The sequence below is a fragment of the Nuphar pumila genome, chromosome 1 (assembly GCF_984573655.1).
Source record: "Nuphar pumila chromosome 1, dmNupPumi1.hap1.1, whole genome shotgun sequence".
In the NCBI taxonomy this organism is placed as follows: Eukaryota; Viridiplantae; Streptophyta; class Magnoliopsida; order Nymphaeales; family Nymphaeaceae; genus Nuphar; species Nuphar pumila.
In genome coordinates, this window is record NC_143249.1 from 41,109,977 (window position 1) to 41,396,987 (window position 287,011).

Genomic DNA, 287,011 nt, shown 5'->3' on the forward strand with positions numbered 1-287,011 from the left:
ACGCCCAAAACAAATCCCTTTTCAAGCTTTAGGAACCCCATCTTCCTTCCTTTTGCAAAAACCCTATTGGATTTATTGTGCAAAATCCAAAGGTTCCATCATGGTCTCTTCCTTCGAGGATTCCATTCATTTTCCACCCGATCAGGATAAGGGTACAAACCTGAGCCTCACTCAAAGAGGTATTTCATTTTCCGCCCGATCAGGATAAGGGTACAAACCTGAGCCTCACTCAAAGAGGTATTTCATTTTTCGCCCGATCAGGATAAGGGTACAAACCTGAGCCTCAATCAAAGAGGTATTTCATTTTCCACCCGATCAGGATAAGGGTACAAACCTGAGCCTCATTCAAAAAGGTACTTCGTTTACCGCCCAATCAGGATAAGGGTACAAACATGAGCCTCCTTTGATGAGGTATTCCATTTCAACGCCCGATCAGGATAAGGGTACAAACCTGAGCCTCCGTCGATGAGGTATTTCATTTTCCGCCCGATCAGGATAAGGGTACAAACCTGAGCCTCCGTCGATGAGGTATTTCATTTTCCGCCCGATCAAGATAAGGGTACAAACCTGAGCCTCCTTTGATGAGGTATTCCATTTCAACGCCCGATCAGGATAAGGGTACAAACCTGAGCCTCCGTCGATGAGGTATTTCATTTTCCGCCCGATCAGGATAAGGGTACAAACCTGAGCCTCCGTCGAAGAGGTATTTCATTTTCCGCCCGATCAGGATAAGGGTACAAACCTGAGCCTCCTTTGAAGAGGTATTTCATCTTCCGCCCAATCAGGTTAAGGGTACAAACCTGAGTCTCATGTTATGAGATATTTCATCCCCAATCAGGTTAAGGGTCAAACCTGAGCTTCGTTCCATGCGAGGTATTTTTGTCCCATCCAGGTCAAGGGCATAAACCTGAACTTTGCTCTCACAGAGCAAATCTTTTCTCTTCATTCTCCGTTTCATATCTACCATCTTCCTCGGGCTAATTTCTTCACACTCAGTCAGATCCTTCTAACTGAGGCATTTTTTTATGTATAGCCCAAATTTGGTGTGTTTTTTTTTGCCACTAAGCTCGGCCATGAGCCGGCTTAGTAGCAAAGAGGGGCATCTGTAAACACCCCAAATTTTTACTCACCTCCCCAACATTTCCACCAAGCATCAACATCCAGCCTCTGAAATCGCTGGAGGGCAAAATGGTCATTTTCTGAGCCCGGACCTTGCAAAAGTCCAAATTTCATCTGAAACTCTCAAATTTTCTCTATTTTTATCTCAGATGTTCAAGATTTTACTCCTGACAGGAGACAGACATCTCCAAGTCTTGGTTCAAGATTATATTGCATAAGACATGTCATTGCATATCATTGCATGAGCATTTCAAATCACTGCACTGCACAGCATGTCATTTCGAGGTCCAGAACTCTCGATTTCAAAATCTTCAATCCAGATTAGAATTTTAACTCTTTTCAAAATTGATTTCAAAACCCTGGGTCTTCAAAATTATCAATTTTCCCATTTTACCCCCAGGACTCTGAATTTCAAAATATTTCCTCAGGAAAACCATCTGGATAGTTTTCAATGTGGATTTCAGTCACTTCACCTTAGATTTTGCCCTTTTTGACAATTTCAAATATCTTTCTTTTACAAAATCGCCCTACAAGGGCCAACTCTTTCCAAAATTCCTGTTTTACCCATTAGTCCAGATTTTATGAAAATTCCAAAAAGAAGTTGTTGTTTTATCCTTATTTCAATAAAGAAACAATGTGGGACCCACACTGAGGTGGTGTCACACAAGCTTTCCTTTTGAAAATTTGAATTTCGAAAAACCCAAAAATATAGGAGCCTTGTCCCCTGGATTGGTGCCACTTGTCTTTTCTCTCTCCTCCCATTTCCATTCCAAGTGTCAGTGTGGGGGTACCTTCAGAAGCCGCCACATGTCATCCCATTTATCTGCCATGTGTCACCCTATCCATCCTGCGCCATGTGTCATTTCAAAGACTACCAGAAGATGCCAAGTGTCATAGGTTGTCCTGTCTAGAAAAAGTGGAGTTTGTCTCCTCTGAGGTGGCGCCACTTGAAGTGTGTCTCCTGCAGGGGACACATGTCAACCCCTCCTTCCTTCTAGAAAAGTAGCCTGACACATGTCCTCTCCCTATTTTTTTCAGAAAAGTAGGAAACATGTGTTACTCCTAAATTCCTACAGAAAAGGTAGGCTTGTCTCCTCTGAGGTGGCGCCATCTGGAGTGTCTCCTGCAGAGGACACGTGTCAAGCTCTCATTTCTTCAGAAAAAGCAACTGCCATGTGTCATTTTCTGCTTTCTTCAGAAAAGCTAGAATTCAAATATTCAAAAATCCCCATAGGTGGCGAAAATCAAGAACTCCTACCTTTTTCATCTTGTCTGAGATGGCGCCACATGGCTTGGCCCACCTTCTCTCCCCTCTGCCACGTGTCATTCTCTGCTTCTTTCAGAAAAAGTAGAGGACACATGTCCTCTCCCTACTTTTTTCAGAAAAGTAGGGGACACATGTCATTGCCCTCTTTTTCCTCCCTCTTTCTCTTCCGCGAGGAAGGGAAGACGGGGGAAAAAATTCGCGACGATAGCACCTCTCCATCGAGTCATGGCCACTGTATGTGCTGGCTGTTCAGCCGTCTGCAGTATTCCCGAATTTTCTTCAAAGCTGACCTCATCAATGCCCCTAATGCTAGGGATATCAGTAGTGAAAGTGGGCCTAGGAACCATGGGTTGTGCAAGCCTCTTCTTCGGATCCTCGCCCAAGACTGTTGTGATCATTCCACCTTTTGACCACTTGACACACTGACGCAGAGTAGACGGCACCGCGTTCGTGTTGTGAATCCACGGTCGTCCCAACAACAGATTATACGTTGGGGGTACATTGACCACATGAAAGAGGACAGAGTGGACCGAGTAGTCAATGAAAATTTCCAAGAAAATTTTCCCTTTAGCTGTCTGGCCATGATTATCAAACCCGTAGATGGTGATCGGGTCCGGGATATATTCCTCTTCTCTAATGCCCAAAGCTTTGGCTGTCATTTCTGGGCATATATTGAGGCTGCTGCCTCCATCTATCAGCACATGAGGAACAGTCATTCCTCTGGCTCGAATCACAACATACAAAGCGTTGTTGTGAAACACATGCGGCTTAGAAAGATCTTCATCTGAGAAAGTGATTGGAGCATTTGTCATGGCCTGATTGACTATCTGGGCCATGTCTTCAGGAGTTATGCTCGGTTTCACTTTGATTTTCTGCAACAGATCATTCAACACTTGCTGGTGCTTGGCGGAAGCTTGGGCTAAATCCAAGATTGAGACATGGGATAATGCAGTAATCGGCTTTGGTGCCGATGTCTCACCTTTCTCCGGAGCGGGCTTAATAAAGTGCTTGGGGAGCCATGGCATTCTTTTAGCCACCTCAGGAGATACCCCAGCGGGTTTATCAGATACTTTCATTTTACCAAAAGCTGCAATGAGATCCATTTTCTGAGCTTTGGACTGAGCCTGCTGCAGCACAAGGACCTGATGTTGGACTTGCATATCCCTTTTAGAGCATGGCCTAATATGCTCCTGCGGCTGGAAAGGTTGTTCAGAGACGACCGTCGTAGAATGATGGAGAAAGGGTTTCTTTAGAATATCCATATTTTCATCTTCGGCACCCTCTACCAGAAGATTCTTGTCGATGAGATCCTGAACAATATTCTTGAGAACGAAGCAGTTCTCAGTATTGTGCCCCACTGTTCTGTGAAATTTACAAAATTGATCTTTGAATTTCCCCATGGGAATAGGGGGATCAACCAACCTAGGCAGTTTGAGCATCTCCTTGGTCAACATATACTCGAGCACAGTCTCGAGAGATTGGTCTAGTGGAGTGAATTTCCTGTCATAACTCCACCCTTCATGCTTTACTTTTTCTCGGGGCTTCGGTCCCTGTTCTAATTGAAGTGTCTTATTGAATTGAGGGACTGACTTGCCTTTCTGATCGTTCTTGTTGGAACTTCCTACCCCATAACAGAAATCTTTGTTCTGTCCCATACGGTGTTTCCAATTATTATTTCTGACAGAATGAGTGAAGTGAGTCTTCTTCTTCTGCTCAGTTTGGCCGTTGTTCTTAGTAAAGGTGAAACCTTCATAGAAACCATTTTCTATACTCAACTCGAGCCATTCGGCTCGCTCTGTCAGTTCAATGAATGTCCTTGATGGTGCAGTAGAGATGAGACCTCTTAGAGGCTGTGAGAAGTTACTCAGAATTAGGGACAAAGCATGTCCCTCTGATATGGGGTCCCTCATCTTGTTGCAAGCTGACCTCCATCGGTGGATAAAATCTCTGGCCTTCTCATTTTCTCTCTGTTTAAGGCCGCAAAGATGGCTGAGGGTGGGAAGTGCCTCAGCATTGAAGAGAAATCGCTCAATGAACATGTTTACCACTTTGTCAAATTCTTTCAACTCAATTGGATTTACATGCTCCGAGTACCATTTAGTTGTGGTTCCCTCCAGACTGCGAGGGAAACATAAGAAAAGTGCACGGTTGTCTCGCTTGAATCTGGAGCATTCAGCGAAGAACATGGCGAGATGAGCTTTAGGATCGCCAGAACGATCGAATTTGATAAACTTTCTGGGGAGATTCTCGAGATTGTCGTCCCCATCCAAACCATCATAGAAGTCTTCACTGGTGAAGACTTTCTTGCCCTTGTCGCGGGCCTGCAGGTCTCGAAGCATTCTGACCACATCTTTGAACTGCGGCTGGTTAGAGTCATTGACAGACTGCTCTTTGAATTTGTGGGCTGACCCTTGCCCCTGGGTAGACTTGCGGAATGTCTGATGGGTCTCAAACTCTTCATCTGAATCTTCCACTGATTCTTCTTCATCAGTTGCATCAACATGCTGGGCAGGCTTCTTGGATACCTTCAAGGCTTTCTTGACTGCCCGGCCTTTTGTCTTTTGCTTCACCTGTGCTTTCTCTGTACTGGCTTCAGCTTGTTCTGCCAGCATCTTAGTCATCATCTTCTTAAACATGGCATACATTTGAGGATCAATGTCATCCTCAACCTGTTGCCCCTGATTTTTGCCTGAGCGCGGGGAATCCATTTCTTCGTCTGAAGCTGTCGAATATGCGATTCCCTCGACTGGTGCAGTCTTCTTCCCTGACCTTGTTTGAACCATTGACTGTCACGAATGCTCTCTGCAGAGCAAAATCGATGGTTAGGCTTTTGAGAGAGATTTTGATTGGAAAAAAATATTCGCTGAGAATTTTGGTAGACAATTTGAAAGAATATCCCATTACTAGGGATTGAGTCGTCGCTGGGATTACGACAATTGCGTTGTCATTCCTTTGCAAAGAAAATAAACAACTGAAAATTAAGCCTTGTTACCTAGGCGAGGTCGTCAAACCAAAAATTGAAGAATTTGCAAGATTTTTATTTATTGAAAGAAAACATGATTGCATCAATAATAAACTTGAGAAAGAGGGGGCGGACAGACAATTTGCCACCACTCTTTATAACTAGCAGAGACACGAGGACCGGGAAAAAGCGGAAGAGTAACAAAAGAATCCCAGCCATATCTGGCAGAATGGTATGCTCCGGACCACTGTGCTGATGTAAGGTCGAACTCTGGCACGACTCCTGATAGCAGCCGCATCTCTATGTGCTTTTGTCTCTGAGAAAACTGTCAAACACACCGCTCCGGATGATAGTAAGCACAGAAGAATGGACCAAGCAACTTGAATCTCTTGCCATATGCATAGGTGTATCTGGGAGGCGATAATTCTCGATCAAAATAGTCCCACACCACTTCTTCCTGCAGATAGTCGATCAGGAATCGGTACCGCGCAACTGGAAGGAGCTCCTTGCCGTTGTATCTGAATGAACTAGCTCTGGTCGGTACATGCTGAAGGAACCAAGATTGAAGAGCATAAGTACATCCCTCGACTAAGATGGACTCTCCAAGTGTGAAGCGGGTCAGTCCTCTCTATAGAAAAGCAAGCGCGACCATGGCTATAGAGAGACGGTTGGTCTGTCGACTTCCCCATCTTCTCAAAAGTTGAACTATTCTGACATCCACATAATTTTGTCCATCTGGAAAGAAAGCAAGTCCCACAGTACACAAAACCATCGCATGCTGAATTCTCTCTCGAGCTGTCCTGGACAACGAGCTGACTTCTGCGAATTCTCCATACTGTCGGTAGATCTCGATCAGACTCACGTACTCATTCCCATTTTCTTCAATCAGTGGCCAAGACTTGCGCCCTGTCATGCGAGCTACGGCATCTTTGGGGTCCAGACCCTTGACATTGATCAGAAACTGCTGCTCTAACGGATCTCTAGGCTGACCGGATGGCTCAGGCAGTCCCATAATCTCTGAAAATTCATCCATCAGTAGTGTCATCTCGCCCCACGGGAACCAGAACGTGCAAGTGCGCGGATTCCACCACTCTGCCAGTGCATGAATCAAATTGCCGTTGACTGTTAACTTTCCCAATGCAGATGCCAATTCCAACCCGCAATCGCTCAAGTGGTCCGGAAACATACGAGAGAAGTTTTTGAACCAGACATAGTACCACCGGGGGAAGAAGGGTCCGGTGCTAAGAGATCGATGCTCAGGAAGACTTTGCCGCACCTCATAGGAGATGTGACCCTCAGGAAAAACAGAATCGAGCTGGCTGGATGCCATTGGACTGAAAGACAAGAAGACTGGAATTAGACTTTGGAAAAATACAAGAATTTTGAAAATTGCAGGCAGGATAAAATGAAAGATGGAAATTCGAAGTCCAGAGGAACGAAAGAATGGAAAATTTCCTGGAGTTTTGAAGGAAAAGGTGGATAATTTAGAAAAATCGTCCAGGTTTTTTGAGAAAAAAAGAGATATTTCATAAAAGATGAAAGATGAGGTATTTTGGAAAATTGTTCGGTATTTTGGAAAAACTGAAAAAATAAGGCGAAAATGAATATCATACATTCAATTACAAACAATTATGCACATATAGCAATCCCTAAGAAACCAACTCTAAATGCATTGATTTTGAAAGAGCTTTAGGACCCTAATCCTGACTCTAGGCTCAGATCAACTGTGTCCAATCATGCTATGCCGATATACTTGAGCCGAGGCTCGATGTACGTGGCATAAAACTCATCTCCGGATCTAGGCTTGTGTTTTCCCAACATCCTTGAGTGCCTGCCGATATACGTTGGACTATGGCCCTTGGTACGTGGCAGGGGGGCGTTAGCCCAAATAAGTGGCCCAGTTGTGAGGCTCTGTCCCGAACTATGGTTCTGGAAGAGAGCCCAGCAACGTGAAGACCGGGTAGACATAGGTGGGGTGGTTTTTGAAATATGATCACATGCAGGCAAACAGAGGGCTCTAAGTCCTAAAGAGATAGAATTTTGAAATTTTTTGAAGAAGCAAACATTGTTTTCATACAAGTCCTAGATTGAGGAGTGTTGTATTTCAGACCTAAGTCTAAGTGAGCATGCATAATTCTCCTCAATATGGTCCTATCAAACCATGCCTAGTCTACATGCAATCCATGTCAGCTGGGTTCAAGTCTAGGCTCCTAGGTTCACATGATATCAGAAATTAAAAGGTGACAGTTCAAAGAGCATGATTTTGATAATTGGGCTAAATTAAAGCACATAATTGATCAGGCGAGGACAGGTCCCATCACGGTCGCCAAACCTGTTATCATCGCAAAATTTTTCCCCTCCCTTGCGAGAGAGAAACGAATTTGCGAGTCAAACTCGACCAAAGTTTTGAAAATGATTTTGAAAATTTACTCGCCTCCGTTTTGATAATTTGCGGGAAAATTCCGTGGAATAGGATCCGCCTGTCGGTACGAGGTTCAACCGTTCCTGGCGCCTTTATCAGGGGTAATTAAACCAAGGACCAATTATGTGCTTTAACTTGACTCAAATATCTAAATGATGCTCTATTTTTCCTAGAATGCACAAAGAATCAGGCTTGTGCTATGAAATTTTAAAAAAATGCAAGTTTGAAAAAAATATGATGTTTGCTTTGGAAAATTGAAATATGTTGGAAAAATGATTGGAAAAGTACTTGAAATTGGGATTCCTGGGAAAATCATTGAAGTTCATTGAAAATCAGAAATTTGCATTGGAAAGTGATTTCTCAGGAAAACTTGAACTTTGGAAAATCGATTTTGAAATTTGGAATTGCTTTTCTGAGAAAATGTATTTGAGAATTCTAAGAAAATCTAAGAAATTCATTGGAAAATGACTTTTGAAATGGAAAATAAATTCTCAGGAAAACTGGAAAATATGAGAAAATCGATTTCTGAAAACTTGAGATTTTGAAATTTGAGAATTTGAAAACATAGGAAAATCTTGGTTTGAAATTGGGAAATGCTTTGAAATCTCTTTTGAAAACTCAGGATTTTGAGAAAATCAGATCCTGAGAAAGACTTGGAAATTTTTGAGAAAGCTGAATTTTCTGAAATTGAAATTGGAAAATGAATTTGAGAATAATGCAATTTGAATGATATGAATGAATGAATATGAATTTGAAAAAGAAATTTCAATTGAGAAATTGGGAAATCCTTTTAAAACTTTGAAAAATGCAGTGCATTTTTGAAGTTAGCCTAAGAGTGTAGGCTGAATGTGGCTGATATAAAGATCATAAATCTTGGTTTTTTTCGTATTCTGACTATGGCCATAAATACGAATCCCACCGAGTTTATAAACTCCATAAAAGCTTGTGTATGTGCCATTCGTGTAAACCATAGTGGATTTGAAATAAATGCACATGAATCATACATCAAATATCAAAATTTGCATAAATTAAACTATATGCAATGCAGCCCTATTCTAAGCAGAAAAGTAACTCTTATTCCAAATTATTACATTTGAGATTACATTGAATTGAAATAAAAAAAAAAAAAAAGCTAAGTCTTCTTCTTGAATGTTCCTGCAAAACTAGAAAACAAGGTTAGCACAAAAATGTAGGTTTTTCTGAATTTATCCGAAAATATGAGAAATTATCGGATATTATTCAGATATAAACCCAAATTCATACCCCCCTTTGATATAAACATAATAAATAATGAATAAATTTTGAAAATAAACTTGAAAATTCGAAATTGGGGTTCAAAATGACCAAAATACCCCTGATGACCTTGAAATCAGGGTTTTATGAAAGAATTTTTGTAAATTTTGGAATTTTGAAAATCAAATGAAATAAATCAAACATAATATGATGAAATATGATGATATGCATGAAATTTTGGAGAATTAGAAATTGAAATTTCGAAATTTAGGTCAAAATGACCAAAATACCCTCGATAACAAGACTATGGCCTTGAAACCAGGGTTTTCTGAAATAAATTTTGCAAAATGGAAAAATATGAAATGCAAATGAGATTAAAATTAACCCTAATATGATTCTGCATGCTTATGTACATGATAAAAACCCTAAAATGGCGAAAATATCATAAAATATCAAATTTAACCTGATTTTCGCTTCTGAATTTAAAGATAAACTAACACATGGAGCAAATGAACTTGGAATTAAACCAAATTTGGCATGAACACCTAAAATAACCCTAAAAACAGAATGGAGCTCGAAAATCTAATTTTTTTGTACTTTTAAATATGAAAATTCAAATAAAACCCTAAATTTTATGATTTTTGCCTAAAATATTGATTCTAAAGGGGATTTAGGATATCAAACTTCCATAAAAATTTCCCAAATTTTATGGGATGACAGAGGACAGTAAGGCAAAGATTTTTTCCTTTTACACTTTCTGTTTTTGACCTATGGTCGGAGCTGTACTACTCCGGCAAATCGGATCGGAATCCGGCGACTCTAGTAAATGAAGGAAACAGACAGGTTTCGGTAGAAAATGTGGTAAAAATGGCAGACAGATGGGAAAATGGCTGAAATTGTGGGAAAATGTCCCTGACAAACATAGGAAGATTTTATCTTTTGACACTATTGGGATTCGGGTTACGGTTTGGAAAAGACCACACTGTTATTAGAGACCTAAATCTCTGGAATTTCTGGACATTGGAATCTGTTAGACAGAAAGTGAAAATACGGGAAAAATAATGAAACAGATCCAAAAATTCCCAAATTTTGGTAAATGACAGGAAATCATGTTAGAAACAACTTTCATGTTGACAGTTTGTGCATACGGACTACAGATTTGGAGGAGTCGGTGCATTAAGATCTGTCTATATCCTGACAAAAGAAAATCGAAATTTTCCCAGGGGTCTGAGAAATCCGATTTTTTACAGAGTTGGAGGACGATTTGAATTTTCCATGAGGGTGGTGCCGGAGGTTCTTGTCTGCTAAAGCAGAAATTAGAAGTTCTGGAAATGGGAAATCCCATTTTGGGATTTGATTGGTTTGAGAGGGTCCCAAAACCCAAATTGAATCAAATTTTTGACAGTAAAACAAAGAAATGTAAACCTGGTTACTCTAAAATTTACAAAATTTTTAAATGCAGAAACTCATGTAAAATGATGCATGGACTTTGCACAAACTTGAAACTCTACAGATTCTAAATCAATCTATTAATAAGACTGTAAAATGAATAAATACATGATGAAATTTAGCTAAATGCAATTTTTTTTTTTATTTAAAATTGTATAAAGCATAGAAATAAAAATTAAAATCATCATAAAGGGGCTTGACCTATTTTGATGTTGGCTCTCAAAACGAGAGAATCCATCCAATAGATAGATGAATCTTATCGTTTTACTTAGCCTAAATACGTGAGATGAAACTACTATCATGTTTCTCAATTTAAGAATTATGGAAAAGCATTCACACACCACCAATTCAAATTTTTTTTTAATTTGATTCCATAGCATCCATAAAAAAATAAAATAAAATAAAGCTTCAAATCAATGGACGACAAAGATGAAGTGTATAGGGATTTCACTAAGAACAAGGAGATATGAAATAAGGGGACGATGGGCTCACCTTGGAGGGTTCGACTACTACGAATGAAATTGAGACAGCACCGATGGAAGGTGGTGGAGCTGAACTTGAAAGGGGTGCAAGGTAGGTGCTGGAGTGAGTATGTGTTGGTCGACCAACGAGATTACTCCAAGATGGTTGCTGCTGGACTCAACCGGACATGGCTGCAAGTTGGACTCGAGATGCCGCCTAGGTTGATTGAAGGATGAAAGCTCAAAGGGGCGTCGGCTAGAAGGAGTTGAAGGTGGTGTTGCCAAGAAGGCTGCCTTGCTACAAGGAGGCGTGGCTGGAGGTGTTGCTGGAGTGATAATGGTGCTGCAGCTGGAGATGACCGGAGGTGCTGGGCATGGAGCTTCAAAGAGGTGCTGCTGGCGGCAAGGAAGAAGATGGCTGAACCGTTCTAGTGGTGGCTGCAGCTTTTGTTCGATGGGTGGGCATCCAAAGAGGTGGCTGTAGAGAGGTTGGAAGGCTGCTGTGGCTGTAGCAGCCAAGGAGAGAAGAAGGGAGGTAAAGAGAGAGAATAGGAGAGAGGCGTGAGATGGGAGAGGAGCCGTAAGTGGCTTCCTTTTCTCTTTTCCCCTTAACCAAACCCAACTTAGGTCTTTAATCAGCCTCAACTTAGGGTTTTTAGGGGTTAATGAAAAGAGAGGGAAAGAGTGTACGTGAATGGGCTGGAGAAGGGAAAGGAAGGAAGGGAAGGGAAGAAGAAAAGAAAGGGAAGAAGAAGAAAAAGAAAGAAAAGGGAAAAAGAAAGGAAAGAAAGAAAAGGAGGGAAAAAGGAAAAGGGAAAGAAAAAAATGCGAAAATGGAAAGTGGGGCTGGAGGCTTGGGTGACCACCTTGTGGGTCCCACCTCCTCTCTAAAAAAATAAAAATAAAAAAATAAATAAAAATCAATAAAAACAAAAATAAACAAATAAAAAGAAGCATTTTTTTTATATAAAATAGAAAAGTAAATGAATGGGCCATCTCAGAGCGGGTCCAAATTCCACATTTGAAATTCATTTTGACGATTAGAGGGGTAAAATAGTCTTTTTAGAAAGTTTCTAGACGAAACGAGCTATTTTTGGCAGTTTTTTAAACGAGCTCGGATTTTGAAGTTCAATACCCCATTGCGAAGCAAATCCAATGTAGAATTTGAAAATTTGATTTTGAAAGAAATCCAGATTATTTTTCTTGTGAGAAAATATTTCCAAATTTAGACTCCCGGGGGTAAAAATGTTAATTTTGGAAACCCAGGGTTTCAAATTGATTTCTAAAAGCTTTTAAAACTCGATCTGGATTGAAATTTATAAAACTGGAGTTCTGGACTTCGAAAATGGAATGAAATGTGATGAAATGATATGAAATGATGAGAAATGACATGAAATGTTATGCGAAATGCTAACCTTGAATAAAGAATTTTGGATGTCAGACCCCGATTGACACTTGTACCAGTTTAAAAAGCATTAAAATTGATAAAATTTGCAAAATAGCTCAAGAAATGGTTTTCGGGACTCTACTGGGTCAGAGTGACACTGAAAATTGGGGTTCGAGCTGGATTGAACTGAAGTGAGCTGGATTGAGCTGGGTTTTAGAGTTTCAGAACTCAAATGAACAGACCAGGCACTGACTCAACTGACCTTTCCGACTGAATTTTCAAGAAAAGCTGCCATTTTTAGAGAAATGGTACGGAATGATCACTAGAGTGAAGTGAATTACGAACCTGAACTGGGTTTGAGCTAGAACAAAGGTCAGTAATACTGATATGAACTAAAATCAAAGCTTGAACACTAGCTCAATTGACTGAACTCAGCTCAATTTCAGCTGAAAGAGCTAAAATGGACTAAAATGGGCTCCTAGACACTTGGAAATGGTTTTGAACTGAAACTGGAGCACTTGAACTCCTGGTGAGCTCAAGTTAGACTCTGGGGAACATGACTGACTGAGAATGACTGACTTAGAGACAATTGGCTTGGATTCAAGTGAGAAATGAGCTCATTTTTGAAGAAATGATCCCATTTTGGTAGGAATGGTCAGAAATGAAAATGGTCTGTTCATTGTGAGCTCAGATGAGCTTGAGATGACTGATATTCTAACTGTCTTGAACTGACCAATGAGCTTGGTTGACTCCGACTGACTGGGGTCCGGGATGACCTAGGGGTAAAATGGTAATTTTCCTAATGAAAATGGGTAAAATGGTGATTTTCTGAAACTGACTCGGGGTTTGACTCCTACACTGACCTGACAGGGTTGGCATTGCCTGAGGAGGATTGTTTGAAAATGAGTGAGGAAAATTTGGGGTGTTTACAATGACAACCTACAATCCAACGTTCAATGTACTATTGTAAGAAATAGACTTTTTACATAAAATATATATTACCTAAAATATTACAACGACTAGTGTACCCTATATTTTACTTTTATGGATAGAAGACTTTCTCGAATCTCTCTAAAGACGTTTTTTGAAATGACATGACATTTCACATCTCAAAAAGGCTACGATTTCAAAAAACCAACGACTATTTTTTTAAGCTATAAAAACACACTCAAATGAACTATTCGAGAGGGAAATAAAATAGACAAGTGAGCTTACAACGAGAAAAATACCTATTCGATATTTGAAAGAGAGCCTAGAAAAAGAAAGAGAAAAAGAAAGAGAAAAAGTCAAAAATAACTCTTTGACAAAGAGTATCTTCTGAGTGACAAACAGAACATTCTGAGAATCCTTCATTCGTGCATTCATATCATCCTGAAGGTTCTATAGGAAGTATTGTAACTTTCTGTTATTCACTGTATTCCTTCTTTGTTGAAAGAAGTAGACCTCTGTGAAAGAGGATGTTGCCCTTCTCTGTTGAGAGAAAAAGACCTCTGTGAAAGAGGGTGTTGTCCTTCTCTGTTGAGAGAAGAAGGCCTCTGTGGAAGAGGGTGTGCCCCTTCTCTGTTGAGAGAAGAAGACCTCTGAGGAAGAGGGTGTTGTACTATTTATCCGGTGACTCGGATGTTATAGTGGAAAGCTCAAGTGGTTTGCTTGGGGACTGGATGTAGGTCAGGGTTTTGACCGAACCAGTATAAATCCTGTGTTCATTGTGTTGTGCCTTATTGCTTTATTTTTATTATATCAACTTGCATCGTATTTCACTATTCACCCCCCCTCTAGTGGAATTTCATTTGGTATCAGAGCAGGTTTGCTGGTTTCGACATAACAAGTCTTCCAGCACATATGGCATCTACCTCTTATGCTCGTGATATTGAAGGTCAACACGCATCTCGTCCTCCTTTCTTCAACGGCTCCAACTATGGATACTGGAAGTGCAGAATGGCTATATTTCTTAAATCCATAGATTTTGCTGTATGGAAAATTGTTGAGCATCTATACACATCTCCTTCCGCAGACTATAACTTATGGTCTGATGAAGAAAAGAAAATGGCAAACCTAAATGCAAAGGCTATGAATGCCTTATATTGTGCCATCGATCAGAATGAATTCAATAGAATATCTATATGTGAATCTGCATATAATATTTGACATTCTTTGGAGGTTATTCATGAAGGAACCAACAAAGTGAAAGAAGCCAAAATCTCATCTCTTGTCAGAAAATATGAGTTGTTTAAAATGAACAAAGATGAAACCATCACAGAGATGTTCACCAGATTCACCAACATCACCAACGATCTGAAATCTCTGGGTGTAACCCACTCTCAGACAGAAAAGGTGAAAAAAATCTTGAGATCTCTCACAACTGATTGGGAGAAAAAGACTACTGCTATTGAAGAAGCTCAAGATTTATCCAAACTTTCCCTGGACGATCTAATAGGAAATCTTATGGCATATGAAGTCCACATGAAGGAAAGAAGGGAAGAAGAACAACCTTTGAAGAAAACTCTAGCCTTCCCAGCCCTTTCTGAGAATGAAGACTCAGAAAAAGAAACTGAGATTGCGCTACTCACCAGAAAATTTCAGCGCTTTATGAGAAGGAACCGACTTCCAAATAAGCACAAAGAAAGAAAAGACCCAAAAGAAGATTCTATGTGCTACCAGTGTAATAAGCCAGGTCATCTGAGACGTGACTGTCCTCTTCTCAAAAGAAAATCCAAGACTGAGGAACCAAAGAAAAGGTTCTTCAAGAAAATGGCTCTGCATGCTCAATGGGATGATTCAGAACCATCCACCAGTGAAGAGTCAAATGATGATGAAGCAGAAACCGCCAACATGTGCTTCATGGCAGAAAGCTCTGTAAGTGAATCTCTTGATTTCTCCTTTGAAGATCTTCAAAATGCTTTTCAGGAACTTTTTGAAGAATCAAGGAAAACGATTCTAAAAAATAAACAGTTGAAATCTGAGAATCTAGAGCTCCTTTTGAAAAATGAAAAACTCAGTATTGAAAATTCTGAGTTACAAAAGAAAAATCTTCTTATTACTTCTGAAATCCCATCTACTAGCTTCAAGACTAAAAATCTGCAAGTAGAAATTTCGGAATTAAAAAGTAAAACTGAAAACCTTATGAAAACGGTTTTCAAGTTTACTAAAGGAAAAGAGAACTTGGATAAACTCCTATCCTCTCAAAAAGTCTCTTTCTACAAGAATGGTATTTGCTACTCTCATTTCAACAAGCCTTCTTGTATGAATCAAAAGACCACTTTTGTGAAAAGTTCGTCTGAACCAAATAAGGAGTATTATAATTTTAATTTTTTTAACTCCTCTAAGGCTGTAGGCAAACCCAAATCTAAATGGATATGGGTTTCAAAGTCTAACAAAAAGGGATCCGATTGGGTACCAAAAAGAAATTTTACTTAATGATTTGCAGGCTCCAAACAAGAAGAACAGATGGATTCTAGATAGTGGATGTTCAAAACACATGACTGGACATCCAGACCTCTTTGTTGTTCTTCATAAAAAGGAAGGAGGAACCGTCACCTTTGGAGATAACAACAAAGGTTTGATAATAGGTATTGGTAATATTGGAAATATAGATAAACCTCTTATCAAAGACGTTCTCCTGGTTAAAGGCTTAAAACATAACCTTCTAAGTATTAGTCAAATGTGTGATACATGATATAATGTTAGCTTTAATCATAATGCTTGTCTTATAGCAGACACCAACGAAAATATTATCTTAAAAGGTATAAGAAAAAGTAATATATATAAACTATACCTAGAAAACATCACAGAACATTGCCTCATAGCTAATAATGACTCTCAACATCTATGGCACATGAGAATGGGTCATGTCAATTCTAAATACATGTCTAAATTAGCTAAAGATAAGTTAGTACGTGGGTTACCCAAAATATTTTTTAAAAAGGATTACTTTGGTGATGCATGTCAATTAGGAAAACTGTCTAAATCATCCTTTAAATTAAAAAATATCATTTCAAGCAAAAGACCTCTAGAGCTTCTCCACCTGGATCTCTTTGGTCCTTCTAGAGTAGCTAGTCATAATCACAATAAATACGTTTTTGTCATTGTAGATGACTACTCAAGATTTACTTGGGTAATATTTTTGAAAAACAAAAGTGATACGTTTTGTCAATTTGAAATTTTATGTAAAAAATTACAAAATGAAAAATCTTATTCTTTTGTTAAAATCCGTAGTGACCATGGAGGAGAATTTGAAAATGAATTTTTTGAAAATTTTTGTAACTTGCATGGTATTTCTCATAACTTTGCCTTTCCTAGAGCTGCACCTCAAAATGGTGTAGTAGAAAGAAAGAATAGAACCCTTCAGGAATCTGCTAGAACTATGCTCCAACACAATAATCTTGCTAAATCTTTTTGGGCAGAAGCTGTTAATACTGCATGCTACATAACAAATAGAGTTCTCATTAGACCCTTATTAAATAAAACTCCCTATGAACTATTCTATGACAAAACTCCAAGAATAGACTATTTCAAAGTCTTTGGTTGTAAATGTTTTATCCTAAACACAAAAGATAGCCTAGATAAATTTGATGCTAAATCTATTGAAGGCATATTTTTAGGATATTCAAGTCATAGTAAAGCATACAGGGTTTTCAATAAGAGTTCTAAGTCTATTGAAAAATCTATGCATGTTAGTTTCTGTGAATCTATTAATCAATCTATTCATAAGCAAACTAACGATGATGATGTTGAAAGTACAGATTTATTTTTAGATAACACAGCTAAGTCTAATGAAGATGATCATCAAAGAACATTTATCGATATCAAAGATCATCCTCAAAAGCAGATTTTGGGAGAACTGACAAAGGGAGTTTAGACTAGAGCTCAACTAGAACGGATTGCAAATATGACATTCATTTATCAACTTGAACCAAAGAAGATTGATGAAGCCATCATCGATGAGTTCTGGATGCTAGCCATAACTGAAGAACTGAATCAATTCCAAAGGAATGAAGTTTGGGATCTTGTACCAAGACCAAAGGATCATCCGATCATTGGGACAAGATGGATCTTCAGAAACAAGCTAGATGAAACATGTAATGTTATAAGAAACATGGCCAGACTAGTAGCTCAAGGATACAACCAGGAGGAAGGTATTGATTTTGATGAAACATTTTCTCCTGTTGCTAGACTTGAATCTATTAGAATGTTTTTAGCATATGCAAGCTATATGGATTTCAAATTATATCAAATGGATGTTAAAAGTGCCTTTTTAAATGGTTTTATAAATGAAGAAGTTTATGTAAAACAACCTCCAGGTTTTGAAAACGAACAATATCCAGATCATGTTTTCAAACTAAAACGTGCTTTATATGGCCTAAAACAAGCACCTCGTGCTTGGTATGATAGACTCAAAACCTTTCTATTAAAAACTGGTTTTTCTGTAGGTAAAGCAGACTCGACATTATTTGTGAAAATAGTAAATAATCATACCCTAATTGTTCAAATATATGTAGACGATATCATCTTTGGATCTACTAACAGCACTCTCTGTGAAGAATTCTCTAAGTCCATGCAGAAGGAATTCGAAATGAGTATGATGGGAGAACTCAACTACTTTCTTGGACTGCATATTAAGCAAACCAAGGATGGAGTTTTCATCAATCAATCTAAGTATGCTCGTGAACTTCTGAAGAGGTTCAACATGAACTCAACTGCTTCAAAAACCACTCCTATGAGCACTACTACTGTTTTGGACAAAGATGAAGATGGTAAGTCTGTGGATACAAAGGTATACCGAGGTATGATAGGATCACTACTATATTTAACTGCTAGCCGTTCAGATATTATGTTCAGTGTTTGCTTGTGTGCTAGATTTCAGTCAAATCCAAAAGAATCACATCTTAAAGTTGTAAAAAGAATAATGAGATATTTAAAAGACACAGTTGATTTTGGATTATTCTATTCAAAATCCTCTACATTTGATTTAATCTCATACAGCGATGCTGACTTTGCTGGAAGTAAATCTGACAGAAAAAGCACAAGTGGAACATGTCATATGCTAGGGCACTCACTTGTATCATGGTTCAGTAAGAAACAAAACTGTGTATCCTTATCTACTACTGAAGCCGAATACATTGCTGCTAGCCTAGCCTGTACACAAGTTATCTAGATGAAACAAACCTTAAAAGATTTTGGTTTAAATTTTGAAAATACAACTATTTTCTGTGATAATACTAGTGCTATAAACTTATCTAAAAATCCTATTTTACACTCACGAACTAAGCATATTCAAATAAGACACCACTTCTTAAGAGAACAAGTCTTAAACAACATAATTAAACTCGAATTCATACCCACAAATCAACAGTTAACAAACATATTCACTAAACCATTAAAAAATGAAGACTTTACACGTATTAGAAGAGAACTAGGAATATGCAAACTAAGTGACTTATAAATTAATCACACTTATTATAAGTTTTGATAAAATCTTACTTTAAAAGTTTTTTTCTTCTTATCAATTTTTTTTAAACTAGGTTTCCATATTCACGTATACTCTAAACTCTTAAGACACATTCTTTATGTCTTTCAACTTGTCATCTTTCAAGTACACCTTCATAATGACTCCTTGTCATATCTCCTTTCACTCATATCCATAAGAACTAATTATATTAAAAGCTATCATGACATTGTCCACATCACTCATCTCATAACACCTTTTATCACTTTTGTCTTCTTGTGAAAACCTCTCTTATGATAAGCTATCCGAGATTCAACATGATATTGTGTTCTTCACTTGTGTTATTTTTTCAAGTGATATATCCCTTTTCATGACTTCCTTTCCTCCTATTAAGACACTTCACTAAACTTTATGGTAAATAAATCGAGTGTTTATCTTTCTTATTTTCTTCACCACCTTTTTCAAAATCAAGCTGTCATATTTCACGTAAAATCTTACTACATCATCTGTTATATCATATCCTAAGTATAATCTATTATCATTCGTTCATCCTTCACACCTCTTATGAAAAATTATTCGAAAAACTTGTCCTTCATTTTTTATTATTCTCATTAGTACCTTTAGTACTCTCTCTCTCTCATACGAATTGAGCCTCCATTCTTTTCAATCTGTGATTTTGACTCCTTTACTAGTTTAAAACTTAACTTTATTCTCTAAAAACTATGAACTTCCTCCAATCGAGTTTCTTTAAAAATATGTTTATCAAATAAACATTAATTCATGTCAATCATAACTTTATTTTATGTCTTTTATCTCATATCAATCATGAATTTGTTTTCCTTTTTTATTATTCCTATCCTACTCGAAAATCCATATATGTCATCTCACTTTTCTCTATGACTACTCCTTCCACACATATCCACAAAAATATTTCTTATATAAGCAATTATTACTCTTCACACATGAATATCTTTTGTCTCCTCCTTTCATCTCTCGATTACATTTTTTTTTTTTTTTTTGAATCCGACTCCTCCATGTCTATTCTCATTCTTTAATCTATCATTTATCAATTCTTATTTTTTAAAATATATTTTTGACTCTTTCTCTTTTTGTCTCATCATCTCTCTTACCACTATTCATAGTCAAAGTGTGTTCTTCTCATATTTACGTATACTCATAAAAATTACAAATGTGAAGACACATTAATCATGACACATTTTTTAAGTCATTCTTTTCTTTCAAAAATGTCATATCTTTCAAAGTACACATCACATGATCACCCTATGACCTATTTCCTTTCACGTATATCAAAATATACACTTCTTAAATAAGAAATTATTGCATTTTCTCATACTCTCATGTTTGTCATATTCCAAACTCCCTCTTCATGATTTTGGAATGCTTTCACATAAAGTAAATCTTTGAAAAAGTTGTTTGTTCTTATTAGGCCATTATTCACTCTCTATTCTTCATGATCTTCACGAAAATCTTTAAAAACTCTTGAATCATTCTTTCTCTTACGTTTAATATGACACTCCATACTCTATTCATGACTCTTCTCACTATCCAACAAGATTGCCCATAGAAAATTTGTTACATATATAGAAAAAATTATTTCGAAACTATGTCCTTAATATCTTCACTAATATAATACACTATCTTCCGAAATTGATTTGATTTGTCATTCACAAGTCTCTTATTTTACAACTCACGCATTTCCTCTTTCCACTAAACTCTAAAAATCCTTCACTTCCAATGTCATTCATTTCTTATCACCATTATTTTTCTTCTTCTATTTATTAGATTGATTCATATCTCTCTCCCATGATTTTTTCTATTCTCTTACAAACTCTTACTCCTTTCCAAGTCTTTCTCTCTTGCTCGTTCTTTTAGGCTCTTGCAATGGCATTCTCTTGCACATCCGACTTACCCCAAGCTTCGGAGTTGAGATTTCCGGATCTCATTCACACTTATCACTACATAAAATCTTTGATAATCCTATCAGGCAGCTTGGTTCACCTTGAAGCCTTTCTAGCGTTTGACTTACAAACTTCTATTTCTGAACTTATTCATGTTCTAGCCTCTCCAAAACAAATGCCCATCTATCCTCACCTTATCAAAGTTTTCTACACCAACCTTTCTATCGACCATGATCACTCTTCTATCACTTCCATGGTACATGGAAAAATTTTCTCCTTTGACATATCTCAGTTAGGCAATATTTTGAATATTTCTTCTTACGGTATTGAACTTCCCAACATTGTTCCTCTCGACCACTCTGTGTTTTAGAAAATCCTTCTCTCCACTCGCTTCACTCACTTCCCATGGCATGAGAGCAATCTCAAACCTCATGCTCTATTGCTATCCAAAATTCTTTCCTCCAATATCGTCCCCAAGTCGCCCTCCAGAGGATTTATTGCAAATGAAGTCTCCCTTCTTCTTTATGCCATCTTCTCTGCCTTTCCCATCAACTGGTCCAGTGTCATCTTCCACAACATGATCAACTTTCGTTCTTTTAAGTCTCTTCCCTTCGAATATTTCATCACACTCATTCTTGAATTCTTCCAGATTCCTCTTGCAACAGATGTCGTCTACTACTCAAACAATATAATTGATGACTCCTCTCTCCATGAAGAAGAGTCCTCTACTTTAAACTCTGACGACGAAGGCCCTCACGAAGCAGATCAAGCAGCTACTTCTGACCTTGACATCTTCACAGCTCTTGTCACTGTCCAGAACACCCAGGATCTCCTTCTGCAGAATCAAGCTTCACTCCAACTCGGCCAAGATGCATTACTCTGAAAGTTTCACCCTTACTCCGGCTCAAAATAAACTTATTTTTTTGGGACTGTAATAACTTTAATCACTTTTGGTCTGTAATAACTCTGATACTCTGATCCCTTCCTTTTTGTCTATGACAAAGGGGGAGAAAACATGTCTCCATTATTGGAGAAATACTCTCTCTTTAAACATTTTTTTAATATTTATGATATTATTATTTCTATGCATAATGTTTTTTTGACAGAGAAAGCATATTTTTTCATCATCAAAAAGGGGGAGAATGTTGAGAAACTCTGTTTTGATGTCACATAATATGATACACTGTCTTATTTGATTTCATATGATATGATAATATGTCTTCTTGAAAAATGTTATATAATGACTGAATATGTTTTGCCATATATCTAACGAGTATTTGATGCAAGGATATCTCACTAAAAAAGGATGGAGACCTCTTGTTCAAGTATGACTATGATGCAATCATACTCCTTGAAGAAAAAGCTTGTTGAGCCATGCACTCCTAAAGACCTTCTAAAGAGATCAACTTCCTCAAGTTGAAGATTTTTTTCTTCTTTAGAGTCATTTGTAACAGAACCTTCAGAAGGATGCATATTGCATATTACATACTCACTCATAAAAGCTATTTCATAAAAGTATACGATAGTTTCAAAAAGCTCCTTTTTTAAAACAAATAATTGTACCTTCTTACAACCCTTTATGAAAAAGGTATTTTGACATGATTTCAAAATGTAATAATTGTACCTTATATCATATACAAGACAACATGAAAAGAAATGATTTCAAATATAGGAAAAAGACAAAACATGAAATCGGCTACACAAAGAAAACAAATATAATATATTTTGAAAAGACTCTAGTTACCTTCTTTAAAGAAATGATTTCAAATATAGGAAAAAGACAAAACATGAAATCGACTACACAAAGAAAATAAATATAATATGTTTTGAAAAGACTCTAGTTACCTTCTTTAAAGAAATGATTTATAATATAGGAAAAAGACAAAACATGAAATCGGCTACACAAAGAAACCAAATATAATATGTTTTGAAAAAGACTCTAGTTACCTTTTTACAAACTCATAGAATGTCGACTTACTTAAAGTCATCATTCTCTTTGTATAGCATTAAATACCTTCTGTAAAGAATCCATGTTAAATATCCTTCTCAAGAATGTTGACTAACTTGTAGTCTTCATTCTCTCTGTAGACTTTGAAAAACACAACATAAAGAAAACACTTGACATGACTATGTACAAATAAATATCTCAAAGCACTCATTGTACTTACACTCATTTAAAGTAAAGAAGTACCTATGTACCACAAATCATTAATTAGGATAAAGACAAAACCACATGACAACCTACAATCCAACGTTCAATGTACTATTGTAAGAAATAGATTTTTTACATAAAATATATATTACCTAAAATATTACAACGACTAGTGTACCCTATATTTTATTTTTATGGATAAAAGACTTTCTCGAATCTCTCTAAAGATATTTTTTGAAATGACATGACATTTCACATCTCAAAAAGGCTACGATTTCAAAAAACCAACGACTATTTTTTTAAGCTATAAAAACACACTCAAATGAACTATTCGAGAGGGGAATAAAATAGACAAGTGAGCTTACAACGAGAAAAATACCTATTCAATATTTGAAAGAGAGCCTAGAAAAAGAAAGAGAAAAAGTAAAAAATAACTCTTTGACAAAGAGTATCTTCTGAGTGACAAACAGAACATTCTGAGAATCCTTCATTCGTGCATTCATATCATCCTGAAGGTTCTATAGGAAGTATTGTAACTTTCTGTTATTCACTGTATTCCTTCTTTGTTGAAAGAAGTAGACCTCTGTGAAAGAGGGTGTTGCCCTTCTCTGTTGAGAGAAGAAGACCTCTGTGAAAGAGGGTGTTGTCCTTCTCTGTTGAGAGAAGAAGACCTATGTGGAAGAGGGTGTGCCCCTTCTCTGTTTAGAGAAGAAGACCTCTGAGGAAGAGGGTGTTGTACTATTTATCCGATGACTCGGATGTTATAGTGGAAAGCTCAAGTGGTTTGCTTGGGGACTGGATGTAGGTCAGGGTTTTGACCGAACCAGTATAAATCCTATGTTCATTGTGTTGTGCCTTATTGTTTTATTTTTATTATATCAACTTGCATCGTATTTCACTATTCACCCCCCCTCTAGTGAAATTTCATCCATCTCCCGAGCTCCTCCTCCTTCACGAAGCTTCCACCCTCTTCCCCGTTCATCTCAACCACCGATCTCCAATGGCTTTCATCTCCATCGCCATCTGCCATCTACCATCGAACTCCCGCTCGATCCACCCTGCGATCAAGGATCGCCTCATCTCAGCCCTTGACGCACAACCGCCGTCCTTGCTTCCAGACCTTTCCTCCTCTTTCTATAAGAGAGGCGCAAAGGGAAGGGAAAGAAAAGGAGGGTGAACCCATTGGGAGCCATTTTTTTTTACCTTTGTTACAACCCCTGAATCAAGTAAGACGCTATCCCTTTCTTCCCCTCTGCAAGCCGCTGGAGATTCCCCTCCTTCGTTTCTTTTCTCGGGTTCTCATCAGTAGCAATTAAAGAAAAATCGGTCGATCATCTCGACATCTAGAGGCAAGTGGTTTTCCTCTTCCCTTATCTTTCATATTGCCCATCTTACCGGATCTATCTTAAGAGTTCTTCTTCCTTTTGTCCTGATTTTAGGTAGATTTTTTTTTTTTTTTACATTATTGTTTTACTTTCACTTTTATTATTGTTTCACCCAGAAGCATTGAAGGTGGAATTGATCTGCATGTAGCAGGATCGATCCACCTGCTACGATAGTAAAAGGAAGGGATCCTTCCGACATTTTTTTTCTCTTCGTTGTCGTTCTGTTTTGTTTTTCTTCGTTTCTTCCTTTCTTGCGTTCTATTAATTTTGCCGATTTGCAATTCTCATTTATGTTTTACTCCGGTTGTCGGATTCAAGAATCCAATATGGTCCATCCAAATTTCAGTTTGATTTTCTTGCAAATTATTAAGTTCATTTTCATTTGGATTATCTGTTTGAGTCATGATCCTTAGGTTCCAATCTTTTCTCTCTGTTTATCTGTAGCTTATTTAGAATTTTCCCAGTTTACATGAGCTTGAATGTATGTTTATGTTATTCAAATGTATTCCTCCCTTGTGATTCACTATTGGCCCCTCATCTATGCCATGCACAGTGGACTCTGCATCACAATGGCATGTCCCTCTTCGCGATGATCTAAAGTTTTCCTCTAAATCCATGATTCAGTTAAAATAATTTAGCTATACACAGAACAGAAATCGAGTGATTGTGAGTTAATAGCAGAGACTAATTGAGGTTTAAATATATGTCTCATAATGGCGTGTGTCTGTCTGAATTTTCCCGTCACATTGAGGTTTTTCCCATATCTTTTTTTTTTCTATTCTTCGCATGTTTCATTCTCTTGCTTTATTCTGCACATTGCATTGCATACAGCCAATACATGTTTCTATGCATCACTCACGCTATAAAATATAATAGTATTTAGAATGTTCTTTCATTCCTTTTTGTCCTAGAATCATCTGAGCATTTTGGTCTCCTCATTGCATATGGGCATTCATAGGTCATCATCCCATCTGTTTTTGCGAATGTGTTTTCATTGCATCTATAAAGACCTTGAGACATAAGTCACCTTGTCTCTCGTTTTAGTTTATTTTCCTTTACATTTGCTCTGATTGTTAGGACAACTTATTGTATTCTGGTTTCCTGTTTGCATTAGATTTGTTTTACTTATTCTGGGCCATAGGAGATTGATCTTCTACTTACATTTTCCTTGTGATCCCCTGTACTGTGTTCATTTCGTTTGCCTTCCGTCAATCATTTAATCCATCACAAAGCAAATCATTGGTATTCCTACGAGTTGTCATTAACATTGTTTTGTATCACTACATTCAAAATTTCATCAGCAATGAAATATCCGAGGAGTGGGAAGATTGAGTATATCCATATCAATGCCATACATAAGTCTCACTGCTAATAGTGGCATCGACTACCTGAATGTACAAGGATCAAGCGGACTTCTGAGAGGGATAACATCCATTTTTGAAAGTTCTGGTATGTGGTTTCACGCTCCTGGGCAGTACCTGCTCTTCCTACAAACACATGTTGCATATTCCAAGGGCAAAACCAGCAGACAAGTCTGGAGCTTTAGTAACTACTAAAGGATAAGACTTTCTCCTAGGGCTCCACTTCTCAGCAATTGTACTGAATCTGGGTTTGCTTTCTGTGCCTAAGAAGAGAATTTCGTGTCACAGAGCTGGTATACTGGTTGTATTCTAGTTCAACTTAGATGGGGTTCGATACGCTAACCAATTTAATCTTTTGTTCATTTGTTTTCTTAAGTGTTATGCCTTATGATCATTTCATCCGTAACAGTATACTCTAAACAACATCTTATCCTGTTGCATTTTCTTGAAATCTAACATTGCTTGTGCCCCAACGCCACATGCTGTAAGTAATCTGGGGTGACAAAGGTGATGATTCGTCAGAAGTCAAGAGAGTTGTGTGTAATTCGAGGTCTCGAAGTTGCAGGAATATCTGCCAGTCTACCATTGAAAGCATCTTGCCTACACCTGTGAGTTTAAATGAAAGTATTAACAGGTATGATCTTAATTGAAGTTCAGATGTTGTAAATGCAGGTTAAATCAAATCACCTGCTACCTGGTTCGGGAAATAATAACTAGATCAACGAGGAGTTTGTTCGGTTATTTCAGAATTCTAATGAGGTTAGTTGCCAAAGTATAAAGGGAGGGTGTCAAGCATCTGCTCACAAAGCTTCCAAAGTTAAGATTGCCATCAAGTACTGCTTCTCGGCAAATTATTAAGGCTAAAAAGAAAAAAAGCCCTCCTTGTCTGGTAAGTCTGATCTTCCAAATTCCCAACGTTCCATTTAGCATAAATATGAATTTTGATTGGTAATCCTAGCAACATGTTTAGTTTTTATGTATAGATTAGCAGGCATATGTTGTGGCATCTAGTTCTTTATAAATAGGAATTTCTTTGATAACCAAGCTTGTTTGTGTCGTCCTGATGTCCCTATTCTGTAATCATATACCTCTAACTTATATAATAGCTTTATTGAATTGTCGTTGTCAAAAACATGATTCAACTGATAGACAGTTAAGGTGATCATCCGCAGTAACAAGGGTGTTACCTGAGAGACGGCTGAGATGGCTGCACTAAGGGTCACCGTCGGTAGAGATAACCATTTCAATAGAGATTTAGATGACATAGGGTCTGCTGCTGGAAAATTATTGATCTTCATATGGAAATGTCTATACCTCATCAAGTGGTGCCCACACAGGACTACTACCTTGTGTGCCACCAGTCATTATAATCCTATGTATGATCTTCATTTTCTGCACTTATAGCAAGTGCTTTTCCTTGCATTTACAACGATGCAAAGCACCACTGTAATCTCTTTTAACCTACAGCAATACAAAAACACGGTTGTGCTCCTTCTTATACCTATAGTCATGTAAAGCATTGCTATACATGCCACCTTAACATCCACTTTACACTATCACCTTCACAGTTTTTTTTTCCAGCAAGCACCTTCTGTATATGATGACCAGCGTGTACCTGCAACTAAATTTTTTCATAAGATCGGTTGACATTTCCTGTGGGTCTGTGATATTAAGGCTATCTTTTCTAAAGGATCTCTTCACTAGTGCAGTCTTCAGCAACAGCAGGGGTCATTGATGGATGTTTTGTTAAGCATATACATGGTAACTGTATTTAGGCAGTTATGTTATCACTGTCACATTAGCAGATACATTGGCCCTTCACATGGGGTTTCACTTCCTTTTCTCCATTTGCGGTCTACCCAACATAAATATTACTACTTGAAGTTCATTGTTGAGGATTCATCACACCGAATATGTATTTATAACATATAGCCTGTATATCTTTGAGTTTTGCCACACAGCTCATAGATGTGTATCTTCAATATATCATATACATTGTTAACTCAATATAAATACCATCCTTAGATGTGTTTATATGCATTTTTTTTTCTTTTATGAGTATATCATTTACAATATGTATATATATATATATATATGCATATATATATTTCACTTAGTATATATACTTCTTGTTTGATATGATCATTTTAGCTCAATCATAGCATCTCACATCCTCCTCTATATCTTGTATTTGGCTAAACTAAGTGTTTTGCAGGGAATATGGGGAAGATGTCATCATTTGGAATTGTAAATTCAATTTCATGTAATAAAGTTAGGTCTTAATGAGAATTTACATTTCCAGTTGTAGATAGAATGAATGAGCATTATAAATATCATGAATCACTTGTTCTCATATTTTCTCCTTTATTTTCAAAGATTCATGAATGGAAACACGAATGACACGTGCACCATTTCATAAGAGGTAATTAACCCTAAGTTGATGATTTACATCAATGGCCATAGTCAGGATGTAAAAAAAAGTTAGGATCTTTATCTTTTATGAAATAACATTGGATCCACACTGGATCCGTTTTCAAAATTCATCATATTTTTCTTAAATATTTTCTTCTTTTATCAGAATTTAACTTAAAATCAACTCAAAATATATACCAATGGTCATAGTCAGGGTATATTGAGAGTTAATTTCATTTTAAATTCTATAAAAGCACCAAATGTATTTTATTCTTCTCTTGAATTTAAATATATATTATTATATAATACATTCAATGATCATAGTCAGGGATGTATTATATCTTTAATCTCATTTTAATTCATTTAAAGAATGAAATATGCTTTTCAAAATCCAATTTTAAAATTCATTCATCATTTAGGTTAGAATTACATCACATTTTTAAAATTCCTTTTTTATAAATCCAAGTGATTTCCTTCAGATATCTTCTTCACTTCTCAAATCAATTTTCAAATTCAAACATCATTTTCAGATTCTAACTTTGAATTTGAAGTCCAATTTGACTTTGAAATTCATTTGTATATCCAAAATTTAAATATGAAATTTCAAAGTTTAAATTAAAACTTTGAAACTTTTGATTCATCTTCAAACTCAAAACCAAGTTTATCTTCAAATTCAAAATCAAAGTTTGAGATTGATCCTGAATCTCAAAAGCTTGAGCTTTTCTAAATTTTAAATTCAATCTGAACCCAGACCCATATTCAAAAGTCTCATTCGGACTTTCAAAACTTAAATCCAAAATTAGATCAACTTGGATCCAGTTTTCTAAATATAATTCTATCTTTGGATCTTAGACTTCAGATCCAATTCCACTTTAGGGTCCAGAATCCAACTCTATCTAGAATCTCAGATTTCAGATCCTAAACCCATTTTAAGATCCCAAACCCATCTTAGGATCCAGAACTCAATTCCCTCTTGGATCTCAGATTTCAGATCCAAATCCATTTTAGAATCACCAATCCAATTCTACTCTGGATCTCAGATTTCAGATCCAAAATTCATCTTAGGATCCAGAGTCCAACTCTACATTGGATCTCAGACTTCAGATCCAAATCTATTTTAGGATCCAGAATTCAATTCTACTTTGGATCTCAGACTTCAGATCCAATCCCATTTTAGGATCCAGAATCCAATTACATTCCCAAGTCTAGATTTTGAATCCAATTCCATCTTCGGATCTAATCTGAATCTCCTAAATTCATTTCTATTCTTAAATGCCATTTTATTTTCTTAGATCCATTTTAAAGATTTGAATTCAATATCACTTCAAAATTTCATCTTTTTCTCCTAAATCCATGATTAAATTCAAAGTCCATTTCTGACTTTGATACTTCATTTCCTTTCATTTCAAAGCGTCAAATCATTCTTTCTCAAAGCCAGGATTTATTCTCCCAACTCTGATTTACTTCAAAAACTTAGAACTTCTCTGATCTATCTCAAGTTCTAAATTAAATTCAATCATTTCTTCACTCCCTTACCAAGTTCATCTCAGAACACTTGGAAATTTTCAAAACATCTTTCAAAAGAGCATACATCCTTGCATTGCACAAGCATGATTCTTTGTGCATTTAGAGTTAGAATAAATTCTTAGATAATATTTAGGCAAAGCAAAGAGGCATAACTTTGATCCTTGGAAAATTATTTAGGCAAAGCAAAGAGGCATAAATTCTTCTCTCTTTCTTTTCCGTCTTTTATTTTCCTCCCTTCAAAAAGGAGGAAAATAGAGGTTAGAAAAGGAAAAGAGAAGGAAGAGAGAGAAACCACAAGAGAGGAAAAATTTTGCGATGATCACAGATTTGGCGACCGAGATGGGACTCATCTTCGTCTGGTTGAATCTATGCCTTTGCTTTGCTTTGATATTATCTAAGTCTTTATTTTAAATGTCAGCTTCATTTTTCATGCAAAACCTTAGGAGCCTAGACTCTGTCCTAAGCTGACATCATTGCATATAGGATCTAAGTATGGTTTGGTAGGACCATATTGAGGAGACTATTCCATGTTCACATTAGACTTAGGTCTTAAACACAACTCTCCTTAATTCTAAGGATTGAATGCAAACAATGTATGCAAGTGTATGCTTCTTTTTCATTTAAATCTATCTCTTTAGGACTTGCGTTAGAGCTTTTTGGTTTTATCGCATGTTGAGCATGTTTTTGAAAACATCCCTACCTATATTGTCTCGATCTTCACGTTGCTGGGCTGTCTCATTGAACCATAGTTCAGGAGAGAGCCTCAGAACTGGACCACCTATTTGGGTTCGCGCCCCCCTACCACGTACCTAAGAGCCATAGTCTGAGGTATATCGGTAGATGCTCAAGGATGTTGGGAAGTCCTTACCCTAGAACCGAAGAATTACTTCTATGCCACGTACTTCGAGCTTCGGCTTGAGTATATCGGCATACCTTGATTGGAATCAGATGATCTGAACCATAGAGTTAGGATTAAGGTCCTACAAGCTATTTCAAATATTGCATTTAGAGTCAGCCTTTAGGGAATGTTGTGTGCGCATCCTTGTTTGTGCAGCTATGATTATGTAATATTTTCTTGTACTCTCCTGTATATATCAAACCTTCTTCAAAACCCTGGGTATATTACTCAAAATTTCCCTTTGTTTTTCAAAAACCCCAGGTGCATATTTTTCCTTTACCTACATTCTTTTCTCTTTTGTGTCAAAAAATTTTTGAAAAACCCTGGAAAGTCTTTTCCTAAGTCCCTTAATCTTTCAAAAAATTCCAAAATTTGTGTCCATCCTCTTCTTTCATTAAAGTTTGTCCATAAGTCTTGCGTTCTATCTGACTCTCTTCCTCTTTTGCCTCAGTATCATTCTGATGGCATCTGAATCTCTCGATGCTATCTTTCCCAGGGATCATGTATTCTATCAAATAAGGGATGAAACCCCAGATCATCGGGTCATCCAGTCTCGTTCCTTCTTCCCTCGGTGGTATTATTCCTGGTTCGCCACCTTCTCGCATATGTTCCCAGACCACTTGGATGATTGTGGATTGAAGATGGCATCGACAGTTGGCAAGCGAACCATCAACGACAGTCTGATTCAAGCTATGGCAGAACGGTAGAATCCATGTACCTGCACATTCTGGTTTCCATGGGGAGAGATGACTCTGCTAATGGACGAATTCAGCGACATCATGGGATTGTCAGAGCCAGCTGGTCAGCCAGACGACCCGGTCGAGCAGCAGTTCTTGATCAATGTCAAGGGGATAGATGTTCGAGAAGCATTGGCCAGAGCTACAGGGAGCAGATCTTGGCCTCTCACGAAGATCAACGGAAGTCAGTTCATCGACCTGTTCGGACTCTATCGCAAGTATGGGGCCTACGAAGAAGTCGATACCTTGTCTCGAGCAACAAAAGAAAGAATCTGGCATGCCATGGTCCTATGCACAGTGGGACTAGCGTTCTTTCAGGATGGTCAGAATTTTATCGATGTCAGAGTCGCCCAACTCTTTCGGAGATAGGGAAGCAAGCAGACCCGTCAGCTTTCAGTATCCATGGCAGCTCTAGCCTTTCTCTATAGAGACTTAGCTCGTTTCGCCCTCGGAGAGACCATTTTAGTGGAAGGATGCACGTATGCCTTACAATCGTGGTTCCTGCGACATGTTCCATCGAAGGCCAGTTTCTTCAGATTCAATAGCAAGAAGCCAAAATCTATTGATCAGTATCGAGCCTTGATCGAAAGTTTGCACTAGGAAGAGATCCTCTGGGACTATTTTGACAGACGAGAATCAGTTTCTCGCTACACTTATGCTCGTAGAAAGTGTTACAGATTGCTCGGCCCCTTCCTCTGCGTCGACTATCAGCCAGAGAGGTGTCTCAGACAATTCTCGCAGCGGCAGATTCGTGTCAACACTCGCTTCCCCACGGGCCACATGCCAGAGTTCAATCTGCAGTCGGATCAGTGGTCTGGGGCATACCATGTCACCAAATACACTTGGGACTCCTTCATTCCTTTGTCTATATTTCTTGGTCCTAATGTATCGTCGGAGTATCGAGAATGGTGGCAAACTGTCTGCCCACCTTCTCTTTTTATTTAAATTTTATCATCAATAAAAATGCAACTTTTTGTTTTGATAAAAAGCTCTTTATGGCCAAAATTTTAATTTGTTTTATATGGTCATGATCCTCGTGACAACCTCATCCCCGGTGATGAGACCTCTTTCTTATATTCTTTCTTCGATTATCTCTCATCATGATGGACGACCTCGCCTAGGTCATAAGGCGCATTTTTATCACCGCAAAATGGTGACACAATTATCGCAAAATTTGTGATAGCCCAATCCTTGGTGATGAGATAACTTGTCTAAATTGTCTGGCAATTCCTCTTTTCTTGTCCTTTTCTCAAATAGGCTCCATTTTTTAATCTCTAAATCATTCCTTTATTTCTGCAGAAATCATTTGGCATTGTCAAAATGGTTCAGACCAGAGCTGGAAAGGAGACTGGCCCTCAGCACAGCGACAGCGAAGTCGAAGCAACGAGTTCTCCTAAATCAGTTAGAGGGCAGAATCAGAATCAAATCGATGATATAGACCCTGCCATGTACAACCTGTTCAAAAGAATGATGACCAGAATGATGTCAGAACAGACTGAGGCCAGTCAGGAGAAGGTTGCTCCGAAAAGCAAACCAAAGAAGAAAACTGTGAAAAAACCAGTCATGATCATCAAAAAGAAAGTACAGCCTGACACCACTTCTGAAGAAACAGAATCAGTTGAAGAGGAAACAGAATCAGTTGAAGAGGAATCAGAAAATGAAGAACAATTTGTTTATCATCAGAATCCTCCACCGCAGTTTGTAAAAACCGCCGCAGAGCCCGAATCAATAAACAAGCCCATTCCGGTTAATGATTCGATGCAAGAGCAAATGAAAGAAATGAATCGGGTCATCAAAGATATCCGGGCCAAAAGCAAGGGCAAGCAGACTTACTCTGGTGAAGATTTTTACAATGGCCTGGATGAGGATGATAATCTCGAGAATTTCCCTCGCAAGTTCCTTAAGTTCGATGGAACAAGCAACCCTAAAGCTCATTTGGCTACTTTCTATGTTGAGTGTGTCTGTTTCAGGAAAGACAACCGGGTGTTATTCATTTGCTTTCCTCGCAGCCTGGAGGGTGTAGCGGCCAGGTGGTATGCAGACAACATTAATCCTATCGAACTACGAGAGTTCGATAAAGTTGTTAACCTGTTCATTGAGCGCTTCATGTTCAATGTTGAAGCCTCACCAACCCTCAACCATCTCTATAATTTAAAACAGAATGAGAATGAGAAGGCCAGCAAATTCATCCACAGGTGGAGAAGCACCTGTAACAGAATGAAGGTTCCCATCCCAGAGGAGCATGCCCTACAGATTATTTTGAACAACTTTGCCCAGCCCCTGAGGAACCTCATTTCTACATCGTCTGCCAAATCATTCATCAAACTAATTGAGAGAGCCGAGTGGCTCAAGACTGGCTTGGACAATGGTCTATACGAGGGATATTCGTTTGTCAGAGGGAATCCCGATCAAAAGAAGAAGGCGTACGTCGCCTATTCTACATAATTTTTGAATCAGGGCAGCGGCAGTTCTGGCAACAAGAAGAGTAAGAAAAATTGTAGCAAGAATACTGGGCATTCCAGGGCCGAAAGGACAAACTCGATAACTCAGAAAGGAAAATTTGTCAAGCCACAGCCTGTTCAGTAAGCACCGCAGCCAGAAGCAAAACAGCCGGAAAAGCTGAAACACGAGGGTTGGAGTTATGACCGAGAGTTCACAGCTCTGGAGCAATCCCGCGAAGACATCTTGGAATATATGATGTCTAAGGGAATGATCAAACTCCCCAAGGTGGCAGATCCTCCGATCACTATGGGCAAATGGGCTGACAAATTCTGCAAATTCCACCAGACTATTGGACATGATACCGAGCATTGCTTTGTTCTTAAGAATATCATCCAAGACTGCATTGACAAGAATTTATTGATCGAGGATGAGGAAGAACAACCGGAAATCTTGTCCAAATCATTCAGCTTCAGTCATCATGGAGCAGACATTCTCTCTTCGAGACAACATCCAGCCGTGTTCTAGTCAGGACATCCAGGATCAGTATCAGGTCCTGGTCCTTCGTCAAGCGTAGTCTTCCACAAAGAGGGTGGATATCACTGCATTTTCCAGCAACAAGAAACCAGCAAAAGTGACAGCAGACATTGCCAAGCTAGTTCTCAGAATCCCGAAGCGCTTTATCAAGGCAGCTTTGAAGAAAGAAGAGGCTTCAGGATCAGTTCAGAAGTCAATCACTGCTCTATCCTGGATCTGACCCACGCTTCACCTGAGCATCAACAAGTGCTAGAAGATCTTCTCAGAAAGATCAAAGTCAATCTTAGCACCACTCCGCAAGATATGGCTCAGATTGTCAATCAGGCCATGATGAACGCATCTATAACATTTTCAGTTGAGGATTTGCCAAAACCTCATTCTTTCCACAACAACGCCTTATACATAGTGGTGCGAACTAGGGGCATGACAGTCCCCCATGTGCTAGTTGACGGAGGCAGCAACCTCAATATCTGTCCTGAGATGACGGCCAAGGCATTGGGCCTAAAAGAAGAGGAGTATACCCCGGATCCGATCACAATCTACGGTTTCGACAACCATGGGCAGACAGACAAGGGGAAAATATTTCTCGAAATCTTCATCAATTATTCAGTACATACTGTCCTTTTCCACGTAGTGAATGTGCCACCTACGTACAATCTGTTGCTTAAACGCACTTGGATCCACAACGCCAATGTTGTTCCATCAACCTTGTACCAATGTATCAAGTGGTCGAAGGGAGGCATGATTACCACGGTCTTAGGAGAAGACCCGGAAGAGCAACTCCCGCAGCCAATGATTCCCCGTCCTACTTTCACTGCCGACATCCCGAGCATCAGAGAAGTCGATGAAATCAATCTGAGTGAAAGTCTGGACATGTTAAAATTGAAAGAAGTCCAGCCAACAGAAAGTGTGACAGCAGTAACCCAGTGGCAGGGGCCTCACTTCTTCAAGCTAGGTGGGCGCCTCGACTGCACTTCCTTTCAGGATCACCCTCTTTTCCCTCAGTTCTCAAAAGCTAAGAGAGGGTTTGGTCTTCTGATTAAACACGGTTATCAGCCCTTCAGGGGGCTGGGCAACAATGAGGACGGCATTCTAGAGCCGATCATCCCCGCTCGGCATGTCGAGGGTACATGCTTAGGTTTCACAGGTCAATCATCCGGCAAGAAGACCACCTTCGTCAAAGGAGCCCAGTAAAGAAGACAATGCCAGTGTTTTCTACTTTTCCCTTTCCTTTTTTTCAAATGTCATCTTGTAGGGGCCAAAAATCCACCCTAGTTTCTTTCTTTCAGAAATCATCTATAAATATCAAAGTTACTTAATCAATGAAAATTTTGTTTACCCTATTCATCTTGGTGTACACAAATTCTTTGTTTACATCCTTTGCTATGATTGTCATTCTCTGTTACTGTACAAAAGGCTACTTTCAAAAACTTTTGTCCTTTCTCAAAAACCTTCTTTGCACTTTCAGAATTGTCGTCATTATGGCTCCTAAATCGCTCAAAAAGCTCGTTATCAATACCAACCTTTTTCAAAATAAATCCAAACCGGCCAGAATATGCAAGGCAAAGGCAGGGGCAGAAATCGGCAAGGTAACAACGCAGATCGAAGAGTTAGCAGAATTCGATTCGGCGATTCAAAATTTGCCAGCATTCAGAAGCAGGATGAACCATCGTCATTGGTTCAAGATCCAACAGAGGATGTCAACATCGGTTCAGAAGATGATCCAAATATCCCCAAAAATGGTTCCAGCTTAAATTCAGATGAGAAAGAAAAGCTCATCTATTTTCTCAAACAACATCGGGAAGTCTTTGCTTAGACTTATGAGGATATGCCAGGCTTAGACCCCAAGTTGGTCGAGCATCGCCTTGTGTTGAAGCCAGATTACAAACCAATCAATTAGAAATTAAGAAAAATGGATCCTCGAGTAGCACCGCAAGTTAAAGAAGGACTTGAAAAGTTGTTAAAAGCAGGATTCATTCGGACCATTGAATACCCAGATTGGTTGGCGAACATCGTGGCAGTTTCCAAAAAGAATGGCAAAGTCTGAATTTGTATTGATTTCAGGGATCTGAACAAAGCAACCCCCAAAGATAACTATCCACTCCCCAACATCGATCTTTTGATCGATAGCACGGTGGGCCATGCCATGTTTTCCTTTATGGATGGATACTCAGTCTATAATCAGATCAAATTGGTCGCTCATGACCAATCCAAAACTTCCTTCACCATGCCTTGGGGTACGTTTTGCTATACAGCCATGCCGTTTGGGCTCAAGAATGCTAGGGCGACCTATCAGAGAGCAATGGCAGTTATCTTTCATGACCAAATGCACAAGAATATGGATGCCTATGTTGATGACATCCTGGTCAAGTCCAAAGAAGGAGAGGATCATCTTGATGCTCTCGGTCAAGTCTTCGAAAGACTTATTCTCTACAAGCTGAGACTCAATCCACAGAAATGTGTCTTCGGAGTTGAGTCAGGCAAACTACTTGGCTATATGATCAGCAAGAAAGGCATAAAAGTGGATCCTGCCAAGGCAAAGGCGATCATTGATATGCTGCCTCCCACTAATCTTAAAGAACTGCGAAGCCTTCAGGGTCGCATTCAGTCTATTCGACGTTTCATCTCAAATTTGGCCATGAGATGCGAACCCTTCAATCACTTGTTGAGAAAAGAAGTGAAGTTTGAGTGGGGATCAGAATGTCAGCTCTCATTTGAGCGCATCAAGCAGTATCTCCTCAATCCACCAGTTCTGAAGCCACCAGAACTTGGAAAGCCGCTTCTCTTGTACATCTCCATCAATCACAATGCTTGTGGCGGATTTCTTGCGCAGTATGAGGAAGGCAGCTAGATAGAACATGTCATCTACTACATCAGCAAGACCTTCATCGATTATGAGAAAAGATACTCTCAGATGGAAAAGACATGTTTAACCTTAGTATAGATGTGTCAGAAGTTGAGACATTATCTGTTGGCATCAGAAATCAAAAATTCTGTCAAGACTTAACCCTCTCAAGTACATCCTTGAGCAGCCTTTCCTTACTGGACGGATTGCAAAATGGCAAGTCCTCCTGATGCAGTATGACTTGGAATATGTTTCTCAGAAGTCAGTCAAGGGTCAGTCCATCGCAGATCAATTGGCAGACTTTCCGTTGACAGAAGAGATCAAAGCAGAAGACGATTTCTCTGTCGATCGCATCTCCAGTGTTCAGGAGTCCCCAGTTTGGACCCTTTTCTTTGATGAAGCTAGAAACATGTCTGGTATAGGAATTGGGATCTTTCTAATCACTTCTGAAAAGGAGATGCTCCCTTATTCCCTCAAGCTCGACTTCCAATTTACTCACAATATGGCCGAGTATGAAGCTCTAATACAAGGCCTCAAGATTTTGCAAGACTTTGATGTCAAGAGAGTACACGCCTTCGGCGACTCATTGCTTGTTGTCAGTCAAGTTAATGTCGAATGGCAAGTCAAGGATTCAAAGTTGATCCCTTATCAGAAGATTACCTTAGCTCTCATAGGCAACTTTGAAGAATTTCAGCTCAACCATGTCAAGAGGGAGTACAATCATATAGCAGATGGCCCAGCCTGTCTGGGATCCATTTTGTCTTTTAAAGACAGTGAATCCTGTCGTTCCTTTGAAATCGGCAGACTTGATCAACCTGCCTACATTCCAGCTGAGCAAGTAAACCAAGTCACTCAGAAAGAGAAGCCTTGGTACCAAGACATCAAAAGCTTTATTGAAACTGATAATTTTCTATCGGAAATGCCAAGAAAGGAGCAGCACGCAATTCAGCGCATGTCAGCCCGTTATTTCATCCTTGCCAATACTCTCTATCGTCGTGGGTTCAGTTCTGAGTACGCCAGATGCTTAGATAAGGATGAAGCCATGGAAGTTGTCCGAGAGGCACACGAGGGAATTTATGGTGGTCACGTCGGCTACCAAACACTCGTCAAGCAAATCATTCGGGCAGGGTATTACTAAAAAACCATGCAGCAGGATTGCCATCAATTTGTAAGGAAGTGCATCAAATGCACGCACCTTTCATTCATGTGTCAGCCGCATACTTGCAATCTGTGGTCTCTCCTTGGCCCTTTTCGATGTGGGCCTTCGATGTAGTTGGCTGGGTCACTCCTTCGGCTTCTTATGGCCACCGATATTTCCTTGCAGCTACAGAATACTTCACCAAATGGGTCGAAGTTGTCACTCTGCGGACAGTGAAAGGCCGACATGTGGTTTCTTTTATTCATAAAAATCTTCTTTTCCGTTTCAGCGTCCCACATGATATTGTGTCAGACAATGGCAGTCACTTCAAGAATGAAAGGATGAAGACTTTCTGCTCGAAGTTCAGGATTCATCACCACTTCTCAGCTCCTTACTATCCTCAAGGAAATGGCCAGGCAGAAGCCACTAACAAAATTTTGATCCGCATTCTAGAAAGAACTGTGGAAACAGACCGCGATTGGCATGAGAAGATGCATGACGCACTTTGGGCATACCGAACCACCATTTGAACCCCAACCAATGCTACTCCTTCAGAGCTCGTCTACGGGACCGAGGTAGTATTACCTCTCCACATTCATAAGCCTGCACTCAAGTTTGCATCGCTCATCGAGCTTCCGCTTGATCAGTATCAGCAGCAGAGGTTGGTACACTTGATCTGTTAGATGAGAGGAGACTCAAGGCAGCAGAGCACGCTCAGGCTTATCGTCAAAGGATAGCTCAGCACTACGCCAAATCAGTTATTGAGAGAAGATTCCAAGTCAATGCTCTTGTGCTCAGATCGACAACTCATCTCAAGCATCGACCGAAGGGCAAATGGTCACCCAATTGGGAAGGCCCCTATGTGGTTAAGGAAGCGTTGTCCCGCAATTCCTATCGCCTAATCAATGCAGATGGAGTGGAACTGCCCGATCCTATCAACGCTCTACATTTGAAGAGATTCTACACTTAAATTGTTTATCCTAGCCTTTTGTAATCTTCAAAAGTCTCTTTCAATAAAGCAACAATCTTCTATTGAATTCTCACATACTTCTCCATGATATTGGGGCATTTTTATTTTTGATCTATACTCATTTTCCTTCATCATATGCAGGCAGGATCAGACGAATCTTTTTCTAAATTTTTTATCAAATTTTCGATATCTTTATTAATTGCATTCGTTTCATTCTCCAATTTAATCAAGTTTTCATCAAATTATTGTTAAGTTTATCAATTTTGTCAATTTTTATCAAGTTTTATCAATTTTATTTTATTAATCTTTTCCTTTTTAAACCCTTTCAGGTTAAGAGATAAACCCGATGCCTCTTTCCCATGAGGTATTCTTTTATTCATTTTCCCCTCAGGTTAAGGGAAAAACCTGACCCTCGTTGAGGTGTTCCCATTCAGGATAAGGGATAATCCTGAAACCCCTCATAGGAGCACCAGTGCTACCCGTGAAAATTCTTTTTCAAAGTAAATTTTCAATAAATTTCTTTAAATTCTTCCCCATGTTTATAAATTTTATTCTTTTCCCTCTCAGGTTAAGGGATAAACCTGAATTATTTCTCATAAATTCCTCAATTCACATCAAATTTTATTTTATACTCCTTTAGTATAAGGGAAAATCCTGAAGCTGTCATAAATAGATTCGGATCTTAGGCCATCTTGGGTCAAGGGTCTCGAATAAATCTCCCATCATCTTCATCGTCGAAATCTATTCATGCTTTTGTCAAATCCTTCAAGTTCAGACTCCCAGGTTGGAATCGTTTCCTTCCTATCTAAGTTCTGACTCAGGATTTCGTTTTCCATTTTATCATTATTTTTCTTAAATCTGGGTTCTGGCTCAGGTTTCCCCTCTTATTTTCGTCTGAAGCTTCAAGTTCCGACTTGAACTTCCTTTTGAATCCAATGCTCGTATTGGACAAATCGTGGTGTCGAGAATTCGAGTTTTCAAACTCAATTCTCACTCATTTCTTACGTTTAAAAAACCGGGTTCTGACTCGGATTTTTCTCTTTGTATATTCTTATTTCTGAAGTCTCAAGTTCCGACTTGAACTTCCTTTTGAATCCAATGCTCGTATTGGACAAATCGTGGTGTCGAGAATTCAAGTTTTCAAACTCAATTCTCACTCATTTCTTACGTTTAAAAACTGGGTTCCGACTCAGATTTTTCTTTGTATATTCTTATTTCTGAAGCTTCAAGTTCCGACTTGAACTTCCTTTTGAATCCAATGCTCGTATTGGACAAATCGTGGTGTCGAGAATTCGAGTTTTCAAACTCAATTCTCACTCATTTCTTACGTTTAAAAAACCGGGTTCTGACTCAGATTTTTCTCTTTGTATATTCTTATTTCTGAAGTCTCAAGTTCCGACTTGAACTTCCTTTTGAATCCAATGCTCGTATTGGACAAATCGTGGTGTCGAGAATTCAAGTTTTCAAACTCAATTCTCACTCATTTCTTACGTTTAAAAAACCGGGTTCCGACTCAGATTTTTCTCTTTGTATATTCTTATTTCTGAAGTCTCAAGTTTCGACTTGAACTTCCTTTTGAATCCAATGCTCGTATTGGACAAATCGTGGTGTCGAGAATTCAAGTTTTCAAACTCAATTCTCACTCATTTCTTACGTTTAAAAACCGGGTTCCGACTCAGATTTTTCTTTATATATTCTTATTTCTGAAGCTTCAAGTTCCGACTTGAACTTCCTTTTGAATCCAATGCTCGTATTGGACAAATCGTGGTGGCGAGAATTTGAATCCTCAAAACTCGATTCTCGCTCATTTCTTATATTTGAAAAACCGAGTTCTGACTTGGATTTTCGCTTTTGTATATCCTTATTTTCTCAAAGTTTCGGCTTGAATTTCCCCTATCGATCTAATGCTTGTATTTGGACCGGAGTTCTCCTTGAACTTCCCTTTCAGATTAAGGGACAAAACCTGAACTTTCCCTTCAGGATAAGGGATAATCCTGAAACACCGGCAATCATTCTCGCTTAATTCTCAAGTATCTTCGAATGTCGGTCTCATTTTCAACTCTCCTTTTGAAAAACCCAGTGCTCGTGCTGGTGTGCATTTCGAAATCCAGCGTGCTGGTGTGCATTTCGAAATCCAATGCTGGTACATCTAGCGCTCATGCTAGTGTTTGGCTGACTGATCAATTAGCCCTCCAAGTTCAGTCTTCGTACTAACCAATCATCAACAATTCAAGCTCTAAATTCTCAATTTCAACTTTCGGGTTACCATTTTTTTCAAGAAAATCAATCTTTTTCTCTTGCAAAGGACCATCTTCAGGGAGAGTTTGAGGGAGCTCGTTCCTTTCGCATACAACCATCTTTTGTTCGCAAGAACCCTCTTCCAGGGAGAGTTTGAAGGGACTCGTTTTCTTCGCGAACAGTTTGCAAAACAAGAACCAACTTTACACAAAAGAACCCTTTTTCCAGGGAGAGCTTCAACGGAAGCTCGTTTCTTTTTGTGGCCCCCATTTTTCTCATCTTTGGCCAACCCCTTCACAGAGGACCCTCTTCTAGGTTGAGTGTGATGGACTCGTTCCTCTGTGATACTTTCTCAACTTTGTTTTTCGATCGCCTTTCCATAAGAGAAGCCTAGAGATAGGGAGTTTTGACGAAAACTTAATTTCTCTTTGAAAGTTCCGTTTTACAAACACCTCCTCTTTGGGGAAGAGAGGAGTATTTCCAACTTCCCATTCAGGTAAGGGCTAAGCCTGAGTCTCTCTTTTTGGAGAAAAAGAGAGGAGAATTTTGTCACGGACGTGTCAATCGATATCAAGCAATTTCTTTCATCAAGGATTTATAGAATACTTTGCCAATTTGCTATCAAAACCATCGTTGATCTCAAAGTTTTCGTCACCTAAAAGAATTACCTCAAACTACCTTTAGTATTATTTCCAAAAGAGCAAGACTTTTACGAAATAAAAACTGAATTCAAGCTTTTTTTGTTGGTTGACCAAGAGGATGAAGAAAAATCTTCAATATGACCGGCAAAGGAAATTTCAATGATGTTGAAAAGCCATAAGTGAATCGATATTGATCATAGCTATGGCACATTCTTAAAGATCGTTCTTTTGGCAGTAAGATAGTGGAAATATCCTGGGCAGTAAAAAAGAACCTACCCAATCCATATCTCCTCAGTCATTTGAGATGCAATCAAATATCCGCAAAAGAGATCTCTCAATTGTCGCCAAGATGAAGACAAATTATGCGAGCTAGACCCCCAGGGCCAAAGAAGATTTGGATCATCTCCGAGATGAAGGAGTTTGTGAAGGATCCTTCTAGGGAAAGTTCAGAGCACCGTCAAGATGAAGACGACTGCGATGAGCCTCCCGACAAACCCTAAAAGATATTTGATTTCTGCTATCATCTAGATATTTTACCAATGAACCATATCATCAGCCTAATTCCTGAGAAAGAAAAAGAAGGATCGGAACATCTCCAAGATGAAGGAGTTTGTGACGTACCCTTCCCCGAAAAGAGAGAAAAGTTAGGACATCTCCAAAATGAAGGATGATGTAAAAAGCCCAAGAAAGCTCCATGACTCAAAAGAGTGCAAAAAGATCATCATGGGAAATGCCCACGATATCAAACTGCCCAAAACTGTCAGGAATCATCTTTATTTATGTGAAATTATTCTATCAATATCTTTTCGCTCAATTGCTTTTATGAAGCTAAGAATGTTTTCTCTCTTTTCATATCAGGGAAATTGATATCTTCCTTGAAGAAACTCAACAACAACAAGTTTGAATTTGACTCTTGATTCTACAGAGTTAGCCCAATTGGAGCTAATACTCTAGGTAGAAAGAGGTGATATTTTCACATATATGCACAATTCAATCATTTTTTAATCAACTACAATTTTGACATCTTATTGGCAATATTTTCTCGTTATCCCAAAATGAAGTAAGAACTTGATGTTCGTTTTGACGTATCCTGACGTCATCCCTCCTTGGGACTGAAAAGTCCTCTCCTTCCGTCTAATCTGAGCGCTATCAGATTTGCACACTTCCTTGTGTTCCCCACTGTACCACCATAGACAGTTCCCGCTCAGGATAAGGGTTAAACCTGAATTTTTTTCAAAAGGTCTGTTATTGTCAAAAGCTATTTTCAGTCTCAGCAATGAGGCGCCCAAGAACAACCCCTTTTCAAGCTTTAGGGATCTCCATTTTCATCCTTTTGCAAAACCCCTCTTGGATTTGTTGTGCCAAGTCTAGAGGTCCCATCACAGTTTCCCCGCTCTTCGAGGATCCTGTATCCATTCAGGCTAAGGATTAAACCTGTTACCTCGCTCTTCGAGGTATCTCCTAAACCTTCTGCGAGAAGTCGTCTGTTTTTAAAAAGCTGATTTAGTCTCAGCAATGAGACGCCCCAGATCATCCCCTTTCCAAGCTTTAGGAAATCTCTTATTTTTCTCTTCTTGCAAACCCCTTTTGGATTTGTTCGTCCAAATTCCGAAGGTTCCATCCTAGTTTCTTCACCCGAGGATTTTGTATGGTCGCCCTTTCAAGTTAAGGGATAAGCCTGAGCCTCGCTTTGCGAGGTATCTTCCGTTCAGGTTAGAGTTAAACCTGAATCTCGTTCGACTAGATGTCGTTTCTAGTCCCACCATGGTTTCTTCATTTGAGGACTTCGTGTGATTCCCCCCACTCAGGTCAAGGGTTAAACCTAAATCTCACTTTGGCGATGCATTTGTTGTCCCATCACAATTTCTCCGCTCTTCGAGGATCCTGTATCCATTCAGGCTAAGGATTAAACATGTTACCTCGTTCCTCGAGGTATAACCCAAAACCTTCTGCGAGAGGTCATCTCTTTTTAGAAAGCTGATTTAGTCTGAGCAATGAGACGCCCCAGATCATCCCTTTTTCAAGCTTTAGGGAATCCCTTGTTTTCTCTTCTCGCAAACCCTATTCGGATTTGTTCATCCAAATTCCGGAGGTCCCATTATGGTTTCTTCATTTGAGGATTCCGTATGGTCGTTCCTTTCAGGATAAGGGTTAAGCCTGAACCTCGTTCCACGAGATACCTTCCATTCAGGTTTGGGTTAAACCTGAACCTTGTTTCGACGAGGTAATACTCCCATCCCATCATGGTTTTTCCCCACAAGGAAATCCATACTCTCTATACATCCATCCAGGAAAGCATCATGCTTGAGTTTCATCTCACGAGGCATTTCTCTCAGAAATGTCCCATCGAGGTCCACTTATATTCCTTTTCCCATCCAAATTATCTTGATATATCTTCGTCCCATCCAGGTTAAGGGCTAAACCTGACTCATTCCATAAGATTGATCGTGTCTCACCCATGAGACTTGATCCAAATGTTTATCTTTCATCATTTCGGGACCTTCATCCAAAGTCCCGTCATGATTTCCTCATCTCTATCATTCAGTCGTATCATTGTCGAGGATTTCCTCTCCCCCAAGCCATTCAAGACAAGGCTTTAAGCCTGAAAAGTCATAATTCTTCCACACCCAGTTCAGATCTGCTGACTGGGGCATTTTTTTTCAAAATTTGGAGTGTTATCTTTGCCACTAAGCTCGGCTTTTTACCGGCTTAGTAGCAAAGAGGGGCATCTCTGAACACCCCAAATTTTTCAAAAGTTCATAAATATCCCCTTTTTGCCCTTTATCTTCATTTTCTGGGTAATTGAGTCACTTTTAAATCTAAATCCCATTTTATTTCTCAAGTTTTCTGAAATTAAATTCATTTTGTATATCTGACTCAATTTCAGATCCGGATCCAGATAAAAGATCCAAATCTGAGCTTCGTTGTCCAATCTTTAAAATCAAATTCTCAAAATTTCCAAAATAACTTTTTGAAAAGCTCAGACAGTTCGTTCGGTATCTGTTTGGCTTCATCAAATTGTATTTCTCGATTCGAGGTTTAAAACTCGAATACTTTCTCAAAACCTTGGATCCGAACCCGTTGTCTAAGAAAATTTCAAAACTTTTCTCAGAAGACTCATCTTTTGTACATATTTTTCAAAAATACAAAAATAGTTTTCAAATCTCTTATTTTGCTTAGATTTTAGAATATTATTCCAAAATCACAAAAAAAGTATATATAGAAAATAACAAAAAGATACAATATATATAAATATATATATATATATATGAAGAAAAGAACAAAAAAATCAAAATATCAAAAGAAAAAAAATGTAGAAAATGAAGAAAAGAACAAAAAAATAATAATAATAATATAAAAATATAGAAAAGAAAAAAAAAAGTTTTTGAAAAGCCTCTTTCTGAAGAAACCCTTTTTTAGAAAATCAGGTAAGGACCCCCCACGCTTTATTAAAAATCTTGAAACTAAGGGCCTCTTTGGCGAAAATTTTCTTTTAGGGTTTCTCAAGGAAACCCTTGGCAAAAAAAAGTCGGAGGTGGCACCTCTCGCCTCTCTCAAACAAACCCTCCAGAACCCCCCCTTCGCTACCCTCGATGGCCTCCATGAACCCTCCGATCGCCCGAGCTCCTCCTCCTTCGTTCATCACCAACGAACTCTCATGCATCCATCTCCTGAGCTCCTCCTCCTTCACGAAGCTTCCACCCTCTTCCCCGTTCATCTCAACCACCGATCTCCAACGACTTTCATCTCCATCGCCATCTGCCATCGCCATCTGCCATCTACCATCGAACTCCCGCTCGATCCACTCTGCGATCAAGGATCGCCTCATCTCAGCCCTTGACGCACAACCGTCGTCCTCACTTCCAGACCTTTCCTCCTCTATCTATAAGAGAGGCGCAAAGGGAAGGGAAAGAAAAGGAGGGTGAACCCATTGGGAGCCATTTTTCTTTTACCTTTGTTACAACCCCTGAATCAAGTAAGGCGCTATCCCTTTCTTCCCCTCTGCAAGCCGCTGGAGATTCCCCTCCTTCGTTTCTTTTCTCGGGTTCTCATCAGTAGCAGTTAAAGAAAAATCGGTCGATCATCCCGACATCTAGAAGCAAGTGGTTTTCCTCTTCCCTTATCTTTCATATTGCCCATCTTTACCGGATCTATTTTAAGAGTTCTTCCTTTTGTCCTGATTTTCGGTAGATTTTTTTTTTTTTACATTACTGTTTTACTTTCACTTTTATTATTGTTTCACCCAGAAGCATTGAAGGTGGAATTGATCTGCATGTAGCAGGATCGATCCACCTGCTGCGACAGTAAAAGGAAGGGATCCTTCCGACATTTTTTTTTTCTTCGTTGTCGTTCTGTTTTGTTTTTCTTCGTTTCTTCCTTTCTTGCGTTCTATTAATTTTTTCGATTTGCAATTCTCATTTATGTTTTACTCGGGTTGTTAGATTCAAGAATCCAATATGGTCCATCCAAATTTCAGTTTGATTTTCTTGCAAATTATTAAGTTCATTTTCATTTGGATTATCTGTTTGAGTCATGATCCCTAGGTTCCAATCTTTTCTCTCTATTTATCTGTAGCTTATTTAGAATTTTCCCAGTTTACATGAGCTTGAATGTATGTTTATGTTATTCAAATGTATTCCTCCCTTGTGATTCACTATTGGTCCCTCATCTATGCCATGCACAGTGGACTCTGCATCACAATGGCATGTCCTTCTTCGCGATGATCTAAAGTTTTCCTCTAAATCCATGATTCAGTTGAAATAATTTAGCTATACACAGAGCAGAAATTGAGTGATTGTGAGTTGATAGCAGAGACTAATTGAGGTTTAAATATATGTCTCATAATGGCGTGTGTCTGTCTGAATTTTCCCGTCACATTGAGTTTTTTCCCATATCTTTTTTTTTTTCTATTCTTCGCATGTTTCATTCTCTTGCTTTATTCTGCACATTGCATTGCATACAGCCAATACCTGTTTCTATTCATCACTCACGCTATAAAATATAATAGTATTTAGAATGTTCTTTCATTCCTCTTTGTCCTAGAATCATCTGAGCATTTTGGTCTCCTCATTGCATATGGGCATTCATAGGTCATCATCCCATCTGTTTTTGCGAATGTGTTTTCATTGCATCTATAAATACCTTGAGACATAAGTCACCTTGTCTCTCGTTTTAGTTTATTTTCCTTTACATTTGCTCTGATTGTTCGGACAACTTATTGTATTCTGGTTTCCTGTTTGCATTAGATTTGTTTTACTTATTTTGGGCTATAGGAGATTGATCTTCTAGTTACATTTTCCCTGTGATCCCCTGTACTGTGTTCATTTTGTTTGCCTTTCGTCAATCATTTAATCCATCACAAAGCAAATAGCTGGTGTTCCTACGAGTTGTCATTAGCATTGTTTTGTATCACTACATTCAAAATTCCATCAGCAATGAAATATCTGAGGAGTGAGAAGATTGAGTATATCCATATCAATGCCATACATAAGTCTCACTGCTAATAGTGGCATCGACTGCCTGAATGTACAAGGATCAAGCGGACTTCTGAGAGGGATAACATCCATTTTTGAAAGTTCTGGTATGTGGTTTCATGCTCCTAGGCAGTACGTGCTCTTCCTACAAACACATGTTGCATATTCCAAGGGCAAAACCAGCAGGCAGGTCTGGAGCTTCAGTAACTACCAAAGGATAAGACTTTCTCCCAGAGCTCCACTTCTCAGCAATTGTACTGAATCTGGGTTTGCTTTCTGTGCCTAAGAAGAGAATTTCGTGTCACGGAGCTAGTATACTGGTTGTATTCTAGTTCAACTTAGATGGGGTTCGATAGGCTAACCAATTTAATCTTTTGTTCATTTGTTTTCTTAAGTGTTATGCCTTATGATCATTTCATCTGTAACAGTATATTCTAAACAGCATCTTATCCTGTTGCATTTTCTTGAAATCTAACATTGCTTGTGCCCCAACGCCACATGCTGTAAGTAATCTGGGGTGACAAAGGTGATGATTCGTCAAAAGTCAAGAGAGGTGTTCTCTCAAAGTCAAGAGAGTTGTGCGTAATTCGAGGTCTCAAAGTTGCAGGAATATATGCCAGTCTACCATTGAAAGCATCTTGCCTACACCTGTGAGTTTAAATGAAAGTATTAACAGGTATGATCTTAATTGAAGTTCAGATGTTGTAAATGTAGGTTAAATCAAATCACCTGCTACCTGGTTCGGGAAATAATAACTAGATCAACGAGGAGTTTATTCGGTTATTTCAGAATTCTAATGGGGTTAGTTGCCAAAGTATAAAGGGAGGCTGTCAAGCATCTGCTCACAGAGCTTCCAAAGTTAAGATTTCCATTGAGTACTGCTTCTCGACAAATTATTAAGGCTAAAAAGAAAAAAAGCCCTCCTTGTCTGGTAAGTCTGATCTTCCAAATTCTCAACGTTCCATTTAGCAAATATATGAATTTTGATCGGTAATCCTAGCAACCTGTTTAGATTTTATGTATAGATTAGCAGGCATATGATGTGGCATCTAGTTCTTTATAAATAGGAATTTCTTTGATAACCAAGCTTGTTTGTGCCGTCCTGATGTCCCTATTCTGTAATCATATACCTCTAACTTATATAATAGCTTTATTGAATTGTCGTTGTCAAAAACATGATTCAACTGATAGACAGTTAAGGTGATCACCCGCAGTAACAAGGGTGTTACCTGAGAGACGGCTGGGATGGCTGCACTAAGGGTCGTCGTCGGTAGAGATAACCATTTCAATATAGATTTAGATGACATAGGGTCTGCTGCTGGAAAATTATTGATCTTCATATGGAAATGTCTATACCTCATCAAGTGGTGCCCACACAGGACTACTACCTTGTGTGCCACCAGTCATTATAATCCTATGTATGATCTTCATTTTCTGCACTTATAGCAAGTGCTTTTCCTTGCATTTACAACGATGCAAAGCACCACTGTAATCTCTTTTAACCTACAGCAATACAAAAACACGGTTGTGCTCCTTCTTATACCTATAGTCATGTAAAGCATTGCTATACATGCCACCTTAACATCCACTTTACACTATCACCTTCACAGTTTTTTTTTTCAGCAAGCACCTTCTGTTTATGATGACCAGCGTGTACCTGCAACTAAATTTTTTCATAAGATCGGTTGACATTTCCTGTGGGTCTGTGATATTAAGGCTATCTTTTCTAAAGGATCTCTTCACTAGTGCAGTCTTCAGCAACAACAGGGGTCATTGATGGATGTTTTGTTAAGCATATACATGGTAACTGTATTTACGCAGTTATGTTATCACTGGCACATTAGCAGATACATTGGCCCTTCACATGGGGTTTCACTTCCTTTTCTCCATTTGCGGTCTACCCAACATAAATATTACTACTTGAAGTTCATTGTTGAGGATTTATCACACCGAATATGTATTTATAACATATAGCCTGTATATCTTTGAGTTTTGCAACACGGCTCATAGATGTGTGTCTTCAATATATCATATACATTGTTAACTCAATATAAATACCATCCTTAGATGTATTTATATGCATTTTTTTCTCTTTTATGAGTATATCATTTACAATATATATATATATATATATATATATATATATATATATTTCACTTAGTATATATACTTCTTATTTGATATGATCATTTTAGCTCAATCATAGCATCTCTCATCCTCCTCTATATCTTGTATTTGGCTAAACTAAGTGTTTTGCAGGGAATTTGGGGAAGATGTCATCATTTGGAATTGTAAATTCAATTTCATGTAATAAAGTTAGGTCTTAATGAGAATTTACATTTCCAGTTGTTGATAGAATGAATAAGCATTATAAATATCATGAATCACTTGTTCTCATATTTTCTCCTTTATTTTCAAAGATTCACGAATGGGAACACGAATGGCACGTGCACCATTTCATAAGAGGTAATTAACCCTAAGTTGATGATTTACATCAATGGTCATAGTCAGGATGTAAACAAAACTTAGAATCTTTATCTTTTATGAAATAATACTGGATCCACACTGGATCCGTTTTCAAAATTCATCATATTTTTATTAAATATTTTCTTCTTTTATCAGAATTTAACTTAAAATCAACTCAAAATATATACCAATGGCCATAGTCAGGGTATATTGAGAGTTAATTTCATTTTAAATTCTATAAAAGCACCAAATGTATTTTATTCTTCTCTTGAATTTAAATATAGATTATTATATAATACATTCAATGACCATAGTCAGGGATGTATTATATCTTCAATCTCATTTAAAGAATGAAATATGCTTTTCAAAATCCAATTTTAAAATTCATTCATCATTTAGGTTAGAATTACATCACATTTTTAAAATTCTTTTTTTATAAATCCAAGTGATTTCCTTCAGATATCTTCTTTACTTCTCAAATCAATTTTCAAATTCAAACATCATTTTCATATTCTAACTTTAAACTCGAAGTCCAATTTGATTTTGAAATTCATTTGTATGTCCAAAATTTAAATTCTAAATGAAATTTCAAAGTTTAAATTAAAACTTCTATTCTTAAATGCCATTTGATTTTCTTAGATCCATTCTAAATATTCGAATTCAATATCACTTCAAAATTTCATCTTTTTCTCATAAATCCATGATTAAATTCAAAGTCCATTTCTGACTTTGAAACTTCATTTCCTTTCATTTCAAAGCTTTAAATCATTCTTTCTCAAAGCCAGGATTTATTCTCCCAACTCTGATTTACTTTAAAAGCCTAAAACTTCTCTGATCTATCTCAAGTTCTAAATTAAATTCAATCATTTCTTCACTCCCTTACCAAGTTCATCTCAGAACACTTGGAAATTTTCAAAACATCTTTCAAAAGAGCATACATCCTTGCATTGCACAAGCATGATTCTTTGTGCATTTAGAGTTAGAATAAATTCTTAGATAATATTTAGGCAAAGCAAAGAGGCATAAATTCGATCCTTGGTTTGATTACCCCTGGTAAAGGCACCAGGAACGGTCGAACCTCGTACCGACGAGCGAATCTCGTCTCTCCATTTTCCCGCAAATTTTCAAAAATAGAGGCGAGTTAAATTTCTAAATATTTTCAAATCAAGGTCAAGTGAGACCCCGCAAAAGAGTTCATCTTCTCTCTCTCTTTCTTTCTTTCTTTTCTCTTCTCTCTTTCTTTTCCGTCTTTTATTTTCCTCCCTTCAAAAAGGAGGAAAATAAAGGTTAGAAAAGGAAAAGAGAAGGAAGAGAGAGAAACCACAAGAGAGGAAAAATTTTGCGATGATCACGTCAGGTGAGCTGAATTGGACCTGGCACTACGAACCCCTCCCTGAGTTGGCAGAGAAGTTTGCCTGATCTTCCATTGAGAGTCTGCCTGAACTTGAGTTAAAGCCCTTACCGGCCTCTCTTAAGTATGCCTTTTTAGGCAAGGATCAGACTCTCCCATTATTATTTTTGCAGACCTAAATGACATTCTGCAGGTCTTACATGAGCATAAAGAGGCGATTGGATGGTCAGTGGTTGATCTGAAGGGATAAACCCCTCCTTTTACATGCATTGGATTGTCATGGATGAGGGTGTCAAGCCCTCAAAAAAGATGCAAAGGAGGCTGAATCCCCACATGAAGGAAGTGGTGAAGGAGGAGGTAGTCAAATGGTTGGATATCGGGATCATTTATCTTATCTCCGATAGTTAGTGAGTGAGTCGCAATCAAGTTGTTCCCAAAAAAGTTTGGTTTTACCGTTAAGCTAAATGAGAAGGGGGAGAGTGTACCCATGAGAAGTACTACAGAATGGCGAGTATGTATTGATTATAGAAAGTTAAACAGTGTAATACGGAAGGATCATTTCTCATTTTCGTTTATCGATAAGATTTTAGAGAGACTCGCAGGCAAGCATTATTTCTCCTTCCTGTATGGATATTCAGGATATAATCAGGTGGTCGTTCACCTCGAGGACCAGTAGAAGACAATGTTAACCTGCCCATATGACACATTTGCATTTAGGAGAATGTCGTTTGGGCTCTGCAATGCCCCGACAATATTTCAACGGTGCATGATGGCGATCTTTTCTCATATGGTAGATGATGTCCTTGAGATTTTCATGGATGACTTTTCGGTCTATGGCTCTTCATATGATGATTGCCTCCTGAAGTTATTGAGAGTGTTAAAGCATTGTATGGAGACAAATCTTGTGCTTAGTTGGGAGAAGAGTCATTTTATGATGCAATAGGGGATTGTTCTTGGACATATTATGTTTGAGAAAGGAATTGAGGTCAATAAGGTCAAAGTGGAGTTGATTGTCAGATTATCTCTACGGACCTTTGTACAGCAGATTCATTCATTCTTAGGGCATGCAGGTCTCTATCGATGGTTCATTAAGGATTTTAGCAGGATTTCTAGACCGTTATGTAACCTGTTGTCGAAAGGCCAGTCGTTTATTTTTTATGATGCCTATCTAAAGGCATTTATGTCTCTGAAGAAGGCCCGGACCACCGTTCCCATCCTTCATTCTTCTGATTGGTCAGTGACTTTCGAGATCATGTGTGATGCTTTTGATTATACGATTGGAGCCATTCTTGGCCAGAAGATAGAACAAAAGTCTCACATCATTTATTACGCTAGTAGGACCCTCTCCGATGCTCAAAAATGAATTATACGACCGCTGAGAAGGAACTTCTAGCTATAGTTTTTGCCCTTGAAAAGTTTTGTTCATATTTATTGAGATCTAAGGTCATCGTTTACTCCGACCATGCTGCTCTGCGGTACTTGATGAGTAAATAGGATGCCAAGTCATGCCTCATCCATTGAATTTTTTTTGCTACAAGAATTTGATTTCGAGATTTGAGATAAGAGTGGATGCGAGAATCTTATAAAAGATCATCTGTCCAGACTGATTATGGAGACATCCACTGATCAGGGACAGATTGATTATTTCTTCCCAGATAAGCAGCTTTTTCATGTCAAGCATCTGCCTTGTTTCATGCATATCATCAACTTCTTGATGACTGAAGAGTTCCCTGCGCATTGGAACTAGAATGAGAGAGATCACTTCTTTTTGCAGGTGAGATATTATTGCTAGGAGGACCCAGAGTTGTTTTGATTATGTCATGACCAGGTGATTCAGAGGTGCGTCCCTGAGGAGGAGTATGATTACATCCTCTCTTTCTGTCATTCTCTGGCCTGTGAAGGCCACTTTTCTAGCTGAAAAACCGTTGTGAAGGTCCTCCTGTTTGGATTTTGGTGGCTGACACTTCATAGAGATGCTCACATTTTTTGTCATAGGTGCCTACGCTCTCAGCAGACAGGTAGCATGTTCAAGCGCGATATGATACCCCTTTTGCCCATTCTTGTCGTAGAGATTTTTGATGTTTGGGGTATCAACTTTATGGGCCCCTTCCCACCATCGTTTGGCTTTGTTTACATCTTAGTGGTGGTTGATTATGTCTCCAAGTGGGTTGAGGCGGTGGCCACCTGGACCAATGATCATAATGAGGTGCTTCGATTTATCGAGCACAATATCTTTAGTAAGTTCGGTATTTTGAGAGCGATGATTAGTGTTGGTGGTACGGATTTTTGAAATATACAAGTTGCTTCCTTACTTAGGAAGTATTTTGTGTATCATCAGATTATCACACCATACCATCCACAGAAGAGTGGTCAAGTCGAGGTCTCTAATAGGGAGATCAAGTAGATTCTTGAAAAGACAGTCTAGCTAGACCGCAAGGATTGATCATAGCGCCTTGATGATGCCTTATACAACATAGAATAGAAGCATATGAATCATGTTTTAATCGTTAAATATGTTTCAAAAAAATAATTGGTTCATCAATTAAATCTGTGCTTAACAGAAAAAATCATTGTCGATGAAGTCATGCCGAAATAGTTGACGGAATAGTTGTCAAAAATATTGCAGAAAAAGTTATCAGAAAGTAGGTTGGGGACCACAAAGAACCCTAAAAAATTATGTGAAAAGATTCTGGGGTATGGTGTTTCAGTTTTTATACTCATGAAGTTTGCACATGATTTTATGTGAACTTCATGATATATGTGTGATGTTCTGAAGTTTGATAGTAAAATGAGGTTCACATAAAATTATGTGCAAACTTTGTCACATATATGTGATGTTTCGAAGTTTGAGATTAACACAAAGTTCACACATAAATTTTGCGACCTTTCGTGATGTCCACAAGAAAAAATGTGTAGAACTAATTTTAAGTGGAAGTTTGCATTACCCGAGGAGTGGAGCAATATATATTGCGATCTTCGACAGTTTTGCACATGCGAGGATTAAAAAGATAATAACAAAGTTAGGTACTTATTATTTTCGACATGGGGAGAATAACGAAAATTTTAGGGCATTTTAGAAAATGCATCATATTTGTCATAAATTACGGTCATTTTTCATTTTTAAATTGCACCAATATTGATGAAACATATAATTATTTTAAGATATTTTCAACAACTATTCTTAATTACTTAAGGGGTTAATCAAATCCTCTACTCAAATGGCTTCAATGGTGGAGGGAGCCAACCATGTAACTGAGCGATTGATCGGGTCCCTTGGGGATTCATCGACCAAACCAATGAACCCCCACTCCATATTGCCCTAAACACAGTTGAAAGCAATGCCACTGTGGTTTCAGAGGAGTTATGACCAACCGAAGGGCGCAAAACAGCCAAAAAATTGATCCACAGCGAAGTAAGTGCTTCACTTTAGTTATGGGAGAAAACTCTAGAACAAGCAGATCAGAAACATGCAACACGAGTTGAGGGATTGAATCCTGCATAAAACACTCTGTCTCAAGCACGAGCAGCTGAGAATAAGCACATCCATCTCGCAGATCAAGAGGAGCATGAAGAGCCAAATGACGAAAGTGATAAAAAAGACTAAGGAGAGGATATTGTTGTTCGTGCTTGGTTATTCTGACCCATATCCCCATTGTTCATCAAAGTCAAACTCTTCCCAACACAAGGAGAATGATACAGGGGTAGAGCTGGATCCGGATCGATCCAAAAAGAAAAAAAAAGGCAAGAAAAAGCTAGATGAGTATTAGTCTTGAGATCTAATTTGGATCCAAATAGGTCTATTTAGTTAGGATGGCAGTGTACCGAAGGAAAATGGGGCCCCGCCTCACCCCATTTGGACCGGGGATGAAGGTTAAAATCAAAACTCGTGTGGGGATGGAGGCGGGGATGGACTTACTCTTGCCTCCGCCCTGTCCCTGATTCTCATTAAATAAATTACTATTATACCCTTATATATATTATAAAATCATATATATATATAGCCCTAACATAAATAATCCTTTCTCTAATAAGCTGCACAAGCTCCCATTTTTCTTGTCTTCTTCCTCTCCTTCGGCATAAGGCGACAACAACGGAAGAACCGAGAAAATGAGGCCCCACCCCCACCTTGCCCCATTTGGACGGGGTATGGAGGATGTGAAACGGAAAATGGACAGAGGATGGAGGTTAAAATCAAAACCCATGCGGGGATGGAGGCGGAGATGGAGGGCAAAATTTTGATACGGGGCGGGGTTGGAGACCTTGTCCCACTCCCCTGCCCCGGTCCACTGCCATCCCTACCATTTAGTCATGCATTTTACTTGGATTGTGTTTGGATTTTGGATCTACCCAAAATCTATTATAGGATTAGGGTTTTCTTTTCAAGTATAAATATGCTATTTTGAGGGCTTTATTGATTAATTACTCTAAACTTGGTTTATCTTCTCTTTTTCTCTCTAAACCATATTCATTACCTTCTTTTCGTAGTTGATAGTATAGATCGTAGATCGCAGCGTAGATTTATTTTTGTGATTCGGGCAACCGATTTGCATCTCTCTCTCATATGTTGCACAATAAATATGTAATATATTCTTAAAAAATACATAGACCTGCAGGGTCTGCTCATGTGGTAGCTGATGAGAGTGAAAAGTGCAGTTCAAACCGCATTCTGAGTTCAGACCTCAGTGTGTGCTTGTGAGCAAGCCAAAGCCGGGCGTACCTCTTGGGGTTGAGGAGAAACTTGGTGTACCTCAGTGTTTCCACGAAGGTTCACGACCAGGATTTTCCTTGGCTTAGTGGGGAAAAAAGAACAGATATGATGGTTAATCCCAATTCAAAATGCTGGACAACAGTTTGATTTCGGAAAAGCACCATCATTATGTGAATATACAGCCAGTAGAAAAAAAATCCCAAAGAAAAAAAAATCACTTATCCTGTATTGAATATATCATTATATAAATTAGGTTTAGTACAGAATCAATGGAGGATCTGTGATCAGCATCTGCTTAATGCATATATTTCCAACAAAAAGAGTAAACGAACCAAAAAAAATACAGAAATGAATGAATTGAACCACATAGTTTTGAAATTGGAACCTCTATAATCTGCAGCTCAGTTGATTCAAACTGTTAAAAGTGGCCACAATGCAGCAAGAAACATCATGGTATCAGATACCTTTGCTGGCTGCCTGAAGAAGTTTGAGGCATGTAAGCACCAAATTTTTGCAGTTAAGCAGTTGGAATATTGGAAGGGATGTTACCTGAACTTGGAAGCAAAGCAGACACTTGTATCTCACAATTATCATTAACAAAGCGCAGGATCAATTGTGAAGACTAGACTCTTAATCCTTTGCACATAAGCGCTCTACAGAAAGAAGAAAATGAAAAGCACAAATAAATAAAGAATATCTAACATGATTAAATAATTACTAATTTATTCAACAGAATTGAAGTATACTGCTTATAGCATGTTAACACACAATCATGTATATACCTTAAGTACCTTGATAAGGACACGACATAATGAATAAAGCACTGATTAAATGATGAATTATTCAGCATTCAAGATGATAAAACTGAATTATCTTCTCAAAAGCAATTTCAAAATAAAATGAAACAATATGTCGGCCATGATTATTGAACAGCTTGAGTTGGGGTATCTTAAGGTGTTCTATATTACACACTTTTTTATTGAAGGCCAGACATCAACCTAACTTGTTTCAAGTCCTAGGGAAGCAAGCGTGGCATATAAACTGAAAAAAACTTGTTACAAGATGCCAGAAAGCTATTATCATCACCCATGTTGATCAAGTTAATGGTTGGGTTTGTAATGACAGCCAATCACCAAAGGAACAAGGCATTAGGGTTATATCTGGTCATCAGCAATGAAAACCTACAGAATTCGGTGAAATCCTAACCTGGGACAATAGTATTGAAACCAGCTGCATGCTTCCACTGTTCAAGTCCAAATCCACTACATGCAAAACCAACTTGAATTGCAAAGCAGCAAGCTAGTCAGTCGGGTCAGGCCAACAACTGCTGATAAATCAAGTATTCTGGCTAATAAAATTTCTGTGGAAATACAACCTCTGATGTGTTCAATTTTGCAGCAATGGGATGTGCACACGGGCACATCCACACCACCCCCACGAACACATAAATGCAATCTCCAAATCTATTTCCTTTATCTTACAAACCTCTAATTGTGCAAGATTGGAAATCTCTCTCTCGTGAAAATCCCATTCCAAGGATACTGTTCCCCCAGAAAACCAGCACAGTACCAGTTGGAGGATGTTCATCTAGAATTCTAGCATGGACAGCCTTTTCCTGCCAGCTGACAGGCATTTCTGACCACATCAAATAAATAGCAACCTCCAAAAAGTTTTCCGTAGAATACCACTAGGTTCACATTTAATATATGAGAGAGAGAGAGAGCATAGTTGGCCCAACTGGTGACTTGGACAAAAATGTTTAGGGTCTAGCTCGCGACTTGGCGAATCAACTCGGATGGCTCGGAAATTTTTTTATTTTTCATATATTTTACAAGTAAAATACTGTATAAAACAAAAATGCTATTTAAAATATATACAAATCAAGAAAATATAAAAAGTAATAAGAAATATATTTATCATGATGAATATTTAGAATTAAAATGAAAATTACATATAACAAGCATATTTGACAGTAATACCATATGCTGATCATCTTCAGAAAAGATGTTATTTTTTAAAGATATAAATCCACAAAATGGTTTAAGCATCTATATTCCTCAGTATGTTCTTAAAAAAGATAATGTATTTATATTCTATCTGCATGGTATTTAGTGATCTTGCTTAGGCATTGACTGGGAGAACTAACTTTTGCTACTTTGGTTTTTGTAATTGATCACTCGTAAGCCATAAATATGCCTTGCTCTATGTTGAGAATAGGTGGTTTTAGTTTAAGTTCTTTTATATTAGAGTTTTTTTGAAATTTTGTTCTCATAAGGACTTAGATGTAATTTTTCCTTTTAGCCTCTCTCTATTTAAAATAGAGAGAAGCCCTAATCTAATATACGAAATAAGTTTTCTGTGCAGCCGTCTCTCTCTCTCTCTCTCTCTCTCTCTCTCTCTCTCTCTCTCTCTCTCTCTCTACACAGGTGGCTGCTCCCTTCTACATGGTATCAGAGCCCTCGATCTCGGGAGCGTGATCACGAGAGGACTGATCTTCACCAACGAGAAAAAAAAAATCCAGACTGCGTGAAAATCAGGTTTGTTGTTGCACTAGTGTGGAAGATCTGATAACAGATCTGGGATGTTACCCAGATCTGTCGTCAGATCTAAGGATGGAGCTCCTGTCGTGATTTCCTGGAGCCGTAACAATTTTTTTTAATCTGGAGTTTTTTTTCTTCGTGGGTTTTTTTTTTGTGATCTCCTGTCGTGATTCTCTAGAGATTGACGAGTTCCTGCTATTGCGTGCCTGCCGTGATTGACGTGCGTGGCTGTTCCTGCTGTGTGGGTCACGCAATAGGTTTCTGTGCTGCTGCGTGCCAGCAGTGAGCTGTTGGTTGTTCCTGCTGTTTGGGTCACGCAGCAAGTCTCTGTGATGCTGCGTGCCAGCCGTGATTGTCATGTTTTCTGTGTTGACTGCGTGCCTTCCGTGATTCTGAAATTTATTTCCTGTGTTTTGCTGCGTGTGATCGAGATATGATTGATCTATTTAATTGTCTTCTGAAGACTTATTGGTTGTTATGCTTTATATGTTCGGGGAACAACAGTTGTCGTGTTCATCTGTGTTGCAACTGAATATTATTGTTGGTCGTGGTGTGTTTGGGTGCAGCAATGGCCGTGACTCCCTGTTGTGTCAAGTTTTGGTTCGTGTTGTGTTAGTTTAAGCTATCCCTTTGTCGTGAAAGCAGCAGGAGTGATTCCCTGCTGGTTGTGGGCTGTTTTCTTTTTTGGAAACAGCAAGGCTGATTCCTTACAGTGTTGGAAAATTCTACTTGAATACTTGATGTTCAAGTGAGCAGTATGGCTGAAAATTCGAAATGTGATTCTAAAATGGAACAGATTGGGGAGTATAAGGCTTTTGCCAACCCCTTCTCGTACGGCTCTTCCGTAAGGTTGAATGAAACCAACTATGCCAGGTGGTCCAAAACTTTTATGATGTCGGTATCTGGACATCGTCGAAAACATATTTTGTTGGAAGACGAACCCCCTGAAAAATTGGGAAAATATGTTACTTGGGATGAAGATAATGACATAGTTATGTCATGGATCATGAATAGTGTTGAACCCCATATTGTTGATGGATTGATCTACTATAATACAACCAAACTGATGTGGGACAATCTTCGTGATACATACTCACAAGAAACTAATGTGAGTCGTATCCTGCAAGTAGAACATGAGATTTATAATTTGCAGCAGGGAGATCAGACCTTGGCCCAATACTATGCCTCTGTCAAAGTTGCGTTTGAAAGACTTAATGCTCACAGGCCTCTTTGTTGCTTGAAGCAAAAGGATCATCAAGAACAAACCATGGTTGCTCGTTTTCTTACAGGTCTTTCTTCAGAATTTTCTGTTGCAAAAGTTCAAATGTTGACTGGATCAGATGTTCCTACTCTTGCGAATGCATATAATCGTCTAAGTACACTTGCGATCTCTCTACCACAATCTCAGCCTGTGACTCAATCATCTGCTCTTGCTATCTCATCTGGTTATGGGCGTGGAAATACTCAGAATATCAGAGGACGAGGACGTGGACGTGGTATGGGAGGTAGAGGAAAGCTTCAATGTACATTCTGTGGAAAATCTGGACATTTAGAAGATCGTTGTTGGGATAAGCATGGTCGGCCAACCTCTTCTCCATCAAAGTCATATACTCCTAAAGCAAATGTTACTACTATCGAGGCAACAAACGTACAGGAGAATATCTCTGCAAGTGACCGTAGTATCACTCTCAGTCGTGTTGAATATAATGAGTTGATAGCTCTTCGTCCTTTGAGTTCCACTCTTCCTGTAGCTGGTGTTGGCTATTCAACCGGAAATCATCTTCATCCGACTGACAGTAAGTGGATTATTGACTCTGGTGCATCCATACATTTGTGTGGAAATTCACTTGTTTTCTCAGATATAAAGGATATTAATGTTCATCGAGGAGTCTCATTAGCCGATGGGAGTTCCTCCCCGGTCGTTGGTCAGGGAAATATTTCTATATCCTCCTCATTACAGTTGCAAAATGTTCTTCATGCTCCAAACTTTCCTCAAAATTTACTTTCTGTTAGTTGCCTTATAAGAGAGCAAAACAGTAGAGTAATATTTGATCCTATGGGTTGTCATTTTCAGGATTTGCTGACGGGGAAGAAGATTGGTGGAGGCTATGAAGAAAATGGAGTCTACTATCTACATCATCTAATGGGTAATGTTCATGCTGCAGTGGAACACTCATTCAGTCCTGTTCAGTGGCATCGTCGTCTTGGTCATCCTTCTTTGTCAAAGCTTCGTTCGGTCTTTCCTCAAATTCCTTCTACCACATCATTTCAGTGTGAAGCATGTCAGTTGGGAAAGCATCATCGAAGTTCGTTCCCTTCGAGTCAGAGTCAGTCTAGTAATAAAGTTTTTGAACTTCTTCATGCAGATGTATGGGGTCCTAGTAAGATTCCTACTAGGACTCAGTGTCGTTATTATCTTGTTATTGTTGATGATTTCTCTAAGTTGTCATGGGTATTTTTAATAAAAGAACGATCTGAAGTTCCAAGTATTATCAAATCCCTAATTCTTGAAATAAAAACTCAGTTTGAATCTATTGTCAAGATTGTTCGCACTGATAATGCTCTCGAGTTTAAATCAAAAGGTCTGTTACAATTTTACCAAGATCATGGCATCCAACCACAAACTTCCTGTGCCTATTCATCTCAACAAAATGGGGGTGGCTGAGCGCAAACATCGGCACCTGCTTGATGTTGCCAGGACCATTATAATTCAATCCAATGTTCCTGCGTTATACTGGGGTGATGCGATTACCACTGCTTGCTATCTGATCAACCGCATGCCTTCGTCTTCTGTGGGTGATCAAATCCCATTACATATCCTAAAACCTAATGCCCCACTTTTTTCTTTCTCACCAAAAATATTTGGATGTGTTTGTTTTGTACACAAACTTGGCCCTGACCGTGATAAATTAGCCGCTCAAGCTACAAAATGCATACTTATAGGCTATCCAAAAAATCAAAAGGGCTATCGATGTTATGATCCTATTTCTCGCCGAGAGTATGTCAGTGCGGATGTATCTTTCTTGGAATCCTCTCCATATTACTCTATTTCCGGTTCCCCGTTGCAGGTTGATCTAGCTGAGTCTTTTCCATTACCTATACCTCCTTTTCCTTTGGAATTTGTGCCCTCATTACCAAACCAAACTTCATCCTCTTCCAGATTTCATAATCCTCCATTGGTATATGTGCGTAGAGCTCCACCTCTGCAAGAGCCTTCATCTTCTTCTTCTCCTGAGGTAAGTTCTACTGACAATAGTGATCTTTAGGATGATGATAACAGGCTCATTGCTCTACGAAAGGGGACACAACAATGTACCTTATATCCCATATCTCATTTTGTCTCCCATGCCAGAATTGGACATCAGATGAAGTCTTTTATTTCAGCCTTATCTGCTGAAACTATTCCTCTGAACTATCAACAGGCAGAACTTGATAATCGCTGGAAGCTGGCTATGCAAGAAGAAATGAATGCTTTAGTATCTCAGAATATATGGGATCTAGTTGATTCCCCAGCAGATGCTGACATTGTTGGATGTAAATGGGTATATACAATAAAGTACAAATCTGATGGTTTTATTGAAAGGTACAAGCCAGATTAGTAGCGAAAGGGTATATTCAGACATATGGTATTGACTTCTTTGAAACCTTTTCTCCTGTTGCACGGATGGGTACCATCTGTCTTGTTCTCTCAGTAGTTGTTCAGCATGGTTGGAGCTTGTGCCAATTAGATGTGAAAAATGCATTTCTATATGGGGATCTATCTGAGACCGTTTACATGCAACAACCTCCAGGATTCGAGGTTAAGGGGGAGTGTCAGAAGGTGTGTAGATTGAGAAAGGCGATTTATGGCTTGAAACAAAGTCCTCGTGCATGGTTTCAAAAGTTGTTTGAAGTGATGTCAAGCTTTGGCTTTAATAGATCAGCAGCAGATCATACACTATTTATAAAGAAAACTAGCTTTGGCATAGTTGTTATGGTGGTATATGTAGAAGACATTATTCTTACAGGAGATGATGTGAAAGCTATTGAAGCCACAAAGGCTCATCTTCAAAAACACTTTGTTACAAAAGACCTTGGTTCACTCAGGTATTTTCTGGGTATAGAAGTTGCTAGGAGCCGTGAAGGGATGGTTTTGTCTCAACGAAAGTATGTTCTTCACTTATTAAAGGAAACGGGCATGTTGGGAGCTAAACCAGCAAATATTCCCATGGATCATAAAGTTCAGTTGTTTGAAGAAGGGTCAAAACCAGTTGATAGCAAAAGCTATCGCTCCCTAGTAGGGAAGCTATTATATGTAACTGTGACCAGGCCGGATATTGCTTTAGCAATAAGCAAAGTTAGCCAGTTTATGGACAAACCAACTGAGGTACACTCGAATGCAGCCATAATGATTCTCAGATATCTAAAATTCTCTCCTGGAAAGGGGTTATTGTTCAGGAAAGGTGGAACTCTGGAGATAGTAGCCTATTCTGATGCTGACTATGCTGGATTTATAGTAGATAGAAAGTCTACCACACGATTCTGTGTTTTTGGGAGACAACTTGATTTCATGGAGAAGTAAGAAACAAAATGTGGTTTCCAGGTCGAGTGCAGAATCAGGATATCGGGCTAGGCCCAAACAGTTGTTGAATTGATATGGGTTCGCATTGTTCTTCATGATCTCCAGGTGAAGGTTTCCTCTCCAATGACCATGTTGTGCGATAACAAAGCGGCAACATATATAGCAAACAATCTCGTCTTTCATGAGAGAACAAAGCACATTGAGGTTGATTGCCACTATGTAAGAGATATGATTCAAACTGGTCATATCACTACCAAATACCTAAAGTCGGAAAACCAAGTTGCAGATATGTTTACAAAGCCTCTTGCTAGGCCAAATTTCTCAAAATGTTGTGACAAGCTGAGCATGATTGATATCTATGCTCCAGCTTGAGGGGGAGTGTTGAGAATAGGTAGTTTTAGTTTAAGTTCTCTTATATTAGAGTTTTTTTGAAATTTTGTTCTCTTAAGGACTTAGATGTAATTTTTTCTTTTAGCCTCTCTCTATTTAATATAGAGAGAAGCCCTAATCTCATATATGAAATAAGTTTTCTGTGCAGCCGTCTCTCTCTCTCTCTACACAGGTGGCTGCTCCCTTCTACACTCTAATTACTGCATAACATGGAGAAGAGAAAGAAATAATTAACAGTTATTATAGATTAGGAAACAAGGAGAAAAAAGAGGCATGAGGAAGCTCAACAGTCATCCCCTTTACCGTTTCCTTCTTAAACACATGACCAACTCGGCTGATTCATAATTAACTCGGCCAAGTCATAGTTTGTTAACCGGTTTACAATGAGTTGGAGACGAGTTTGGGTAAAAAATGAATTAATCCCAACTCGTAACTCGGTTGGGTGCCAACTCGAACCGAATCATCGAGTCAAGCAGTCAGGCTAGGTAAGTTGACCAACTATGAGAGAGAGTACTAAATATTCAATTGCTAAGTTACTTAAAAGTATGATAGTTCCAGAAGTCACCCATAGAACATAGAGTTTCACATATGAATAGGTCGACACACTTTAACTCAACAAAGACAGGCCCCAAAATCCCGGACTTGTAACTTTTTAGAAAAAAATTGAAGGCCTTATAATCATTCCTTTATCAGAGTTTTAAATAGTAATTCAACAAAAAACGGTATTTTTGAAATAACAAGTCAACAGACCTCGAGCACATTACTTATGAAACCTTTCCTTTACACAACGGATTTATAACTCTGTACATTTATTAAAATCAAATAGATTCAAAACGAGGTTTTACAGTTTATACGAAAAGTGAAATTTTCAAAGAAACCCTTATACCAAAAATGTCCTCAGGAGCGAAACGTCAGGGAAATAGTCTCATCTTGATACCATCACGTCATCGTATCATCGTTTGCCATACCAACCTAATCATCACTTGTACCCATAAGACAGGTCAGTTTCATGAAAAACTAGTAAGTGCACAAGTATAACAATTTAAAACAAAACTAACATATGCATAGTTTCATAGTTTCATTCGTGATATGCAGTTTAATATAAGTAAAATGAGCATGCTAACAAAATTCAGAACCAAACTAACATATATGTTCCTTTCACGGTGTGAAGTCAAAATAAGTAAAATGAATATGATAACTTTGTTTAGATATTAGTTGTTCTAAGGGTACGCACAGGAGAAACGTAGAAACAACTGAGACTGTCCGGGGGTTTGTTATGCTATGTATTTTTGATACCCCAAAATGACCGAGAGAGAATTTTCCAAAGGCCACTTGTTTAAGGAGATGCATCAATACTTCTGCAAAAGTCTATGGGATCTACCACTTAGGATAATTTTTTGTAGTCCTGACTCCCGTCCCCTAACTCCAATGACTAGGGACACCAAGTCATCTGCCTAATGGGTAGTTGTTAACAACCTATCCATCGAAGTATTTGTGTCATCTCATCCTCTCCCTTGATGGAAACAAAAACGTAAACAGATAAGTCAGGTTCTATTTAACTGAAGACTCATTCTACATGCTTCGGTCTTTCAAACCAGCTCGAGCATCTTGCCTGTGAAGGCGATCATCACCATTTATGTTATTTCAACAATATGTCATTTGCATGCTTCGAGGTTACCACAAACTTCTCATCCAATCATCATAGTACTAACATGCCATGCATGTCTAAAAGTACTGCTACGATGAGAGGGGTATCGGTTTCTCAGCAAGAAACCCAACATCATTTAGAAATTTCAATGTTTCGTTTATCACTATTTATGTGATTTCCTTTTTATCATTTTGTATTTGTATGCTACGAAGTTACCATAAACCACTCATCCAAACATCATAGTACTAACAGGTTGTGCATGTCTGATAGTACCGCTACAATGAAAGGGGTATCGGTTTCTCAGAAAGGAACCCTAACACCAATGTTTCGTGAAAGAAATGATATAACCATTTTAATTTAGTTTGACATGATTTGGTCTTTCCAGCTACTTTTATATCAATGTACAATTTGCATGATACGAGATCGCCACGAATCTCTCATCCAGTTATTGTAGTATCAACATGATGCGCATGTCTCGCGATACTGCTTACGATAAAAGGAGTATGGGGCTTCTCAGAAGAAATTTCGTCCAATCACATTCTCATGCTCCCAACCGGGGATATCCAAGTCAGATCGGATATTAAACCGAAGTTAAAACATTTCCTCCTATCGTACCGATTTGGAAAAAACCTGGTTGCAATTAGGCAACCTACAAGTGCTCGAATTTGCCTTTCAAAACCCCGCATATTTGAATGATGGATTCTTGCAAGAAAACCTTTTTCTTTAAAGTTTTAGTGCCCATGAGCAAATCCGTGTCTTTTGTAAAAGCGCAAGCATGCTACAAGGTAGGAAGTAATACGAAATTGCGTATCTTGCAAGGTTGGATATATGTACCAATAATACATATATTACATCATGCAGGCTTGTGCACATTTCAGCATGATGGTAATGTATAAAGCAAGGCTCGATATACGAAACTGCACATCAAGCTAAATAAATGCATAAGCAGTGCATGAGGTACGAAACCGTACTCCGACTAAATAAATGCGTAAGCAATACACGAGGTACAAAACCGTACCCCAGCTAAATAAATGCATAAGCAATGCATGAGGTAAGAAACCGTACCCCGACTAAATAAATGCGTAAGCAGTAGCCTGTGAACGTGATAGTGCGACGGCAAAGTAAATGACATAAAACAATGCTTAATATGTGAAACTACATATCAAGCTAAATAAATGCATAAGCAGAAGCTTATGCACGTAAAAGCGCGGCGGCAAAGTAAATGACATAAAGGAAAAAAGGACAAGGATCGCAAAACTGCGTCCTAGAGTTAAAAGCACGTGTGTGTGTGTGTGTGTATATATATACAAGTTTTAGCATTGTCCTTTCTTTGTTCATTGTGCAACTTTCCCCTACCATGGAGAATGTCGGCTTTGCTGACATAGGTGAAAAATGGCTCGTGCCTCAAGGCGCGCACAAAATCCATTGCACCGATGGGGTGCGCTAAGGAGTATTTTGTTGTACTGCGCAAATACGATCAAAGGAACACGTTTTAAAGTATGTTCATGGTATCACATTCGTGTCGCAGGGCCCCGGGGTCAGCCGGGCTCGGCTGCCTGGCCTAGACAGTGAACGAGAGGGCAGGGGCCACGCCCCTACCCGCCGGCTGTAAAAGACAAAGGGGGTGCGCCCCTGCCCGTCGGCCAAAAAAGGAAAGGGGGGCAGGGGATGCACCCCTGCCCGCTGACTAAAAAGAAAAGGGGGCAGGGGCGACGCCCCTGCCCAAAAACCAAAAATAAAAAGAAAGGGGGTAGGGGTTGCGCCCCTGCCCACCGGCCAGAAAAGGGAGGAGGGAGGGGGTGTCTCCCCCTGCCTAACTGCTTGCCGGAAAAGGGGAGAGCAGGGAGGGAGGCAGAAGGATCGGTGCCCTCCTGTCGGCACCAAACAAAGAGGTCGGAGGGCTGGTGACCACCGATCGGTGCCAAAAAAAAGAGGTTGGAGGGTCGGTGCCCTTCGATTGGTGCCAAACAGAGAGAGAAGGGAGCGGGGAGGGGGATGGCGCCCCTCCCCTGCAAATCGAGAACACAAAGAGAAGGAACAGGGAGGGGGCGGTGCCCCTCCTTGCGAATCAAGGAGACAGAGAGCAAGGAGGGGGTGGCGCCCTTCCCCTACGAACCGAGGGGACAGAGGGCAGGGAGGGGGCGACGCCCCTCCCCTGTGAACGGAGGAGATAGAGGGAGACGGAGAGACACGAGAGACGGGGAGCAGGGAGCTTAGCTGAGGGAGGAGTCCGCCGGTGACGGGTAGCCAGAAAAAGAAATGGGAGAGAGTGAAGGGGGGAGCAGGGGTCGAACGAGAGGTTATCGAGGAGAGAGAGAAAGTAGGGGATGTTCCTCTTTGGCGTAAAAGGAAACCCCCCTTGCATGCTTATTTATAAGCACGACAGGTGGGTGCCGGATCCAACCTGGATCCAATTTTTTTTTTCATTTCACGGGTTTTACAGGACAAACTAGTAATATAATATACTATAGTATTTAATTCCATGGTTCATTTGTTTGATGGTTCATATGAAAACATGAAACAAAATTATTTTGAAACAAAAAATGTCAACATGATTATTGTAAAACCCACGGTTTAAAAAAATAATAGTAATAATTCGGACCAGGGCCGGGTTGGGTCCGGACCCGACCTGGGCCCGTCCTCATTAGGGTTTTAAAACCCGACTCAGGAAGAGGATTTTAAGAAATCCTCTTCCCGAGCGCCGCACCCCACCCGCGCCTTCGACCCGATAAGGGAAACCAATCGGGGTTTCCCCGATTTTTCGCCCCCCTCGAGCTCTTTAAGAGCACCGCAGGAGGGCAAGGGGAGGCACACCTCCCTCTCGAGCCTCCTCCTCCTCGCACTGACGCCCCTTGCGAACCTTGACGCCTCCTCCCTTTGGTTCGATCGACGTCGTCGTCGCTACCATCATCGTCGATCTTCTCCCAGGTACGTAACCCCCCCCCCCGTCTTCTAATCCTTCTCTTTCTCTCTCTAGAGGTTCGTCGGAGTGCCGGCAAGGGGGGGCAATGGCCCCTGTGGCACCCTCTCTCCCCTGTGGGTGATCGGACGACCGACGGGAGGTCAGTTGTCCCCCTGTTGTAATGAAATATGCGGAAGAATCCAAGAATGCTAAAGCATTCACTATGTCCCACATAGACAAATGCAACAAGCATAAGAGAGGAAATCCACTAAGGGATATACGAAAGGCCTTATAAAAAGGCTACACACATGAAAAATAATATCACTATTATTAAAGAGGAACTCTCAAGAGCAATACAACATACAAGAGGGGTTCCCCCTATTTATAAGAAAAGGAGACCAAAGGGGCTCCCAATAGAGTCGTTGGGAGCCCCCAACGGTCACAATTGTGACCGTTGGGGGCCCCAACGACTCCATTGTGGGGCCCCTTTTCAGTATCCAAAATACATTTTAAAAAATAAAAAAACAAAAATAAAAATCAGCAAAATAAAAGAAATAAAACAAGTACCCCTATTGGGTACTTGTGAAATGACCATAATACCCCTATCGGGTATTATGGTGAATATACATCTATATTTATATATATATAGATGTATTACTACATATGTTTTAACACCCCCCCTCAAACTTTACGGGGGAATGACCGAAAGTTTGCCAAGAAGGAACAAGAAGCGAGGAGCAGGCAGGGCTTTGGTAAAGAAATCTGCAAGTTGATATTCTGAAGTGACATATGGCAGTGTAACTGTCCCACGAAGATATTCATCACGTACATAATGACAGTCCATTTCAATATGTTTAGTCCTCTCATGAAAGGTGTGGTTGTTGGCAATGTAGATGGCACTTTTGTTGTCGCAACAAAGCTTCGAAGCACCGGTAATTTCGACTCCCATATCTTGAAGAAGACTTCGAAGCCACACAAGCTCCATTGTAGTAGTTGTCATAGCCCTGTATTCTGCTTCAGTAGAAGACAATGAGACTTTCTGCTGTTTCTTGCACCTCCAAGCAATTAGCGAATCTCCTAGAAAAACACAAAAGCCAGTAGTTGATATTCGATCATTTGGGTTTCCTCCCCAGTCAGCATCAGTATAAGCCAGTAAGTCTAAAAAGGAGAGTGAGGATAGGAATAGCCCTTTAGTCAAAGTATTTTTGATGTATCGAATGATCCGGAGCACAGCACTCATATGCACAGATGTAGGAGCATGCTGAAATTGGCTTGCAGAGTGCACAGCATGAGCAATATCCGACCTGGTGATAGTCAGATAGGTGAGGGAGCCTATGAGTTGCCTGTAGGGCGTAGGATCATCCAGCAGAACTCCATCCTCCAGTCGTAGTTTAGCATTGATAACCTCGGGAGTCTCTACCTTTTTATCATCTGAAATCCCAGATTTGGAACATATGTCTGCAGCAAGCTTCATCTGTGACAATATATACCCTCGAGGAGAGTATGCAACTTCTATACCAAGAAAGTACCTGAGAAAACCCAGATCAGACATATCAAAATTATGTTTTAACATATTTTTAACTTTAAGAATACCACTTTCATCATTGCCAGTGATGATCATATCATCAACATAAAGCAGAAGGATGATGATACTATTACCTGCACGTTTAACAAAAAAAGCAGTGTCAGTATAACATGAGCGAAATCCCAATTGTAACATGATAGCACTAAATCTATCATACCAAGCCTTAGGGGCTTGTTTAAGACCATATAAAGCTTTTAATAACCGAAGGGTTTGACCTTGGTTAACACTGATTCCCGGCGGAGGGTCCATATATACTTCTTCATTCAACTGACCATTAAGAAAGGCATTTTTAACATCTAATTGGAATATAGGTCATTTCTTAGATGATGCTACCGCAATTAAAGTTCTAACGCTTGTCAAGCGAGCCACGGGAGCAAAAGTCTCCTCATAATCGATGCCATACTCTTGTGAGTATCCCTTAGCAACTAATCTAGCTTTATAACGCTCTAGGGAACCATCACTTTTTGTTTTGACTTTGTAGACCCATCGACATCCTATAGCTTTCTTATTTGGAGGAAGGTGAACTATTTCCCAAGTTTTAGCTTTATTTAAAGCATCTAGTTCAACTTTCATTGCTTCAACCCAATGAGGTATACTTTTTGCTTGATTATAATGGGAAGGTTCATAGTAAGAATGCAAGGCTATTAGACAAGCTCTATATTTAGGTGAGAGAGTTTCATATGAGACAAACCTATTAGGTGGAATTGATTCTCTAGAACAACGCCTAAGGGAGGTCTCTTCTAGGGGTTCATTAAGCCGCAAAAATGTTTCTAAAGCACTAATAGGTTGGGCTTCCTCACGCCGAGTGTATACTTGGAGAATGTCACCACTAGTTGGTGATACATCATTATCATGAGAATCATGAGTATTTTCTAAAACTTCCGGCTGACTCAAAGAGTCATCATTTGAATCTTCTAAAAGATCATTGATAAACATATAATCAATTTCATTTGATTTTTCCAATATGTCAAATCCATTTTCATCTTCTAAAAAGGTTACATCTTTAGAGACAAATAACTTATTGTTTTTATGATCAAAGCATCTATAACCTTTTTGATTTTCACCATATCCTAAAAATACACATTCTATTGCTTTAGGTGACAATTTATCTCTTTTATTTAAAAGAACAAAGCATTTACACCCAAAAATTCGAAGACGATTGTAGTCGGGTGTCATATTAAAAAGTTTTTCATAAGGAGAGATATTGTTCAATTTTGAAGATGGCATCCTATTGATTAAATAGGTGGAGGTTAACACGGCTTCGGCCCAAAAATTTTTAGGAATATTTTTAGAAATGAGTAAGGATCTAGTGGTTTCCAAAATATGCCTATGTTTTCTTTCCGCTAGACCGTTTTGTTGAGGAGTTCTTGGGCAAGATTTTTGATGACAAATGCCATGTTGTTTTAGATATGATTGAAAATCATTTGATAAGTACTCTCCACCCGAATCGGATCTAAGAATGGATATTTGACTTTGAAATTGATTTTGAACTTTTGCATGTAATTCTTTAAAGAAGTTAAAAACTTCCGATTTAAAGTTAAGAAAATAAATCCATACATATCTAGTATAATCATCAATAAAAGTAACATAATACGAATAACCACCTTTAGATAGAACCGGAGATGGCCCCCAAACATCGGAATGCACCAATTCAAAAGGTCTTGTTGTCACAAAGGATCTAATAGGAAAAGGAGTAGACTTCATTTTGCCAAAAATGCAATCTTTGCAATTGATATCTTTTTCTTTACAAAACTTGTGTCCAAAAGGAAAAAGATACATTTTAGAGTAACTTGGATGTCCAAGCCTTTTATGCCAAGTTTCAATATTTTTGTCTTGGACATAAGTACAAAATGAGGTATTTGGAAGCATTAAATTATCCATAAAATAAATGTCTCCCTTCCTATGGCCTTGCCCAATCCGCTTCCCGGACCGGAGATCCTGCACAAAGCACCCTTGGGATGAGAAAGATATTTCACATCCATGGTTGGCTATTTGAGAAACAGAAAAGAGGTTAAGATTTAATTTTGGAACTATTCTAACTTTTGGAACAAGGAAATTTTGAACATTTTTAGAATCAAGAGTTCCAACACCATTTATTTTGAGAAAAGTTCCATCGGCCGTAGAGACACAAGACATTTTTGAATTGGTGTGCACATTGGTTAATGCATTTTCATGAGGGGTCATGTGAAAAGAAGCTCCGGAATCTAAAATCCAAGAGTACGTACCGGGAGGTGATGATGAGGCAATTGCGGCACCGGAGGTAGAAGAAGTAGCCTTTAGAATTTGTTGGAGAGCCAAGGAAATTTGTCCAAGAGTATCTTTGAGATCCCCGTTCTTGCCGTCATCTTCTTTGGTGGATGATTCTTCAACGGAAGCCACCTTTGGCTTGAATGCTCCATTTAGCTTTGGGCAAACGGGTTTAATATGCCCCGGCTCATAACAATGATGACATATAATCATTTTTCTTCCACCACTCCCTTGCTTACCAAAATGAGGTGGTTTGTATGTTTTGACATGATTGTCGGGTTTAGATACGGCAAGAACTTCATCAATGCTTTTACCCATATTATGCCTAGTCTCTTCTTGAGTAATCTCGGCAATAGCCTCTTCTAAGGGAGGAAACGTGGATCTATGGAGAAGTGAGGATCTAACTTGTTCAAATTCGGGACGAAGCCCAAATAAAAATTGAAACAATCTATCTTGTTCCATTTGTTTTTGTCTTAGAACCACATCCTCCATAGACACCCATTTATGCTCTAAAAGAGCCAATTCATCCCACAAAAGATTTAGAGCACTATAATAGTCTTGTATGCTCATGTCACCTTGTTTTGTGGTTCTCACTTTTTCTTGCAAAAAATAAGCTCTTGCAAGATCCTTTTGGGTAAACATACCCTTCATAAAAAACCAAACTTCATTTGCCCGGCCGAATTTTGCAATATTTGCACATACCTTAAGTTCAACATTATTCATAAACCATGCTAGGATTTTTGCATGGTTGCTCTCCCAATCTTCCATTTGGTGATGATAATCTTCAATAGCCTTGAGACGAGCATCGCCTTCAAGTACTTTCTCTTGATCTTCTTCCATCTTTGTGAGCTTAAGTTGGGGTTTCGGAATGGTCCCCATTACATAACCCCAAAGCTTCTTCCCTTTGAGATTATTCTCCATTGCGGATGCCCACGTCATGTAATTTTTCCCATTGAGCTTGAATGATAGATCGATCTTGACTTCCATTGCTACAAAATGGAGGTGAGAGAGAAAAAGAAAAAAAAAGTAGAGAGATACACGATTTTACCTTAGAAGATCGTATGGCTCTGATACCATGTAATGAAATATGCGGAAGAATCCAAGAATGCTAAAGCATTCACTATGTCCCACACAGACAAATGCAACAAGCATAAGAGAGGAAATCCACTAAGGGATATACGAAAGGCCTTATAAAAAGGCTACACACATGAAAAATAATATCACTATTATTGAAGAGGAGCTCTCAAGAGCAATACAACATACAAGGGGGGTTCCCCCTATTTATAAGAAAAGGAGACCAAAGGGGCTCCCAATAGAGTCGTTGGGAGCCCCCAACGGTCACAATTGTGACCGTTGGGGGCCCCAACGACTCCATTGTGGGGCCCCTTTTCGGTATCCAAAATACATTTTAAAAAATAAAAAAACAAAAATAAAAATCAGCAAAATAAAAGAAATAAAACAAGTACCCCTATTGGGTACTTGTGAAATGACCATAATACCCCTATCGGGTATTATGGTGAATATACATCTATATTTATATATATATATATAGATGTATTATTACATATGTTTTAACACATGTCACCCCCTCTCCTCTATGACCTGTCAAGGGGTCGGCATGAGGTTGGTGGCTCCTGCCGCCCCGATCTCTCTCTCTCTCTCTCTCTCTCTCTCTCTCTCTCTCTCTCTCTCTCTCTCTCTCTCTCTCTCTCTCTTCGGCAAGGGTTCGTTCCCCTGCCATCGCTCAACCACCGGTGGCTAGGGGCTCGCCCTGCCACCTGGGTGTTCCCGGCAGGCAGGGGTTGGCCCCATGCCGCCTCAATGCTGTCGGCAGGGGATGGCCCCCTACCGCCTCGGTGCTGTCGGCAGGGGCTGGCCCCTTGCCGCCTCGGCGCTGTCGGCAGGGGCTAGCCCCCTGCCGCCTCGACGTTGTTGGCAGAGGCTCGCCCCCTGCCGCCTCGGTGATATCGGCAGGGGCTCGCCCCCTGCCGCCTCGGTGTTTTCAGCAGGGGCTCATCCCCTGTCGCCTCACTGTTGTCGGCAGTCAGGGGATCACTCCATCGCTTCTTTGATTTCTGCAAGCAGGGGCATACCCCTGCCACCTCTCATTGTTTTCGACCGACAGGCAGGGAGCGATGCCCTGCCTAACTTGCTTTTCTTGGCATAATAAATAATATAGCGTTGTATGCCCATACTTTTGCAGACTTCGCATCAAACCCTGCTCTGGCTCCGCGGCCTGAGTCTCGTATCATCTACACTCGTAGACGCACACAACTGCACGACATCCCGAGGTAGGGGAAAGTCGCACGAGGAGTTTGTATAAATGAAATAAAATATAAGGATGTTGAGATAGAATGGTTTATTTTGCATACCTGCTTACCTATAGAATTATATAACTTGTGATTGTCTGTTTTGGATTGTCCTCGTTCTTATTCCTGTGGAATTTAATGCTTGATGTATGCGATACAGGTGGACTCATTTTTTTCAGAAATGCCTATGACTGTGTCTCTGTACTTGCTCACTGTTATGATTTTATTATAAATGTCGTATTGTTATTACATGGTGAATCTTGTCGCCACCCTCAGACAAGCCCTGTAGGGTGTGCGGGTACACGTACCACATTTTGCCTCTTTATGGAAAAGGTGTGAAATTGTGTACAAACACTAAAAGTTTGAGAGGTGTTTCCTTGTGCAGGGCTGACTCCTTGAGAATGAATTTCTGATTATAAAGCTTGTGAGCTAGTTATGCGTTGCTAGATGCAACTACGTGTATCCCGAGTCGGTTACTCAGAAAAAATGATTGGATCCACAGCGATCCCAGGACTTGTCTGAGACTTCCTGTTTCTTAGTAATTGAGCATGCCAAGTATATTACTGATTTTTATGAAATACTGTGATGGGTCATCCATCGAGAAACCCACGAAATTGCTATTGTAATCGGACCTTAAGACAGGTACGGTATAAATTTTACGAGAGGTCATGGAGTACCTTGAAGTGGGCAATCAACACTTTATTGATATAAATGAGATAATGTCGGCCTCCACAGGCCAATTGCTCAAAGAGCAATATATATCATGTATGAACCAAAAGAATCACAAGACATTAAATGTTGTCCTCTCATCGTAGTCGTACCTCTAGGTAGGCACGACCGTACTTTTGGATAAGTACGTCCCATGTGTGTTACGATGTTTGGATGATGAGGTTGTAGCAACCTCGAAGCGTGCATTTAACACAATGTTGAGATCACATAAATGGTGACAACTCGCCTTCACAGGCAAAATGCTTGGGTGGGTCTAACAGACCAAAGCATGTAGAATGGGGCGGCGGTTAAGAAACCCCCGTCGTACTCATTCGACCTTCACGGTTCATCAAGGGAGAGGATGGATGGTACAAAAACTCTGATGGACAGGTTGTTAACAACCACCCCACGGGCAAAAGACTCGGCTTCCTCAGTCATCGAAGTTAGGGGAATTAGGATTACCATAAATTATCCTAGGTGGTAACTCCTAGGTACTTCTGCAGAAGTTGGATGAATCCATAGGCCACAAATGCCTTTTGGGATTTACTCGCTTGGTCACTGGTCGTTCTCTTAGGAGTGGACTTAATCAGTCATCCGGGTTAAAGAAAACACCTGACATAATAAACCCCCAGATCGGACTCTGTTGTTTCTACGTTTCGCGTCTGTGCGTACCAATAGGCCAGTTAATATCAGAACTTAAAGAATATTTCTTTTTAAATAGTTGTAGATGACTGAGACTTATACTGCTTGAAATGTTGTCGATATACCTGTTTCAAACAATAGCTCTTTGCATATGTTACACTTGCTAGAATAGATTACAATTGTACTTGTTATTTTAATGTAATAAACTGTTTATCTCATAAATGTCCTGCTTTATTTTATTCTACTTTATCTATTCGTGCACCTACTGGTTATTATGAAACTGACCCATTTCATAGGTAGGTGATGAGTAGGACTTTACAAGCGGCCGATGGCGTGGTGCAACATGACTCAAGATTTCTCTTCTTTCTGTTGACGTCTTGGCTCTGAGTTTTTGAAGTTTTTCTTTAGATTATTGGACATTGGGAAATTGCTCATTTTGTAATAAACTGTAGATTTTATTAATGATCTATTGCTTTATTTCCTCAATTCCTTTAAGCAGTTGTTCATGTGAAATGATGGTTTTTCAGCTAACGTACCCAGGATTTGTTAACTTGTGCTCCTTTCTAAATGTCTTCCGTTGTCGCTTTTAAAAGTGAAAATTTTAAATCTTTGAAAGGTTTTTCGATAATGTTTTCGAAATCACAAGTTGAAATTTTGGGGCATTACAATTATATTTTAAAGAAAACTAACCATGAAAGTATGTTTTAATCCAAAAAAAAAAAAAAACAGAGCACTTAAATCTAAAATTACAAAAATGTGTTTATAGATGCTTGTAAATGTTAAGCACCTATTTTCAGTAATGAAAATGGTTGGACACTCCTTGAACTACAAGTTGGAGCATCCAGAAGGAAGTTACTAAGGGATGTCAGTATTCACGGAGCACCATGACATGTATACAATTGCTAATAGTGTTTAGGTGAAATAGTTGTAATTTCATCAACAGTATATATATAATCTGACCGTACAGATGTGTTCTACATGCATGATTTTATAGGAATAGACCATTGGATCATTCAATTCCGACACATGGGTAGGTTTTTATAAGGTTTGAAAATTGACAGCTCACAATTTTCATGAATATTCAAGCTGAAATGTTTTTTCATCGTGAAAAAACATGACTAGGTGTTATTTTCTAGCAAATCGACCATGTCGAACCAAGGTTGCCAAACTAGGAAGCGGAAGCGAGAAGCGAGGCATTTTAAAATTTATACGAAGCGGGAAGCAAAGTTTCAATTTAAAAGAAAAATATGAATAAAAAAATAAGCAATATGGAATCAAACAAGAAACAAATAAAAACTAAAATAGAATTGATCATTCTTATATTTCATGATTTTTTTTGTAAGAGTTATTTTTTTTGTTAAAATCTAACAATGATGGTTACCAATTTAAAGTACATGGAAAGTGAGTGAAAGCGTGAGAGAAAATACATGAAAAAGATGAAAAGAAATGTGAGAAAAGTATATAGTATGAATAGACCATGTGTATGAGAAGCATAGAAAAAGCGTGGGGGAATTGAGCTTCCCATGAAGTTTCGGAAGCGAGTATCGCACTTCCAAAGCGAATTTCCGGGAAGCGAGCTTCCCACCTACCTAAGAAGCTTCTGGTAACTCTGTGTCGAACGCATCTGCAGTGTCAGATTTGCGAAAACCCCCATTTACTCATGGTAGGCTCCTAGCTTTAGTAGGCACCTACTATCCAATCCACACACACACACATAAATATATATGTGTGGAGAAATATTGGCTACACCCTAGTCTCTAGAGTATTGTATTCTTTAGCTAAAACTCATAGGTGCAAGCTTTATTTGATGAATTTGACCCCACAATGCATTCGACATGAGCCATTTATTAGGAAATGCACATTGGGTCAAGTGTTTTAACGTAAAAACATGATTCTGCCAATCACAAAAATTTTATGCATTGTGGACCATTGAACTTTGAAGCCCTAAAAAAATCTACTTATATAATGTGATTGGACAATCTAAAACTTGTTTTGCACTAAACAAACCATATAGATCCTGCCCACAAGGTTTGATCCACAAAAAAAAATATGAAAATGTGAAGAAACTGGATGCTTCTAATAGAGGGTAGCATATATAATATATATATAGTCCATCTGTTGTGGTATGCTAATAATTTATATTGGGAAGTTAATACAACAGCATTCACTCAATTAAAGTACCACCCAGTTATGGTGCAAAGAACTAAAAGGGCTGAACTATTCTCAGACCTGTCAACAACAGTATAACTTAATAATAGCATAAACAAAAAGATGCTAGGTAGCAAAGAGAATAAATAGAATAGGGCTACATGATTGAAATAAAGTAGGACCACATGTAGATAAAACAGGAGAGGAGAGAAAGAAACATACTAAGATATTCATAGGTTAATATCATTGACGTTCCCCAGGCTGACATGCTAATAAACCTTGGACCGAAGCCTCTATACAGGCCTTTCCATCCATCTTCAGCAACCAATTTTCTAATAGCTTGTTTGGTTGTTTCTTTCATTTCATCTTCCATTACCTAGAGACCAATAAAAACAGTAAAATAATTTTTCAACACAAAACTAAAACAATAGATCAATACTAAAAGATATATCCTTCAAAATCATCAGACAACAAAAGAAACAAGATCCACCTGTTCAATGCAGATTCTAAATTCAGCACTCAAAAGCATAAGAAATCCACCAAGGAGCAAGATCCACATGATTATGAGTTATGCTTGTGGATTGATGAACTCGAAAATGATGTTGTAGAAATTTTGTTGTCAACCACCACCACCACCACCATACTTGCCATTGTCAACCAGCACAAATGTTGATCTTAAATTTATGCAAGGTTGCTGAGACAAGATTTTCTCCACCATTTTGATGATGAAAAGAAATCCAGAAGTCAGATTCATTGTCTCAAATGGTAAGATAGCAATTGGAACTTGTATCGCTCAGGTGATGATGCAAAAGCACAAGCTATGCAGGTGCGGGTGCGGGTGCGGGTGCGGGTGCAGGTGCGGGTGCGGGGGCGGGGGCGGGGGCGGGGGTGGGGGTGGGGGTGGGGGTGCGGCACTTTCAAAAAACTTGGGTGTGGGGGTGCGGCAAAAATATAATATAATATAATATAATATATATATATATATAAGTTTTAACAGTTAACAACAGTAACACTAATGAAATAAAAAACAATTATCATAATATCATTCATCATGCATGCAATAAATCAAATTAACAATCTATAATTCTATTCTAATGATATGATGCAATCGTCACTCAGATTTTACCAAAAAAACACATCCATGCAGCTGCAAGGACTTTATTAGCATGTATGACTAACAAAAGTTTCTTTCATTTTTGTTCGAAAGCATGTCCTGGCGGTTGCTAGCCACAACAATGTAAAGCAGACATAAACGTTATTATCATCAATCTACATGCACTTCTATTAAAAAAGAGGACCATAAGCACGCTAACAGGGTCAGCCGATTTAGGTATTCTGAACATAGGCAGTTCACGAACCAGGGGAGGCACCTATGATGGTGCCCTGCGAGAAGACAGAGAAGGGAGAATCCGGTGAAGGATGGGGCTCAGCTAGGTCAGCAGGTGATAGCAATCTGTCATTGTCCTCCTGTGATAGGTGGCCGAACGAGAGGAATGAAGGTGGCGACGGGAGATCCAGGCAACGGCGACGAGACACGACAGTACTTCCAATCGTCGCCTGAATGGAGGAAGGGGAAATGAGATGGGAACGGGAAGAATGGGGAAAATAGGAAGGGGAGAAGGTTGTGGTGGTCATGACGGTGGCACACGGTGGTCGGCTGCTGGCCAACATTTGGACGAAAGGGAAAGACAAGAAGGTGAGGGGAAGAGGGCAAACGAGGCTGCGTGAGAGGAAGAAAGAGGAGAAGCGTAGGACAGGTAGGGGTCGGCGATGACACTGCTCCAGCCGACTGCTGACGAGGGAAGGGGAGAAGGCGTCACGGTGGTGGTGGCCTCCAGTCGGCACTCGGACGGAGGGGAAACAAGAAACAGGAGGAAAGAGGGAGAAGAAGAAGGCGCGGTGAGGGTCACGGCGACGGCACTAGACCGGCCGGCATCCGAACGGGGGAGGAAGAAGAAAAATCGCCTTAATCCTCTTCCCCTCAGCCCTTTTCATCAGGCATTTTTTTGTCCAAAAAATGGACACAAATGACCCTGGGTGCGGTCAACGCACCCAGGGTCTCGTTGACCGCATCGGGTGCCGCACCCGCGTCGCGTTGATGCGGGTGCGGCACCCAGTTTGCCGAGTCCCTATGACTTAGAGCACAAGCAATTAAAAGATGCATTGTTGATAAATGGTAGCAGGATAGGTCGTTTCTTTTTTGGCAAATACTGAGGCAAGTTGATAAGCACAAGCCTATGCTTAATAAAGTATATGAATTATGATATAACACGATTAAGAAAATTCAACTGTAATCTTTGTTGAGAAGCAGTCTACAATTCTATGCAATTAAGGGTAGTTTGGTAACTATTTAATAGGTCTGGTCTATGGTATTTATTTATTGTTTCAAAGGGCGTTTCAAAGGGCATTATTGTACATACTTTATTGCTGGCTAATCTCTCTATTTAAGTGAGATTAGCCCTAATGAGAAAATACAATTTATTCTCTCTCTCTCTCTCTCTCTCTCTCTCTCTCTCTCTCTCTCTCTCTCTCTCTCTCTCTCTCTCTCTCTGTGTATGTGTGTGTGTGCCGACTTCAACATGGTATCAAAGCAGGTTGCAGATCTGGACGTGTGATCTGATCCAGTTCCTCCTCCTTTGGAGGTAGCAACCTAGTTGCTCAACCCATCTGTAGCAACTAGGTTTATGCGTGGGAGCAGGAAAAGTTTTTTTTTTCGGTCTGCAACTTGAATCTGATGCCAAATTCTTGGATCTGACGTCAGGATTTGTTCTCGGTGTGTCATAGAGGATAGATTTGCTGTCGACATCAGTGTGGAGGCCAGTCAATAGATGTAAGTATGTCATTTCTGCGTTGTGGTCATCTGATCTGGGTGTCGATCTGAGGTTGAATGATGCAATTTTTTTATTCAAGTCTGCGTTCAGTTTTGGGTTATTCCAATCTACTTGTCGTGGTTGTGGGTTTCATGTTGCGTGTCGCAGCCTTCCTCTTTGTGATCTAAATCAGATCTGTTGGGTCGATGGAAGTGTTTGTGGGTGGTGTTTTTAAATATGACAATGGAAGTTGTCGATCGTGTGGAAAATCAGATTTGATCAGTGTCTCTTAAATCTGATCAGATCTATTAGTGTTGAAGTTACAGATCGGTGTGGAAAATCAAATTTGATATCAACGTCTCTTAAATCTGATCAGCGTCTCTTAAATCTGATCAGATCTATTAGTGTTGAAGTTGCATATCGGTGTTGGTCAGATACATAGTCATTGGTGGACATCTCAGATCGGAGTTCAAGGTTGTGTTTTAACTAAGCTATAATTGGTTATTGGCTGAACCCTTTCACAGAATAGTATATTTTTTTGCGACAGACTGTGTGTGTGGGAGTGTTGCGGTAGGCCTGTGTATAACTGTTTAGTTATACACCGCCGGTCCCAAGCCCGGATAAAGGAGGAGGGTTGCGGTAGGCCTGTGATAGCCAGCATAAAAACTTTGTCATACCCTATAAAAATAAACCAATATGAGAATTTCGTTGGGGCGTTCCCTACTGAGCGACGCGCTATACTCTCTAGGCCCGGAGGCAGTGATAAATGGGCAAGGGTTGCTAGGTCGTCGCCCAGAAGCGACGCGTCACACTGGCGTCCGGGTGTGGTGTCAAATAGGCAAGGGTTCCCTCACTTTGTTGGACGGGTGAGGGTAAAGAAGTTAGTCCAAGACCATAAAATTAGGTTAGCCACTTGGAACATAGGGTCTTTAACTGGTAAGTTGGTAGAGTTAGTAGATGTTATGTGTAGGAGAAAGATTGATATTTTATGTCTTCAAGAGACCAAATGGGTAGGTGAGAAAGCAAAAGTGATAGAACCTTGGGGATATAAGATTTGGTATACAGGAATAAATAGGAATAGGAATGGAGTAGGGATTGTTATGAGTCGTCAGTTTATAGATAATGTAGTTGAGGTCCGTAGGAAGGGTGATAGAATTTTACTTATTAAATTAGTATTAGGTACGGATATTATTAATATTATTAGTGTTTATGCACCTCAAGTATGTTTAGATGATTCCATTAAGCATCAATTTTGGGAAGATTTAGATGAAGTAGTACAAGGGATATCTTATGGAGAAAAGCTTTTCATCGGCGGTGACCTTAATGGACATGTAGGCATTAGTAGGGATGGATTTGAGAGTATCCATGGAAGCTATGGTATAGGAGAAAGAAATGAAAATGGAGAAAGGATTTTAGATTTTTGTTTGTCCTATGATATGATCTTAGCAAACACTTGGTTTAGGAAGAGGGAGTCTCACCTAGTAACATTTAAAAGTGGGGTTAATACGAGTCAGATAGATTTTTTCCTACTTAGAAAGAGAGATAGGGGTTTTTGCATCGATTGTAAGGTTATACCAGGAGAAAGTGTAGCTACACAACATAGAGTCTTAATTTTAGATCTTAGAATTAAACAATGCCGCAAAAGGGATAGACATAGGATAGATCCTAGAATTAAGTGGTGGGCACTGAAAGGAGCTAAACAAGGAATGTTTGTAGAGCAGGTAGTTAAGGAAGTTGATTGGTGTCTCGAGGAGGATTCAGAATCAATGTGGAATAAGATAGCGGGTGGCATGAGAAAAGTGGCTAAGGAGGTATTGGGTGAGTCTAAAGGCGGTGCACCACTAGGTAAGGATACATCGTGGTGGAACGAGGATGTCAAATTAGCTATTAAGGTTAAAAGAGAGTGTTATAGAAATCTAAGTAAGAGTCGTGATAATGAGAATTTGGAGAAGTATATGATAGCAAAGAAGGAAGCTAAAAAAGTTGTTCGAAACGCGAGGGCTAAGGTATATAAGGAGGTTTATGACAAGTTGGATACCAAAGAAGGCGAGAAGGATATTTATAGGCTTGCAAAGATGAGAGATAGGAAATCGAAGGATTTGGGTATGGTTAGATGTATCAAAGATGAAACACAAAGGGTTTTAGTCAAAGATGAGGAGATTAAGGAGAGATGGAAAGATTATTTTGATAAGCTATTTAATGATAGTCATGCTCAAGATCTTGGAGACTTCTCCATTCCTTTTCATGAGATAAATCGTGACTTCATGCGCAAGATTCAAAAGAAAGAAATTGCAGAGGCTTTGAAGAAAATGAAATCAAGAAGGGCAGTTGGCCCAGATGGTATACCTATCGAGGCTTGGAAATGCTTGGGAGAGAAAGGTTTAGAATGGTTGACAAATCTTTTTAACTTGATTTGGCGAACAAATAAGATGCCTAATAAGTGGAGGAAGAGTACTTTGGTACCTTTATATAAGAATAAGGGTGATATACAAGATTGCACAAACTATCGTGGTATAAAACTCATGAGTCATACTATGAAACTTTGAGAGAGGGTGATTGAGTCTAGGTTGAGGAAGGTTGTCACGATATCGGAGAATCAATTTGGTTTTATGCCTGGAAGATCAACTATGGAAGCTATACATCTTCTTAGACAACTTATTGAAAGATATAGAGAGAGGAACAAAGATTTGCATATGGTTTTTATTGATTTAGAGAAGGCATACGATAGAGTACCTAGGGACGTTCTCTGGTGGACAATGATGAAGAAAGGTGTTTCTCTCAAGTACATTAGTATAATTAAAGATATGTATGAAGGAGTAGTAACCAATGTCTGCACTTGTGGAGGGGTGACAACCAATTTTCCGATAACGGTTGGGTTACATCAAGGATCTGAGCCCTTTCCTATTTGCGATAGTGATGGATGAGCTTACGAGATCAATTCAAGAAAATGTACCGTGGTGTATGTTGTTTGCTGATGATATTGTTTTGATTGATGAGTCTAGAGCTGGGGTTAATGCTAAGTTAGAATTATGGAGACAGACATTGGAAGCTAGAGGTTTTAAGTTGAGTAAGAGTAAGACTGAATATATGGAATGTCGGTTTAGTAAGCAACGAAGTAGTGATGGGAGTGTAGTGAAGCTTGGTGAGCAAGAAATACCGGTGAATGATTATTTCAAATATTTGGGATCCATCATTCAAAAGTATGGAGAAATTGATGGAGATGTAAATCATAGGATAAAGGTTGGGTGGATGAAATGGAAAAGTGCAACTGGAGTGCTGTGCGATCGTAGAATGCCATTGCGGTTGAAGGGAAAGTTTTATAGGACGACTATTAGACCTGCTTTACTATATGGTACGGAATGTTGGGCTGCCAAGAGACATCATATTCAAAAAATGAGTGTAGCTGAGATGCGGATGCTTAGATGGATGTGTGGAAATACAATAAAAGATAAGATTCGGAACGAGGAGATACGTAAGAAGGTAGGTGTTGCACCCATTGAGAATAAGATGCAAGAGAATCGTTTACGGTGGTTTGGACATATTCGGCGAAGGCCTAATGATGCTCCAGTTAGAAGGTTGGAGAAATGGGAAAATATATTAGTTAAAAGAGGTCGGGGTAGGCCTAGGAAGACTTGGATGGAGATGATAGGAAAGGATATGAATGCTTTGAACCTCACCGAGGACATGGCATTGGATAGAAATGATTGGAGGAAAAGGATTCATGTGGAAGACCCAAAATGAATTTCTTTTTTGGTTCATATCGCTGACCCCAATTGTTTTGGGATGAAGGCGTAGTTGTTGTTGTTGTTGTTGTACTGTGTGTGTGGGAGTGTCTGTGAAGTGGAACACATCTATTGTCCAATCTCATGGCTGAAACGTAGAAAACAGAATTGAAGAACGACTCAGAGACTGATTATAAAGCTTTTGCTAATCCATTCTCCTATGGACCATCTGTAAAGCTTGATGAGACCAACTATGCTAGATGGTCTCGTACATTCATGATGTCTATCTCAGGGCATCGCAGAAAACATATTTTGTTAGAAAGTGAGCCTAAAGACAAAACCGGAAAGTATGCGACATGGGAAGAGGACAATGATATTGTCATGTCATGGATTATGAACATTGTGCAATCTTTTGTCGTTGATGGGCTAATTTATTACACAACTGCAAAACAAATGTAGGATAATTTATGAGATACTTACTCGCAAGAAACTAATGTAAGTCGTATTCTTCAAGTGAAACAAGAGATCTATCAATTGCAGCAAGGAGAGCAAACTCTAGCCCAGTACTATGCCTCTGTAAAAGCAGCGTTTGAGAGACTAAATGCACATAGACCATTATGTTGTAATAAACAGAGGTTACACCAGGAGCACACCATGGTCGCGCGGTTCCTTACTGGCTTGTCAACTGAATTCTAAATTGTCAAAGTTCAGATGTTGACGGGCTCAGATGTTCCCACTCTTGCTGAGGCATATAATCGGCTGAGCAGGCTTGCCATGTCTCTTCCTTCATCCCAGTCGGAATAACAAACCTCTGCTCTGTCTGTCTCCTATGGTTGAGGCCGAGGTTCTATTCCTAATACACGAGGTCGTGGACGTGGTCGAGGCACAGGAGGACGTGGCAAGCTCCAGTGTACCTACTGCGGGAGATTTGGGCATTTAGAAGATAGATGCTTTGACAAGAATGGGCGACCTCCTGCACATTCAGCTAAAGTAGTTCCTACAGCTCAAGTTGCCAAACCCAAGTCTCCCGCTGATCCTCCTAGTGATTCGGTTACACTCACTCGTGCTGAGTATGATGATTTGTTGGCACATCGTCTATCTAGTTCCCCCGTAGTTGATGTTGCATGTTATGCAAGTGATGCTTTATCTTGCCAAGGTAGTAGGTGAATTATTGATTCAGGGGCATTTAGGCATTTGTGTGAAAATGCCTGTGATTTTTCCAATTTGGATAGTGTTGCTAACCATAAAAAGGTAGTTCTTGCCGATGGAAGTTCCTCTCCCATTGTTGGCCAGGAAAATATTTCCATCTCCCCTACTCTTCAATTATCAAATGTCCTCCATGCCCCTTCATTCCCTCAAAATCTGTTATCTGTTAGTCGTGTTGCAAAAGAATTGAATTGTAAAGTAATATTTGATCCTGCCTGTTGCACTTTTCAGGACTTGCTGACGGGAAAGACAATTGGTGGAGGCTATGAGGAAGGTGGAGTCTATTATCTACATCAACCAGTTGGATTTGTTCATTCGGCAGTTGAGTCCTCCGCTAGTCCGTTGCTTTGGCATCATCGTCTTGGTCATCTCCCGTTGCTTAAATTGCGTAGAGTTATTCCTCATATCTCGTCGTTCACTACCCTGTTGTGTGAAAAATGTCAGCTTGGGAAGCATCATAGGAGTTCATTTCCGTCTAGTCTGAGTCCTTCAAGTCAAAATCTGTTTGATCTTCTTCATGTTGATGTTTGGGGTCCAAGTAGAATTCCTAGTCATTCTAAGTGTCGTTATTATTTAGTCATTGTAGATGATTTTTTCAGATTATCTTGGGTATTCTTGTTAAAAGATAGGGATGAAGCCCCCATTATTCTTAAATCTTTGATTATTGAAATAAAAAATCAGTTTAATTCTTGTGTCAATGCTCTTGAATTCAAATCCTCTGAATTGTTACAATTTTACAAAAATCTTGGAATTCAACCTCAAACTACTTGTCCTCATACCTCGCAACAGAATGGAGTAGCGGAGCGCAGACATAGACAAATTCTAAATGTTGCCCATTGCCTCATGATCCAGTCTAATATGCCTGCGTCTTACTGGGGAGATGCAGTTCTAACTGCGGGATATCTAATAAACCGTATGCCTTCAACTTTTGTGGGGGATCGTATTCCCATTCAAATTCTTAGATCGGAAGCTCCTCTTTTCCCTATCTCTCCAAAGGTATTTGGTTGTGTGTGCTTTGTTCATAAACTTGATCCCAATCGAGATAAATTGTCCCCCCCCAATCTATGAAATGTGTTTTTGTTGGGTATCCCAAGCAGCAAAAAGGATATCGTTGTTATGATCCCATATCCCAGAGCTCATGTCAGTGCGGATGTTTCCTTTTTTGAGTCTATCCCATATTTTCTAGTACTTCTCTGAGATTACATGTCAGTCAAGGTGATTCATTTCCTCTTCTTGTTCCTCTTTTTCCATCAGAGTATGTTTGCCCTAAGCCTCTTGTTCCAAGTCCGACTTCGTCTCGTTACAAAAATCCTCCCGTGGTGTACACCCATCGAGCTCCACCCAACTCTATGCCTTTGCCATCAGTTTCTCCAAAGGTGAGTGTCCCTAACCTTGCTGGCGAGCTTATTGTTGATAGTGATTTCCCTATTGCCCTTCGGAAAGGAAAAAGGCAGTGTACACTTCATCCTATTTCTCGGTTTGTTTCCAAGGCAAGACTTGGTGTTAATATGACGAATTTTGTATTAGCATTATCTGTTGCATCAGTTCCTCTCAATCATCATCAAGCTCTTCTGAACCCTAAATGGGCGCAGGCCATGCGTGATGAAATGGATGCACTGCTTTCTCGAAAAACATGGGACTTAGTCGATCCTCCACATGAGGCTGATATTGTTGGTTGTAAATGGGTCTATACTATTAAGTATAACTCTGATGGCTCGATTGAAAGGTTTAAAGCCCGCCTGATTGCTAAAGGCTATACTCAAACCTATGGAGTGGACTTCTTTGAAACATTCTCTCATGTTGCTCGCCTTGGGACTATTTGTCTTGTTTTGTCAGTTGCAGTGCACCATGGTTGGTCTCTATGTCAGCTTGATGTGAAAAATGCTTTTCTGTATGGAGACTTGGAGGAGATAGTTTACATGCAACAACCTCTGGGGTTTGAAGTTCAGAGGGAGTGTCAGAAGGTATGCAAGTTGAACAAGGCAATCTATGGTCTCAAACAGAGTCCTCGTGCGTGGTTCTCCAAGCTGGCTGAAGTCATGTCAGCATTTGGGTTTGCCCGATCTGCCTCTGACCACTCTCTTTTTATCAAAAAGACTTGTACAGGAATTGTGGTTATTATAGTATATGTTGATGACATTATTTCACAGGAAGTAGTGAAAAAGACATCTCTGAGACAAAGTTCCACCTTCAGAAACACTTTGTGACCAAGGATCTGGGACCACTCAGATATTTCTTAGGCATAGAGGTCGCAAGGAGTAAAGGACTCGTTTTGTCACAGTGAAAATATGTCTTTGATCTGCTGAAGGAGACAGGGATGTTAGGTGTCAAACCTGCAAAGATTCCTATGGATCCTAAGACTCATCTGTTTGATGAAAAATCAGAGTATATGGACAATAGCCGTTATCGCTCCTTAGTTGGCAAGCTATTATATGTGACTGTAACCAGACCCGACATATCTTTAGCCATGAGCAAGATAAGTCAGTTTATGGACAAAACTACAAAGGCCCACTGGGAGGCTGCAATGATGATTCTCAAATATCTAAAGTTATCTCCTGGTAAAGGACTAGTTTAGACAAAATCCTTCTCTAGATGTTACTGCCTACTCAGATGCAGATTATGCAGGGTCGGTTATTGATAGAAAGTCGACAACTGGATTCTGTGTGTTTGTTGGAGGAAATCTCTTTACTTGGAGAAGTAAGAAACAAATTGTTGTTGCCAGGTCAAGCGTTGAGTCAGAGTATCGGGCTATGGCTCAGATTGCTACAGAGATGATGTGGGTTAAATCTGTGTTGACTGATCTCCAAGTGAAAGTCTCATTACCTATGGAGATGATATGTGATAATAGAGTTGCTACTTATATTGCTAATAACCCAGTGTTTCATGAAAGGACAAAGCATATTGAGGTGGATTGTCACTATGTACGTGACCTGGTACAAACTGGGTACATTTGTACCAAGCACATACCTTTAGAGAACCAAATTGCAGATGTCTTCACTAAACCCCTAGCTAGTTCAAATTTTTCAAAATGTTGTGACAAGCTAAACATTATTGATATATATGCTCTAGTTTGAGGGGGAGTGTTGAGAAGCAGACTACGTTTCTATGCAATTAAGGGTAGTTTGGTAACTATTTAATAGGTTGGGTCTATGGTATTTAGTTATTGTTTTAAAGGGTATTATTGTACATACTTTATTGTTGGCTAATCTCGCTATTTAAGTGAGATTAGCCCTAATGAGAAAATATGATTCATTCCTCTCTCTCTCTCTCTCTCTCTCTCTCTCTCTCATGTGTCGACTTCAACAATCTTTAAGCATGATCAAGAAGACCTTCTAGATGATGAATCAGATTTTTTCAATCATATGCATGATAGAAATCGTGGATTCCATTATTCTAGCACAAGAACAAAAATAGAATAGGAGAGAGAACGTGGTTGTTGCAGAATCCTCAATTAGGGATATGCGTATTAGGCATCTCATTAAGTATAAGGTAATACAAACATTAGGGTACAAAAATACCCTTTACATATAGACTTAAATACAATTGAGTCCATCAGTTATGTGTAATATAATAAACTCGGTTTGGGTCTGGATCGGAGATCCAAACCCAGATATATGAAGTACGACTTCTTTTCACCCTCCCTCAAGTTGTACATGGTTTTAAACCATGAACAACTTGTCTTTTAACATCCAAAATATGTCCTTGATCAGTCCTTTTGTAAACAAGCCAGCAACTTGATCAATAGTTCAAACAAATTCAGGTTCAATTTCCTTTTCTTCCACCTTCTTTCTGACAAAATGTTGATCTATTTCAATATGCTTAGCTCGGTTGTGGTAGATGGGATTAAAGGACATATCGATGGCACTTTGATTGTCGCACAAGAGAAGACAATGAGAGACCGATTCTCCTATTTCAGTCAACAGGTGTCTGATCCATGTTACTTCAGTTGTGGCAGCTGCCGTTGATCTATATTCAGCTTATGTACTTGATCTAGCAATAGCCTTTTGTTTCTTACTGCTCCAGGAAACCAAATTTAGGCCAATGAAAACACAATAACCTGAGACTAACCTGCGCTCATTTGGATCTCCTGCCAGTCTGCATCTGTGTAAACAAGAAGTTCATGTGCATAATACCCATTTATGTTCTTTCTATACAAGAGTTCATCTCCGATAGTTCCCTTTAAATACCGAAGAATACGCTTCACAGCTTCCATATGCCCAACATGTAGTTCATGCATAAACTAAGATATTTAATTAACGGAGTAGACAATATCAAGCCGAGTGAAGGTGAGATATTGTAGCATCCCTACTATCCTGTGATATTCTGTAGGGTCCTCATACAGATCTCCTTCTTGAGAACGCAGTTTCTGATGAAGAATGTTGAGTCTGCCTAGAGGTTTGCAATCTTTCATACCTGCCTTGCTGATAATATCAATAGTATATTTGTGTTGAGTGAGAGTCATGCTGTCAACAGTCATGTCAACTCCAAGAAAATATTGCAACTTACCTAGATCCAAATCTGTGATTCAGGAGCTCTTTGACCTCATCAATATGTGCATTAGAGTTACCTGTAATGATAATGTCATCTATATCTTTACATTTGAATATGAAAAGAGAATGGTCAAGAAATGACCGACTGAAACCATATTTCTCTACTTCGAGAGAGAAATTGTCAAACCAAGACCGAGACGCATGCTTCAAACCATATATAATCAACATGCATAAGTATTCTTTGGAGTACCCTTCTGCATATCCAATGGGTTGTTTCATGTATACTTCCTCTTTTAGATTGTCATGCCGAAACGCATTTTTGACATCCAATTGACTAAGTGTCCACTGGCGCTCAACAACTAATGATAATATAATTCTGATGGTGCCCATTTTTATAACCGGACTGAAAGTCTCATCATAATCTTGTCCTTGCTCTTGTCTGAAATCCTTTGCAACCAATCTCGCTTTGTATCGTTCAATAATACTATCCGGTTTGTATTTTATTTTATACACCCATTTTGACCCAACAACATTTCTATCATATCCCAAGTGCAACATTCATGGAGTGCCTTCATTTCTTCATTCATAACTTTGATCCACCTTTTTGAACTTACGGCTTGATAAAATGATGTGGGTTGGACTTCCTTAGCTAAAGAGGTCAGAAAGAGTTGAAAGTCCATTGTGAAATTTTCATAACTAACCCACCTTTCAATCGGATGCCGAGAGCGAGTAGATCTTCTGAGGTCTAGAGATGGAACATAAGCAGAAGAAAAGTTTATCTCCTGATTAGAGATAGAAGGGGCTTCCTTATCTCGTCGAGTTTAAACAATGCCTTTATACCTTTTGGGTGTCAAGATTGGTTCAGCTCTCATGCTTTCTTGGGTCCTCTGTTCAACATCAAACATGGTTTCTTCATTCCTTTGATCACATTCTGGAGGACAAGTGTCATCAGTATTGGAAAAGAGGTCAAAGTTCATCCAAGGATGATAAACCTCAATTTTAGAAGTGTCAACATAATGATCAAAGTTTAATTCATCGAAAACAACATTCTTGGATATTTTGATGTGTTTACTCACAGGATCATAGCATCTATACCCTTTATAGTCGTCAGCATATCCCACGAATTTGCACTTCAAGGCCTTATCCTGGAACTTGTGCCACATTGAACTGTCAACATGAACGTAACATATACAACCAAATACTCACAAATCATGATAGTTTTGATGAACTCCATGCAAAGAAAAATAGGGTGCTTTATCTTCCAGAATATTTATGGGCAATCGGCTTATGACATAGATTGTTGAATGGAAGGCTTCTGCCCAGAAGGTAACTGGAAGTTTACTATCATGCATCATGCTCATTGCACTCTCGACAATATGGCGATGCTTTCGTTCAACAATCTCATTCTGTTGAGGTATATGAGGATAAGACACTCGCCTACTTATTCCATTTGTTTAGAGAAAATTAATAAAGTCATTTGAAGAGAATTCACCCCCTTCGTCATATTGGAAACAAAGAATAATTTCAGAGAATTGATTTTAAATAAAAGAATGAAAATTCTGAAATAACTTGAAGGTTTCAAATTTACATTTCATAAAAAAGATCCATGTATAACGAGAATAGCTATCAACAAATATGAGATAATATCTAATTCCAGACATAGAGGGAACTAGAGCAGGACCCCAAACATCAGAACAGATAATTTCAAACGGTCTTGAAGCTCTTTTATTAATAGAATGAAATGGGAGAACATCACTCTTACACTGAAAACAACTAGAACATTTTTTATCATCAACACTTAATCTTACACTTGACTTGAGAATAAGACTGCTTGAAACAAGTTTTTCAATAAAACGACGGCTACAATAACCTAAACGACCATGCTAAAGATTTGGCTTGACACATTCAGAAAGAGTAAAGACACTCGTAGGAAGTACTGAAGAAGATGATGAGGTGAGCTTCAAGGTGGAACCAACAGGCTGAACATGAGTGGAAGGATTCTCTTGGAAGACGTACATGTTCCCTCATTGTTTTCCTTCAGCAAATGTTTCCCTTGTGTGAAGGCCCTTGACACGAACAGAAAAATGAGTAAACTCAACTGAAGCATTAATATCATCTACAAGCTTAGAGACAGAAACAATATTTTTTTTATGTTAAGAACATGAATGACATTTGAAAGACTGAGCAAAGGATTGAACATAGGAATGGCAGAGTTTCCAATGTGGAAAATATGGTGATGAGACCCATCTCCAGTGACTATATTATTTCTACCAACATAAGGAACTCAAGAGCTTACCAATATCACCAGTAACATGAGTGGTTGCACCAGAATCAACATATCAAGTGCCCTGATCATTCTGTTTTAAATTCAATTCAGCTAAAGCAGATAATAACAACTCCTTGACTTCTCCGCTATTCTTCAATTTATCTGTCCATTTTCTTGTCTCTGATTGCTTTCCTCTATTTTGAGGATTAAACCATCAATTAGCTTTGATATGCCCCCTTTTGTTGCATAGAAAACAAGTAGGTATTGTTCTTTGCCTCTGCAAATTAGGGGGAATATTGGGTGTAGGTAATATTCCACGACTCCCTTGTCCATTCGTTTCTTGGCCCCCTTTTTCTCGAAAATCATACCTACCGCGTCCTCGCCCATAAGCAACCCCTGTGGCAAGAACGTCTTGTGCTCCAATGTGAGTGTGAGTGTCTTCAGAAAATCCCTTCAAAGTCATCTCACACTGTAAGAGCTTGACACGAAGATCTTCAAATGTAGGTAAATCTGGTAAACACAATAAGTAACCATCATATGATAATTGGGTCCCAACCCGCTCAAAGTTTGTTGCACCATATCTTTGTCACTAATTGTGCATCCCACGATGGCCCATTGATCTGTAATAGTCTTCATTTTGTTTAAGTACTCTATGATATTCATAGAATCCATCCTCAGCATTTGAAACTCCTTTAAAAATAGTACTCTAGCCTAAGAAACTTGAGAATATATCTGAACAAGTCGATGCCATAACTGCATAGCTGAACATGAAAAGAAGTGTATTCCCCTTGTTACGGGTCACGGGTCTGGAGATCCAGACCCGTGATCATTAACTTCTCAATAATGGCACTGTGTAATTTACTTTATTGTAATGAGGGTACTTTAGTACCCTAATCTTTGTAATAGTATGTTAATATAAATGAGTTTATACAGCAGCCGACCCTAAGATTCGAGGGTATCGATTTTTTTCTCTGCAACTTCTCTCTCCCTTTCTCTCTCTCTCTTTGTTTCTCAGCTCTCACGCATGGAAGGACTTGAATATTGAAAATCTAACATGGTATCAGAGCCACGCTTCAGCTGAAACTGGAATCGATCTCAAAGTCATTGATCTGAATTAGTTTCTGAAAAAAAAAAAAAGTTACAGAAATTGTAGACAGATTGTGCTGAACACACTCTTAATATTGTGAAACATGGATTCACTTCCTAGTCAGTCGGTCCTTTCTTCAAGTTTCCTCAGTCAACTCGTGTCTGAAAAATTAAACAATGGTAACTTCTTGACTTGGAAGAGGCAAATCATACCTTTCATTAGGAGTCAGGATCTTTCTGGACATCTGGATGGATCTATTTCAGTTCCTCCTGAGTTCATATCACGAGAAGAAAGGGACAGCAAAGGGGAATCTACTACAGTATATGTTAGAAATCCTGAATTTGTAGCTTGGATGAAAAGAGACCAAGCGCTAGTTACTTATATTGCATCTACACTATCACAAGAGGTACTTGTAGCCATTCCAGATGATTGCACTGCCATGCAACTTTGGAACAGACTTGTTCAGACATACTCACAGGTTTCTCAGGCCAGGATTATGTTTCTTAAAAGAGAATTTCAAATGTTAAGAAAGGATTTCATGACCATCATGGAATACTTGAACAAAATGAAGGTTATCACAGATCAACTAGCAGTTGTTGGAAGTACAGTAACTGATAAAGATTTGGTACAGCAAACCCTCAGTGGATTGGGACACGACTATCATATGATTGTTACTTCCTTGTTATGTTTACCTGAGCTGCCCAACTTTGAAGATCTGCGTGCAAAATTGTTACAATATGAGATGAACCTAAAGGGATTTTCTGAAGAATCACCTATGCATACTGAGGCACAAGAAGTTCTTGCTACAGGGGTTACTTATGCACGAGGACGAGGAAGCTATGATATCAAGGGAAAAGGAGGACAAGGGAGAAGTGGTCAAGGAGGTCGTGGATTATTGCCTACACCCAACACATATACCAATCCACAAAGACAGAGGCCAATTCCTACCTGCTTTCTGTGTAATAAAAAGGGGCATATCAAAGCTAATTGATGGTTCAATCCCCTAAATAAAGGAAAATTAACACAAACTGAAGCAAAAAGAGGCACATACATTACAAGGACCAACGGAGAAGTAAAGGAGTTATTGATGTCAGCTTTAGCAGAATTAAATCTGAAACAAAATAAGCAAGGTACTTGGTACGTGGACTCTGGCGCAACGACTCACGTTACTGGTGATGCCGGTAAGCTCCTAAAACTTGTTCCTTACATTGGTAGAAGTAGTATAGTTACTGGAGATGGATCACACCACTCTGTCTCTCATATTAGAAACTCCATTATACCCTTGCCCGAATCTTCCATCAACCTTTCAAAAGTTCTTTATGCTCCTAATATCAAGAAAAACATTGTTTCAGTTTCTAAACTTGTTGATGATATATGTTGAGAGTAAGAGGTTTTTAGAGGTTATTTGAAATTTTAAGTTAATAAGGGACGTATATGTAATTTTTCCTTTTTAGCATCTCTCTATTTAACATAGAGAGTAGCCCTAATATGATTCACGAGTTCTTCTTTTCTAAACAGCCGTCTCTCTCTCTCTCTCTCTCTCTCTCTCTCTCTCTCTCTCTCTCTTTCTCTACCTAGGGTTCGGTGCTTCTCAAATATTCTTGAACATGGTATCAGAGCACTGATCTCGGGAGCGTGATCAATCTGCAATCGAGCTACACCAACGAAAAAAAAAACATTGGAACCAGGTGTGTATTATAATTTTTTTTTGTAAGATCTGTCATCAGGTCTAAGAGACATCGTGGGTGTGTGCCTTCAAGTCTGGCTGCCGTAACCCTTGAGCCCTCGATTTCCACCATCGAGTTTCACCAATCTTCTTTGAAACAGCTGTCGTGATTTTTGGGTTTGGGAGCAGCGAAAATCTCTTTTCATATGCTGTTATTTGTGATCGAGCTCGAGATGTGCTGATGCTGTTTTTTTTTTGTCCCCTAAAGTAATGAGATTCCTCTTTGTGGCTGTCGTGCTTTATTTTTCTAGGAGCATCAGCTGTCGTGATTTACAGCACCTGTCAATATGATTTCAGATGTCGTGATTTTGTTTTATGCTGTGAAAGAAGCATGTTCAGTTGTGTTCAAATCGTGGAAGCATGTTCAGTGAGTCTCTGCTGTGTTAAAACAAAAAAAAAACAAAAAAAACAAAATTTTTCTTGTTTATGTGAAAGTCATTCTGCTGACGTGGGATTCTGTGTTGGGCAGCATGCGTGATTTCTTGCCGTGTTGGAAAATATCCATGTTTATGTGCTGTGTTGAAACAAAAAAAAATGTCCCTGGTTATGTGAAAGTGTTTCTGCTGTCGTGGGATTCTGTGTTAGGGCAGCAGGCGTGATTTCCTGTTGTGTTGAAAAATGTCACTGGTTATATGAAAGTTTTCTGTTGTCGTGGGATTCTGTGTTGGGCAGCAGGCGTGATTCCCTGCTGTGTTGGAAAATATCCATGTTTATAGGTTGTTGTCCATTATTGTCTTTACATTCTGTGTTGGGTACAACTGCTGGTTGACATATTGGCTGACGCGTGATTCAAATTTTTTTTGTTCAAGTGAGTGTATTTGTTTCTTTTGCAGCTAAAATAGTATAAAATCTTCAGTATGGCTGAAACTTCGAAGTGTGATTCCAAAATTAAACATATTGGGGAGTATAAGGCTTTTGTCAATCCCTTCTCGTACGGTTCTTCTGTAAGGTTGAATGAAACTAACTATGCCAGGTGGTCCAAAACTTTTATGATGTCGGTATCTGGACATCGTAGAAAACATATTTTGTTGGAAGTCGAACCCACTGAAAAAGTGGGAAAATATGTTACTTGGGATGAAGATAATGACATAGTTATGTCATGGATCATGAACAGTGTCGAACCCCATATTGCAGATGGTTTAATTTACTATAATACAGCCAAACAGATGTGGGACAATCTTCGAGATACGTACTCACAAGAGACTAATGTGAGTCGTATCCTGCAAGTCGAACAGGAGATATATAATTTACAGCAGGGAGATCAGACCTTGGCCCAGTATTATGCCTCTGTCAAGGCTGCGTTTGAAAGACTCAATGCTCACAAGCCTCTTTGTTGCTCGAAGCAAAAGGATCATCAAGAACAGACTATGGTTGCTCGGTTTCTTACAGGTCTATCCTCAGAATTCTCTGTTGCAAAAGTTCAAATGCTGACTGGATCAGATGTACCTACTCTTGCTGATGCATATAATCGTCTGAGTAGACTTGCGATCTCTCTTCCACAATCTCAACCTGTGACTCAGTCATCTGCCATCTGCTCTAGTTGTCTCCTCTGGTTATGGGCGTGGAAATCTTCAAAATTTCAGAAGACGAGGTCGTGGACGAGGTATGGGAGGCAAAGGAAAGCTTCAATGTACATTCTGTGAAAAATCTGGACATCTAGAAGATCGTTGCTGGGATAAGCATGGTCGGCCAACCAGTTCTTCATCAAAGCCATATGCTCTTAAAGCAAATGTAACTACACTTGAGGCAACAAATGTACATGATAATATCTCTGCAAGTGACAGTATCACTCTTAGTCGAGCTGAATATGATGAGTTGATAGCTCTTCGCCCCTTGAGCTCCGCCCCTCCTGCAGCCGGTGTTGCCTACTCAACAGGGAATCATCTTCCTCCAAATGACAGTAAGTGGATTATTGACTCTGGTGCATCCAGATACTTGTGTGGAAATTCACTTGTTTTTTCAAATCTAAAGGATATTAATGTTCATCGAGGAGTCTCATTAGCAGATAGGAGTTCCTCACCGGTTGTTGGTCAGGGAAACATTTCTATATCCTCCTTCTTACAGTTGAAAAATGTTCTTCATACTCCCAACTTTCCTCAAAGTTTACTCTTTGTTAGCTGTCTTACAAAAGAATTAAACTGTAGAGTGATATTTGATCCGATGGGTTGTCATTTTCAAGATTTGCTGACGAGGAAGAAGATTGGTGGAGGCTATGAAGAAAATGGAGTCTACTACCTACATCATTCAATGGGGACTGTTCATGCGGCAGTAGAACACTCATCCAGTCTTGTTCAGTGGCATCGGCGTGTTGGTCATCCTTCATTGTCAAAGCTTTGTTCTGTCTTTTCTCAAATTCCTTCCACTATATCATTTCAGTGTGAAGCATGTCAGTTGGGCAAGCATCATCGAAGTTTGTTTCCTTCAAGTCAGAGTCAGTCTAGTCATAAAGTCTTTGAACTTCTTCATGCATATGTATGGGGTCCTAGTAAGATTCCTACTAGGACTCAGTGTCGATATTATCTTGCTATTGTTGATGACTTCTCTAAGTTGTCATGGGTGTTTTTAATAAAGGAACGATCTGAAGTTCCAAGTATTATCAAATCTTTAATTCTTGAAATAAAAACTCAATTTGAATCTATTGTCAAGATTGTTCGCACTGATAATGCTCTTGAGTTTAAATCAAAACTTCTATTACAATTTTACCAAGATCATTGCATTCAACCCCAAACATCCTGTGCCTATTCATCGCAACAAAATAGGGTGGCTGAGCGAAAACATCGACACCTGCTTGATGTTGCCAGGACCATTATGATTCAATCCAATGTTCCTGCGTTATATTGGGGTGATGTGATTACCACTGCTTGTTATCTGATCAACCGCATGCCTTCATCTTCTGTGGGTGATCAAATTCCATTACATATCCTAAAACCTAATGCCCCACTCTTCTCTTTCTCACCAAAAATATTTGGATGTGTTTGTTTTGTACAAAAACTTGGTCCTGACCGTGATAAATTATCTTCTTAAGCTACAAAATGCATATTTATAGGTTATCCAAAAAATCAAAAGGGATATCGATGTTATGATCCTATTTATCGCCAAGAGTATGTCAGTGCGGATGTATCTTTCTTGGAATCCACTCCATATTTCTCTAGTTTCGGTTCTCTGCTGTAGGTTGGTCCAGCTGACCCTTTTCCCTTACCTATACCTCCTTTTCCTTTGGAATCTGTGTCCTTGGTACCTAACCAAACTTTATCCTCTTCACGATTTAATAATCCTCCATTGGTATATGTATGTAGAGCTCCATCTCTGCCTGTGCCTCCACCATCTTCTTCTCCTGAGGTAAGTACTACTGACAACAGTGATCTTCATGATAATGATAACAGGCCAATTGCTCTACGCAAGGGGACACGACAATGTACCTTATATCCCATATCTCATTTTGTCTCCGATGTTAAAATTGGAAATCAGATGAAAAGTTTTATTTCAGCCCTATCTGCTGAAATGATTCCTCTGAACTATCACCAGGCAGAGCTAGATAACCATTGGAAGCAGGCTATGCAAGAAGAAATGGATGCTTTAGTGTCTCAACATACATGGGATTTAGTTGATCCCCAAGTAGATGCTGACATTGTTGGATGCAAATGGGTATATACAATAAAGTACAAATCAGATGGATCTATTGAAAGGTACAATGTCAGATTAGTAGCAAAAGGATATACTCAAACATATGGTATTGATTTCTTTGAAACTTTTTCTCCTGTTGCACGAATGGGCACCATTCGTCTTGTTCTCTCTGTAGTTGTTCATCATGGTTGGAGCTTATGTCAATTAGATGTGAAGAATGCGTTTCTATATGGGGATCTATTTGAGACTGTTTTCATGCAACAACCTCTAGGTTTCGAGGTTGAGGGGGAGTGTTAGAAGGTGTGTAGATTGAAAAAGACAATTTATGGCTTGAAACAAAGCCCTCGTGCATGGTTTCAAAAGTTGTTTGAAGTGATGTCACGCTTTGGCTTCAACAGGTCAACAGCAGATCATACACTATTTATCAAGAAAACTAACTCAGGCATAGTTGTTATGGTGGTATATGTGGATGACATCATTCTTACAGGAGACGATGTGGAAAATATTGAAGCCACTAAGGCTCATCTTCAAAAACACTTTGTTACAAAAGACCTTGGTTCACTCGGATACTTTTTGGGTATAGAAATTGCCAGGAACCGTGAAGGGATGGTTTTGTCTCAACGAAAGTATGTTCTTGACTTATTAAAAGAAACGGGAATGTTGGGAGTTAAACCAGCAAATATTCCCATGGACCATAAAGTTCAGTTGTTTGAAGAAGGGTCAAAACCGGTTGATAGCAAAAGCTATCGCTCACTAGTAGGGAAACTACTGTATGTAACTGTTACAAGGCCATATATTGCTTTAGCAGTAAGCAAAGTTAGCCAGTTTATGGACAAACCAACTAAGGTACACTGGAATGCAGCTATAATGATTATCAGGTATTTAAAATCTTCTCCTGGAAAAGGGTTATTGTTCAGGAAAGGTGGTAATCTGGAGATAGTGGCCTATTCTAATGCTGACTATGCAGGATCTATAGTGGATAGAAAATCTACCACAGGATTCTGTGTGTTTCTGGGAGACAACCTGATTTCATGGAGAAGTAAGAAGCAAAATGTGGTTTCTAGATCGAGTGCAGAATCAGAATATAGGGATATGGCCCAAACAGCTGCTGAATTGATGTGGGTTCGTATTGTTCTTCATGACCTTCAGGTGAAGGTTTCCTCTCCTATGACCATGATGTGTGATAACAAGGCTGCCACATATATAGCAAACAATCATGTCTTTCATGAGAGAACAAAGCACATTGAGGTTGATTCTCACTATGTAAGAGATATGGTTCAAGTTGGTTATATCTCTACCAAATATCTAAAGTCGGAGGACCAAGTTGCTGATATGTTTACAAAGCCTCTTTCTAGACCAAATTTCTTAAAATGTTGTGACAAGCTGAGCATGATTGATATCTATGCTCCAGCTTGAGGGGGAGTGTTGAGAGTAAGAGGTTTTTAGAGGTTATTTGAAATTTTAAGTTAATAAGGGACGTATATGTAATTTCTCCTTTTTAGCATCTCTCTATTTAACATAGAGAGTAGCCCTAATATGATTCACGAGTTCTTCTTTTCTAAACAGCCGTCTCTCTCTCTCTCTCTCTCTCTCTCTCTCTCTCTCTCTCTCTCTCTCTCTCTCTCTCTCTCTCTCTCTAGGGTTCGGTGCTTCTCAAATATTCTTGAACATATCAAAGCCTCAGTTGAATTTACTCTCTCTTCTGTTCTTGTCAATGATCTCTGCACGAAGGAGACGTTCGCTAGAGGAAAACGGAAAGGCAATATGTATGTCTTTCAAGAAGATCCTTCAGCACATATTCGCTCTGCAGACCCAAACTTGAAGCTCCAATCATCGTTGCCTTCTGAAAATTCTACCTGTGTTTTCAGTGTCTCTGAAATCAATAAGCCAAATCTTTCGCATGGTCGTCTAGGTCATTGCAGTAGTAGTTTCATTGAAAAGCTTGTTTCAGATAACCTCATTCCCAAGTCAAGTTTAGGAATCAATGTCAATGACAACAAATGTTCTAGTTGTCTCTTATGTAAGAGTCATGTCTTACCATTTCATTCTATCAATAAAAGAGCTTCAAGACCTTTTGAGACTATTTGTTCTGATGTTTGGGGGCCTACCCCAGTTGCTTCCATATCTGGAACTAGATATTATCTTTTATTTGTTGACAGTTATTCTCGTTATTCTTGGATATTTTTCATGAAACACAAATCTGAGACTTTCAAGTTGTTCTGAAACTTCCATTCCTTTGTCAAAAACCAATTTTCTGAAAACATCCTAAGTTTCCAATGTGACGGAGGAGGTGAATTTTCTTCCATTGACTTTACTAACTTTCTTCAAAGTAACGGGATAAGGAAAAAGGTGTCTTGCCCACACACACCTCAGTAGAATGGGATTGCTGAAAGGAAGCATCGCCATATTGTTGAGAGTGCAATGAGCATGATGCATGACAGTAGTCTTCCGATCACTTTATGGACAGAGGCCTTTCATTCTGCAGTTCATGTGATAAATCGATTGCCCATGACTATTTTGGAAAACAAGTCTCCTTCTCTCTTTTTGGTGTACATCCCAACTACCACGATTTGCATGTGTTTGGTTGTTTATGCTATGTTCATGTTGATAGTTCAATGAGACATAAGTTTCAGGACAAGGCTCTGAAGTGCAGGTTTGTGGGTTATGCTGATGACTATAAAGGGTACAGGTGCTATGATCCGGTGAGCAAGCGCATCAAAATATCAAGAAATGTCATCTTCGATGAATTGAATTTTGATTGTCGATGTACTAGTTCTTCAGAATCAAAACCTAAAATTGAGGCTTATTATCCTTGGTTGAATTATGAACTTCTCTCAGGAGCTAGTGATGTTTGCTCAAATTGCACTCAAAAGGATAAGAAATCTGTGTCTACTGATGAAATGATTGCCCATGAAAATACAGACCCAACTTTGAATCTAGAAAGGTATAAAGGCCTTGTCTACACTCGACGAGAAAAAGAGCCGCCCACCATAGTTAATTCAGACATGGACGCATCCTCTACATCTAACATCGTTGATACTAGAAGATCCATACATTCTCGCCATCCAATTGAAAGGTGGGTCAGTTATGAAAATTTCTCATTAGATTTTCAACTCTTTCTAACAGCCTTGAATAAAGAAGATGAACCCACAACGTTCTCTCAAGTATCAAATTTCATAAGATGGATTGAAGCAATGAATGAGGAGATGGAAGCTCTACATGAATGTGGTACGTGGGATGTCGTATCAAGACCACCTGACAGAAACGTTGTTGGTTCGAAATGGGTGTACAAAATAAAGTATAAACCAGATGGGACTATAGAGCGATACAAGGCGAGACTTGTAGCCAAAGGTTTTACACAGGAGCAAGGACAGGATTATGATAAAACCTTTAGTCCAGTGGTGAAGATGGGGACAATCAGAGTCATACTTTCTTTAGCTATTGAACATCAATGGACTATTAGCCAACTTGATGTGAAGAATGCTTTTCTTCATGGAAATTTGAGAGAAGTATACATGGAACAACCCACTGGTTACGCAGAAGGCAATCCTACAAAATATGTATGCAGACTAAAAAGGGCGATATATGGATTGAAGCAGGCATCTCGATCTTGGTTCGACAGTTTTTCTCTTGAAATACAAAAATATGGTTTTAAGAAATCTCTTCTTGACCACTCCTTATTTATATTTAAGAACCAAGACACAATTACTCTGTTGTTGATATATGTAGATGATATCATCATCACTGGTAATTCCAATGAGCACATTAAAGAAGTCAAACATCTCTTGAATCAGTGGTTCAAAATGAAGGACATTGGCAAACTACGATACTTTCTTGGAGTTGAAGTCGACAGTACTTCTGAAGAGATGACTCTCCCTCAACATAAGTATACCATTGATGTTCTCAATAAAGCGGGTATGAAAGACTGCAAGCCCTTGGGCACTCCTAGTGTTCTTCATCAAAAGCTTAGCTCTCAAGATGGGGATCCATTTGATAATCCCACACAGTACCGTAGCATAGTGGGTATGTTACAATACCTCACTTTTACTGACCCTGATATAGTCTACTCGGTGAATCAAGTTTCTCAGTTTATGCATGCACCATGTGAAGGGCATATGGAAGCAGTTAAACGAATACTTCGATACCTGAAGGGAACGGTTGGGGATGAGGCCTCATATATAAGAGAAAGACAAATGAGCAAAATGCACATGAGATCACTGTTTATTCTGATGCGGACTGGGCAGGAGACCCAGATGAACGCAAATCAGTATCCGACTATTGTGTGTTTGTTGGGATGAATTTGGTTTCTTGGAGTAGTAAGAAACAAAAGGTTGTTGCCAGATCCAGTACAGAGGCTGAATACAAGTCAATGGCAGCCGCCACTGTTGAAGCTACTTGGATTAGACACTTACTGACAGAAGTAGGAGAATCGATCTCTCATTCACTTCTTTTGTGTGACAACCAGAGTGCCATTAGTATGTCCTTTAATCCAATCCATCACAGTCGTGCCAAACATATTGAAATAGATCAGCATTTTGTGAGACAAAAGGTAGAAGAGAAAGAGATTGAGCCTGAATTTGTACGAACTACAGATCAAGTGGCAGATATATTTATAAAAGGATTGACAAAAGACAGATTTTGGATGTTAAAAGGCAAGTTGCTCATGGTTCAAGATCATGCACAACTTGAGGGGGGGTGAAAAGAAGTGTATTCCCCTTGTTACAGGTCACGGGTCTGGAGATCCAGGCCCGTGATCATTAACTTCTCAGTAATGGCACTGTGTAATTTACTTTATTGTAATGAGGGTACTTAAGTACCCTAATCTTTGTAATAGTATGTTAATATAAATGAGTTTATACAGCAGCCGACCCTAAGATTCGAGGGTATCAGTTTTTTTCTCTGCAGCTTCTCTCTCCCTTTCTCTCTCTCTCTCTCTGTTTCTCAGCTCTCACGCGTGGAAGGACTTGAATATTGAAAATCTAACAAAACAGTCATCTGGGATTGTCACAAGAACCTCCTATGACAGAGTGGAAGCGATATAGGCAACCAGCGCCTGATCTCGCTTCATCCAGGATACATACTCTAGATTCCTAACATAAGAAATAGAAATATCTCCCTCACCATTCTTGTCATCTTGTGGTATAAATTTTGGAGGAACAGGGACAGAGTCATCCAGATGTCCAGAAAGATCCTGACTTCTTATGAATGAGATGATTTGTCTCTTCTAGGTTAAGAAATTTGAGTTGTTTAGTTTCTCAGACATGAGTTGACTAAAAAAAATTGAAAAAGGACCACATTGAGGAGTAGGAAAAGAATCCATATTCTATTGAAATCGAAATCGAGAAAGAATAAAGTCTTTAGGAGTTTAGGATAAGAACCCAATCACAATAGGGTCTTCGAATAAAATTCAGAACAGATATTTAATAATTTCAAAGAATCTACTGCCTTTTTTTAAAGATCTGCAAACCCGAGGCAGAAAACCAGACTATGCAGTAAAAAAAATTGTTCTGAATAAAAATTAAAATTCAACTAGTAAGAGGCACGTTACTTTGAAAATAACGTGTTTTCTTTTCCAAATGAGAAGAAATCCAAAACAAAGAGGAGAATAAGTTCAAATGTGATATCAGTTAATCAAGGCAGATCTGAGATCATGTCCAGATCAGAATCTGATTTGACGTCAATTTGGAAAAGTAGAGAGAACAAGTTTGATGTGATTTCAACCTTTGAAATCATGCATAGATCAAATATGATCTTGCGTGATTATGTAAACTTGTTTGGGTGAAATCACGTGCAGCAATATGAAAAGAAGAACCATAAGAGAACAGAAAATCAGGAGAAAGAAAGAATGTCAACGTGAGCAAATCCAAGATTTGGATTTTGGAAGAAAGGGATGCACATTAACTGGAATAGATTCAAGAAGTGATTTAAAGGAAAGGAATAAAAAGGGAAGAACGATAAAAACAATAGAAAGAGAGAAGGCAGGGAGAATAGATATGAACCGATAGAGAGATACCTCAGAAAAAGACAAATAAACTCGACTAGATGCTCATAAGAAGAACACGATCTTCAAGGTTGGATCTTCAGCTCTGATACCATGATAGAAATCGTGGATTCCGTTATTCTACCACAAGAACAACAATAGAATAGGAGAGAGAACGTGGTTGTTGCAGAATCCTCGATCAGGGATCTACATATTAGGCATCTCATTAAGTATAAGGTAATACAAACATTAGGGTACAAAAATACCCTTTACATATAGACTTAAATACAATTGAGTCCATCAGTTATGTGTAACATAATAAACTCGCTTTGGGTATGGATCAGAGATCCAAACCCAGATATATGAAGTACGACTTCTTTTCAATGCAAGCAATACTAGTTTCATGATAGGACGAAAGCAATCACTTGTGATACATTGTTTAAATTCAAAGCCGACTCCACCACCAACCCCAACTTCATTTTCTTTTTTACTGCACTAGACCAGACATTATGTATGTGGTGAATCAAGTCTCGCAATTCATGCATGATCCGCACACAGAGCATATGAATGTTGTCAAGAGAATCCTTCGATACTTAAAGGGAACACTTGGGGATGGCTTAGTCTATCATCAATCTAAGACTAAAGGAGAGCAACATCGACTAATTGTATATGCAGATGCTGATTCGGCTAGAGATCCAGATGACAGAAGGTCGGTCTCTGGGTATTGTGTTTTTATTGATGGCAACTTAATAGCATGGAGTAGCAAGAAACAACTAATAGAAATGGGTCTTCAACCTTCACGCAGACCTGTCAAGAGAGAGAGAGAAGAGAACGAGATACTGGAAGATGAATCTGCACGGAAAACACGTCAGAGAGAGCTACGGCGTCTTCCATTCTATTAATATATGTTCAGTATACAATTCTAGGGTACGGAAATACCCTTTAATAGCACCTTAATTTACATTACATATCAATTGGATCCTGACCCGATCCAGTACATGGATCGGGTCGGGTCCTGCGTATAAGTAAGTTGGGTCCAAGACCCAATGACGACTTTTTTTCAGCCTCCCTCAAGTTGTGCATGGTCCTGAACCATGAACAACTTGCCTTTCAGAAAGCAAAATCTATCATTTGTCAACCCTTTGGTGAAAATGTCAGCAACTTGTTCTTCACTTCGCACAAACATGGGCTCAATCTCTTTTTCTTCAACCTTTTTCCTAATAAAATGTTGATCTATCTCAATATGCTTTGCTCGACTATGATAGATGGGATTGAAAAACATATTGATGGCACTTTGATTGTCACACAGTAGTAGTGATCGAGCAATTGGTTCTCCCATTTCTGTTAGGAGATGTCTTATCCATGTAGCCTCAGTCGTGGCAGCAGTCATCGATCCGTATTCCGCCTCAGTACTCGACCTAGCAACTGCCTTTTGTTTTCTACTGCTCCAAGATACCAAGTTCGTCCCAATGAAGTTGCAATAACCAGATATTGATCGTCGTTCATCTGGATCGCCCGCCCAATCAGCATCAGTATAAATAATGATCTCATGGCCCCCGCCTGGATCTAATTCTCTTTTCTTGTATACCAGCCCATCACCAACTCTACCCTTCAAATAACGAAGTATTCGTTTGACTGCCTCCATATGTGACATATGAGGTTCATGCATAAACTGAGACACTTGATTAACTGAGTACACTATATCAGGTCTAGTAAAAGTCAGGTATTGCAACATGCCAACTATGCTACGATACTTAGTGGGATCTCCATATATATCCCCTTCTTTAGAACTCAGTTTCTGATGAATGACACTTGGAGTTGCTAATGGCTTACAATTTGTCATGCCTGCCCTGCTGAAAATGTCCAACGTATATTTGTGTTGAGTAAGTGTGAGTGTATCACATCTTTTATCAACTTCTACCCCAAGGAAATACCGTAGCTCCCCCAAATCTTTCATTTTGAATCTCTGATTTAATAACTTCTTCACCTACTCAATGTGACTTTTGCAGTTTCCTGTGATGATAATGTCATCTACATATATCAATAGAAGAGTAGTGACACCTTGTTCATTGTGAATGAATAACGAGTGATCCAAAAAGGATCGAGAGAAGCCATGCTTTTGTATTTCAAGGGAAAAATTGTTGAACCATGAATGAGAAGCTTGTTTCAAACCATAGAGTGCCCTCTTTAGCTTGAATACATATTTCTTGGCATCTCGTTCTGCATACCCAGTGGGTTGTTCCATGTAGACTTATTCTTTTAAGTCCCCGTGCAAAAATGCATTTTTTACATCAAACTGGCTCAACGTCCATCCATGTTCACAATGTGAATGGTTCCCATCTTAACTACAGGACTGAAAGTTTCATCAAAGTCTTGTCCTTCCTCTTGTGTGAATCCCTTAGCTACAAGTTTAGATTTATATCTTTCGATGCTCCCATCTGGTTTATATTTTATCTTGTACACCCATTTTGACCCAAAAACATTTCTGTTTAGTGGTCTAGGCACAATCTCCCATGTCCCACATTCATGTAAGGATTCCATTTCTTCATTCATTGCTTTGACCCATCTTCTAGAACTTGCAGCTTGATAGAACATGAGAGGATCATCCTCTTTACTTATGGATGTCAAGAATAACTGAAAATCCAATGAAATTTTTTTATAACTTACCCACCTGTCAAGCGGATGTCGAAACCATGAGGATCTTCTGATATCCATCATCTGTGAGGCAGGATCAAAAGGATCCGTACTTGTGCAAGGGACGGATGAGGGCTCTTTCACTCGTCGGGTGTATACAACACCCTTATACCTTGTTGGCTCCAAGTCTTGTGTAACAATCTCTTCCGTTTGAGCTTCATTTGCTGATTCTTCATGTATCTCCTTCTGACTACAGTTTGTTGGACAATCTCCCTTAGCACTGGAGAAGAGTTCTGAATTTAACCATGGGTAGTATACCTCAACGTTGGGGCTTGAGTTAACAACATGAAGGCTTGAATTAGTCGGGTAATCATCAAAGTTCATTTCATCAAAAACTATATTTCTCGATATTTTGACACGCTTACTCAAAGGATCATAGCACCTATATCATTTGTAGTCTTCAGCATATCCCATAAACCTGCACTTTACGACTTTATCTTGGAACTTATGTCTCAATGAGCTGTCAATGTGAACATAGCAAACAGACCCAAACACACGTAATTCATGATAATCAGGTTGTATGCCAAATAGGGAGAAATATGGTGACTTATTTTCTAAAATGGTCATGGGCAGTCGATTTATCACATGAACTGTGGAGTGAAAAGCTTCAGTCCATAATGCTACAGGTAGATTGCTCCCGTGCATCATGCTCATTGCACTTTCAACAATATGTCGATGCTTCCTCTCAGCAATCCCGTTTTGTTGAGGTGTATGTGGACAAGACACTCTTCTCTTTATCCCATTATGTTGAAGAAAACTAACAAAGTCACTCGAGGAAAATTCACCTCCTCCATCACACTGGAAATTGAGAATGTTGGTAGAGAAATAATTTTGAACAAAGGAATGAAATTTCTGAAACAATCCAAAAACTTCTGATTTGTGCTTCATAAAAAATATTCACGAATAGCGTGAAGTAACTATCAATGAAAATAAGGTAATATCTATTGCCAGAAAGAGAAGTAATTGGGGTAGGACCCCAGACATCTGAACAAATGACCTCAAAGGGCCTTGAAGCTCTCTTATTAACGGAATTGAATGGCAAAACATGACTCTTACATAAATGACAACTAGAACACTTTATATCAATGACTTCTGAACTCCAACTAGATTTAGGAATGAGATTATTCAAGACAAGTTTTTCAATAAAATGACGACCACAATGGCCAAGACGACTATGCCAAAGTCTTGGCTTATTACATTCAGAAATGGCAAACACAAACTCAAAAGGAGCAAGAAATTGACATTGGTGAGGCTTGAAAGATGAATAGTCGGAATAAATAGAAGAAGGATCTTCTTGAAAAATATACATGTTGCCCCATCTTTTTCCTTCAACGAATGTCTTCCTCGTGCGAAGATTCTTGACATAAACAGAAGAGGGAGTAAATTCAACTGAAGCATTAACATCATCAACAAGTTTTGAGACAGAAACAATGTTCTTCTGAATATTAGGAGCATGAATAACATTTGGAAGATTAAGAGAGGACTTTGACATGGGTATAATGGCATTTCCAATATGTGAGATAGAATGATGAGATCCACCTCCCGTAACTATGTTATTCTTACCAACATAAGGAGTGAGAGTCAAGAGTTTACCCGCATCACCCATAACATGAGTCGCTGCTCCGGAGTCGACGTACCAAATGCCTTTATCATTTTGCTTCATATTCAAGCCTGCCAAGGCTGCCAACAACAACTCTTTGACTTCTCCATCCTTTCTAGCCTCTGCTTGTGGAGCTTTTCCCTTGTTTTGAGGATTGAACCAGCAATTTGCTTTAATATGCCCTTTCTTATTGCATAAAAAGCAGGTGGGAATGGGTCCTTGTATATTGGGCGTTGGAAGTATACCACGACCTCCAAAGGTATTTCTCCCTTGGCCTCCCTTTCCTCGAAAGGAACTTCCTTTTCCTCTACCATAATTCATTCCCGTGGCTAGCACATCTTGGGTTCCTGAATGTCCATGAAGGTCTTCAGAAGATCCTTTCAGAGTCATTTCATATTGCAATAGTTTCTCACGAAGATCTTCAAACTTTGGAAGTTCTGGTAAACACAATAAAGTCGTCGTCATAACATGATAGTCTAGCCCCAATCCACTCAAGGTTTGTTGCACCTTATCTTTTTCACTGACGAGACACCCCACAATAGCCAGTTGATCTGTGATGCCTTTCATTTTGTTCAGGTATTCCATAATAGACATGGAATCTTTCTTCAGCATTTGAAATTCTCGCTTGAGAAACATGATTCTCGCCTCAGAAATCTGTGAATATGTTTGAACTAGCTTGTCCCACAGCTCTTTGGCCGAACAATCATCAGGAATGGCTACAAGAACCTCCTGTGAGAGGGTTGAAGTGATGTATGCCACTAACGATTGATCCCTTTTCATCCAAGTAACATATTATGGATTCTTGAGAAGAACAATAGATTGCGCCCCTTTATCGTCCGTCCTTTCCTGCGAAGTGAATTCTGTAGGAGGTGGAACCGATCCATCCAGATAACCAGAGAGGTCTTGACTCTTTATAAATAGAATAATCTGTCTTTTCCAGGTTAAGAAATTTGAGTTATTCAGTTTTTCAGAGACTAGTTGGCCAAGAAAGTTGAAGGAGAGGCCTGACTGCACATGAGGGAAATCCATTTGAGAGGGATGAAAAAAAGTAATTATGACAGAAATCGGCACAGAGATATGTAAGAAGATTATGGCGGAAAATAAAACTTGACAGAAAATGAGGTAGTATTCGGATGGGACGAGAAAGTTTGACCAGCAAGAATAGAGAATAAAGGAGTGAAAGGGAAGCATGGCTCTTTCGTGATATAGGAGAAAGGAAAACAGACTCACGTGCTTAAACAATTTGCGTGAAAAGTTAGAAAAGAAAACAAGGGAAGAAGGGCCAGATTCACGTGACTGAACTCAGCTTTTACCTTTGCGTAAAAGAGGAAAACAGTTATAAACAGAACCCACAAAATAACAGTAGAATGGATATGATTTCAGACTAAAGGAAAATAACCCTAAAAGAGGAAAACAGTTATAAACAGGACCCACGAAATAACAGTAGAATGGATGTGATTTCAGACTAAAAGGAAAATAACCCGACAGAGAGATCTGAAGGAGAATAACCTGACAAAAGAAAGGAGAATGACCTGTCACCGAGAAGCAGAGGTCGAGTTTTCACGTTGACAGAGTGGAACCGAGGCAGTTCTTCACACCCAGATTTAATCAGATTCACGTGTCTGTCGACAAAGAGAGAAAGTGTCGACTTTTCACGTTGACAGGATGAAACCGAGGCAGCTCTTCACACCCAGAAGTCACGTTGCTCTGATACCATAATAGAAATGGGTCTTCAACCTTCACGCAGACCTGTCAAGAGAGAGAGAGAAGAGAACGAGATACTGGAAGATGAATCTGCAGGGAAAAGACGTCAGAGAGAGCTATTGCGTCTTCCATTCTATTAATATATGTTCAGTATACAATTCTAGGGTACGGAAATACCCTTTAATAGCACCATAATTTACATTACATATCAATTGGATCCTAACCTGATCCGGTACATGGATCAGGTCGGGTCCTGCGTATAGATCGGATCGGGTCCTGCGTATACGTAAGTTGGGTCCAAGACCCAATGACGACTTCTTTTCAACAACGTGCAGTTGCACGATCTAGTACTGAGGCCGAGTATCGGTCTATTGACAAACAGGGAGGGGCTCGACCCCTCCCCTAACATCAAGGGACCGAGGAGGGGGCTCGACCCCTCCTCCTGCATATTACGAAAGCAGAGGGGGGTTGAACCCTCCCCTGAATAGCACGTAGGCAGGGCTTGAACCCTTCCCCGCAACAAACAGAGGCAGGGAGGGTCGAACCCTCCCCTGCACGACAAAAAGGAGACAGGGAGGGCTCGACCCTCCCTGTGAAAAAGAAGGGACAGGGAGGGATCGACCCTCCCTATGACCAAGAAGAGACAGGGAGGGGTCTCGACCCTCCCTGTGAACACAAAAGGGCAGGCAGGGGCCCCAAAACGCCCTGCCAGAACCCTTCTGACAGGTGGCAGGGGTTTTACCCCTGCCGACCTGTCGGAAAAGTGGCAGGGGCTAAAGCCCCTACCAGACGGCCATTCCCTGTCGTAAAAGACCGACAGGCAGGGGCTTTTGCCCCTGTCGGTCGACGGAAGGAAAAAGAAGAAAAGGGGAAGAGAAGCGGCGCGTACCAGGAGGGGGTCGCCTGAGGAAGGATCGCCCGCATGCGAGCGTCGCCGGCGAGGTCGCAGAGTGGAGGCTCGAGCAGGCTGCCGACGTCAGGGTCTTTCGATTAGCCGAGAGATCGCAGCAGGGAGAGGAGAGACTGTCGCCGACGAGGGTGGGATCCGGCGATGCTGTCGCCGGTGGCTGTGCTTGCCGATGATGGCGGTCGAGGAAAGCGACGAGAAGGAGAGAGAGACGAGAGCAGAGGGGGAAGAGCTCGTCGGAAGGAGGGGGGCGTCGGTGGCAGTGCTCGGCAACGCAGAGAGAGGGAGTCGGTCGGGGGAGAGAGAATGCAGAGACTGAGAGACGAGAGGGGGAAGGAGGTTTCAAGAGCCTCCCCCCTTTGTCGTTGCGTGCTTTTAAAAGCACGCAGCCGACTTATCACCCGGTTCGGATCCGGATCCGGCCCGGATCCAAACAATTTTTTTTTCTCGGGTTATTACACTACCCGAGGCTGCCTTTTTATTACTGGATTTTGTATTTTCTTGGAAGCTTTTTAATCTTTTGGAAGAGAAAGAAACAGCAAAGAGTTGCATTATCTACGGCTAAAGCAGAATATAAGGCTATGACACAAGTTACTGCTGAAATTGTTTGAATAAGATGGCTACTAGGAGAGTTAGGAGTTCCTATTTGTGATTGGATCGCTGTATTGTAACAATATGAGCATCATTCATATTGTAAAGAATCAAGAATTTCATAAAATGATTAAGCATATTGAGATAGATTATCACTTTACTAGAAGAGCCTATGAAGATGGAGTTCTCTCTTTAGCATGTGAGCTCATACGATCATATTGCAAATGTGTTAACCAAGAGTCATGTTCCTTTACATTTTAGTTCATTCTTTTTCAAACTTGGGGATGATTCCTCTTACATCATCTCAAGTTTGAGGGAGACCATTGAGACTCATGTATCATATGTGTGACCATTTTGCGTTCTACTACTCTCTTTTCATGTGTACATTTCATTCTTTCTAGGGCATTCGTGTACATTTTCAGTTAGTGTAAAGGCAATAGTTTTTGTCTTGTAGTAAGATAGAAGGGGGTGTCTCCCCTATATGGCAATAATATTTTCATTCTTGGCCTAATGAAGTTTCCTTTGAGTTTTCCTCTCTATTCACTCTCACCCTATTACTACTCTCCTTGCTTTGATAGGAACAAATGGCAGTATATTTGTCTTAAACGGACATGCATCCATGTGAGTATATAGCATGAATAGGTAGACTGAATAATTTTAAGATGGAGAGTAATGTTGATGGTCAATTAAGACAGATAAGTGACTAACAGGGAAAAAATTTAAGAACCTTGTAAGTGAAGAGCCTCCCCCCCCCCCCCCCTTCCACCCCCCTTCTCCCCTTCCAGATGCACACCCCTTAACTAGAAACACTTGAACATAAAAGAAAATTTTAAATAATAATATGGTATAGAATGAATGATAATACCTGTCTTCGAGTTTTAATGGTATCCAATGGTGTTGTAATGACGGAAGCTGTGGCACCTGCTACAATTCCTCCAGCTGCTTGAACACAAACTATCTCCCATTGTTTAGGAACTAAACCCTTATTATCAGAATCAGCAACATAACCTAAATGTCTGGAGAGAAGAATTGCCATGGAAGCAGTCAGCTTATTCAGAATATATGGGGACAACTAACACTGGAAACCAGAAAGCTCATAAGAATCTGAAGCTAGTAGCAGAACTGAAAGACTTATTTCAAGATCATCCAAGGAAAATACTAATAATTTTGTCAACGGAATTTACTTGGACAAGCCTAATAGAAACAATAAAAGAGATACAGATATGAAAAACTCATGAAAACTCACTACTATTGAGAATTAAGCCAACAAACAATATGGAAATGAAGATGAACCAATTGCAGAAATTGATTTTAAGATTGAAACACCTGCATATCAGCTTATGCAAGAAATGTAGATATAATAGAATAGTTGAATATAATGAAAGCAATCACATCATGGACTCCCCTTTTGTTTCTCTCATTTTTTTTCCTTAATTCTAAAGTTTCAAAAGGGTAAAACATTAGTTGTATGTGGTTTGAGAGCTACATTAGGCACAATTTAACGTTCAATTCAATAGTAAATTTCAATATTATTGAAAATTTGAAACATCTCCCATACAAAAGACTATGAAATATGCTTCCACAAATTTGGATGCTCAAACAATTCAGTTCTTTATCATACTGCCTCAATCATCCACGTATAATTAGCAAACTGCCACATAAAGGATGCATGGCCAAAATGACATGTTGTTAAGGAGTGCTGTGACAATACATGACAACACAAAGGGCAATTTGTTTTTATTTAGTGATATAAAATATCCTTTAGTAAGCTTTATAAGGGTATTTTTGTCTCAGCAATTCTTTTGATAAAAGGGGAAGTGTATATACTATATACTAACTGAATGAATGAAAAAAGAGTAGGAATCGTGCCCTACTCCCATCTCTTCTCTTCTTCACCCTTATGTCTGCATTCCTTCTTTTCTCTCTATTCTCATCTTTTCTTTGCTTTCATCTGGTGGGTTTTTGTTCATTAGCTACAGGAAAACAGAAAATGGTAACCTGAAACATGGTATCAGAGAAGGCTGATACCTGGAGCTTCTGCAACATCATCAGCCTTGCATCGTAAAGTTGACGTCAGCTCAAGGAATGACTGGTGCAGGTTTTGGGTATTTATGTTTGGGTCTTTGTGTTGATAATAAGGATATTTTTGTCTCAGCAATTCTTTTTGTAAAAAGAGAAAGTGTATATACTAGCAAAATGAATGAAAATAGAGTAGGAATTACTATCATATCTTCTCTTCTTCACCCTTACGTCTTATCCCTTCCTTCTTTTCTCTCTATTCTCTTTTTTTCTTTGCTTTCATCTGCTGGGTTTTTTGTTTATTAGCTACAGGAAAACAGAAAATGGTAACTTGAAACATGTGTGACATTAAAAACTAAAACATGCAAAACATATACTTACGCATATAAATACTACAGCTGCATTTCATGAACATCCCAAATGATACTCAAAGGAAAGTCCAACCAATCCCCATAAAACATAGTATAGCTTTGCTTAGTGGTGAAAATTGCGGCGAGGGGGGCAACCTCAATAGTAGTTTCATTTTTTTTAAAACATTATAATCTTGTTTTGATAGATTCTAAAATATTTAAAACTTTCCACACTTTTTTCTTACTTTTTAATAATTTTATATTTTTATTTGAAATTATTGTATTTTAAGGATCTCTGCACAAACCTAGTGCCTAAGGGGGCCAACACCTAGGCACTACCCTAGCACATTTGACTACTGAAAATCGAAAGAAATGCTTACACAGAGAAAACAAATCATGTACGCTATTTTCATGCTTCAACAATTAAAAAAGGTTATGACAAGAGAAGTCGATGTAACTTTTTCTAGATTTTTCAATTGTTGAAATAGTGTCCTAATAACGGCAGTCAGTACAGATCTTAAAAGCAGGATTAAGACCAAAAACAGGAATGAAAGAAGTTAAACATCACTTACATTGCAAAGGAAAAAAAGGGGTTACTGGAAGAAAATATTTAACACAAGAAGACAATCCCAAAGAACTTTTCAAAAAACAGCAAGTCTTCAGAGCACAATAATTCCTTCATCCTAGACACTACCAGGTAAACCAGTATAACCAAGAATGCAGAAGAACAAAATATAATACCCTAACATATACTATAATCATAACAAAAAATGACAACAAAATATAAAATATTAAAGATAGTCATACAGCATTATGAAGAACGCAAAATAGCAGTTTTTATAGAATTAATAAGAATTTGCACATATGACAGCTTCGAGTATCTTGTCACTGAATTTCCGTCCTTAAATTTCCATTTAACTGATAAAGGAAATGATGAATAACATGCCACAGAGAAGTGGAGCTTCACAGCCAACAGCTTCCACTTGCAAGACGGTTAACTTGCAAAAGATGAGGCCATCTGTCTGGTTATGGTTGACTAAAGTTAGCTTACTAGCAAATCTGTCTCCAGAACAATGTGTGCGCTCTCAGAACTCGAAACCTGCCATCCCCATACTTAATTCATAGAAAATTTAAAGCAACATAAAGTAGCCTGACATTAAATCACACAGACCATCTGTGCATGTCAACTGGATTAGCATAAATCTGAGACACTTGATAGTTCCTGGTGGACAACACCTTGTTGCAGCCCCTGCCTTTGTATTACTCTTATTACTCTTTTCTTGTTCTCTGCCCTCTTTTTATATTTCTTTCCTCCCTTTTACTAGACCTTGTAACAACCTTAGATTAACAAAAGGTTTGTACATGGTTTAGAAAAAACATGTCACAGAAAGGATTGGATTATAAGTCTGTACAAAGTTTGTTCATGGTTGATAAAAAAAAGGTGCCCTAGAAACAATCTGCTTACAAATCTGACACTAACATGAGAATGCTAGAACTAAATTTGTAATGTAATGTCATTGTACACATCCTATAAATGTCATAATTTAACATGAACTTGAACAGAGAAAAGTTACCTCCAGATGTAGCGCTGGCTTGAACCATAACTAGCCCACCATACTGCACTAGAAGGGGCATAGGTAATAACTGACAAACCAAAGCCCCTGTATAACCCTCTAACTCCATCAGATTTCAAGATTTTACGAGCAACATCCAATCCACCACTGTATCTCATATGACCAGAGTACCCTTGCACCATTAACTTTTGACTTACCTGAAATAAAGTCCATTTTTTACTCATAAGTTTACCAATTATTATGTCAAATATGAAAAAATAAATGGAGGCAGAAAAGTCAGACAATGAATATGAAGGAAAATTTTGAACATAAAATGACATTTCCAGAACTATCCTGTTTGTGCATCTTAACATTCATGCACAGAAGAGACATGCCAGTTTTCCAAGGTGATATATGATCCTCGCACCAGTATAAAATTGGATAAGGAATCAGCTAACTATTTCAAGGTGAAAAGGAAAAAGGAAAGAAGGTACGAGGCTTGGTCACTTCAACAAGACAAAATAGAAACATTGTGTCTATATGAAACATGATAATAAAAACTGATATATATCCGGAAACAGGTATGCATATTATATGTGGTACTGATTTCATATCTTAGGAAGCAAAATGATTCTCTGAGCAATTATTCTACCAACCCTTGACACACATTACCACTTTGAGTGTATTAAAAAAGGAGCTTTTCCTGCACAAACTTCCCCATGCATCTTTCCACCAGCATAATGTACATGGTAGGAAAATTCAATCAGCATAGTACAGTAAGCCCTGCACTAGGATCCACAAAGTTGATTTTGACAATAGTAGTTGCCTGTTTCTAGTAACGAATATGCTCCTGGATCTCATTTCATGGTAAATGAGCCTATTTTACCTTGATTATGCTACCCTAGAACAAACTCTATCCTTTAATTTTATCATGCATCATCCATGACAATCCTATAATGAAAATAGCACAACATTTTTACGTTCACACAGGATAAGGGCTCTTCATGCAATTAAACCCAGAGACATACATATACTACGTGTCAATAAGGAACATATATAGAGAGAGAAGAAAGAATTTGATAGAAAAAGTCAGAGATCATATAAGTATAATCTTCTTAAGCAAATGTGACAACCAAATAGCAAGAGAGTCCATGCATTAACAAAGTTTTCACCTGACATGTCTTGTTTTTCTGGTCAATTACATAAAAATTAGTGGAAAGAACTATCAGCCATAAAAGATTCAAAGAATATTTCAGTTCTAAATTTGTTCATGAATGTAGAAACAGATTAAGAATGGAGGATGCATTCTGAAGACAATCATGCAGTACTGAATCAAGTGAAAACAAAAACTGCTTACCACATCAAGTGGAACAAAAACTGCCTGTGCAAGAAGAGATGATGTCATGCCAGCAACTCCATTAGCTATAGCCACTTGTGTTGGTTCAGAAAGGTTAAATGGCTCAGTCATTTTTAAAGCAGCGACCTTTGTTGTCTCCAGAGATGTAACAAATATAATCCTCGCAGGAATGGCACCTGTGATGACTGTAAAAAAACCCCTATACAGGCCAGGAACACTGTCTGTTCTCAATATGCTTTTGACAATTGAAAAAGCATTTTTCTCTACAGCATCTTTTGAAGCAACTTGTAGTCGGGTTTTCACAACAGAGACAGGATACAGTGCCACCGTAACACCAGTAAAAAGGCCTGCTCCTACGAAATAAAATTTAGTCTTGTCAAGCCTGCAGCAACAAAGCACAAAAATATCATTTAATTTGAGAACAAATTGCTGCAGTAGACATTATTCCTACATTATTAACTAGCCAATATCTTGTACTATGGGAGAAATTAAAACTACTATAATAACATATGTCAGGAAATTCAAATTTCTATGTATTAGTGGAATGGCAACCTTGCATTACTAGTACACATCAGAAACTGCTTCCTATGCATTTAGATTTTTAGCAGACCCGACTTGGAAATTCAGAACCTATTATTTTGCCAGAAATGTGTGATTTCTACTGTTCTACCTGAAATTCCCCTGTAGTTGGAATAAGATGAAAAGTTGTACATGAAACCTTCAAGAGTTCAACACGCCAAAAAACACCAGAGCCATTATTGAATAATGTAATCATAGATGAATGATGATACAATGTGTAATATCACGAAATTTCACACTTAATCATTTTATGATTTTGTTGAAAATTAACTAAGTATAGAAGAAAAATCGTTTGAAACTCGTTATTAGACCAATGCTTATGATTCTGGGCGTGCCCCCAGGTCTCATCGACAAGGTCGAGACGAGCCAATCGAAACGTAGGAAAGAGTTTTATTTTCGACCTTTAAATTCAAGTAAAATTCGAACGAAATTCAGGTTATTTTCAGGCGAAATTCAGAATTTGATTTTCATGTTATATATCGTTGGATGCGTCTCGGAATGTCGAGTGCAACCATATGTTACTTTTCAGAATTCGAGTTCAGGTTGGCCCGAAAATCGCATTTTTTCAAAAAAAGAGCAGTTTGTCAGTTCGGATCCAGATTTGGATCGGACTAGATCCAATGGATTTAGTCCAAATTAATATGGATCTAGACTCTAACCAAGACCCATATTAATATGGATTTGGTCCAATCCAAAACCCATTTGGATATTTGAAGATGGATTTGGATTTCGAATCCAGATCCAAATTCATGCCCAACAATTTTCTAGCTTTAAATTTATTAATAAGCTTTAAATTGGAGTTAAATAAGGTTAAGAAGTCTCCCAAGTTAATTTGGCTATTTTTTGAAACTTCTAGATAATTATTAATTAATACTAAATAATTAATTAATTTTATTTATGTAGAATGATATAGGATGGTGTATCGAACCCTGGTTAGAGAGAGAGAGAGGAGGAAGAGAGAGAGAGAGAGAGAGAGAGAGAGAGACGGCAGCACATACAGAGAAAATTCTAATTCACTGGAGCATAGATATCAATCATGTTCAGCTTGTCACAACATTTTGAGAAATTTGGTCTAGCAAGGGGTTTTGTAAACATATCTGCAACTTGATCTTCTGACTTAAGATATTTGGTATTGATATATCCAGCTTGGACCATATCTCTTACATAGTGACAATCAACCTCAATATGCTTTATTCTCTCATGAAAGACAGGATTGTTTGCTATATATGTTGCAGCCTTGTTATCACACATCATGGTCATAGGAGATGAAACCTTCACCTGAAGATCATGAAGAACAGTACGAACCCACATCATTTCAGCAGCTGTTTGGGCCATAGCCCGATATTCTGATTCTGCACTTGACCTAGAAACCACATTTTGTTTCTTACTTCTCCATGAGATCAAGTTGTCTCCCAAAAACACACAGAATCCTGTGGTAGATTTTCTATCCACTATAGATCCTGCATAGTCAGCATCAGAATAGGCCACTATCTCCAGAGTTCCACCTTTCCTGAACAATAACCCCTTTCCAGGAGAAGATTTTAGATATCTAAGAATCATAATAGCTGCATTCCAGTGTACCTCAGTTGGTTTGTCCATAAACTGGCTAACCTTGCTTACTGCTAAAGCAATATCTGGTCTGGTCACAGTCACATACAATAGCTTCCCTACTAGGGAGCGATAGCTTTTGCTATCAACCGTTTTTTACGCTTCTTCAAACAACTGAACTTTATGGTCCATGGGAATATTTGCTGGTTTAGCTCCCAACATTCCTGTTTCCTTTAATAAGTCAAGAACATATTTCCGTTGAGACAGAACCATCCCTTTACGGCTCCTGGCAACTTCTATACCCAGAAAATACCTCAGTGAACCAAGGTCTTTTGTAACAAAATGTTTTTGAAGATGAGCCTTTGTGGCTTCAATAGCTTTCACATCATCTCCTGTAAGAATAATGTCATCCACATATACCACCATAACAACTATGTCAGAGCTAGTTTTCTTGATAAATAGTGTATGATCGGTTGCTGACCTATTAAAGCCAAAGCGTGACATCACTTCAAACAACTTTTGAAACCATGCGCGAGGACTCTGTTTCAAACCATAAATCGCCTTTCTCAATCTACACACTTTCTGACACTCCCCCTCAACCTCGAATCCTGGAGGTTGTTGCATGTAAACAGTCTCAGATAGATCCCCATATAGAAACGCATTCTTCATATCTAATTGGTACAAACTCCAACCATGCTGAACAGCTACTAAGAGAACAAGACGAATCGTACCCATCCGTGCAACAGGGGAAAAAGTTTCAAAGAAATCAATTCCATATGTCTGAGTATACCCTTTTGCTACTAATCTGGCCTTGTACCTTTCAATAGACCCATCAGATTTGTACTTTATTGTATATACCCATTTACATCCAACAATGTCAGCATCTGTTGGGGAATCAACTAGATCCCATGTATGCTGAGATACTAAAGCATCCATTTCTTCTTGCATAGCCAGTTTCCATCGCTTATCAAGTTCTGCCTGCCGATAGTTCAGTGGAATAGTTTCAGCAGATAAGGCTGAAATAAAAGACTTCATCTGATTTCCAATTCTGACATCGGAGACAAAATGAGATATGGGATATAAGGTACATTGTCGTGTCCCCTTTCGTAGAGCAATAGGCCTGTTATCATCATCATGAAGATCACTATTGTCAGTAGAATTTACCTCAGGGGAAGAAGAAGATGAAGGCTCTTGCGGAGATGGAGCTCTACGCACATATACCAATGGAGGATTATGAAATCTGGAAGCGGATGAAGTTCGGTTCGGTAGTGAGGGCACAGACTCCAACGGAAAAGGAGGTATAGGTAAAGGAAAAGACTCAGCTGGATCAACCTGCAGTGGAGAACCGGTACTGGAGTAATATGGAGTGGATTCCAAAAAAGATACATCCGCACTGACATACTCTCGGCGAGAAATAGGATCATAACATCGATATCCCTTTTGATTTTTGGGATAACCTATGAATATGCATTTTGTAGCTTGAGCAGCTAATTTATCACGGTCAGGGCCAAGTTTGTGTACAAAACAAACACATCCAAATATTTTTGGTGAGAAAGAAAAGAGTGGGGCATTAGGTTTTAGGATATGAAATGGAATTTGATCGCCCACAGAAGACGAAGGCATGCGGTTGATCAGATAGCAAGCAGTGGTAATCGCATCACCCCAGTATAACGCAGGAACATTGGATTGAATCATAATAGTCCTGGCAACATCAAGCAAGTGCCGATGTTTTCGCTCAGCCACACCATTTTGTTGAGAAGAATAGGCACAGGAAGTTTGGGGTTGGATGTCATTATCTTGGTAAAATTGTAACAGACCTTTTGATTTAAACTCGAGAGCATTATCAGTGCGAACAATCTTGACAAAAGATTCAAACTGAGTTTTTATTTCAAGAATTAAGGATTGAATAATACTTAGTAACGACACTGAGTCCTAGTAGGAATCTTACTAGGACCCCATACATCTGCATGAAGAAGTTCAAAAACTTTATTACTAGACTGACTCTGACTTGAAGAGAACGAGCTTCGATGATGCTTGCCCAGTTGACAAGTTTCACACTGAAATGATGTGGTGGAAGGAATTTGAGGAAAGACTGAACGAAGCTTTGACAATGAAGGATGGCCCAGACGACGATGCCACTGAACAGGACTGGATGAATGTTCCACGGCAGCATGAACATTACCCATTGGATGATGTAGGTAGTAAACTCCATTTGCTTCATAGCCTCCACCAATCTTCTTCCCCGTCAGCAAATCCTGAAAATGACACCCCATCGGATCAAATATTACTCTACAGTTTTGTTCTTTTATAAGGCAGCTAACAGAGAGTAAACTTAGAGGAAAGTTTGGAGCATGAAGAACATTTTGCAACTGTAATGAGGAGGATATAGAAATATTGCCCTGACCAACAACAGGGGAGGAACTCCCATCGGCTAATGAGACTCCTCGATGAGCATTAATATCCTTTAGATCTGAAAAAACAAGAGAATTTCCACACAAATGTCTGGATGCACCGGAGTCAATAATCCACTTACTGTTTGTTGGATGTAGGTGATTTCCTGTTGAATAGGCAACACCAGCTACAGGAGGGATGGAACTCACAGAACGAAGGGCTATCAGCTCATCATATTCAGCACGACTGAGGGTGATACTACTGTCACCAGCAGAGATATTTTCTTGTACCTTTGTTGCCTCCAGAGTAGTAACATTTGCTTTAGGAGCATAAGAATTTGATGATGAAGAGGTTGGCCTGCCATGTTTATCCCAGCACCGATCTTCTAAATGTCCAGATTTTCCACAGAATGTGCATTGAAGCTTTCCTCTGCCTCCTATACCTCGTCCACGACCTCGTCCTCTGATATTTTGAATATTTCCACGCCCATAACCAGAGGAAGCAACTAGAGCAGATGACTGGGTCACAGGCTGTGATTGTGGAAGAGATATCGCAAGTCTACTAAGGCGATTATATGCATCAGCAAGAGTAGGTACATCTGATCCAGTCAACATTTGGACTTTTGCAACAGAAAATTCTGAAGATAAACCTGTAAGAAACCGAGCAACCATAGTCTGTTCTTGATGATCTTTCTGCTTCGAGCAACAAAGAGGCCTGTGAGCATTGAGTCTTTCAAACGCAGCTTTTACTGATGCATAATACTGGGCCAAGGTCTGATCTCCCTGCTGTAAATTATATATCTCTTGTTCGACTTGCAGGATACGACTCACATTGGTCTCTTGTGAATACGTATCTCTAAGATTGTCCCACATCTTCTTGGCTGTATTATAATAAATTAAACCATCTGCAATGTGGGTTTCAACACTATTCATGATCCATGACATAACTATGTCATTATCTTCATCCCAGGTAGCATATTTTCCCAATTTTTCAGTGGGTTCTTCTTCCAGCAAGATATGCTTTCTACGATGTCCAGATACTGACATCATGAACGTTCTGGACCACCTGGCATAGTTAGTTTCATTCAACCTTACAGAGGATCCATACGAAAAGGGATTGGCAAATGCCTTATACTCTCCAACATGTTCCAATTTGGAATCACATTTCGAACTTTCAGCCATACTGAAGATATACTTCTATTTCAGCAAACAAAAACTGGAGAGACTTCAACCAATACAGGGGATAGCGTGTGTTAGACAACCAACAGCTGTTCACACACACAAAACCACGACAATAAGAATCCACAGCCCACAACAAAGTTACTTTCTCAACACAGTTTCCACGACATTAGTGAACAACAGCCCATACACATGAGTAATAGTTCCAAAATATAATTTTTCTTCAGCACATCATGAAGTCACGACCAACACAACTCTGTATATGCATAAATTGAATCATACCAGAGGTTGTTCCCAGACATATAGGGCTCGACAGTCATATCTTAATCACCAGCACAGCACAACAAGTGCAATTGCTGTTTCTCCCAAATAGCAGGAAGTCACGACAAGAAATAAACAAATATCGACCAGAAGATTGCAGGAAATCACAACAACAAGAATCACAGCAACAAGAATCACAGCAATAGGGGATCACGGCACCAGGAAATCACGGCAAGGAATCACGGCAGGGATTCACGGTACCAGGGAGATCACGGCAACAGAGAATCACGAACGAAAAAAAAAACAGGAAACTAGAGGCACGCATCTTGTTCCTTAGATCTGATGACAGATCTGGGCCATGACCTTGGTCAAATCCCAGATCTGTTATCAGATCTTACACAGAAATCACAAGCAGCTAACCTGGAAAAAAAAAATCTTCGTTGTTGCAGGGAGAAACTCAGCAATAGTTTGATCACGATCGAGTAAGATCCCACGATCGATGCTCTGATACCATGTAGAATGATATAGGATGGTGTATCGAACCCTGGTTAGAGAGAGAGAGAGGAGGAAGAGAGAGAGAGAGAGAGACGACAGCACATACAGAGAAAATTCTAATTCACTTAATCGACATTAGGGCTCTCTCTATGTTAAATAGAGAGAGTCCAACTTAATAAATTACATCCAAGTCCAATATTTAATAACTTTTTAAATAACCTCCAAAACTAAGAAGATTTAACTTTAAACCACCTACTCTCAACAATTTAATTCTGAATTTTATTGGTAGGGTTGTTTAGGCCTTCTTAAAGGAGTCTACGTACATGCCTAAAGAGACTTAAGTAAGTTTTGGAAAAGAATTTTGAAAATTTTGGAAACTTTGAAAAATCAAATTTGAAATAGAGTTGGAAAAATTTTGGAAAGAGAGAGAGAGAATCCTCCAAGGAGGAATCTCTCTGTAACGCCCCAAATTTCAAACTTGCGAACCTTTTCAGAAAAACAGGCAAGAGACTAGAAATATCTCTTTCCTTCAGAGTTATTTTATGAAATCAGCGGAAGATTTTTCTTTTGATAAATCATAAGGCAAGCTGACAACTTTGGGCACGTTAGCTAAAAGAACCAAAACTCACAAGATTCGGATATCCCAAGGAAAATCTGATACAAACCCATAGCGTCCAGGACGCGAGCTAAGAGCAGGAAGAAGAAGTCTTGAAGTCATCTTGCAATCGCGTCATCGCCCGTTGTGACGACCCTAATCTATACCCTTTGAAAATGCGGAATATTTTTTTTTCTAAGAGTTGTGGAAACCTTCCCAGAGATCTGGGGTCCTCACAGTTCCAATTTTCATTGGATAGCCCAACCACCACAAACGAAGTTGCAACCATCATCCATAAGAACCAAACCAATTTCTTTTATTAATGAACCAATAAGAGTCTCATACACAACTCAAAAGTGAAGTAACAACTGCAAAAATTAAAAAGAACTAAAAGAAGCAAAAATAGAGTCATTATGTCCCCTGCTGAAGCTGACAAGCTCAAGTATGACTCTCATCCATTTCCAGTAGTCAGTCCAGCCTCACTGTTCACCATGTCCTGTGAAAAACCAACAAAGTAGGGTGTCAGAACCGAAATTCTGAGCACAACTACTTCTACAGAAACTAGGTGACACAAAGAACATGGATAAGATTTCATGCAATGATTCGAGTGAGTGCAAATATAAAATTTGCAGCATTCAATTACCCATACCTACCAACAATTACATATGTTCACCAGTCAAGAACAGTAAAGCAGTACCATATATCAAGAACTAAATAACCAATCCTTACAACATGATTTCAAGAAGTAAATCATATACTATCACCAAATCATGTCATGACATAGAGAATGATTCATACATGCATGATCTAATGCATAACAAGAAAATGCATGATTATGTGCAATGCATGATTTCTTCTGTTATCTTCCATTTAAGTTTCATATTTTCATATGCATGCCCTATTAAATGCACGCAGCTTTAATTTCCTCTTTTTAATTACCGTTGCCCGCGGATACACCAAACGGGTACAATCTTCGAGGTCAAGTAGGTTCCCAGGGTAGCTTAACACACAATTTGTATTTTATTACTGGGTTCCAACTTAGCCCTCGACCGAATCACCTTCGGAACATTAGACCTCCACATCTAATGTTGGGGACACAAGAGACACCCCACGCCCACATGTGTCACTTCCTTGGTACCATAAACAACAGTTGTGTCAAACACACTACTCCCAGGTAAAGTGGCGGACTCTCCCTAAAACCGTGGCCAGGAGAAGGAACCTCAATATCGGGTTCAGGGGACAAAATTACAGTGCACGGAGTTTTTGTATCCTCACAGTCTCCCCAAGACCGGATCTCTAAGATTCTCATACTCCAGATGAGATATCCCAGAATGTATATTACATTGTTCTTATTATATTTTTATTAAAGTTAATTTTTTAAGTTTGCAACACCATATGCAAAAGTAAAGTGAAAACCCGCATCCTCTGTAAAGCACCAAAATTTCGACTTGTGATTTCGAAAACCTTATCGAAAAACCTTTCAAAGATTTAAAGTTTTAATTTTTAAAAACGACAGCGGAAGACATTTAGAAAGGAACACAAGTCAACAATCCTGGGTACGTTAGCTGAAAAACCATCATTCACATGTACAACTTAAAGAAATTTAAGAAATAAGGCAACAGATTAAAAATCTGCAGTTTATTACAAAATGAGCATTTTATTCCAAAGTTCAATAAATCTAAAGAAAACTCCAAAAAGACCCAGAGCCAAGCCGCCAGCAGAAAGAAGATGAATCTTGATCCATGTTGCACCACGCCATCGGCCGCCAGTGAAGTCCTACTCCTCACCTGCCCATGAAATGGGTCAGTTTCATAACAAACCAGTAGGTGCACGAACAAATAAGTAGAATGAAAATAAAACAAGACATTCATGAGGATAAGTAGTTATGATATTTAAGCAATTACAACAATAGTAGCCTATTCTAACAAATGTAATATGTGCAAAGAGCTGTTAGTTGAAGCAGTATAAGTCTCAGTCATCTACAACTATTCATGAAGATATTCTTTAAGTTCTGATATTAACTGGTATGTGGGTACGCACAGACGCGAAACGTAGAAACAGCCGAGACCGATCCGGGGGTTGATTATGTCAGGTGTTTTCATTAACCCGGATGGCTGACTGAGTCCGCTCCTAAGGGGACGGTCAGTGACCAAGAGAGTAAATCCCCAAAGGCATTTGTGGCCCATGGATGCATCCAACTTCTGCAGAAGTGCCTGGGAGTTACCACCTAGGATAATTTATGGTAATCCCAATTCCCCTAACTCCGATGACTGGGGAAACCGAGTCTTTGTACCATCCATCCTCTCCCTTGATGAACCGTGAAGATCGGATGGGTACGACGAGGGTTTCTTAACCGCCGCCCCATCCTGCATGCTCTGGTCTATTAGACCCACTCGAGCATCTTGTTGTGAAGGCGAATGGTCACCATTTATGTGATCTCAGCATTGTGCTAATTGCACTCATTGAGGTTGCTACAACCTCATCCTCCAACCATCGTAACCCACATGGGACGTACTTGTCCAAAAGTATGGTTGTACCTCCCTAGAGGTACGACTACGATGAGAGGGCAACATATAATGTTTTATGATTCTTTTGGTTCATACATGACATGTATTGCTTTTCTAAGCAATTGGCCTGTGGAGGCCGATAATATCACATCAAAATCAATAAAGTGTTGATTTCCCACTTCAGGATACTCCATGACCTCACCTAAAATTCATACCGTACATGACTTAAGGTTCGGTTACAATAGCAATTGCAGTGGTGTTCTCTCCAGAATTGAGTCTATTCACAAAGTCTACCTTAAGTATGCAGTTTCAAAATAATAAGCATGCAGAACAGACAATCACGAGTTAAGTAATCTGACACGTAAACAAGTATGCCAATTAAACTACTTGATTCTTTCTAGAATGAGTCTAACCACAGAATTTACATCGAGCATTCAATTTCAAAAGAATCAAAATGAGTAAAACTCTGACCAACCAATACTTCTTCAGATAAGCATGTATGTAAAATAACTATTCTATCTCAGAAGTCTTATTTTATTTTGTTCATACAAACTTTTCGTGTGACTTTCCCCTACCTCGGGATGTCGTGCAGCTGCGTGCGTCTACGCGTGTAGATGATACGAGGCTCGGGCCATGGAGCCAGAGCGGGGGTCCGATGCGAGGTCTGCAACAGTGCTACGTTAATTATTATGCGGAGAAATAGAAAAACAAACCTCCCTATAGGAAAAAAAAGAGGCAGCAGGGGTGTGCCCCTGCTGGCCGAAATCAGAAAGACGACAAGGGGTGAGCCCTTGCCTGCAGACAACCGCGAGGTGACAGGGGCTGAGCCCTCTGTCGAAAATAATACCGAGGCGGCAGGGGGGTCAGCCCCTGCCAATCGCAAAGAAGCAGCAAAATAAATATGGCACCAGAATGCTAAAGTGGCAGGGTTGAGCCTCTGCCAGAACAATCAAGTGGCAGGGGCTGAGCCCCTGCCTGCAATAAAAAGGTGGCAGGGGCTGGGCCCCTGCCGGCAAAAATGAATGTGGCAAGGGCTGAGCCCCTGCCGGCAACATCCAAGTGGCAGGGGTTGAGCCCTTGCCAGAAACGATTAGGTGGCAGGGGCTGAGCCCCTGCCTGCAATAAAAAGGTGGCAGGGCCTCGACCCCCTGCATAGCGAATAAGAAATGGCAGGGGTCTCGGCCCCTGCCTGCCACAAAAAGAATGGTAAGGGCCTTGGCCCTTACCTGACGAGAATGGGGAAATGGCAGGGGCCCCAGCCCCTGCCTGTCGAAAAATGGGGAATGGCAGGGGCCCCAGCCCCTGCCTGATGAATTAAGGGACGGCAGGGGCCTCGGCCCCTGCCAGAAACACCTACGAATGGCAGGGGTCTCGACCCCTGCCTGGCAAAAATCATGGAGCCGTAGGGGGTGTCCAGCCCCCTGTGTGCCGAAGGTCAATAGCAGCAAGGGGGGGGGTATTCCCTGCCCTCCCAAAGGCCAAGAGGCGGCAGGGGCAAGCCCCTGCCTGCCGGAAAATAGAAAACGGCAGGGGCATTGCCCCTGCCTACCGGAGATCGAGAGGCGGCAGGGGCTAACCCGTGCCAGAGAGAGAGAGTTCGGGACGGGGGTGAGAGGGGGCAGCCGACCTCCTGTCGGATTCCCTATCACCCCCAGAGGTGAGGGAGTGTCGCAGGGCCATTGGTGCCCTGCCGTCACTCCGGCGCACCCCAAAGGGAAAAGGGGACGACAGGGGCCTTGCAGACCACCTGTCGGCCCTCCGATGATTACCGGAGAGGGGGGAGGGCGCGGCAGGGGCCGTGCGCCGCATGTCGGCCTCCCGGCGAGGTGACAGAGAGGGGGTGAGGAGGAGAAGAGGGAGGAGAAGAGAAGAGAGAGGAGAAGAGAGCGGCGTACCTGGGAGTGGTGGCCGACGTCGGCGGCGTGCGCAGCAGGGAGGAGCTCGGCGCAAATGGGGCGAGGGCTGCGATAGGGAGGCGTGACTCCCCTCGCCCTCCAACCTCTCTCTTAAAGGCGCAGGGGGGCAACCGAATGGGGAAGCCCTCGATGGGTTTCCCTAATTTGCCCGGAAGCGAAGGGGGAGAAGGGGGGGAGTTGCGGCGCCCGAAAGCTCAGGTTTTTTTAAAACCCTAATAAAAAAAGGGGCCCGGGTCGGGTCCGGACCCGACCCGGCCCGGGTCCAAACGTTTTTTTTTTTTTTGAATGGGGTTTTACATCCTACCCCTCTTAAAAGAATTTTGTCCACGAAATATTTATTACCTTGAAGCATCAAAATACAGGTCAGGATATTTTTCCCTAATATCGTTCTCAGGTTCCCAAGTACATTCGTCAATTCCATGATGTTGCCACCGAACCTTTACAAAGAAAATGATTTTTTATCTTAGCACTTGGTCACGACGGTCGACGATCTCCACTGGTCTTTCTTCGAATGTCAAGTCCCCTCTAATGTCCACATCATCATAATGAATGATGTGCGATGGATCGTGAACATACTTCCTCAACATGGATACGTGAAAAACATTATGGATCTGAGCATACTGCGGAGGTAACGCCACGCGCTAAGCTGCTTCTCCAATCCGCTCCAGGATTTCGAACGGTCCGACGTATCTAGGGCTTAGCTTTCCCTTCTTCCCGAACCGAAATACGCTCTTCGTCGGAGATACCTTAACAAAAACCATCTCACGAATATCGAAGGTAAGCTCTCGTCGGCGTCTATCTGCATAGCTTTTCTGCCGACTCTGAGCGGTACGGAGTCGTTCTCGAATCATCTGCACTTGTTGAGTATAGTGTTGCAAGAATATAGGTGCCTCCAATCTTCGTTCGCCAACCTCGTCCCAGAAAACAGGTGATCGGCATGGTCTCCCATACAAAGCTTCGTATGGGGCCATCCCTATGCTCGCATGATAGCTGTTATTATACGCGAATTCCGCCAAATTGATGTGGGAATCCCACTCTCCCTTCCAGTCCATCATACAGGCTCGAAGCATGTCTTCCAAGGTCTGAATCGTACGTTCCGACTGCCCGTCAGTCTGAGGGTGAAACACAGTGCTGAACTTTTAACTTTGTGCCCAATGCCAACTGAAGTTGTCCCCAAAACCTTAAAGTGAATTTAGGATCACAATCGGAGATAATCGAGACTGGAACACCGTGCAATCTCACAATCTCTCTAACATAGAGATCAGCGAGACTATCCAACGATTGGTTGAGACGGATAGGTAAGAAGTGAGCCGACTTGGTGAGTCTATCGACGATCACCCAAATCGCGTCATGCTTCCTCCGCGTCCTCGGAAGACCGACTATGAAGTCCATGGTAACATCTTCCCACTTCCATAGAGGGATCTCTATCTGCTGCATGACCCCACCGGGTCTCTAGTGCTCGATCTTGATTTGCTGACATGTCAAACACTTCGAGACATACTCAGCCACGTCTCGCTTCATACCGTTCCACCAATAACTGCGTTGTAGGTCCTTGAACATCTTCGTGCTACCAGGGTGAATTGTGTACCTAGACTTGTGGGCTTCCGCCAAAATTTCATCTCGAAGGATCGGGTCGTCAGGAACCCAAAGTCGCTCCTTCAACCATAAACTTCCATCCTCCTTCAGACGAAAAGGTGTCTCTGCCAATATCGCTTGAGCCTTCAACTTCTCGTAGCGTGCATCAGTTTTCTGCCCATTGATGATCCTCGCAAGTAGCTCAGGTTGAGCAACAAGGTGGGATAAGCCGATTGAACCTTGAGTGATCGCGAAAGGTTCCCATGAGGCTAGGTCTTCGACCAACCTCCATCCAGCAAATAAAGCATTAATCGAAACTTCCGGTGCTTTGCGGCTGAGAGCGTGAGCCACGACGTTCGCCTTTCCTGGGTGGTAGGAGAGGGTGAAGTCGTAATCCTTGAGGAATTCAAGTCAACGCCGTTGTCTCATGTTCAATTCTTTCTGCGAGAATAGATACTTAAGGCTCTTATGATCGGTGAATGCTTCAAACTGCTCCCCATACAAGTAATGTCGTCAAATCTTCAGTGCGAACACCACCGCAGCTAACTTTAAATCGTGAGTTGGGTAGTCCTTCTCGTGAATTTTAAGTTGCCGAGAAGCGTAAGCGATCACTTTCCCATTCTGCATCAGCACAGCCCCTAGGCCTAACCCAAAGGCATCAGTATAAATCACGAATCCGCCTTTACCAGAAGGTAAGGTCAAAATAGGAGCACTGGTAAGTCGCTCCTTCAATAATTGAAAACTAGCCTCGCACTTCTCGTCCCATAGGAATTTAGCCTCTTTCTTCAGCAACTTCGTCAGGGGTAACGCAATTTTAGAAAAATCTTGAATGAATCTTCTGTAGTAACCCGCTAGTCCAAGAAAACTTCTGATATCACGTGCGTTCTTTGGTTGCTGCCAACTAAGTACAGCCTCAACATTTGCAGGGTCCACGGACACTCCTTCTTTAGAAATAACGTGTCCCAAAAACATAACTTCCTCGAGCCAGAATTCACATTTAGAGAACTTGGCATACAAACGTTCCTTTCACAAGGTCTCCAACACAATTTTAGGTACTCTCGATGTTGCTCTCGACTTTCTGAATACACCAAGATGTCGTCGATAAACACGATCACGAAGGTGTCCAAAAATGGCTTGAACACTCTATTCATTAAGTCCATGAAAGCTGCGGGGGCATTGGTCAGTCCGAACGGCATGACTGTGAACTCGTAATGACCGTATCTCGTCCGAAAAGTTGTCTTAGGAATATCATCATTCCTAATTCTGAGCTGATGGTATCCAGACCTAAGATCGATTTTCGAGAAAACCTTGGCCTTCTGCAACTGATCGAACAAGTCTTTGATACGCGGCAATGGGTACTTGTTTTTTATTGTGGCCTGGTTGAGCATTCGATAGTCGATGCACAGACGCAAGGTCCCGTCCTTCTTCTTCACAAAGAGCACAGGAGCTCCCCAAGGAGAAACGCTGGGGCGAATGAATCCCTGATCCAACAACTCCTGCAACTGCTTCTTCAGCTCCTCAAGCTCAACTGGCGCCATTCTGTAGGGTGCTTTGGAGATTGGCGTCGTACCTGGTAGCAATTCAATATTGAATTCTACCTCACGAGACGGTGGAAGTCCCGACAGCTCTTTAGGAAAAACGCCGGGATAATCGCGAACGACTTCCAGCTCACCGATGGGAATAGGCATTGGATCTGACTGGATAACACTAACCAAAAAGGCAGTGCATCCCTTCCGCAAGAAGTTCTGTGCCTTTAGCGCCGAGATCATCCGGCTTGCTCGAACAGGTCTGGGAATTCTGAATTCTACTCTCGAAGAGCCTGGAGGTGATAAAACGATCTTGCCATCACGGCAAAAGATCTTGGCATGATACTTGTGCAACCAATCCATGCCTAGGATGACGTCAAATTCGGTCATCTCCAGCAGGATAGCACAAGCAGGCAAGTGTCGCTCTGCCACCACTAGATCCAATTCAGGTATGTAAGTGGTGCAAACTGTGTTCTTCCCAACGGGGTTATACACGTCTAAAGCATTATCAAGTGTTTTTACCGTTATATGCAATTGTTTTACGAATTTTTCTGAAACAAACGAGTGTGTAGCACCACAATCAAAGAGTGCAAAAGCTGCTTGATCAGCAACAAGAATGGTACCTTGAACGAGATCCCCTTTGGTCAATTGATCGACCGTGGCTGCATAAACTCGACCCGGCTGCCTGCCACTGCTTGGTTGTGCTCGTTGTTGCTGCTGATGAGGTGGTCGAGGAAGCTGAGATACGTTGCTGGTTCGCTTGAGGTCATCTATTGCTTTCTTCCGGCAGTCGCGTATGAAATGGCCCATCTTGCCACAGTACAGGCATCCGCCAGTGTCTCGCGGACAAGATTGTCCCACGTGAGGCCTCTTGCACCTGGGACAGTTATCACCAGACGGCTGCCTGGGTGGTGGATGGCCCTGCTGTCGCTGGCGTTTTGCCGGAGGGAACTGTTTCTTCCCTCCCTCAGTCTTCACTGGGAATGGTGGTCGTTGCCCTGGGCCGCCGGAATAGGTCTTCTTCTGATCACCCCCTGTCTGGGGTGCCTTTTTTGTTTGCACACTTTTTGAACGCTCTCAATCCTCGTTCAGTAGGGTGGCTGCTGCTACCGCCGCAGAAAAAGTCGCGGGCATGCTGGTAAGAACCCTATGCCTGAGTCCTTCCTTCAGTCCGCGAATGAACTTCCCGGCCAGCTCATGATCATCCTCGAACAGGTGAGGACAATAGCGCTCCAACCGTTGAAATTTGGCGATATAGTCGTTCAAACTTAAGTTGCCTTGGCACAGCTCCAGAAATTTCACCTTCTTCTTTTCCCTCGCATGAGGAGGGAAATAGTTTCCGAGAAAAACCCTTCGGAAGGCCTCCCACGGAATTACCTCAGCACCTGGAAACTACACCTCCCGGGTCGTGTCCCACCATTCGCGAGCGTCGTCCTTCAATCGAAAGGACCCGAACATCGTCTTCTTATCATCAGGGACGGACAACACTTGGAACACCCATTCCACCTCTTTAACCCAACTCTCCGCCAAGTCAGGATCAACCTTGCCAGAGAAAGTAGGAGGGTCCAGCTTCAAAAAATTTTCATAGGTGGCAGTTGGTGCATTCCCAACAAGGGAACCCAGATCCTGATGGGGGCGACCCTGGTTACGAATCGCCTCAGCTAAGGAGTTGAGGGTATCCATCATGAATCTCCTCTGCTCACGCAACTCATCGGCCATATTGTTGCTTGAGTTTCCCGCCATCCTTAAAAAGCAACCAAGATTTAAGGTCAAAAAAAATACTGAAGACGTACAAGTAAGCATAAGTATAGGAGCAAAGGCAAAAACATAGATCTTTATTACGAAAGTCAAATATTTAGAATCCAGCTGTGCTGGTACATAAGCAAAAGTTCTATTCTGTAATTATAAATGAGTTCACAGACTCCAACAAAACTGGGTAAGTGCTACCTCCCCTTAGGGACGGCTAGAGTACTTCCTAAGATATTCTCTTCTATTGCCTGTGCACCTGAATCTGCGCTTAGGGGTGAAGGGAAGTGGCTCCTCGTAGGAGGGCTCCTACCCGTAAAGGGGCGTCGCCGGAGTATATTCCGGTGAGCCAAGACTATAATCTGAAGAATCCGTCGCAGGTGTGTATATGGGTGATACACCGCCCACTGGGTCTGCCGGAGGTGGCGGTTGCTCGCCCGCAGTCGAAATTGTGATCTTGCCGTCATGCTCGGCCTTGTGGAGGCAAGCATCCATGGTGTGCCCTGTTTCTCCGCAGAAACCACACTCCTCTGCTAACTCAGGGGGAACAAAATCTCCCGATGACTCCTGTGGTGTCTGATGGTGCACCCGGACGTGTGAAGGCGCAAAACCACCTTCTCGAGCATGCACTTCAGCCAACGTTGCTGCAAAGGGTATCTAGTAGGCGATCGGTAGCGGGAAGCCTTGCTCATCCGTAAAAATGGGTAGAGGAGGACGGTTAGCCCAGTAACCAGCCCCGAACATCTCATGTCCGCCCCTCTCCCTTACGGAATGGACACCCACTCTACGCGTGCCCCTACCGCGACTACCACTAGCACCAGTAAACGGATCCATCTATCCAACGGTACTACGAATAAAACAAGAATATAACTTAGTCTAAACATGCTATAAAATATCAAAGACTTACTTACAGCGCGATGGGATGCTCCATAGTCAAGATTTCACCTCTTTCTGATTCTGGCTCTGATACCAAGTTGTAACGCCCCAAAATTTCGACTTGTGATTTCGAAAACCTTATCGAAAAACCTTTCAAAGATTTAAAGTTTTAATTTTTAAAAACGACAGCGGAAGACATTTAGAAAGGAACACAAGTCAACAATCCTGGGTACGTTAGCTGAAAAACCATCATTCACATATACAACAACTTAAAGAAATTTAAGAAATAAGGCAATAGATTAAAAATCTGTAGTTTATTACAAAATGAGCATTTTATTCCAAAGTTCAATAAATCTAAAGAAAACTCCAAAAAGACCCAGAGCCAAGCCGCCAGCAGAAAGAAGATGAATCTTGATCCATGTTGCACCACGCCATCGGCTGCCAGTGAAGTCCTACTCCTCACCTGCCCATGAAATGGGTCAGTTTCATAACAAACCAGTAGGTGCACGAATAGATAAGTAGAATCAAAATAAAACAGGACATTCATGAGATAAGCAGTTATGATATTTAAGCAATTACAACAATAGTAGCCTATTCTAACAAATGTAATATGTGCAAAGAGCTGTTAGTTGAAGCAGTGTAACTCTCAGTCATCTACAACTATTCATGAAGACATTCTTTAAGTTCTGATATTAACTGGCATGTGGGTACGCACAGACGCAAAACGTAGAAACAGCCGAGACCGATCCAGGGGTTTATTATGTCAGGTGTTTTCATTAACCCGGATGGCTGACTGAGTCCGCTCCTAAGGGGACGGTCAGTGACCAAGAGAGTAAATCCCCAAAGGCATTCGTGGCCCATGGATGCATTCAACTTCTGCAGAAGTGTTTGGGAGTTACCACTTAGGATAATTTATGGTAATCCCAATTCTCCTAACTCCGATGACTGGGGAAACCGAGTCTTTTGCCCGTGGGGTGGTTGTTAACAACCTGTCCATCGGAGTCTTTGTACCATCCATCCTCTCCCTTGATGAACCGTGAAGATCGGATGGGTACGACGGGGGTTTCTTAACCGCCGCCCCATCCTGCATGCTCTGGTCTATTAGACCCACTCGAGCATCTTGCTGTGAAGGCGAATGGTCACCATTTATGTGATCTCAGCATTGTGCTAATTGCACTCATTGAGGTTGCTACAACCTCATCCTCCAACCATCGTAACCCACATGGGACGTACTTGTCCAAAAGTATGGTTGTACCTCCCTAGAGGTACGACTACGATGAGAGGGCAACATATAATGTTTTATGATTCTTTTGGTTCATACATGACATGTATTGCTTTTCTAAGCAATTGGCCTGTGGAGGCCGATAATATCACATCAAAATCAATAAAGTGTTGATTTCCCACTCCAGGATACTCCATGACCTCACCTAAAATTCATACCGTACATGACTTAAGGTTCGGTTACAATAGCAATTGCAGTGGTGTTCTCTCCAGAATTGAGTCTATTCACAAAGTCTACCTTAAGTATGCAGTTTCAAAATAATAAGCATGCAGAACAGACAATCACGAGTTAAGTAATCCGACACGTAAACAAGTATGCCAATTAAACTACTTGATTCTTTCTAGAATGAGTCTAACCACAGAATTTACATCGAGCATTCAATTTCAAAAGAATCAAAATGAGTAAAACTCTGACCAACCAATACTTCTTCAGATAAGCATGTATGTAAAATAACTATTCTATCTCAGAAGTCTTATTTTATTTTGTTCATACAAACTTTTCGTGCGACTTTCCCCTACCTCGGGATGTCGTGCAGCTGCGTGCGTCTACGCGTGTAGATGATACGAGGCTCGGGCCATGGAGCCAGAGCGGGGGTCCGATGCGAGGTCTGCAACAGTGCTACGTTAATTATTATGCGGAGAAATAGAAAAACAAACCTCCCTATAGGAAAAAAAAGAGGCAGCAGGGGTGTGCCCCTGCTGGCCGAAATCAGAAAGACGACAAGGGGTGAGCCCTTGCCTGCAGACAACCGCGAGGTGACAGGGGCTGAGCCCTCTGTCGAAAATAATACCGAGGCGGCAGGGGGGTCAGCCCCTGCCAATCGCAAAGAAGCTGCAAAATAAATGTGGCACCAGAATGCTAAAGTGGCAGGGCTGAGCCTCTGCCAGAACAATCAAGTGGCAGGGGTTGAGCCCCTGCCAACAACAGCCAAGTGGCAGGGGCTGAGCCCTTGCCAGAAACGGTTACGTGGCAGGGGCTAGGCCCCTGCCGGCAAAAATGAATGTGGCAGGGGCTGAGCCTCTGCCAAAACAATCGAGTGGCAGGGGCCCCTGCCAGAAACGATTAGGTGGCAGGGGCTGAGCCCCTGCCTGCAATAAAAAGGTGGCAGGGACTCGACCCCCTGCACAGCGAATAAGAAATGGCAGGGGTCTCGGCCCCTGCCTGCCACAAAAAGAATGGTAAGGGCCTTGGCCCTTACCTGACGAGAATGGGGAAATGGCAGGGGCCCCAGCCCCTGCCTAATGAATTAAGGGACGGCAGGGGCCTCTGCCCCTGCCAGAAACACCTACGAATGGCAGGGGTCTCGACCCCTGCCTGGCAAAAATCATGGAGCCGCAGGGGGTGTCCAGCCCCCTGTGTGCCGAAGGTCAAGAGCAGCAGGGGGGGGGGGGGGGGGGGGGTATTCCCTGCCCTCCCAAAGGCCAAGAGGCGGCAGGGGCTAACCCCTGCCAGAGAGAGAGTTCGGGACGGGGGTGACAGGGGGCAGCCGACCTCCTATCGGATTCCCTATCACCCCCAGAGGTGAGGGAGTGTCGCAAGGCCATTGGTGCCCTGCTGGCACTCCGGCGCACCCCCAGAGGGAAAAGGGGACGACAGGGGCCCTCCGATGATTACCGGAGAGGCGGGAGGGCGCGGGAGGGCGCGGCAGGGGCCGTGCGCCGCCTGTCGGCCTCCCGGCGAGGTGACAGAGAGGGGGGGTGAGGATGAGAAGAGGGAGGAGAAGAGAAGAGAGAGGAGAAGAGAGCGGCGTACCTGGGAGTGGTAGCCGACGTCGGCGGCCTGCGCAGCAGGGAGGAGCTCGGCGCAAATGGGGCGAGGGCTGCGAGAGGGAGGCGTGACTCCCCTCGCCCTCCAACCTCTCTCTTAAAGGCGCAGGGGGGCAACTGAATGGGGAAACCCTCGATGGGTTTCCCTAATTTGCCCGGAAGCGAAGGGGAAGAAGGGGGGGAGTTGCGGCGCCCGAAAGCTCGGGTTTTTTTAAAACCCTAATAAAAAAAGGGGCCCGGGTTGGGTCGGGTCCGGACCCGACCCGGCCCGGGTCCGGACCAGACCCAGCTCGGGTCCAAACATTTTTTTTTTGAATGGGGTTTTACATCCTCCCTTGCGGGGACCCTTTCGGGACTCCAGCCCGTATAAACCAGTAGAACAGTGTAGTAATGTTCTAAACCATCTTATGTGGTTTTAGTGATGCAGTTAAAAACATATGTGAAAGCAAACCAAACCCACGGCTCTCCAGGCCGGTGATGGTCCATTTAGGCCATCGATGCATCACAGAATAAAACCAAGATAGTGTTTTATTCATAACACCCAAAATGCCAAAAGCATGTGCACTCATGCAATCATAATCCAACTATATGCATGTCGTTTATTAAACAAATGCATTTCCTCTATGTGTGTGTCACCTACATCACATACGGATATTAATCAAAGTGTGTCTTCTTTGAGTGTGTGAGTGCACAATTCAAGTATTCTTACCCAAGAAGAATTATCAATAACTGGATCATGCTCACATTCATGAGTACCATAATCATAACAATAACAGTTACATAACCATCTTAGAAATGACATTTCAACCTGTTCTTGACACCTATATATAGGTGTGCATATGTTCCAAGATTTCCCTTTATTCATATCAAGACTTATATCATACACAGTATTTATAAAAATTTGGAACATATTTCCATTAAATAAGTGCACGGAAATATGTTCAAGGCCACGAGCCCCCTGCTGACATGCTGTCAGCAAACAACGGGGAGGCAGGGGGTTGCTCCCCTGCCCTCAGAAAGCAAAGGTAGGCAGGGTTGCTGAAATGAAATGGGGATCTTCGAAACACGAGCTTTGATTAACAAGAGCAAGTGTCAAGAATGACACTAAAGCATAACCCTTAAAAAGGGTATAACTGGAAACAAAATAAAAATAAAAATAAAAATGTATTCTTTATTGATATGAAAAACCAATTGCTTAAGAAGCATTGGAGTGAAATACAAGAGGGGCTGCACCCCTTTATATACACAGCTGAAAGAGGACTCAATAGAGCTGTTGGGCACAGTCCAACAGCTCTATTTAGAGCTGTTGGAATGTGTCAGTCCAACAGCTCTATTAAGAGCTGTTGGACTGTGTCAGTCCAACAGCTCTATTGCTAGTCAAGTCTGGACAGGACTTGACTAGCAACAGTCATTCTAGTTCAAACTGAACTAGATGACATAAAGACAAAAAATAAAAATAAAGGAAAAAAAATACAGAAAAGAAAGAAATTAAAAATGTATTTATATATATATATAATAATAATATAATATTATTATATATACATATATGTACAGTTTTACATTTTAACACTCCCCCTCAAACTTACGGTACAATGAGCGAAAGTTTGTCTAAGAGAAAGTGAAATCGGGGAGCAGCGAGAGGCTTTGTAAAGAGGTCTGCTAACTGATATTCTGAAGTGACATATGGCAGATCAATTATCCCGTGTAGATATTCCTCTCTGACGTAGTGACAATCCATTTCGATGTGTTTGGTGCGTTCGTGGAATGTTCTGTTACTGGCAATGTAGATCGCACTTTTGTTGTCACAACACATTTGTGAAGCCTTTGTTGCTTCAACTCCCATGTCAGCAAGCAGTCGTCGGAGCCAAACTACTTCCATGGTCGTGGTTGCCATGGCTCTGTATTCAGCTTCAGTGGATGAGAGAGATACCTTCTGCTGCTTTTTACACCTCCACGAGATTAATGATTCCCCTAAAAAGACACAAAAGCCAGTGGTTGAGTGTCTGTTATTGGGATCACCTCCCCAATCAGCATCAGTATATGCAATTAAATCAAGAGAAGAGGAGGAAGATAAGAAAAGTCCTCGTGAAAGAGAGGACTTGATGTATCTGATAATACGCATGACTGCTCCCATATGAACAGAAGTAGGAGCATGTTGAAATTGACTTGCTGTATGAACAGCATGTGCTATATCTGGTCTGGTAATGGATAGATAGGAAAGTGCCCCGACAAGCTGTCTGTAAGGAGTAGGGTCTGCAAGAAGTTCTCCATCATCAATCTTCATTTTAACATTAACAACTTCTGGAGTGTCAACTTTCTTATCATCAGTAATACAAGACCTGAAAACAATATCAAAAGCAAATTTAGTCTGAGATAATAAATATCCTCTAGGAGAATAAGCAACTTCAATGCCTAAAAAATATCTCAACAAGCCCAAATCAGTCATTTCAAAATGAGATTTAAGAAGTGTTTTGATTGTTTCAACTCCCTGTTTATCGCTTCCGGTGATGATCATATCATCCACATAGAGAAGAAGCACAATGATCCCTGCATCAGAATTCTTAATAAACAAAGCAGTGTCAGTTAAACAGAATTGAAAACCAATATCAATCATAGCACGACTAAACCTATCATACCAAGCTTTTGGTGCTTGTTTAAGTCCATAAAGAGCTTTTTTAAGCGAAGGACTTTACCCTTAGGAATACTTAGACCAGGAGGGGGTTCCATATATACTTCTTCAACTAGCTTTCCATTTAAAAAAGCATTTTTGACATCCATTTGAAAAATAGACCATTTTTTGATAGAAGCTAAGGCAATTAAGGTTCGGACAGTAGTCATACGAGCCACCGGAGCAAAGGTTTCTTCATAATCAATCCCATATTCTTGGGCATAACCTTTGGCTACTAAACGGGCTTTATATCTTTCAAGAGTACCATCACTCTTGGTTTTAATTTTATAAACCCATCGACATCCTATAGTTTTCTTCCCTGGAGGAAGATCTTGAATATTCCATGTAGAAGCCTTTTCAAGTGCATCTAATTCAACTTTCATGGCTTCTATCCATTTGATATCATTTTTTGCTTGAAAATATGTGGATGGTTCTTCATATGAGTGAATTAATGCAATAACTGCCCTATATGTGGGTGAGAAAGACTCGTATGATACAAACTTTTCTGGAGGCCTCGAGATTCGGGATGATTGTCTATTTGGAATGTTAGAATATTTCTCAAGTGCACATGGAGTATTAGACTCTTGTCGCCTGGAATATTGAATACTAGTATCTCTATGAACTTCTTCATTTTCAACATTAAGATCAATAATTCTTGGATCATCATCAAAGTTACAATCAAGGTCATATTCATCAGATGTTGATGTTAGATCTAGCAAAAAGGAGTACTCAGTGACGTCTTTTAATTTTCTAAAATCAAAGAAGCTCTCATTTTCAAGAAAGGAAACATTTCTAGACACATATAGTTTATTATTTTTGAAGTCAAAACATCTATAACCTTTCTGGTTTTCAGCATATCCTAAAAAGGCACAGGGAATCGCACGAGGGGAAAGTTTATCATTTTTGTCAGTAAATATGAAACATTTGCACCCAAATATTCTTAATCTAGAGTAGTCTGGAGAAATGTTCATAAGTTTTTCAATGGGAGTGATATTTTGTAACGAAGAAGATGGCATCCTATTAATGAGATAGGTGGCAGTTAAGGCAGCTTCTGCCCAAAAGTCTTTATGGACTTGATTTGCTATTAATAAAGTTCTAGTGGTTTCTATAATATGGCGATGTTTTTGTTCTGCCAGTCCATTTTGTTGAGGTGTATAAGGACAAGATCTTTGATGTGTGATGCCATGCAATTTAAGATAATTTTGAAAATCTGTGGATAAAAACTCTCCCCCTGAATCTGTGCGAAAAATAGTAATATCATTTTGAAATTTGTTTTTAACCATATTATTAAAAGTTTGAAAGTATGAAAATACTTCAGACTTATGTTTGAGAAAGTACATCCACGTATGTCGGGAGAAATCATCGACAAAAATAACATAGTAAACAAATCCTCCTTTAGAAATTACTGGTGCAGGACCCCAAACATCCGAGTGTATTAATTCAAGTGGTCTTGAAGAGAAAAAGGTTCTGTTCTGAAATGGTAATCTTTTCATTTTGCCGAGAATACAATCTTTACAATCAAATGATTCAGAGTTACAAAATTTCCCTAGATTTGGAAAATGTTGGATTTTGGCTATATGTGGGTGACCAAGTCTCTTATGCCACAGTTCCAACTCTATTTTTTGAATATTATAACAAAAAGCTTTCTTCGGCATTTCCAAAAAATCCATGTAATAGAGTCCTCCTTCTCTATGGCCTTCCCCAATCAGCTTGCCTGACTGGCGATCCTGTACCCAACAACCATGAGAAGAAAAAGAAATATTACACCCATAATCAGAAATTTGAGATACAGATAAAAGATTTAAATTTAATTTGGGAACATGTCTAATTTCTGGAATAAAAAAAAAATTTGTTTTATAAATTTTTTCAAAATCTCCTATTCCTTCTATTTCAAGAGAAGTCCCATCAGCAGTAAAGACCTTTGACACACTTGTTTTATTTTTAACACATTTGGATAGACTTTGATTATTTGGGGTCATATGAAAAGATGCACCAGAGTCAAGAAGCCAAGAAATTTTACCTAAATCAGAAAAAGATGAGGCTGCTACGCCGGTTGAAGCTTCAGATGAGGAAGAGGCACCTTTGATGAGAGGCTGAAGGATCTCCATTAGTTGGGCCAGGGAAACTGGTGCATCCTGATCTTTAGGCTCCGATCCAGCAATTGCAGCTCTTTTTTCTCTCAGCTCCTTAAGTTTGGGACATTGTGGCCTGTAGTGTCCCGGTTCATGACAGTGATGACAAATAACTTTCTTCTTATCATAGTCACCATTTTGTCGGTTAAAGTGAGGAGGCCTATATGATCGAACATGATTCCCTCGTCTAGACACGGCTAAAACGGAATCATCTTCAATTTTTAAAGAACCTTTCCGGAGACGATTTTCTTCCATTGTTAACTCTTCAATAGTTTCAACAATAGAAGGAATTTTTCCCCGGTGAAGTAGGGCCGATTTAGTGGTTTCAAATTCCGGCCTTAATCCAGTGATAAACTGGTAAAAATGTTCAACATCGAGTTGTTTCTGACGAAGCTCGATGTCTTCGGCACAATGCCACTTTGGTTCTAAAAGGGAAAGTTCTTCCCAAAGTTCGGACAACCCATTGTAATATTCACGAATAGTTTTGTCTCCTTGTGTCATCATTCGAACTTTTTCTTGGAGGTTGCACACGTGTGCAATATCTTTAAGGGAATACATATTCTTAAGGTATTCCCATGCCTTATCGGCATGATCAAATTTGGCAAGACTTGAGCATTTTTTAGTGTCAACGCTATTGATAAGCCATGACATTATCTTCGCATGAGATATTCTCCATTCTTTCCATTTCTTCTCGTATGAGGCAATAGCCTTGATTTTCTCTTCTTCCGATAGAGGGACATCTTTATCTCCCTCCTTTTTAGTAAGAGATAGCTTAGGTTCCGAATCGGAACCATCCACAATCCCCCATAAGCCTTTTCCCCATATATGGTGCTTCATGATTGAAGCCCATGTTACATAGTTCGTATCGCTTAGTTTCATAGGCATGATGGTGACTTTATCATTGTCATCCATCGATTACAAGGAGAGAAAGAATAGGGATAGAAGAGAAACAAGAAGGAAAATGAGAAAGAAAGAAAAAAAAAACAATACAACAAGATGTGAAATCTTCTCCAATGAAGTGATAAAACACTTCTCTTCAAGTGGCGAACACTTTTGCAAATGAGCACGGAAACCGAGGCAGCTTTTCCTCAAGATTTAGTACTTCCGCGGCTCTGATACCATGAAATGAAATGGGGATCTTCGAAACACGAGCTTTGATTAACAAGAGCAAGTGTCAAGAATGACACTAAAGCATAACCCTTAAAAAGGGTATAACTGGAAACAAAATAAAAATAAAAATGTATTCTTTATTTATATGAAAAACCAATTGCTTAAGAAGCATTGGAGTGAAATACAAGAGGGGCTGCACCCCTTTATATACACAGCTGAAAGAGGACTCAATAGAGCTGTTGGGCACAATCCAACAGCTCTATTTAGAGCTGTTGGAATGTGTCAGTCCAACAGCTCTATTAAGAGCTGTTGGACTGTGTCAGTCCAACAGCTCTATTGCTAGTCAAGTCTGGACAGGACTTGACTAGCAACAGTCATTCTAGTTCAAACTGAACTAGATGACATAAAGACAAAAAATAAAAATAAAGGAAAAAAAATACAGAAAAGAAAGAAATTAAAAATGTATTTATATATATATATATATAATAATATAATATTATTATATATACATATATGTACAGTTTTACATTTTAACAGTTGCGCCCCTACCTTATGAAGGCAACGATGGAGGCTGAGGCGTTGCCCTGCTTGCCAGAAGAGCAAAGAGACAGGGGACCAAGCCCCCACCCGTCAACACAAAGGAGGAGGCAGGCGGCTTCGCCCCTGCCTGCCAAATACACATAGAGGCAGGGGCTTGGCCCCTGCCAGTCGAACACGTAAACAAGCAGGGGGCGAAGCCCCTGCCTGACGCCCGAAAAGAGGGAGCAGGGAGGGGCTCGACCCCCTTCCCTACCGTAGCAGTAAGCAGGGAGGGGCTCGGCCCCTCCTGCATGCTACGAAGGCAGGGAGGGTCGAGCCCTCCCCAGCAAAGATTGAAGGCAGGGAGGGCTCGAGTGTAACGCCCCAAAATCTTAACCCAAATTTGAGGAAATATTTTTTTTTTAAACAGCGGAAATCAGTCATACCATAGGGCTAAGCATTCCAGAACATTACAAGTGAAGCAAGACCAAAACATTCTTTTCATTTCAATATCAATGAAAATTAAGATCAGAGTCCTCACACTATTCTTGGAACAGTAAATCCAAAAATCCCGATCGAAGCCTCATCCCGCAGCCGCTCCTAACTTCAATTCTTCACCTGAAATTTTATAGGAATTAGACTACAACTGTCTAAGTAGGAAATCCGTAACTTTTAATGTGGTACATCATGAATCTAGTATGTGATATGGGTGTCAGTATGATATTCAGTATATATACCAAAAATAAACAAGGGTTTATGCTACGACAGTCAACAATTTATCAGAAGTTAACTGGCAGGTAACATCAATAGCAACATTTATATATCTCACAACCACAATATGAATCCACATAATTATTCAGAGAAATGCAATTATGATAATTCATAATTCAAGTACGCATTCGTAGGAAAATTTTAGTACATCCATTATGCATAAAGAAACATTAAACCATACCATGATGCACAATTTTAGTACAACAAGACATTTAATATACATGGAAAGTTAAACATTACGCATCCACCAAACATATAACGATTAACGAAACAGATAACATATGCGTGTTCTAAGGCATAGTAGGAAAATGCATGACTTATGTGTAATGCATGAATCATCTTATTATCTTTCCTTAAGTTTCCCTCTTCATATGCATGCCCTATTAAATGCATACAATTTAAGTTCCTCTTTTTAATTACCGTTTCCCGCGGATACACCAAACGGGTACAAACCCCGAGGTCAAGTAGGTTCTCAGGGTAGCTTAACACACAATTTGTATTTTATTATTGGGTTCCTGCTTAGTTCCCGACCGATATCAGGAAACAGCATCATCCATCGGGACATTAGACCTCCACATCTAATGTCGAGGACACAAGGGACACCCCACGCCCACAAGTGCCACTTCCTTGGTACCAAACAGACTCACAACTGTGACTAACACACCACTCCCGGGTAAAGTGGCGGATTCTCCCTAAAACCGTGGACAGGAGAAAGAACCTCAATATCGGGTTCAGGGGACAAAATTACAGCACACGGAGTTTTTGTATCCTCACAGTCTCCCCAAAACCGGAACTCTAAGATTCTCATACTCCAGATGAGATATCCCAGAACGTATATTACACTGTTTTTATTCATTATCTTTTATTAAGAGCTAATTATTGAGTTTTGCAGTTCCACATGCAAAAACAAGGCAAAAGCTCGCATCAACCCCTGCGAGAACCATCACGAGACTCCAGCCCGTGGAAACACATTGAACAGTGCCATATAGAACAATAATATAAAGTATGATTTTTATGTGATGCATTTAAACAATTAAGAAAAGAGCGAACCAAAGCTCAAGGCTCTCCAGGCCTGTGATGATTCATTTAGATCATCGATGCATCATACGCCAAAAATCATGACAATATGTAATTTATGCAATAATACCAACATGATTCCAAATGCACATTCATCCATACCAATTTAACAATGTGCTTGAGTTACCATAATCATATACATGTGTTCACCATCCATGTGTAAGTGCCTTCATGTAATCACTTAACACACATGCATTCTCTCATCATCCATAAGCACATAAGGACATTTATACCTGATTTTACATGCTAAACACACATCGATTTCGTGTATGCACATGTACTCAAAACCAATCCATAAATGCACGATAAAGAAACATGTCCCATCAATATAGGCACAGGAAACCTTTTCATGTGTTAACGTCCACACACATGAACATAACCCAGATTCAGCAATTAAAACTTCAGGGTTGCACACATTCATATCATGTATGCGCCTATATCAAAACAACTTAGCCATGACATATTAATAGACATCAAATACCTCACATGTTACAAACTATAAAGCATGCTAACATGTGCCAAATGCATGTGCACTCATGCAACCCTAACGCAATCATAAGCATGTCATGTCTCAATCATATGCATCTTCACTATGTGTGTCACCTACATCACATACGGGTATTAACCAATGCATATATCTTTTGAGTGTGGGAGTGTACATGTAAAATTTCACATACACATCAAGCATACATGCTCAAAGAAAAATGTTAATAACTGAACCATGATCACCTTCATGATTGCACAATCAGTATATTGAAAGGCTAAAATAACATTTTTCATATACACCGGCAGAAAGATGAGTTTCTGCAAATGCTAGGGAAGGTGATCGGGCTTACCAATCCCGGACCCCCATCCTTCTGGCTAAACTATCCAACTCAATCCAAAAAGTCCAGGATTCTAGACACATACATAAGCGCATGTAGGTTCATAATAGTCAACATGTCACACGCACAATCTGTTCAATCTACATAATATTAGACTCGTTCGATGTCACATGGGAGAGAATAGAAGCTCCAAATTTGGGGTTATCCATCTCAAGAACTCGAAAACCCCACGGCTGGGGCCATCCACTACCTCAGTCGAGCCCCCACAGACCGATGCTATAGAATTTATACTCATACTCGGCCCAGTAGTGGCTTTTCTCACTTGTTACAAAATTAATAACTGATAAGTACCACTCACAATATGGTGCATTTCAAACTGTACTCTTACAGTATCACTGTTATCACAATCTGATCCGAAAGTTTTGTTTGTCACTGACCAAATTCTGCAGACATGAGTATTTTAAAAAGTGAGCTTACAGAAAAATATCATATGCTGAAACCATTCCAATGTGACTGGTTTTTAACATACAATGGAGTTATCTCTCTAAACTCATGAATCGATATAGAAACTTGTACATGTAATTTATGTTCAAGGAATACATTTCACAGTATACCTACTAATGCAATATGTATACATTTTGAGGGAATGGCTGAGAGAAATACACTTAGTCTATTTTCATCATTTTGAACCACCTATTTAACACATATTATGATATCAACTAAAGCAAGACATACAAGAGGTTGTATTTCAAATATCCAGAATTAGGGAAGATAAACAAACTGAGCAACTTGTGGCTTGGTTTAGTTCAGTTTGGAACGGCTCACCACAGTCCATATGAATCAATTTCGAGCCCCATGTGGCTGTAAACAATCTGAGCTCGAACGACCCTTGTTTGGTTCGTTCATCTTGTTTACCAGCCATCTTTACGAAAATAATATGAAGTTCACAAATCTTGCATTATAGAAGCATGAGATAGAACAGGGATGAATAAAACAAATAGCCATTGAACCCCTTCCCCCCAAATCTAGGGTTTCTTTGTTCAATACCAAAAATCCCCAAATTAGAGGATCGATCCGAGGGTTTCTTGAACATCCAACACAACTTGCCGACCCAAGACCCACCGATCAAGAAATACTTCGGTGGTTCTTATTCATTGGATGTTGCAGTTACCGAAACCCCTCAATTCGCCGACTGGTTTTCCGGCAGCCAAGACTCAATCGAACCCACGGTTCCCTTTCTTTGACAAACCCTAATCGCACACCGACTTCATTCAAGACCTACAGAAAAAGGTACAGGATCCTACCTTTTCCGGCGACTGGAGGAGGTGGTTGCCGCGGTTGGGAGGTCGCCGGCATCGATTGCTCTACTGTGAGGGAGCCGGTGTCGATGTCGCCACTGCCGAGCTCGGGACGAGAGGGAAATATGGAGAGACCGAGCGTGAGGAAGAGAGGAGAGTGACATAGACGAAGAGGAGAGACCCCCCTCCAGCCCCCCTTTAACGCGCTGAACTCCACCCCCTTCTCTCCGAGAAGGGCGGGGTTGGTTACCTTCTGTAACCCCCCCCCCCCTTCTTTGGCTCTCTTGCAAGAATCGTGCCTAGGGCACGATTCTTGTAATCGGCCCCTATTTAAAAAATCGCGTCGGGTCCGGGTCCGAACCTCGTGACCCGCTATGCCGGATCCACCATTATGTGGATCCGGATTAGCTCTCCCTTAGATCCACGATGAATGTGGATCCGTAACGGATTCTGGATCTACAGGTTGGATCCATTTGGGTCCAACCACGGATCCAACCCCAAGTCATTCATTTTTATACTAATAGTATTCTCTTAAAAATAATTTTATTTATTTATTTATTAAATATTGTTATTATACATATATATTTTTAACACTCATATATAGATATATTCCCTTTTTGGATCTGGGGCAATAGATCCCGATCCAATATGAATAAAAATACCCATCGTAAATTTTTACGGGTATTACATCGAGCCCCTCCCTACGATAGACAGAGGCAGGGAGGGTCGAATCCTCCCCTGTGCACCTAAATAGGGGAACCGAAAAAGGGGCAGGGGCCTCAGCCCCTGCTGGAACAATAAAAAGGGCAGGGGACGGCCGATGGCCCCTGCCAGGAGAGAGAGACGCAGGAGCCCCCCTGCGGCTTTTGGAAGAGGAGGCAGGGGCCAAAGGCCCCTATCGGCTTGCTTAACAATGAAACAAGTCGTTTCTGAGAGGAAAAGAAGACGGGGAGAGAGGGGCAGGGGTTGGAAACCCCTGTTGACCAGGCAAAAACAGGTGGCAGGGGGCGTCGCCCCCTGCCGGCTCTTCGAAAGGCGAGAGGCAGGGGGCGTCCCCCTTGCCGACCTGCCGACTAAAAAGAAGGAGAAGAAAATAGGAGGAGAGGAGCGGCGCATACCTGGAGGGGGTTGCCTGAGGAAAGGTTGTCGGCGTGGGAGCGTCGCCAGCGAGGTCGCAGAGGGGAGACTCGAGCAGGCTGTCGAAAGGAGGAGCTTGTCGGAAGAGAGCTTGCCGGAAGGAGGGGCCGTCGGTGGCCACTACTCGGCAGATGCGAGGTCGGGTACGAAGGCATAGCCGACGAGAGAGAGAGAGTCGGGGGGAGAAGAGAAGGAGAGAGCAGAAGAGGGGAAGGGGTTTCGTATTTGAAACCCCCCCTTTCTCGTTGTCTTTAGAAAGTGCGAGGGAGGCGGTGCCCCCATTTGGGTCCGGGTCCGGATCCGACCCAAATCCAAGCTAATTTTTTTTTTTAGTTCTTACATCCTACCCTCCTTAAAAATAATTTCGACCGCAAAATTTTTATTGCATTCATTGGTCAAAATACAAGTCGGGGCATTTTTCCCTAATATTTGACCATTCGTAAGCTGAATCTTTGTTCGAGTTTCTTGCCATCCTTGGAGTAAACAAGGAATACCCAAGATCAAAATCTCAGGAAGCTCGAAAAAGAAGCCAAAAACATTTGTACTATTCATGCGTAACATGAATAGTTTACAAAAACCCAGCAATGCTGGTACATAAGCATAACATGTCAAGCCATTTAGCTTAACAACGCTAAAAACATCTATAAAATAAGAAAAATTACATACTTACAGCGCGATGCGGATGCTCAATGGTCAAGAATCCTTACTTCCCTTAGCTCTGATACCAAGTTGTAACGCCCCAAATTTCAAACTTGTGAACCTTTTCAAAAAAACAGGCAAGAGACTAGAAATATCTCTTTCCTTCAGAGTTGTTTTATGAAATCAGCGAAAGATTTTTCTTTTGATAAATCATAAGGCAAGCTAACAACTTTGGGCATGTTAGCTAAAAGAACCAAAACTCACAAGATTCGGATATCCCAAGGAAAATCTGATATAAACCCATAGCGTCCAGGACGCGAGCTAAGAGCAGGAAGAAGAAGTCTTGAAGCCATCTTGCAATTGCACCATCGCCCGTAGTGTACCTAATCATCACCTGCACCCATAGAATGGGTTAGTTTCGCGAAAAACTAGTAGGTACACAAGAGAGACTACAAGAAACTTAATTAAGTACATTTAATTCAGTAGGTTATGCAGTTAAACAGGTAAACAATGCAAGCAGGTGAATAGCGCAAACGCGTAAGTAGTACAAGCGAATAAGTAGTGCAAGCGAGTAAGTAGTGCAAGCGCGTAAGCAGTGCAAATGCATAAGTAGTGCAAACAGTAAGCAGTTCAAAGCAAGTAAGCAGTGCAACTGACAAACTCAGCATACGATTCAATTGATCGTAGGCTGTGAACCACCACGCAACTAGCTTGTTCTCGTTCCTAGAACGAGGTCTCTGCATCTAATCACCATCAGGACATCGTTTGTCGCTCACTACTTCTAACAAACGTTTTGTCCTGAACAACCTTAATCTATTCTCATCTCTCGAGGCCTTACGCGGGCAACTATTACCTGTTATGACTCACAAAGGCGTCATACTTCCTCAGAAAAGCTCACCCTTCCATAGAAGGTCCAAAACGTAATCACTAACTCAAATCAGTAACGATCTAATTCTCACATCTGAGTCCTGCATGTAATCATGTTAAAACAGAAAGCCGAAACTATGAATTCATAGTTGGCTATCACAACCAATCTCAGAAGATCATCATAGCTCACCATAACTTTTTATGGTAAGCAAAAACACAAGATCCACATCGGATCGCTCGATCCGGGTGATATACGACCTGACAAGGAATTACCGCCCTAGAGGGTATACTTGGTCTTAGACCATACACTTCCTCACAGGAGTTCACCGTCTTTGCGGCTACCCGTTCGTGGATAGTGTACGTCCTCACAGAGAATCTCCCACTCTAGCCGAGTCACTTGATCTTGATCATACATACCCCCACAATGAAACCTTTGGGAAGCCGGTCTCCAACAAATGTGATATCCAATGAAAATCATTGTGATACACGCATCAACACGAATGATCGCTCTCAGGGTCGATAGCCACTAATACAAACGACAAGATAAACGTCGGATCACCTGGTCTGGGAAATGTATAACCTCATAAGGAATTCCGCCCTAGATGGTATACCTGTTCTTGGACCATACACTTCCTCACAGGAGTTCACCGTCTTTATAGCTACCCGTTCGTGGACAGTGTACATCCTCATAGAGAATCTACCACTCTAGCCGGGTACCTGGTCTTGATCATACACGCCCTCGCAGATAATCCTTTGGAGATCAGGTGCTGGACAGACACCCCACTCAGTGATACATGCATCAATAATCGACTGCTTTAAACCATTGACCGCCTCGGGGTCGGTAGCCACAATATGGGCACAAGCATGCATATCAGCAATATGCATCGTATCACTTCACAAAGAAGCATATAATCCTACGCATCGTGTTATTGCCACAAGGAATATTGCAATCCTCAAATAGACCCTCAAAGCATGTGTAAACGACACATGAGAACGCGCAGATATGGCAATCCAGTTGATTCTATGGGCGAAGGGTAACTAACTCTACCCGTCAGCCAAACAAAACAACTGAATAAGACTAGCACTCATAACAATGCTCGTAAAACATACAATTACCATAAAATGGCTCAGTCCATCAACAAGTAATTAAATTAATCGTAAGGCATAAACCATTGCATCACAAGCCATTCATAAGCAATCATACGACAACAGTTATATCACAATATGTAAGCAGCTTATAAGACAAGCGGTCACATCAATCCTAATTGCCACCAGTTCGTAGAGTGCGAGCTGTATGCAATCACATCAATCATAAGAGATGCAAGCCAACAAGTGTTACGCTACAATAAGCACCAAACAATTCGACCAAGGGATAAAGCAGGTCACATGCTAATATGTAGCAACTAGCATAATGCTATCATTATAAGCATTTAACTAGTATGAGAAGCTCCTTATTACTCCGCAAAGAACTGTGTAAGCAGTTTAACCAACTAGAGTAACGCCTTGACAGGCGTACACAGCTCAACGAGTAGCATACTGAACTACCGAGCAAGCAAGTGATTCAATATTGCAAGAGAATCAATAGTGCAAGCGAATCCGTAGTGCAAGCGAATCTGTAGTGCAAGCGAATCCGTAGTACAAGCGAATCTCACGACCCAACGACCAGTGTGAACAGACCCTATGTTTCAATAATTATTAGTCTGCGGGTACGCGCAGGCAAAACGTAGAAACAACTGAGACTAGTTCGGGTGTCTATTATTCTATGTATTTTCAATAACCCGAATAGCTAGTTGAGTTCGCTCCAAAGGGACGACTTTAACCGAGAGAGGATTCCCCAAAGGAGGTTGTGCCACGGATGCATCCAACTTCTGCAGAAGTGTTGAGCTAACTAATGTAGCCCCTTTCCACTAACTCCAATGACTGGGGAGGCCGGATTAAATGTTCGTAGGGTCATTGTTAACAACCTGTCCAGTAGAGTTTTGTACCGCTCTGTCCTCTCTCTTGACAGACACATAGAAGCGAATAGGTACGTTAGGGATTGCTTAACTAACGACTCATTCTATGTTGTGGTCTTTAAACCACTCGACCATCTTACCTGTGAAGGCGAATGTGAGGCCATTTATGTGATTACAGTATTTAGCGTTGTTCGAGGTCGCACGACCGTCTCATCCGATCATCGCAATACTAGACGTGTCATGCACGACTACAAGTACTCTAGGATGAAAGGGGTATAGCTCCTATATAGAAGCCTCAACAGGAGTGTTTCACAAAGATGTAAAGTTTATCAACTTTACTTTATCTTTTGAAACACCAGTACCTTGTGCCAACATTATGCATGTGATTATCTCGAATCACATCCGCTATCGAGGTATCTACATGTCTCGCAAGACTCGATACCGGCCTCGTTAGACGGAATACGGGTTTCTCAACAAAACACTCGCTAAGAAGTTCACTCGAACCTCCAATTCGCGATTACCCGAGATATGCCAAAAAGGCGAGCATAATCAACCAGTCACATCCTTCCAAATGCTTCGATTTGGAGCAGTCTTTGATGCTTTTGCGTAGCTCCCTAGAATCTCAAGTCGACTCTGCAGGACTGCGCACACGAAGAGCCAGGATCCTTACGAGGTATCCCTCTCCTTAGACGAAAGTGTATCGCCAGCTCCCGACTGAACTCTTATCGCAAGAGGGAGTGATAGATGTCTCTTGCATCCTCCACGAGGAAGCCTCAAACGCGTATGCAATGAGCGAGAACCTGAGCGTCATCTGCAATAGCAAGGCAGTAACAACACATATGCAAAACCAAGAGCCTGGCGCAAAGCGCGACGGCAAGATAAAGGCGGTAAGCAGGAGTGCAATGCAAAACCTTTACACGATGCGCAACGGCAAAGTAAAGAACAAGGATCGCGAAACCGCGTCCTTGAGTTAAATGTGTATTCGTATAAATATATATATATATATATATATATATATGTATATATACATATATACATATATATATATATATATTTATTTAATGGTTCCTTTTTAGTTAATTGAACTTAATTCAATTGTCCAAGTCTTCTATGCAATCTTCCCCTACCTTTGAGAGTTGCAAGCTTGCTGTCGTCCGCGGATGTACACGATTGGCGAACTGAGGTTGTAACACACCTTTCCCAAATACATCGATTTGGGAGATCCGGCCTCTATCACTGCTTTACAAGCTATACATTCTTGAAAATAGGTTTGCACCTAAGACCATTATCTTTGGAGAATCGAAGTGCATAAGTGTGTGTTGTGGCCTTTAAGACAAGTAAAACGATATACACTATACACTTGAAGCTGCACTCAGGGAGTGCAAGCGGACAAAGGGCAAACCCGTGCACATACTAATACAATGACAAATCAAGGAGCAAGACTCGATGTGCGAAGCTGCACCGCGAGGGTAGAACGCTAGAGCTACACACGAGGTATGAAATCATACCTCGATCGTCGAAACACACAAGCAGGCAACTATGTGAGCAACTCACGAGGTATGAGATCCTATACGGACTAAGCAAGTGTAAAAGACGACTCACGAGGCATGGGGTTGCACCTCGATAAAACGATAAGCGTAAGCAAGTAAAAAAGCATACGACAGAGATAAGAATACATGCATGAGCAAGGCATATGCACGAAGTGCAGCAACAAAGTAAGGACAAACAATACATACAAGAAGTAAGTGCAAAGGAGTACGACAACAACAAGAAAGTAAGGTACGAAGAGCAAAAGCAAGTAGTAAGGCCATGGCGCATAAAGCGCGGGGCAATAAAGGTAAATGCAGAAAGCAAAGTGCGAGAACATAAAAGAGGACCAGGATTGCATCCTCGAGTAAAAGGCAGACATATACAAGTAAATGCCATGGCGCAAAGCTCGGGGCAGCAGAAAAGACGAGACAAAAAGTAAATGCCAAGGCGCATAAAGCGCAGGGCAGCAAGAAAGTAAAGTACAGAAAGTAAAGAGGACAAGGATCGTGAAACCGCGTCCTTAAATGTAAAGACAGGAATTAAAAGCCTAGGCACATATAGCGCGACGACAACAGAAAGGAAAGTGCAAGAAAAGTAAAGAGGACAAGGATCGTGAAACTGCGTCCTTGAAGGTAAAGACATACGTATATATATTATATGTATACATATATCATCCTCTTTTAGTTATCTTTTCTTATTTTAGCATATATCTGTTCATTGTCCTTTTACGCAAGAATCCCCTACCTTGAGGGGTTGCGGGTTCTCGTACGCCAGCGGAAGAGAAATGTTTCCAACATGGGATATAGGGTGGAGGGCACCATCTCCAGTTTTAATACTAAATTTACCATGATAAGGAATGGGTTGTGAAATCATACCAACGTCACATGTCACATGTGCAGCAGCCCCAGAGTCAATGTACCAAGTCCCCTGCTCAGTTTGCTTGAAACTTAACTCAAAAAGGGCAGAGCTCAAGAGGTTCTTCAGATTCTCTTTTTCATCCCTTGCTTGTCCTCTAGTGGAAGGCCCAACACCACCAAATTTGCCTCTGTTTTGCGGATTATGCCAGCAATTTGCCTTAATGTGCCCCTTTTTTTTACACTAAAAACACGTTGGCATCTGTCTAGAAGATTGGTTAGCTGGGAATGAGTTGGGTGACATGTAAAACCCACATAAAAAAAAAATTTATCGGACCCGGGTCGGGTCGAGACCCGACCTAGGCCCGTTCTCGTTGGGGTTTTAAAACCCGACTCAGGGTGAGGGCAAAACCCTCCCCTGTGCGTCGCACCTCACCCGCGCCGCTCGACCCCCTTGGCAGATAAGGGAAACCCTTGAGGGTTTCCCCGAATTTCGCCCCCCCCCCCACGAGCTCTTTAAAAGCATCGCAGGAGGGCAGAGGGGGCATGCCTCCATCTCGAGCCTCCTTCTCCTCACACTGACGCCCCTGCGAACCGCGACGCCACCTCCGTCTCTCTGTAATGAAATATGCGGAAGAATCCAAGAATGCTAAAGCATTCACTATGTCCCACACGGACAAATGCAACAAGCATAAGAGAGGAAATCCACTAAGGGATATACGAAGGGCCTTATAAAAAGGCTACACACATGAAAAATAATATCACTATTATTGAAGAGGAGCTCTCAAGAGCAATACATCATAAAGGGGGGTTCCCCCTATTTATAAGAAAAGGAGACCAAAGGGGCTCCCAATAGAGTCGTTGGGAGCCCCCAACGGTCACAATTGTGACCGTTGGGGGCCCCTTTTCGGTATCCAAAAATACATTTTAAAAAATAAAAAACAATGAAATAAAAGAAATAAAACAAGTACCCCTATTGGGTACTTGTGAAAAGACCATAATACCCCTATCGGGTATTATGGTGAATATACATCTATATTTATATATATATAGACGTATTATTACATATTATTACATATGTTTTAACACCCCCCCCCCTCAAACTTTACGGGGGAATGACCGAAAGTTTGCCAAGAAGGAACAAGAAGCGAGGAGCAGGCAGGGCTTTGGTAAAGAAATCTGCAAGTTGATATTCTGAAGTGACATATGGCAGTGTAACTGTCCCACGAAGATATTCATCACGTACATAATGACAGTCCATTTCAATATGTTTAGTCCTCTCATGAAAGGTGTGGTTGTTGGCAATGTAGATGGCACTTTTGTTGTCGCAACAAAGCTTCGAAGCACCGGTAATTTCGACTCCCATATCTTGAAGAAGACTTCGAAGCCACACAAGCTCCATTGTAGTAGTTGCCATAGCCCTGTATTCTGCTTCAGTAGAAGACAATGAGACTTTCTGCTGTTTCTTGCACCTCCAAGCAATTAGCGAATCTCCTAGAAAAACACAAAAGCCAGTAGTTGAGATTCGATCATTTGGGTTTCCTCCCCAGTCAGCATCAGTATAAGCCAGTAAGTCTAAAAAGGAGAGTGAGGATAGGAATAGCCCTTTAGTCAAAGTATTTTTGATGTATCGAATGATCCGGAGCACAGCACTCATATGCACAGATGTAGGAGCATGCTGAAATTGGCTTGCAGAGTGCACAGCATGAGCAATATCCGGCCTGGTGATAGTCAGATAGGTGAGGGAGCCTATGAGTTGCCTGTAGGGCGTAGGATCATCCAGCAGAACTCCATCCTCCAGTCGTAGTTTAGCATTGATAACCTCGGGAGTCTCCACCTTTTTATCATCTGAAATCCCAGATTTGGAACATATGTCTGCAGCAAGCTTCATCTGTGACAATATATACCCTCGAGGAGAGTATGCAACTTCTATACCAAGAAAGTACCTGAGAAAACCCAGATCAGACATATCAAAATTATGTTTTAACATATTTTTAACTTTAAGAATACCACTTTCATCATTGCCAGTGATGATCATATCATCAACATAAAGCAGAAGGATGATGATACTATTACCTGCACGTTTAACAAAAAAAGCAGTGTCAGTATAACATGAGCGAAATCCCAATTGTAACATGATAGCACTAAATCTATCATACCAAGCCTTAGGGGCTTGTTTAAGACCATATAAAGCTTTTAATAACCGAAGAATTTGACCTTGGTTAACGCTAATTCCCGGCGGAGGGTCCATATACACTTCTTCATTCAACTGACCATTAAGAAAGGCATTTTTAACATCTAATTGGAATATAGGTCATTTCTTAGATGATGCTACCGTTATTAAAGTTCTAACGCTTGTCATGCGAGCCACGGGAGCAAAAGTCTCCTCATAATTGATGCCATACTCTTGTGAGTATCCCTTAGCAACTAATCTAGCTTTATAACGTTCTAGGGAACCATCACTTTTAGTTTTGACTTTGTAGACCCATCGACATCCTATAGCTTTCTTATTTGGAAGAAGGAGAACTATTTCCCAAGTTTTAGCCTTATTTAAAGCATCTAATTCAACTTTCATTGCTTCAACCCAATGAGGTATATTTTTTGCTTGATTATAATGGGAAGGTTCATAGTAAGAATGCAAGGCTATTAGACAAGCTCTATAGTTAGGTGAGAGAGTTTCATATGAGACAAACCTATTAGGTGAAATTGATGTTCTAGAAGAACGCCTAAGAGAGGTTTCTTCTAGGGGTTCATTAAGCCGCAAGAATTTTTCTAAAGCACTAATAGGTTGGGCTTCCTCACGCCGAGTGTAAACTTGAAGATTGTCACCATTAGTTGGTGATACATCACTATCATGAGAATCATGAGTATTTTCTAAAACTTCCGGATGACTCAAAGAGTCATCATTTGAATCTTCTAAAAGATCATTGATAAACATATAATCAATTTCATTTGGTTTTTCCAATATTTCAAATCCATTTTCATCTTCTAAAAAGGTCACATCTTTGAAGACAAATAATTTATTGCTTTTCTGGTCAAAGCATCTATAGCCCTTTTGATTTTCACCATATCCTAAAAATACACATTCTATTGCTTTAGGTGACAATTTATCTCTTTTATGTAAAAGAACAAAGCATTTACACCCAAAGATACGAAGACGATTGTAGTCGGGTGTCATATTGAAAAGTTTTTCATAAGGAGAGATATTGTTCAATTTTGAAGATGGCATCCTATTGATTAAATAGGTGGAGGTTAACACGGCTTCGGCCCAAAAACTTTTAGGAATATTTTTAGAAATGAGTAAGGATCTAGTGGTTTCCAAAATATGTCTATGTTTTCTTTCCGCTAGACCGTTTTGCTGAGGAGTTCTTGGACAAGATTTTTGATGACAAATGCCATGTTGTTTTAGATATGATTGAAAATCATTTGATAAGTATTCTCCACCCGAATCGGATCTAAGAATGGATATTTGACTTTGAAATTGATTTTGAACTTTTGCATGAAATTCTTTAAAGAAGTTAAAAACTTCCGATTTAAAGTTAAGAAAATAAATCCATACATATCTAGTATAATCATCAATAAAAGTAACATAATACGAATAACCACCTTTGGATAGAACCGGAGATGGTCCCCAAACATCGGAATGCACCAATTCAAAAGGTCTTGTTGTCACAAAGGTTCTAATAGGAAAAGGAGTAGACTTCATTTTTCCAAAAATGCAATCTTTGCAATTGATATCTTTTTCTTTACAAAACTTGTGTCCAAAAGGAAAAAGATACATTTTAGAGTAACTTGGATGTCCAAGCCTTTTATGCCAAGTTTCAATATTTTTGTTTTGGACATAAGTACAAAATGAGGTATTTGGAAGCATTAAGTTATCCATAAAATAAAGGTCTCCCTTCCTATGGCCTTGCCCAATCCGCTTCCCGGACCGGAGATCCTGCACAAAGCACCCTTGGTATGAGAAAGATATTTCACATCCATGGTCGGCTATTTGAGAAACGGAAAAGAGGTTAAGATTTAATTTTGAAACTATTCTAACTTTTGGAACAAGGAAATTTTGAACATTTTTAGAATCAAGAGTTCCAACACCATTTATTTTGAGAAAAGTTCCATCGGCCGTAGAGACACAAGATATTTTTGAATTGGTGTGCACATTGGTTAATGCATTTTCATGAGGAGTCATTTGAAAAGAAGCTCCGGAATCTAAAATCCAAGAGTACGTATCGGGAGGTGATGATGAGGCAATGGCGGCACCAGAGGTGGAAGAAGTAGCCTTTAGAATTTGTTGGAGAGCCAAGGAAATTTGTCCAAGAGTATCTTTGAGATCCCCGTTCTTGCCGTCATCTTCTTTGGTGGATGATTCTTCAACGGAAGCCACCTTTGGCTTGAATGCTCCATTTAGCTTTAGGCAAACGGGTTTAATATGCCCTGGCTCATAACAATGATGACATATAATCATTTTTCTTCCACCACTCCCTTGTTTACCAAAATGAGGTGGTTTGTATGTTTTGACATGATTGCCGGGTTTAGATACGGCAAGAACTTCATCAATGCTTTTACCCATATTATGCCTAGTCTCTTCTTGAGTAATCTCGGCAATAGCCTCTTCTAAGGGAGGAAATGTAGATCTATAGAGAAGTGAGGATCTCACTTGTTCAAATTCGGGACGAAGCCCAAATAAAAATTGAAACAATCTATCTTGTTCCATTTGTTTTTGTCTTAGTACCACATCCTCCATAGACAGCCATTTAGGCTCTAAAAGAGCCAATTCATCCCACAAAGGATTTAGAGCACTATAATAGTCTTGTATGGTCATGTCACCTTGCTTTGTGGTTCTCACTTTTTCTTGCAAAAAATAAGCTCTTGCAAGATCCTTTTGGGTAAACATACCCTTCATAAAAAACCAAGCTTCATTTGCCCGACGGAATTTTGCAATATTTGCACATACCTTAAGTTCAACATTATTCATAAACCATGCTAGGATTTTTGCATGGTTGCTCTCCCAATCTTCCATTTGGTGATGATAATCTTCAATAGCCTTGAGACGAGCATCGCCTTCAAGTGCTTTCTCTTGATCTTCTTCCATCTTTGTGAGCTTAAGTTGGGGTTCCGAAACGGTTCCCATTACATAACCCCAAAGCTTCTTGCCTTTGAGATTATTCTCCATTGCGGATGCCCACATCATGTAATTTTTCCCATTGAACTTGAATGATAGATCGATCTTGACTTCCATTGCTACAAAATGGAGGTGAGAGAAAAAAAGGAAGTAGAGAGATACACGATTTACCTTAGAAGATCGTATGGCTCTGATACCATGTAATGAAATATGCGGAAGAATCCAAGAATGCTAAAGCATTCACTATGTCCCACACGGACAAATGCAACAAGCATAAGAGAGGAAATCCACTAAGGGATATACGAAGGGCCTTATAAAAAGGTTACACACATGAAAAATAATATCACTATTATTGAAGAGGAGCTCTCAAGATCAATACATCATACAAGGGGGGTTCCCCCTATTTATAAGAAAAGGAGACCAAAGGGGCTCCCAATAGAGTTGTTGGGAGCCCCCAACGGTCACAATTGTGACCGTTGGGGGCCCCAACGACTCCATTGTGGGGCCCCTTTTCGGTATCCAAAAATACATTTTAAAAAATAAAAAACAGTGAAATAAAAGAAATAAAACAAGTACCCCTATTGGGTACTTGTGAAAAGACCATAATACCCCTATCGGGTATTATGGTGAATATACATCTATATTTATATATATATATATATAGATGTATTATTACATATTATTACATATGTTTTAACACTCTCGTCTCTCCCCCTCTGCATCTCTTCTCTCCCCCTCCTCTCCTCCCGACGTTGTTGCCTCTCTCCAATCGCCACCACCGACGACCTCGCAAGGGAGCCGACAGCGACGACGGCGCCCCCTTTCAGGTACACCCTCTATCTCCTCGGCCTTCTCCTCCCCCGCCTTCTGATCCTCTTCCTGCTCCATCTGCATCTATCGGAGGCCCGACAGGTGGCCTACGGGGCCCCTGTCGTCTCCCCCTCTCTCTTGAAGTTGTCGGAGAGCCAGCAGGGGGCCAGTCACCCCTACGGCACCCTCCTCCTGTTTTTTTCTTTTTCCTCACCTTGAGGGCTTGCCGAGAGGCCGACAGACGGCATACCGCCTGTGTCGTGCCCTCCTACCTGAAGGGTGGCAGGGGATCGACACCCCCCTGTCGCACCTTCCCCCTTGTTTCGTCGTCGTTCCGTCAGGCAGGGGCCGGGGCCCCTGCCATTATTCGTTTCGTCAGGCAGGGGCCGAGGCCCCTGCCAGTTTTTGTTTTGTCTGGCAAGAACTGAAGCCCCTGCCATTCATTGTTTTGCAGGGGCCGAGGCCCCTGTCGTCCAGTATTGTCAGGTAGGGACCCAAGTCCCTGCCATTTGTTGTTTTCGTGAGGCAGGGGCCGAGGCCCCCGCCATTGGCTGTTTTGTCAGGCAGGGGCCAAGGCCCCTACCATTTATTTATTTCGTTAGGCAGCCGAGACCCCTGTCGTTCATTGTTTTGGCCGGCAGGGGCCTCGGCCCTTGACATTCACTGCTTTGTCAGGCGGGGACTGAGGCCCCTGCCATCCGCTGTCCTGTCAGACAGGGGCCGAGGCCCCTGTCATTCGTTGTTTTGGTCAGTCAGGGGCCGATATCCCTACCACTCATTTGATTCCGCCGACAGGGCAGGTCTTACCACAGCCCTTCTATTCTTTTTGTCAACTACGTCATTATAACTCTCACACTCTTACAAATTTACGCAATAGGTCTCGTTCGTGCTCCGCAGCCGAATCCTCGTATTATCCTCACGCATAGGCGTACGCAGCTACACAACATTCTGAGGTAGGGTAAAGTCGCACAAAGGGCAATAAATGAACCTATTTAAGTTGAAATAATTAAGATGCCCATGTTAGACATGCTTAGAGTTATATTGCTTCTGCATTGCGCATTATCTTGTTTGTATGCTCATGGGTCGAGGTACAATTTCAGTCTTCGATCATTATTTTGCATAGTTGCTTATGAGTTTGAGGTGTGGTTTCGTACTTCGTGCAATACCTATACTCTTGTTTGCTTGCATATATTTTTGCTTGCATATATTTTTGCCTGCATGTTTCCTTTGAGTGAGGTACGACTTTGTGTCTCATGTATTACTTATGACCTTAGGTGTTTGCCTATCTAAGTGGCCAAGGTATGATTTTGGTACCTCGTGTATTACTTATGTGTTTTTCTCTCGATGTGCGGCATCGCAAGTCGAGAGTTGCTTGTTGTCATGTTATAACCTGCATATGCTCACACTCATGGTAAATATGTACTTACATAAATGTAGTCTTGTGCCTAACCTGATTTCAGTTGTTTTCAAAACACTAGAAGTTGCGCTTGTGTGCTATAGTTCTTTTAAAGAGGGTTTCCTTCTGCAAACCCAGTGCTCTTCAAAATGCACAGCTTTTGCAAAGTTAAGTTTTAAGTCCTGTCGGATTGAGAAGTCACATTTGGGCCCTCCCAAGTCCACACACTTGGGAGAAATGTTTTATAACCTTGATTCAAGTTGCGGCTAAATTTAAATAACCCCGATTGGGGGCAGGAGCCTGTGATCGAGTGAGGTTCTGTTGAAGGACCCATTCTTCATTTATTAAACTTAGTGTCGTGTGTCGCGCGAATCATGTCGATATTAATATAAATTTTGGATGCAATATTGATAGTGATGTGCCTTGTGTGAATTGTGGCTTTTAAGGATGAATCGTGCCAAATGAGCACTCCTATATTCTTTTGATCGTTATGAAGTTGTGTGTTGGGTGTTCCTTTTGAGAAGCCTACCCACCCCACCCCTTTTTTGTGTAGCATACTTTTAGTCATGCACGACGTGTTAAGTACTTTGTTGATCGGACGAGAAATCTGAGATGACCTTGTATCATGAAATATGCAAAATATTGTTGAAATGAATTCAAGACTTATCTTGCCAAATTGTGTTGTGTTACTTCTTATGCAGATAATATCTGTTGGGGTTTCTTTGGTGAAACCATATCCCTTTTATCGTAGTCGTACTTTTGACAAGTACGTCTGTACTTTTTGACAAGTACGTCTTCTTACGTTGCGATGATTGGATGAGTAGGTTGTGGCAACCTTGATGAGTGTAAATAACAAAATTCTGAGATCACCTAAATAAGTGATGATTTTCGCCTTCACCGGCAAGATACTCGAGTTGGGTTGAAATACCAGAGTATGTAGAATGGGTCTTCAGTTAACTACCCCTGATGTACTCATTCGAACCGCTGACTCCTGTCAGGAGAGAGGACGGGAAGGTACAAAAACTTCGATGGACAAGCCATTAATGGCAGTTACGAGCAAAAGACTCAGCTTCCCCCGTCATCGGAGTTAGGGGAAAGGGACTACCATAATTATCCTAGGTGGTAGCTTTCCATGTTCGGGATGCATCCATTGTTTATGCTGCTTTGGGGATTTCTCTCTTAGTCACTAACCGTCCCCTTAGGTGCGGACTCAGTCAGCTATCCGGGTTATCTTAAAATACATAGCATAATAAACCCCCGGATCAGTCTAGGATGTTTCTAGAGTCGTGCCTTGTGCGTACCCACTTGGCCAGTTAATATCGAAACATAATTTAAATCCGATCACACAATTTGTTGAGTTATGCACGTATGAAAGCTATAGCATGCAACGGGTTTCAATACTTATGAAATTGTGTGTGTGGTTGATGTAGCATCGTATTTTGCTTGCTTATGCAGTGTTTTGCTTATAATAATTAGCCTACTTGTGCCAGTGAAATGCTTGTAATAGTTTTAGCATTTTGCTCATGATAGTTACTTCATGAATCTGTTGAAATTAAATTGCTATATAATTGTTTGTCTACTTGACATATTAAATTATTTTGCTTAACTATGTTCTATATCGTCCTGTATGTGCACCTACCAGTTTTTAGTGAAACTGACCCATTTTATGGGCAGGAAATGGATAGGTAATACAGTCTGCGATGACACGATGGCGTGATGAGATCAAGATAGAGTTCTTTCCCTGACGTTTCGCTCCTGAGGACATGTTGGTAAATTTGGTATAAAGTGTATTTCAAAATTTCTCTTTTTATTAAACCTTGAGTTGCTAAAACTGTTTTAGTAAACTTCTTCTTGGTTTCAACAAATAAATTCTCAATCATTGAAATTGCATTTTAAAACCATTTGATTTCAATAGTTGTGCGGAATTCGGTAAAGGAAAGTTTACGCTGTAATGCGCCCAAGGTCCATCGACTTGTTTTAAAAATATCATTTTCCGCTGAAGTACTATTTAGACTCTGATCATTGTATGATTTCAAAGCTTTCTAAACCATTCTAAAAGTTATAAGTCCTGGATTTTTGGGGCATTACATGACATGTTAGGCGTGGGAAGTAATCAGTGACCTCCTTGATTACCTCTTCTCTGTCCCCGTCCACCTCGAAAGCCTCCACTGCCACGTCCTGCCACCATGCCTATGACAAGGACCTCATGATTGCTGGAATTGGAAGTCAACTCCCCACCTTTAATAGTAACTTCATATTGCAGGAGTTTCGCGCACAAATCATCAAAGTTAGGCAATGACGGAAGGCATAAAAGAGAGGTGACCAACATGTGATAGTCAGATCCAAGACCATTCAGCGCCTGTTGAACTTTCTCTTTGTCCGGAATAACACATCCCACCATCGCTAATTGGTTTGTGATGCTCTTGACTTTGTTCATGTATTACGTAACCGATAAATTTTCTTTCTTTAAGAGCTGAAACTCTCTCTTTAAATGAAGAATCCTAGCCTCAGAAATCTGTGAATAGGTCTGCGCTAGTATCTCCCACAGTTCTTTAGCTGAACATTCATTTGGAATGGCCACTAATACCTCTTGAGAAAGTGTAGAGGTAATATAAGCCACAACTGCCTGATCCTTTCTTTTTCATGTTGTAAATTCCGGATTGCGAACTAGTTTATTAGAAACCTCGCCTTTATCGTCTTGCTCTTCCTGCAAGAGGAACTTAGAAGGTGCATGAATCGTTCCATCGAGGTGACCAAAGAGGTCCAAACTACGAAAAAAAGGCAAAATTTGCCTCTTCAAGGTCAAGAAATTAGAGGTATTCAATTTCTCAAATATGAGTTAACCAAGAAAACTGGACGGAAGTGATGGGGAATTCATGAAAAAAAAAATGAACGAGTTGACTAAAGAGAAGAATGAGAAAACACGAGTTGATGAAAAGGAAAGAATTGATTAAGAGATAAAGAGAAAAAACTTTGGTTCAGTTCTTCAGCAATTCATTGACCCAGCAACACAATTTTGTCCAACCACCTTTTTTTTTGGAACAGTCATGTTGTAGTTCTTCAGACAGACTTGGCAGAAGTCGTGATGTTGCAAGTTTAAAAGTCTTAGAAATGGAATGATTGCAAGCCTAATACGAAAATATCAACTCGTGATGTAGGTAAGAAAAAGAACAAGTATGTTTTAATCTGAAAAAACGAGAGCAGAAGAATAATCAGAATTTAGAAAACTGATCGTATATGATCAAATTCAATTTTGACATTGTGAAAAAGGGGAAACTTGACTGAAAGACTCGGCTCTTCGAACAGAGCTCGACCTGATTGTAGAAGAGAACTTGGTTGAAGGAAGAACTGGGAGATCGTGAAACAAGAAGGAAAAACAGGAAACTCGACCTGTTTAGAGGAGAACTCGGCTTTACCTGTTTAGAGGAGAATTCGGCTTTTGGGTTCGACTGAAGAAGAGGAGGACTCGGCTGAAGAACTCGGATGCAAGAACTCGGCTTCACATGTGTAGCAGACAAATGATGATTGACACGCACGGCTGACGAGATCAGATGACGAGGAGGAAGACTCAACCGTGACCAGTAGGTGGACTCAGCCTGTCACGTTACGATGAAGACCCTGTTACACCCAGAGTTGTTGCTCTGATACCATCTAAGAAATCACTGTTAAAATATATGTAATCAATATATTTATATATATATATATATATATTTATCACACACTACCCGATAAGGGGTAGTTCTGTAAACTCGCCCAATAGGGGCATTGTAGTCTTTTTTACTTTTCTTCTTTTTCCTTTTTCTTTTTCCTTTTTTTCTTATTTATTTTTTGTTTCTTTTTTGTTCTGTTTGTGCATTAAATGCACAGCCATTAGGGGCCCAACAAAGAGTCGTTGTGCCCCCAACGGTCACAATTGTGAACGTTGGGAGCCCAACGACTCCTTGTTGGGACTCCCAATGGTCCCTCTCTCTCTATTTTCTCTAACTCTCCCTCACTTCTCTCTTGCCTATAAATAAGTGGGGTCTCCCCCTTTGTAATGTGTGGCTTCTACAAGCCTCTTTGTGCCTTTATAAGATTTTATGCTTTCTAGCCATTATTGGCTTTTGTGTATGTCCTCTTTTGGACTTGTTCTTTGATTTCTATGTGTGAATGTCCATTGTAGGACATACTTTCCTTTTCCGCATATTTCATTACATGGTATCAGAGCCTTGGTTGTGCTCTTGATTCATATAGCTAGTTTTCTAGTTATTCCTCTCTCTTGGTTTGTCTTTCATTCTTGATTATATGATGGAAGGAGAACAAAAGATTGATCTCTCCTTCAAGCTTAATGGTACTAACTACATGATGTGGGCCGCCGCCATGGAGAACAACCTCAAAGGTAAAAAACTTTGGGGATATGTTATGGGCACCGTTAGGGAACCTCAACTTCAACTTACAAAAATAGATGGTGATCAAGAAAAAGCTCTAGAAGGAAATGCTCGCATGAAGGCTATTGAAGATCACCAATCGAAGGTAGAAGATTGGGAAAGTAAGCATGAAAAAATTCTTGCATGGTTCATGAACAACGTGGAGCTAAAGATTTGCGCCAACATTGCTAAATTCCGCCTAGCAAATAAAGCATGGTTCTTTATGAAAGGTATGTATACCCAAAAAGACCTTGCTCGTCAATTCTTTATCCAAGAAAAAATTTGTACCATTAAGCAAGGTGAAATGAGTGTAAGAGATTATTATAGCACTCTTGGACCCTTATGGGATGAGCTATCCCTTCTTGAGCCCAAATGGGTATCTAGTGAAGATGTGGAAATGAGAAGAGAACAAATGGAAAAAGAACACTTTTTCTAATTTTTACATGGGCTTAGGCCCGAATATGAACAAGTTAGATCCTCCCTTCTTCATAGATCTAAACCTCTTCCTTTAGAAGATGCCATAGCCGAAATATTCCAAGAAGAAACACGTCTTGGCATGATTAAAGGAGGAGATGAAGTTCTTGCCGTGTCTAAACCCGGCAATCATATGAAAGCTTATAAGCCTCCACACTTTGGGAGGCAAAATAACTATAATGGCAATTATAGGAAAGTCATTTGCCATCATTGTCAAGAACCGGGTCATATAAGACCTAATTGTCCGAAGATAAATGAACCTCCAAAAGGTAAAGTTGTTATTATTGAAGAATTTTCACAAAAGAAAGAGGAGCCAATGAAAGGGAAAGAGTCCATTTCTCTTGCTCAACTATCCGAAGCACTTCAAATTCTACTCAAATCGCCGTCAACTTCGGGAGCCGCCATTGCCTCTTCCTCTCCTCCAAGTATGCCTTCTTGGATTCTTGATTCTGGAGCATCCTTTCATATGACCCCTATTGAAAATGGACTATCCAATGTATATAGCAACTCCAAAAATTCGTTTGTTTCCACCGCCGATGGTACCTCTTTACAAGTTAAAAGTTTTGGAACTTTAAACTTTTCAAAATATTTTTTTGTGCCAAACGTAAGGGTAGTGCCTCAACTTAATTTAAATCTTTTATCTGTTTCTCAAATATATGATCATGGATGTGAAATCTCCTTCTCAACCAAGGATTGCTCTATACAGGATCTCCAGTCCGGGAAGCGGATTGGGCAAGGCCATAGGAGTAGGGGAGATCTCTACTATATAAACAATTTGAAACTTCTCACTAACTCATTTTGTAATCATGTCCAAGATAAAAATATTTAAACTTGGCATCAAAGACTTGGACATCCAAGCTTCTCAAAAATGTACTCCTTTCCTTTTAGAAAGAAATTTTGTAATGAGAAACATTTTGTTTGCAAGAGTTGTATTTTTGGAAAAATGAAATCCACCACTTTTCCAAATAGGACATTTGTGTCCAAAAGACCCTTTGAATTAGTCCATTCGGATGTTTGGGGCCCTTCTCCGGTCATATCAAAAGGAGGATACTCATATTATGTTACTTTCATTGATGACTACACTCGATATGTGTGGATCTATTTTCTCAATCTAAAATCCAAAGTTTTTAATTTCTTTAAAAAAATTCATATGATTGTCAAAAACCAATTTTCAAGTAATATCTCCATTCTTCGATCCGATTCCGGAGGAGAATATCTATCAAATGAATTTCAAGAATACTTAGAAATCAATGGCATTTGTCATCAAAGGTCATGTCCTAGGACTCCTCAACAAAACGGTCTAGCCGAAAGAAAGCATAGACACATCTTGGAAACCACTAGGACTCTTCTCATTTCCAAAGGCCGAAGCCGCCTTAACTTCCACTTATTTGATAAATAGAATGATATCCTTATCTCTACAAAATATATCTCCATATGAAAAACTCTTTGAAAGAACACCCGATTTTAATAGATTAAGAATTTTTGGGTGTAAGTGTTTTGTCGTTATACATAAAAGAGATAAGTTATCTCCCAAAGCTATCGAATGTGTGTTCTTAGGATACGGAGAAAATCAAAAAGGTTTTAGGTGCTTCGACCCCAAAAGCAACAAACTATATGTATCCAAAGATGTTACCTTTTTAGAAAATGAGAACGGCTTTGAGAAAAATAAAGATATTGATGAAAGCGAATATGCTTTCTTATTTGATCTTCTCTCTCAAGAAGATGTGACTCCTCACGAAGAGGAAGTTCCTAATGATTTAGAGGATACTCCTCTTAGTAATGTTGAAAATGGAAGTAATAATTTTGAGAATAGGTCTATTCAAACCTATACTAGGCGTGGTCAAGAAGCTCTCATAAGTGCTTTAGAAAAATATTCTCAAAATTCAAACATAGAAGAAACCTCTTTAAGGAGATCTAGCTGAATCTCCAATCCTCCTAATAGGTTTGTTTCCTATGAGTCCCTAACACCTAAATATAGGGCATGCCTAATTGCATTACACTTTTATCATGAATCATCACTATAATGAAGCCAAAAACATTCCTCAATGGGTTGAAGTCATGAAACTAGAACTTAGTGCTCTTGAAAAGGCTAAAACTTGGGAAATAACTTCGTTACCCACTGGAAAGAAGTCTATTGGATGTAGATAGGTCTTCAAAATTAAAACTAAAAGTGATGGGTCATTAGAACGTTATAAAGCTAGGTTGGTAGCCAAAGGATATGCTCAAGAGTACGGAATAGACTATGAAGAAACCTTCGCTCCCGTAGCTAGAATGACTAGTGTTAGGACTCTTATTGCGGTTGCATCCGTTAAAAAATGGCCTATCTATCAATTGGATGTTAAGAACGCATTTCTTAATGGCGAACTAAGTGAAGAGGTCTATATGGATCCTCCACCTGGAGTATCTATTGGTGAAAATAAAATTCTTAAACTTAAAAAGGCACTATATGGGTTAAAACAAGCTCGAAAGGCTTGGCATGACAGATTTAGCAATGTCATGACTAGCTTAAATTTTCGTTCATGTTATACTGACACTGCGTTGTTTGTAAAAAGTGCAGGGTCCTCTGTAGTAATTCTACTACTATATGTTGATGATATGATCATCACTGAAAGTGATGAGCAAGGAATCCATGATATTAAGAAAATTTTAAAAGAAAATTTTGGCATGTCTGACCTTGGTTTCTTAAGATATTTTCTAGGTATTGAAGTTGCCTATTCTCCCCGAGGGTATATTCTCTCTCAGATGAAACTTGCCGCTGACATTTGTTCCAAGTCTGGAATTTCGAATGATAAGAAGACAGAAACCCCTGAGGTTATCAATGCAAAGCTAAGGCTGGAAGATGGGACACTTCTCGAGAATCCTACTTCGTACCGTCAACTCGTTGGGTCTCTGACATACTTATCCATCACTCGGCCAGACATAGCTCATGCAGTTCACTCCGTTAGTCAGTTTCAACATACACCCACAACTGTGCACATGAGTGCAGTCTTAAGGATTGTCAGATATATTAAAAACACCATAACTAAGGGAGTTTTTCTTTCCTCGTCATCATCTCTTGATTTAATTGCTTATACAGATGCTGATTGGGGAGGAAATCCCAATGATAGAGTCTCAACCACTGGTTTTTGTGTTTTCCTAGGTGACTCTATGATTTCTTGGAGATGCAAGAAGCAGCACAAAGTGTCATTGTCCTCAACTGAATTGGAGTATCGTGTAATGGCCACTACAACCATGGAGCTTGTGTAGCTTAGAAGTCTCCTCAGTGATATGGGCATCATCATCTCAGTTCCTTCGAAGATGTGTTGCGATAACAAGAGTGCTATCTATATAGAAAGCAATCACACCTTCCATGAGCGTACTAAACACATAGAGATGGATTGCCACTATGTTCGAGATGAATACCTAAAAGGCACCATAGCACTGCCCTACGTCACATACGAGTACCAGTTGGCGGACTTCTTCACCAAAGCCCTTGCTGCTCCTCGTTTCATGTTTCTTCTCAACAAGCTTTCGGTTGTATCCCCGTAAAGCTTGAGGGAGGGTGTTAAAATATATGTAATCAATATATATATATATATATATATATATATATATATATATATATATTTATCACACACTACCCGATAAGGGGTAGTTCTGTAAACTCGCCTAATAGGGGCATTGTAGTCTTTTTTACTTTTCTTCTTTTTCCTTTTTCTTTTTCCTTTTTTTCTTATTTGTTTTTTGTTTCTTTTTTGTTCTGTTTGTGCATTAAATGCACAGCCATTGGGGGGCCCAACAAAGAGTCGTTGGGCCCCCAACGGTCACAATGATCCCTCTCTCTCTATTTTCTCTAACTCTCCCTCACTTCTCTCTTGCCTATAAATAAGTGGGGTCTCCCCCTTTGTAATGTGTGGCTTCTACAAGCCTCTTTGTGCCTTTATAAGATTTTATGCTTTCTAGCCATTATTGGCTTTTGTGTATGTCCTCTTTTGGACTTGTTCTTTGATTTCTATGTGTGAATGTCCATTGTAGGACATACTTTCCTTTTCCGCATATTTCATTACAATCACGCACCTATAATCTTGGTCTTCTGTATCACTGTTGTGAGGAAGAGAAGAGAGGAGGCAGCCACGAGAAGCACGATTCTTAATCAATAAGAATTGTGCCCTATTCTTTGATATATATATATATAATACACTAATCGGATCGGTATGCTTTGAAGAAAATAAAATCAAGAAGGGCAGTTGGCCCAGATGGTATACCTATCGAGGCTTGGAAATGCTTGGGAGAGAAAGGTTTAGAATGGTTGACAAATCTTTTTAACAAGATTTGGCGGACAAATAAGATGCCTAATGAGTGAAGGAAGAGTACTTTGGTGCCTCTATATAAGAATAAGGGTGATATACAAGATTGCACAAACTATCGTGGTATAAAACTCATGAGTCATACTATGAAACTTTGGGAGAGGGTGATTGAGTCTAGGTTGAGGAAGGTTGTCATGATATCGGAGAATCAATTTGGTTTTATGCCTGGAAGATCAACTATGGAAGCTATACATCTTCTTAGACAACTTATTGAGAGAAATAGAGAGAGGAACAAAGATTTGCATATGGTTTTTATTGATTTGGAGAAGGCTTACGATAGAGTACCTAGGGACGTTCTATGGTGGACAATGATGAAGAAAGGTGTTTCTCTCAAGTACATTAGTATAATTAAAGATATGTATGAATGAGTAGTAACCAATGTTCGCACTTGTGGAGGGGTGACAAGTGACAACCAATTTTCCTATAACGGTTGGGTTACATCAAGGATCTGCTTTAAGCCCTTTCCTATTTGCTATAGTGATGGATGAGCTTACGAGATCAATTCAAGAAAATGTGTCGTGGTGTATGTTGTTTGCTGATGATATTGTTTTGATTGATGAGTCTAGAGCTGGGGTTAATGCTAAGTTAGAATTATGGAGACAGACATTGGAAGCAAGAGGTTTTAAGTTGAGTAAGAGTAAGACAGAATACATGGAATGTGGATTTAGTAAGCAACGAAGTAGTGATGGGAGTGTAGTGAAGCTACCGGTGGATGATTCTTTCAAATATTTGGGATCTATCATTTAAAAGTATGGAGAAATTGATGGAGATGTAAATCATAGGATAAAGGTTGGGTGGATGAAATGGAAGAGTGCAACTGGAGTGTTGTGCGGTCGTAGAATGTCATTGCGGTTGAAGGGAAAGTTTATAGGACGACTATTAGGCCCGCTTTACTATATAGTACGGAATGTGGGGCTGCCAAGAGACATCATATTCAAAAAATGAGTGTAGCTGAGATGCGTATGCTGAGATGGATGTGTGGAAATACAATAAAAGATAAGATTCGGAACGATGAGATACGTAAGAAGGTAGGCGTTGCACCCATTGAAAATAAGATGAGAGATAATCGTTTACGGTGGTTTGGACATATTTGACGAAGGCCTAATGATGCTCCAGTTAGAAGGATGGAGAAATGGGAAAATATATTAGTTAAAAGAGGTCGGGGTAGGCCTAGGAAGACATGGATGGAGGTGATAGGAATGGATATGAATGCTTTGAACCTCACCGAGGACATGGCATTGGATAGAAATGAATGGAGGAGAAAGATTCATGTGGAAGACCCAGAATGATTTTCGTTGTTGGTTTATATCGCCGACCCCAATTGTTTTGGGATGAAGGCGTAGTTGTTGTTGTTGTTGTACACTGATCGGATCGGGTCTGAGGGTCCAAATCTGGACCCGTATGTACATATACATTCTTAATATGGGTTTTCTCTCTTGATTCAAGTGGAAAATTGAATATAGACTTGATTTCCATGTAATGTCTTAGTGAAATCCATGGAGTAAGAGTGAATCTGGATATTCACTCTAAAATACATGGTTGGGGGGTTTATGAATCCTCATGTTGGACGTATTTTTAATTTTGTATGTCTGGAAAAAAAATTCTGTATATGTCTATTTTCATAATAAAACAGACCATTATTTATGATAAAAGCTGCTTATTGGATGCATGTTTTATTATAAAAATCATTTCCCACGAATAGTCTAAACTATGGGTCGTTGGAGGCATGTAGCATGTGAAAGAAATTCAGCATCATGCATACTTCAGAACAATCTCAGCTCAAGTATGTTAATATATAGGTTGATCATATTTGAATGTGAACATGCATATGATAGTATATGTGGATTGTGAAACTGTACATGCATAACTGAATAAGAGTATGAATATTTATGCATAAGTGCATTGATGGGTTTTTTAACATGGCTTCATGTTAAAATAGTTGGTTTAATGGTATGCCTTAGGACGACTAATTATAGTCAGAATTCATGTGAAAATCGAGTGAAAAATTAAGCATGTGCATTTAGACTGCAACCAAACCTGTCTATATAAGTATATCTGAAGTGTGATTTTGCATAAGTGTCTTCACTTGTTAGAGAATCTGAATATACAGATATATTTGAATGGAGATTTGCATGTACGCACAGGACGAATTTCTAAGTATGCATATACATGCATACCTGTGAGATAGACTGGCACACACATACATACCAGGAAGCGTAAACATATAGTCCTTTTTGCTGGTTTGCGGGCTGAAAGGGCCAAACAAAAAAAATTATCTTTAATTGTGGTTGTTGGGCTGACAGGAAGCCCAGCCAAGTGGCACTCAGTTGGCTATCAGGCCCTGGCAGGGAGCCGACAAGCCGGTCCGGGCCTGTGTGGTGACTGCCAGGCCCAGCCGACTCAGAAGTCGAACCCCAGCCGACTGTGTTGACTGGGTGCTAAAAAAAAAACAGAAAAACTTTTGGGTGGTCTGGTCAGACTGGGACAGCACCCATACTAGTGTTGACAGGCCCTGTTACCAGGCATGTCTCGCCGGATAGGCCAGCCGAGTGGGCTCGGCTGGGCAAGAGGGTTTTAAAAAAAAAAGAGGGGTAGTTAACACTCGGTGTGGTTTAAACCTGGAGTTTCGAATTTAATATGCCTGCAGACTTCCAGACTTTGTTAGGAGCATGTGTTTTGTTTCTAATCCATATTATGAATGTAATTTTTCACATGCCTTGATAGGGTATGTCATGCTTAAGTGTTATGCTATTACAAAGCTTGTCTCTAGTGCATGTGCATATATAGAATGAATGTGTGCAGCTATGTAATTAAATTTCCAGATTGGTTATTTGAATACGCAAAAGAGTGGAAGTCTCTTATGTTGGCACGGGGTATAGCATGCTCAATCCCATTACTATTACATGTTTGCTTTCACAGGCATGGGCATACATGAAGTTGATGTGACATTGAATGAACCTGCTTGCTTAAGTATTTACATGTGTAAAACCCACTATATAAAAAAAAAATGTATTGGACCCGGGCCGGGCCGGGTCGGGTCGGGTCGGATTCGGACCCGACCCGGGCCCCTTTTCTTTAGGGTTTTAGTAACCCAACTCCCGAGCGCCGCACACACACACACACACACCCACCCACCTGCAATATCGGGCGAATTAGGGAAACCATCGAGGGTTTCCCCATTCATCGCGCCCCTGTGGCCTTTAAAAAACTCTGCAGGAGGGCAAGGGGAGGCACACAGCCCTTCGCCCCCCATCGCGCCGAACTCCCTCTTCCCTGCGCACGCCGCCCTCGATCCCCTCGCGACGACCCCCCTCCTCCTCTGCTGCGCACGCCGCCGACGCCGGCCACCGCCTCCCAGGTACGTCGTTCTCCTCCTCTTCTCTTCCTCACACCCCCCTCTCTGTCACCTTGTCGGGAGGCCGATAAGCGGCTCACAGCCCCTGCCGCGGCTTCCCACCTCCCCTGTGCCCATCGGGGGCCCGACAGGTGGCCTATGGGGCCCCTGTCGTTCCCTTTTCCCTCTGGGAATTCGCCGGAGTGCCGGCAGGGGACCGAGGCCCCTGCGACACCCCCTCACCCCTGTGGGTGATAGGGAAACCGACGGGAGGTCAGTTGCCCTCCCTGTCACCCCTCGTCCCGATCTCTTTTTCTCTGTCGGCAGGGGTTGGCCCCTGCCACCTTATCGCCGTCGGCAGGGGCTAGACCCTTGCCGTCTCGTGTCTGTCGGCAGGGGCTCAGCCCCTGCTGATTCGATGTTGCCGGCAGGGGCTCAGCCCCTGCCACTTAAATGTTGCCGGCAGGGGCTCAGCCCCTGCCACTTTGATGTTGCTGGCAGGGGCTGGCCCCCTGTCGTCTCGAGGCTGTCGGCAGGGGCTCAGCCCCTGCCGCTGCATTGCGATCGGCAAGGGCTGACCCCCCTGCTGCCTCGGTGTTTTCGACAGAGGGCTCAACCCCTGACGCCCCGCTGTTGTCAGCAGGTAGGGGCTCGCCCCCTGTCGCTTTTCTGATTTCGGCGAGCAGGGGCACACCCCTGCTGCCTCTCTCTTTTTCGATCGACAGGCCTGACTTTCTATTCTTCGCATGATAATTAACGTAGCGTTGGATACTCACACTTTTGCAGACTTCGCATTGAACCCCGCTCTGGCTCAGCGGCCTGAGCCTCGTATCATCTACACTCGTAGACGCACGCAGTTGCACGACATCCCGAGGTAGGGGAAAGTCGCACGAGGATTTTGGATGAATAAAATAAAATAAGACTCTTGAGATAGAATAGTTATTTTACATACCTGCTTATCTGAAGAAGTATTTAATTTATGAATTGCTAGTTACTGTTTTACTCGTTCTGATTCTTTTGAAACTACATGCTTAGAGTAAACTCTATGGGTAGACTCATTCTAGAGAGAATCAAGTAGTTTAATTGGTATACCTGTTTACCTGTAGGACTTCTTGACTTGTGATTGTCTGTCCTGCATGCTTATCCTTTTGAAATTGCATACTTAATGAATAGACTCATTTCTGGAGAGAAACCCACTGCAATTACAATTATAACTGAACCTTAAGGCAGGTATGGTATAAATTTGACGAGAGGTCATGGAGTACCTTAAAGTGGGAACTCAACACTTTATTGATATAGATGAGATAATGTCGGCCTCCACAGGCCAATTGCTCAAAGAGCAATACATGTCATGTATGAACCAAAAGAATCATAAAACATTATATGTTGCCCTCTCATCGTAGTTGTACCTCTAAGAAGGTACGATCATACTTTTGAACAAATACGTCTCATGTGGGTTACGATGGTTGGATGATAAGGTTGTAGCAACCTCAATGCGTGCATTTAGTACAATGCTGAGATCACATAAATGGTGATCATTCGCCTTCACACGCAAGATGTTCGGGTGGGTCTAATAGACCAGAGCATGTAGGATGGGGCGGCGGTTAAGAAACCCCCGTCGTACCCATTCGACCTTCACGGTTCATCAAGGGAAAGGATGGATGGTACAAAAACTCCGATGGACAGGTTGTTAACAACCACTACACGGGCAAAAGACTCGGCTTCCCCAGTCATCGGAGTTAGGAGAATTGGGAATACCATAAATTATCCTAGGTGGTAATTCCCAGGTACTTCTGCAGAAGTTGGATGCATCCATGAGCCACGAATGCCTTTGGGGATTTACTCTCTTGGTCACTGACCGTCCCCTTAGGAGCGGACTCAATCAGCCATCCGGGTTAATGAAAATACCTGACATAATAAACCCCCGGATCGGTCTCAGCTGTTTCTACATTTCGCGTCTGTGCGTACCCACAGGCTAGTTAATATCAGAACTTAAAGAATATCTTCTTAAATAGTTGTAGAGGATTGAGACTTACACTGCTTGAAATGGTTCAACTAACAGCTCTTTGCACATATTACACTTGTTAGAATAGATTACAATCGTATTGATTGTTTTAATATCATAATTGCTTATCTCATGAATGTCCTGTTTTATTTTCATTCTACTTATTTGTTCGTGCACCTACTGGTTTGTTATAAAACTGACTCATTTCATGGGCAGGTGAGGAGTAGGGCTTCACAAGTGGCCGATGGCGTGGTACAATATGGATCAAGATTTACCTTCTTTCTGCTGGCGGCTTGGCTCTGAGTCTTTTTGAGTTTTCTTTAGATTATTGAACTTTGGAAAAATGCTCATTTTGTAATAAACTGCAGATTTTTAATCTATTGCCTTATTTCCTCAATTCCTTTAAGTTGTTGTTTATGTGAATGATGTTTATTCAGCTAACGTACCCAGGATTGTTGACTTATGTTCCTTTCTAAATGTCTTTCGCTGTCATTTTTAAAAGTTAAAACTTTAAATCTTTGAAAGGTTTTTCGATAATGTTTTCGAAATCACAAGTCAAAATTTTGGGGCGTTACAACATGTGTTATGTGAAGTGAACTATGAACGAAAGCATGCATTTGATATGAACATGTAAATTAAATGAAGGCATGCATTTAACATGATTACGTGAATTCATAAGCATGCATATGAATAGCATTGTTTCATGCAGATAGATAAAATGACATATATGAATGTGCATTTGGAAATATGTGGACATCATGGCATATATGGTTTGTTGTTATGGCTTTTTTATATGATGCAACGATGATCAAAATGGATCATCGTAGGCTTGGTAAACCTTGAGCCCAGATTGCTCTTTCTTTACTTGTCTTAATTCATCGCAAAAGTCACACTAGTATTGTTTCACTATATTGCATTGTTCTATATTTTTCGCAGGTTGTGGTCCCGTGATGAACCCCGCATTTGGATATGTGAACTTGGATTACTAAATTTGCATATTGAATTACAAATTAATAAATGAGCATTAATAATAAGTTAAAGAAAAAAAACAATGTAATATACGTTCTGAGATATCTCGTCATTAGAATGAGACTCTTAGAGTTTCGGTTTTGAAAAACCACGAGGATACAAAAACTCTGTGTGCATTATTGTTACATTTGAACCCAATATTGAGGTTCTTTCTCCTAACCACGGTTTTAGGGAGAATCTGTCACTTTACCTGAGGGTGATGTGTAGACACAGTTGTTGTTTTGGTAGATCAAGAAAGTAGCACTTATGAATCTTGAGGTCCCTGGTGTCCTGACATTAGATGTACAGATCTAATGTTTCGAAGGCTGATTCGGTCGAGGGCTAAGTTTAGAACACAGTAATAAAATACAACTTGTGTGCTAAGTTACCCTAGAAACTCTATTTACCTCAGAAATTTTACATGTTTGGTGTATCCGCGGGCAAAGGTAATAAAAAGATAAACTTAAGTTGTGTGCATCCTAATAGGGACATGCATATGAAAATAATGTTTTGATAAAAGATAATAATTTATTCATGCATATACATAGAAATCATGCATTTTTCTGTTATGCATTAGATCATGCATATTTACTTGCTTCTTTGCTTATGATACACAATTGATATTTTGATCTTGCATTTTGTTGCATGTTGAATATTTTTACTGCTTAAATGAAATTATGAAAATTGTTTTAGTAGTATATCCCTCTAAATTATTGCATGAATCCTATGTCACATGTGTGCGGGTGCGAGGGTGCAGCACTTTCAAAAAACTTGAGTGCGGGGGTGTGGCAAAAATATAAAAAATTATATATATATATATATATATATATATATATATATATATATATATATATAAAGACCAAAAGTTGGACATAAATGACCTTGGGTGTGGCAAAAATATAAAAAATTATATACATATATATAAAGTCCAAAAGTTGAACATAAATGAACCTGGGTGCATTGACTGCACCCAGGGTCAGGTTGACTACATCGGGTGCGAGTGCGACGCCGGTGCGGCACCTAGTTGAAGAGTCCTTGTGACATAACATGAATCTTATCTGTATTCTTTATGATTATTTGTTTCATTAGAGGGATTTGTACAGATAATTTTTTGAATTTTTGACACCCTTACTTTTGTATTTTTCGCAGCCTCAGATGCCCAGTAAGGCGACTTGCTCATGAGAGGAACCACGAGGGGGTTACACGATTGTTTGGCAGACTCTCTTAGGCAGCGTGGCTCTTTTTTTTATTTAATTTTTATGCACTCTGATAATACTACATTTGTGGTTTGTCGAGTTTCTTAATTGTGTTGGAACTATAAAGGCTCCAGGTCTTCGGGAAAATTTCTGGAGTTGTTTAAAAAAAAAATTCCGCACTTTTGCTTGGGTATGAGTTGGGGTAGTTACACAATGGCACCAAGAAACCCCAATATCACAAGCACTCAGCTGTCCCACAAGACACATGGCAACTATTCTGCACAAGAAGCCAGAATAGATGGCCAAACTACAAACTTGTAACAAGGCAGCATTTAATCACCTCAAATGAGAATGTTTTGAAGCCAGCCATCATAATATAAAACTGCCAATTAACTTGGGAGAAAAAATAGTTTGTATGCAATTACTTCCACAGATTGAACTTCATTCATTTATCATTTAATATTAGCAATATGTAACCCAGAAACTGTAACCTCCTGTGTTTATACTAGAAATGTTACATGATGCCATCAGCAATATAATGAGGAGAACTTTATACAGATAGTTACTAAAGGAATCATGATTACATATTGCATATTATCTTTCTCCATGTTACCAAATACCACATCCCTATGGGGGAATTGTCTCCATGCTAATACGAGAGAAGAGTTATGTGTGTTAGTATCTATTAAAAGATGTGCACCTGCTATGGCGAAAAGAAAGATGGTTTGTCCTTGCAATCAGGATATGTAAAGTGCTAATAAGTAGATGCACGTCTGATCTCACTCACAAACTGTATGTACATAGAACAGAACTGATGGACAAACATGAATCATGAAAATCTGTCCATCGAATCTTCAAATTCGAAAACTTCGTGGGAATCATGTAAAAGATGCGCGGAATATAGCTAATCTTTTCCACCCATATGGGGACCTCATCACAAGCATTGAGATAGCTTGGAATATCATAAAACGTGATATTTTCCAAAATATCAGCATATTTTAACAAAACGTAATACTACAATGATATTATCAAGATAATAACAGCAATCTCAATACTTTGAAAGAACAATAAAAATATTAGTTTCGGTTTCTTTCTTTTTTAAATACTTTGTGACAGTTCTTAAGTGCCGTCCAGGCTAACAGCTGAATACAATTAACATACAATACATAAATCACTAATCCAGTTACAATCGGAATACATTACAATAATGGGGGATAGCCACATAAACTAAAACTTTCAAGAAAATGAAAAAGAAATTCAGCAGATATCTGAAAACAACTGAATCCCATCTACCAGAATGATTTGTTCACAGTTAAACAAGACATAGGAACATATTAGACCAAAACCCCGTCATGGAGATCACGTCCTCATCAAAGAAAACCTAATACATACATACCTACATAGAAAGAGAGAGAGAGAGAGAGAGAGCATTGGCCAATCTCTAAAACCGCTTCCGAGAAAGGAAATATTGTTAAAGTAAAATTCAAAAAAAAAAAACAAATGTATGCAACGAAAATGCCAAACTCATCAAAGAAAACCTTAAATGTTAGTCGCTCCCCAATTTCCAGAATGTTGGCAAGAGAGAAACAACAAACCATAAAGCCAAAAAATCTACCAAAGAACGACACACCAACCAAAGAAAACTTTACGAATATCGAATCTAATCTTATCCAATTTACAGATTGATTGCCAATCTATCATGAAAACTTGGCACACCCATCAAAGAAAACTACAAAAATATCGAAACTACTACCCAGTTCCCAGAACGGCCGGAAAGATAGGAAAAAAGGTGCAAGAAAGCAATTTACCCAAAACCCATCGAAGGAAAAGGCAAACCCATCAAAGAAACTCGTGATTCAGGAACAAATAGGATCAAGAAAGCAGCAATTAGCGAGAGAAAGAGCCGTATTTTCACCTGTCCCAATTGATTTCCGATTGCCCAAAAGTGTGAACGCGAGTTCGCGGAGGATCCATGGAGGGAGGACGATTCACCGCGCCCTTCTACGAAGCGGGAGACGCGGAATCACTGCCCTCTCTGATAAGCAATTCTTCGTTTTCTTTTTTTCCTTTTTTTATTTCTGTTTTTCGTGTTATATCTTTTTCTCATACGTTGGTCAAAATAGACGGACACCAGTTTTTTTTGAAATGTGACCGTTTAGATCTTTGACCCACCCCCTCGTTAATAGGGATGGCAGTGGACCGGGGGATAACGGGGCCTCGCCCCGCCTGATGAAGGGCATTAAACGGGGATGAAGGCCAAAATTTATCCCTGTGGGGGGATGGAGGCAGACTTACACTTTCCCCCGCCCCGCCTCATTAATAATATTACTAAAATACCTAAACCTAACTAATAAAATTATAAAAAAAAAACACAATAATATATACTAACTTACTAACCCTAAATCGTACAACACCACGTTCGTCGGCCATCAGCCCTCTCTCTCTGTCCACCATCGGCGACCATCATCGTCGATACCAAATTCGTCCACCAACGACGATGATGGTTCTCCATCACCGTTGGTGACCATCATCGCCGGCCCTCTCTTCGTCCACCATCGGTGCAAACGCCTCCATCGCACTCGTTTTGAAGAATAGATCGGGACCATCGATCGCACTCGTCCACCATCGACGCCATCACCTTCTAATTACATCATAGTGGGGTAAAGGTTACAAAGGTTTGACTACATAAACATGGTAAAAACCTCTCTTGTTTCCTTGTTTTTCTTATTTTTAAATTTGTCTTCCTTCGACCAAAGTATTTTTCTTTGTGCCATCAGTCTTCTTTTTTTCATCATTGTCACTCTTTCTATGCACATACACTACCCTTCTTTCATCCATGTATTGACCTTTCCTATTACCTTTTATAAATGCAAATGGTTCCTACCTTTCTTTACTACCATTTTTTTTATCATTTTTTTGTACTTCTACTATTCTTAAAACTTTGTGTGTTTCCGTTACTTGAAAATAATAACAGTAGGCCTTATATCATTCCTGAAATCACTGGGCAGCGCCGGGGTGAGGATGGGGCGGGGCGAAGGTAGTGGTGGGAGCGGAGATGGGGATAATTAGTTTGGAACAGAGCGGGGGTGGAGGTCCAAAGTCCCCCCGCCATGGGGATGGACTGGGGATGAAGGTTAACTTTTTAAGACGGGGCGGGGGTGGAGACCTTGTCCCCCGCTCCCGCCGAAAGCAGATCAGGACATGCTGAACATGAGCATTTTTGCTCATGCTAACATTGTGGTCGTTTGTTTGCATTTTGGATGAATGCCACGTAGTTTTGTTGACTTTTTAGCTTTTCGAAATACAAATCGAGCGACCACGATGTTGGCATGAGCAAAAATGCTCATTTTCAGCATGACCTGATCTGCTTTCACCCCCGCCCCGATCCACTGCCATCCCTACTCGTTAAGGGTGTCAACGGGTCGAATCTGGTTTGGACCTAGGTGGTCCTATTTTAGATCCAATCAGACCCACTGTAAGAAAAATCATACCCGGGTCCTATAAGAATTACGTGAACTATACTCAGACTATATCTGGTAAAATAATATCTTTTTATTTTTTAGCATTGAAAAATTACATATCTTAATGGAAACTCAGGTGAGGCTCGAGTTTGTTATGAAATTTCACAAATCATACCTTGTTCCATATATTAACTGGACCCTTTGATTCCATCTCAAATTCTAATCGGACCTTCTTTATCACCAACCCCTAACCCTATTGAGTTTAGTACACGTCGGATTTGGGTTGAACCTGACCCCTTGACACTCCTAATTTGAAGCAGGGGTCAGATGCGTTTGTTTAGGAAATAATAAATTAAAAAATCATGGTTTTTATTTATTTTAAGAATATTTTTAAATACCTCTAAACTTTTTTATCTAATTCATTCACACATCAAACGTTTGAGAGATGCAAATGTCTACCAAAGTTTTTGCTTGAGTTAATCAAATGACCTCAGTTTACTAGTTAAATATAATAAATTTAATTGGACAAGGCCATAAGAGAGGCGATCTTTACCTTATGGATTTTTTGACACTTTCACTTAATTAATTTTGTAACTATGTACAAGACAAAGATATTGATACTTGGCATAAGATACTTGAGCATCCTAATTTTTTGAAGTTGTATCTATTTTTATTTTAAAAAAATTATTTGTAATGAAAAATATATATCTTGTAAAGATTATATTTCTTCAAAAATGAAAGTTATTCTTTTTCTCATGGATCTCTTGTTTTTACTGGATCTTTTAAATTAGTGCATTTGGATATATGGGGTCCTTCAATGATCATATCAAAAGGATGTTACTCTTATTATGTTATTTTTGTGAATGATTTCACTATATACACATGATTATATTTTCTAATTCTCGAATATAATATGTTATCTTTCTTTATAGAGTTTCGTATAATGATTAAAAAACAATTTCTTAGTAACATATTTATATTTAGGTCAGATTCTAAAGGGGAGTATATGTCAAATGACTTTCAAAATTACTTAAAACAAACTGAAATTTGTCTTTAAAGATCTTGCCCTAGAACTTTTGAATAAAATGAGTTAACGAAAATAAAACATAGACATATAGTAGAAACCATTAGAACCCTTCTTATTTCTAGGGATATTCTAAATTTTTTTTGGCTGAGGCCATTTTTACTTCAACTTAATAAATAGCTTCTTTAAAAAATGTCTCCCCATTTGAAAAAACTTTTTAAAATGACTCCTTATTTTAAAAGGCTAAGAATTTTTTTTCAATTGTTATATATTTACTCATAAAAATGATAAACTTTCTGCAAAAGTTATTGAATGTGCTTTCTTGAGATATAGGAAAAATAAAAGAGATCATATTACCTGCGTCCCTTCCCATATAAGGAGACCTAGGTTTTAGGAAACTCGTTTTTTGTGGTGAGTTTCCTCTCTCTCTCATTATATATATATATATATATATATATATATATATATATATATATATATATATATAGAGAGAGAGAGAGAGAGAGAGAGAGAGAGAGAGAGAGAGAGTTGTGCAACCCTTGGGTGCACAGCTACCAGCGAGACTATGCTGGCTGTCGATCACGGTCTTGATGGACAACCAACACAAAAAACATGAAAAAACAAGTTTTTCTACATTTTTAGGTTTTAGCGACAGTAAAAAATTTATCACTAAAGGCCCTAGTTTCCACCAGGGGCCTTTAGTGACAAGTTTTAGACTATCGCTAAAGCCTAAAAATGAAGAAAAATGTGTTTTTCCGCATTTTTTGTGGCCGTTCATCATGCCTATAATGGACGACCAATATGGTTGCGCAGTGTGCAGCTATATATATGATGGACGACCAATATTGATTTAATCAGGGTTAGCCTTCCCGCCCAGGAAAGGTACTTACCTTGCCATGACTGCAGCCTAGCCTCCACTCGATCCAAGCGACTATCGAGTGGAACTCCAAGGTAAAAGATTGTCAACTTCCCAACCTGACAACCAAAAATATGGGAGGCCGCAACAGTTCTCACCACGTCGGCGTTGAAGACGAATACCTCACTCTTGGTTTCATTAATGTGAAGGCTTGATATTAATCCAAAGGTTTTGAGGATGCAAAGAATCCTCGTCATCTGCATGATGGAGGCCTTGTCGAAGATGCTGAAGTCGAACCCGAAGAAAGACATCGAGTTTCTAAACCTGATCCCTACATCTCGTCTAAACGAGATTGCCAGCCCCTCAACAACAACGTTGAAGAGGAGGGGGAACAAAGGGCAGCCCTAGCGAAGACCTCTGTGCAGGACGAACACTAGTCCAAGGTCTCATTGAGGCAGACTTAGTCTCTACAAGCTCCTTAACCCACTTACACCATTTATCACCAAATCTCATATTTCGCAGGGGTCGCATGAGGAAGGGCCACGATACTGGATCAAATGCCTTAGAGATGTCTAAACTTAGCATGAAGTATGGTTGGTTCGAAGCTGAAATGTTGTGACTAGCCTTCAAGGCGGGTACCACTCAATCCTGTACCTTCCTACCCTTTGATGAAAGCATGCTGCGAAGCACCAATCACGTCTGAGATGACACCCTGCAACCTAATTGCAAGGACCTTAGAGAGTATTCAGTAGGGAGCGCCAAGGATGGATATGAGTCTAAGTCGCATCATGCACCTCGGGGAGGAGCACAATCTCGGTTCAAGCAAACACCTTAGGCATGCTCGCATTGTGATAAAATTCAGTGAAGAGCAAGAACAGATCCGAATGAATGAGATCCTAGAACTAGAGAAAGAAGTCAATAGGGTACTCGTCTAGGCCCGATGACTTCAAGTCACTTTCTTCACCTTCGATAATAGGAAGGGAGCATCGAGCATCGTTTCCTGTGCAGGGGTTAGCCGATAGTACAACACTTCTGAAATTGAGCCACCCTGATACTGTTGTGCATTGAAGAGGTGAGAGAGAAAAGATGTAACTGCAGGGAGGAAGCTGGGGCCTTCAACAACTTGATAATCAATTCGCATGAACTCACGTCTGTTGAAATGATTCATGTCTGAAGCGTACTTATGGAAGAAGTTATTTTCATTCCCATCCTTAAGCCAGAGAACTATGGACCTCTTATGCCATTTATTCTCTTCCCTTACTCAACCATTCCTTGATAAATGTAATAACCTCTCTTTCCCGATGGAGGCAGTGGAGTCTTTCGTGTTACTCGGTCCACTCGAGAGAGCAAGTAACTCTACTTCTCATTCCTCCAGCAGGTGGAACTTGGAGACTCTCACAGACCTAAGATAGAGCCTGATGTCACTGCAAAGACGGGAGAGCTTCTGTTGTAGGTGAAAAGTTGCCCAAGTATCCGGAATGGGCGCAGACCAAGATTGGTGCACCAGTTCTTGAAGCCTCCTTCACATATCAACTAATGCTAAAACCTGAAGCATCGACTTTTGGATTTAAAAATTTGAGAAAATACTTTATTTGATTATTAAAATTGTTAATGCTAAATCATTGAAAAGATCATAAACTAAACTTGATGCAGAAGCATACTTGAATCCATTGGTGCACCGGTAAATCTTTTACAGGTATGATCTTCCAGAACCTCTATATGTGGCATTGCCTTCTCTAAACATGATGAGAGAGGAACAATTTTCTTTCTTGATGGAGAGGCAAAAGATAACAATCACTATATATAGTTTTGGGGACCATAACCTAATTGTAACCACCTTATAATCTTTTACTAATTTAGCCTATCATAAAATAAAAATTTGACAAATGAGGGCACATAAGGTCTTTGCACATAACATAATCATACCATATGAGATATCAATTGACCCAACCATATGTGATCGCTTGCCCACACGATTTATCTAACAATCTTGCACTTGGGCCACATATGTCACCTTACAATCACGCATTCTAACCTTATGTGCTAAAAAAATACTATATTATCATATGACATCTCTAACAATCTGATCCATTGATCATGTCAACATATAACCAAAGCAGTCTTTATTGCAATCATCGCAATTAAACCCATCAATGATCACGTATATTGACATAACCAAATGACATAGATCAAGTATGGATGTGAAGCATAAAAATTACATGTAATGTGATCCAAACATGTCTATTTTCAACTTGTCCTACATTATTATTTAGTGAGATCACAACAAATGAGTACAGAATGAAACCGAAATATGAACTTTATACTGAAGTAGTAAAATGAAACTTTATTATATCATAGAACATCCAAATACAAACTCCCACTAAACCAGCATATCATTAAATGATATAACACCCATTCGAGCAGTATGCTCATGAAAGACCTTGGGTAGCAAACCTTTGGTAAGCGGATCCACAATCATAGAGTTTGTGCCAATATGTTCTATAAATATTTTACCATTCTGCACTCTTTCTTTAACAGCAAGGAACTTAATGTCAATATGGTTTAACTTTAACGAGCTCCTATTGTTATTGAAATATAGCACTGTCAAATTATTGTTGCAAAACAACTTTAGTGGCCTTTCAACATTATCTAAAATCTGCAGCCTAGTGACAAAATTGTGTAACCATATCTCATTATTGGATGCCTCATAATAGGCTACGAACTCTGCTGATATAGTGAAAGATGTAATGAGTGTTTGCTTGGAACTCTTCTAAGTGATAGCTCTCTCAGTCAACGGAAAAACATAACCTGACGTGGATCTGCAACTTTCTTGGCATCAGACAAAGTCAGAATCAGAATACCTAATTATCTCCAACTGATCTAACTTCCTGTATGTGAGCATATAACCTTTTGTTCTTTGCAAGTACCGTATAACATGTTTGACTGCTTTTTAATGACCCATCCATGAGTTACTTAGATATCTACCCAACATCCCTACAATGTATGTTATATCCGAATGTGTACACACTTGAGCATACATAAGACTCCTTACAACAGATGCATAGGAAAATTTTTCCATATCTTTAACTTCAAAAAGGTGTTTGGGGCACTGAGTGAGACTGAACTTGTCTTCCTTAGCGGCAGGGATGTCACCTGGTTTACAATCCTTTATGCCAAATCTATAAAGAATCCTTTCGATGTAGCTCTTTTATGATAATCCAAGAATATCTTGAGAACGATCTTGATGTATCTGAATCCCTAATACAAAAGAGGCGTCACCAAGATCTTTCATTTCAAAATTTTTTGTCAGTAATCTCTTGGTTTCGTGCAATATGCCTATATCATTACTGACAAGTAATATGTCATCGACATATAAAACTAAGAAAATATATTTATCCACATTGAACTTATGGTATATGCATTCATCAACCTTATTCATCTCAAAACCAAATGAAAGGACAACTTGATGAAATTTATGATACCATTGACGGGAAACCTGCTTAAGTCCATAGATGAATTTATTTAATTTGTAAATTATTTCTGATGCGTTACTTGAGACAAAATATTCTAGTTGCACCATATATATTGTCTCAGCAATGTTACCATTAAGGAATGCAGTCTTTATATCCATCTGATGCAACTCCAAATCATAATGAGCCACAAGTGTCATCATAACTCTGAAAGTATCTTTCATAGAAACTGAAGAGAAAGTCTCTTTATAGTCAATGCCTACCCTTTGAGTAAACCCTTTTGCAACAAGACGTGCCTTATATATTTTCACATTACCCATCAAATCTCTCTTGGTTTTAAATATTCATTTACAACTAATGGGTTTCACACATTCAGGTAATGAGACAAGATCTCACACGTCATTATCCTTCATGGATTTAATCTCCTCATGCATGACATCTATCACTTTTGAGAGTTAGAACTTTGTATAGCTTGATGAAAGTTGATTAGATCATCTTTCTTTAATCCAGTATCACCTTCATATTCTTGAAAAAAATAATATAATCATTTAGAATTATCATTCTCCTTTCTCTAGTGGATTTTCTTAATGACACTTATTCTTGAGTTACTTGAGGTATTTCTTGAGGTTGTTGAATTTATACTCCAAGAGTAAAAGCTTGATTCTAGATAGGAAGATCTAGAACATTGCCTTATTCTGGATTTGTTGAAACAATATTAGAAATAGTAATTTGATCATTGTCAACAACAACTGTAGGAAGAGAAACATAGTCTTCTTCAAAAGCAATATTTTTTACCTTATCACTCCCCCAAACTCAGTATCCTCAAAGAAACAAGTGTTTTTCGTTTAAAAAAAGGACTTATTCACATGATCATAAAATTTATAACCCCTAGATCTTTCAAAATATCCAACAAAATAGCAACTAACTGTTCTTGAATCCAGTTTCTTTATATGTGGCCTATATGACCTATCCTTAGCTGAACATCCTCAAATATGAAAATGCTTTATATTAGGTTTTTTATCTGTCCACATTTTATATGGGGTCTTGGTTACTGCTTTAGTTGGTACCCTATTCAATACATAAATTGCAGTCTTTAGTTTCTCTCCCTAGAGAGACTTTGGTAGAGTAGAATGATAAATCATACTCCTTACCATATCTTTTAAGGTCTTATTTCTCATCTCAGCAACACCATTCATGCTAGAAGTGCCTGATATGGTGTACTGAGGGACGATATCACATTCTTCTAAGAATTTAGCAAATGGCCCTAAACGTTGTTTACTTGATCCATTATATCTACTATAGTATTCACCACTACGGTCAGCTCTGACGACCTTAATCCTTTTGCCAAGTTGGGTTTCAACTCTAACCTTAAATGATTTGAACTCATTCGGGGTATGAGACTTTTCATGAATCAAATATAGGTACCTATAACGTGAATAGTTATCTATGAATGTAATAAAATATTGTTGACTATTTCAAGAAGTTGCAGGGAATGACCCACCAATATCCGTATGAATTAGTTATAAGACGTATGTTCTTCTCTCGGCACCTATTTTCTATATGTTTGTTTGTTTTTCTTTTATGCACTCAATACAAATTTGAAAGTGAGTGAAATTAAGGGAATCAAGAATTTCACTTGTCACAAGCCTTTCAATTCTTTATTTAGAAATATAACCGAAGCGCTTGTGCTATAATAAAGTAAAATTCTTATTTGATAATTTTTGTTTTGTACTAAAGAAACTTGAATGAAAGCTTTCATTATATGAGACAATAGTATTAAGTAAATATAGGTTATCAATCATAGATAAAGAATAAGTCCCAATAAAATTTGAATCAAGAAACAATTTAAATTAACTATTTCTAAATAAACAAGAATAACCAGATTTGTCTAATACGGTAATAGAAACCAAATTCCATCTAAATGACAATATAATGTATGTTTCTTTCAAATCTAAATAACTATTATTCTTTAATAATAACCTAATGGTCTCTATTGCTTCAACTTGAACTGATTTACCATCGCCCATCAATCGACATTACTCTGCATAGACACACTTATGTGAGTGCTAGCACCGATCAACCCTCCCACCCTATCCAACACCTGTTCGGCGATCCAAAAGGAGGGAAGGGCCGATCAACCCTCCTTTCCATCCGACGGTCTCTTGTCTGATGAACCAAAAGAGGGGAGGGCCAAACGGCCCTCCCTTTCGTCTAGTGCGCAACCGAATGGCATGCAGCCCTCCTCCGCTCGTGCCCAACCGCCGATCAGGAAAAAAAGAAGGGGGATCTGGTTCCTCATCAAAACCAATGAGTGACTGGACAACCGTTTGGTCCTTTCCCTTCTCAGGAAAACCATGCAGGCACCCGATGGTGCCTACGTTGAATACCACTGGTGGTCTGCAGTTATCGAAGGGACGCGCTACCCCCACGACGGATCGCCGATCCCAACAAAACCATAAACAACATTGCCAACTATAGCAAATATTTTTTTTTATTTAATAGCCTCTTATGTCAGCGATCAAAAGGGAAAAACAAGTCTGATGGGATCTCAACGACTCATAAAACAAAAATATACAATGGCTAAACCAAATATTTCAACGATTCAACAAGAACAAGGTGGTCTGATACTAATTGTTGGATTTAAAAATTTAAGAAAACACTTCATTTGATCATTAAACGTGTTTATGTTAAATCATTGAAAAGATCATAAACTAAACTTGATGCGAAAGCGTACCTGAATCCATTAGTTATCCGGTAAATCTTTTACCGGTATGATCTTCCAAAACCTCTGTACGTAGCCTTGCCTTCTTCTCTAAATTTGATGAGAGAGAGACAATTTTCTTTTTTGATGAAGAGGCAAAAGAGAACAACCACTATATATGGGTTTTGGAGACCATAACCTAATTATAACCATTTTAGAGTCTTTTTTCAATTTAGCTCATCATAAAATAAGAAATTAACAAATAAGGGCACATGAGGTCTTTAAACATAATATAACCATACCATATGAGATATGGTATGGCCTATGTAATCACTTTATATGAGCCTTAACCTTAGACAACATATAATGTGTGATTAAACATATGTAGGCCTACACGATTTATTTAACATTGATCCCTCCTAAAGCCTGTCCCCCATGTCATGATTAAGTGACTCGGATTAGAAATAGTCTTGGGGCGGATTCCACCCTCAAAGTCGAAGTCATGAATGAAGTAGAGGATCACTGGGGAGAGTAATACACGGTTCAACTTGCATAGGCATGGGTCTGATCTCTTGCTAGGTCACCTTCGAGCTGAAGATCCACGAGATCAGCTCGAACAATAAAGCTCCTAAAATCCCTAGCAGCCCCGCTGCAAATCGGCTTATTGGAGTTGGATTGGTTATACACTGACTTAAGTCCCCCGCTATAATGCAAGGCTACTGCACAGTTCTGGTGAAATCCTCTAATTCGGCCCAGAATATGGCCTTGCAGGGCGTGGTTACTGGACCATAGACTATTGCAAAGATGGCAGGCCTCCCATGCGGATTCGGATTTGCCAAGTCAGATTATTGTTGGATTCAGATGAACGCAAGTCAGAAATACTTTAGATTTGGATCAAAGGTTGGTTCAATTGCATTATTCATATCTAAGGAGCAGGATCACACTCATAACTCAATCCTACCTGACCTCATCGATTATGATTTGGCTCCCAATTTGGACTTTATATTTATTGGTAAATATTGCCAAAATTAAGTTTTCTGTTTTTTTATTTTTATTTTTTAAAAACTAATTAAAATTTTGTTTTTTATTTTATTCATTTTTTTGCCCAACAACGCAAGATTATAAAAAATTCAAACTGTCACTATGGCGTTAACATGTTAATTAGGAGTATACAACTTGGGTAGGATGCATATCGATCCAAAGTTTGGAAGCTCTATCCTTTTGTAATGACGTCGACAAGGGCTACGCGTTCGGAGACCGATTGGTCCGTACCTTCATGGCACTTTTCCACTTCACCCATGTGAAGTTTATAAGACTAAAAGGTGAACCTATTTTATTTATCCTTAAATAAAGGTGAAATAAGTTATTGATTATAGTAATATCTAATTAATCAACCCTGGATCATGTTTTTCAAACAATACAAAAAAGTTCTTTTAATTTGAAATTTTAAAAAATTATGTTATTGATTTTCTAAACCTTAACTAAAAAACCTTGCTTACATGTTCGATTGGACGATCCAAAAGGTAATAATGAAAAAACATGTACCGTTATAAAGATATAATAGTAAACCCGAAGCTTGCTTGACACAAACCGGAGAGTTTGAAAGGGCATATTGTCTCTCTTTACTCTTTGTTATATTGGGATGGCAGTGGACTGGGGAAAAATGGGGCCCCGACCCGTGTCACCCCGTTTGGACCGGGGATGGAGGACAGAAAACAGGGATGGTGGTTAAAATCAAAACCTGTGTGGGGGAGGCGGGGATGGACTTATGCTTTTTCCCACCCCGCCTTGCCCCACCCCATACCGCATCGGTCCAGAGAAGGGGATGAAAGTTAAAATCAAAACCGTACGGGGATGGAGGTGGGGATGAAAGGCAAAATTTTGAGAGGGGCGGGGGTGGAGACCTTGTCCCGGACCCGTACAGGTCCACTGCCATCCCTATTGATATAGGACTAAATCCACTTGTTGTTCAACCATTTTAAGAGAGATACAGCCACGGGGCCGCCTGCATGGCCAGCAAGGTGATTTTGAGGGCTGAGATGAAGGTGTTGGATCAAACTCCACTGATGCATGAGTGTGTAGCTTTCAAATGTGAGCCACTTAAGGCAGCGTGGTAGTGGGGTACGGGTTTTTTTCTTGTTTTGACAAGAGTTTCTCATTAACAACTGGGGCCTCCGCTTGTCTGGCAGCAGTCAGTGCATGTCATCTTGTGTTGGGGCGTTGAAAGTATGATTGTATAACTGGTAGTGGTGTGCCTAACCCTTAAAAAAAAAAAGGGTTCCTTGTCATCAAACAGGAAAAAAATTAAAATAGGAATGCACTTATAAAAAGAAACTTTGCATTTCCCATGCAACCCATGCATAAACTGAGTACCTTGTGGGAGAATAGTCCCACATGTAAGTGGAGAAAAATGTGGAAAGCCACCATTACCATTATTGCCCATAAAAATAAAAAAGAGAGTAGGCCCCACTTTTCTGACACACAGAGAGCACCATGTCAGGTTAGTTTTGGTTTTTTCCGTAAGCTTGACCCGTTATGTGATCAAAGAAGTAATAATTTTTAAAACATATAATATAGAACATAAAATATATTTAATTTCCTTACCCTGACCTCTCTCTCTCTCTCTAAATTTAACTAAGTTGGATCTTTAACCGATTTTGCCCATGAAGAAATTTGGACAGATATACCCATTAAAATGAGGCTGGTTTATCAAATGGATCAGATTGAGTGGGATTTACTCATGTGAGTTAGAAACGTTCAGAACTCTGCCTTATCCAACCCATTTTATATATTCTATCAAAAAATCATTAAACTTGATTTTTCTTCTACAAATCCAATGTGAAAGAGGATTGGATCACATCTGGATCCATAACTCTACCATTGTGTTTGGAGTAAGAACCACATGCAAAATTAGATAACTGTTTAAAAAATGAACTTAGCACCGGATCAGCCTAGACCTAAACTGTTTGCAGCCTACCCTACAAATCTACACGTGCATATCAATATAAAATGGACAGATGCAGTTCGAATGTAGCCTTTATCAAATCTGGCTTAACCAAATAGTACAGGATCCGGACCTGGTTAGCATAAGATAGTTAACCAAATACTTTTTCTGCATACATTTGGATTTGGATGTGAAATCTCAAATTAACAACAGATCTTACTATTAATTTGATGCTTCTCTTTACCAGATTTTGATTCAGTTATACATGCACACATATTTTTTTTATTTATTTGCTACAAACGTTACTGTGCATTAGTGTCCACCTTGGTTTATATTTTTGGCTCCACCGCTAATATATATATATATATATATATATATATATATATATATATATATATATATATATATATATATATATATATATATATATATATATATATATATATAGGTAAATACAAAACTAATGAGTAGAAAACACTTTTTCTTCAAAAAATTTCAATTTTTTGTGGATCGAATGTTAAATATTTGATCTAAATGATTTTTTTAGTAAGAAACTTGTTTTGAATCACGTGATTATAACAAGTAATTAGTTTTTAAAGAGGTCTAAAAATCAACGTCTCACAATGTGCCAAAAATTCATAACTCAAAAGATCACATTTTTACATCAGAAAATCACGATCCAAGGTTTGATCCTTAACAAACAAATCATGCTGAACACATTTATGTGGTTAGATTGAGTCGATGCAACTTTCACCTATGATTTCTAGCCCATTAGTTTTGTAACCAATATTTACCCTATATATATATATGGTTTATACTTAATATAGTCGTTTGTAGGTACAATCTAGTTAGAATATCATGATTCAAGTTGTTTTCACTCAATCTAACCTCATAGATGTATTCAACCCTTGGATCATTTGTTTTTATGAAAAAACATATTTTTTGAGTAAAAAAAAACCAAAGCATTTTATAGCCTTCCATTGTTGCATTGCCGGAAAGCGTTATACATAGGTTGAATTCCGGTGATTCAATTAAAAAGTCCCACTAAAAAAATATAGATCATATCCATGGAGTCATTTGGACCAAAAAGATAAATGTTAAAAAAAAGAAGTTTGCTAAGTCAATTTTAAATACAATTGATTGTAGCAAACATTTACACACACACACACACACACACACACACACACACACACATATATATATATATATATATATATATATATATATATATATATATATATATATATATATATATATATAATTCAATTAATTAAAATTTGTTTACATTTTAATATAAAGCCACATTAGTATTGAAAATATCATTAATGATTATATATATTCTAAATATTATTAAAGATTATATATTATATAATATTTAATGATATTTACAATACTGCTAAGTATGATTTTATATTAAAATATGTAAATATTTTAATTGATTGAATAATAAAAATATTTTCCAAAAAAATATCAAACCCACGCCATGAATTGGTATAGTCATGGTTCATGTTTGTGTCTTTGCGACCAAATTATATGTAGCCTAAGCTGATATAAAAACAAAAATCGTTTACCATACCCAAGCTGATTAGCTACATTTGCCGATTGGCTATCTGTTTACAAGTAAATAAAGTTGGTTATGGCATAGTCACAATCAGGGTTACAAACTCCACTTACATGTGGGAAACTTGTTTCTTGGGAAATTGTTTTTGAAACCGAAAATCATGCATTTTTTTAAACTTGTGGAAAACTTCTTAAAAAGCATGAGAAACCAATGTTGTTAGTATCGGTATCAACCCTGAATCGTTTGGCCAATGATTTAGGTGAATCCGCCGATACCGATTCTCATGTGAATCGTTATGAATCGGCTAAAAAACAATAAAAAAATATTTTGTGTCAATTAGAACATGACATGTGTTAAAACTATTAAATTATTATTAAAAAAATTTATTTTAAGCATTTTTATATTTATCAAAAAATATCTAATTCGGTTAAGTATCGATTTTCTGCCGATACAATACGTATCAGTCGATACTGACAATATTGTGAGAAACTCGATTACAATCTAGTGCGAAACTCTTTTCACATCACATGGAAAACCTACTTGCTTTATATGGGAAACTCGTTTCACTTATTTGGAAAACATGTTTCCATATATTTTTGCATTTTTTCTTAAATAAGTTTTTTTTAATGAAAGGTCAAGATATACATGATATTCAAAATTTTGATTACTTATTTTAGTTGTAATCAATGTAACAATATGTTTTATAAAAAAATTACTAATTCTTATAAGTTATCATAATATTAGTGAAAAAGTAAAGTTCATGTAAACTTACAATATTCTTAGTCCATATTATCGATATTTGTACTTTTGCTCCACACACACACGCGCGCGCGCACACACACACACACACAATATATATATATATATATATATAATGTTTTCAATTTCACATGAACTTTAGAAAGTTTTTTTTTTTAGTTTTTGTTTCAAAAAATAACCGTAATGTATGGCAAAAATGATGTGTTTTTTAAAATGCCCCATAATTTACCAAATCTGCCTAATGGACAATATCATAGGTTCTCAATTTTTTCTTTACGCTTTTACCCATTGTAGGGGCAATTTTTTTATTTTTGCATGTCATGATGCTAAAATAATATACCCATGGAACTCATCAACAAAATCACAATTGAGGTTGCAAAATTCTAAAAAATATTGCTAAATTCTAAACAATTGGCAAAACTCATCGTACAATCACCAGCAAAAATCATAAAATTTGCAAAAGTTTGATAATTTACAAAATTGAGGATGAGTATCGCATGAAGTATTGCAAAATTATAAAAAATTATGAAAGTTTGATATTTTGAAATTTCTTATTCCAATCTGTATTGTGTAATTACTTTTTCTTACAAAATTTCTTCTCATATAAATGTATGTTTAGGTTTTTTTCCCTTTTTCTCATTTGTATCTAGAAAGAGCGGTAACCCCAATCCTCCTCCGCCCTCTAGAACCCCAACCCTTCCAACGATTTTGTGAAAGTTATTGACTCTACTTCGTGCAAGGTTGCGGTATCCTTCTCTTCCACTTCTTCAATTAGCTATTAAGGTTGCAATATCTTTTTTTTCTTGTTTACCGTTTAGGGTTTATAATCTTTAGAGATTTTTGCATACAATTACTTATTTTTTTCTGTTGCTTGTCAATATTCGGTAGTTTTGTCAATATTTATCTTTATTTGATTGGGTCTAGGGCGCACTCAATTAGTTAGATGTGGTTGGGTTTGATTATCCACAAACATTGAATAAGGGTTGTTGTGATATTGTGGTTTATTATGGGTTGTTGGTTTTTAAATTTGTTAACTGAGTAATACGTTGTGTGGTTGGTGTAGGTAGTTATGATGTCTATGAAAATGATATTTGTAATTTACTATAGCACTAAGCAACCCCTTTGAAGATTCATAATGGCCTCTAAAAACAACAACTATACGGAATTTGTAGCATTAATGTTTTGGAAAACTAGATATATGAAAGAGTTAATGGTCCTCCGGTATAAGTGCACTCCAAAATTAGATGGTGAAGATATATGCATGTATCTCTTAGATGACAATGATATACAATCAATGTTATATAAGAGCAACATTTACATAGTTGCTACTAAAGCTGCACAAATTGACAATATTTGCGAAGTTAAACAAGAAGTTGGAGGATGCATAGTTAAACATCAAGTGGCAATCCGAAGTGATGTACAAGACATGTTTGAAAGTGATGTACATGAATGAAATGGTAAAAATCTTGTGGATAATGTGCATCTATCTCAGCCACCAACTATTAAGCTTACTCCTCTAGCGAACATCCCACTGTTCCCAACAGTTAATGATGAAAGGATAACTACAAATGATATGAAACCACTTGGATAAATTAATGTCGATGATCTTCATCACAGGATGTTGTATGACACCCATCCTTCCAATGAAGATGAAAAATCTAGGTAAAGGTTGATAGTCTTTCTAATTTATGCTTGAAATGAAGGTGTTATATTTTTGGTTAATCTTAAAAGTTGGGAATGCAAAAATGTTACATTTTTTAAAGCAAAGAGAGCCATAGATATGATGAGTTTTGAATTACTTTGTATAGCTCAGTCATTTTGCGCTAGCAATGATGATAGGCACAATGCATAATTAGATGATAGTGATGATTCCGACTATACCATGTTGGTTGGGTCAGACTCAGAAATGATAGGGTAGAACCAAATTAGTGATAATTTAAAACAAGTACTGGTGGGTGATAACAATGTGCTAATAACATTTAGGAAGTCAAACCCTTGGTTCTCAATGAACGGATTCTCATTCAATGAAAAGCAATTTAAAATAATTGATGCAAAGGCTTCTCAATTATATGATGAGTTACAAAATAAAAAATTAACTAATGCAAACAATTACAATGGCTATCAACAGAGTCAAAGGATCATAAAATTTCTTATGGCAAATGATTTACTGATCTTGAGCAGTGTCATGAGTTTTTGAGAGATCATGTAGTCAAGAATAACTTTAAAACAAAATTTGTTAAGAGATGCAATAACATAGTATCTCTCGGATGTACGAGAAAGAACCCACTAACTATGGTAGATTGCCCATGGAAGATCCACTACACAAAGATGTGTGAAGCAACGTTCTTTAAATAACATAGGGATTGAATCCAGACCCAACCCAATAAAACTAGATTATTATAATGTTTTAAACTCAATGAATTAAAATTGGATCCAAAATAGACCTAATTCAATCTCAATCCAAATCCATATGCATTGGATTTATACTTGAGAATAAGGTTTGGATTTAAAATCCAAATTCAAATCACATAATATATATAATGGATTGAGTTGGATCCAAATGGACCCAACCCAATCCAAAACAAAATCCACTCATTTAAATATATATATAAAATATATATATATATATATATATATATATATAAAATATTGAGTGAGTAGTGGATTGAGTTGGCTCCAAATGGACTCAACCCAATCCAACAACAACATCCATGATCATGCATATATTTTGTATTTTATTCATCTTTATTTATGCATGATCCATGATAAAATCACATTAAAAACCCATTTTTGTCATTAGTTTCGAGAAACCACATTTCAATAGAAATTATCAAAAAATCATGTATTTCAAAGCTTGCCCTGCGTTTTTAGTGGTTTTATTCATTTTAGAGTTTTCATAATTATAATTTAGTTAGATTAGGCTGCAATTAACTTATTTTAATTAGTTTAAGAATATTTCTTTTGAACCCCTTTTGAAAAACACATTTTCTAGAGGCAGACTCTTTTGGAAATTATGAAAATATTTTAGACTCTTTTTGAAAACTTATATTTTGACCTAGAGTAGCATTATAAATAGTTATTTTTCAGCCATGAGAAAACATTTTTCCCTATGAAGAAAATGCCCCCTTTGCTCCCTCTCTCTCTTCTCTTTCTCCCTCATTTTTTATCCTTGCCGATTTCTCCCCCTCTCTTTTTCTTCTTATTCTTATTTTTCTCTTCTCTTCTCATCCAATTTGTCGTCAACAACCGTTGTTTTCATTGGGGAGGTGTGCGTTCAGCTAGGATTAACCGCCTTCTCTTCTCATCCAATCTGTCGAAGGCGATCTATGACAGTTTGCTTCTTTCTCTCCCGTTTCACCGTAGATCTAATTTTTCATCACATAAAGCATATCATCACATGTAGTTTTATTAGATCATATCATCATCTACATTTTAATATAGTTTAGTTCATGTTTTGCATCTGAAAAAAATAAAAAGAAAATAAAAATAGATTTTGTTTTGATAGTTTAGCCGTTTCTTGATTTAACCATTAGATAATCTTGATTTAAGTAGATCATTAGTTTTAGCATAGAGTTTTCGTATATTTTCTTGTTTCTTGATCAGTTTTAGATTAGTTTAGGTTAGATCTAATTTAGAATAGCTTGTTTTATGATTTTTATTTCCTTTTTTTAGATCCATTAAATAACATTTTCTTTATTATTTAGCCGATATGCTTTCTTTTATTGAATTATCATTTTTGCCTAGTTTAGCTTAGATTAAGGTAGTTGTTTCTTGTGTCAGTTACATAGTTAGTAGTTTCTTTTAATTCAAGAAATTTTCTTTTCCTTAATTAGATTAAAAATAGACATTTTTATCCAATTATCGTTTGTTAGTTAATGTGTTTTAATTTAGCCGATTTTGGTTAGCTGCATTTTTTTTAGTTTTAATTCACATTAAATTTTGTTTTCCCAGTAATTAGATTAGGAGTATTGTTGTAGTTAATGTTAGTATAAGATAGATAGATTGGAGTTAATTAGTTTATTAAAGTTAGTCGATTTCCATGATTTTAATAATTTGTGGTTTTGCTTAATATCTAATAGTGTTCTTGTTTTTATATATTGCGTGTGGTTGTAGCTTAGGATAGTTTTTAATTACTTTAGTTAGTTTACATTATATTGAATTCATATGATTTGCTTGAGAGTATTAAGTTTTATTTAGCATGCATATTTAGTTAAATTAGGATAGTCGATTTCTATTTTATTATTGCATTTGATTTTTAGCATAGTTTAGATTAATTTTATATTCAGTTTTATTTTTTAGTTTACATTCATAAACTGTACAAGAGTTAGTTCATATTCATTTAGTTTAATTGATTAGTTAGTTTCTTGATTAGTTATTATTAGTTTGTTAGCAAATTAGTTTTTGTTTAGTTAGTTAGGTTGTTTTGCTATTTTGTCTTTTAGTGGTAGGTTATTACAAGTAGTTCATAGTTAGTTTTTGTTTTTAGTTTAGTTGAGTTAATTTGAATCTTGTTCTTGCTGATTTTTTCTTTTAGTCATTAGCCATTAGATTTCTTGTTTAGTTCTATTCGTACTGCTTTGTTTCATGTTTTTTGTTTTTGCAGGGAAGCGTTTGGACTACGGTGAAGCCCTTTTAGTGCCATCGAAGTGCCCTCTGAGGTCCCTTAAGGTCCTCAAAAGTGCCCTCAGGGAGTCCTTAAGCAAACCATGCGAAAGTATTCAACCTAAAAGGGAAGCAAATCAACACAAGGGGACAAAAACCTTAAGCACTGAAGACTTTTTTCTTTTATTTTAGATTAGGATTTCATTTATTTTAATTCATTTGGGTTTGTAATAAGGCAATTTAATTATTTGTTTAATCCCTTTGCAGGGCAACACTCTATTGTTTATTTAGTTAATTAATCTTTTATTTTTTAAAGCAATAAAGCATAGTTTAGATTTTGTGATTGAATGCAAAATATTTCCCGTTCCCTAAGATCGACCCAGACTCCACCACTCGTGCAAACTGGTTTTTATATTTTTGGTGTCTGGCTTTCACTTGATTTTAATTAAAAATATTGTTTTAAAAAGAGTTTTCATAAAACTTACACCAAATTTTTGGCATTGTTGGTGAGAAATGATGATTAATACGAGTATTCACTTTATTCTCATTGTGTGTTCTCATGTGTTTAGGTTGTTAGTTTACTTTATGTTCTTTGTTTAGGATTCCTTAGTTTAATTGACTGCTTAATATTTCAGATTGTTTAGTTTTTTTTCCGTATTTAAGTTTAGAACCATGTTGCTTGCAAACCCTAGATACCAACTTACCTTTCTTGCACGGCCTACCTATTAGGATACCCTTAGAGGTGACTGTGCACGATTGGTACCGTGCTCATAGTTTATTTTTTGCATATTATCTGTAGGTGTAAGTGTGTGGTGCTTTTTTATTTGTTGCTTTCTAATTATTTTTATTTTACCTATTTTGTGGTTTGGTCGCTTTGCATGTTAGGTAGGTAGAAAACCAGTGTCTTAAGACAATTGCTACATCGGTCTACCTTGAGGTGCTTGCAAGGGCGACACTCGCTTGACTCCAAGCTTGCAGAGATTGTCGAGGACCCCAAGTTCCTTATTAGGAGAGCCCATCGATCCGGCTCCATGGCTCAGGATCAATAGTTGACCTAACCTCTTAGGGAATACTTTACTCCCAACGCTTACACTCTGGCCTCCTGCATCACGAGACCTACTGTAGGAGCACCGCAGTTCGAGATAAAGGCCAACATTATACAAATGCTACCATCTTTCTATGGCCTGAACAATGAAAACCCCTACTGTCATCTCGACGAGTTCCTCAAGATCTGCTCTACGGTGTGGATCAATAATTTTGGAGATGATGCATTAAGGTTGACGTTTTCGTTCTCCCTTAAGGACAGAGCCAAGAACTGACTGAAGGCCCTCGATATGGTTCAAATTACCACTTGGGAATGCATGCAACATGAGTTCCTCAAGAAGTATTTTCTAATTGGTAAGGCAAACTAGTTTCGTAAAGCCATTACCAGTTTCTCTCAAATTGAGGGGGAACAGTTTCATGAGACTTGGAAGAGGATGAAAGATCTTCTCCAAAAGTGCCCCCACCACCAGGTGCCCTGTTGGCAACTGGTCCAGTACTTTTATGATGACCTAACCGAAAAGGACAGGAAAATGGTTGATTCTTTGTGTGGGGGAACGTTCATGCTTAAGAGCGAGGATGAGGCATGGGCCTTATTTGAGACATTGAGCGAAAATGCCATGCACCATGCCCTGTCCTCACATACTAATAGGACCACACCTCTTCCTAGTGATCCTAAGAAGGGAGGGATTTATGAAGTTGGGTCCGAACATAATATGGTAATCAAAGTGGACCAGTTGACCAAGAAAGTTGATCAATTACTGGCCAACCCAGCTTCATTAAATCAAGTAGGAAAAGTGTGTGAGCTATGCGCTAGCTCTGCACACTTTGTTTCTGAGTGTCCGACAACACTACTTTATCCTGAATTCGTTCAGGAGCAAGTGAATGCTACCCAAGGTTTCGCCAGACCGATGCACAACCCTTATGCACCTACCTATAACCTGGGATGGCAAAATCATCCCAACTTTGCATGGAGAAATCCATAAGACCCACCGCACATGCCTCCCCAGACACAACACAAACAGGGTAACCTCCCAAAAGGTTACCAGCATCCCACATTTTCACAGGCCCATCCCCAGCTTAGCTTGCTTTTTCCTCAGAAGCCCACACTGAGCTCATCTTTTCAGGAGAAGCTGCTCGAGGTCTTTTCTAGTATCAAGGCCAGCCTCAGTTCTCACACGCACTCAATAGCGAAGCTAGAGACTCAGATGGGACAGTTGGATGAGGCCTTAAGTAGGCGAAATGAGGGAAGCCTTTCGAGTCAATCTGTCATCAACCCGAAGGGTAAGAAATCTATGTATCACGACCTGCACCTCACAGAGTCACACCAAGTGCATGCCAACTCTATTATGACCCTTCAGAGTGGGAAGGCATTCCACCCTACTCAGAAGTCGACTGGCGAGCCCACTGCCCCACCTACTGACCAGTCGATCTCCTCCACTAGGCCCAAGGAGAACGGACAGGGCCAACAACCTGTGCTTTATTCGTATATTTCTAGAATTCCTTTTCCTCAGGTCTTGGCCAAACCACATGATTTTGGCAAGCAGGGGGCATGCATGTACGAAATGCTTGATATATTCAAGTAGGATCACATTCCCCCCCCCGCCTTGTCTGACACTGCTTATATTGATAGATGTTCGGTTCTTGGCTCTCTACCATTTGAGAATAGTCTCCACGTGGAGATCGAACGCCTTCCTCCTAGTCTAGAGAGTCATCGTAGGGTGCATAGGGGTAGAGTTGGAGGAAACATAGTGCGCAGTATCACAGATGACACTCTTTTCCTTAGAACTTCTAATTGAGCATGAATTCACGTCCATTGATCTCATGGATGATGAAGGGTCACTAGAGATTTGTCTGGCTAGGACGTAAAACCTAGCACTTTATGGGAGGCAGCCCATATTTATGATATACTATTAGTAGTCTTAGTAGTTTTTCTTTTTAGATAGTTTTTTTCATGAGCGTGAATGATAGATCATGTATGCATTGATTTTTTTTGTATATTTTTATGAGTTGCATAACACGTAGACAGGTGGAACCTATGAAAATCCATTCACATGCCATATCGGGTAAGGTTCTATAGTGTTGAGCAGGTGACTTCTACTACTTTTCTTTAAGTTATTTTTGTTCTCATATGCATTCACTCAGTTTCATGCAAGCATGGGGGAGTGCCACTGAGGACAGTGTCATTCAAGCATAAGGGAGGGTGTAGTTTGCACACTCAATTTTTTTCTGTCTTCGTACTTTCACTTTTGATGACAATTCATAAAAATTGGGCTTTTAAGGAATGTGTTTGAACTTATATGACTGTTTTACATAATCTAATGTTTTTAGAGAATCTTTAAGCCCCACAAAAAAATTTTCTGACACTGATTTAAAAAACCATGGTTATTTATGTGGATTTCAAAGAAATGGTGATACATGCATGTTAGAGTTTATTTTAAATAATAAGTATGAATATGCATAGTTTTATTTTTAAAAAACTAAGCAAATGAACAATATTGCATTCATGAGCTCAAAAAGTGAAAAAAACATATGTTTAGTTGTTTGATCTGTTCGTATTCTCCAGTAGTTGGGCCCAGACACAAGTTGAAGTGTTTGAGTTCCATGTTGAAAAGGATAATGAAGAAAATTACTCTTTTGTATAAGTTGATATATGTGGCCTATTTTGTTTGAGTAAGTAGAGTCTGAGGGGTGTTTACACCTGGTACCCTAAAGCCATCTGGTTTGGGAGCCACCGGCCCGAAAGCCCGCTACATGGAGTTTATAGAGATCCTAATAGATGTTGACATTGCACATGATAGAGAAACAAGCTATACGTAAACTATGAAAATGAAAGGTCTAGTGACTCGAGCAATTAAGTCTGAGGGATACTTTGTATCTAGTGCCCTAAGGTCGTTTGGCCTGGGAGTCACTGACCCAAAGCTCGTTACATGGGTCACGAAAACTGGAAATTTGATAAAGTGTTCAACAAAAGAAAGAAAAAAGTGTAAAAAATTGAAAATCAAAAAAAAGAAAAAGAAAAGAGTGTAAAAGAGAAAAGTTCATTACTTAGAAACGAATATTAAAAAAAAAACTATGCAGAAAATATATGAGTGAGGATTAGTAAATAATAACATATATATATTTGATTTCTTGAGAATAAAGCATAAATGATTATGATATTTAGAAAAGTGAAAAAAAGTATTTTATTCTGTGGTGGTTGATAAATGACTCTAATTATGTTTTGAAAATGTAATGGCATTAAATATTTGTGACAACAAAACTTCTTTAATTGCCTAATGCTTTTTGAAGTTGATTTTTTATGCATACATGACAGAGATGTTTATGGGTAGCATACTGCAAACCCTCACGAAACCTTACTCGTCCATTGAGGTAATTTAGGGGTTAAAAGGACTTGTTGTATACGCTAAATGCAACCATGATTCCTACGAAAGTGAGTTAGGTTTTTGCTTTGTTAGTTTAGTATTTTTGCTTTTTGCTTTAGTTTGCTCGAGCACTAGCAAACGATAAGCATGAGGGTATTTGATCATGCATATATTTTGTATTTTTTTTTATATTTATTTATGCATGATCCATGATAAAATCACATTAAAAACCTATTTTTATCGTTAGTTTCGAGAAACTGCATTGAAATGGAAATTATTGGAAAATCATGTATTTCAAAGCTTGCCCTGTCTTTTTAGGGTTTTTATTAATTTTAGAGTTTTTAAATTATAATTTAGTTAGATTAGGTTGCAATTAACTTATTTTAATTAGTTTAGGAATCTTTCTTCTGAACCCCTTTTGAAAAACACATTTTCTAGAGGAAGACTGTTTTGGAAATTATAGAAATATTTTAGACTCTTTTTGAAAACTTGAGTTTTGACCTAGAGTAGTATTATAAATAGTTATTTTCCAGCCATGAGAAAATGTTTTTCCCTCTGAAGAAAATGCTCCCTTTGCTCCCTCTCTCTCTTCTCTTTCTCCCTCATTTTTTATTCTTGCCGATTTCTCCCCCTCTCTTCTTCTTCTTCTTCTTCTTCTTTTTCTCTTCTCTTCTCATCCAATCTGTCATCAGCAACCATTGTTTTTGTTGGGGAGGCATGTGTTCAGCTGGGATTAACCACCTTCTCTTCTTATCCAATCTGTTGGAGGCGATTCGTGATAGTTTGCTTCTTTCTCTCCTATTTTACCATAGTTCTAGTTTTTCATCGCATGTAGTTTTATCAGATCATATCATCATCTACATGTTAATATAGTTTAGTTCATGTTTTGCATCTGAAAAAAAATAAAAAGAAAAGAAAAATATATTTTGTTTTGATAGTTTAGCCGTTTCTTGATTTAAACATTAGATAATCTTAATTTAAGTAGATCGTTAGTTTTAGCATAGAGTTTTCGTATATTTTCTTGTGTCTTGATTAGTTTTAGATTAGTTTAGGTTAGATCTAGTTTAGAATAGTTTTTTTCATGATTTTTATTTCCTTTTTTTTAGATCCATTAAATAACAATTTCTTTATTATTTAGTCGATATGCTTTCTTTTATTGAATTTTCATTTTTGCCTAGTTTAGCTTAGATTAAGGTAGTTGTTTCTTGTGTCAGTTACATAGTTAGTAGTTTCTTTTAATTCAATAAATTTTCTTTTCCTTAATTAGATTAAAAATAGACATTTTTATCCAATTATCATTTGTTAGTTAATGTGTTTTAATTTAGCCAATTTTGGTTAGCTCCTTTTTTTTAGTTTCAATTCGCATTAAATTTTGTTTTTCCAGTAATTAGATTAGGAGTATTGCTATAGTTAATGTTAGTATAAGATAGATAGATTGAAGTTAATTAGTTTATTAAAGTTAGCCGATTTCCATGATTTTTGCAATTTACGGTTTTGCTTAATATCTAATAGTGTTCTTGTTTTTATACATTGTGTGTGGTTGTAGCTTAGGATAGTTTTTAATTACTTTAGTTAGTTTACATTATATTGAATTCATGTGATTTGCTTTAGAGTATTAAGTTTTATTTAGCATGCATATTTAGTTAAATTGGGATAGCCAATTTATATTTTATTATTGAATTTGATTTTTAGCATAGTTTAGATTAATTTTATATTTAGTTTTATTTATTAGTTTACATTCATAAACCATACAACAGTTAGTTCATATTCATTTAGTTTAATTGATTAGTTAGTTTCTTAATTTCTTGATTAGTTGTTATTAGTTTGTTAGCAAATTAGTTTTTGTTTAGTTAGTTAGGTTGTTTTGCTATTTTGTCTTTTAATGTTAGGTTGTTACATTATTTCATAGTTAGTTCTTGTTTTTAGTTTAGTTTAGTTAATTCAAATCTTGTTCTTGCTGAATATTTTTAGTCATTAGCCATTAGATTTCTTGTTTAGTTCTATTCGTACTGCTTTGTTTCATGTTTTTTGTTTTTGTAGGGATGCGTTTGGACTGCGGTGAAGCCCTTTTAGTGCCACCGAAGTGCTCTTTGAGATCCCTTAAGGCCCTCAAAAGTACCCTCAGGGAGCCCTCAAAAAGCCCTTAAGCAAACCATGCAAAAGTATTCAACCTAAAAGGAAAGTAAATCAACACAAGAGGACAAAAGCCTCAAGCACTGAAGACCTTTTTCTTTTATTTTAGATTAGGATTTCATTTATTTTAATTCATTTGGGTTTGTAATAATGCACTTTAATTATTTGTTTAAGCCCGCTGTAGGGACAACACTTTATTGTTTATTTAGTTAATTAATCTTTTATTTTTCAATGCAATAAAGCGTAGTTTAGATTGTGTGATTGAATAAAAAGTATTTCCTGTTCCCTAAGATCGACCCGGACTCCACCACTCGTGCGAGCCAATTTTTATATTTTTGATGTTTGGACTTCACTTGATTTTAATTAAAAATATTGTTTTAAAAAGAGTTTTCATAAAACTTACACCAACCCACACTTTTTGAGTGTTTTGGGTTTGGGGTTGGATCTGGTTAAACCCCCTTCTCTCTGTGGGTTTTCAAAAAAACTAGACGCACCACCCCACCTCCTCTCTTCTTCTTCACCTTAGCTCTCTCTTTCCCTCGCTCCATATGCCACCACCCCACCTGCCAGAGGCCCGCACCCAACCGTCGAGGTGAGCAACCCCCCCCCCCCCCCCACCCCCACCCCCACCCTGCTACTTCTTCCTCTTCTTCTTTTACTTGCTTTTTAGTCACCTTCTCCTGCTTCCCTAGGAGCCGACAACAACAACAGTTGCTGCTACCACACCTGGCCAAAGGCCATGCAAGAGATGGGTGCCTCCGCCACCTGCCCCATCTTCTTCTTCTTCCCTTCTCTTCTTCCAACCTCTTTCCGACGCCCTTGCGCCTGTGTTTAGAAGAAGTATTTCTCCTTCCGCGTCTCTGGTTCATGATGGCATAGTAGCACCACGTCGACCTCTAATTTTTTGGCATCCTATGACAACAGTAGCCATGGCTACTATCATCGGCCACTGACCCAGGCAGAGCTCGAGTCCCCATTCATGCCACTTGCGGTGCAGCAGGGGCTCTTCTCTAAGGGGTCACAGCAGCACCGCTTGTGCCACCATCGCCCTCTTTGTTTTTCTGACAGCAACATCAGTTGTTGCTGCCCCTTAACTGAGCCAGGGTGACCCACGCCACCCTATGCTCATGGTGCTACCTGGGTTGGTCGGTGGCTAAGCTCGACTCAGTCGAGCACCCACCAACCATTCTTAGTGTTAGGGCTGGCTGGAGGCTGAACATAATCTCAACTCCTTGATGTTTAGGGCTCGATTCGAGCTCAACCAAACCAGGTTCGGTTGAGCCCCAGCCAAGCCAAGCCCCCTCTCAAGTTTTTAAAGCTTGACTTGAGCTCAACTGACCCTGGCTTGATTGAGCCTTAGCCGAGACACACCTTTCTCTCTTAAATTTTTAGCTTGACTCAAGGTCAATCGAGCCCAGCTCGGTTGATCCCTAGTCGAGCCACACTGCTCTCTTAGATTTTGAGCTCAGCTCGAGCCCTAGCCAAGCCATGCACTCACTCTTGCGATTTCACCTAGTCAGCTCATCTAAAATTGAGCCAAAACTCAGTTAAACCTCCTAGCCAAGCCCGGTTAGCAAACTCCAACTGAGCCTAACTCGGTTTGAGACCCCATTGAGCCAATTTGGTTCAATGGAAACCGAGCTTAGCTTGGTTCACTTCTAACTGAGTCAACTCAGTTCGTTCCAAACTGAGCCAACTCAGGTTAGCCAAGACGAGCCCAACTCGATCCTGTCAACTCAAACTCGGTTTGGGTTCAACCTCGTGGAGATCATAGTCATCATCCCTACCAAAAATATGTTTTTAACCGACACTCTTGTCATAGTTTTGCAAACCCTGCTTGAGCACTATAAGCATGCACTTCCATGCATTCTTGTACCTCCGGCATGAATACTGAGGCACAGGCAAATTGTCGCCTATGCTTGGACTTCACCAAATATCATATTTTTTTTAAGTAAGAAAAATACATGTGATAACCATGGTTATGCAATCCTAATATAAGTATTTTCTATTTATGTTATATATATATATATATATATATATATATATATATATATATATATATATATATATATATTATACATATATACATATGTGTATATGTATGATTTATTTTAGTATATAATTTTGAGTACTACTTTTTTTAAATAACTGCACATTTATTTACAATGACATTTATGTACACGTTGCTTTTATAAATTATATGTGCATTTATTTACATACGCCATTTTGTGTACACCTGCGTTATTTAAATTATGCATGCATTATTTATTATGGCATTTATGTGAATGTTGCTTTCTTTAAATTACATGTGCATCTATTTACGTGTGCAGTTTTGCATACGCTTCCTTTATTAAATTACACATGATTTGCTTAAGTACACACACTTTAATATGTGTACACGTGCTTTAATTCTCTTTCCAAAAAGCACATGTGCAAGATTTTACACCTGAATGCATCATACATTCTCAATTATCAAACTTTACGAAACATTAACCTTGTGTGGTTCAAACATTAAAAGATTGTTTACAAAGGAATAAGTTTGATACATTTAAGAAATATGCATCCAAAACTATTTTTGAATGAGCAAAATATGAAACTTTGATTACATCAACTCTGATTGCACATATCACAAGTTTCTTGATATGCATCTAGGAATAACCTATATCTACCTTGACTTGAGGATTGGGATATCATTTTGACAGTGATAATCACCTAGAATACCTCTGTTGGTTTTAAAAAATAATAGTATTTAACTTTTCCTTAAAACCGAGTTGATTATCATCACTGTGTACTATAAGACATGTGAGACATGTTCATACACTGATGAATGAGTCAAGGTTTATGGCAAACCTTGCAATGCAACAATGCACCACCTTATGATAAAATCACAAGCAATCTACTTGATCTGTTTCAAGACTAGAGCATGGTGAATGGTTACAATAATAACAAAATTTGGAAACCTATCCAAAATGGGTAGATGATGCCTACCCGAGCGAGACATATACCAATATGGTAAAACCCTTAATAATAGAGGACCCAATAGCCCATTCACACACAATGCCTATCTGGAGAAGATAGGAGGTACAAGCTCCGATGGACAAGTTATTAACAACTATGCTCTATGAGTGGCAATGACTCAGTGTCTCTGATCATTGGAGTTAGGGGACAGAGCTACCAATTATTTTCCCAAGTGGTAAATCCCGCAACTTCTACAAAAAATTAGGATGCATTCTTATTTTTCTCGACCTTTGAAATTTTTTCTCTCGGTAACTATACCATCCCCTTTGGATCAGATTCAGTTAATCATTCGGGTTACTAAATTACATGAAATAATAAATCTTTGAATGGTCTTAGTCTGTATCCATAATTTCATCATGTGAGTACCCACAAGTATGTTAATATTTAAACAAAGTCTTGATATTCACACTGCTAATCAAAATAAAAATGATACCTCGCTTATACAAATTTATGGATCGTTTAGTTGCATATGCTTAATACTTGCATTAGTTCTGTACAACTGTGTAACGTGGTTGTACTTACCATGCTTTCATGAGTCTGACCCTTTTTATGAGATCTAGGTGATGAGTAGACAGCTGCTACAGGCAATGGCTAGATGACATGACGATGTCGAGAATTCATTCTCTCTGTTATTCGCTCGTGAGCACATTTTGGCTTTTTTTATATGGACTTTTTATATAAAACTATTTCTATCTAAATCTTTGGTTTGAATCTTTATGGTTTAAAATGATTGTGTGGAAATGCGTGCCCAAATCTGAGATATTTGAGGACCCAATCCATTTTCTGGATATTTTGCCTATAACCTGCCTAGGGTTCGCTAACTTGATCTTTTTAAACAGTATTTCGTTGAACTATCATTTTATAAATACCCCAATTTTTCCATGTCCATTCTAGACACCTCACTTCCACAGATGCCGACCCCCTGTAGCACAGTGTAGGAGTCTAACCCTAGGTCCATTCCAGTTTAGGTGTCATTTCACCCATTTTTTTGTCAGTAAAATTACCATTTTTCTCCTAGTCACCCTAGACCCTTGTCAGTTAGGTTCAACCCAGCTCATTTTAAGTCCAAAAGAGTTAGAATATTCATCATTTCTAGCTCACCTAAGCTCGCGATGAGTAGATCCTATTCATTTCTGATTATTTTAGCTAAAATTGATTCATTTCCTATGATATGAGCTAATTTCTAGCTCGAATTTCATCCAATTGTCTCTGAGTCAGTCAATTCCAGTTGGTCCTAGTTCCCTGTGTTTAACTTGAGCTCATCAGAAGTTCAAGTGGTCCAGTTTCAGTTCAAATTTGTTTTTCATATTATTGGAGTTCACTTTAGTCCATTTCAGCTCATTTCAACTGAAATTAAGCTAATCCTAACTAGGATTTAGTTTGTCTGAGTTCCAGAATTAGTTCACCTCAGTATAATTGAATATCATCTCAGCTCAAACCCACTACTCACTTCACTCTATAGTGAATTCTCATCATTTTATTGGGAATTGTGTCACTCTTCAATAATCTAGTCGGGGAACCTAGTTGAGTCAGTGTCATTTTAGTTTACCTAAGTTCAGAAACCCTAAAACCCAGTTCAAACCAGTTCTATCTAGTTTAAATCAGTTTAAGCCTCACAGTCCAAGTGTCACTCTTTGCCCTGCAGGGGTAAAATCATTTCTTGATCATTTTTTTTAGAACATCAATTCTGTCAATTTTTTAAGTTGGGACAATTCCCAATCTGGACTCTGATCAACCCCTTTATCTGATATTCTATCCATATTCGAGATCCAATTCATATTTCAATTTAAACATTGGATCCAATACCGGATCTGATACCCACTCTCTATTTTGGACCTAGATCCTTTTATTTAATTCATTCTATTAGCTATATCCAGGGTCCAATCTGCTTTATGAACCTGGACTATCTCATCAGATTTCCAAGATCCAATTATTTGTCATCTCAGATATGTTCTTCAATCCAAGATCCATTTCCATCACATCATCCTGATCCAAGATTCAACTTATTTTTTTTATCATCTGGGATCCATTCTAAATGTTTTTATCTTTGATCCAGGATTCTTTCATCATTGGACCAGACTCATGGTTTGAGATCCAGATCTATTTGTTATTCTAAAACTTCAGATCCAAATCCAAATTCAAATCTTTTCATCCAATTTCAAACCTGGGATTCAAAAATCGATTTTTATATCTTACATCCAAGCCCAGTACTTTATATTTGACATTTTGAAATGCCTTTTCAGAAAATCTTTTTTTAATATCAGATCTGGATCTAGTTCGGATTTCGATTAGGATTTTTATCAAACTCAAATTTTAAAATGAATCTTAGATCCAATCCAAAATCCAAAAGACCCACCTAAGGTGGCGTCACCTTTTGATTCCCCTCTTCATTTTATTAATTTTTGTTATTTCATAAGCCTAGTTGATTTAGGACTCTTTTCTTGTTTTTAACCTTTAGTTTTATTTTTATTTGTTTTTAACTTTTCTTTTAAAACCTTTATTTTAATTGTTTCAAAACCAAATGTGGGGCCCACCTAGGTGGCACCACATTTGGAGGTTTCTAAACTCATTTAGGTCTTGTTAGAGTCTTAATTAGTTTGAAAAGTCAAAAGGTCAAAATATAACCCAATTAGGACTCAATTAGAAAAATCCCCCCCCCCCTTTTAGAAAACCCTAATTAAAATTAAGCTAATTGGGATCCTTATCTTCTTCCAAATTTTATTATAAATAGGAGCCAAGAGCTGGACATCAAGCCCATCTATCTCACATCTCCTTCCTCTCTCCCTTAGCTCAAGCCTCCTCCTCCTTTAGCACAAGATAAATCCCTCTCCTTCTCTTTTTTTTTTGTTTATTTTATTTTATTTTCATGGTGCCACCCCTTGTTATTTTCTTGCTTCTTCTTTCTTTAATCCATTTTTTGTATGGTAGCATCAATGGTTGACCCAACCACAGGTAAACCCTCATCCTTTTGCTCTTTTTGATCTCTTTGATGTTCTTTTTATTGGTTTTATCTCAGCCAACAAGAAAGAAGGTGATTTGATCTTCCATAGATCGAACCCCTCTTTTGAACGGCTACATCATAGCAAATCACATGCTATTTTGTTTTCTGCATTTTCTTTATTTTATATACATATTAGATGTAGATTTATATTATTTCATTCATAAAAAAATAAAAAAATATTGCATCTATAGTTTCCTTTTTGTTTTATGCGTGTTAGATCAAGTTCTTTAACAGCCCTGCACAAATCTTGATTCTGGCCTTGCGTTAGCAGCGTTATTTTATGTGCATTTTTTCTTTGTTTTGATCTAAATTTTTTATGAGAGTTATATACATATATTTTCATAAATCTGGCAAAATTTCATGATTTTTGAAGATTTGATAACCCGTTTATAAATTCAGGAACCGAAACCTATTTTCTGCACTATCAAAATGTTGTGCAGAATTAGGAGCAACTTGCCAGAGTCATATCTTCCTAACCGGAGATCGTATTTCAGATTCATAAAAAATAGCATCTCTTTTCTACATATCTAGCTTATTCTGTGTGATTTTGTGATTTTTTATGGTAGTTTACTATTTTATTTTTATCTGACATCAGAACATGTCTTTCTTGAATCGTCAGGCATGGTTCAGATCCAGGTTCATCTTGTCGAAGTGATATCTCTCTAACCAGAGATCGTATTTTAGATCCGTAAAAAGTGATCGATCCATCTATATGTCTAATTTCTGTGGTGTGATTTTGACCATCGTTTACTATTTTCTGATAACCCAAAATCAGAATCTACTTTTCTTGAATCGTCAAACATGGTTCAGATCTTGAACCATCTTGTTAGAGTGATTTCTCTCTAACCGAAAATGATCTCTCTGATCCATAAAAAGTGTTCTCTTCATTTACATGTCTAGTTTTTTCTAAGTGATTTTGGTGATTTTTGTAGGTCGTTTGCTATTTTATTTCAACCAAGAACCAAAATCTATTTTTCTTGAGTCATCAGGTGTTAGTCAGAATTAAGTGCATCGTGCCAAAATCATATCTCCCTAACCGAAGATTATTTTTCTGATCCATGAAAAGGGTTCTCTTTATTGATATGTTTAGTTTATCTTTGTCAAATTTTATAAATTTTTATTTCTGTTTGATATTTTATTCTGATCTAACATTGTAATAGGTATAAGATTGCATGTTCAATAGTCTGTTTTCTTTTTTTTATTTAATATTTATTTCTTGAATAATCATAAAAAATTATTTTTTGATTGTATTTCATTTTTAGTGTTGTTAACAGTGTCCATGTCGATTTTCATGTTTTTTAGAAGTCATTTGATATTTTATTTAGTTGTTTCTCAAAAACTGGATTCTCGCAGAGTCCTATTTTGCTGAAATACTGGCAAAAATCGATCTTTTTATATTATTTAATCTTTTTCATGAAAATTTTTATATTATTAATATCTGATCATCTTTTTTATCATGTTAGGGTGCTCTTCACCAGATTTGGCATCATTTTGAATCTGTTTGGTCTTTGGATTAAGCATATTTCAAAGATCTTTTCTGAAAAACCTTAATTTTAACCTTATTTTGCAAATAATATCAATTTTTAGGGGTATTTTGGTCATTTTCCTTAATTTTGAATTTATAATTTTATAATCAGTTTAATTTTATTACTTATTTAGTCATGCATCATCCATTATGTTATTTAAAGATTTTATTTTATGAATGCATGGGGAAAAGACTTATTATGGACAAATATTTCTCAAATTCCAGATATTGTTGGATAAATCCAGAAAAGCCAATATTTTTCTACTAACATGTTTGCTGATTTTGCAGAAAAGCTCAAGATTTTATTTTCTTTATTTCTTTTCTTTATTTTATTATTCAATCATTTAATATAAAATGTAATCAAATATTAAAAATAGTAGAATTTTTTTCCTGCATAGATTAGGGTTGTATTTGCATATAGTTTATTTTCAATATTAATTGCTATGGTTGATGATTCATATGCATTTTCAAATTCTACAATGGTCAACATGAATGGCATGTGCACCTTCTTCTAAGAGGTTAATAAACTTAGTGAAGTTCGTATTTGTGGCCATAGTCAGAATATGAATGAAACTCACAATTATCATCGTCTTTTAAGTTAAAAACAACCTACACTCTTAAACTATCTTAAAAAATCATTACATATTTTTATCACTTTTATTTCAAAACCCTCTTTTTAGAATTTAGTAGGATATATTCAAAGCATATTTCTGGCCATAGTCAGAGATATGTGGCAAATTTATTTCGTTCAAATTCTATAAGGTACAAAAACCCCTTTTATACAAAATAATTTTTTGAAACAAAGGAGGATTTCTCAATGATTTTTCTCAAATCTTTTTTCTAAAAAGAGAGTTTTGATAAAATAGTATTCATGCACCACTTAGAATAAGGTTACATCATTTAGACTAAGGCCACACGCCCAACCCTTCTTCAGAAAAATTGATTTTATCAAAATATATCATTTTCAAAAGTATTTTTCAATAATTCCAAGCATGCATCATGTTTTCAATTAATATTTTTCAAACATCATAGCACATGTATGATTCTTTGTGCATTCTAGGACTTAGAATAATTTTTTAAACAGTTAAGCAGGTAAGGCACAATATTCAATTCTTAGTTCGATTACCCCTGGTTATGGTGCTAAGAATGGTTGAACCTCGTACCAACAAGTGAGTCCCATTCTCTCTCAATTTTCCCATATTTTGAAAATGGAGGCGAGTTTTTCTTAAATCTTTTCAAAAGGTCAGTTTGAAAGCAAAAGTAAAATTTTGCATGATAACACATTTCAAACAATTTTCTTAATTTTTTCAAGTTAGAAATTTTTGGGCATTACAACTTTGGTATTATACTGAATAGAGAAATTATGATTCTTGATTGTCCGACATTTGCATTGCATTGTAAGTATTTTTCATAAGTCTTTTTTGTATCTAGAAAATCTCTTTTGGAATAGATGACATACAATGAGATGGTCGGGGCAATGAATGTCTTGACCAAAGCCATTAAGCAACAACAAACGATTATCCAGAATGTGGATCATTAGGTGTTAAGGTTGGTTCACAAAAACACCAATATAGGATGAATGGGTGACATACTTGAATGTCGTAGATACCACCAAGCGCCCATTGGGGTCAAATATGCTCATGGGAACTATAGGACTGCCTCTTTTGCAGTGAGATGGTCCATTATATATATGAATGTGATCTCAAGGAAGGCCACGACAACACAATTGGCCACACAAGGCCTTACAAATGAGGCCTCCTACACTAATGACCCTCCCGACATACTCGAGCTGATTAAGATCTCATCGGGTGTGCAAGGCAATGGATCACCCATCTATACGCCGAACTCACATGTCTATACCCTAGCTTCACCCCTCTATACATAAGACACACCTGTCTATATGTCGGCTACACCCCTTTATACGCCAAATTCACCTACTTATATTCCAGCTTTGCCCCCTTCTCCTCTACGCAAACCAAGGTGCACGGGTAATACGAGAAGCTATGTCAAATAGTTCTCGAGCTGTTCTTAGGAGGAGTATGGGACAAAAAGAATTTTGTTTTGGTTTTGGAGTCAGTGAACTGTTATACAGATTTCCCTTCTGCAAGGTCAACCAACAGTGCTTGGTTTTTGTAACACATATAGATGTATAAAGTGATTTTGTTTTCTCCTTATGTTTTGAATGTTGTATTGTAATCTGACTTGGTCATCCTTTATATTGCAAATTACTGACTAAAATCAAGGATGACTCAACAAATGAATGGCGAATCTCCTAACGAATGAGCAGATCAATGAGAGTTCATCATGGACACCCTTAGTAGCTTGGTCGCAGCTATGCAAAACAAAGTTCAGAACCAACATGAACCCACTGCATCCAGAGGATGAACCATCACCAAAGTGAGATCACTTATGATAAAATTCTAAAACTAGATCCCCCGACCTTCGTAGTGAAGGTTGATCCAGAGCTCACTAAGAACTGGATCGCGAAAATTGAATGTGCATTCTGAGTATTGTCTGTGCCAAAAGAAAAAAAGATTGATTTTAGCATGTATTGTCTTAAGGACAATGCCTAGAAATAGTGGGACATGAATCAAGGAGTCTATTTCCTCAGAGCAGAAGTTGTTCCCTGGGGAGCATTCCGAGGAGCCTTCTTCAAGAATTACTTTTCCTTACATGCCATGGACAAAAAAAAGATAGAATTTCTAGAGTTGTGTCAGGGAAACCTGAGTTTGGTGGATTACACCACCAAGTTCCAGAACCTGTAACGATATTGCTCTAATCTTTTTGCTAACGATAGAGAAAGTGCTAACAAGTATTTATGAGGACTTAAAGAAGGGTTTCATTACCGTGTCATGTCTAGCATGCCCTCGACTTTCTCTGTCGTCATTACAACATCAACCTTGCTGAGCGAAGAGTGGTAACACTCAAAGGGAAAATAAGAGAAGAAACTAGTTTCAAATAGTATAGCCATCAAGACGTTCCCTGGTGGCCAGACTTAGTGACCACCATTTTAAAAGAAAAATAATAGAGAAAAGAAACTTGTTCCTCAAGCCAAGAAGCAGAGATAATAAGGTGGTCCTCAGTCTCGTCAGTAGCCAAATTCTATTTGCCCTAGCTGCAATAGGTCTCATGTTAGGCAACCTTCCCCCCATGAGATGGGAGGTTATCTTTACTATGGCAAGATGGGCCACTATGCCTGTGAGTGTCGTAAGAAGGTGGCTGATGAACTCAGGAAGACCACAGAAGGATCCCATTCTGCTTGACCGCCTCAGCCCGAGCAACAACAATTGAATGCCCAAAAGAAAGTTGTTGGGTGTGTCTATACCACCTCTATCAAGCAACTGATAAAGGGTGACTTAGTGCAAGGTACGGTTATGGTCACTAGTCAAGCAACCCTTGTTATTTTTTACTGTGGTGTTACTTATTCATTTATTACCATAATTTTTTTAAAAAACTTAAATGTACACACAAAGTCACTTGAGCACAATTTAAAGGTTTAAAACCCATTAAGAGACAGAAATATGTGTAAATTATGTCCTCAGTATAAACATTATGTTTGATGAGCACAATATGCCTGCTAACGTAATCTTACTCGGCATGACCGAGTTTGATGTCATTCTGGGCATGAATTTGTTGTACAAATATCATGCTTGAATTCTATGTCAAGAAAAAAAGGAGATATTATCGCGTCCTGGCGCTCCTAAAGCAGAGTTCAGATTGTCTAAAACCACACCAAAGGGTCAGATAATCTCATTATTAAAAGCACAACGTTTTATAAGAAAGGGGTGTATTACCTTTCTAGTCGGTGTCATTTTGACAGAGTCGATGCCCATACCGATCGAGAACTTGAAGATAGTCTGTGAATTCCTAGATGTATTCCTAAATGAATTGTCAGGTTTTCCTCCACTGCAAGAAGTGGAGTGCAACATCTAGCTATTGCCAGAAACTACACCAATCTGTAAAAAACTATATCACATGGCAACAACAGAGCTTGAGGAGCTTAAGAAGCAATTGCAATAGTTGATGGATTAAGGATTCATTCGGCCAAGCATATCACCATAGGGAGCACCAATTTTGTTTATGAAAAAGAAAGATGGATCAATGAGACTATGCATCGATTACAGGAAGCTCAACCAGGCCACCATAAAAAATAAATACTTGCTACCTCGTATTGAGGATCCATTCGATCAATCATAGAAAGCTAAGGTGTTCTCAAAGATCGGCTTTAGATTTGAGTATCAATTCAGAATCAAGGATGATAATATTTCTAAGACGGCTTCTTAGACGAGATATAGGCATTATCAGTTCGTAGTAATACCTTTCAGACTCACCAATATGCTTGCATCTTTCATGGATCTAATAAATCAGATATTCAAACCATATTTGGATACCTTCATGATCATTTTCATTAATGATATCTTGGTGTATTATGAGAATACAGAGCAACATCGAAAGCACTTGAGAATTGTTCTGGAGAAACTAAGGAAACAACAATTGTTTACTAAGTTCTCTAAGTGCGAGTTTTGGCTCAAAGAAGTTGTGTTCCTTGGATAATGTGATTTCAAAAGATGGAGTGTCTGTAGATCCTGCCAAAGTGGACGTCATGCTAAACTGGAAGAAACAAAAGAATGTTTGAGATATCTGGAGCTTCCTTGGTCTGGATGGATATTATCGAAGATTTATCTAAAATTTTCTGAGGATCGCTTTACCAATGACTAAGATCCTGAAAAAGGGAGTTAAGTTTGAATGAAATGATAAGTGCAAAGAAAGTTTCAAAATTCTGAAGAAAAAACCCATGATCGCCCTTATTTTGTCGTTACCATCTAGTCAAGGTGGTTATGTGATATACACTGATGCCTCAGAAACATGCTTGGGTTATGTACTGATGCAAAAAAAAAAAAAATCGCATATGCCTCACGACTGCTGAAGATTCATGAGAAGAATTATCCAACTCATGACTTAAAATTAGCGGCCGTAATGTTTAGCCTAAAGATTTGGTGCCACTACTTGTATGGAGAACCATTTGAAGCATTTACCAATTACAAGAGCCTCAAGTACCTATTCTTGAAAAAAGAATCAAATATGAGGCAACGGTATTAGCTAGAGTTCTTCGAGAACTATGAATTCACCCTCTCCTATTACCCAAGAAAGGTGAATATTATAGTTGACGGCCTCAACCACAAGGTTCGTGGCACTTTGACCAGCCTCATGTGCACAGGATGGAAGCTAGTTGAAGACTTTATCACATGAAAGCCTTTTGCAAATGAGCAAGGTACTATCAAATTATCAAATATGATTGTCCAACCCGAGATCCTCGCTATGACTATAGGTCATAAAGATCCGCAGTATGGAAAGCTTAAAGAGCGAGCCCAATAGAAGGGTACCTCATTCTGTTTTAAGGAGGATAGAAATATTTGGTTGAAGCATCGACTTTGGGTACCAAATGACCCTAAATTGAAGAAATAAATATTGGAAGAAGCATATAAGACCAAGTACATTATTCATCCTGGTGGCACAAAGATATTCAAGAACCTTCAGCAAAAGCATAGGTGGAACGGTATGAAATAAGAAGTGACAACTTTTGTCTCGAAGTGCTTAACCTGTCAATAGATCAAAATAGAATATCAAATGCCTGACAGAGTGATGCAACATATGAAAATTCTATAATGAAAGTGGGAAGACATTACCATGGACTTCATTGTGGGTTTACCAAAAAACTTGAAAGCAGCATGATGTGATTCGAGTGATGTTGACAAACTCACCAAATCCGCACATTTTTTGCCAATTCATATTAATCAATCACTAGAAAGTCTAGCAAACTTATACGTTAGGGAGATTGTTAGGTTGCATGGAGTACTTGTCTCAATCATGTATGATCGTGATATTCATTTCACATCTTGGTTTTGGGATAATTGCAACAAGCCCTGGGTACGAAGTTAAAATTTAATATGACTTTTGATTCCCAAACCGATGGACAATCAGAACAAATAATACTGACTCTGGAAGACATACTACGAGCATGTAAGATAGACTGAAAAGGGGATTGGAAAGAACATGCGATACTTGTCGATTTTGCATACAACAACTATCATGCTAGCATCAGGATGACTCCGTACGAAGTATTGTATGTGTGACCATGTCGATCACCAGTTTATTGAAATGAAGTGGGTGAGCGAATGGTGGACTCGCCAATTATACTATAGCACTCCACTCAATAAATCCAAATAATCTAAAAAAGACTACGGACCACTCAGAGTCGACAAAAGAGCTATCCTGCTCAACGGTGTAGAGAACTCACTTTTTTGGTTGGAGATATAATGTTTGCCAAAGTAGTCCCGATCAAGTGTGTTTTCTGATTCAGGAAGAAAGGAAAGCTAAGTTCCAAATTCATCGAACCATTTGAAATCTTGAATCGGATCGGTGAGATAGCTTACCGTATGATGCTACCTCCTTAATATGCAAAAATTTATGTCATTCACATCTCCATGTTAAAAAAAAACATCCATGATTCATCGCATGTCATTCAATATGAGGACGTGGATATTCGAGAAGACCCAACTATTAAAGAAAGACTGATAGAAATCATGGACCAATGAGAGCAAGTGTTGAGAACAAAAATCATTCCTCCGGTCAAAGTATAATGGCAACATCATGGGATTGATGAATGCACTTGGGAACTAGAATTCAATATAAAGAAAAAAATACTCATCTTTTTTTAGTATTCTTAGCAATTGTAAAGCCCAACCTTAAAAAAAAAGAAATCTTTGAATCCAGGTTGGATCCGACCGGATCCAGACCCGTACAAACCCCCATGTTTTCTATTTAAACACGGGTGGAGGGGGGGTCTCCTTTTACACACAGAAGACCCCTCGTTCTCTCTCTCTCTCTCTCTCTGATACCCCCCGAGTTCCCTCTCTTTCTCCCCGACCTTTTCCCCCTCTCCCTGACGCTCTCCCCTCCCTGTGCCTCCCCTCTCCTACCCTGCACACCATCCCCCTCACTCGAGGTTCTCCCTCTCGCCGAAGCTGGAGCTAGAGCCCCCCTTCACCGGGAATTACACTCCCTAGGTATGACTCCCTGTCCTCTCTCTCTCTCTCTCTCTCCCCCCCCCTCTCTCTCTCTCTCTTTCTCACTCCGTTCTTGTTTAGCAGAAGAGGAGTGTCGCCCCTCCCTACTCTCTCTTTGTGCCCTCGTTTAGCAAGAGAGGGGCGCCACCCCTCCCAGCTCTCACTCTCTGTTTTTGCTTAGCATGGGAGGTGCGCCGCCCCTCCTTGCTCAATTTTGTTTTCAGCAGGTAGGCAAGGGCGACGCCCCTTCTTTCTAGAGTTTTTTGGCCGGCAGGAAGGGGCGATGCTTTGCTGCCTACCCCTGCCTCTTATTTTTTCGACAAGCAGGGGAGAAGCCCCTGCCTCCTGATTTTTTCAACAGGCAAGGACGAGCCCCTGCCTCCTCCTCCTGCTTCCCATACTTTCCTTTTTGCCAAACGGAGCTTGGCTCAGTTGGGGGTCTATCCGAGTCCGACTTGGTTGGGGCCTAATCGGCTCACTCGCCCGAGTGAGCTCGGTCCTCGCCGATCCCAGCTCGGCTCACCCCGCTTCGGAGCCCAGAACAGTCAGTTGACCCAAACCCGGCATAGCCAGCGTGTGATTCCTTCTTTTTTTTGCAGTATGATGAACCATTTAGCGCACCCCATCAACACAACAGACTCCACGCATGCACTGAGACACACACCATTGGTGTGAATTTTATGAAAACAATTTTTAAAACACTATTTTTATGTAAAAATAATATGAAAACTAGACACCCAAAATATAAAAACCGGCTCACACGAGTGGTGGAGTTTGAATCGATCTCAGGGAACGAAAAATTCTTTGTATTCAAGCACATAATTAAACTACGCTTTATTGCCAACAAAAAAAATCAATTAATTGAGTAAATAAGGAGAGTGTGCAGCCCTCTGCGGAGGACTTTAAACAATAATTAAGTGGCGATATTACAAACCCAATTAATGAAATAAAATAAAAGAAATCCTAAGCTAGAAAGAAGAGTAAAGTCTTCAGTGCTTCGAGTCTTTAGTGTAATATGTGATGAGGATAATAATCTAATATGTTGAAAATAAAACAAGTTCAGATCGTGCAATATGCGATGAGGTTAATAAAACTAACTATGATGCATGTCATCATCCTAAACACTACAGAGATGGGGGAGAAGAAGTTTACCTACACAACTTACCTCTGATGGGTGGGTTGAGAAGAAGAAATGTTTTTTCCACTTGCTGTAGACACCCCCCCACGAAAAAGAAAGAAAGACCGACGAAGATAGGGGCAAGAAGAAGAAGAAGAAAAGAAAGAAGAGAAGAAGAAGGAACCTGTATGGAAGAAACAGAAAAGAAGAGGGAAGAGAGATAGGCAGAGTGGGTGTCAACTTCAAGAAGGAAAAAATGTGGGTTTATGCTGGAAAAGGACTATTCATATTAAAAAATTAGGTTTACATAATTTCTATGGAAGTCTGAATATTTTTCAAATTTTCCAAAAGGGGTCTCTTCTAGAAAACATTTTTTTTCAAAAAGTAAAACTTCTAAACTAACTAAAATTAATTAATTAACTCCTAATCTAATTAAACTATAGGTTAGAAAAAATCCTAAACTAAACAAAACACTGAAAAATGTAGGGCAAGCTTTGAAATTGGCGATTTTTTGATATTTTCAATTTCAATGCAGTTTCTCAAAACTAATGATAAAAATAAGTTTTTAATGCAATTTTATCATGGATCAGGCATAAAAATAGATAAATAAAATGCAAAATGTATGCATGATCAAATTTCCTCATGCTTATCGTTTGCTAGTCCTCGAGCAAACTGGCCCAACAAAACAAAGATACATTAAAGAAAACAAAAACCTAACTCACTTTCGTTGGAATCTCGGTTGCATTTAGCGTATGCAACAAGCTCATTAAACCCCTGGGTTACCCAAGTGAACGAGTAAGGTCTTGTGAGGGTTTACAGTGATTCTACCCACAAACATATCTCTCATGTATGCATAAAGATTTAAATTCCAAAAAGCATTAGGCAACTAAGGAGTTTATTTTCGCAAATATTTCATACCATTACACTTTAAAAATATAATTAGAGTCTTTTACATGCCACCATAGAATAAAACCTTTTCTTTACTTTTCTAAATATCATAATCATTTATGCTTTATTCTCAAAAAATCAAATATATACATGTCATTATTTACTTATCCTCACTTACATGTTTTTTGCATAGGTTTTCTCAATATTTTTTTCTAGCCAGTGAACTTTTTCTTTTATGCTTTTTTTTTTCTTGATTTTCAACTTTTTCACCCTATAATTTTTTTTTGTTGAGCACTATATCAAATTTTTGGTTTTTGTGACCCATGTAATGAGCTTTGGGTCAATGACTCCCAGACCAGACAACCTTAGGGCACCAGATACTAAGTATCCCTTAGACTTAATTACTCAAATCACTAGACCTTTAATTTTCATAGTTTTACGTATAGCTTGCTTCTTGTCATATGCAATGTCAACATCTATTAGGCTCTCTATAAAGTCCATGTAACGGGCTTTCATGCTGGTAACTCCTGAGCCTGATGGCTTTAGGGCACCAAGTGTAAACACCCCTCAAGCTCTACTTGTTCGAACAAAATAAACCATAAATATCAACTTAGACAAAGAAGTGACTTTGTTCGTTATCCTTTTCGACATGAAATTCAAACACTTCAACTTGTGTTTGAGCTGAGCTACTGGGGAGTACGAAGAGATCAAACAACTAAACATATGCTCTTTCTCACTTTTTTGAGCTCTTATTTTCAATGTTGTTCATTTGCTTAGTTTTCAAAAATAAAACTGTGCATATTCATACTCATGATTCAAGATAAACTCTAACATGTATCTATTGCCATTTCTTTGAAATCCATATAAACAACCATGTTTTTCTAGATCAGTGTCAATTTTTTTTTTATGGGGATTAAAAATTCTTTAAAAACATTAGATTTTGCAAAACATTTATATAAGGTCAAACACATTCCTTAAAAACCTAATTTTTATAAGTTGTCATCAAAAGTGCAAGTACAAAGACATAAAAATTTTGGGTATGCAATGTACACCCTCCCCCATGCTGGAATGACATTATCCTCAGTGGCACTCCTCCATGCTTGCATGAAACTGAGTGAATGCATATGAGAAAAAAATAAATGGAAGAGAAGCAGTAGAAGTCACCAGATCCACGCTATAGAACCTTACCTGATATGGCATGTGAATGGCTCTACATAGGTTCTACCTATCTACCTATTTTGCAACTCATAAAAATATACAAAAATGCAATGCATACATGCTCTATCATTCACGCTCATGAAAGAAGAAAATTAACTAAAAACAGAAAACTACTAAGACTAACAATAGTACATCACAAATATGTGTTGCCTTCCATAAAACGCTAAGTTTTACATCCTCAGCCAGATGGATCTCTAGAGACCGTTCACCATCCATGAGATCAATGGACATGAAGTCATACTCAATCAGGAGCTCTGAGAAAAATGGTGTCATCTGTGATACAACGCACTATGTTTCATTCAACTCTACCCTTTTGGACCCTACGATGACTCTCAAGACTAGTAGGAAGAACGAGATTAGTCTCCACATAGAGGCTATTCTCAAAAGATGGAGAGTCATAAACCGAACAACACATATCCAACTGCGGATCAGATTGCTTTCCTGTGATGTCTGTCATGTGGAAGCAATAATCATTTCCTGTCACTCTCATGGCAACATCAAAGATATGTAATCATATACGCTTGTTGCTGAAAGAAACCTCCATCTCTATATTATAACAATCGATACGAGCAAGGGCCGTGCACTATAAGAAAACTGTGTATTAGCGATAGACGCTAGTCATCGTTAAGCCATCGCAAATCCGTCACTAAAAACGTTAACAATGGATTAGCGACATATAGTCTCTATCGCATAACCCTAGTCACTAAATTGCAGCAGAATTTATCTGTCGCTAAGTAGCGACGGATTAGCGGCGAATCATGTCCGTCATTAATCCATCGCTAAATAGAGACTGATTTGGTTTTGCGACAGAATTTAATTCGTCGCTACTATTTAACGAGGGATACATATTCGTCGCTAATGTCTGTCGCCAATTTGTCAATGACCATTAGTGACAGATTAAATTCTGTCACAAACCAACGACTGCTTCAAATTGGCGATGGAGTAGCGACGGATAATATCCATCACTAGTTTTTTGAAAAAATAGTTTTTTTTTTAATTTTCTGTAACTCGAGAAAAATTTCTCGTTATACAATTCATATAGCCTGCTTATAAAAAACAAAATACACATAAAAAATACATATATAGGTGAAACAAATTTAACACAAGTTCTAAGTTAAGCAAACTTTAACAACCAAATACAGTCCTTGCCAAGTTATAATTAGTTATAAGTACGTCAAACAAATTAAACAGATGAATCTAATCCTCGCCAAGATTTTGGGCATCATCCACTTCATTTTGTCGATCTGCCCCTCCCTCCATGCCTTCATCAGCTCCTCTACGTTGATCATCTCCAACATCTTACAAGAGAACAAAAATGTTAGTATTTATAAACAAAATATAATGAAATAAATTATATGCAATGCACCTAATCTAATGCAACAAAGTAAATGGCTGAATGACATAGAGAATATCAATAAACTGAAGGACATTAACAAAATTCAAATGTGTTCTAAGATTGGAAAAAATATATAGTGACTCAATCATGCAGATATGTGTTTTAAGTTTGTCAAAGAATTTCACAGTGATTTGCGCATGCATATATAGTTTATAAAGGCTGTCAAATAAATGTGTTATTTATCACAATCATGCATATATGTGTTACAAGACAGTAAAAAAACTTTCATAGTGATGAAATCATGCTTATATGTGTCCTAATGTTGTCAACAAACTTTCATAGTGATTCAATCATGCTCGTATGTGTTCTACAACAGTCAAAAAACTTTTATTTCGATTCAATCATGGATAAATGTGTTCTAAGGAAAATTTTATAGTATTTCAATCATGCATATGTGTGTTCTATGACAGTAAAACAATTTCATAGTGATGAAAGCATGCTTGTATGTGTTCTAAGGATGTCAGAAAACTTTCATAGTGATTTAATCATGCATATATGTGTTCTAAGGTTGTCAAAAAACTTTTATATTGATTCAATCATGCATATATGTGTTCTAAGGTTGTCAAACAACTTTCATATCGATTCAATCATGCATATATGTGTTCTAAGGTTGTCAAAAAACTTTCATATATGCTAATATCATGCTCATATGTGTGATAAGGCAGTAAAAAAACTTTCATAGTGATTCAATCATGCTCATAATTGTTTTAAGGCAGTCAAAAAACTTTATATATGATTCAATCATGCATATCATGTTCTAAGGCAGTCAAAAAACCTTATAGTGATTCAATCATGCTCATGTGTGTTTTAAGGCGGTCAAAAAACTTTATATGTGATTCAATCATGCGTATCATGTTCTAAAGCAGTCAAAATTTTTTATAGTGATTCAATCATGCATATATGTGTTATAAGGCATTAAAAAACTATCATATATGCTAATATCAGACTCATATATGTTCTAAGGTTGTCAAAGTGATGAAAACATGCTTGTATGTGTTCTAAGGTTGTCAAAAAACTTTTATAGTGATTAAATCATGCATATATGTGTTATAAGGCACTAAGAAATTTTTATAGTGATGAATTCATGCATATATGTGTTGCAAGGTTGTAAAAAAACTTTTATAGTGATTTAATCATGCGTATATGTGTTATAAGGGTGTCATAAAAATTGTATAGTGAATCAATCATGCATATATGTGTTATAAGGTGTCAAAAAAATTCATTGTGAGGCAATCATGCATATATGTATTCAATCATGCATATACTAGCTTGAAATCTAACAACATGAAACAAATGACATGAATCTTTATACCTGACGGGCACCAGAGCTCATGTTGAATACAGACTAAGTTCCTTTGTCCTGAAAAAGTGGCACAACTCATTATGGACAATGTTGGGAATGACTTCATTTAAAAAGTACTATATTTTATCCTCAAGATAATGACAGACACCATCCCAAGACATAGCAGGGTCAATTGGACGTTGAGAGTGGATGCTGGTGGGAGAACTCTGAGAGTCGTGGCTGCAGGAGGCAACGATTGGTGTGGTATTCATGTTACTCCCAAACCCGAACACACGACCCTTTTTGGGTTCACCAGTTTCAGTCACCCATGCTGCAGGATCAAAAGGCAGACGCTGAGTGGAGTCATCGCCATATCGTTGTACCATTTGTTGCTCGTATGACTCCTACAAAGTAATGATTAGAATATGAATTAATAATTTAGAATTATAATATTTATGATAACATAATTCAAAGTAACTTGTATATTATAATATTTATTAATATAATAAATACATACCGATGTCGCTCTCGCCTTCTTTGATACAAAATCTCCCGTGCTCTTATGTTTATGTATTTCAACAAACACATCCTTGTAAAGCACAATGTCTCTTTTTTCTTATTCCTGTAATGTTAAATGATAAAAAAATCGATTAATAAGTATGTAGAAATACTTACAAATTTGACAATATATATATATATATATTGATGAGTTACCATTTTCTTCTGGTGGTTCCCAAAAGTCCTAGATCCACCTGTGTGTAGGTGGGCATCGGGGCATCTTCGCTCGGTTTTGTATAGCCTTTGTTGAGCAGGTTCGAAATTCATTGCTCGCCCACTTGTCGCACATGCCCTCCCAATAATCTCTCCTGATAGTAGAAGGCTCATAGCCCTTCCACTGCAGTGGATCATCTATCCCACCAACTGCTTTTTTTGCTGCAGTCTTCATATTGTGCAACATGTCGGCAAATCGATTGGCAACCACCTTCTGCCACACTACTCTTGCATCTTTCTCCTTGTTCACAGTCGTGAAGCGATATGAAGCCTACAAATACTTTCAAAAAGTTAACACACATAAATATGAAACACATTAGTTATGATAAATGATTGCATACCATGAATGATGACATTAATATGTTCAACACCTCTGTCGGGTACTCTTTCCATTGCGCTATCGGTCCTAAAAGATGATGCAGTAGTGACTTCCTAATTTCTCGTATTACTTTTTGTTGCTCAAACCTCGCACTGCACATAAATTGATATACATTAACAATCAACTGTCGATATACACTATTTATAAGATAAGTATTAGACAAGTGACAATAAAATACTTACGGTCGACTATCGATATATGCTATTTGAATTAGTCATCGTGTGTCACACTGAGAAGACCCTACATCTAGCGTTGTCTCGTGATATGTATGCATAGCTGGTGTAGGTGGGTCATGTGTAGGCGAAATATCACCTACAGAACAATGAGTTAGAAATTCACACAATGCACATTTAAACTAATCAAGTATACAATTATTTAAATAATATACCTATCAAAGCAGCCCGTGAAGATGAAGAATGAGATTGGTTACCACTGGGTGTTCGACGACTGTGACCTCCACAAACCATATTCTAACAAATAAAAAATGTCATGCAATACAGTCAAACATTTCAATACTTTCAAATCATTCAAATCATTGCAATACATTTCAATACATTCAAATCATTCACATCAAATATTGCAATATATTAAAACATAAGATATGAAATCACTTGTGAATCATAGATAACTTATTCTTAACTTGAAATACAATTGGATCGGTTACACAACTCTATATCTTCATGGATACATAATCAAATAAAAAAAACTTCATGCAAGACATTCAAATATTGCAATATATTCAAATAATTCTAACATGTTACAATACATTCAAATCATAACTCTATACCTATCGAAGATACATAATCAAATAAAAAATAAGTTCATGCAATACATTCAAACATTGCAATACCTTCAAATTATTCAAATCATTGCAATACATTTCAATACATTCAAATCATTCTAATCAAATACAGGTATACATTACAAGATGTATTTCGCTAGCTCGAGAATGCTTCATCACTTATTTGACTTTCATATTCTTCTTCTTCCTCCTCCTCCTCCTCTTTGTCATCTTCTTCTTCTTCTTTATTGAGCGCCCATCCACTTGGTATATCATTTGGATCACATTCTTCCATGCATGTGCCATCGGACAATGAAGATATGTCATGCATACCATGTGCAATATCGTGACCATAAGAGAAGTCATACATATCATCTGATTGATTGTAATCACCCTCTTCAGCAATCTTGTCTTCCTGTAACTGATCATACTCAGAGTATAGTTTAGACTTCACCTTACAAACTGCTCACCATTCATTTCTATCTGACTTTCTTGTACTTGAATATGAAGTATACTAAACTTGTTGAGCTTACGAGGCTAATATGAATGGTTCATATGTTCCAAACCTTGATTTATGATTCACCTTCACAATGCCTGAGGCTTTGTCGACTCTTGTTGTTGTGGGATCAAACCTATGACACTTGAATAAAGTTACACTATTATTTGTGCCTAAGTAAGTCAACTCCATTATTTTTTCTATAACATCATAGTAGTTATGTTCATTTTCACCGTAGCTGCTACCCTTGACGCGCACGCCACTATTCACCATTGACTTATTGACATCATAGTCTTTTGTATGAAATCGATAACCATTTATGATGTACCCGTTGTAACATTGCACAACTTTTGTCAGACCATTTTGTAAATCACATATTCTTTGATCTTTAACATCACCATGGCAGACCTACAAGCATAAACAATGACTGTTACCAATTAAGTATCTTATTGTTGTTTACACGAAAAGAATGTATACCATCATCCTTCCCAACTCCATGAGGTTCTACAAATCGATTGTTCTTACACATCGTGCAGGGGCATCTGGTCCGACCAGTGGGATCCACTATATTGACATTTGTCGTTGCGAATTCAATAAAACTGTCAACACCATCCATATATTCATGTGACACCTCATTATCAACTATCTTACGGTACATCCATTCACAATTTCCAGCCATTTTGTCCTATAATGTTACAGATATTATCATCACCAGTTAAAAGAGAATCTTAATAATGCTATGATGAAAAAAATATCTAATTTATCTATTAATTCTTGTTTGGTGATTGTTTGTGAGTAATTTTTTATTTCAATTAATGTATAAATTTTCGTGTGTAACACCATCATATCATATTTATACACATCACGAGGATATTTAGAAATATGAAATCATATTTCATAAAATGATACATCCATTTGAAGCATGTTTTCATGATACAATTTCACATGAAAGGCATAATCAAATAGAAAATAACTTCATGCAAGCATGGATACCAATACATCAAACATTGCAATATATTCAAATCATTCATATTAAAACATATGTCAAACATGTACCTGCAGCAAACACACTCCAATATCCCGCTAACTACTATCATGCCGAGCATAAAATCCGTACTTTAAAAATAAGAACACTTTTATTCTCATACATTAAAATCATGCTCAGCATGATTTCCAAACTCCATCAAAGCAGTCCTAGATATCCACAACTAAGTGAGTATGTGAACAGAAAAATGTTGCATCTAATAAATTAAATAACATGTTATGCGCTTGCATCACTTACTCACCATGGGTATTTACCCGATTTGAATTGCTTTTGCCTTTGTAATTTTTTCTTATTTCTTTTTGCATTGCATTTTTAGCCACATGCAATACTTAGCACTAAGCATCACGCAATTAGCTCAACAATGTACCTGTGAAGCATAAATATACAAAACAATACAGAGAGGAGGCTCGACCCCTACCTGGCAAAGAAGAAAACAGGAAGGGGTTGAAGTCCTTCTCTCGTATCCCGTGAGAAAGAGAGGGGGCTCAGCCCCTCCCTCTCATCCCGTAAGACAAGGGCTAGAAAAAAAATAGGGACTCCATGGTAAAAAAAAAATAGGGGAGGGGGCCGAGCCGCTCCCTCGCATCTCGTAAGACAGGGAGACAAGAAGGTGGCTCAGCCCCTCCCTGGTGAATAAAAAAAACAGGGAGAGGGCTTGGCCCCTCTCTGGCAGGAAAAAAAGGGAAGGGGGTCGAGCCCCTCCCAGCCATCCCGTATGACAGGGAGGGGGCCGATCCCCTCCCTGGCAAAAAACAAAACAAGGAGGGTGCTCGGCCCCTCCCTGGAAAAACAAGGGAGAGGGCCGAGCCTCTCCTGTGCATTCCCAAAGACAGGGAGGGGGCTCGGCCCCTCCCTGGTGAAAAAGCATAGGGAGGGGGCTGAGCCCCTTCCTCGCATCCCATAAGACAGGGAGGCGCGACCCCTCCCTGCCGAAAAATGAAATTGCCAGCAAAAAAAGAAAATAGACTGGGGAGTCGGGGGGTTACCTAAGCCGAAGGGGGTCGGGCGACTGGCGTTAGTCGACAGGCGTCGATTGACAGGCATCGGGTGACGGAAGGCGTGTGATGACCGAGAGGCGAAAGACAGTGGGTGACAGTCGAGAGGCGACGTGCTGGGGGGTGATGGGCGGCGGACCAGGGGGCGATGGGCGCAGAGAAGAAATGCGGTGGGCGACAGACGACGGAGACGAAACATAAAAGAGAAAGAAAGGGGTTCAAATTAGGGATTTACGGGAAAATTAGCGACGGACAAATTCCATTGCTAGGTCATTGCTATTTGGTGATGGGGTAGCGACAGAATAGTTTTGTTGCTGATCCATCGCTCAGGTGCAATGGATATCAAGACAGAATAAATTCCATTGCTAATCTGTCGTTAATTAGCAATGGATTACCAACAAAATATTTTCTATCGCTAATTTCATAAATAAGCAATATTTTAGTGACGAATATATTTTTCTCGCTAATCCATCACAAATTTGTGATAGATTTTTTTCATCATAAATTTTCGTCGCTAATTAGCAATTCGCTTGTAGTGGTGGTCAAGAACGATCTGCTTAGAATAATGGGGATATGGTGAGCAACATCAGTGCTCTCCTTGTCCAGAATAAGAAAATTGATACGAAAGTAGAAGTCCTCAACCTTAACTAACACATCTTCCATGATTCCTTGCGGACGCTTGGTAGACCTGTCAACCAACTGCAAGACAGTAGTCATGCGCTTCAGATCCCCAATCTCAAAAGTGTCATGCAGGGAACCCGACAAAATATTCATGCTGGCCCCAAGATCAAGCAATGCACGCTCGATGGTCTTGTTTCTTATAACACAAGAGATGATTGGTGCCCCCAGATCCTTGAGCTTGGGTGGGGCTTGGTGCAGAAACACAGAGCTGAGCTGCTCAGTCAAGAAGATCATCTTGGGCAATGACCTCAATTTTTTCTTCTATGTGCAAAGTTCTTTGAGGAACTTTGCATAAATAGGCACTTGCTGGATGACGTCAAGCAGGGGAATGTTTATGTGAACCTTCTTGAACATGTTAAGCATCTCGTGCATGTGCACCCCCTGCTTGCCAAAATCATGCAGTTTGGCCAAGGCCTCAGAAAAATGGACTCTAGGACTATAGAAAGAAGGCACAGGCCATGGGCCCTGCCCGTTCTCCTTGGGCCTGGTAGAGGGAATCGACTGGTCAGTAGATGTGGAAGTGGGCTCCACAGTCGACTCCTGAGTAGGGTGAAATGTCTTCCCACTCTGAAGGGTCATAACAGAGTTGGACTGCTCTTGGTGGGACTCTGTGAGGTGCAAGCCGTGATACAAGGGTTTATTACCCTTCGGGCTGACGAAGACTAACTTAGAAAGCTTTTCTCGCTTCGCCTGCTCAAGGCCTCAGCCAACTGTCTCATCTGAGTCTCTAGCTTGGCTATCGACTGCATATGAGAACTGAGATTGACCTTAATGTCAGAAAAGGCCTCGAGTAGCTTCTATTGAAAAGATGGGCTCGATGTGGGCTCCTGAGGAGAAGGCAAGCTAAGCTGTGGAGGGGCCTGTGGAAATGTGGGACGTAGGTAAGCTTATGGGAGGTTATCTTGTCTGTGTTGTGTCTGAGAAGACATTTGAGATGGCTCTTGTGGATTTCTCTACGCAAAGTTGGAATGATTTTGCCATCCCAGGTTATAGGTGGGTGCATAAGGATCATGCACCGGTCTGACGAAACCTTGGGCAACATTCACTTGCTCCTGAACGAATTCAGGATAAAGTGGTGCTACCAGATACTCGGAAACCAAGTGTGTAGGGCTAACACATAGTTCACACACTTTTCCTACTGGATTTAGCGAAGATGGGTTGTCCAGTAATTGATTAACTTTTTTGGTCAACTGATCTAATTTGATTTGCAAATTATATCCGGACCCAACTTCTAAAATTTCTCTCTTCTTAGGACCACTAGGAACAAGTGTGGTCCTATTAAGTCGCGAGGACAGGGCATGATGAATGGCATTTTTGCTCAATGTATCAAATAGAGCCCATGCCTTATCCTCACTCTTGAGCATGAACCTGCCCCCACACGAAGAATCAACCATTTGCCTATCCTTTTTGGTCAGGCCATCGTAAAAGTATTGCACCAGTTGCCAACGAGGCACCTGGTGGTGGGGGTACTTGCAGAGAAGATCTTTCATCCTCTCTCAAGTCTCGTGAAATTATTCTCCCTCAATCTGAGAAAAGCTGGTGATGGTTTTTTTATACTGGTTTGTCTTACCAATTGGAAAATACTTCTTGAGAAACTCACGCTGCATGCATTCTCAAGTGGTAATTTGAACCGTATCTAAGGCCTTCAGCCAGTGCTTGGCTTTGTTCTTGAGGGAGAACAGGAATAACATCAACTTCAATGCATCATCTCTAAAATTATTGATCTGCACCGTAGAGCAGATCTTGAAGAACTCGTCGAGATGATGGTAGGGATCTTCGTTGCTCAGGCCATAGAAAGATGATAGCATTTGTATAATATTGGCCTTTATCTCAAATTGGTTTGCTTCTATAAAGGATCTAGCGATGCAGGAGGTGAGAGTATATTCATTTGTAATGAAATACTTCCTCAAAGAATGAGTCAACTGTTGATCCTCTACCATGGGGACAGATCAATGGGCTTTCCTAATGAGGGACTTGGGGTTCTCAACTATCTCTGCAAGCTCAGAGTCAAGCAAGCGTCACCCTTGCAAGCACCTGCGGGTAGACCGGTGCAGTAACCATCCTAAGACATAGGTTTTCTACCTACCTAATGCGCAGAGCAACCAAACCACAGTAAACGAAAAAGTGGGTAAAGGAAAAATAAGACTAGAAAGCAGTCAACATGCACCACGCAATTGCACTCAATAGATATCCTGCAAAAAATAAACTAAGAGCACGATACCAATCGTGCGCAGTCACCTCTAAAGGGTAGCCTAGTATGTGGGTTATGCAAGAAAGGTAAGCTGGTATCTAGGGTGTGCAAACACGTGGTTCTAAACCTAAATGCTGAAAAGAGACTAAACAATCCTAAATAATTAGCAGTAAATAAAACTAAGCAGTCATAAATAAAGAATAGAAAGAAAACTAGCAACCTAAGTAAATGCGAACACAAAATGACAATAAAGTAAATACTCGTATTTTAATCATCGTTCTCCGGCAATGGTGCCAAAAATTTGGTGTGAATTTTATGAAAATGATTTTTAAAATAATATTTTTATGTAAAAACAATGTGAAAGCCAAACACCAAAATATAAAAACTGGCTCGCATGAGTGGTGGAGTCCGGGTCGATCTCAGGGAACGGAAAATACTTTATATTCAAGTACATAATTAAACTACGCTTTATTGGCAATAAGAAAAATCAATTAATTGAGTAAATAAGGAGAGAGTGCAGCCCTTTGCGGAGGACTTTAACCAATAATTAAGCGGCCTTATTACAAACCCAATTAATGAAATAAAATAAAAGAAATCATAAGCTAGAAAGAAGAGAAAAGTCTTCAGTGCTTCGAGTCTTTAGTCCCTCCCTTGAGGTTTTGCTTTCCTTTTGTTCTTCACCAATCTCTTTTCTATTTCTATTTTCTAAAGGGGCTCCTTGAGGGCTCTCTGAGGGCTTGAAGAGCCTTTTGAGGAGACCTTTTAGGGGCCTAAGAGGGCTCTTCGGGGGTACAAAAAGAAGCTCACCGCACGTCTAAACGCTCTCCTGCAAAAATAAAAAGACAAAACACAAAATGGAGAAAGAAAACTACATAAAAAATCTAATGTTAGTTTAAGCAAAAATCACAAAACAAGAAACTAACTAACATGAAACAAACTACTATACTAAAAGATAAAATAGTAAAACTAACCTCCAACTAACAAGAACTACTTTATAACAAATTAAAGCACTAAATTATGAAACTAACTAACTAACTAAATATCAACTATGAATTAATTGAAAACAAACTAAACAGCTATTAACCAAACTACTTATAAGGAAAAACGTGAATAACATTAAGTTAGCTAAGCATAAACTAAATTAATAACTTTACTTAAAACAAAAGGGTGACCAACACAAAACTTAACCACTACATCTAACTAATAAAGTAAATCTAGATAACAAGAGACGTTAACTACTACTAAGCTATTAACAAAGCTAAAATAAGTTTTACCTATTCTAGCTACCTTAAAATATTGGATAACCATGCTGCTAACAAACCTAACCTACGGCTAATGCAAAAGCGATAATTGATTCAATTCTAACTAATGTATGAACTAGCTATTTAAAACAAACATAAAACAAATTCTGATTATACTAACTGATTATAACTATGAATTTAATTGCTCACTAGGCAAAACGTTAAAAAAAATTCTAACCTATAATGTAAGGCACTTAACTGCGTTTGATCTAAGGCTTTGGTCGCAGTGAATGGTTCTCCACGGTTCACGCTGAATCGTGATTAACAGTTCACGCTGATCAGAACATGTGCAACTCTTGAATTCAAATACATCGAGTCATTAAAAAATATGTGATTCAAGATTTCATTCAACTGATCAAGTGCATGCAATGTGGTTAGATCACGCCAATGAGGTATATGTTCTGATCAGATGCACAGTCTTATATCCACACGATTCAACGACAATCTACATATGACGCTATAAACAAACCCACTATCATAAATCAAGATTTGCGTGAACCAATGCTTCACAACCAAAATTAATCTAGCACTACTAATAAAAATGACATTTTCTACCAGAATAAAATATTATTCTAATCCCAAATAAACTAAAAAGATTGACTACTCTATGAATCAAGAATCAATTTTTTCTAAGAACACAATGCTGAAAATTAAATATGCATCTTATTATATCTAAACTACCTACAAATCAATATATCTAATCGAATATGCTGGAAATAAGACAAGTTCAAATCGTGCAATATGCGATGAGGGTAATAAAGCTAACTATGATGCATGCCATGATTCTAAACACTACAGAGGTGGGGAAGATGAAGTTTACATGCATGAGTTACCTCCGACGGATGGGTTGAGAAGAAGAAACGACTTTTCTACTTGTTGTAGATACCTCACGACGAAAAATAAAGAAAGACCAATGAAGATAGGGGTAAGAAGAAGAAGAAAAAAAGAAAGAAGAAGAGAGAAAGAAGAGAAGAAGAAGAAGAAGGAACCGATATGGAAGAAGAGGGAAAGAAGAGGGATGAGAGAGAGGCAAAGGGAGCATCAACTTCAAGAAGGGGAAAATGTGGGTTCATGCTAGAAAAAGACTTTATATTAAAAAATTAGGTTTATATGATTTCTATGGAAGTCTGAATATTTTTCAAAATTTTCAAAAGGGGTCTCCTCTAGAAAACATGTTTTTCAAAAAGTAAAACTTCTAAACTAACTAAAACTAATTAATTAACTTCTAATCTAATTAAACTATAGGTTAGAAAAATTCATAATCTAAACAAAACACTGAAAACGAAGGGCAAGCTTTGAAATTGGCAATTTTTTGATATTTTTAATTTCAATGCATTTTCTCAAAACTACCAATATCACATGGGTTTTTAATGTGATTTTATCATGGATCATGCATAAATATGGATGAATAAAATGAAAAATATATGCATGATCAAATTTCTCCATGCTTATCATTTGCTAGTCCATGAGCAAACTGGCCTAACAAAACAAAGACACACTAAAGAAAATAAAAACCTAACTCACTTTTGTAGGAATCACGGTTGCATTTAGTGTATGCAACAAGCTCTTTAAACCCATGGGTTACCCCAGTGGATGAGTAAGGCCTCGTGAGGGTTGGCAGTGATACTACCCACAAACATCTCTATCATGTATGTATAAAGATTTAAATTCTAAAAAGCATTATGCAACTAAGGAGTTTATTTTCGCAAATATTTCATGTCATTACACTTTAAAAGCATAATTAGAGTCTTTTACATGCCACCATAGAATAAAACCTTTTCTTTACTTTTTTAAATATCATAATCATTTATGCTTTATTCTAAGAAAATTAAATGTATACATGTCATTATTTACTTATCCTCACTCATATGTTTTCTGCACAGGTTTTCTCAATATTTTTTCTAAGTAGTGAACTTTTTCTTTTATGCTATTTTCTTTTTCTTTTTCTTTTTCTTGATTTTCAACTTTTTCACCCTTTTACTTTCTTTTTGTTGAGCACTGTATCAAATTTTTGGTTTTCATGACCCATGTAATGAGCTTTAGGTCAATGACTCTCAGGCCAGACGACCTTAGGGCACCAGATACTAAGTATTCCGCAGACTTAATTACTCAAGTCACTAGACCTTCAATTTTCATAGTTCTGCGTATAACTTGCTTCTTGTCATGTGCAATGTCAACATCTATTAGGCTTCCTATAAAGTCCATGTAACGGGCTTTCGTGCCAGTGACTCCCGAGCCTAATGGCTTTAAGGCACCAGGTGTAAACACCCCTCAGGCTCTACCTGCTCGAACAAAATAGGCCACATATATCAACTTAGACAAAGAAGTGACTTTCTTCGTTATTCTTTTCGACATGAAATTCAAATACTTCAACTTGTGTTTGAGCCCAACTACTGGGGAGTACAAAGAGATCAAACAACTAAACGTATGCTCTTTTTTACTTTTTGAGCTCTTATTTTCAATGTTGTTCATTTGCTTAATTTTTAAAAACAAAACTGTGCATATTCATACTTATGATTCAAGATAAACTCTGGCATGCATCTATCGCCATTTCTTTGAAATCCATATAAATAACCATGTTTTTCTATATCAGTGATAGAATTTTTTTCATGGGGCTTAAAAATTCTTTAAAAATATTAGATTTTGTAAAGCATTTATATTAGGTCAAACACATTCCATAAAAGCCTAATTTTTATGAGTTGTCATTAAAAGTGCAAGTATAAAGACAAAAAAAAATGGGTGTGCAAACTACACCCTCTCCCATGCTTGAATGACACTGTCCTAAGTGACACTCCCCCATGCTTGCATGAAACTGAGTGAATGCATATGAGAAAAAAATAAATGAGAGAGAAGCAATAGAAGTTACCAGATCCACACTATGGAATCTTACCTGATATGGCATGTGAATGGCTCTGCATAGGTTTCACCTATCTACCTATTATGCAACTCATAAAAATATACAAAAATGCAATGCATACATGCTCTATCATTCACGTTCACTAAAAAAGAAAACTAACTAAAAACAGAAAACTACTAAGACTAATAACAGTACATCACAAATATGGGTTGCCTTTCATAAAGCTTTAAGTTTTACGTCCTCAACCAGACGGATCTCTAGAGACCCTTCGTTGTCTATGAGATCAATGGACATGAAGTCATGCTCAATCAGGGGTTTTGAGGAAAATGGTGTCATTTGTGACACAGCGCACTATGTTTCCTTTAACTCTTTCCCTCTGGACCCTACGATGACTCTCAAGACTAGCAGAAAGAATAAGATTAGTCTTCACATAGAGACTATTCTCAAAAGATGGAGAGTCATAAACTAAACAATACACATCCAACTGCGGATCAGATTGCACAAAGAAAGGTCGACATTCTCCGAGGTAGGGAAAAGTTGTACAAAGAAAAGACAATACTAAAACTTATAAATAAACATATATATATATATATATATATATATATATATATATACACACTTTTAACTCAAGGATGTAGTTTTGCGATGAGGATAATAAAACTAACTATGATGCATGCCATGATCCTAAACACTACAGAGATGGGGGAGAAGAAGTTTACCTGCACGACTTACCTCTGATGGATGGGTTGAGAAGAAGAAATGCCTTTTCCACTTATTGTAGACACCTTCTGATGAAAAAGAAAGAAAGATCGGCGACGATAGGGGCAAGAAGAAGAAAAGAAAGAAGTGAGAAAGAAGAGAAGAAGAAGAAGAAGAAGAAGAAGAAGAAGAAGAAGATATGAAAAAAGAGGGAAGAGAGAGAGGCAGAGGGGGCATCAACTTCAAGAAGGAAAAAATGTGGGTTCATGCTGGAAAAGGACTATTCATATTAAAAAATTAGCTTTACACAATTTCTATGCAAGTCTGAATATTTTTCAAAAATTTCAAAAGGGGTCACCTCTAGAAAACGTATTTTTCAAAAAGTAAAACTTCTAAACTAACTAAAATTAATTAATTAACTCCTAATCTAATTAAACTATAGGTTAGAAAAAATCCTAAACTAAACTAAACACTAAAAAAGGCAGGACAAACTTTAAAATTGGTGATTTTTTGATATTTTCAATTTCAATGTGGTTTCTCGAAACTAACGATAAAAATGAGTTTTTAATGCGATTTTATCATGGATCATGCATAAATATGGATGAATAAAATGCAAAATGTATGTATGATCAAATTCTCCCATGCTTATCGTTTGCTGTTCCTCGAGTAAACTGACCTAATGGTGTGAGTTTTATGAAAATGATTTTTAAAAAATAATATTTTTAATGAAAATCAAGTGAAAGCCAGACACCAAAAATATAAAAACTGGCTTGCACGAGTGATGGAGTTCGGGTTGAACTCAGGGAACGGGAAATACTTCATATTCAAATACATAATCTAAACTACGCTTTATTGCTAAAAAGAAAGAATTAATTAATTAAAATAAACAAGAGAGTACTGCCCTACGCAGAGGGCTTGAACAAATAATAAAATATCTTATTACAGACCCGAATGAATTGAATTGAATTAAAAATAAAATCCTAATATAAAAATAAAGACAAGTGTCTTCAGATCTTGAGTCCTTGTGTCTCTTTATGTCCCTTGTAGGTTGAACACTTTTGTATGGTTTGATTAAGGGCTCTCTGAAGGCTCTCTGAGGGCACTTCTGAGGGCTTAAGGGGGCTCAGAGGGTACTTCGAGGTTACAAAAAGGGCTCTACCACACGTTCCAATGCTTTCCTGTAAAACACAAAAACAAAATGAAGCAGTACGAATCGATCTAAATAAGAAATCTAATGGCTAATTCACTAAAAAATCAGCAAAACAACCTAAACAAGAACTAATCTAACAACGGACTAAAAAACAAAATAGTAAAACTAACTAACTAATTATGAACAACTTCAGAAACAAACTACTACTTGAATCAAATATAGAACTAATTATTTCCTACAAATCTAATAACATGAGAAAATAAAGGAAATGTGAGCAGCACTATATTAAGAGAATCTAATTAAGCATGAACTATGCTAACATGAATTATTAATTCTAATTCAAAAAACACATGAACTAAGCTATCTAAATGATGGAAGACATGCACTAAATAAATCTCGGCTAATGGATTACAAACAAAACAGGCCAACCGATTAGCCGAATACTTAATTAATCAACCGACTAACTAAAACACTAATTTGAAACCTAAAAGATTCAATGATCCTATACTAACTTTAACTACAAAAGAAAAATATACGAGAAACCAAAAAACTGGTAACAAACAAAGAAAAACTAAACTGCATTCAAAGTTAATTAACTAAGATTAATTAAAAACATCTAAATTAACCAACCGAATTGATATAACGTGTTGTAAAAAAAAAACTAATGCAGCAATTAATCCAAAAGACAAAGTAGCATGAAACTAAAAGACAAAATGCTTGAATTATTAACCTAACTTATGAATTTTCAATTAACATCAATGCATAAAAATAAAAAGAGAGAATCTGTATCTAACCTAACTAACCTTAATTCAGCATGCACACCCAAAGCACTAAATGAAATTAACATAACATACCTAACTCAATTGAATCACATAAAATTTATCTAATGCTGCACCTACAGATTTTTAATTAATGTTGAGTAACAATAAAAACATTACCTAATACTAGACGATTGGCATCCATGTAAAAACAACCTAAACACTACACGCTGGATAAAAAAAATGACTGAGTAAAAATTTAATCATGCAATGACAAGAGAAGATGCTGAATCTAAATAACTAAAAACAAACGACTGAACCTAAGAATAAAACAAATGAAACGCTGCACTAGAACCGACTGTTAACAAACATATAGAACGCAGTGATTTTTATAATAACTTGGACCGTGATTTGCAGTGACGGAATAAAGAATAAAATGCAAAGCTTAAAAACGACTGAATAAAAAAATAAATATGCAGTGATCTAAACCGACTAAACAATTAAAACGACGAACTATGTATTATATTTTTTTCTTTTTATTTATTTTCAGATGCAAAACATAAACCAATCTAGATGAATATGTAGATGCTATGATGATCTACTAAAACTATATGCTATGCAATGCTTAATGCGATGCAAAATCTAAATTTATGGTGAAAAAGAGGGAGAAAGAAATGGCATGTCACGGATCACCTCCGATGGAAGGGTTGAGAAGAGAAGATGTTTGATCCAGCTGCATCCACGCTGCCCCGACGAAGCGGAAGAAGTTGCCGATGATGAAAGGGTTCGAAGCTAGAAGAAAAAGGGTTTGAAGCTAGAAGAAGAAGAAGAAGAAGAAGAAGACGGGGAGAACCGAGAAAGAAAGAAATCGGCAAAAGAGCGAGAGAGAACAAGGGAGAGAGAGAAAAGAGAGAGGCAAGGAGGGGGCATGTTTTTCATGGTTGGAAAAATGTGTTTCAACCCTTGAACATAACTATTTATATTAAAATATTAGGTTAAACACATTTTTCAAAAAGAGTACGACAGTTTTTCAATAATTTTCAAAAAGGGTCTTTTGAAAAATGTGTTTCCTAAAGCAAACTTTCTAATCTAACTAGGACTCCTACTTGAACTCTTCTTAACTAATTAAAACACTAATTAAAAATTTCTAAACTAAATACAATACTGAAAAACACCGGGCAAGCTTTAAAAAATGCAATTTTCCGATAAATTTGATTCCAATGTGGTTTCTTGAAACTAACGATAAAATTGGGTTTTTAAATCAATTTTTCACTGAATCATGCACAAAATAAGATGAATAACAATGCAAAATGTATGCATGATCACCTAACAAAACAAAAACACACTAAAGAAAACAAAAACCAAACTCACTTTCATAGGAATCACGATTGCATTTAGCGTATGCAACAAGCCCTTTAAACCCCTGGGTTACCCGAGTGGATGAGTAAGGCCTCGTGAGGGTTTTCAGGGATGCTACCCATAAACATCGATGTCATATATGCATAAAGATTTATATTCTAAAAAGCATTAAGCAACTAAGGAGTTTATTTTCACAAATATTTTATGCCATTACACTTTAAAAACATAATTAGAGTCTTTTACATGCCACCATAGAATAAAACCTTTTCTTTACTTTTCTAAATATCATAATCATTTATGCTTTATTCTCAAAAAATCAAATATATACATGTCATTATTTACTTATCCCCGCTCTCAATATTTTTTTCTAGGTAGTGAACTTTTTTTTATGCTTTTTTTTTCTTGATATTCAACTTTTTCACCCTTTTACTTTCTTTTTTTTGAGCACTATATCAAATTTTTGGTTTTTGTGACCCATGTAACGAAATTTGGGTCAATGACTCCTAGGCCAGACGACCTTAGGGCACCAGATACTAAGTATCCCTCCGATTTAATTGTTCAAGTCACTAGACCTTTAATTTTTATAGTTTTACGTATAACTTGATTCTTATCATGTGCAATGTTAACATCTATTAGGCTTTCTATAAAGTTCATGTAACGGGCTTTCGTGTTGGTGACTTCTGAGCCTGATGGCTTTAGGGACCAGGTGTAAACACCCCTCAGGCTCTACTTGATCCAACAAAATAGGCCACATATATCAACTTTGACAAAGAAGTGACTTCCTTCGTTATCTTTTTTGATATGGAATTCAAACACTTCAACTTGTGTCTGAGCTCAGCTACTAGAGAGTACAAAGAGATCAAACAACTAAACGTATGCTCTTTTTCACTTTTTGAGCTCTTATTTTCAATGTTGTTCATTTGCTTAGTTTTCAAAAATAAAATTATGCATATTCATACTTATGATTCAAGATAAACTCTAACATGAATCTATCACCATTTCTTTGAAATCCACATAAACAACCATGCTTATCGAGATCAGTGTCAGAATTTTTTTTCATGGGGCTTAAAAATTCTCTAAAAACATTAGATTTTGCAAATCATTTATATAAGGTCAAACACATTCCTTAAAAGCCCATTTTTTATGAGTTGTTATCAAAAGTGCAAGTATAATGACAAAAAAAAATGGGTGTGCAAAGTACACCCTCCCTCATGCTTGAATGACATTGTCCTCAGTGGCACTCCCCCATGCTTGCATGAAACTGAGTGAATGCATATGAGAAAAAAAATAAATAGGAGAGAAGCAGTAGAAGTCACCAGATCCACATTGTGGAATCTTACCTGATATGACATGTGAATGGCTCTGCATAGGTTCCACTTGTCTACTTGTTATGCAACTCATAAAAATATATAAAAATGTAGTGCATACATGCTCTATCATTTACGCTCACGAAAGAAGAAAACTAACTAAAAATAAAAAACTACTAAGACTACTAATACTATATCATAAATATTGGCTGCCTTCCATAAAGTGCTAAGTTTTACATCCTCAGCTAGATGGATCTCTGGAGACCCTTCATCATCTATGAGATCAATGGACGTGAAGTCATGCTCAATCAGAGGATCTGAGGAAAATGGTATCATCTGTGACACATCGTACTATGTTTCCTCCAACTCTACCCCTCTGAACTCTATGATGACTTTGGAGACTAGCAGGAAGAACGAGATTAGTCTCTTCATGGAGGCTATTCTTAAAAGATGAAGAGTCATAAATCGAACAACACACATCCAACTGTGAATCGGATTGCACAAAGAAAGACTGAAATTCTCCGAGGTAGAGAAAAGTTGCACAAAGAAAGGACAATGCTAAAACTTGTAAATAAACACACACACACACACACATATATATATATATATATATATATATATATATATATATATACTTTTAACTCAAGGATGTAGTTTTATGATCCTTGCCCTTTTTTCTTTTATGTCATTTACTTTGCCACCATGCTTTTACGTGCACAGGCTTCTGCTTATGCATTTATTTAACTCGATATATGGTTTCACATATCTAGCATTGCTTTATGTCATTTACTTTGCCATCATGATTTTACGTGCACAGACTTCTACTTACACATTTATTTTGCTCGATATGTGGTTTCACATATCGAGCATTGCTTTATGTCATTTACTTTATCGTTGCACTTTTATGTGCATAGGCTTCTATTTTTGCATTTATTTAGCTCGATATGTGGTTTTACATATTGAGCATTGCTTTATGTCATTTACTTTGTTGTTGCGCTTTTACGTGCACATGCTTCTACTTACACATTTATTTAGCTCGATATATGGTTTCACATATTGAGCATTGCTTTATGTCATTTACTTTGCTGTCGTACTTTTTCGTGCATAGGTTTTTGCTTACACATTTATTCACATTTATTTGGCTGAGGTATGGTTTCGTACCTCGTGTACTACTTATATATTTATTTAGTTGAGGTACGGTTTCGTATCTCGTGTACTGCTTACACATTTATTTAGCCGAGGTATGGTTTTATACCTCGTGCACTACTTACGCATTTATTTAACCTAGGTACGGCTTTGTACCTCATGCACTACTTACGCATTATTTTTGCTTGAAGTGTGTTTTTTCACATCGGGTCATGCTTTATGCATTTCCACCATGCTCTAATGTGCATAGGCCTATGTTATTGTGATATATGTATTATATGTACATATTGGTAAGATACGTAGTTTGTGTACTCTATCTAACCCTATATCAAGTTTGTCCTTTTTAAAAGATGTGGATTTTGCGCATGCATGACAATACCTTAAAGAAAAAAGGGATTACTTGCAAAAATTTGGTATTTAAGTATATATAGTTTTGAAAAGCAAAAATTGAAAAATGGCTAAGGTCGGGGATTTCTTCTGAGAAATCCACAGTATCACTAGACATGCATTTCATGTTGATACTACGATAATTGGGTGAGAGATTTGTTACAATCTCGTAAACTGCAAACTATATAATAATATAAAAGTGGTAATCACGCAAACAGTGATAATCGTCTTCACAGGCAAGATGCTCGAATGGGTTCAATGAACTAGAGCATGTAGAATGAGTCATAAGTTAAAATAGAACCTAACACACCCAGTCGTCTCCTTAGTTCCGTCATGGGAGAGTAGGGGATGGTACAAAACTCTGATGGATAGGTTGTTAACAACTACGCTCCTCGAGTAGTAATTGATTCGGTATCCTCAGTCATTGGAGTTAGGGGATGGGGCTATCGAATATTATCCTAGGTGATAGACCCTCTGGACTTCTGTAGAAGTTGGATGCATCCTTTGCCAAGAATGCCTTTGGGGAATTCTCTCTCGGTCATCGACTATCCCCTTATGAGCAGACTCAGCTAGTTCCCTAGGTTATCAAAATACAAAAAATAAAAGGCCCCCGAAAAAAACTCTGTTGTTTCTACGTTTCTTCTATACGTACCCTCAATACAGTTAATATCGAAACAAAGTTATTCTGATCATTTCATTTATTTCATACTGCTTATCATGTATAGAATCTTGTATGCAAATCATGTATATAGTCATGTATGAAATCAAGCATGTGTTAGTATTGTCCTTTTTCTACTATACTTGTGCACCTACCAATTTTTCATAAATCTGACCCATTTCATGGGCGCAGGTGATGATTAGAGTTGAGTGACAGGCAATGGCGCAATTGCAAGATGGCTTCGAGATCTCACTATTTTTTATAGTTCTCGCATTCTGGACATGCCCCTTTGGGATTAATGTTTTGTACATGGGTTTCTGTGAAAAATCCCCTTTTTGTTTAAACTGAAGTTTCTTTCTATACTCATGGTTTTAATGGTTGATTTGTTGATGTAAGTTTGTGAGCAGTAATGTACCCAAGGTTTGCCTACTTGTTATTTTCAAAAGTTGTTTCCACTGATCCACTAAGTCAAAACTTTGAAAAAGGGAAATTTTCAGTCGCTTTTAAGTTCCTCTAAAAATTGTACAAGTTCAAAAATTTGGGGCGTTACAATTATAATTTCATAGATAAAATTATTTTAAGAGGGGTAGGATGTAAAGTCCGAGAATTTTTTGGAATTTTCAAAAATAATGAGGGACTATCCCAGTATTTTCATAAGTAATTCATGGACACTTAATTATCGATGAGATTTTTGGATTTTTATATCTTTGGATTTGGATCTCGATGGGGGATCCATGAGGACTGACTCCCAAGAAACCTAATTCAAAATATGCAATTGAGATGCTTAGGATCCACTAAATATCCTAGTTAAATGAGTTTGGATCAAGAAAGTGATCCGAATTGTAAAACACTATAAGGAGAGCTCGTATCCATTCACTGGACCAAGTCCAAGTTTAGAATAGTCTCGAAAGAGATCTAGACTTCTCAAAACCTGAAAACTTAGGTTTGGATCCATTAGATGGATCCAATCTCAAAATAATTTGGATCCAAGAGTGATCCAAATTGTTGAACCGATCGGGTTTATAATCAGATCCAAATAAAGGAACCAACTTTAAAACAATTAAACAAATATGCATATATACATAATATATTTATGGATGAATATCAATTTGGATCCAGGGTCCAAATAAGACCTAAGGTGGGTCTTATTTTAAATAACATAGGGATCGGATCCATTCAGACCTAACCCAATAAAATGATATTATAGTAATGTTTTAAACTCATTGAATTGGAATTGGATCCAAAATGGACCCAATCTAATCTCAATCCAAATCCATATGCCTTGGAATATATATATATAATATAATGGATTGAGTTGGATCCAAATGGACCCAACCCAATCCAAAACAAAATCCACTACATTTAAAATATATATATATATATATTGAGTGAGTAGTGGATTAAGTTGGGTCCAAATGGACCCAACCCAATCCAACAACACAACACCCACACTTTTAAAGTGTTTTGGGTTTGGGGTTGGATCCAATAGGATCCAAGCCAAACACAAAACCATGTTCATACCCCACCACCACATGAAGGGGGTTATAAAACCCCCTTCTCTCTTTGTGGGTTTTCAAAAAAACACTGATGCACCACCCAACCTCCTGTCTTTTTCTTCATTCTCCTCTCTCTCTCTCTCTCTCTCTGTGTGTGTGTGTGTGTGTATGTGTGTGTATGCCGCCATCCCCACCTATTGGAGGCTTGCACCCAGCCACTGAGGTGAGGACCTCCCTCACCCCTACTTCTTCTTTTACTTGCTTTTCTGGCAAGCTGGGAGTGGGCCAACAAGCACCCCACCCCCCCCCCCCCTTTGTCGTATTTTGCTTCCCTAGGAGCCAATGGCAGCAGCAATAGTGGATGTTGTTGCTACCGTGTATGGCTGGAGGCCACCTAAGAGTTGGGTGCCTCTACCACCTTTTGTGTTTTCTTATTCTTCTTTCCTCTTCTTCCACCCTATTTTTTGTGCCCCTGCACCTGTGTTTGGAAGGAGCATAGCTCCTTCTACTTCTCTAGTACACCGCAGCATAGTAGCACCATTGTCGACCTCTGTTTTTTCGATAGGAGGCTTGTTTAAGTTTATAGATTGATTTCTTCAATTTGCAAACTAAATTATTTGAGTCATCTACACTAAAACCAGGAGGTTCTTGCATATATACCTCCTATTCCAGATCCTCATACAAGAAAGTTATTTTTATATCCATTTGTTATAACTTTAAATCAAAATGAGTTATAAGGGTCATGATTATTCTTAATGATTTCTTATTTGAGACGGGAGAAAAGATTTTATTATAATAAATATCCTCTATCTAAGTAAATCTCTTTACAATAAACCTATCCTTGTACTTCTCCACTTTCCCATTAGAGTTTGTTTTGATCTTAAAGATCCATTTGCAACCAATAAGTCTGACTCTGTCAGGTTGATGTACTAAATCTTACACTTAGTTTTTTACTACAAAGACAAACTCTTCTTTCATGACATCAATCTAATGTGATGATTTATGACTATGAATGACTTTTGCAAAGATTAAGGAATCATCATCAATATCTATGAAATCGTTTGGCTATTGTAAATACATCACATAATAAGGATGGATAGCATATATCTTGGTCCTTGTAGACCTCCATACAGGTACTATTGGTGGTTCAAATTGAACATCTACATTATGTTGTTGTATATCCTTGTAAACAACTTGTTCTACTTAAGAGATAGGTTCATTGACCTGGTTTTGCCTAACATCAACCAAAGGGATAATTATCGAGAAAACTAGTTTTTTTTCTTTGTAGGTATAGAAATTGAATCTTGCAATTCCTTAAATGCAAGACTTTGAGATGCATTCATCCTAATATAACCATATTTAAGAAATCTCGCTTTATTTGTTTCCACTATCCTTTGATCTTTGTAGATAACCAATGAAAAATCTACTAGATGTCCAAGGATCAAAGGTTTTTATATGTGGGTTAGACAATTTAGCTTCAACTATACATCTTCATATGCGTATATATGAAAAGAAAAGTTTTTTACCTATCTATAACTCATAAGGAGTCAGCCTTTGTAGGAACCTTATTCAATATATCCACTGTTGTTCTAAGAGCTTCACCTCATAAGGTTAAGAAAAAGTTTGAGTGATTTAACATTTCTCTAACCATTTTCTTAAGTATATGGTTTCTCTTTTCAACTACACCATTTTGGTAGACACTACTAGACATGGTGTATTAAGGCAAAATGCTTTCCTCCTTTAGAAATTGTGCTAATAGCCTTTCCTTTTGTTCCATTTCAATGAAACAACCAAAGTATTCTCCACCTCTATCAGACTTGACCACTTTTATAACTTCACTGATATGTTTCTCTACTTATTTCTTGAAGTCCTTAAAAATCTGAAAGACTTTAAAAATTTTAAATAGTAAGTAGAGATACATATATCGAAAGTAGTTATCTATAAAAATGATAAAATATTTTTCACCCGTGTAACACAAGGCAAACGGCCCACAAATATCCATATGCACAATCTCTAGTTTTCCATTGCTGTATTTGGCATCTTTCTCTAATGTGATGAACTACTTAGTCTTTATGTAGTCAACACATGCTTCTGTATTCGTGAAGTCAATGGATCCAAGAATCCCTTATTTCATAACTCTTTGGACTTTTTCTTTCTAGATGCGTCCTAACCTTCGATGTCAAAGCAAATAGGATTGATCATCCTTTAAACCACATTTATTATCAATTAATTTCTCAATGGAGTGAGATTTTTGGATATGGAGTTTGGTTCTCAAATGATACAAACCATCACATATAGATGCATAACCAACATTATTATAATTTTTAACAATAATATGATTGAAGTTTTCAAAATTAAATGCAAAACCAAACTTATCAAGTTTTAAAATAGAAATAAGGTTCTGACTATAAGATGAAACATAAAATGTATCAACCAAATTAACAATTAATCCAGACTCCAAAACAACTTTGTAGGTCTCAATGTTCTTTACATGCGAACACATCTTGTTTTTTGAGAAGATGCTTCTTTCATTATCCGTTGGTTGCATTTTGTTCAGAAATGCCTGCAAAGAGTTGGCGATGTGAATCGTGACACCAGAATTAATCTACCAACTATGCAATGAAACATGAACTAAATTGCACTCACGAGAAACAAATGACTTGTTATATTTCTTCTCGAGTCATTTCTTATGCTTCAGGAAATCCACCTTCTTATGTCCCTTCTTCTTATAAAAGAAGAACTTTATAGAAGAACCTTCAATATGATATTTGTCATTCATCTGAGGGATAGAACTCTCCTCATATGTCTTCTTCTTGCTTTTTTTCTTGAAGGAACCCTTCTTTGCCCCAGGCCTATACTTTTCTTGATGAGAAGCCATATGTGCACATTGCACCTTCTTACCCTTTAATTTTTCTTCTTCTTTACACACTTGGTTAAAAGGTCATTAAAGGAACACTCATCATTATGTGTGTTGTAGAAGATTTTAAAGGGTTTGTATTCTATAGGCAATGAAGTCAAAATCAAATGAAATAAGGAATTAAAAATGGATAGCTTCATGTCATTTAGTTGAGATGCAATGTTTATCATTTTCAAAATATATTGTTAGATGTGACTATCTCCAAAATATTTCATAGATACTAATTTGAACATGAGAGTATTGGTCCTAGCCTTATTAGAACTGACGAATTGAGCCTCAATGGCTCTTAAAAATTTCTTTACTGACCTGTAGTGAGGAATGACACATCAAATATTCTTAGCCACTTGAGATTGCAAAAGCAACAGGCTAAGCCTATTTGAGCGCTCTCACTTTTCAAAGGTAGCCTTCTGATCGGATGTACTTTTCTCTGTCAGAGCGGGAGGTTCATCAATTCTTAAAGTTAAATCTATGTCCATGTATCCCAACATGAACAATACTATTTTTTTCCAATAAAAAAAATAGAACTGTCTAAAATGTGGATATTGCTAAAATTGTCAATGATGAAGGAACTTGATAGTGCAAGAACGAAAGGAAAACCAAATAAATGCTCATACAAGATTCATATTGAAAAGGTAAATGTGACTATTTATTATCCACCTTTTCTAAGGCAAGCATAATAGAGTCATTATCGTTCCACTTTGGTGAAAATAATAATACTCAAAGTTGTTTCACCTCCTCAATTCTCAAGGAATTAACTTCAATCGGTAAAGCTAGTAGACCATGTAACTAGAGGCAATTTGGCATTGTACCTTTGGGTACGATCATGCTTCAAGGGCTGATGTACATACCTACTATTACACCCTATATAATTTTTGAGCACAATGACCTGCCTTTGGGTAGAATTATTGTTTCATAAAATCACACACAATCGTAATAGTGAATATTGCTCTTAACACGGTCAAAGAACCCTCAATCGGCATAACTCGAATCACTTTAGTGATTCCAAGAGTGAGTTGAACGAGATCTTTTATCATAAGTATTCATAAGGCATGTCACAAAAAAAATTAGTGCATACATTCATAATCTCATGCTTAAATAATTATGGATAACTGAAAACAACATGAAAGAAACCAAATATCATGCTAAAGTCACCAAAAAGTATAAGAGTTATGAGAAAGACATGCTTTTATATGTAATATCCAGGATTGAGCCTGAAAACAACCTCAAACGAGTCCTTAAAGACCCTAAACTGGTCACTAAAAGCCCTTAACTAGTCAAAGAAACCCTGAACTGGTCCCCAAAAGCATGAACCAGACTCATAAAGCTATGAACTAGTCCCAAAATGCATGAATTGGTTCAATAAAGCCCTGAATCGGTCCTGAAAACCTCAGAATCGATCTTAGAATGCATGAACCAGTTTCAGAAACTCCAAAACTGGTCTCAGAAGCCCCTGAAGTGGTCCTAAAAGGACAGAATCAGTTCCTAAACCAGTTTTGTTCCAGTTAACAGGGTTCGGTTCTAGACCTAATCTGACCCAAGTATCCTGACCCAATCCAGAAGGCCTTGGACCGGCTCAGATAAGACCCAATTCAACTGAAAACCGGGTCTCGGGTCTCTGCGGGTTAGGCACAGACCAGATCCACCCAAAACCCATTTGGGTCCTGGACTGGGTCCACTGGATCATGGTCCAACCCAGTCCACCCGAAACTAGTTCGAGTCCTAGACTGGGTCCGACCGTGTCAAGTTCAGAACTGATCCACTTGAAACCTGCTAATGGGTTCGGGTCTAGATCGGGTCCCACTGGGTCAGGTGCAGACCCGATCCACTCGAAAACCCATTATTGGGTCTCGCCAGGTCAGGTCATGCCCGAGACAAGTGTATACTTGATCCACCCGAAACCCCAAAAAATGAGTCCAAGTTTGGATCAAGTCCAACCCCAATCAGTCGGGTTTTACTGTAGTAGCTATTAGTAAAACCCAACCCTTTCACTCCCTGAATACGTTATTTTTTTTACAAGGGTTGCACCCCCCTCCCCCCAGCATCCTCCACCGCCTGCAGCCGCCACTGATGGTTGCAATAATGAAAAACAAAAAAATACATAAAAAATGGGGGGGGGGGGGGGGGGGGGGTTTACTGTCCTCTGGCTCCGCCACCGCCTATACGCAACATCCGTCGGCAGCAACAGCCATCCTTATCTGCCGACGGCGATGGCCGACATTCGGTGCCCAACCAATGATGACAATCGACCAGAGCGCAACTTTGGTCATTGTGGTTGTTTGCAGCCACAATCACCAATAGTCCTTGCAGGCACCACTAGTGGTCGCCATGATAGCCGTCGACGACAGCTAGCCTCAAGCAGTCAGCCGCCACCAATGATGGCAAGGTCAAACCCGACCACCTGGCGGCTGCAGAGTTCTAATTATGGTGGTGGGAGGGGCTCATAGAGCCCCACTGAGAGCTTATACCGACGATGTTGCTCGCCAGTGGTGACCATCACCAGCCTCTGCGGGGAGACAACGATTGCTGCTAACCCGCAATCAGTGTGTTGTTGGTCAACTCCTCCCCCTTCACTATTGACTTCTCAAAATTGAACAGGAGTCCAGCGAGGGAGAAGTGAATAATGTTGATGAAATTTTGATGAGTGTTGCATGGACATCGGCACACCCACACCCAGAATGCGCGCAACAGAAGTGCGATGTGGGCCCATAGCCTGATGTTGGCATAAATGGATCAGGAAGAGCCGCTTACCGAAAGCAGACATGGATGATTTGAACGTAGCTTCGGTGGCAGCAGGTGATCGGCATTCTCCTGAGCCAATCGACGTCCTCGATTAGCCCAGGCCTTCAGGTCAAAAGGTGAGTAGGACCCTTGAACTCAAAGAGAGATCACATATGTAGTTCTCATTACACTACCATGGGTCTCCTATTTATAGTGAGATATGGTGAAAGGATCATGATGAGTAGTTATGACATATGCATGGACAATTATGATATCCCATAACTATCTTTTAACCCAAGAGCCAAGGGCTACTTGCCCGTGATGTGCCCAGGTCAATATGCATCACATCAAGGTTGGATCCAATATGATCCAAAAATCCAACATAAGATGCCAAAGGATATGCTTTGTGAATGTCACTTATTTATGAAAACTATTTTTTTTTTGAAGGGCAAGCTAGGGTTAGGCGGACCCCTACTAGAACAACAGCGGCCCCATGTGACAGAGGGATTAGATCCTGGGCCTTCAGCTTGACAGAGGTCCCCGCTTACCACATGGGATACCACCTCGGTGGTGCACTTGAACTATTTTGCTCTTACCAAACTGTAAAATCTCTTCGTTAATTCAGAGCTCCTATCAATAAAATTTTTACCTTTACCTCTCCTTCAGGCTAAATATGGATCGGTGGAGTCTTTGTTTGGGGGTCAGCGTGCGATTATGTCGTCCCTTTCACATCTGCGTAGATCATGGATTCAAGCTTGGTCTGCTGTGTGGGGTGGTGAGGGCGACGACGTTGCTCAAAGCTAGTTCCTTTGTAGAGCGATCTCCCATAACGACTCCTTCCGTACTAGCGACACCTACCTTTCTCTCCTTCCGGCATGTATGAATCGGTTCCATACGAGGATTATCTGGGGCAAAGGTCCTCCTCCCAGCGCGTGCTTCCTTGCTTGGCTTATTCTGCAAGATCGGGTGTAGACAGATAGCTTCCTCAATTCTGTAGGTTTCTCTATTGTGAGTAAATGTGCTCTCTGCGAGGGGGGCGAGGAATCTGCGTTGCACCTATTCTGGGAATGTCAAGTCTTTCAGAATATCTTTAAGGTTACCTGGAATAAGCCGGTAGTGTGCGTGCGTCAGGAGTCTTTCGTTGTGGACCTCTTGTGGGGATCCTAGCCTGTTCGTAGATGTAAAAGTTGGAGGATCATTTGGAGAACTTGGTTGCTTTCTTCCTGATGGGTTGTTTGGATGTCGCGCAACAATGCTATTTTCAGGCAGATCCCGGTTAATTTCAATAAGTTAGTAAATTATATTATGGCGGATGTATACGCCTCATTGCGCATCTTTCTTCCTGATCTTCAGTGCCAATTGTCGCTAAGGCCTCCCCCGGATCCGGACTAATCGCCTTGTTTCTGATTTATATTTTGTGCTTTTTTGGCTTATGTGTTCTTTGTCGGTCTGGGTCTTGTGTGTTTTGTTTGCCGGTTTCAACGTCTGTTGAACCTGTTGTAATGTTGATATCTTTGATTCGGCTCTCTCTCTCTCTCTCTCTATATATATATATATATATATATATATATAGAGAGAGAGAGAGAGAGAGAGAGAGTAATCCATAACAGTGGGAACATTTCGTCCGTTGTTAGTCGGATGTGTGCTCATCACTGATCATGCGCGTGTCCGATGATAACCCCATCCACTATTATGGGTTTTCTCTCTATACATATATATAGTGAGTGGTAGCTGTGCAACCCTTAGGTGGGCAGCTACCAATGGAACGTTGCTGAGCATCTATCACGGGGCATGATGGACGCTCAGGCTTTTCGCCGCAGAATATGCTGAATATAGTTTTTTACCCCAAAAATGACATTTTGCGGCAACTTCTGCCCACAGCTAAATAATATTTCAGAAAATAACCGATGCATCCCTCCTAAGGCGTTAACAATGCTTTAAAACGCCGCTAAAGGTTCCAGCGAAACTGGACCTTTAGTGGCACTTCAAAAGTGCTGTTAAAGGCTCAAAAATGCTCATCACTGTGCTTTTAGCATTTTTTTTGCAGTTTTTGGGTGCTGGCCGTCCATCACACCTTGCAATGGACGGCCAGCGTGATCCCACTGGTAGTTGCGCACCTATGGGTTGCGCCGCTACCACTTTCTCCCTCTCTCTCTTTCTCTCTCTCTCTCTCTATATATATCATGTTAGATTTAATTAAGTCCGATTGTCCGGCCCTGATGGGCTTGCTTGACATATAGTGAATTGATAACAAATATCAACAATATTTTGAATTTGTGTGATTTTATCTTATATTCAAACATGATATAATTTTTTTATTGAATTGTGATATTTCTAAAGTAACTCATGTTTTCAAAATATCATGATAGTATGACATTTAAATGTGGTTTTTTTTTTTTACAAAAACTGCATTTATTTATTTGTTAGATTAAAAACCAATATTTTAAATTTATCATAAGATTTTCCTTTAACAAGAAAATCTTGATATCGAGTTTTGTAACTCTTATCTGGTTCAGATATTTTTAACTGAATTTAAGCTCAGAACAAGTTGTATAAGTTAAGTGAAATCCAAAACTCCTTATGGAGGTCTGAATCAGACCAAACTATTTTACATGAACAAGCAGAATTGGATTCAAATCTAGTAAATGGACAGCCTGAAAATGCTAGTAGGTTGGATGTGGACTGGTCCCTTATTCGAAGAGATTTAACCCATTCATGTTGCCATGCTCACTTTCGAATATGACAGGAATGAACTCGCGCTGAACGTCCATCGCAGACTGGTCCCTTATTCAAAGAGATCTAAACCGTTCACGTTGCCATGCTCACTTTAGAACATGACTGGAACAAACTCGCACTGAGCATCCATTTGCATCAAATGGCGACTTTTGTTGCCCTAAAGGTCCCATATATTTAGCGGCAACTTTTTGTCGCCGCTAAAGGTGTTATGCAGAAATAATGACATTGAGCGTCCATCACGCGGGATGGACGCCGAGTGCGAGTTTGCGTCAAATAACACATTTAGCGGCGACAAAAAGTCGCCGGTATAAAACCTTTAGTGGCGACTTTTTGTTGCCACTAAAGGTTTTATGTGAAAATAATGACGAGTGTCCATCACGCACGCAATGGACACTCAGCGCGAGTTCGTTCTGGTCATGCTCAAAAGTGATCATGCACCTAAGCACTACTCTCTCTCTCTCTCTCTCTCTCTCTCTCTCTCTCTCTCTCTCTATATATATATATATATATATATATATATATATATATATATATATATATATATATATATATATATATATATATATATATATATATATATATATATATATATATACACCAAGCCGAACACCCTGTGTTTGGGATCAACTCGTTTATGTTAAATGAACTGTCGTGAATCAACTTGTCACACGAATGAGTTAACGACGAGCCCAACTGAGCCTACTCACGAGTTGTTCGGTTCATTAACAAGCCCTGCATACAAGAGGGGAGTAAAATTTCTATATATCTTCTTCTTGCTTCACTGGTTAAAAATAGCAAAAACATAAGTTAGTTTTAGATTTGGAAATTAACAAAAACAAACCGCATCACCATTAGGACCGATGTCCTATGCAGAGGCTAGGCTATCCCAGTATGTCACTGAACACCCTACCAGATAGATCTAAACAGGCGTAGATCTTGGATTTGGCCCTACTGGCCAGAAGCCCTACAAGAAATGGTACACTGGCCTTTAGAAAAAAAAGGTACAATCTCATGTAAAGTGATTGTATCGAATTAAGGTATGGTCCAAAATTGACATGCCTTAAGAAGAGTAGAAGTCTGGCATCATCCAAGACCAACCTGATCTTGGAAGGCACTCAGGAACCGTCACAAACATCTGAAATAAAATTAATCACCGTCTTATTGTTATAAATTCACAAAACAATATTCTTAACACAAACATAAGAAATTCAAAATAACCTTTATTAGTACATTATTGCTTTATCATAATTTAAGAATTTCTATTACGTTTTTATTTATTCTTAACACATTTTTCCTTTTAAATTTCAATATGTTGATATTTTCCTTATATTGTTATAACAAAACCAACTACATTTTCCCAGCATTTTCTGCATACCCCTCAGAATTTTTATTTATCAGGAGATTTTCCCTTGCCAAGAAATCACAATACATCGAGATTTGTAACTGTGATTAGGAAGAAATAATGCCACATCAAGACAACCATTCTGTGTTATTTGTGGACTGTAAAAAAGAAAATAGTTTGCTCCAGAGGTTTTTCTTTTGATTAAAAAAACTAACCAACCAACTAGCTCCAGCACAAAATTAACCGGATAAAACTCATGGAGAATCAGATTAAGCAAAACTTTATCATTACTGAGAGTGGTTTATTCTGATGAACAAATACAAAACAATTGCAGATAAGCTCTGGCACAGACATGTAAAGTTACATGAAAATTTCTAACATGCTATGACCAATACTGAACCAAAGAAAGACCAGATACCATCAGAACTGCATATATGCTGGAATCCATAAATAGCCCACTGATTGCCTTATACAAAACCCAACCAATATCCAAGGCCTTCTCTAGTTGATCTGCCCAAGCATATTCATCAGCACCAACATTTGTTTTTTCTTCACCTGTGTTGCTTTTGGATTGGTTAGCGATCGCATGGCCAAGAACAATGGTTACATCAGTCAACAAGATCATATAAACTGGAAATGGGATCAACCATCTTATGGTGGCAGCAATTATGGCATCACGATTATATGAAATGATGATCAAAAGAGCCATAATAGTGGCGCATACAGCACGGATGTTTTCAGTAGCTGAAATGGCAGAAATGATTTGTTTTGATGTGAATAGCTTAAGATCATGAACTGTAGAAGCAAGACCTTGTAGGTAGTGAATAGCGGGGACCAACAAGCGCGTTTTGTAATCTGAACCCAATGAACTGCTGATGCCATGCTTTTCTTGACGATTCAATGATAGAGATCCACCAAGAGCCTCATTGTTATCATGCTTGGCACCTGCAATATCAAAGCAATAAGTAAATCATGCCAAAATCACACCAGTGCACCAAATGAAGCAGGGCAGTTCAAGTTGTCTAGAGTGACAAATGCTAAGGGGCAAAGAAATGAAGCTAGCATAGATCGAATTCAATCTACATGTAATAAATAAGATGGTACCATCACCAAGTAACATAGATATTGGAAATTAAACACACAGGCCCTTCCAAAGATACCCCAAGGGTTCAGATTGACGATCAGTAAGCGTGTGAGTTCACTTTTACTTCTTTTCTTCAGCATGTGAATGATATCAAGAAAGAAAAACATGCTTTATAAGAACTTTCTTGCTCTCTATCCTATCTCTGGCAAGAGATCTTAGTCGACAGCTTCCTAGCATTCAGGATCCATAGTATGTGATTTAAAAAGTCAAAATGGTTAGAAGAAACAAATGATGACAGGTAATTAAGAAAAAAAGTCAAACCACTCCTGAGATTGTGTAAAATGTCAAATCACTCTTGAGATTCTACAGCTTGTAAGACTTGCTGACGCATCGAATTACAATTCAAATTTTGTTAGTAAGACATGCACCCAACAGTAAAACCTTTCTGTATATACCACATTGACTCGAACATTTTCAGACAAGGAACCATTATGACTAGGACTGAAAACAAATCAAACCAGAGTATAATCAACATGTGTCCAACTCTGCACACATGGAAACCTCCTAGAAAGTTTATTATAGTAACATTTTCTATGAAAGTGAGCAATAATTCAGAAGTTCAAGTCTTGTGCCTACCATAACATATAAGCGTGTGCCATGCAGAGCTGTTCTAACAAGTCGACACAACCATGATGCAACTGCATTGCTCTCTACAATATGAACTGAGATTTACAATACTTGCTTTCATAGAAGTTCATTAAGAACAGACCTTAAACGCAAGAAAATGTAGAGTCTACAATGTAATATCACGTATTTTCATACTTAATCATCTTTCTGGTTTTTCGAAAATTTGGCGAAGTCTGGGAGAAAAATCATTTGGGGCTCGGTTTTTAGACTGATGTCTTTGAGTCTGGGCTTGGCTCAGGTCCCATCGACAAGGTCGTAACGAACCAATCGAGGCGTAAGAAAGTTTTATTTTTTACTTTTAAATTCGAACGACATTCGGGTTATTTTCGAGCGAAATTCAGAATTTGATATTTGTGTAATATGTCGTTGGATGCGTCTCGAAACACCGAGTGCAACGGTATGTTACTTTGTCGAATTCAAATTCCGGTTGGCCAGAAAATAACATTTTTTAAAAAATGGAGCAGTTTATCGAACTAGATCCGAAGTGGATCGGATTGGGTCCAAGGCATACGATCTGAATTATTATGGATTTGGATCTTATTTAAGACCCATTTTAATCTGGATTTAATCCAGATCTTGATCCAATTTCGTTTTGGGTATGGGTTTGGATTTTGGATTCGAATCCAGACCCAAATCCATGTCCAATAAAAATGTAGTTGTAAATTCAGTTTAAAACTTTAAATTATAACTAAATGAAGTTATAAAGACTCCTAAGGTAATTAAACCAACCTTGGAAATTCAAATTTTATTTAATTAATTATTAAATAATTAATAATTATTTAATTAAATTATATTAATTCTGAAAATTTATTTTAGGGCTGAGTAGGACTTTTTAAAAGAGTCCTTATTCTTACCTAAGAGAGAGTTTTAAAAGAATTGAAAAGTTTTAGAAAAGTAAACATAGAGTTAAAAAATTTTGGAAACAAGAGAGGGAGTTTCAAATTTTTAGAAACTCACCTTCTTGAGCCCATTTAGAAAGGGCTTGAGAAGGGAGAAGGCATAACCCCCCTTTTCTTTATAAATAGCCTCAAAAAAAAAAAAGGAAAGAGAAAGAGAAAGGAAGAAAGAGAGAAGGAAAAAAAGAGAGGAAAAGAGAGGAAAAAGGAGGAAGGAGAGGAGGAGAGTTGCTCCAGCCCTCCACCCACGTTTTTCAATATTCACCTCTATTTTTCTTCACTTTTTTATTCAAGGTATGGGTTTTTTCTCTTGAATCAAGTGAGAAATTGATATAGATTGGATTTTCATGCAATAATTTGATGAAAATCCATGAAAAAAGTGTTTATATCTATGTTTTTGTAAAAACACATGGAGGATGGTGCATGGATCTTCCTCCATGGTTGTACTCTTGATTATGTTCATTCTTTCATGCAATAAAAATTCTGTATATACTAAAACAAAATTTCTATTGGTAGTAGATGTGCGTATTTGTGTGTGTGTGTGGAGTTAAATGATACCATATCATCTCTCTCTCACTGACAGACTTATATATGTATATGTGTATGCATGTTCTTGTGTGTGTGGAGTTAAACGACAACATACCATCTCTCTCATGCTCACTCGCTCACACAAACTTACATATGTATGTGTGTTCTTGTGTGTCTGGCCTAATTTAACTTATAATTTTGCTGCATGGGAGCTTTCTAAAAATCTTGTGGATCTGAAAACTATGGCCACATCAGTGTGTCGTGATCCTGAAATCATTGAAGACGTCTGCTTGCTTATTGGGTATGGTCAACCCCTCCATTTTCCTGCAAGACTAACTGCAGTCAAGAAAGAAATCCGTCTAACTAAATTTCATTTCTGTACAATATGCTTTCTGGGGAGGTGCCACATGTTACCTGGTTCAAATGCTTTCTAAACTTAGCAGTTTTGCAGCAGTAAATATGGGTTGTGTTTGAGTGAAATTTCTCATTACTGACTTATGCATGTGGGGCCAGTCGAGAGGGGCTGCACACTGTCATTTAAAAAATATATATAGGGTTTTAAAAAGAAATGTTGTTTTGAAAAACTGAGCTTTGTGCTGGTTGGCCTTGGCAGACGATGCACAGGCCAGTGGGCCATGTGTCACCCTACCAGGTGTTGGCCTGTGTTGTTTATAAAAAAAACAACATTTAGTACATGCATGTTAATTTTCAGAATGGGTTGTGAATGTATTTTGAAACATGATAAGATCGGAATTGTTCATATGTTTTGACTGATTAAGACATGCATATGCAAAGTGTTATTTCAGTTTGTTCTAGTGCATGTGCATATAATAAATGTATGTATGTAGCTATGTAATTAAATCTCCAGAATTCTCTAAGTGTGGTTGTTTGATCCTTTTGCATGCTAATAATGAAACTTATCACATGCCTACTTGAGATACCCTGCTTGTTTTAGTTTAAATGCAAATTGGCTATCACATGCATACACAAAATTCAAGTGCGGAATGTTTATAGGTTGTGCTTAGGTGGGAGAGTGTTCTCACACTTGCATGATCAATAAAAGTATGAAAATAGCATAGTGGGGTAAGCTTCTGCATATGAATGTTGTAGATCATGCACATGTTAAATTGGCATATATGAATGTGCATCGGAAGTATGTTGACATTATTATTGCATATATGACATGATGTTATGATTTTTGCATATGATGCATCGATGATCGAAATGGTTCATCGTGGGCTTGGTGAGCCCGGAGCTCGGGTTGCACCTTTACTTGTTTCTATACATCGCAAAAATTACATAAATATTTTGCATTGCATTGCACTGTTCTATGTGTTTCCACGGGCGGGAGTCCCGTGATGGCTCTCGCAGGGGTATATGCGCGTTGTTGCCTTTGTTTGTATGCTGAATTGCAAATTAAAGAAATGGGATAATAATAATCTAATAAAAATAACAAAACAGTGTAATGTACTTTCTAAGATGTTTCGTCGAGAGTATAAGAATATTGGAGTTTCGATTTTGGGGAAACCACGAGGATAAAAAAATTTATGTGCATTGTTGTTGCCCCTGAACCCGATATTGAGGTTCTTCTCCTTACCACGATTTTAGGGACAATCTCCCACTTTGCTTGGAGGTGGTGTGTAGACACAGCTGTTGTTTTGGTATAACAATAAAAGTGACACTTGTGGATGGGTGGTCTCTGGTGTTCCCGACATTAGATGGGTGGTTTAATGTTTCGAAGGTTGTTTCGGTCGGGGGCTAAATTTAGAACCCAGTAAGAAAATACAAATTGTGTGTTAAGCTACCCTAGGAACCTAACTTGACTTCGGAGATTTTACCTGTCTGGTGTATCCGCGGGCAATGGTAATTAAAAAGAGAAACTTAAATTGTGTGTATTTAATAGGGACATGCATATGAAAAGAAAATCCTAATAAAAGGTAATAATTTACTCATGCATTGCACTGAAACATTAGATCATGCATGTTTACTTGTTCCCTTAACTGTTAAATGTCGGTGAATGCATAATGTTAATCCCTAATGCATGTTAAATGATTTTATTGCTTAAGTTGTGATCCTGTTATTTATTAAATGTTCTCTCATGCTTAATAATTGTCTTTATTGCATAAATGATTAATTGAATTATGTATTTATTATAATTGCATACCTCTAAATTATTGCATGAATTCCTATCTGTATTTCTTATGCTCATTTATTTCATTAGAGTTACTTGTACTCAGGATTTCGGTTCTGACACCCCTACTTCTGTGGTTTTTCGCAGCCGCAGGGGATCAGTGAAGTGACTCGCTTTTGGGAGAGCTACGAGTGATACACGGTTGCTAGACAGCTTCACAGATGGACAACGTGACTCTACTTTTCTTTTGTTTCCTTTACATTTACTTGTTATTGCGCTCTGATTGTTTTTATGCAATTGTCTCGAGACAACTATTTCTTACTTAATTAATAAAATTTTGGTTTGCTATGATGTGGATGATAAATGTAAGATCCCTTGTGGTTGGTTGAATTATCCAATGGAGAGTGAAATTGTAAAGGCCCCAGGTCTCTGAGATTGTTTCTGCACTTGTTTAAAAAAAATCACACTTTTTAAAGAGTATGAGTTGGGGTTGTTACATGCAAAGTCACTACCAGTGGCGAGAGTGTGGTCACTTCACTAAGGTGGTTAAAGTGGTGTTTGATGTAGGTTGCAACTTGGTCATATCTTTGAGTTTCATGGCGATCTTTGTTCTTTAATGGTCACTGATGTAAGTTGGAACTTAGCCATATCTCTGCTTCGTGTGCCGTGATTATCTTTGTTCCTTAATCTCGATTCCATAGTTCAACACATGATTCAAGTTCAAAATTGCATGCAATCATGCTTGAATAATGCAAAGAGTAAAGACTTCTATAAACCATGAATAACTGACTGTGCATGCTCAAAACCACAAAAGACAGAAAGCACATGATTAGCCTAGATTTTAAGGTAATACTCAAAAATTTTGTATCTAAACTTACATGTGAAGCTACAAATTCATTCATATATAATAAAAAAAAAGCCATGAAGTTCACAATGTATCCTATACATGCAAATGTTCAGTGAATACATGCACAAACAAAAAAAATTGTTGAATGCTAGTGCTTACAAAGTAAAAAGCATTTCTACAATGAAGCATGAGACACTGTTAAGTTGTTTTTTCTCTCCTTTTCATGTATATATTGAATCTTTCTCTTCTTCTCTCATTTATCTTTCTCCAAACACCAGCCAAAAGTTTGCCACAACAAATAGTACTCAAGATGCCGTCAATCTTCTCTATCTTCCGTTTGTACTTGGTGCTAAAAAATGGGGACAGCTAAAAGGAGACAAACCAGATGCTACAGCCAGGGTTTTCCAAGTCTATGATTCAAATCGGATTGAGCTGGCTGTGATAAAATTCAAATCAAATACCTCTTGATGTTGGGTGAGTCTTCCCTAGTATCAATGGATTGGGCAGGATAGATAGGAACGGATAATCAATCCAAACAATTCCTGATTCTACGTAATGCAGTTTATCCCACAGTTGTAGAAGTCACAATGTATAAATTAAGGTGCAAAACTCAAGATAAAAAAGTTGAATGTCATACACATTTGGAACCAGTTTCAAGGGTGTAAAGTAGCTGCCCCTCATGCATCACGTGGAGCACTATCTTTACTGTGTCACATTGCGATATGATACAACCATGTGTTTGTACTGTTCTTTTCATTTTTCTAATACTCTGGTTACTTTCGGCTAGAATGTTTTCTTCTATTAGGGTGATTGATACACGTTATACTACCCCAAGGCTCATTTTCACCCAAAGTAGTGCTTTTTAGGAATTGGAAAAGAGGAGATAAATGTTTCATTTTTGTGAAAATGATTGCTATAGGGTACTCATAACTTCTTTAAATTCTTAAACTTGTTCATCATTGGTTTGATGTGGTTTATGATCCATGACACAACAGGTTCGGACGTTTTTCCCAGTTACTGCATTCAGTATGTTTTTGCAATATTAGTCATCTAAATTTTATAAAATGTAAGGGGAGAATTCTACAATGATATCTCAATCATTTATCCAGCTTCAATGACGTCCCAATTTTTATTTATCAATTATTTTTTAAATATTTATTTCAGCAATTTCCTATTCTTAATCACATTTATATTTTTTAGGTCTATAATATAGGTTCTTACAGTTTTTGTGATATATTATATTGCAAGACACTTAACAACCTTGGTCTCAATACTATCAATCCTTTCAGAAACAACATCAATGTTCAGTTCCTATCCATTTGAACATTAGCTAAACATGGATAATGTACGTTAGTATCAGACATTTTGGTCACGTCAAGGCCTAAAAAGCTAGATACAGAGATATGTGCATGTGCGTGTGTGTGCAGGCACGTGCATGTGGGAGGACATAATCAAGACATGTTTGAACTTTAAACTACAATTAAAGATTTTACGTGTGTTTTATCCTGTAGCTTTTGAGCAATCAATAGTTCTTTTTTGATGACTCGAACAAGCCACTAAGTGGTGGTGTCCATAATGAAGTCAGCAAGATGCTTGTAATTTTCAAACAAAATTAATAAAATCAACATAAGAAAACATGTTTAGACTTAAGAGCCAAAATTTGAAAGCCTAAGAATACTTCAACACCCAATGAAGCAAAAACTAGTGTCCAACAGTGTTGGTGTCATGTTGCAAGTATTAGACAAGAATACCGCTGGCTGGTAGTAAGTGTCCATGTAACATACTTTCAACCAATATCTTGAATATCAAAAAGCCACAACATGACAATGCTTAGCATCATATTGAAAGAACTCGTTAGTCATAAGGCACATGCATCCACTCTTCTGCAGCGACCATTTTTAAGCCACACGCACATTGTTTCCCAGTATATAAAAACGTAGCTTAAGATTTTTTTTTTTAAGAAATAAATCATCCAACAAATAAATGATTTCTGGCAAGATTGCCAGCGAAATTCCTTAAACATGATCAACAAAGTTAAGAAAGGTTATATTTTTAATCCCCATCTCAGATTCAACATTAATGAGTTAACTAGACACATTAAAAAATGTTATCAACAGCTGCAAAAAAAACCCACCAAAAGCCACGAGAAAGAACCACACACATAACATGTTTTGCATCCTATCATCCTTGTACAATTCACAAAACAAACCTTAAGTCTACTTCTCCCCTGCTCTACATAAAAAACACAGAAAGCCTGTCAAAGAGCAATAGAAATGATGCCTGGCACCAATCACATAACGGGAAACCTTGAAGGATTTAACCATCCACAACAAGAAGGAAAATACCAATACTAACATCCAAAACTAATCTTTTCATTGCAAAAAACAAGAGAATAAGAAATGAAAACTTCTCGTACAGGTCGTTACAAAAATAATTCTGAAAAAAAAGAAAAACAATCATATGGGCAGCCCACCGCCAATGTTATCAAAAGACGAACATTTGGAAGATTTAATCAATAAAAGAAAAACAAAACTGATGAATCAAAGCGCTTCTAGAACTAATCTTTTGTTTCTCATTGAAGAGAAAACAGAAAAAGCCAAAATTTCATCCTATTGACTTGTTATCAGAAATAAATACAAAAAATCAAACAAAAAGTAGGAGAAATTAATACCAAATCATATAAAATGAACAAATCAAAGAGAAAAGAGGAAATCAAAAGCCGTGAATCTCATGGTATAAAGACCCATCCTTCTCATCGAAAACCAAGCACAAAAAGAGCTAAATTTTCAATCACATAACTTTCTCATCAAAATTCATAAAAAAAAAAGTAAAAATCCAACAAAAATCAATCAACCGCCAACCATACAAAAAGATCAAATTTTGAGGGAGAAAACACACGAATCAAATGGTTCTTTTTTTCATTAATAAACAAGATACCGATGTCTCCATGCTTGGAACGGAGTCTTGGCTCTTGAGGAACGGCCGGAATCGACATTGGTGACGATTTTGTGATTGTTTCCCATGTTGGTGTCGGCGGAATCGACGATGGTGGAGATATTGATATCGTTTCCCATGTTGGTGTTGGAAGAACCGATGGTGGTGGTGGTGGTGGGGGTGGTGCTGCTGTTCCCCTTTTTGGTGTTGGTGGTGGTGGTGGTGGCGGTGGCTCTGCCGTAGCTGGGATGGAGGGGATCTGGCCGGAGATAAAGGCGAGTCGATCCGAGCCCCTGTCGACGATTCGCTTCCGGCGAGCATCTCTAGCCGTCGCCATTCTTCTTCTTCCTCCTCCTCTTCGGTGACGCCCAGAGGCGTCCTGGTCTTGTAGGAGAATATCGACTCGAATCGGTTCGATCTTTCTCGCATGAACGAATCGGTTTGGGTCGTTTGGATTCGGATACCACCAAGCGAATAGATGTGAGCGGGTCGGACTCGGATCTAGGCATTGCCAAGTCCAACTTAATCAGATGTAACATAATTGGATTTTGGAGTCCGATGGGGATCAGCCAAAACTGAATCCAAATCCAAATCCAAATCCGAGCTGTTTGAAATCCAACATTCATGGGGTGTTTGTGCACCACCAAAACATTGGGGTTTCCACGGAATTGCAGGAAGCATTTTCGTGGCCCCACCATGGCATGCAAAGAGCAAGCTCACTCTACTTGTGGTAAGAGATAGGGCTCATAAAAAAACAAGTAGCTTGTGACTCGGCTTGGTTTGGCTCGTCATAAACTTATTCATGATCGGTTGATATAGTTGGTGAGCCGAGCCAAGAGCAACTCATTTAACTTAAAAGAGTCAAGCTCGAACATGAGGTGTTCAACTCAGCTTAGCTGAATAGTGCCTGTATAGATAAAATACTAAAAATGACTGTATTGTACAATAAAAATGACATATTTTTTGAAATGCTTTAAAATTTTTTAAATTCATATGCTGTCCAAAATCACAAATATTGTTATTTTTATGACCTTTTTAGCTCTTGCACCTATCATTTCGGTATGAATTTCCTCTATATGCGATGTTTTGAGGTTTGTGTTTAAAAGAAATTTCATAGTTTTTTATGCGAAGTTATTACACTTTTTATGTGAAGTAACTCAGGTATTTATGCAGTTTGTCAGTTCGAGTTTGAAAGAAATTTCATATATTTTTTATTTGCATTTCTGAAATTTTTTATGCGAAGTAACTCAAGTATTTGTGAGGTTTTGATGTTCAAGTTTAAAAGAAATTTTACAGTTTTTTTATGTGAAGTAACTCAGGTATTTGGACAGTTTATTGGTTCGAGTTTAAAAGAAATTTCGCAAAATTTTTATGCAAAGTAACTCAGGTATTTGCGATGTTAGGTTCGAGTTTAAAAGAAAGTTCATCAAACAGATATAGATTAAGTAGTTTCACAAGAATCTTTAATGCCCTGGGTGGACATGCACAAAGAGATAAGGTTGACTGGTCAACCTCCCATCTTTAATGCCCTAACCAAAATTAGGGTTAAGCCTCTTGGGACTTTGCAATTTCATTTACGAAATATTTTATAATTTATGAAGCTTTTATAAAGGATACGCTTATTGCAAAAGAGGCTGAAATCAGTATGCTGAAGGAAACACTTGTTGCAATATTTCTAGCGATTATACAACATCAAGTTGTGATCATAGAAAACTACGCTAAGGTGAACGAGCAACTACAAGCACGACTAAGGGATCTAGGATAGTGATTTCTATTTTTTATTGTTTTGTAAATCATTGAAATGAAGTTGTAATTGATTTTATGTTTAACAGTTTAACTAATTTATATACCAAGTTTTTAGCCCTCGCATCTATTGTTTTGAGGTTCGAGTTTAAAAGAAAATTTAAAGTTTGTTTATGCGAAGTTATTACATTTTTTATGCAAAGTAACTCAAGTATTTATGAGGTTTTAAGGTTTGAGTTTAAAAAAATGTACAAATTTTTTATGCGAAGTTATTATATTTTTTATACGAAATAACTCAGGTATTTGTGCAGTTTGTCAGTTTGAGTTTAAAAGAAAGTTCATACATTTATTATGTAAAGTTATTACAATTTTTATTCGAAGTAACTCAAGTATTTGCAAGATCTTGAGGTTCGAGTTTAAAAGAAATTTTGCAGTTTGTTCATAAGAAGTTATTACTTTTTTTATGTGAAGTAACTCAAGTATTTGCAAGGTTTTAATGTTCGATTTAAAAAAAAAAATGCAGATTTTTTATGCAAAGTTATTACATTTTTTATGTGAAGTAACTCAGGTATTTTCGTAGTTTATCGGTTAGAGTTTAAAAGAAAGTTCATAGATTTATTATGAAAAGTTATCATATTTTTTATGCTAAGTAACTCAAGTATTTACGAGGTTTTGAGGTTCGAGTTTAAAAGAAATTTCACAGTTTATTTATGAGAAGTAACTCAAGTATTTACGAGGTTTTGCAGTTTGAGTTTAAAAGAAAATTCACAATTTTTTTATGTGAAGTTATTACATTTTTTATGCGAAGTAACTCAAGTATTTATGCAGTTTGTCGGTTCGATCTTATAAGAAAGTTCAAAGATTTATTTTGCGAAGTTATTACATTTTTATGCAAACTAACCTAAGTATTTGTGAGGTTTTGAGGTTTGAGTTTAAAAGAAATTTCACAGTTTATTTATGTAAAGTTATTACAGTTTTTATGCGAAGTAACTTAAGTATTTGCAAGGTTTTGATGTTCAAGTTTAAAAAAAATTGCATATTTATGAAGTTATTATATTTTTTATGCAAAGTAACTCAGGTATTTGCGAAGTTTGTCAGTTCAAGTTTGAAAGAAATTTCACATATTTTTATACATATTTCTGAATTTTTTTATGCAAAGTAACTTCAGTATTTACGAGATTTTGAGGTTCGAGTATAAAAAAAATTGCAAGAATTTAAAAAATATCATAAATTCTGTCAAATTTAAATTTGAAACATAATCTAGAAATTAAATAGCATCCATACATTCATTGTTGATATCATCTCAATATCTCCATCTAAAAATATTATCAAATTCGCTCCCACAGTTCATCATTATCCTCCTCCTCAGTTGTTAGCTTTTTTTTTCGATTGTCTTTCCCTTTTGTGTGAATGTTACTATCGGAGCTTTGATTTGCACTTCCTTTGCCTTTGTGTTCCGTAGACCTTTCGATCGCACTGCCTTTGCCACCAGCAGAGCGTGTTCTTTTAGTGATGCTAATAGCCCTACCTTTCTCGTTGGTTGTGCTATTGTAGTTTCTTATGGCGCAGTAGTGTTTGATCTCGCTGATTGTGCTAATATGGTTCTCGTTGTCTTTTTCACTTCGGCCACTACCTTTTTCACTTCGACTACTTTTGCCAACTCAAATTCTCTAACTTTCTTGTAGTAAGCAATTATTTGTTCTCTGTCGTCCATGATATCAACCTGATAAAAAGGTTTATGTTCATTATAAAAACAATTATTAGCCTTTTGATGCTCATGAAAAATTATATAATAATAGACATATATCCTAAAAAAACAAAAATATTAAATTTTTATGTGATAAAGCATCTTGAAAGCAAACACAGATCTTCAAAACAAACATATTTTATTCTTTAAAAAAATCCCTAAACAATATGTGCAAAGGAGATTTTGGGGTCCACAGGTTGGAGACCACAAAGAACTCACATTTTGATCTAACAAGACAAGTTGATGGAAAAAATGTCTCAACCTCGTCGGAATCACAGGAAAAGTCGTCAGAGATAAGAAAAACTCAAAAAAATTCTAAAGAGAATTTTGAAGACCACAAGTTAGGGACCAGAAAGAAACCAAGATTTTGTTCTTAAAAAGAAGAATTTTTTTTGAGATGCTGGTATCGGGTCGAAAATAACCCTAAGCAAAAGTTACTTAGATCTAGACCAGGTACCAGCATCTCAAATACAGAAAAATGGCACCCATTTTATATTTTAAAAGGTATTCATAGAGTTTTTATGTGACGTTATTTCATTTTTTATGCAAAGTAACTCAGGTATTTGCAATGTTTGGAGTTTTGAGTTTAAAAAAAAGTTCACTCGCACAAATTTTATGCAACGTTATTACATTTTTTATGCGAGGTAACTCAAGTATTTGCGAGGTTTGTCGATTCAAGTTAAAAGAAAATTCCATTTTTTTATGTGACGTTATTACTTTTTTTATGTGAGGCAACCCAATTATTTGTGATGTTTATCAGTTAGAGTTAAAAAAATACAGATTTTTTATGTGACATTATTATATTTTTTATGCGAGGTAATTCAAGTATTTGTGATGTGTGTCGGTTTGAGTTAAAAAAAATCGTAGATTTTTTATGTAACGTGTAATGCCTTAACAATTTGGGCAGAAAATTTTGGTAATTTTTTTCTGAAATAGCAGAACTATCGAGTCCAAGAGTTGGGCGGGTTACAGGGTAACACAAAGAAGTATTCAAGAATATTCAATAACATTAAAAGTAAAACCATGTCCATTTATTACAATCTCACTAATGCCAAGACAAATAAAATTATCAGAGTTTTAATGCAAGATCATTAAAGACTGAGATATCATGGTCTCTTCTGCAGTGACACCCGCAAGCACTCCAATTTATTCGCTACCTCAAAAATATTAATTCAGAAGGGGTCAGACTAGCTCGTCTGAGTAAGAATCATTATATTTATATCCATGCGCTCAGTGTCTTGTGTACAACATATGTGCAACATTTTTCACATGTTATAGAAACAATAAAAATGCAGGTATTATAACTCACTAGAAAAGAAATTATTAATAAACTATGCATGTATTAATGATTTTCACTTTACTAGACAATAATTGAAACATGCCACAATTTTAATATAGTCGCATCATCACATGACTCATTCACAATTATAAATTTCCAAAACTATGAACTACAAGTATAGAGTATACTCAGAAAATCTAAAGTAAATTTATTTTATGTTTTTCTTGTTACTTACCCTGTGGGTACGCACAGGCATTCCACATCGTATCAGTTTGAGATCATACGGGGGTCTATTATGTCTTTTTAATTTAATAACCCATATGACTAGCCGTACGGATATCCAAAGAGGACGGTCCGTGACCGAGAGAGTACTTCCCAGTGGCAAAAACTAGAATTAGGATGCACCCTGTAACTTCTGTATAAGACTTGGATCTACCACCTAGGAAACATTGGTAGTCCTGACCCCCTAACTTCTAGAATTGAGGACCGGGTGAGACGCCTAGCTTTCACAAAAACACAATTGTCCCACAGATCTTGCACCATCTACCCTCTTTAATATAGAACACGGGTTTGGTAACATACACCGTCCTTCAGGTGTACCCAGATCCCTGAGAATCTAGTAACATACACCCTCTTTCAGGTATACCCAGAGTCTCACAACTTAGTTATGTATGCATACATCAACCTTTTCATTTATTTCTTCGTGCGAGTCATCGCACCCCAGGGGATTTCCAAAATCACAAACCCCAAACTCTAGGTTAATCAAGGTGTATGCACCTTACCATCCGGGTGCCTATTATGCCCCTACAATAGTTTTCAAGAATTCAGCTCAACCTGGAGCCAAGCACATCAGTATTCAAATTTTCCTTTCCGGGCTAGGGTGTACGCCTTAGTACCCCACTGATTATGCTAACTGTGTGATATGTCTCACGCACAACTTTTCATAAGTGCCCATGTGGCACTTCAAGAGTTTTGTAACGCTGCAAGTTCAACTTTGAATATATATATATATATATATATATATATATATATATATATATATATATATATATATATATATATATATATATATATATATCATCAACTTGCAACGATCATCATTGTGTACAAGTCCAAATCTTGTATTTTCTATAGATGATTCAAGTAATGGATGTAGCCATCGAGGTTGTGCACCAGCAGGGCAACATCTAGGATAAGTTAGCATACACAACTGACTGACTATGTACACTACTGCCGGCTATTGAGGTGCGGAAATTGGCAAAGCTCGAGATGTATCCAACCAACTCACACCCTGGTTATCGGTTGCCCGCAATTGGTAAATCGTGACCAGAATTTATGCAGTCCCTTGATCTGTTGTACCTTGAATCATGATAGCGAAATCACAACATTGACCGAGAGTTGCATGTCCCGTCATACACGCCTTCTTGGTTCAAGTTGAATAACGCTAAACAGGCCCATAACGACCGAACAACCAAGATCGGTTGGGCTAAAATTGTCGCTACAACAGAGTTGTTGGCTAGGGTCAAGTCAACCCCTGCTCGTTTCAGATTCCCAATGTAATAGCCATAGTGCTTGTGTGCTTACTTATAGTTAAGTCTATAGCCTGTGATTCTCATATGCAAAGCTGCAACAAAAGATGGTATAAAACAGGAATCTATAATCTAGTGGTGCAGCAAATAACATAGATTAGGTACGTATAACCTACAGTTGCTAATGCCAGAAAAAAAAATGACAGCATGTATTGAAAAAGAAAAAGAATACCATTTGCATTCACTAAACAACTAAATCCTAAACTTTCATATTCACGTCTCTTTAGACCTGGTTATGAATCTATAGACATGTACTCGTATCATGTTTGGTAAACACTCTTACATGAACATGCATATTTGTGATAAGGTTACATGCATATATAGATTTATAAAACAAGGGCATGACATATGAAATTTTGAAATTTATTTTTTTATGAATAACAAATATAGGTTATAATAGTGCATATTAAGGCTCACTCATCTTCAAATCTATAAGAATAAGTAGACTCCTGGTTATTCCTGGATCTACCCATCGTTACACGCATGGGCAGACTATGGTAATTCTCAGAACCACGCATCCATTTTGGTGACTACCACAATCGAGTCTGCAACCTCCCACTTGAGTTCATGCGAATATGCAGATCCATGGCTATCCTTGGATCTGCCTATTCCGGTCACCATGGTCGTGACTTCATTCACCATTATGTATACATACAAAATTTACGTACATCTATTTAATCCAATAAATTTGAAGTCATGTTACATGTATACTGTAACCGAATATGCAGGTTCACCACACGGCTGAACCTGTATACTTACACACTATCTCAGCCAAGTGAATTTGTAAAAAAATAAGCATTGTTCCTTAGAGCGACAAACAACCAAATGAGAAGAAAATTAAACTATAGGAGGCCTACGTTGGCCATAGCTCAAACGCATGGTTGAATGTACACCTTCCGCATATAAATCGAATGGTTGAACAACCATACGTCCCACCGCACTATGCTCTGTTGAGAAACTATGTTTTGATGATACATGATAAATATGATATGCTTTCATGATGCATATATATGATACATGATAAATACATGATATGCTTTCATGAGATATGATAAATATGATATGCTTTCATGATGCATATATATGATACATGATAAATACATGATATGCTTTCATGAGATATGATAAATATGATATGCTTTCATATGTGAAACTGAATATGTTATATTATGACTGGATATGATGTGCTATGTATTTAACGAGTATTTGATGCAAGGTTATTTCACTTAAGAAGAGTGAAGACAACTTGATCAAGTGCAACTATTTGATGCAATCATACTACTTTGAAGAAAAAGCTTGATAGGCCATACATTCATAAAGATTATCCAAGAAGATCGGCTTCCTCAAGATGAAGACTTTTTTCTTCTTTAGAGTCATATGTAACAGAACCTTCAGAAGCATGCATATTTCATATTAGACTATATGCTTTGAAATCATACAAGCCATTTATTTACAAAAAGTTAAGCTTTCATAAAAGGATACGTTATGTATATTGTAGCATTTCAAAAACACCTTTTTGAAACAAATCATTGTACTTCCTACAAGCATTTATGAAAAAAGGTATTTTGAGAAGATATAATAGCTCATGATTTCAAAAGCATTAATTGTACTTTCTTACAAGCATTTATGAAAAAGATATTTTGACAAGATATAATAGCTCATGATTTCAAAAGCATTAATTGTACTTTCTTACAAGCATTTATGAAAAAGACATTTTGACAAGATATAAAAGCTAATGATTTCAAATATGAAAGAAAAAGACAAAATGAATTAAGTCATAATACACAAACATTTACGTAAGAAATTTTGGTTCATAATACATAAGCATTTATGTAAGAAAAGACAAATTATGAAAAGATGTATTGGTTCATAATACATAAGCATTTATGTAAGAAAAGACAAAATGTGAAAAGATGTATTGGTTCATAATACATAAGCATCTATGTAAGAAAAGACAAAATGCATTAGTTCATAATACACAAAATTTTTACGTAAGAAATTTTGGTTCATAATACATAAACATTTATGTAAGAAAAGACAAATTATGAAAAGATAATACACAAGCATTTATTTGAGAAATGACTATTTGTAATATAAGTATTACTCAAGCATTTAGTGTACTTCACAACCATTCATTTTAGAATTGACGATTTGAGAAAATAAATATTATTTTATTAAAATAAGAAATGACCATTTCTTTCTGTAAGCATTAAATGCCACCTCAAAAAACATTTGAGAAATGATTGTTTATTTATAAATAAAACCCATACTCAAGAATGTCGACTTACTTAAAGTCATCATTCCTTCTGTAAACATTAAATGCTATTCCAAAAAGCTTTTAAGAAATGATCATTTATAAATAAAGTACTCAACAAACATTTATCACACTTACATACATTTATTATAAGTGACGACTTGTAAGAAAAATATTAATATACTAATATTCATTAAATTGAGTAAAGACAAAATTACATGATAGAATATATTCCAACATTCAATGTACTACAAACCATTAAATTGAGTAAAGACAAAACTACATGATAAACTACACTTCAACGTTCAAAAATACTACAAAACATTTATTATGAGAAAAGACCTAATACAAAGAATAACTCATTTAAAATACACCAACGAATAGTGTACTCCAAAAATGTTTTGTATGGAAAGAAGACTTTTTGAAAAAGCAATATAGTACACTTATTTTTTTCACACTAAGTTGTTTTTGAAATGACCTGACTTCTCATATCCCAAAAGGACAATCATTTCAAAAAGATAACGACTAGTTTTCTAAAGACTATATATATACAAACACAACAGTGTGAAAAGACAAGCAAGCTTTCAACGAGAAAAATTCTTGCTTGACACTCTGAGAAAAGAGCTTAGAAAAAAAGAGAGAAAAAGTCAAGAAAAGCTCTCAAAAAAATACAAGAGTGTGTAAGAAAAGAAAAAGATCATTATGAGAATCTTCATACGTGCATTCATACTCTGCATATCATTCTGAAGGTTCTATAGGAAAGTGTTGTAACTTTCTGATCTCTGCTGTATCCCTTCTCTGTTGAGAGAAGTAGACCTCTGTGAAAGAGGGTGTTTTCCCTTCTCTGTTAAGAGAAGTAGACCTCTGAGGAAGAGGGTGTTTCCCTTCTCTGTTGAGAGAAGTAGACCTCTGAGGAAGAGGGTGTTTTCCCTTCTCTGTTGAGAGAAGTAGACCTCTGAGGAAGAGGGTGTTTCCCTTCTCTATTGAGAGAAGTAGACCTCTGAGGAAGAGGGTGTTGTACTATTTATCTGGTAACTCGGATGTTATAGTGAAAGGCTCAAGTGTTTTACTTGAGGACTGGATGTAGGTCAGTAACTCGGCCGAACCAGTATAAATCCTGTGTTTATTGTGTTGTGCCTTATTGCCTTATTTTTTATTTTATCGATCTGCATCGTATTTCACTATTCACCCCCCCTCTAGTGGAATTTCATTTGGTATCAGAGCAGGTTCTGCTGGTTTTGACATAACAAGTCTTCCGGCACAAAAATGACATCAACCTCTTATGCTCATGACATCGAAGGTCAACACTCATCTCGCCCTCCTTTTTTTAATGGCACTAACTATGGCTACTGGAAATGTAGAATGATCATATTTCTCAAGTCTGTAGATTTTGCTGCATGGAATATCGTAGAATATCCATATTCTTCTCCTACATCAGACTACTCTTCATGGACTGATGAAGAAAGAAAAATGGCAAACTTAAATGCAAAAGCCATGAATGCTCTATACTGTGCCATAGACCAAAATGAATTTAACAGAATATCCATTTGTGATTCTGCTCATGATATTTGGCATTCTCTGGAAGTTATTCATGAGGGAACAAACAGAGTAAAAGAAGCTTAGATCTCATCATTGGTTCAAAAATATGAACTTTTCAAGATGATCAAAGATGAAACCATTACTGAAATGTTCACTAGATTCACCAATATCACCAATGATCTTAAATCTCTTGGAGAAACTCATTCCCAGACTGATAAGGTAAAAAAGATCTTGAGATCTCTCACAACTGACTGGGAGAAAAAGACTACAGCTATTGAAGAAGCCCAAGATCTTTCCAAGCTTACTCTAGATGACTTAATAGGCAATCTTATGGCCTATGAAGTTCATATGAAGAAAAGAAGGGAAGAAGAACAACCTTCAAAGAAAAATCTAGCCTTCCCAGCCATTTCTGAGAATGAGGACTCAGAAAAGGAGTCTGAAATTGCGCTACTTACTCGAAGATTCCAGCGCTTCATGAGAAAGAACAGGTTGTCCAAAAAGCACAAAGATTCTAAAGAAGACACCATGTGCTATCAATGCAATAAGCCAGGTCACGCAAAACGTCACTGTCCTCTACTAATGAGAAGATCTAAAGTCGAGGAACCAAAGAAAAGGTTCTTCAAGAAGAAGGCTCTTCATGCTCAATGGGATGATTCAGAACCATCCACCTGTGAAGAGTCAAGTGATGATGAAGCCGAAACTGCAAACATGTGCTTCATGGCAAATGAAAGCTCTGTAAGTGAAATTTCTGACTTTTCCTTTGAAGAACTTCTAGATGCTTTTCAAGAACTATTTGAAGAATCTAGAAAAATGAGTCTCAAAAATAAAGTTTTAAAATCTGAAAATTTAGAGCTTTCCCAGAAAAATGAAAAACTCAGTATTGAAAATTCTGAGTTGAAAAAGAAAAATTTTATGCTTACTTCTGAAATCTCTTCTACTAGTTCCAAGACTAAAAATCTTCAAGTAGAAATTTCAGAATTAAAAAGTAAAACTGAAAACCTTATGAAAACGGTTTTCAAGTTTACCAAGGGAAAAGAGAACTTGGATAAACTCCTATCCTCTCAAAAATTCTCTTTTTAGAAGAATGGTATTGGTTACTCTCATTTCAGCAAACCTTCTTGTATGAATCAAAAGACCACTTTTGTCAAAGGTTCTTCTGAACCTGAAAAGGAGTATTATAATCTTATATTTAATTCCTTGTACTTCTCTAAGATTATAGATAAACCCAAATCAAAATGGATATGGGTTCCAAAATCTAACAAAAAGGGACCCGATCGGGTACCAAAAAGAGTTTCTACTTGATCTATTGCAAGTATTGAAAAAGAAGAACAGATGGATATTAGACAGTGGATGTTCAAAACATATGATAGGACATCCAGATCTTTTTGCTGTTCTTCATCACAAAGAAGGAGGAACCGTCACCTTTGGAGATAACAACAAAGGTTTGATAATTGGTATTGGCAATATTGGTAATATCGATAAACCTCTTATCAAAGACGTTCTCCTTGTTAAAGGTTTAAAACACAATCTCTTAAGCATCAGTCAAATGTGTGACATAGGATATAATGTATGTTTTAAACATGATGCATGCCTCATAGTGGACACAAACGAAAATATTGTTTTAAAAGGTATAAAGAAAAATAATGTATATGAATTATACTTAGATAATATTATTGAACATTGTCTCATAAGCAAATAATGGCTCTCAAAATTTATGGCATATGAGAATGGGACATGTTAACTTTAAATATATCTCTAAAATGACTAAAAATAACTTGGTTCGTGGGTTACCTAAAATACCATTTAAAAGAGACTATTTTTTGTGATGCTTGTCAATTAGAAAAATTGTCAAAATCATCCTTCAAATCAAAGAATGTTGTGTCAAGTAAAAGACCTTTAGAGCTTTTCCACCTGGATCTTTTTTGTCCTTCTAGGGTAGCTTGTCTTAATCATAATAAATATGCTTTTGTCATTATTGATGATTACTCAAGATTCACTTGGGTAATATTTTTGAAAAACAAAAGTAATACGTTTTGTGAAATTGAAATTTTATGAAAAAATTACAATATGAAAAATCCTCTTCAATTGTTAAAATTCGTAGTGACCATGGAGGAGAATTTGATAATGATCTTTTTTTGTAACTTGCATAACTTTGCCTTTCCTAGAGCTGCACCTCAAAATGGTGTAGTAGAAAGAAAGAATAGAATCCCTCAAGAATCTGCCAGAACTATGCTTCAACATAACAATCTTGCTAAATATTTTTGGGTTAAAGCTGTTAATACTGCATGCTATATTTCAATAAGAGTACTAATACTATTGAAGAATCTATGCATGTCAGTTTTAATGAATCTATTGGTCAATCTGTTCATAATAAGACTAATGATGATGATCTTGAAAGTACAGATTTTCTTTTAGATAACACAGCTGAATCTAATGAAGATGATCATCAAAGAACATTTGCTGAAATCAGAGATCATCCTCAAAAGCAGATTTTGGGAGACCTGACCAAGGGGGTTCAAACAAGAGCTCAGTTGGAACATATTGCAAATATGGCCTTCATTTCTCAACTTGAATCTAAAAAGATTGATGAAGCCATCATAGACGAATTCTGGATGCTAGCAATGACTGAAGAACTTAACTAGTTCCAAAGAAATGATGTGTGAGATCTTGTACCAAAACCAAAAGATCATCAAATCATTGGGACAAGATGGATCTTTAGAAATAAGCTGGATGAATCAGGTAATGTTGTAAGAAACAAGGCAAGGCTAGTGGCTCAAGGATACAATCAGGAGGAAGGTATTGACTTTGATAAAATATTTGCTCTTATTACTAGACTTGAATCTATAAGAATGTTTTTAGCATATGCAAGCTATATGAATTTTAAACTATATAAAATGAATGTTAAAAGTACTTTTCTAAATGGTTTTATAAATGAACAAGTCTATATAAAACAACCTCCAGGTTTTAAAAATGAACAATTTCCTGATCATGTTTTTAAACTAAAATGTGCTTTATATGGATTAAAACAAGCACCTCGTGCGTGGTACGAGACTTAAAACTTTTCTATTTTACATTCGAACTAAACACATTCAAATTAGACACCACTTTTTAAGAGAACAAGTCTTAAATAACATAATTAAACTCGAATTCATACCCACTAATCAACAATTAGCAGACATCTTCACTAAACCTTTGAAACATGAAGACTTTACACGAATTAGAAGAGAATTAGGAATATGCAAACTAAGTGACTTATAATTAATCACATTTATTAAGACTAAAACTTCTTATGAGTTCTATTAAAATCTTATTTTTCTTCTTATCAATGTTTTTTTTATGTATTTTTTTTCACTATTCAAAGTCAAACTATATTCACGTATACTCTAAACACTCATAAAAACACATTCATCATGACACATTCTTTATGTCTTTCAACTTGTCATCTTTCAAGTACACATCAATAATAACTCCTTGTCCTATTTCCTTTTCACTCATATCCATAAGAAAAATTAATATTAAGTAAAGCTATCATGACTCTGTTCACATCACTCATCTCATAACATCTTTTATCACTTTTGTCTTCTTGTGAAAACCTCTCTTACGATAAGCTATCCGAGATTCAACATGATATTGTGTTCCTCACTTATGTTATTTTTTCAAGTGATATATCCCTTTTCATGACTTCCTTTCCTCCTATTAAGACACTTCATTAAACTTTATGTTAAATAAATCGAGTGTTTATCCTTCTTATTTTCTTCACCACCTTTTTCAAAATCAAGCTGTCATATTTCACGTAAAATCTTACTACATCATCTGTTATATCATATCCTAAGTACAATCTATTATCGTCCTTTCATCCTTCACACCTTTTATGAAAAATTATTCGAAAAACTTGTCCTTCATTTTTTTTATTCTCATAAGTACTATTAGTACCACTTTTTTTTTCTCTCTCTATCTCATACGAAGTGAGACTCCATCCGTGATCTTTGACCTCTTACAATTTATCTTTTTCAAAAACTATGTTCTTCAAGCAAAACATCAATTCCTATCAATCATAGCTTTACTTTATGTCATACATCAAGTGTTTGTTGTCACTCTCTACAAATTCGTATCACCCTTCTTTATGTCTACTTTTACTCCTTCCACGCATATCCATAAAAATACTTCTTATATAAGCAATTATTACTCTTCACTCATGAATATCTTTTTGTCTCATCATCTCTCTTACCACTATTCAAAGTCAAAGTGTGTCCTTCTCATATTTACGTATACTCATAAAAATTACAAATATGAAAACACATTAATCATGACACATTTTCTAAGTCATTCTTTTCTTTCAAAAATGTCATATCTTTCAAAGTACACATCACATGATCACCCTATGACCTATTTCCTTTCACGTCTATCCATAAAAACTATTTATATATTAAATAAGCAATCATGACATTTCTTTATCTCTTTCATCTCATATCACTCATTAATTATTTTTGTCCTCTTCTCTATCCATGTCTTATTTGAAAATCCATGTCTGTCATCACTCTCTTCATACGCCCAACTTAAAATTTCTCATTATGTCTTTTCAGCTTGACTTTATCTCTATTCATCTCTCTCACATGAATTGAGCTCACTTCCTTCTTTACTTTGTCTCAAAACAATGGATCACCCCATGTATTATTTGAAATCCATTTCTTGACTTGTTGTCTTCAACTTGCTTCAACTTGGTCTATAATATTAACTCTTCGACTCTGATCCCTCCTTTTTGTCAATGACAAAGGGGGAGAGAAAACTTACCTCTCCTATGTAGGAGAAAAACGTTTAACACTTTATCTCATACACATGAAGTATACACAAACTTTTTTATGTTAATTCTGGTGTTTTTTATGATTACTATTTCTATGCATTTTTTATTTCTGATATCATATTTAAATCATCATAATATATATGGCTTAGTGACAGGGGGAGCATATATTGTCATCATAAAAAAGGGGGAGAATGTTGAGAAACTATGATTTGATAATACATGATAAATATGATATGCTTTCATGATGCATATATATGATACATGATAAATACATGATATGCTTTCATGAGATATGATAAATATGATATGCTTTCATGATGCATATATATGATACATGATAAATACATGATATGCTTTCATGAGATATGATAAATATGATATGCTTTCATATGTGAAACTGAATATGTTATATTATGACTGGATATGATGTGCTATGTATTTAACGAGTATTTGATGCAAGGTTATTTCACTTAAAAAGAGTGAAGACAACTTGATCAAGTGCAACTATTTGATGCAATCATACTACTTTGAAGAAAAAGCTTGATAGGCCATACATTCATAAAGATTATCCAAGAAGATCGGCTTCCTCAAGATGAAGACTTTTTTCTTCTTTAGAGTCATATGTAACAGAACCTTCAGAAGCATGCATATTTCATATTAGACTATATGCTTTGAAATCATACAAGCCATTTATTTACAAAAAGTTAAGCTTTCATAAAAGAATACGTTATGTATATTGTAGCATTTCAAAAACACCTTTTTGAAACAAATCATTGTACTTCCTACAAGCATTTATGAAAAACGATATTTTGACAAGATATAATAGCTCATGATTTCAAAAGCATTAATTGTACTTTCTTACAAGCATTTATGAAAAAGACATTTTGACAAGATATAAAAGTTAATGATTTCAAATATAAAAGAAAAAGACAAAATGAATTAATTCATATTACACAAACATTTACGTAAGAAATTTTGGTTCATAATACATAAGCATTTATGTAAGAAAAGACAAATTATGAAAAGATGTATTGGTTCATAATACATAAGCATTTATGTAAGAAAAGACAAAATGTGAAAAGATGTATTGGTTCATAATACATAAGCATCTATGTAAGAAAAGACAAAATGCATTAGTTCATAATACACAAAATTTTTACGTAAGAAATTTTGGTTCATAATACATAAACATTTATGTAAGAAAAGACAAATTATGAAAAGATAATACACAAGCATTTATTTGAGAAATGACTATTTGTAATATAAGTATTACTTAAGCATTTAGTGTACTTCAAAACCATTCATTTTAGAATTGACGATTTGAGAAAATAAATATTATTTTATTAAAATAAGAAATGACCATTTCTTTCTGTAAGCATTAAATGCCACCTCAAAAAACATTTGAGAAATGACTATTTATTTATAAATAAGACCCATACTCAAGAATGTCGACTTACTTAAAGTCATCATTCCTTTTGTAAACATTAAATGCTATTCCAAAAAGCTTTTAAGAAATGACCATTTATAAATAAAGTACTCAACAAACATTTATCACACTTACATACATTTATTATAAGTGACGACTTGTAAGAAAAATATTAATATACTAATATTCATTAAATTGAGTAAAGACAAAATTACATGATAGAATATATTCCAACATTCAATGTACTACAAACCATTAAATTGAGTAAAGACAAAACTACATGATAAACTACACTTCAACGTTCAAAAATACTACAAAACATTTATTATGAGAAAAGACCTAATACAAAGAATAACTCATTTAAAATACACCAACGAATAGTGTACTCCAAAAATGCTTTGTATGGAAAGAAGACTTTTTGAAAAAGCAATATAGTACACTTATTTTTTTCACACTAAGTTGTTTTTTAAATGACCTGACTTCTCATATCCCAAAAGGACAATCATTTAAAAAAGATAACGACTAGTTTTCTAAATACTATATATATACAAACACAATAGTGTGAAAAGACAAGCAAGCTTTCAACGAGAAAAATTCTTGCTTGACACTCTGAGAAAAGAGCTTAGAAAAAAAAGAGAAAAAGTCAAGAAAAGCTCTCAGAAAAATACAAGAGTGTGTAAGAAAAGAAAAAGATCATTCTGAGAATCTTCATACGTGCATTCATACTCTGCATATCATTCTGAAGGTTCTATAGGAAAGTGTTGTAACTTTCTGATCTCTGCTGTATCCCTTCTCTGTTGAGAGAGGTAGACCTCTGTGAAAGAGGGTGTTTTTCCTTCTCTGTTGAGAGAAGTAGACCTCTGAGGAAGAGGGTGTTTCCCTTCTCTGTTGAGAGAAGTAGACCTCTGAGGAAGAGGGTGTTTTCCCTTCTCTGTTGAGAGAAGTAGACCTTTGAGGAAGATGGTGTTTCCCTTCTCTGTTGAGAGAAGTAGACCTCTGAGGAAGAGGGTGTTTCCCTTCTCTGTTGAGAGAAGTAGACCTCTGAGGAAGAGGGTGTTGTACTATTTATCTGGTAACTCGGATGTTATAGTGAAAGGCTCAAGTGTTTTACTTGAGGACTGGATGTAGGTCAGTAACTCGGCCGAACCAGTATAAATCCTGTGTTTATTGTGTTGTGCCTTATTGCCTTATTTTTTATTTTATCGATCTGCATCGTATTTCACTATTCACCCCCCCTCTAGTGGAATTTCATGCTCACCATCTTGTCACTATGCCCAAAAGAAAGAAACTATCGAAAGGTTTTGCACTATATTTGTGCGACAGGGCACCGAACACAGGCACGTAGATAAAATACCCTTACCTCAATTTGAAGAATCGTGCCCCAAAGATGATGTTGCTTTCTCCCTTCTCGATTGAAGTCCCACGTAAGGTAAGGAAAGAAAACCCACACAACAAAAATGGAGGTTTTTGGAGGGCTTAGAGAGAGAGAGAGGGAAGATAGAGTGAGAGCAAATCGTGGTTCACGATTTTGCTAAGGAGGCTTCCTCCCCTATTTTATCTCCACTTAGTTTGGCCTTTTTCAAAAACTTTTGAAAAAGTTAAAAACCGTCCACCCATAACCCACGATTTCTCCATTTCTACTCTAACTTCTAATTTCCTAGGTTGTCCTTCTCCCCTCTTGGGCATTGAAATTTTTTCAACAGTTCTTTTTGTGGTACCCTTCCTACTGTTGTGTTGAGGTCTCCCCTAAAATCGTGGAAAAATGGGAGGGAAGATCTTTGCTTCTTAAACTTTTAGTAAGTGGTAACTTCCCATGTTACCACTTACTTTTGAGGTGGCTAAACCATAGGAGTTTTAGTTCCACATTTTTTTTTGAAAAAGGTTAAAAAATGTCAAAGTGCAAAAAGCCATGTGCTTTGGGGGTTTTTGAACCAAGGTCGGTCCCCAAAGGGGCAACAAACCCTACCACTGCACTAAGTTTCATTTTGTTGCAAATGGTGTATCATTTAGTCTATTTAAGCATGTTTAGTCTTAATTCATTTTTTGTCAAAAAGGAAGACACATTCTCTCACCAACATGCATGTGCGCATGGTGGGTTTTGATCCTGCATCAAACCCCAAGCGGTAACGAGCCTCTCCACTACGCCACACTCCATTTCGTTGTACATTTTGTCTAAATTAATTTATATAAACTCTCACTCAGTGTTTCTCATCTCCAAGTGGGTTCTCCCAACTCCTCTTACATAACTACAAGACTTCATTTATTTCGTTCTGGATCCTAAATAAGGATCACAAGAGCCATTGCAAATCAAGTTGGATTTTCGGGTCTCCTTGGAGTCCAAATCCAATTCCCAAAATTGTATTCCCTTTATTGGACCCACGTGGTCTAGTTCGGATCTAGTGGAAATTCGTCAAAGTAGTTCAACTTGATATCATCATGTTTCTTTGCAAAAAAAATCACTTTTATTTATCTAGAAAATTCTCAAAAAAATTGGATTTTACATCCTTTCTCCTAAAATAGAATTTTGTCCTCGAAATTCATGATACATATTAATCGAAGGTGCTTGTCTTTCATTGTTGCCTCGGCTTCCCACATGCATTCTTCTAGACTGTGATGTCTCCATCTCACCTTGACTAACGGGACGATCTTGTTCTGCATTGCTCATTCTTGATGATCCATGATTTTGATCGGTCTCTCCTCTACTGTCAGGTCCTCTTGCATACTTATGTCTTCAAACTAAATCACATGTGAAGGATCCTGTATGTATTTCCTCAACATCAATACATGAAATACATTATGAATCCGAGCAAGCTAAGCGGGTAGCTCTACTCGGTATGCAGTCTCACCGATCCTCTCCAATATTGGGAAAGGTTTGACGTATCTAGGACTTAGCTTTTCCTTTTTGTTGAACCTAAAGACACTTTTGGTTGGCAACACCTTGACAAACACTGCATCCCTAACTTTGAAACTGAGCTCCCTGTGTTGCTGATCTGCATAGCTTTTCTGTCAGCTTGAAGCAGATCTCATATCCTTTGGATCTCTTTCGTATAATGCTAAAGTACGATCAGTGACTCCATCGCTCTTTCACCGACTTCGTCCCAATGTACTAGTGATATGCAAGGTTGCCCATATAATGCCTCGAAAGGCGTCATATTGATGCATGTGTGGTAGCTATTATTGTAGGTGAATTCCTCTAATACCACGTGAGCATCTCATTCTTCTTTCTAGTCTAACATACAAGTACGCAACATGTCCTCGAGTGTTTGTATGGTTTTTTCTGACTGACCATCGGTCTGAGGATGAAAGGTTGTACTGAATTTCAACTTGGTGCCTAAAGCCGCCTGCAATTGGCCCCATAACCGTGAAGTGAATCGAGGGTCTCTGTCTGAGATGATTGAGACATATACTCCATGTAGCCGCACTATCTCTTGAATATACAAGTCTGTCAGGCTTTCCAATGATCGCCCCTTCCTCATTGGTAGGAAGTGCGCGAATTTGGTGAGACAATCTACTACTACCCAAATGGCATCATGATTCTTGTGGGTTTGCAACAACCCCATGATGAAGTCCATTATGATATGCTCTAATTTTCATTGAAGAATCTCCATCATCTGCATTATTCCTTCTGATCTCTGGTATTCAATCTTGATTTGTTGGCATGTTAAGCATTTCGTGACAAACTTTGCAACATCACGTTTCATTCCATTCCACCAGTACCCACGTTGTAGATCCTTAACATCTTGGTACTGTTCGGGTGGATGGTGTACTTGCTTTTGTGTGCCTCTGCTAATAGTTCTTCTCTTAGTTCTTGATCATTTGGCACCCAAAGTCTATTCTTAAACCATATGCTTCCATCCTCCTTGCGCTGGAATGCAGTATCCTCCTGCAGTGTCAGTGCCTCC

General features: G+C 38.5%; 3 protein-coding genes across 4 annotated transcripts; all 3 read right to left on the bottom strand.

Annotated features, from left to right (window-relative positions):
* Positions 1 to 56,163: 56,163 nt before the first annotated feature.
* On the bottom strand, positions 56,164 to 181,099 carry LOC149848793 (Mitochondrial substrate carrier family protein). Of its 2 annotated transcripts, none has more exons than XM_089997497.1 (7): positions 180,941 to 181,099; positions 117,310 to 117,691; positions 115,974 to 116,170; positions 112,896 to 113,046; positions 77,846 to 77,999; positions 56,493 to 56,596; positions 56,164 to 56,420 (listed from the first exon to the last, which is right to left on the bottom strand). In XM_089997497.1, the coding sequence occupies exons 1-6, from the start codon at positions 180,997 to 180,999 to the stop codon at positions 56,574 to 56,576; spliced, it is 966 nt and encodes a 321-aa protein (XP_089853623.1). In that variant the 5' UTR covers positions 181,000 to 181,099; the 3' UTR covers positions 56,164 to 56,420; positions 56,493 to 56,573. The 2 variants fall into 2 exon arrangements, with proteins under 2 accessions (XP_089853623.1, XP_089853631.1); XM_089997505.1 differs by lacking the exon at positions 180,941 to 181,099 and adding an exon at positions 117,862 to 117,913.
* A 50,169-nt stretch (positions 181,100 to 231,268) lies between these two features.
* Positions 231,269 to 232,836, bottom strand: LOC149848794 (uncharacterized). The gene is made up of 2 exons (XM_090005259.1): positions 232,472 to 232,836; positions 231,269 to 231,293 (listed from the first exon to the last, which is right to left on the bottom strand). Exons 1-2 carry the CDS (start codon positions 232,834 to 232,836, stop codon positions 231,269 to 231,271), a joined length of 390 nt encoding a protein of 129 aa, XP_089861385.1.
* A 25,049-nt stretch (positions 232,837 to 257,885) lies between these two features.
* On the bottom strand, positions 257,886 to 267,085 carry LOC149848795 (uncharacterized). Its single transcript, XM_090012489.1, has 2 exons — positions 266,735 to 267,085; positions 257,886 to 258,569 (listed from the first exon to the last, which is right to left on the bottom strand). The coding sequence occupies exons 1-2, from the start codon at positions 267,066 to 267,068 to the stop codon at positions 258,007 to 258,009; spliced, it is 897 nt and encodes a 298-aa protein (XP_089868615.1). The 5' UTR covers positions 267,069 to 267,085; the 3' UTR covers positions 257,886 to 258,006.
* Positions 267,086 to 287,011: the final 19,926 nt, after the last annotated feature.

Coding starts and splice junctions, on each gene's coding strand:
- LOC149848793 (XM_089997497.1), bottom strand. CDS start 180,999: ATGGATCCTCCGCGAACTCGCGTTCACACTTTTGGGCAATCGGAAATC. Junction 116,171..117,309: donor TTTTTGTTCCACTTGATGTG/GTAAGCAGTTTT, acceptor ACTTTATTTCAG/GTAAGTCAAAAGTTAATGGT. Junction 113,047..115,973: donor AGCCAGCGCTACATCTGGAG/GTAACTTTTCTC, acceptor TCTTCTCTCCAG/ACATTTAGGTTATGTTGCTG.
- LOC149848794 (XM_090005259.1), bottom strand. CDS start 232,836: ATGATCTTCTTGACTGAGCAGCTCAGCTCTGTGTTTCTGCACCAAGCC. Junction 231,294..232,471: donor CCCATTATTCTAAGCAGATC/GTTCTTGACCAC, acceptor TATGCTTCACAG/GTACATTGTTGAGCTAATTG.
- LOC149848795 (XM_090012489.1), bottom strand. CDS start 267,068: ATGGCGACGGCTAGAGATGCTCGCCGGAAGCGAATCGTCGACAGGGGC. Junction 258,570..266,734: donor TTCCAAGCATGGAGACATCG/GTATCTTGTTTA, acceptor TTGATATTGCAG/GTGCCAAGCATGATAACAAT.